This window comes from Chanodichthys erythropterus, chromosome 12 (genome assembly GCF_024489055.1).
Source record: "Chanodichthys erythropterus isolate Z2021 chromosome 12, ASM2448905v1, whole genome shotgun sequence".
NCBI classification, from domain to species: Eukaryota; Metazoa; Chordata; class Actinopteri; order Cypriniformes; family Xenocyprididae; genus Chanodichthys; species Chanodichthys erythropterus.
This window is the reverse complement of record NC_090232.1, coordinates 54,669,293-54,957,650: the sequence shown is the minus strand read 5'-3', so window position 1 is coordinate 54,957,650 and position 288,358 is coordinate 54,669,293. Positions and strand designations below refer to the sequence as shown.

The 288,358-nt window shown below is 39.4% G+C and overlaps 9 protein-coding genes and 4 pseudogenes across 17 annotated transcripts; 5 read left to right on the top strand and 8 right to left on the bottom strand.

The window, feature by feature from the left end:
- Positions 1-19,054: 19,054 nt before the first annotated feature.
- LOC137032180 (microfibril-associated glycoprotein 4-like) lies at positions 19,055-20,035 on the bottom strand (annotated as a pseudogene).
- Positions 20,036-76,620: 56,585 nt separating this feature from the next.
- On the bottom strand, positions 76,621-77,724 carry LOC137032212 (microfibril-associated glycoprotein 4-like). Its single transcript, XM_067403872.1, has 5 exons — positions 77,680-77,724; positions 77,395-77,604; positions 77,218-77,314; positions 76,968-77,135; positions 76,621-76,877 (listed from the first exon to the last, which is right to left on the bottom strand). Exons 1-5 carry the CDS (start codon positions 77,683-77,685, stop codon positions 76,621-76,623), a joined length of 738 nt encoding a protein of 245 aa, XP_067259973.1. The 5' UTR covers positions 77,686-77,724.
- A 29,740-nt stretch (positions 77,725-107,464) lies between these two features.
- On the bottom strand, positions 107,465-112,071 carry pin1 (peptidylprolyl cis/trans isomerase, NIMA-interacting 1). The gene is made up of 4 exons (XM_067403346.1): positions 111,915-112,071; positions 110,078-110,278; positions 108,027-108,137; positions 107,465-107,904 (listed from the first exon to the last, which is right to left on the bottom strand). The coding sequence occupies exons 1-4, from the start codon at positions 111,970-111,972 to the stop codon at positions 107,795-107,797; spliced, it is 480 nt and encodes a 159-aa protein (XP_067259447.1). The 5' UTR covers positions 111,973-112,071; the 3' UTR covers positions 107,465-107,794.
- Positions 112,072-113,342: 1,271 nt separating this feature from the next.
- On the top strand, positions 113,343-117,461 carry ubl5 (ubiquitin like 5). The gene is made up of 5 exons (XM_067403347.1): positions 113,343-113,464; positions 113,771-113,828; positions 113,905-113,988; positions 114,064-114,101; positions 117,297-117,461. Exons 2-5 carry the CDS (start codon positions 113,773-113,775, stop codon positions 117,338-117,340), a joined length of 222 nt encoding a protein of 73 aa, XP_067259448.1. The 5' UTR covers positions 113,343-113,464; positions 113,771-113,772; the 3' UTR covers positions 117,341-117,461.
- Positions 117,462-117,541: 80 nt separating this feature from the next.
- LOC137031946 (proto-oncogene vav-like) lies at positions 117,542-143,402 on the bottom strand. 3 transcript variants are annotated; one of them, XM_067403336.1, is made up of 28 exons: positions 141,480-143,400; positions 140,061-140,177; positions 137,947-138,063; positions 137,810-137,868; positions 137,573-137,638; positions 137,206-137,311; positions 136,961-137,053; positions 135,468-135,536; positions 135,261-135,364; positions 132,782-132,881; positions 132,531-132,626; positions 132,379-132,447; positions 132,076-132,162; positions 131,885-131,970; positions 128,966-129,101; positions 128,777-128,886; positions 128,525-128,626; positions 127,081-127,175; positions 126,971-126,993; positions 125,227-125,269; positions 125,000-125,136; positions 124,491-124,556; positions 124,371-124,402; positions 124,158-124,268; positions 123,988-124,075; positions 119,378-119,507; positions 119,141-119,295; positions 117,542-117,879 (listed from the first exon to the last, which is right to left on the bottom strand). In XM_067403336.1, the coding sequence occupies exons 1-28, from the start codon at positions 141,564-141,566 to the stop codon at positions 117,826-117,828; spliced, it is 2,538 nt and encodes an 845-aa protein (XP_067259437.1). In that variant the 5' UTR covers positions 141,567-143,400; the 3' UTR covers positions 117,542-117,825. The 3 variants fall into 3 exon arrangements, with proteins under 3 accessions (XP_067259437.1, XP_067259436.1, XP_067259438.1); XM_067403335.1 differs by having other exon boundaries at positions 136,961-137,056; positions 141,480-143,399; XM_067403337.1 differs by lacking the exon at positions 119,141-119,295 and having other exon boundaries at positions 136,961-137,056; positions 141,480-143,402.
- Positions 143,403-146,565: 3,163 nt separating this feature from the next.
- On the top strand, positions 146,566-157,953 carry sh2d3a (SH2 domain containing 3A). Of its 7 annotated transcripts, none has more exons than XM_067403339.1 (16): positions 146,566-146,705; positions 147,577-147,705; positions 147,940-148,057; positions 149,050-149,239; positions 152,276-152,306; positions 152,407-152,523; positions 153,520-153,663; positions 153,802-154,073; positions 154,291-154,373; positions 154,449-154,720; positions 154,991-155,332; positions 155,416-155,531; positions 155,605-155,776; positions 156,875-156,986; positions 157,062-157,247; positions 157,443-157,953. In XM_067403339.1, the coding sequence occupies exons 2-16, from the start codon at positions 147,616-147,618 to the stop codon at positions 157,616-157,618; spliced, it is 2,421 nt and encodes an 806-aa protein (XP_067259440.1). In that variant the 5' UTR covers positions 146,566-146,705; positions 147,577-147,615; the 3' UTR covers positions 157,619-157,953. The 7 variants fall into 7 exon arrangements, with proteins under 7 accessions (XP_067259440.1, XP_067259439.1, XP_067259442.1 ...); XM_067403338.1 differs by having other exon boundaries at positions 152,273-152,306; XM_067403341.1 differs by lacking the exons at positions 146,566-146,705; positions 147,577-147,705; positions 147,940-148,057; positions 149,050-149,239 and adding exons at positions 149,534-150,121; positions 150,375-150,437; positions 150,819-151,123 and having other exon boundaries at positions 152,273-152,306.
- An 8,671-nt stretch (positions 157,954-166,624) lies between these two features.
- On the bottom strand, positions 166,625-177,532 carry trip10b (thyroid hormone receptor interactor 10b). Its single transcript, XM_067403568.1, has 15 exons — positions 177,509-177,532; positions 176,207-176,322; positions 174,723-174,776; positions 174,399-174,546; positions 174,224-174,286; positions 172,305-172,409; positions 172,095-172,223; positions 171,869-172,015; positions 170,869-171,024; positions 170,714-170,737; positions 170,140-170,249; positions 168,996-169,128; positions 168,727-168,776; positions 168,478-168,608; positions 166,625-167,091 (listed from the first exon to the last, which is right to left on the bottom strand). The coding sequence occupies exons 1-15, from the start codon at positions 177,530-177,532 to the stop codon at positions 166,949-166,951; spliced, it is 1,533 nt and encodes a 510-aa protein (XP_067259669.1). The 3' UTR covers positions 166,625-166,948.
- Positions 177,533-179,855: 2,323 nt separating this feature from the next.
- LOC137032482 (protein NLRC3-like) lies at positions 179,856-183,301 on the top strand. Its single transcript, XM_067404246.1, has 3 exons — positions 179,856-180,372; positions 180,465-180,539; positions 181,617-183,301. Exon 3 carries the CDS (start codon positions 182,411-182,413, stop codon positions 183,299-183,301), a length of 891 nt encoding a protein of 296 aa, XP_067260347.1. The 5' UTR covers positions 179,856-180,372; positions 180,465-180,539; positions 181,617-182,410.
- Positions 183,302-195,095: 11,794 nt separating this feature from the next.
- LOC137031941 (uncharacterized) lies at positions 195,096-199,798 on the bottom strand (annotated as a pseudogene).
- A 1,665-nt stretch (positions 199,799-201,463) lies between these two features.
- On the bottom strand, positions 201,464-210,617 carry LOC137031938 (uncharacterized; annotated as a pseudogene).
- A 39,500-nt stretch (positions 210,618-250,117) lies between these two features.
- Positions 250,118-268,130, top strand: LOC137031937 (NACHT, LRR and PYD domains-containing protein 3-like). Its single transcript, XM_067403327.1, has 9 exons — positions 250,118-250,628; positions 260,165-260,440; positions 260,585-260,647; positions 261,799-263,605; positions 264,125-264,298; positions 265,477-265,650; positions 266,173-266,346; positions 266,430-266,476; positions 266,563-268,130. The coding sequence occupies exons 2-9, from the start codon at positions 260,185-260,187 to the stop codon at positions 267,120-267,122; spliced, it is 3,255 nt and encodes a 1,084-aa protein (XP_067259428.1). The 5' UTR covers positions 250,118-250,628; positions 260,165-260,184; the 3' UTR covers positions 267,123-268,130.
- Positions 250,641-256,331, bottom strand: LOC137031940 (uncharacterized). The gene is made up of 2 exons (XM_067403328.1): positions 256,287-256,331; positions 250,641-254,464 (listed from the first exon to the last, which is right to left on the bottom strand). The coding sequence occupies exons 1-2, from the start codon at positions 256,301-256,303 to the stop codon at positions 253,708-253,710; spliced, it is 774 nt and encodes a 257-aa protein (XP_067259429.1). The 5' UTR covers positions 256,304-256,331; the 3' UTR covers positions 250,641-253,707.
- A 3,662-nt stretch (positions 268,131-271,792) lies between the features above and the next one.
- On the top strand, positions 271,793-273,060 carry LOC137031932 (microfibril-associated glycoprotein 4-like; annotated as a pseudogene).
- The last annotated feature ends 15,298 nt before the right edge of the window (positions 273,061-288,358 follow it).

Here is a 288,358-nt window from a genome sequence, read left to right as displayed (position 1 = left end):
GGAGAACCACCAACAATGGTTTTTGATGAATTTTCATCCATCTCCCACTTTTCTGAGTCATCTTCTGTTCGGTCTTGAAGAATAGCATCTTCTTTTGTAATGAGGCCCTCCAAGAATTCAAGACTCTCTGTGACATTTTTACTGACATGTCTTGCGAGGAAAACAATACAGAAGGGTCTGAAAATGGCAAGGGCATCATCCACATTAACAGTTTTTTGCATCCTGGCAAATACATATGTTGCCATCTTTTGCAGCCTTTTGTCGTCTGTCTTCCTTTGAAAAGCTGAAGACACAGCTTTGATGATATGAGCTGCACACAGGTGCAAAACTGTTGCTGATTTTATATTTGCCCAGGTCTTTTGTTTTTGGCAGATGGCATACACACTATTAAGGTAAGCCGGCATACTTTCTTTATTAAATGCCAGAATTACTCCCTGCATAAGTGCCCAGCTGTAATCGGTCTCCACCTGGTGAATTTGTTGAAGGGTGTATTTTGACAGTTTGAGGAGAAACTGCATCAGCCAGAAAGTTATAGGAGGAATGGAATGCTCGCTTGATATCATCTTGCATACTGGAAGTGGAGGTGCATCTCTTCCTTTACCTGGCAAGGTAAGAGCGTAGTATAGGATGGGTTTTGTTTGATGTGGAATTTTGGAAATCACACTCCCAGTGGCATCTAGGTAAAGAGTGACAGGGGATCTGTCTCTCAGATTATTCACCAGTGTGCCTATTCCTGTTTTTGTGTACATGTGAGCCCCAAAAGGATCCACCTGGAAATGTTGTACATACCCAGGAGTCAAATAAGAGGCAGTGTCACATTGTCGGATTATGGATTGTGTGAGCTGAGTCTCCAGAAGAATGTTGTCATGTTGCTGCATGTCTTTATTGATTTCATGGGAAATGACTTTCAAAATGTTTCTGTTTAGGCTGTGAGTGATGTTACCAGCAAGAAGTTCCTGAATGGGTGTGTTTTGCAGCCTTTTATAATATTCTGTACTTACACCTTGAAGGACAGTTTTTGCTATGTTTCCCCTTCTGACATTACTGGCATGTCTGACCTGTTGTTCTTTTTTTAGGTGTAAGATGTTTCCAGTCCGGCACACAGTTAAAGGAATAACTGTTTGATGTTTGGCTGGTTTGGTCTTCATGATGAAGGAATACCTTGCACGGCATGTTGAAAATGTACATTTTTGCACATATTTTTAAGTACCCACACATACGCTTCCGGCTCCCTGTTGCTCGGACATGCTGGTGTGTAAAGCGGAGGGCACAACAATGATTTCTTTTCTTGAACTGATTGTACAAGTAGTGGGTCCATGGTTGTCTTAGTTTATTGGAGCATTTCAAAGGGCAAATTTTGTTTGAATGAAGAAAAACTTTAAATTTAGTTGGTGTTTGTGGCACATGTCTATAAGTTTGGTCCCCTGTTTTTGATTCTGTCTTTTTTTCTGGATTCTTTTTTAGTTCATGGATTGAGTTACTGTGGTTGTCAATTGTTTGAGGAACCTCCATCACCTCAAAGTCACACTCAGTGTCTGTCTGTCCCCAGTCATTGATCTCCTCAGACTCCTCTCTATCCATTTCTGTTTCATCTTTTTCCAAAATCTCTGTCCGCATACTTTTGGTTTAATTTTCCTGTTTCTTTAAACACATTGGTTGTAACATAGTTCTTGTATTTCTCCTGTCATACGTCCATATAATAAAAAGCCATTGCCTGTTTTTTTGTGTATCTTTTCTGAATATTTGGTTGGATAGTGTGTTCCAGATTTCTGATTAGTGTCTTTGTTTACAATATTTTCAGCTATGATTTTTTTTTTTTTTATCACCTCTGTTCCTCCAGCAGCTTCCCGCAAGTCTTTTCTCAATGCACCCTTACCTCTTTTAGATTTTGCCATTGTTCATCACTGATATCATTGATATTTTTATAGTCAACTTTGTTTGTAATGGTCCGACTGGACTTCTATGTAGTCCTTTTATACATTTCTAAGTAGCAGTAGAAGATTCTGATCACAAAATTAGAAAATTGGCAAAGGCATGTGGCTGGTTTGTGTATACTTTACAGGTGTTCATTGTTGTGATGTCAGCAAATTAATAAGACAATTATATATTTATTATATATTAATAAGAAAATGATATATATTAAAATTATATATTATATAATTATAATGTGTTATATATTTATATATATAAACTTTGTGAAAGGTCTTTTTTCACATTTTTCTGAAAAAGCTTTTTTACCAATGTCCAATGTCAAATTGTCAGAAATGTATTGGTATGCCATGAATATTGAAATGTACAAATGGGACACAACAATATAATTGTTGGGAAATTATAGGATGACATAGACCTGCTTAAAACTGCTTTTTCATGTAAACAGCCTATTTACTAATTCCATTCTAATACTGTTCTACCACCCCATGTAATTACCAAATTGTGTAGTATTTTAATGACCGCTGTAGAAATGTTTAATATTTACAGATAACATTGTAGCATACTGGGAAGAATCTGGTTGGGGTATTACAAATATTTTAATGTATATATATCAAAGACAACAGCATCAAATCACATGCAAATTTCAATGTTAATTCAAAGTCTTCTCTACATAAAAATACCGTATATTATATTTTAATAGTCTCTCTTCATGTTCTTCAAGTGTGCGTCCGAACACAATGATGTCATCAAGGTAGACTATTATTTGGAGGAGGTGCATGCCACGGCTTTCTCCATTAGCTGTTGGAATGTGGTGGGAGCTCCAGTAATTCCTTGAGGCATCCTTTCAAACTGGAAGAAACCCAGGGGACAGATAAACACTGTCTTCTCTTTATCTTCCTCCGCCATGGCTATTTGATAATATCCACTACGGAGGTCCAGTATGGAAAACCATGTACTACCAGCCAAACAGTCCAGGGCATCATCGATCCTGGGAGTGGTGTACTGATCTAGGATGGTACAAGCATTAAGAGTTCGGTAATCGATGCACATCCTTATTGCCCTCTATAGCACTCTTCTTCCGTGCTATTACTATGGGCGATGCGTATGGACTCGTTGACTCTTTGATGATTCCAGCCACTAACAGGTCTTTGATGTGACGTCGAACATCCTCGATGTCCGCAGGTGTGATGTGTCTTGAGCGCTCTCTGAATGGATTAGAGTCTTTCAGCCTGATGTGATGCTCAACTCCTTGAGCTAATCCCACATCCCACTCTCCGGTGGAAAAGACATCTCCCCTGGTCGACAATTTCCGACGCAGCCTCTGTTCCCAGGCCTCAGGGATGGATGACTCCCCAAAATTAAATAAGCTTGAGTCTATGGTTTGAAAGCTCTGTTCCCCTGAGCTTACGGTGAGCGTGTCGGTGGGATACACATTGGCAATTACTGATCCCGCAGGAATGGAGATATCTTTAGATGTTTCATTATGGACCAGGACTTTGATATTGTTACCCTCTACTGCTGAAGATGGGAGTACCACTGGAGTTATGAACGTTCCAGCTGGAAGACTATTTTCTTCGAGGGTGTCTACCACAAAGATCTCCTTTCTCAAAGGCTTTTCAGTCTCCACTTTACAGACAGTACAAACTTCTCCCCTTGGTGGAACTACGCAATCACCAGGTCCTATCCATCTGACTTTTCCATCAGGTCTGTCAAGAACGGTTTCAGTCTCTTGTTTTGACAGCTGGATTGCAGGGTGTTGAGTCTGGATTCTCAACGCATGTGCAACACTGGATCCTTCAGCAGCATGGCTAATAGCCGCAAGGCGTTCTAAGAAACTGGCGTTAGTACCAATAATGACTGACATTTGTGAGGGACCCTGGGGCTCAGGACATACTAGCGCCAAGATGGACAATAGCTCCTCTACCCCAGTGACAGAGACAGGGAATGTGACATCCACTACAATATACCCCTTGTATGGGTAACGGGAAGAACTGAGACCCCATATGGACAATCCAGTCAAAGGGGGAATGGGCACATCAGGCAGGTTCTTGGAGTACCAGCTGTCAAACACAATCGTCACTTGAGATCCACTGTCTAATAGTGCTTGACACACACAGCCATTAAGCTTCACTTCTACAGTGGATGTTGGCCCTACTAGACCTTTGGGAAGACGGCTGGAGTTGTAGATGTCTGTCTGGCTCTTTTTGGAGAAACAGGCCTGGTTTGACACAGTTCTGTCTTCATCCCTCTCGTTCTTCCCACTCTTTGCCTGCCGCAAGGAACGAATCAGCTTTTGAATCACTTGATCAGAATTTGGTGGAGCATGACACTTTGTTGCAATATGACCGTCTTCTCCACACCTGTAGCAGAAGTAGTCATCTCTTGTTCTGGCTGACTTGTATTTTAATGACGTGGATACTGACTGGGACTGGGATGGTTTTTGCTGCTGCTCTGGAACCTGAGGTGAGTATTGAGTAGAACTGACACTCAGAACTGCCAACTGCTGCTGTAAGTGTTGGACTTGTTTCTTTAACTCTTGGACTTCTGAATCATCAGTTTTTTCAGTCTTCTTGGTTGTTTTTTCTTTTGTTTTAATCACTAATGATGAAGAGGACAAGGTTTTGGGCTCACCTCCACTTATTTGGCTTCTCAATTCTTCAATCTCAGCCTTCAGTTCTTGTATGACAGATGTGCTGGCTCTTTCCTCTTCATGGAATTGTATGGCTTTGGCTTTCGCAGACATTCTGTGGCGAGCAGCTTCACTCTCCTCTGCCTCAGGTATTTCCTTTAGCAGACTCAGAAAAGAGGGTGGATGATTTTTCCTTTCTCTCAGTCTCAACTGGAGCAACATCATGTCAGAATTCACAGCCCCTCTAATCAGCTGTTCCATTCGTACTTTGTCCACCAGTCTGGGGGACAGCCCATCTCTTTCCACTACTTTGCTGAGGGTCTTCTCCATCCTTCTCAGGAATTCAGACAGAGCCTCCCCTGTGCCCTGGCACATAAGACGAAACTTGAAGTATAAATCCTCACCAGACTCAGATGATCCAAACGTGCTCTCCAACGCTTCCAAGTACTGCAAAGCACTCGCTTCAGGGTCTGAAAATCGGACAGCTCTTATGATGTCCAATGTAGGTCCCTTGAGGCTTTCCACAATTCTGTGTCGTTTTTCTTTTTCAGAGCAGTCACACTCAGTTATGATCAGCCTGGCTTGGTCCATGCAAGTTTCCATATTTTCCTCTCCCACAGGGGTTGGAGCTACAGCTGAAAAAGTGCGCAGGCGACGATATGCGTTGTCACTTGGGAGCTTTACTGTTTTTGCAAAGACCTCACCCATGGCTCATATAATTGACTCAGGGGAACTGTCTGGAGCACTGGGAGGAGAAACCAAAGCTTGTATATCACTGAGAGACTTTCCTTCTTCCATCAGGAACTTTGCAAACTTTTCAGTAAATCCACCAGTAGCTGCATCAGATGCAGATTCCTGTGTCTGAATTACTATGACTGACCAGGGCTCGCTCTTTTCTGCCCATGACACTTCAGTAGGTATGCGCTTAGGGTCAATGGCTTGTTTGCACTCACACAACACCAGCAGAGAATGTGAGGTAGGTCCTTCTCTCGTGTCTCTTACTCGAACTCTTCCCAGGGCTTTTACTGCCTCCATTGTCTGGGTGGAAGGGAAGGAACGAGGACTCAAATGCAGGGAAAGGAAGGGCTTTATCAATAATAAAAATAAAAACAAAAACACAACAAAAACAACCCCAAGGGGGAAAACAGACTATAACTTGAACTTGACTTGACTGACTTGGACTTGACTTGACTTGACTTGACGACACACAAGGAGAAATGCGACATTCAGTGACAACGAACCAGCACAGGACTGCAAACACAAGGAGAATAAATAGGAGAGCAAACAAGGCAGGAAATGAAGGAGGACAGGTGGGGCAAATCAACCAATAATGAGATAACAAGGTGGGCGGGGTCAAGACAAGAGACATGAGAGCACATGGCACAAAGAAACACATGACAAGCCATGTGCTCACACCAAACAAAACAAAGACACAAGCACATGGCCAATGAAGACAAATCACAAGCCATGTGCTTACACAAGACGAGACATGAACACGTGACTATGAAAACTCATAAGCCACGTGTTCACACAAAATAAGACAAGATGAGAGCACGCAGCCCGTGAAACACAGACTGCGTGCTACACAAGACAACAACACAACATGAAAGCACGCGGCAGGTGGAATAACCGCGTGCTACACAAAACATGAGACAAGAGCGCATGGCAAGTGAAAGTACACACAAACCGTGCGCTCACAATAAAGACAGGACTGGGAGCGCGAGTGTCCGAATCCCCACACAAAACTGAAACCAAACTAGACGCGAGTGCCGGGATCCGAACGCCACGCTCCCAACATGAAACAAGGCACGCAGACAAGAGAGCGCACAGCCCCGAGAACACTCGAGACTGTACGCTCACACAAAAACATGACAAGAACAGGAGTGTCAGAGCTCTGTCACAAAACCAAGAAATAAACTAGACCGAAGTGACAGAACCCTGACAACAACCCTACACTTAACTTTTCTCTTTCTCTTTTCTTCTTTCAGGAACTAGCTGTGACTTGCCAGAGGGAGATCCCGGACGAGCCCCCACTTTTATGTAGCGCCCCCTACCTGACCTTATGTTAAATAAGTAGGGCAGCGTACCAGATTCATTAACTATGTGCCTAGCGATGTTGAAGTTAGGCCCCTCTGGTGTCACAAATGAATTACTTCTCCTTTAGAAGGTTATATATAATGATATCTATAATAACTTATGAATAACTTGTATATGAATAAATGCTTAGATTGAATAAAACTCGGGTGAAAGTGACAAAATGTGAAGAATTTAATTAAACAATAAAAAGGATAAAAACTATCTCAAACTGACAAAATGGTTTGGAATGGTGATTCCAAATTAACCCAATATTACACCAATAATGCAATACTTCAGCTGATGAAATTAATGGATTTTTTCTCTGTCACAAACACACTTGAGATGAATGTAGCAAATAAATTCAGAGTAATGTTATAAAAAAAAAATCACAGTTTAAATGTACTGAATAACACGTATGAATCAATAGAAAAACTCTGTGGGCCCACACACACACACAGTCATTCACTATACACTTCGTTGCAGGCCTGAGACGTTGCTGGAGTACGTGGTGGCCTTAGAAACAGTAAACGGGCCTCTTCACTCTCCTGAGCGGGAAAAACAAACTCACAAAGGTACCTGAATTCCGTTGGGGAATTACCAGTCAATCTTCCTACTGTGCGCGGCTGAGCGCTCTCTGAAAGTCCGGCCACCGACTCCTATTCATGGTAGTATGCCTCCGGGAAATCTTCCTTCGGTGCGCAGCTGCTCGCTTTCTGCAGGCGGGCCACAGACTCCTCACTTGCAGCAGTCAAACTCACGATTCTCAAAGTGAACTAGGCACTAAGAAGTCGCCTTTATCAACGATTCTTCCCTCTAAAGAACAAAAGTCCACAATGTCAAGCGAACATACACGGAGAATTCAGTTACAACACAATAACACAAACTGAAAACTTGTGTGACTTGAATCAAGTAAATATACACATTTTAAGATATGATATGATGAATAATCCGTTAAAACTTCTAAAATCTTTATCATAAACTATATCTGCTTTCCGATCAGCTGCATCTGTTAAAAAAACTCTCTCTCGTCTCCATGGAAACCCCAAACACTCACAAAACATAACAAAACACGTAGGCGAGGGCGGGACTTAAAGTTCATAAACCAATAGATTAGAGAAAGACCTAACTTGTAGGACTTTTCACATGTGTGTAAAAAAAAATCAAACTTGATATATGCTCATGTTCTTACAGCATACACACACACATTTTATACAGCAATATATAGAGTGGTATATTCCATTCACATTTATGCTCTGAGCAAGAACAAAATAAAATAAAGTGAAATAAACTCAATACCTCTAGAATGTTATTCTACTGGGTTACATACACAACTGTTGTGACATCATCGGGTCACATGACCAGGAAGTTATATAGATTTGTGTATTTTAAAAATTCCTAAAAAAATGACAAAATGACATTTCTCAAATTCAATGTGTGTATGATGTGCGACAGGTGTGTGTGAACATATCACAACTGGTGTGACATCATCGGGTCACATGAACAGGAAGTTATTGTCACAGATCCCTTGTCTTCCTGGACTCCATATCCCATGATCCTCCTGTTTCCACACCTGCACTCACTTCCCTCGTCTGCTCCTCATCAGCACTCATCACCTGCACCTGGACTCTATTGTCAGCACTCCCCATATATTGCACTCACTCCCTGCACTCCTTGTCCGTTCTCTGTAGTGTTTAGTGTATGTTTGGTGTTCCTGCCCTTGTTTATATTAAAGTCTTTATACTTTGTGGAAATCCGTATCTGCCTCGTCTCTCTACACCAACATCCTTAACAGAAGAACGGACCATTACCGCTGGATATCCACAAAGGATAAGATGGGAATTTTCCTCATCCCCGAGGCTCCAACTCCTTCTCAGCCTCTCGCAACTACATCTGCGGCCGACCGGCTCATCGGGCTATTCCAGGTTGGCCGTTCACTGGAGAGGTATGTGGAGGAGTTTGTAGAGCTTGCTTTCCTGACTAACTGGTCAGATGCACTTTTGAACGCCCTGTTTCTGGATGGACTGGACGATGACACTATCCGTTTGGATGAACCTGAAAATTCCTTTTCCTTGAGCGAAACCATTAATCTAATTTTGTATTTAAACGGATCTAATTTCTTTGTCGATGAGGTTCAGGATAAGTGTCAATCCCGTCCAGTCCCTCCAGAAACAGAGGTGGCCAGGCCAGTTGGTCAGACTCCTTCTTCCTCCACATATCCCTCCAGTGAGCTGACTTCCTGGACCACACGGAACCCACACTCCTCCACTGGGTCCCGTAAGCGGAGGAGGAGGAAGCAAGCCGCCCCGGTCTCTCCAGAACCCGCTCCGGTCTCTCCGGGGCCCGCTCCGGTCTCTCCAGAGCCCGCTCCAAGATCTCCAGAGTCCGCTCCAGTCCCCACAGAGCCAGCTCCAGTGCCTGTGGGGATCTTAATTGTATTTGAGGGAATGAACGAGCCCTCAGCTCCAGCCGCCGCCCGCGAGCCCTCAGCTCCAGCCGCCGCCCGCGAGCCCTCAGCTCCAGCCGCCGCCCACGAGCCCTCAGCTCCAGCCGCCGCCTACGAGCCCTCAGCTCCAGCCGCCGCCTACGAGCCCTCAGCTCCAGCCGCCGCCTACGAGCCCTCAGCTCCAGCCGCCGCCTACGAGCCCTCAGCTCCAGCCGCCGCCTACGAGCCCTCAGCTCCAGCCGCCGCCTACGAGCCCTCAGCTCCAGCCGCCGCCTACGAGCCTGCCGCTCCAGCCGCCGCCTACGAGCCTGCCGCTCCAGCCGCCGCCTACGAGCCTGCCGCTCCAGCCGCCGCCTACGAGCCTGCCGCTCCAGCCGCCGCCTACGAGCCTGCCGCTCCAGCCGCCGCCGCCGAGCCTGCCGCTCCAGCCGCCGCCGAGCAAAGTTCTCCAGTCTCCGCCGCCGAGCAAAGTTCTCCAGTCTCCGCCGCCGAGCAAAGTTCTCCAGTCTCCGCCACCGAGCAAAGTCCTCCAGTCTCCGCCGCCGAGCAAAGTCCTCCAGTCTCCGCCGCCGAGCAAAGTTCTCCAGTCTCCGCCGCCGAGCAAAGTTCTCCAGTCTCCGCCGCCGAGCAAAGTTCTCCAGTCTCCGCCGCCAAACCAGCTCCAGAATCCGCCGCCATACCAGCTCCAGTATCCGCCGCCAAACCAGCTCCATGCTCCTCCACCCACACATTGACTTTATTCCTTGGACTCCTCAATATGATCCTAAACCTCTCCAAGTATTTTTTGGGGGGGGGCCAAGTACCCGTGGGTGGGGGACATGTGGGCGCCACACATGTGGGTGGGCCTCTGACATGGCCTGCCAAGGCTCCTGACCCGCCGTGGCCTGCCAAGGCTCCTGACCCGCCGTGGCCTGCCAAGGCTCCTGACCCGCCGTGGCCTGCCAAGGTTCCTGACCCGCCGGGGCCTGCCAAGGCTCCTGACCCGCCGTGGCCTGCCAAGGCTCCTGACCCGCCGTGGCCTGCCAAGGCTCCTGACCCGCCGTGGCCTGCCAAGGCTCCTGACCCGCCATGGATCATGGATCCGCCCTGGAGACCTCCAGTCCACTCATCCCCCGGCACCTGCATGAGGTCTCCAGGGCGCCCGCCCCCCCTCCCGGTTATTCTATTTACGGCGCGAGGACGCGCCTACCGGGAGGGGGAGGTACTGTCACAGATCCCTTGTCTTCCTGGACTCCATATCCCATGATCCTCCTGTTTCCACACCTGCACTCACTTCCCTCGTCTGCTCCTCATCAGCACTCATCACCTGCACCTGGACTCTATTGTCAGCACTCCCCATATATTGCACTCACTCCCTGCACTCCTTGTCCGTTCTCTGTAGTGTTTAGTGTATGTTTGGTGTTCCTGCCCTTGTTTATATTAAAGTCTTTATACTTTGTGGAAATCCGTATCTGCCTCGTCTCTCTACACCAACATCCTTAACAATTATATAGATTTGTGTAATTCAAAAATTCATAAAAAAATGAAAAAATGACATTTCCAAAATCCAACTCATGTATGATGTGCGACAGGTGTGTGTGAACATATCACAACTGTTGTGACATCATCGGGTCACATGAACAGGAAGTTATATAGATTTGTGTATTTCAAAAATTCATAAAAAAATGACAAAATGACATTTCCAAAATCCAACAGGTGTTGCAAGTGTAAGTGAATATATTACACTCGCCTCGACAACACCTGTTTCTATCAGGTAAAATAAAATGGTAGAGTACAATGTAATAACAATGTACTAGTTCATAGCAAATAACCCATTCACCGCTTAAAATGATGTATTCCGCTAAAACAAGGTTTCCCACTTAATTCCGATCTTTTCTTGGAATGTGTGCATGTACTTTTGAGATAGTCCCTTAATTTGCTTGGCGAATGTCTAACGAATGTCCAACGTAAAACCAACTTTACCGCACCCATCATCACTTGGGTAAAGTTTTATCTTCGGACATCCGTATTCAATAGTTTTATTAATCACACTACATTGGACATTCAGAGGACATTCACAAGAAAATATGCCATTAAAACAATACTTGCCTATTTTGATCGACTGTGAAAAATGTTGTAAGTTGACAATCGTTGGTTGTCAATATCATGTCGCTGCTTAAAGTTCGCAAACATAAATTTATTGCACATTTATTGGAAAGCCTGAATTTATCAGAAGTCCGAATGTGCGAATATAAAACCAACTTTACCCAAGTAACATCATCCATCTCTTCTGTTTCTCATCAGGTTCAGATGCTTGAATCTTCTTCTGCTGTTGTGTTTGATACATTATAGTGGTCAGTGTCATTTTTGTTGATAAATTGTAACAATCTTTGATTTTCAGTTCCATGTTGATCTAGACCAGGGGTACTCAACAGGCGGCCCGCGGGCCGCATCCGGCCCGTCAGCATTAAATTTGTGGCCCGCATGGCCGCATCATGCTACATATAAATGTATATTTATTATAATTTGCGTCCAAAATTAGCGTGAATATTACTTCGATTTTTTTACACGTACACAAGGGTAGGCGTACAGAGCGCGTGACGCTGTAATCATCAGCAGAGATCGCATATAGTGAACGCGCGCAGCACAGTTTTTCTAACCGCAAAGAACAATATAAACTGAAGGCACTTTGCACGCGCGCATTGAATAGTTTTTGCACTAATTTAGTTTGTCCACAAGGTGTCAGCACTGAAACGGGCTGTTGTTTCAGTCTGAAAAGAAACGGACAAGATGGAACAAGAGTATCAACCCTATGGTAACAACAAACACAATAGCCGACCGTGTTGAAGAGCGCTCATTTGAGGGGATTAAAAGATACCAGCAACTCTAATTTAAACAAGTACAAAGACATTTTATTGTAACTATTTGAGCGAAAAAGACTAGACAAGCATGAATCTCTCTAGTGCGCATGTGTCAATGTGTTATAAACAGAAAGCAAGCAGTGCTCCCATTACAGATCTGTCATCACATCATTGAGCTCACGGAGAATATCTGATTTATCATGTTTACACTGTTGGTTATAGTTAGATAATTCATAAAATTGTGATTGAACATTAAAAAAAAAGAAAAAAGATTTTTGGATTCTTACCAAATTAAAAGGTAATAATAATATAAATAATAAAACGTTTATTCTCTGAGTATAAATAGGTGCTATAAAAAGTGTTAAAAAGGTGCAATGGAGTATAAAAAGACTATAAAAAAGCGTGCAATGTATTCGTCTTACGGACAAACTCTTATCAGCCAGTGAACAACGGCCAGACCTTAAATTTCTTGTGAATAGAAATGAAATAAGGATGAATAAAGAATGAATAAGGATTTCTTTTCATCAGTTCTTATTTTTCTTTATGCATTTGTACATTAAGAATACAGCAAGACAAGCTATTAATCATTTTTTTAAATGCCATTTATCATGTTAAGTGACACTTTAAAAAGGACACCATACTATTAAGACTTAGCTAGATAATAAACTGCACTTTTAGTAAATAAACAGTAAAACTACAAATATTGTCTTAAGTAGGCCTAAAAAGTCTTACGATCCAAGTTATAACTTGTGGCCCTTCGCGTTTCATTTGGTTGAAATGCGGCCCTCTTGGCCTCTGAACTTGAGTACCCCTGATCTAGACGATTGTTTATATTTTGCACATGACTTGACGTGAAATAATGAATGTGTATTTTGAAGTGTATCTCTGTGTTCTTTAGTCTTTTTCTTTCATGTGGTGTCAATATACAATATACTGAATTGGTTTATCTTGTTGTTAGTATTAAATTAATATTAAGCTGCATTTGGATCCTGTTCTCTCATGTCTCACGTTACAGATTCAAATGAATCAAATCAAATCTACAGCCAGAGATAAAATCAGATTATCAGGTCAAGTCTGAGTCAGAAAGATCTGATTGAAGCGGATCATTGGGTTCTTTCTGATTGGTTGATTTGGGAGCGGTTCTTTGGTTCAATAACCCGTCTGGAGATGCTCATTGGCTCATTCAGTGTCAGGAGTGTGTGTGGAGACTGAGAAGCATCTGGAGCAAAATCAAATCCAGTCAAATAACTCCAGAATATTGTGTGGATGAAGGAAGGGGTTTGTGCTGGATAGTGTTTTGATCCTGGAAAAAGATAAAAATCATGTTTTAGAGCTTGATTACACGTTTGAGAGTTTGATTTCTTTTGTTTTGCAACTTGACAAAGAAAAGTCAAACTTTACAGTGTTGATACTCAGTGTTGAATGAATATTTTTGTGTCTGTTTGCAGAATCCTCTCCTCGGTGTGTGACGGGGGAACAAGGAGGCTGCATCACTCTGTCGTGTGAATTTGAGGACAGAAACATTTATAATATCGGTTTAAGCAGATTTTCAAATATTATTCATATTCGTCAAAATGAAGAAGATGGCAGGATTTTCAAATCAGGATCATGTGACGTCATCATCAAGGATCTGAGATTCAGTGACGCTGGGAAATACATCCTGAGAGTTTATTACAAAAATAATCAGACAGAAGAGGAGCGACACACTCTGGAGTACCAACTTGATATTCATGGTAAAGTCTAATCATTTTTTATTATGGACTTCTTTTAGTAATCGTGTTGGTCTTCATGAGGGACTGTGATAGAGACACTGAATGAGATTCGTTCTGCCTAATATATCAGATCAGTCGTCCCCAATATGGGTTTTTCCAAAACTGACCATTAATGAGTTTACATACAATGATGTTCAGAAATATTTTTAGCTTATTTTACAGATGAGGTTTATTAATCATGATTTGAACAGCAAATGCTAAACTGTTTGATGAACCTTTCAATCTCCTCTGCAGAAAAACCGCACACAGATGAAGAACAACGTAGTAAGTAAAACAGGAGTCATTGAGAACTTTACAAAATCTTTAAGCTGCGAGTTTAAAAAAGAAAAAAAGACTTTAATAAATCTCTGTTCTCTTTCCTCCTCCTGCTGTTACGTGTAGCTGGTAGAGAGACGAGGCAGATATGAATTTCCACAAATAATAGTAGTACTTTAATAAACACAGGTAGAGAACACCAAACTGACACATAACACAACAGAGAACGAATCAGGAGTGAATGGAGTGAGTGCAATATAAAGGAGTGCTGACAATAGAGTCCAGGTGCAGGTGATTCGTGATGATGGGAAGCTGACGAGGGAAGTGAGTGCAGGTGTGGAGAACAGGAGGATCTTGGGAAATGGAGTCTAGGAGAACAAGGGATCTGTAACAGTACCTTGTTACAGCGCCCTGGAGACCTCAAGCCGGAGCAGGGGGAAGAGCAGACTGGAGTGGAGGTCTCCAGGGCGGGCTCAAAAGCCATGGCGGGTCAGGGGCCGAAGGCAGCCATGGCGGGTCAGGGGCCGAAGGCAGCCATGGCGGGTCAGGGGCCGAAGGCAGCCATGGCGGGTCAGGGGCCGAAGGCAGCCATGGCGGGTCAGGGGCCGAAGGCAGCCATGGCGGGTCAGGGGCCGAAGGCAGCCATGGCGGGTCAGGGGCCGAAGGCAGCCATGGCGGGTCAGGGGCCGAAGGCAGCCATGGCGGGTCAGGGGCCGAAGGCAGCCATGGCGGGTCAGGGGCCGAAGGCAGCCATGGAGGGTCAGTTGCAGCGGGCTGCCATGGAGGGTCAGGGACCAAAGCCTTGATGCCGTTGAGCCCAGGCGGCGGTGAAGGACCGGCGGGAGATGGCGAAACTGTAGGCTCCGCCGACCGAAGCGCAGCCGGGGCTCCAGAAGGCCGCAGTGGAAGCAGTAAGACAGTCAACAAAACGAACACCGGGGGGAGTGAGGAGGCCAACTGGAACTGAGGGACGGAGTGACGGAGCGGAGACGGAGGAGTGTAGTCCAGAGGGGAGGGCAGGCTGACGAGTGACCAAGGTGTGAGTGGCGGCAGGATGGATACTGGTGATACTGGTGGACTGATGGACAACGGTGGAGCAGAGGGAGGTTGGAGCCGGGGTGAAGGTAATCGCCCAGAGGTCCGAGGTGGAGATCTGGGCGAAGGGGCTTGAGGTGGAGGTACAGTGAAGAAACAAATGGACGGAGGTGGGAGAGGGAGGCAGGGAGGGAAAACAGTCTTAGGGCTGTATGTTTCAACAACCAAGTTCATCATAATAAAGGGCTCGGTGGCAGGAGCGGCTGGCTCGGCGGCGGCGGCTGGAGCTGAGGGCTCGTAGGCGGCGGCTGGAGCAGAGGGCTCGTAGGCGGCGGCTGGAGCAGAGGGCTCGTAGGCGGCGGCTGGAGCAGAGGGCTCGTAGGCGGCGGCTGGAGCAGAGGGCTCGTAGGCGGCGGCTGGAGCAGAGGGCTCGTAGGCGGCGGCTGGAGCTGAGGGCTCATAGGCGGCGGCTGGAGCTGAGGGCTCGTAGGCGGCGGCTGGAGCTGAGGGCTCATAGGCGGCGGCTGGAGCTGAGGGCTCGGTAAAAAAGTCAATAAGCCAGTCCACATCTGGCGGCTCGCACAGGGTTGGAGCGGGCTCTGGAGATACAGGAGCGGGCTCTGGAGATACTGGAGCGGGCTCTGGAGACACTGGAGCGGGCTCTGGAGACACTGGAGCGGGCTCTGGAGACACTGGAGCGGGCTCTGGAGACACTGGAGCGGGCTCTGGAGATACAGGAGCGGGCTCTGGAGATACAGGAGCGGGCTCTGGAGAGACTGGAGCGGGCTCTGGAGATACAGGAGCGGGCTCTGGAGATACAGGAGCGGGCTCTGGAGATACAGGAGCGGGCTCTGGAGATACTGGAGCGGGCTCTGGAGACACTGGAGCGGGCTCTGGAGACACTGGAGCGGGCTCTGGAGAGACTGGAGCGGGCTCTGGAGAGACTGGAGCGGGCTCTGGAGAGACTGGAGCCGCTTGCTTCCTCCTCCTCCACTTACGGGACCCAGTGGAGGAGTGTGGGTTCCGTGTGTGGCAGACAGGGAGTTCACTAGAGGGGTATGAGGAGGAGGACGGAGCTTGGCAGACTGGCCAGGCTGCCCGTGTTTTTGGAAGGACTGGAAGAGAGGAACACTTATCCTGAACCTCTTGGATAAAGAATTTGGAGCAATTTAAATACAAAACTAAATTTATAGCATCAGCTAAGGAAACATAATCGTCAGGTTCAGAGAAGCGGATGGTGTCCTCATCCAGTCCATCCAAAAACAGGGCGATCAAATGAGCATCTGACCAATCTGTCAAATAAGCCAACTCAACAAACTCCTCCACATACCTCTCCAGTGAACGACACACCTGAAGAAGCCCAATGAGATGATCGCCGGCTGTGAGAGGTGTTGGAGGAGCAGGAGCCAGGGAGTAGCAAGAATCCATCCTCTTTGTGAAAATCCAACGTTTATGGTCCGTTCTTCTGTTACGTGTAGCTGGTAGAGAGACGAGGCAGATACGGATTTCCACAAATAATAGTAGTACTTTAATAAACACAGGTAGAGAACACCAAACTGACACATAACACAACAGAGAACGGACCAGGAGTGAATGGAGTGAGTGCAATATAAAGGAGTGCTGACAATAGAGTCCAGGTGCAGGTGATTCGTGATGATGGGAAGCTGACGAGGGAAGTGAGTGCAGGTGTGGAGAACAGGAGGATCTTGGGAAATGGAGTCTAGGAGAACAAGGGATCTGTAACACCTGCTGTAGAGTCTAGGATTATTGTGGTGTCTGTGATTGGAGTTCTGGTTCTGGTTCTGGTTATATCTGCTCTCATCTGGAAATACAAATGTCAGAACAGGAACACTGATCATGAGTCTGTCCCAATGGAAGAAAAGAGTAGTCCAGAACAGAGAGACGACACTGATTGTTTGTAATCTGCCTTCAGAGCCAACAGATCTAGAGGATTGTCAGCATGAATGAACACACTCATGAACATTAGATCTGGATGTTCTTCATGTTGACAGTATCTGCAGGGGTTCAGAGGGTCTCAGTGTCTCCTCACAGCAGAAGATCCTCGGTTCAGCTCAGTCTGAGTCTCTTCTGTGTGGAGTTCACATGTTCTCCTCGTGTCAGTGTGGGTTTACTGCACACACTCCAAAGACACGCAGGTTAGGTGGACCTGCCACATTGACTGTGTGTGAGTTCAAGCCATGTAATGGGGAGGGTTGAGGACAGACCTGGCTACTTATCCCGGAAAAATACACTGCCATGAACATTATTTTCTCTCTGTTATGGGCGGCTGCTAACAGGAATCGCACAAGGGAGAGTTCAACAAATCCACTCCGACATTCATGTACGGCAAGAGACGGCCATAAAATCATTAAGAGTCAGACACGACTGGAAAAACCTAATGAGATCAACACTTAGATAAAGTGAAGTAGAAAGACCTGCGGAACTGGAAACTGAGAGGTTACTACTGAATCCATCAAAAATCATTAAAGTGTTCACAGTATAAACATTAGGTTTTTTGTATACATTTTGGCCTTAAAGCTTTTTTTTTTACTTGTTGATTTTTTAAAGTATTTTCAATAGCTTTCGGGATTCAAGCCTTCTTGTACCTCAGTTACATCATGTGTACTGTATGAATTGAGGATGATTATAAACTGAGAAAGTAAATGTGATGAGCAGGGCGAGCAGTAACGAGCTCCACCTGCGAGGCGCACCGGCCTTGAGTCTCGGTGCGTTCCAAACGGGATATATCGCCCTCTGAAGGGCACTTCGGAGTGAAAATATTCATGGCCGCCATATTGAAGGGTCGTTCCAAACCGAAGTGCTCAAAACTGGCCACTTCAAAGGGCCATTCTGAATAAAGGATTTTTAAAGGGTACAACTCATGGACACTTTGGGCCCCCATGATCCTTTGCACAGGGAAGTTCTTTGACAACACAGAATGGGTACAGGAGGTTAGAAGTTCAATTTTACCTACAAATATGTGTATAGTATTCTTCTATACTGCTGCAACATTTATACGATTTTGATTTGGTACATTATTATGTTCAAAATGACATTGTACTTCAACAAAAATACTTTACAGCTCCCTTTATCAGTCCATTCAAATGTTTCAAATACATACACACTATATAAAATATTAATAAACAAAAAATAAATAAATAAACTGACGTTAAACAAAGGGCGCAGCTTGCACAATCTACTCTTCCATCTCGTTAAGATGACGCAGAAGTGCGTTTTTTTTTTTTTTTTTACCCTTACACCCTTCATGCCCTCAAAGCTCTCACTCTGGAGGGTAAACCCTTTGGGCATAGGGATGAGCCCTTCCGAATGGAACGCAGGGTCTCTCACGGAGGAGCTCCGGGAGCATAAAAGGAGGAGCGATGTTGTGTGTTCCTTCTGGTTTGGTAGTCCCGCAAGTAACTTTGTTTCAAAGTTACCAAACTAATGATTTTGGGAGATCAAAGTAATGGTTATAATATAGGGAAATATATTTTCTTTCCATAAGGGGAGGCAAGATGCACTGTTTGAATGGAGAATAATATTTTTGATATAAGAAAGTGACACTGGGTCAAACTGACAAACTGATCTCTGTTTGAAACCAAGGTAAAAAAAAAAAAAAAAAAAAAAAAAAGCTCTTATCCCATTATCTTTCCCAACAAAAAACTTATATACACAAATAACATTTTCTGTAAAGGAGTCAAGCTAAGCTTGTCTGTGATAAGAAAACCTTACACAAAGTTCATTTACAGTTTATGAGCAGTTGAACTGAATTCCTCATTTACAGTTCCTGAGGTCTTTTGTAGAGTTAAAGAAATCCACATCAACACATAATGCCTTTCATTGCTGGAGTTTATTAAAGTTTATTGTTGATTTGTTTCAGTTGTAGATTTAAAAAAGTGACCCAAAACAAAGAAGAAGAAAATAATTAATGAGATTACACAAAACAACAGCCATATATCCTGTTACAATATATACCATGATTTACTAAGTTACAGAGTTAACAGAAGAAGAGAAACCCAAAACCTTAATTTGATTTTGTTTCTGAGAAACACTGTAATGTTTCTTCAAAGGTTTAAGACACACGTTTGATCTTCATGCTGATGAATTTCATACCAACAGCGTGACTGTTCTTATAGTGGTACCAACCATTTCCAATGGCGAAAATGGTGGGATCTTCTCCCCATAAATACACACCGTTAGGGTTTGCATGGTGACAGGCATTGTACCAAAATGCCCCGAGATACAGTTTTGCACAGTTATCTCCAGTAGTGTCTTGGTCTTTGTCAAAGGTGGAGAACTTCATATTATTGTGGAAGGTCAAAGAGTCACCTGCAGAGAAGAAGAGCATCATTGAGGACATCAGGTGCACATTTACTGAGTGTGAATTTCTATTAATGTGAATGAAAGTGTCCTACCTGCTCCTCCATTACTGAATCCTGAAACATGCAGTTTATACCCGTCAGTTTCACAATCCACAGAGAAGGATGAGTACTGAGCAAAAACTTTTTTTCCGGTGAAGTCCTCCAGATCCACTCTCAGCATGTACTTCCTCTTACTTGTCAGCTGGTACATGTTCTCCAGCCCTGTTCACACACACACATGAAGAACATGTTCAACCAAACACATGATCATCCACACAAACGGACACTCACTGTGAGATCTTACCCAGCCAGTATTCGCTCTCCACATTCCCAAATCCTCTCTTGTACTGATTCCACGGCCGATAGAAATTCACACTGCCGTCCATTCTCCTCTGAAACACCTGTGATGGGTTTATATAGAAGATATGATTCATAATGTATGTTCTGATGTGTTTAATGATCTACAGTCACATTCGTACCGTCCATCCTCCTTTATCTTTATCTTTCCCTTTTGAGATCATGTCACAGTAAACCCAGACAGGAAAGCCACCTGCTGGATAGATGGAGTAAATCCCACTGAGCTTTTGTCCTGCTTTATAAAGGTCAGAACAGTCGACCGGCGTGTTTTCAGTACTGCATCCGCTCATCAGAACAACAGAGAGAAGAACCGCTAGAAACACCATCAACTACATGAGACACAGAGAGAGAAAGAGATGAACATCACACTTAAAACCATCACTAGAAATGTTGTTGATGAACTCACTGCCATCTTCTCAGTCTCTCCTCAGTAGATCACAGCAGAGATCTGTTTAATCTAGACAAAAAAAGAATAAAAATGTCTTAAAGTTGTATAAATGTCAATGTTTTCTGAGGTAAGTGATTAATAAATAGTAACTCACCGTTTGTGTTGTTGAGTCTGACAGACACTCTTTATATATCTGTCAGATTTTTATGCTCCTCCTCTGTGTCACAGAAGAAATTTACTCAATGAACACCCACATTTTGGATGCAAATAAAAAAGGCATCTGTCATCCTCAATGCAAATTATATATGCAGTGTATTGAATTTTATCTATTCAGTAAATCTCACTGAATCTGGCTGATTTAGTTTAGAGCTACATTTTGTAGTTTTTCATATGTTTATTATTTTGAATGTAAATGTAAATGTGGTCTCTCTCATAATGTGCCTTAGATTTCATGAATGTGTTGTTTGCTGTTTTTGCAGTGCCTTCAGTGCTTGGCCCCAAATTCTTCTTCTTCTTCCTTTTCTTTAATGGAAGTCTATGGCAGAACTGTTTGGTCAAAAATTGTGAAAACTGGCACATAGAAAGAGGAGAGTCTGAACATTGATCAGAGCACATTTTTCCTCTGATTCCAGCACTCATTCTAAGTCAGATTAATACCATGTTTACAGTTTCCAGCAGATGAAATATTAGACCGTTTTCAGTTTGAATTAAATTTTTTTTCCTCTTGTCTTCTCCTACAAATTCTGACCAATCTTCAACAAACTCCTGCACGCTCCAGCAAAATTCTCCCATTCCCAGCAGAAACATTCATGTTTTGTCCCATCCCTGCCCACAGGTAAAATTATACATGTTATTTTCAGTACTTCCATGAAATTTCCATGAAATAGTTTCAAGTTAGGCCACCTAGCAACAACCTTCATCCCAGCATAAACGTTTCTGATAAATTATTTGTTGTTACTTTAGAATTGACTTTAAGATCCTTCTTTTCGCATATAGTCAGTCGTATTATTGGTTTTACGGAAACAAAAGGATCTGCAACATATATCTGCATATATATCTGCAACAGTTTGCAATATAGAAATTCAACTTTAAAAGCTAAAAGCAATTTCTGTTACGTAGTCAGTAATTCTGCAAATTCCATTTTAAATCACTTTGCCAAAAATAATCACCATAAAGCTACATATGAGATTGGTGCAGGCTTTGCTCAGGCACTGTAATCGCTGCAGCTGTATTTTATCAATTCTTTGCAAAACGTACAAATAAATCCATAAGTTTTACAGTAAGTCATACTGCACATCCGGACTAGATATTTTCCCTAAAAACACAAAGGATTAATGAGGAAGAAATACAAATGCTGTTTCCCTCCTTCAGCACATCCTGGACAAACATGGTCTCATCAAACAGACTTAGTTACACAAAAGATTAAATTTTGTCGATTTAATATCTGATGTTTGATTTTGATGTTTGTTCCCTTGGAAGATCAGCTGACTGCCATGACCCAGGGTACAACACATTGTTTCTCTTCTCAAGTTAAAGACATGTTTCTTGAGAGCTCACAGAATATTTTTCCAGAGATACGGCATTTTCAGTTCCCAGAATACCTTGCATGAAACTGGATGAAAAGAGTAAATGTCTATTAGAGTTAGATACTGTAAGAAAATCAGAGACATGTTGCTGTTTTGTCATGAAGTGGTTTGGACAGGATCCTGTCCATTATACCTTTAAACAGAGTATATTTGATAATAAACATGCAGAAAGGTGTGTGAGGGATCGGTTGTCTTTTATTTATTTAAATCAGATTAAGAAACTGTTGTGACACCAGTGACATCTCAAAATAGTTATGAAAATCGTTCACACAAATACCAATTACACACCAGTTACAAATTTAAATGATTTATGTTTAAAATCCCTTTTATGTGCTTAACAGTATAGGGTCATTATGAACAGAGTACATTTATATTTTAATAAATGGTTTATAATACTATGAAATAACTGAGTGGCTGAAATGTTAGTTTTTTTAAATGCTTTGGTGGCGTTTTCAGAAGCAATTTTCAAAACTCTTAGTACTAATATCACAACAGGTCATCAAAAGTACACTTTTCCCTAACATTTCAGCATGTTTTCAATTCTGTTAGTACAATACACAAAATCACCAAGTATCCTTTTCACTACACAAAATAAGTGTTTTATCTATATAAATATTTTATTCACATTAACCGTCTTTCAAAAAGCTTATACTTTCAAACTTTTCATTCAGTTTAATACATTTTGTCCCCTTGGAATTATACACTGTAAAAAATTGCAGCCAAATTTCAACAGTAACACTGTTTTCCATTAAATCAGTAATCTACCATAGAAAACAGTGCATTCTGGGTAATATTTGATGTTTTCACCCTATACACTCATTCCCTATTCCCTACATTAATTCACTAATATAGTCCACTTGACAGAGTGAATGAAAACACATGTGTGAATTCAGAAACTGATGAACACCTGCTGTTAACAAGCAAATCACAGAAGAGAAACAAGAACAGAAAAAAAAGAGATGAAATCAACTGAAGATTAAAGAAGACATTAAATCTCCCAAGATCTGATTAAACAACTCCACAAACAGCATTACCAGCTTCATTTATTACTAACCAGATTGTTGTCATTTCTGTCAGATGTCTACAGAAGTTCTTATTGAGAACTAACAGAGGTTTAGATGTTGTTTTATTGTTTCGTTTCATGTCACCATGCTGCAGATCAGTGCTTTAGTTGGACTCATGACCCTTGATTTGTGAACATTAGTTTTTCTTTGGCTGCTGTAACTGTATTTAAAACACATTTGTTGTGGCGAAAAAATCCAAAATAAAATGTGATTAGATGAGGTTAGCTAATTATTAATGGTCAAAAACATTATCTAAAGGCCAGATTCATTAATCTCATCAGAGTCTAAACTAGGTTGTTTTCTTTTTTTGATTATGGAATCCATGTGACTTTACAGCATCAATGGGATGGAATGGAATTCATGTGATTTCACAGATTCTTGATGTCACTTGATGTTTATCTTAATGATGCCATAGTTCAAACATTTTTGTAAATGATGAGTTTAAAAATCCTTTACTGATTGCTTTTGCACTGCTTGATCTTAAGATGTAGTATCTCAATGTTGCCAATATAAAATTACATTTATTTAAAAAATGTATTTCAATTTCAGATAATGGTTTAGACACTGGACAAGTTCAGTGAACCAAGCATTACATGATTATTATAATCAAAACATATCCAAAAACACCTGAGCACAATTTCTTTTTTTTTTTTTTTTTTTTTGGCCACAACAAATGTGTCTTAAATACACACGGTTACAGCAGTTTTTATTGAGCGCATGGTATTTTTACAGTAACATACTGCAATGTAGATTATGGTAAAGAACTGTAAAATTAACAGTAAAGTATTGGCAACTTTTTTGCCAGTATTTTACTGTAATTCATAGGACAAATTTTCTACAGTGATGCCAATCACTGCTACTCTGTAAAAAAAATTGCTGTAAAAAACGGCCAAAATTCGACAGTAACATGCCATTAAGACAGTAATATACCATACAAAACAATGCATTCTGTGTAATATTTGACATTTTCAAGAAAGTAGCCTACAGCAATATACTGTGAGTTAACATCACTCAAAGTCAACGCTCTGAGGCTGTGTTCCAAATCACACCCTATACTCTCATTCACTATTCCCTAAATTAGTTCACTCCATCATTGGTAAGGTCAAACGAAACAATAAATCAACATCTGAAGCTCTGTTAATTCTCAGTAAGAGCTTCTGTACACACCTGACAGAAATAAAGTCAATCTGGTGAGTAATAAGTTAAGCTGGTAATATTATTTTTGTTGTTTAACCCTCCTCTGCTGAGATATTGAGTGATTTAATGTCTTCTTTTATCTTCAGGTGATTTCATCTAAGGCTGTGGCTGAAAGTCAGTTGTAGTTCTTGTGTTTCTCTTTCCTTCAGTGATTCTGATTCAGGTGTTCATCACTACTTCTCAATCGTCACTTAAATAATCACTTAATTATCTCATTAACTTCAACACTGCTTCAGTATTACTCTAACAATCTGTAGTGTGGACACATACAAGTGTTCATTAAACACTGGGGATTTTGTTGTGGGGTTAAAAGGGTTAAAGATGTAAGATGAAAAAATGCACATAGTGAAAAACTTTTTCACACTAACTGTAAATTAATTTTACAGAAACAAACTGTAGGAAAACAGTAATATACTGGCAACTGTATGAATCATTTGGTAAATCTGTAGATTTCTAGATATTGATTCTATAAGCAATTCCGATATGGATAACTAAATGTAAGGCTTTTTTTACATTATAAGCAATTCATCTTAGATGGTAACCACAAAAAAAGTGTGTATGTGTGTGTGAGAGAGAGAGAGAGAGAGAGAGAGAGAGAGAGAGAGAGGGGTACGGATATAGATGGATTTGAAATCTGTAAACATAGAGCAGGATGTGTACAAGGAAAAGAAATTCAATGCCTGTAATATCAGACTGATCAGAGATACAGAAGAAGAGAGACAGATGGCATCAAATACAGCATTTTACATTACAGTATGTGTGCAATGCGATACTGTAAACATTACCATGGTAGAGACTAGGGCTGCACGATACTGGAAAAAAAGTTACATTGCAATATTTTGTTTTTCTGCAATATATATTGTGATATTAAAAAAAAATGATTGGGGGTAATTTTGTAGGTGAGTGAATACACATAGAAATTAATGAACAAATTACAAGAACAGATAAATTTAATAGAACAAAGATACAAATTAAAAAAATAGTGCTTTATATTTTCCAGGTAAGTCTAACAGTATTCAGGTAAAGAAAATGAATAATCAAATGTAAAATAATACTGTATGTAATAACACATAGTGTAAAATAATACATAGTCTCACTGTATGAAATAAACATAATTAATTTGTCTTAAAACTACAAAAGTGATGTTTCTCTTTGTCTTTTGTTGTTTGATTAACATTCATGACGCAGAAAGCAGTAGTTCAGTTTCTGTCACTTTAAAGGATTAGTTCACTTTCAAATAAAATTTTCCTGATAATTTACTCTCCCCATATCATCAAAGATGTTCATGTCTTTCTTTCTTCAGTCGAAAAGAAATGAAGGTTGAAGGTTTGATGAAAACATTCCAGAATTTTTCTCCTTCTAGTTACCTAAAATTACAGTTTCAGTGCAGCTTCAAAGAGCTTTAAACGTTACCAGACGAGGAATAAGAGTCTTATCTAGAGAAACCATCGGCCATTTTCGAAAAAAATACAACTGTATATACTTTATAAACACAAACGATCACCTCGCACGTGCTTCCGTTTTCCGTATTCTTCAAAACGCTTACGCTGTATGTCCTACGCCTTCCTTATTCTACTTATGGAAAAAAAATGGAACTGGCGGCACGTTCATTCCGTAATTTGGTGTGTGAAGGTTTGGTTGTTATCAGCAAGGATTGTGACACCAGTGACAAATGCATCACAAAATAGTTATGAAAATCTTTCGCACTAGTATTAAACAGTGTAACATTATACATTTAAATGAATCATTTTGGAAAATCCATTTAAACATAAATTAAGAACTTCAACATGGTGAGAAAATCCTCTCTGAACTTTCACCTACATTACAACATTACTGTTTTATAGACTAGATAGATTCTTGACTGTTTTAAATCATTTTTATGGCTGAAAAGTTCATAAAATGTTTATGAACTGTGAAAAACTGCTTATAAAAAGAACAGACAAGTAGTGCTTTATGAGGATGTGTGTTCATGTGTTCACACAAAAAACTAGAAGTCAAGTGACCTGTATTCAAATTCAGGACATTAAATATTGGTTCAGTCTTTGTCTGATAACAAAACTCTGTGAAAACAAACAGAGCATATTGTCTAATATTTATCTATGATCAACCTGATATTTAAAAAAAAAACCTAAATAAAAAATATATTAAAACTGCCTTCTGAACATGTTCAAATCATTTATTTCTTTCACATTTGGTTATGTTGCAGCCTTACGCTAAAATTTCACATGATGAAGCATTATGAGAAAGCACTAAAATATCACATTGCGTATGTTACGGTAGCTGGTGTACAGACGAGGCAAATACGGATCTCCACAATAACAATGGGTCTCTTTAATGAACAACAGAAGGGAACACCAAACATACGCAATATAACATTTAGGACAGACAAGGAGTGGAGGGAGTGAGTCCATTATACCATTATATAGGAGGTGATGATGATCAGGAACAGGTGCAGGTGATCCGTGACGATGAGGAGATGACGAGGGAAGTGAGTGCAGGTGTGGAGACAAGAGGATCATGGGATTTGGAGTCCGGGAGACAAGGGATCTGTGACAGCGTAAGTATTCAGACCCTTAAATCAGTACTTCATTGACGCACCTTTGGTGGTGATTACAGCCTTGAGTCTCTTTGAGTTTGATGTGACAAGCTTTATACTCCCTGATTTGGGGATTTTCTGCAATTTCTCTCTACAGATCCTCTTGGCAGGTTGGACAACCATTTTCAGAGCACTAGGAAGAGTTCTCATCATCCCAAACTTCTTCATCCAACATGGAAATGATTTTGCATGGAAATTTCCAGTTCCTAATAATGATTTGTAAAACAAAGGTATGCACAGAAGAACGTCCCTAAATACTGTCCATTTAATAACCAATAATCTTATTTGTCTCTCACAACTCTCACAGATAACTTATTTACCAGCTTTCCATTAATACTCAAAACACAAACAAAACCCCAAATAATAGATCACAGATAAACAGACTGAATTTAACCCAAACAAGCCTAAAGAGGATAAACGTGCAGCAATTGGATTATTTGAGTGCCAAATTTGAAAGTTTTGAATATACAATTGCACAGCCTGCCTTATCTTAGAAAGAAGAACAATCTGTCAAAAATAAACCAAAACAACAACATGTAGTTATCCCATTGAAAAAAGGTACAATGTGATTGGACAAAGCCAATCATATCAATGTTTTTGGGCAACCACTGTTTAAAAGCATCAACAGCTATTTGTATAATAGCAAAGCGAACTTTCTGGAAAAGTTTTCTCCATTCATTTCTTCTGTACAGCTTTATAGTAGAAACTGAAGCTGTAATTCTAATTGAAAGCACAACTGACAATTTTTAAGTTTAATACTGTAAAGATTCTGGGACTGGGTGGAAAAATCAGCGAAGATCAGTTGATTGTGATCAGTTGATCAATGATTGTGAGTTACGCAAAGCAACATGGGAAAACATCCAAGAAACAAAGCAATGTATAGGATGAACAGATATGGCCTTGAACAGCAAAGTTCCCAGGCTGTTTCTGGCTCTAACCTTTTTTTTGCACCAACAAACTGTCCAACATACCATCTGTTAAGATAAACTAATGTTATCCAATCTGTGATTTATTCAAACACCACACTCTTAAAATGAAAGTTTCCAACAGGGGTTTTCACAAAACTGCCACAGAAGAACCATTTTTGGTTCCTCAAAGAACCTTTCAGTGAACAGCTTTTTACAGAACATTTTTTTTTTTTTTTTTTTTTTTGTAATCTAAATAACCTTTCTACTATAAAGAAACTTTGGTGCAATGGAAAGATTCCATGGATGATAAAGGTTCTTCATAGAACAATTTGTCAATAAATAAAGAGCCTTTATTTGTAAGAGTGTTATCTTTAGATTAAAGTCCAGGATTCTCAGCCACACTCAACCAAATAGTGTTAAATGAATTGTTCTGACAAATAATCTAGCTAAAGTTCTGTTTAAAGAAAAATGCAGGATTTTATTGAAGATTGATGAAGTGGAGAATCATCTAAATGAGAACTCAAACAGACCAGAAACATTCTCCTCTGAATCACCTGTGATGGGTTTATATAGAAGATATGATTCATAATGTATGTTCTGATGTGTGTTTAATGATCTACAGTCACATTCGTACCGTCCATCCTCCTTTATCTTCATCTTCCCCATCTGAGATCAAGTCACAGTAAACCCAGACAGGAGCGTCACCTGCTGGATAGATGGAGTAAATCCCACTGACTGTTTCTCATGAGTTGTAGACGTCAGAACATTTGAATGAAAATATTTAGGCACTGCCCAATACAACAGAGAGAAGAATTGCCAAAAACACCTTCATCTACAAAAAGAGGAAGAGATGAACATCATACTGAAATCAACATAATGTGCCTGACACAATGAAGGAAACCAATGAACTTACTGCCATCTTCTCAATCTCTCCTCAGCAGTGCAGTTTATCTAAAGTAAATTAAAAGAAAGCTTTACTTAATTTAATTTGTAAATTGTATAAAAATCTGGATGTATAATTTAAATGCTGGAGAATAACTCACCGTTTGTGTTCTTCAGTTGTAAAAAACGCTCACGTGAAACACAAACGCTCCTTTAAATATCTGATGTTCAGGATCCTCCTCTGTGTCAAAGACTCTTTGAGGAAATCCTGTAAAACCCACCACCACATTTTTTTCACATCTCGTAATCATCCAAAATGTGAATTAATAGCAATTCCCTCATAAAACATCGGTACACAAACAAAAGTTGTTATACAGCACCCACATCATGAGCATGTTATGAACATATGGATTCAACCTAAAGAACACTAACAATCTTTTCTAGAGAACTTACCAGCTTTCCACAAACACCCAGATCAAAAAAAAAACTCAAATAATAATATCAATAAAGACTGAATTTGACATGAAAAGACCCCCATGACTTCAAGCGTCATTCCTCATCACACTCTTGATGGAGTTATACAGAAAGACGTTTCACAATCATGAGGATTTACTCTACTTCTGCAGGAATAACATTCAAATCATAAACATGAGAGATGTTATATTGCATTGCATATAATACACAGCAAAATCCTCAGAATTAAATCAACTCTGTTCAGAGTACACATGGTCCCTCTCTATATAGAGTTAAAGTTAATGAGGTAATATGCTGTTTGTGGAGTTGTTTAATTAATTAAATCTTGACATTTAAGAAGGGAGATGTGATGTATGGTAATTGTGTAATTACTCCTTACCTGTTGAGGGCGCTCTCCGTCTGGAAATGTGTGCGGATATAACCTGTTGAAAAAGAACAAGAGGATGAGTTAAAAGAGATTGTCATGTTCATCTGGTGTCTCTGTGAATTATTAAAATATACATTCAACAAATATTACAATATCACAATAGCAAAGTGTCTGAATACATACATTTAGGCGATTTTTCAGTTCTTTTTCTTTTTAACACGTTTGCAAAGTCAAATCTGTTTTTTAAATGTGTAGATTGATGTAATAAAATAACTGAAAGCATTTAAGCATACGGCTGCATTATAAAATGTGCCATATTTCCTCTGCATAAAGGCACAATATGTAATTTTGAGAGAGACAAGCGCAACACACGGTTTGAGAGCAGTGGAGCTTTAATCCTGCAGACGACTCTTTTTCCTCTTTTTTCCATCAAGCGTATCCGAGATTTAAACAATAAGACTTACTGTGTTGAGCAACAGTATATAACAATGATTATTTTTCTGTTGATCAATGTATCCAAACAGTTGCTCATCTATCTTACAAAACGTCTCGGGTTACCCTGGTTCCCTGAATAAGGGAACGAGACGCTGCGTAGTCGCTTTGGGAACGCCTCTGCGTGATTACGTCTTGAAGCACTTGTGTAATCGAACCAATAGTGTAACGGGACGTCAGAGCGGGTGACGTCACGGACCAGGAAACTATAAAGCACCCCTGAGAACAAAGAACGCTAGCTTCTGATACGGATGAAGCAAGCGCTCACAGGCGTGCAGGGAGTATGGCTAAGCTATGCAGCGTCTCGTTCCCTTATTCAGGGAACCAGGGTTACAAACGTAACCCGAGACGTTCCCTTTCATGGGAACATCGACGCTGCGTAGTCGCTTTGGGAACGCTATCCCAACTAGGCCATAAGACCAAATGCGTGTCTGAATCACCTTTTAGGATGACAGTACTGGGGACCCTGGAGTGGAGCCCAAGTCAAGGTTGTAGAATCTAACGAAGGTATGATGAGATGACCACCCAGCAGCATCGCAGATATCATTGAGGGGAACCCCCGAAATCAGAGCCTTTGAGGCAGCCATACCCCTGGTAGAGTGTGCCCGGACGGCCAAAGGCGAGGGCTGTCCGGATGACTTATAAGCAAGAGAGATGGCCTCGACCACCCACTTGCTCATTCTCTGCTTAGACGCAGGACCTCCCTTGTTAGGGGACCCGTAACATATAAACAGCTGTTCTGTTTTTCGCCACAGGGCATCTCTGTGGACATAGGTGTCTAAAGCCCTCACTGGGCAGAGCAGATTTAGTTTTTCCTGATCCTCATTCGTGAAAGGTGGAGGATAAAAGGTCTGCAGTACAATAGGCCCTGGGACATGAGTAGGGACCTTGGGTATATACCCAGGTCTAGGATGCAAAAAAGCTTTGACCATTCCAGGCGCAAAGTCTAAGCATGAAGGAGCAACTGAAAGTGCCTGAAGGTCTCCAATTCTTTTAAGAGATGTAATAGCCAGCAGAAATACGGTTTTTAGCGTGAGGAACCTCTCATGTACTTCCTCCAAAGGTTCAAAGGGAGCCGCAGACAGCCCTTCGAGTACAATAGCTAAGTCCCAGGATGGAGTTTTTGTACGTACAGCCGGCCTCAGCCTCTGGGTGCCACGGAGAAAATGTATGACTAGTGGGTTTCTTCCCACAGAAACACCCTCCAAAGGAGAGTGATAAGCGGAGATTGCTGCTATATAGACCTTTAATGTAGAAGGAGTTAGGCCATCCGAGAATTTTTCTTGGAGAAATTGCAGTATGTGACTGATAGAAGAGTGGAACGGGTCCACTTGAGACTGGCTACACCAAGTAGCGAACAGCTTCCACTTGTATGCATATAGTTTTCTCGTGGACGGAGCTCTGGAGTGGAGTATGGTCTCCACAACCTCAGTTGGGAGACCAGATTCTATGAGCTCGGCCCCCTCAGAGGCCAAGCCCACAGTTTCCATAACTCTGGGCGGGGATGAATTATTGTGCCGCCCGCTTGAGACAGAAGGTCCTGCCTGATTGGAATCTCCATGGGGGAGCCGTCTAGAAGGGACACTAGGTCCGTGAACCATACTCGGGTTGGCCAGAACGGGGCTACCAATATGAGACGGGCCCCTTACCGCCGAACCCTCTCCAGAACTCCGGGGAGCAGAGCAATCGGGGGAAAGGCGTACAGACGCAGCCTCGGCCACGTCTGTACCATGGCATCCAACCCCAGGGGGGATGGATGAGTTAGTGAGTACCACAGCGGGCAGTGAGACGTCTCCTTCGAGGCAAATAAGTCGACTTCTGCGCGACCGAATTCTTTCCATATCAACTCCACCGCCTCGGGGTGAAGTCTCCATTCCCCGGGCCTCGGCCCCTGCCTCGACAGGATGTCTGCCCCCACATTTTGATGCCCCGGGATGTAAGCCGCTCTCAGGGAGAGGAGCTTCCCCTGGGACCACAGGAGGATCCGAAGGACTAATTTGTACAACTGACGAGACCTCAGACCCCCCTGATGGTTGATATATGAGACCACCGACATGTTGTCTGTACGGACCAACACATGGTGGCCCCTCAGGTCTGGGAGGAAGTATTTGAGTGCTCGAAATACCGCCATCATTTCCAGCCGATTTATGTGCCAAGAACGATGATGGTCCTCCCAAAGACCCTGAGCTGAGCGACCACTCATGATCGCCCCCCAGCCTGTGAGAGATGCATCCGTCGTTAGCATTACGCGACGACAAGGAGCTCCCAACACAGGACCCTGGGACAGGAACCAGGGCTTCTTCCACATGGATAAAGCACGAAGGCATCGCCGCGTGACTTTGATCATGCGGAGAGGATTTCCCCTCGGAGAAAACCCCCTGGTCCTGAGCCACCACTGTAAGGGTCTCATGTGCAGCAGGCCAAAAGGTATCACGTTGGACGCCGCTGCCATCAGACCCAACAGTCTCTGAAACTGTTTTACAGTGAGTGACTGGCCTAATTTCACCCCTTTCACGGTTGAGAGAATGGAATTCACCCGAGCAGGAGACAGACGTGCCTGCATCGTAGTAGAATCCCAAACTACCCCTAGATAGTTGGTAGTCTGAGCTGGTAGAAGCACACTCTTCTTGGCATTGAGTCTCAACCCTAACCTTCTCATGTGTGACAGAACTACATCTCGATGTAGAACTGCCTGTTGCTCTGATTGAGCTAAAATCAACCAATCGTCGATATAATTCAGTATGCGGATGCCCTGGAGTCTCAGAGGAGCCAGGGCTGCATCCACGCACTTCGTGAAGGTGCGGGGTGAAAGGGATAGGCCAAAGGGAAGAACCTTGTATTGGTAAGCTTCGCCCCCGAAAGCAAACCTGAGGTACTTCCAATGTGAAGGATGGATTGACACATGAAAGTAAGCGTCTTTCAGATCTATTGTCACAAACCAGTCCTCGGACCTGATCTGAGTGGTGATCTGTTTGAGTGTTAGCATCTTGAACTTGAGTTTTTGTACTGAGCGATTTAACATACGTAAATCTATTATGGGACGCAACCCTCCATCCTTCTTCGGAACGATGAAGTAACGGCTGTCAAACCCTGACTGTTTGCTGGGAGGAGGTACCCTTTCTATAGCTCATTTTTGCAAAAGTGTCGTAACTTCTTGTTCCATAACCAGAGACTGCTGGGGGCCCACCACTGTAGGGAGGACCCCATTGAACCGGGGCGGGCGAAACCCGAATTGTATTTTGTAACCCTTTTCTATCATACGCAGTACCCATTGAGAAATGTTGGGAAGACGTTTCCATTCCTCCAGAAATTTCACTAAGGGAACCAGCCTCTCGAGACTGGCCTCTGGTGTTTTTTGAGCACTTGGCTCGGTGCCCTGAAGCGGCGTACCGGCAGGGAGCAGCCGAAACAAGCGCTGGCCGACCCCCCTCAGAGGGTCGGTGGGGACCGCTGCGCCCTGAAGCACACGGGGTGGCAGGGTTGGCAGAACGGCCCCTTGAAGGTGCCGGAGAGGAGTTAATTTTATAGATTTTAATACAGGACCCTCTCCGGAGGGGGCTACCCTCGGAAGTCCTGGGCCACTGGCGTCAGGACTTCTTCGAAGCCTTCCTGGCGATAATAACAGTCCTCAGATCTGTTCTACCCCGGGGAGGCTTCGACTGTGTTGCCCGTCCCGGTCCCCAAGCTCTTTGCGGGGGAGCACGGGCAGCAACACTCTGTTTTTGTTGCGCTCTCTGCACAGATGAGGAGCTGCTAGACGCCCGAGGCTGCTCCCGCTCAGCAGCCTCGGACGGGAGAGAGCGGCGAGTGAGGAACTTCTGGAGGGCCGCTGACTGCTTTTTTGCCTCCTGGAACCTCTCGACGACCGAAGTGACAGAGTCGCCGAAGAGGCCCAGGGGAGACAGCGGCGCATCCAATAAGACGCTCTTATCTCTTTCTCTGATGTCTGATAAGTTTAGCCATAAATGCCTCTCCGTTGCCACCAGGGCTGCCATAGAGCGACCGATTGTTTTTGCCGTCTCCTTGGTGGCACGGAGAGATAGATCAGTGGCTTTACGAAGTTCCTGAATCATATCAAAGCTAGCCTCACCGCTCTCATCGATCACCCCAGCAGGTCAGCCTGATATGCTTGAAGGACAGACATTGTGTGTAAACACGCTGCGGCCTGACCTGCTGAGGCATATGCTTTGCCCACCAGAGCTGATGTTGTTCTTAGTGGTCTGGTGGGCAGCGTCGGGGATGCAGTGCGTGCTTCCGCAACCAAAGGAGAGACACTGGGTCTGGCGGGTGAGGGCCGAGATAGGGCTGGGCCCGTCTCTAACCCCTCCACCAGATCCATCTGTGAACCCCAGGAATGCAGCCGCCGCTGTGCCTCAGCAGCAGCGGGACCCGATCCCTGGGGAACACTCGCCGCGGCGCCCTCTTTATCTTTCTCGAAGAACGCCCGGCGTGAACGGAGTGTACGGAGCGTTAACTTTTCGCAATGCACACAGACAGCTCCCTCAAGAGCTGCCTGGGCATGCTCCACTCCCATACAGGCTACACATAACTCGTGTGTATCCCCGCCCGTGATGAAGCGAGGGCAGGGAGAAGCACACTGAATGAAATGCTGCTTGCCTGTTTGTCCTGCCGCCATATTTTTTATAAACGTGTCTTTCAATATATATATATATATATATAAGTGCTTGGTGGACTGAAAATACTCTTGCCCTCGGACTAAGAGATATTTTCGAACTGTATAACGGACAGACAACACCAAATAAGACACACAATACACAGAGCGCTTGCTGAAGACGCAGAAGCTAGCGTTCTTTGTTCTCAGGGGTGCTTTATAGTTTCCTGGTCCGTGACGTCACCCGCTCTGACGTCCCGTTACACTATTGGTTCGATTACACAAGTGCTTCAAGACGTAATCACGCAGAGGCGTTCCCAAAGCGACTACGCAGCGTCGATGTTCCCATGAAAGGGAACACATATTAAAGCGTCTTTGGTGTTTACATAGTTTCTACTAAATAAAAAATCAAGGGTGAAAAAATTAAAATCAAGGGTAACACGAGTGACAAGTGTAATATACATAATCCAAAGATAAGATATATAGTGTCTGATATAGAGCTGCAAGGCAATTGACTTTGAGAAAATGCATGTGTTTCCATTATGAATAACCAGCAAAAAACAATTACTGGCAGGAACTAAATATGCCATGACCTACATACTCAAGATGTTGAATGAGGGCTCCACCTGGTGACGGACAACAGGGTTCACAGACAGACTCAGGGTGTGTGTTGATCAGATGAGTCTTCTTCACTTGGACGGCCCTATTGTGTCAAAATCATACAATGTCATAGAAACCACATGACAACAGTGCCGTGGACAAATGCGGAAGTAGTGTCTAGCGTCCAGCAAACTACCAGCTTGCTTCAAGCAGTTCCTTATTTAATTCTTGCACGTTTTATGGTGGATTGTGGTGGATAAACTCATGACCGGAAAAGCGGAAGCGGTGCCGCCGACTGTGTCATAATAAAAGTCCCGCTGCTCGTGAGGCGTGTGTTGATCAATCGCTCCAGCTCCTCGTTCAGCTCCCGCAACACTCGCTCCTGCTCTGCTTCATACTACAGTAACGTTAATAATCGCATCCACGAACATGAGTTCTTCCAGACTCCAATCCCTATTCTTTTGCACCGTCCGTTGAGATGGAGACCACATGTCCCAAGTTTCCGCTCTAAAACTTGGCGTCATCATTTTTTTTTTTTTTTTTTTTTTTTTTTTGTAATTGTACTAAACACCATGAGGGGGCAACAAGTAGCTATACTCTCCGGTATAAAATCGTTGTAGAGAGTAGAAGAAGTTAGATTTATAATGGAGGAAATAAGCATGGCTTATGGCTCCAAACATTCCTTGCGTTCCATTCGGAAGGGCTCATCCCTATGCTCTAATCCCTTCAGAGGGTTTACCCTCCAGAGTGAGAGCTTCGAAGGGATGAAGGGTGTAGGGGTAAAAAAAGCTGTTCTTTTGGAATGCACTTCAGCGTCATCTTAACGAGACAATCAAGGATGATAAATTGTGCAAGCTGCGCCTTTTGTTTAACGTTATTATTTATTTATTTATTTTAGGTTTACCGCATGTAGGCTATATTGTATCTATGTATTTGAAAAATTTAATTGGACTGAAAAATGAGCTGTAAAGTTGTTGTTTTTTTTTTTTTGAAGTACAATGTCATTTTGACCATAATAATGTACCAAATCTAACTCGTATAAATATTACAGTAGTACAGAAAAATATTATACATACCTTTATAGTTAAAATCGAACTCCCTGTGCAAAGGATCATGGGGGCCCGAAGTGTCCATCAGTTGTTCCCTTCGAAATCCTTCATTCCGAAGGGCCCTTTGAAGTGGCCAGTTTTGAGCACTTTGGTTTGGAACGACCCTTCAATATGGCGGCCATGATTATTTTCACTCCGAAGTGCCCTTCGGAGGGCGATATATCCCGTTTGGAATGCACCGATAGTGATGGGCAGATCGAGGCTTCATGAAACACTGAAGCAGCTGAAGCAAATGTGCCATAATGATTCGAGGCTTCGAAACAATCTGACACCCGTCTCCACGGTGACCCCTAGTAGTCAGAGCAGTGCAAATGCAACAAAACTCAGGCCAAACATGCATTAAAAATACACTTTAACAAATGTATTGCAAAAGTTTAATTTAAAGTAAAATCAATTAAATGGAATTAACTAATCATCTAATAAGATTAAATATAGAGTGTCTGTATAATTTGTGTTCTTTTATCAATTTTAAAGGCTTGTTTCTCTGTTCCATGGCTCAAGCTAAACAGGCCAATAAGAGATTAATAACTACCATTATTCATTTTAATTATTCTAATGTATAATTAAAACATGTACAACTGTATAAAACTGATCGGAGATTAGGTAAAACCATAGGGTAAAGCCCTAGACACTTGTTCAATAGCTCTCAGTGAATCTGCATGATTCATGGGCTCACTTTATCATCGCCCTCTGTTTGTGAACCACTGAAATTTCAAACTGTTTCGAAACCGTGATGACGTGATGAAGCCTCGTTTACTAAAATCACGTGACTTTGGTAGTTTGATACACGCTCCGAATCACTGATTCGAAACAAAAAGATTCATGAAGCTTCAGAGCTTCATGAAGCAGTGTTTCGAAATCGGCCATCACTATCCAAACATTCACTTGTCCTGATTAAGAAACTTTGAGTTTATGCTCAATCTGAAGTAAGCATTGTTCCTTTTCTTATATTGATTAAATGTTTTCTAGTTAATTTATGTATAGTTATTTTTTAAATTATATTTTATTTTTATGTATTTCATCTCATTTGTAGAAGAACTCCACATTCTGTAGGATTTATCCTTCTGTTCATATGCCTGTTTTGACCCGTGTCAGAAAGATGACTTTGTAGGGTGCGGTAAAGTTGGTTTTATGTTGGACATTTGTCAGACATTCGATCTTTTCTTCAGTGTTAATTGATATATAATCGCATATAAAGATGTGGATGATGCTGTATCTGTTACGAATGGGAGGCTCAGGCAGGAGATCCAAGTGCAGCGTTTTATTAAGAATGAGAATGGTCGTACAGGCAGGGTCAATCAGGAACAAACAGGAGCAGCAAAGGACAGGCAGGGTCGTAGTCAGGGTACAGGCGGTAGGTCACAAGGCAGGCAGATATCACTCACAGGTCGGTATACAAAGCAAGGATCAGGACAGACAGCAACGGATCAAAAACAGGAACAGACAAGGTCGAGAACAGACAGGCAAACAGGGAATAAACGCTCGGAAATTGTACACTGGGGAATCAAGATTTCGCGATGAGGTGGTGTGTGTGTGAGTCTTTTATAGTCCTGGTAATGAGTATCAGCTGGGTGTGGTGATTAGTGTGGAGTGTGCATGGCTGTATGTGGCAACAGGTGATTGGTGGAGTGAGTGCATGTGATAGGCAGAGAGGATTATGGGTAATGTAGTCCGGGATGTGACAGGAACAGACGTGATCGTGACATAACGCCCCCCTTCCTGAAGGCGCGTCCTCGCGACGTAAATGGCATGAATAGGGAGGGGGGGGGTGCACTGGAGTTCAGACGGGAATAGGGTCTCCAATGCAAGTTCCAGGGCAACCATGGCGGGTCAGGTGCCACGGGCGGCCACGGCGGGACAGGAGTCACGGGCGGCCGCGGCGGGTCAGGTGGCTCGGGCGGCCACGGCAGGTCAGGTGTGTCAGGAAGCCACGGCGGGTCAGGTGGCTTGAGCAGCCACAGCAGGTCAGGTGTGTCAGGAAGCCACGGCAGGTTAGGCGGCTTGAGCAGCCGCGGCAGGTCAGGTGGCTTGGGCAGCCACGGCGAGACAGAGTCCGTGAATGACCACGGTGGGTCAGAATCCATTAATGGCCATAACAGTACAAAGGCCGATGACGGCAGTGACCAAGCAAGGTCCCCACCCACAATCTCCCCACCCTCAGGTATACTGCCCCCCCCCAAAAAGTTCTTGGGGATTTCAACGGGGCATGTTGCGGGCTTGTGGGCAAGGAGTTCGGGTGGCTCTGGCAGGGCAAGACTCTTGAGTGGCGCTGGCAGAGCGAGGAGCTCGGGCGGCGCCGGCAGAGCGAGGAGCACAGGTGGCGCCGGCAGAGCGAGGAGCACAGCTGGCGCCGACAGGGCGAGGAGCACAGGTGGCGCCGGCAGGGCAAGGAGCACAGGTGGTGCTGGTAGAGCATGTCGTTTGGGCGGAGCTGGAGAGACCTCTGGAATGATCCCCAGGCCCACAGCGGCCTCTTGAAGGGCGTCTGCGTCTTGAGGAGAGGAGGACGCCCTTCTCCTCCTCCTCCTCCTCCTCTTCTGAGGGTGAGGCGATGGTTCACTGGTAGGAGTGGGTTCTGGAGCGGACTCAGTGGCTGGAACGCCCCCTGCATCCTTACGCACCGCAGGGGCGGCCATCTTGCCCGTGGGCACTGGCAAAGCAGCCATTTCGTCCATCGCGTCCAGAGCGTTCGAGTCCATGACTACCGGCGAACTTGAGGGCGTTGAAACAGACGCACTTGAGAGCGTTGAAACAGACTCACTTGAGAGCGTTGAAACAGACTCAGTTGAGAGCGTTGAAACAGACTCACTTGAGAGCGTTGAAACAGACTCAGTTGAGAGCGAAGCGTCCGGCAGATGCTTCGGAATGCCAGCCGCTCGAGCTGAAGTCAGTGGAGGATCAGCCACACTGGAACGTAGTCCTCTCCGCTCCCTGACTGATCTGGAGGCAACGTGACATTGCGCTGGATGATCAACGAAGGCGTGACGTTGCTCTGGGCAATCAGCGGCGATGTGACATTGCTCTGGGTGATCAACGAAGGCGTGACGTTGCTCTGGGCGATCAGCGGCGACGTGACTCGTAGTGACCGCCATTTTGTGTGTGTTCTCGGGCTTGGCAGCCATTACGGGATCCACCGTCGTGTCGGAATCCTCCGCGACTCCCACAGTGAAAGTCGAGCCAACTGCGAGCAAGGCAAAGTCCAGGAATTCTATAAACGATCCGCGGGGACCATTGGTGAGTACACAGTCCTTTAGTGGTTTGTTTAATCCGTAAGCGAAGAAGTCAATGAGGGCACAGTCCGGCAGATCAGATAGATAAGCAATATCCAAAAAGTTCTGAATGTGCACCTCGAGGGTACGGGTACCTTAGCGGAGGCTGACCAGTTGCATTGCTGGGTCCATGTTGAGACGGGAAAGACGCTCACCGAAGCTGCTGGATCTTGTTTTGGCGAAGTCTTCTGTAACGACTGGAGACTCAGGCAGGAGATCCAAGTGCAGCATTTTATTAAGAATGAGAATGGTCGTACAGGCAGGGTCAATCAGGAACAAACAGGAGCAGCAAAGGACAGGCAGGGTCGTAGTCAGGGTACAGGCGGTAGGTCACAAGGCAGGCAGATATCACTCACAGGTCGGTATACAAAGCAAGGATCAGGACAGGCAGCAACGGATCAAAAACAGGAACAGACAAGGTCGAGAACAGACAGGCAAACAGGGAATAAACGCTCGGAAATTGTACACTGGGGAGTCAAGATTTCGCGATGAGGTGGTGTGTGTGTGAGTCTTTTATAGTCCTGGTAATGAGTATCAGCTGGGTGTGGTGATTAGTGTGGAGTGTGCATGGCTGTATGTGGCAACAGGTGATTGGTGGAGTGAGTGCATGTGATAGGCAGAGAGGATTATGGGTAATGTAGTCCGGGATGTGACAGGAACAGACGTGATCGTGACAGTATCTTGTTCAGATCACATTATAAATCCTAGTATCAAAAGTTAATTATAATATTAATTAATGATGATGTCACACCAGTAGTGATATGTTCACACGCACCTGTCGCACATCATACACACATTGGATTTGGGAAATGTCATTTTGTCATTTTTTTATGAATTTTTAAATACACAAATGCTCTTTTATTATTTTTACATTTGCATTTGTTAGTTTTACAAAAATTATTATTATTCTAATTATTATTATTATCAGTATTAGGAATAATATGTGGCTAATGTTAAATATAAATTACATTACCCTGTTTGATATGAAAATCTTTTTTTATTCTTTACTGATTTTTAAAAGGCATTCAACACAACTGAAGATGACGACATTTTTAAGAAACTTAATTTTGTTTACATTTGATTACTATTATCAAAAGTACTGACAACTTTATATAATAGCATCAACAGTTAGCTCATGACACATCCCTTTATTTAAGAAAACATACAGAAGTTAAACAATCAACAGTTCGAATTCTTTTTCATTGATTTCTGGTCTTTATTTAAATATTAACAAATGTGAACTAATGGTGTTAGGATCTTGTAATGTCACCATTATGTAGTATTACAGTGAAATAAGTAGTTATATATCTTATATACATAAAACCAAATGTTATATTTCAAAAAGGCACCAGAGTTTTTACTAAAATGCTATTTTGATGTTAATAACACACCAATTACACTTGTAAACGTACATAAATAGGTTTTATTGTCATGTACAATAATAATTCCTTTGAATGGAAATGCACATTAATGTACAGTTTGGAATAATAAATAAATCATCATCTTTTGGGGGTTACTGGATTACAGATATTTGATGTGCTACTTTATTTCAGGCTGAATAGGAAAATTTTTTGAAGTTATAGATGTGATAATTGGTTATGCTCCATTGTCCAAACAAAATATATTATTGCTTTTAATTCATTGAACTTTCTGTTCAAGAAAAAAGTTAGATTGGAGTACATTATATTACAAATAAATATTCTATTACAAAGTAAAGGAGTTTTCATTACATTTCATTACATTACAGTTTTTTTTCAATTGCTAACAAGCGTTTAGCAATACTTAAAATACTTTTTCTAAACTCTTAACACAGCAACACACATTCATCACACAGTTAGTTAAATAGTTAATTTTCTGCCCAAAACCATGTTTTGTTAAATAAACACAAACTCTACATTTCAAAATGCTAAAAACCTTTTTCAACACATACTAACTCTATCAAAACACAGCAAACCTGATTCAAAATAGAGTCGTTCTGTCAAACACTAGCACTAGTTTTCTATCCACCATGAACATATAGTCAATCAAAGCACAATGACTGTCAAAATACTAACAGTTGATGGCATTATGAAAACTGCATTACTGTCATGTTTCAGTTCTACCTGCAGAAAATATGAAATCCATTGTTTTTATAATTCAGTTTCCTTTTACTGCAGTAATAGTATAATGCATGTAAGCCATTTTTTCTACATTTTTGGTTGAGTGTTGAATGTGTGCATTCTTGGCAACAGAAGAGAGTCATTATTTTATATAATGTGCGGTAGAAAAAAGAAGACGAAAGTAACAGAATTGCCCAGGGCAGCTACTGGTCAGATGAATCCCCTATGCAGAACTTCAGTGTCCCCTTGGTTGAAATCTCTTTCTGGGGGTGTGGTCTGGTGTGGTGTGGTGGGGTGTTGATGGTGCCCTCATAGAGGGTGGGATGGTGTCCCCTTGGTAGTTAGTGCCCTACGCTGACCGCACATTCTGCATATATGGAACAGTGGTAGTGGAATCGTTATAGTAAAAGCTTTACATGAAGCTTTTACTGAAATGAAAACATGAAACTGCTTCCATTGATCAACAACAAATCCAACATACATGGCCTTTGGTTTCTGGAAGCTTTTTTTCTGTCAAAGAATAAAAAAGTATAAAAGTTAATTGTGACTTTTTATCTCACAATTCTGTTTTTATTTATTTATTTTTATTTTGCAATTGTGAGTTTACATCTCACAATTCTGACTTTTTTCCCTCAGAATTGTCATATATAAACTATAGGAATTGAGTTTAAAAAGTCAGAAATGTGAGATAAAAAGACATAATTACCTTTTTTATTTTCTATTCATGGCAGAAATAAGCTTTCATAGACTCCACATGTAAGTGAAAAAACAGAGATGCACAATCCAGCACACATTCTTCCTCCTCTCCCATACCTCTTCTTCTCCCTTGTTCTGATCCAACTTCTCCTCTCCTCCATCTATTCTTCTCCCTTACTCAAATATTATTTTCTCTCTGCTCCTCTGTGTTGTTCTTCATCCACACTGAACAAATCCGATTCAAAGAGTCTTACTGTCCATGTCCATGTCCATGTAATGAAAAGAAGTTCGACTATGCTTCCAACTGAGACTGGCATCTGCTATTTCGCAATATTTCAGTGATCTGCTAATTAAAAATGCTTATTGCAGTTTTTTACAGATGCTAGTACACATTTCTCAATACTTAGGTCACTTTTACAAAACTCTTCACACAGTGAGCACAACAGAAGTCTATGTGGGCTGAACTGAGGATCAATTATCATTGCTTTGGCACAAAATGCATTCAATGACTACATCTCTCAAATGTCATGAATTATTTTCTCACTCAGACACAACAACTGCTAAAACTCTTTGTACGTACAGGCCAATTTGCACATGCTTACATACTGTTTTCAAAACTGTTAAACTTGTGTTCAAAACAATAACATAATAAAAAACTGAATAAGACAGCAATTTGCTACATTTCTTCAGTAATATAGTTGTGAAATATATTCTGAATCTAAAAAAATCAAATACTATCAAAACAATTAGATGAAACTGAACACCTACACAAGCACTAGTCTTTCAATTTCATTACCATCAACTCAAAAGGGGAAACTTAGGAATAATTTTGTTCTGTAATGTAAACATGGACCATGTAACATAAACTGCAGTGAATTATAAGCAGTAGAGAGTGTCATTCGTGTTTTGCTAAGAAATTTTAAAAATGAAAACATTGTATATTGCTAACTGATGTTAGTGTTTTTAGGTCGATGTTTTATAAGTGACAAAGCGTGTTTGCTGGGTGAAAACCTTTGCTAGTGCTCTGGAAGAATGAGTTTATTTGAGACCTGAATACAGTGTTTTGGTTGTTGTAGTGCATTTTGAATGTGAAATCAACTGCTTTGCCAAGATGAAAGTTGGTTAGGAGAACTGTGTGTTGCAAAGGTGACCTAAGTATTGAGAAATGTGTCCTAGCGTCTGTAAAAAAACTGTAATTGTTTCAGTATTTGTTTTTTCTATTTTTTAAAATACTTTTGAGCTGCTGTTGTTTTGAAAATGTGACTACAGAATGGACAAAAGTATGTTAGCAACTTAAAAATACTGTAACATTGAGTAGGCCTCTACTTAAGTGTTATTAGAATATTTTACAATTGATATAGATAACTGCCTACTTATATTCTATTTAATATTTTTTTTACTTTTTTACTCTAGGCCTATAACCAAAGTCAAGTGGATTGAACAATAACTATTTTTAAACAATTTAAAATTGACATTAACATATATTTGGAAACAATTTCTAAAAGTAAATCTTTAAAATCAGTGCAAACCATGCAACTGTTTAAGATAAACTTTTCTTTTAATGTTTTGTTTTGAAAAAAAAAATCCATTGCCACTATTGTTGAGATGTTTTCTAACAAAGAGAAGAAAAAGGTCTACAACTAAACAAATAACATGAATAAATAAATATATAAATAAAATGACATTTCTATTCATATTAGATGTGATGATTATAACAACAACAAAAAGATTTAAAGGTCCAGTTTTTTGTGTTTTTTTGAAGCTTTGATTGTGTTTATAGTGTGCAATATAACATGTGTTCATGTTTCGTGTGTAAAAAAACACAGTATTTTTCACATAATTTATTTATCTGTATACCGCTGTTTCCACCGTCATAAAAACGGACTGATGACTTCCTTGTTCTATGAAGTCCCTCCTTCAGAAATACGTAACGAATTCTGATTGTCCCAGCGGTTCCTGTGTTGTGATTCGACAGCAGCTTAGAGTTCCTTGCCCGGAAAGGTCACGCCTCTTACCATAACGTGTGCTGCACATAGTTTTACATGTGGATTGTTGTGGTGTTGTGCCGAATGAACACAAAAGACAGTAATTCCCGAGAGACTGAACTCTTTAATCTCCACAAGCAGTGACAGAAAATGTACAACGTTAGCACTCACTCAGAAGAGTACCTCATACGGAAAACAGCCATATACATAAACATAGTCCCCTCTTGTGGCCATTATGTGCACTGCAGTCCAATATTAACTATTGCAGTAAGGATACCACAATTATAATTTTCGGGAACGAGTTAAACATAAATTGTAACCACTGATCTCTAAGTACAGCGTCCCTGGGAAGGCCAAACAAAGGTGATTGGACTGCGGGATGAAAATAACAGTGTTTCGACGACATGGCGACAAACACACTCTACAAACGCAACTCTTGTGTATTCCTGTGGGCGGAGGTTAGTCAAAAAACTGTTTTTTACAAAAAATATAGATATAAATATTTTGTTGAAAAAATTAAAAATTACTACTAATAAATTACTTTTACAAGGTTGGGTTTCCAGAAGTACTGATTGCTCATAATCGTTAATAATAGGCCAATTTATCGACATAATTTGAAAGCTAAACCTTTCCAATAAGGATATCAAGTGTTAATAATTCAAAATGACAAATATTTGAATTAGTACTCTGTCTTTGTTTTATATGATTGGTTACTGACAACCGCGCTGTTTGGTAGATATAAACACAAGGCGGTAATTTTTCGATCTTTGTGAATTTGCTGATGCAGCAGGCCAGCACAGCACACTCTTGCAGGGAGATTTGTCGTAAAGATGAAAGGCGAAATGTATATTTGGTAAGTACACATTTCAAAAACATACATACGTTTCTTGATTACCTTATGCATTTTATTGTAATGTTATTTGCAAGGTATAAACAATTTCCCGTTTAACTCGAGTTCCCGCTGAGAGTTGTGATAAAGACGCTGGTAGCTGGATATATATATATATATATATATATATATATATATATATATATATATATATATATATATATATATCAGTGGCGGCTACTGGTCTGTCAGAGAGGGGAAGCTCATTTTCGGCCTACATAAAATTGTATATTTATTTAAAAGTAAATTCTGCCCTACGTTCCTTTTCAAGAAAATGGTCTGTGACCCTGTCGTACCAACTAGGAGTCTTTTCAAGTGACTTGACCAGTGTCCTCTCAATGGCCAGCAGTACATTTTATTTGTCACAGCACTTCCAGTCAGCCAGCTAACTTTGTCATACCAGGAGAGCTGAAAAGACCTGTTATTTTTCCCTATCTTTTGCACTAAATCAATCTTAGGTGTTGATCTGCCCTGCTGTTTAATTCTAAGTTTTTCCTCGTAAGGAACACTTTCAAATGGCTTCGCCAAAATCAGGTCGACAATATTAGCACCGTCTGCCATCGTACGCAGTTTCACCCACGACGCTAGCCTAGCCTACTAACGTTATATGAATGAATGAATGAATGAATGAACGATCTAAAAAAAAAATATTTAACTCTGTAAAACTGAAACAAGGAATGTGGTGTATAATTGTGTGAAATGTATGATGAAAATCAAGCAATTTCGCCAAGCAAATATCAAAGAAATAGGTTGCAGCAGTTTTTATTTCGACTGAACTTGAGAAATCCGCGATGGGACTGAGCGCGAATAGCTTCAGTGATTCCTTATAGTACAGAATCGCTGTCAGTCAAAAGGAGATGCAGTCTTTCGACAGACCCTCCAATCATCACGCAGAAGCTCGGCGTCCGGGCCAGCCCACTCCCCATTCACCCCCAGAGACGCTGAGCGTCCGTGGGCGGGACATAATCGCAGCGTTTATCCAATGACCGTCTAGTTTCGAAGCGCTGAAAAAAAACGTTCAAAGCAGCCCCATTGAAGTCAATGGACGCTGGGCTTCAATAGGGAAATGCACCGTGACGCTGCGGGAATGTATGAGAAGGAAATCGAGTCAGCCGACCTGCTATATGTAACTGATTCTGAACGAACTCGTCTTTGAGATGAACGTTTTCTAACGCATTTTTAGTCAATAAAATGTTAATACAATAGTACATATTTGACCATTAATTTTGTGACATTATAAGGGAAGCCGAGCTTCCCTTGCAGTCTTAAAGAAATCGCCACTGATTTTATATATATATATATATATATATATATATATATATATATATATATATATATATGAATATATATGAAGAGTTTTGTTGCAAAACGATATATCCGTTTTGAGAAATGTTGGTTATTTGATATGTGGAGATGGTGTTAAGACAGACCCGAGTAAAGTGCAAGCTATAAATGATGTGCAGGAAGCCGATCTGATGGAATCTGATATGGAGACACCAAGTGCTAAATAAATCAGATCTTTCTTGGGAATGGTTCTCTACTACCACCATTTCATCGAGGGATGTTCAGCTAAGGCTAAGCCACTGTTCAGTCTTGTGGCTGAGCCTGCTACACCACACAAAAGAGGTAGAGGCCATAAACCGAAATTCAAGAAGGGCAATGTTAGACTGTCTCCAGCTGACTGGACTGTTGAGTGCAGGGAAGCATTCAAAACTTTGAAACATGAGCTTGTGCATAGTGTCACCTTGGCCCATCCAGATTTGAATGCACCATTCATCCTCGCTGTTGATGCCTCCTTTGATGGCCTGGGAGCCGTCCTCTCACAGTTGCCTCCCGATGGTGCTGTTGCCAGACCAGTGGCATTCGCCAGCAAGATTCTATCGCACTCCCAGCTGAACTATCCAGCACATCGGCTGGAGTTTCTCGCTCTTAAATGGGCGGTCTGCGACAAGTTTAGCCACTGGCTGAAAGGACGACGTTTCACAGTCTGGACGGATAATAATCCGTTAACATACATCTTAACTAAGCCTAGGTTGGATGCAAGTGAACAGAGATGGGTCTCAAAACTTGCAGCATACAGTTTTGATCTGCGCTATGTCCCTGGCCCTAAGAATGTGGTTGCAGACACACTAAGCAGGGAGCCATTTGTCCAGTCATGCATAGGCCATCGTCTTGTGAGCGAACCTTATGCCTCATTGCTGAACCAAGTGGGTGGAATGGTGGATGAGACCTTACAAGATGCATTTAGATTTACTGCTGCTAACTGCCAGTTAGTTGTTGATCAGTCCACAGATGATGCTGTTGTCACCCCGGCCCCCCCTCAGGGGTCCCTCTCCTTGCAGGAAGTTTCAGCTGTGCTAGAGGCACATGACTCCAGAGGTGTTAGCCGAATGAGAGGCACAGGACCAGTTATTCCTCAGCTTGTCAGTATCAAACAGAATGCCTCCCTACCAAGGAGTGAACTGGTTAATCTTCAAGAACAGGACGACGTCTTGGGCAGGGTTCTCTTTTACATCCAGCGTCACAGGAGACCCACTAGACGTGAACGTGCCAGTGAGTCTCGTGGAGTGATGAAAATGTTGAGACACTGGGCCAAGCTCTCCATCAAAAACGGTATGTTGTACAAAGTAAAGAAAGACAGGCAAATGAACATGGCAATCTACCAGTTTGTTGTTCCAGACTCCCTTAAGGCCCAGGTTCTTTCCGGCCTCCACGATTCAGCTGGTCATCAGGGACAGGCTCGCACACTCTCTCTTGCCAGGCAGAGGTTCTTTTGGACAGGGATGGAACATGACATCATCAGCCATGTGAGGAACTGCTTTCGCTGTGTGGTTGTGAAGACCCCAGAGCCCAATGACCGTGCTCCTCTTGAAAGCATTTGCACCTCTGAACCGATGGAGCTCGTGTGTATCGACTTTTGGACTGCTGAGCAGTCGGACAAGAAGTGTGTAGATGTTCTGGTTGTTACGGATCACTTTTCGAAGCTGTCACATGCATTCCCCTGCAAGAATCAGTCAGCGAAGCAGGTTGCCCGTCGTCTGTGGAATGACTTCTTTTGCATATATGGTTTCCCAAAGCGCATCCATTCGGACCAGGGAGCCAATTTTGAGAGCCGACTCATTAAAGAGTTCCTGGAGATGGCTGGTATCCAGTAATCGCATACTACACCATACCATCCTATTGGAAATGGAGTTGTCGAGCGATACAGGACTCTTGGGAACATGATAAGGTCCCTGCCTGCCCATTCCAAAGCCAGGTGGCCACAGATGCTTCAGATGCTGACATTATGCTATAATTGCACTGAGCATGAGACAACGGGTTTTGCACCCTTCTTTCTCATGTTTGGGAGGATTCCACGTCTACCTGTTGATGTTTTGTTCCAGCACACCCTCATCAGCGATGCTGTCATTGGCCATCGTGAATTTGTCTCTAACTTGAAACGTGACCTGTCTGAAGCTGCACGCATCGCCTGTGTAAACAGTCGGACAGAGCAGGCTCGACAGGCAAAGAACTACAACCGCAAAGCAAAAGGGTCTCCCCTCACTGTTGGTGACAGAGTCTTGCTTGCAAATCGTGGTGAGAAAGGGAAGAGGAAAATAGCAGACAAGTGGGAATCCACAGTTTTTGAAGTCAAGTCTGTGAAACCTGGAATCAATGTGTACCGTATCAGTGACCCAGTGACATCCAGAGAAAAAGTTGTTCACAGAAACCTCCTACTCCTAGTGACGCACAGCCAGGTGCATTAGCACAGGACAACGTAGTTTGCAAACAGCCACCTCCACTCTGCACTAGGGCAGGTAGACTTGTTAAGCCCCCAGCTAGACTCATTTGTGAAATGAATGAACAGGTTGTAAATGACTCAGCTTCAACAGTTGATTCTTTGTTTTCTTTTGTGAGGAACATGCTTTCTGGATAGATTGCTTGTGTATGTATATGTCTGAAGAGTGTTCGCACTAGTTTATCTGAAGTATTTGACAAGAATCTGCTAATGAGCAATGTTTACAATATGAGAGGTGTACACGGCATCTTTTGTGTCTTTGTTGGTATGGGGCTTAGCTACCCCCTTACTGACTTTCTCCCAGGTGGAGAGTTTCTAACTGACTTGAAACGCATTTGCTCCTAGTACGAAACAACTGTTTATCTAATAAAAAAAAGAAATGTTTTATTTTTTTACCCAATTTAGCAGGATTTAAGGGGGGTGTATGTAACATAGTTAAAAAAGTTTCAGGTTAAATTCTACTAAATGTGAGTATGGTACCACCTGCTGTCATAAAGTGTACCTGCAGCGAATGCTAGTAATGACGAAGGATTATGGGTAATCCTCAAAGCAATGGAGGATTTCCCTTGAGGTAACGTGTCTATGAATGTCCGTGGAATAAACAATGTTAACTCACTTGAAAAGCATGTAAAAGTTAAGCTATATTTATTTTGGTTGAATAAGGCGTTGTTGATTAATTTCGCCATGTTTTTATAAAGTCAACCATCTGATTATGTGTTTTATATCTGATAGAAAGTCTCTCAGGTATAGATAGCTAACTTTAACATGATGCCGTCTTTCCAGACAGAGCATGCGCTGTTTATCCACATGAGATGACTACTCAATACTGTTTTCCTTTGTCATAAATGCAGATGTGGAATAAACCTGTGTAACACAGTTTAGTTCGTAGTTAGGGAAGGAAGAGGACAGGGTCGGCGAACAACTGCTGACTGAGACTTTATTAATTCTTAAAGGCTTCAACAGAAAGACTGTGCAGCGCACAATAACAAAAATAAACAATCCACAAAGGGCTTCACTCCAGGTTCGGTATGCACCATCCACAAGGGCTTCTCTCCAAGTTTGGCATAAACAATCCGCAAGGGCTTCACTCCAGAACCTCGACACGACTCAGTCAGCAGTTCCCCTCTCTCTCACACACTCCTGTCATCTCTCCAATCCATCATTGAAATCCATAACGTTAGCTTGACTCTGAAGCTTTGATTCTCTGACTGACAGACAGCTGTTGATCAGTGACGTAGCCTACGTGACTGACAGCTCGCCTACAGTATAAACAATAAAATGGTAACGTTTTTTAGTTAGCCTATTGAATCCTCTTTTTAAAAATTTATGTTTTTTTGATTTGATATTATCGTTAAATCACTGAGCAAACTCAGAGCACTTCACTGGCGGTGACTCTCTCCTCGCGTGACATCCTGAGCTCGCGCATCATCCTGAACGTTCTATAGCCTAACCGTTATATCGGACTTTGTAAAGAAACTGGGCTGGCGGATATCGTGTTTTGGGAAAAAATTAATTTTGTAGTAGGCTTAAAATGTACATTTTTAAATCTTATTAATGGCAGCAATTCACACATAGATTAAGGCCTACATCTGAACAGTGATTTCCAATAATAAAATCCAATATCGCGTTTTGCAACAAAACTCTTCATATATATATATTTCAGAGTTATTTCCAAGGTACAAAACAGCTTACGATTATGAGAACTTTTTCTGTGTCTGGGCTGCATTTACACTGCACGTCTTAATTCCTAAAGTCCCAAACGGTATCAAACGAAGTTCTTTTTCGTTCTTCGTTTAGGGGTAAAACGAAGGTTGAAATGCTTGAGCTGCGATATACTGTAAACGAACATCTGACGCCGCCCACAGTGCTGAGATCGACGTTCAGATGTATAGGCCTATGTAAATTGATTGATTCTACTATTCTCATTTGTAAGTCGCTTTGGATAAAAGCGTCTGCTAAATGACTAAATGTAATGTAAATATGTGCCATGCACTTAATTCCAATTGGTTGACTATATCAATCCATTATGGCGGCGCAGCAATTCATCAATTCAGATGAATGGTAAAGTTTAGCCTCTTTAACTTTTTAACACGTGTTCCTTTTTTAAACACTGCCGTGGGTCATATAGGAAGAATAATCAAAATTGGTTAATTTCATCCATGCAGTGTAAATGCGGCCTAAATTAATGTAGATGACGAAGATAGTTTTCGTTACAACGTATGCTTTTAAATGTCTGATGAGGTCAGTTTCTAAAGAAACGTAATTAATTTATTCATTTTAATACAAGTATTGTAATTGGGTCATTCTGTGACAAAAATGAGCTGAGGAAGTTTCTGAAAATGGGTTGATTTATTATTTTTTTCTGTAGAAAGACAAACATAAATAGCAAAGAAAGCAAAAAACATTAAATGTCACAGATATATATTTACTGAGTAATTCACTATTTTGTAGAGGGGCATTTTCATTTGTCATTTTCACCTGAGATTTAGAGCCAGATTAGAATAGTGTAAAAATGACTTAATGAAGATGGCAGCATCATTTTTATTTTTACACAGATTGGTATTAGAAAAATCTGCTGATTTATATCAATCTTTGTTTTATTATGCCAACAGTGACAGATCAAAAATGGTAAAAAGCACTTCTTGTATTTTGTGCCTCAAGTTTGCATGCTTGTAACTCAAGAAGTATTAAAGATATTTTAATATCCTTCAAGATTCTGGTTCTTAACAAAATTTCCGTTATGTATCTTCATTTTAAAGGGCCTCGATGGTTCAGTCCCAGAAATATGGAGATCTTAAAGGGTTAGTTCACCCAAACATGAAAAATCTGTCATTTATTACTCTCCCTCATGTCATTCCACACCCGTAAGACCTTCGTTCATCTTCAGAACACAAATTAAGATATTTTTGTTGAAATCCGATGGCTCCGTGAGGCCTGATTAGCCAGCAATGACATTTCCTCTCTCAAGATCCATTAATGTACTAAAAACATATTTAAATCAGTTCATGTGAGTACAGTGGTTCAATATTAATATTATAAAGGGACAAGAATATTTTTGGTGCGCCAAAAAAACAAAATAACAACTTATGTAGTGTGATGGCCAATTTCAAAACACTGCTTCAGGAAGCATCTGAGCATAATGAATCAATGTATTGAATCAGCTGTTCGGAGCGCCAAAGTCACGTGATTTCAGCAGTTTGACACGTGATCCGAATCATGATTCGACTCACTGATTTATTTATGCTCTGATGCTTTCTGAAGCAGTGTTTTGAAATCGACCATCACTAAATAAGTCGTTATTTTGTTTTTGTTTTTTGGCGCACCAAAAATATTCTCATCACTTTGTAATATTAATATTGAACCACTGTACTTGAGCGAGGAAATGTCATTGCTGGCTAATCAGGCCTCACTGAACCATCGGATTTCAACAAAACAAAGGACTTATGGGTGTGGAATGGCATGAGGGTGAGTAATAACAGAATTTAAATTTTTTGGGTGAACTAACCCTTTAATGTGGCTCCATGAGTAAATTGGTCACATTTTCAGTGGTCAGAAACCAAATGTGGGTCACTTCGCATACATTTGATACTTTATTTTCTTCACAGTAAAATCTGAGGAACAACTTATGTTGAGTCTTGAAATGTATTGTGTGTTTTTTTTATTCTCATTCTTAATCAAATTTCCTTTGGATTTTGTCATTTTCAAGGCTCTATATAGTTTAATCCCATAGATATTGGGATCTCAAAGCAGCTGCTATGTTCAAATTTTTGAATTTTCAAATTAGCAATGGCCAAGAACCAAACTCTGAGAGTTAAGTTTAGGCACATTAATTTTAATTCAATGTGTATTGATAATCTATATATTAATCAGTTTCAAGAATGTTTGGAACATGGGATTTTGTTAATTTGAACAGTCAAATTTGCAGTATCGTAACTTCATGTAACTACATTGACATCTCTGAACCATATAGGACCTTCAAACAAAAGATTCCACAAAAGTTTCATAAGAACAAGAATCTAAAGTGTCATTAAGATATCTTGAATTAACAAGACACTTCTTAAATTAAAGACATTTAAACTTCAAAAAATGTTTTTGCCTCTCAGAGAGGTGTTATATTCAATTGTTTTGATAGAGGAAAACAACATACATTTGTAGTTTCAGTGTTATTTACTCTTCAGACATTCCTCTTTAAACACAATAACTATCAGCTGTTTAGAATTTTACAAAAGTGCAAAATTTTAAAAGTGCAACTAATATAGAGTAAACTTAGCAAAGCTGTTATGTGAAAAAACTTGTTTTAATGAATTAAAAATTGTTTAATATAAGTAAGCACAACAGTATATAACAAATAAGTCTGCTTACCTTTTAAGTTATCTGTTCTTAAAAACATGAACATTAATTGAAGGAAAGGCAACAATATGTGGTTGCATTACTCAGTTAAAGGGAGCTGTTTTCCTCAACGTATTTGGGTTTACAGTGCGCTACAAATGAGTGGGGAAGCGAAGTTGCTACCTCACTACAGCAGTACACTTTCACATTGTCTGAGAAAAGCAGTGTATTTTCATAGTTGCAAAATTAACAGACAAATTCTTTTTAAATTCGCCACTATGAAAAATGCACTGCTTTTTATGTGTTAAACAAGTGGCAATGGCATCGGGAAACCCAATCACTCTTTTAGTAGGCCTATGTATCGTGCACAATAATACCTGTAAAACAAATACTCCACAACTGGTAGCATCCTCTTGCACTGTGTGGTTTATGTGACCAGTTTTCCACTCAATATTGACCAGGTCCTCTTTTCCCAGGCGATTGTGACGCACTGTGAAGTACTGTCTGTGTTAGACAACAACTTGCTAAGTAACAATTTGATTTAGATATCCTACAGATTCCTTTTTTTTTTTTTTTTTAAGATTGTATGTGTTAATATTTGTATGAAAAAAATTGCTTACTGACATTTTTTTGATGCATTTGTCAGGCTCCTGATGTCGGGTGTAGCACATGCAGGATCCACAACAAAAATTTGTTGTGATGGAAGATGAAAGTACTGTGACAACACAACACATTGAACATGCTTTTTGTAAACAGCAAAGGGACCATTACTGAAAATACTGTGCCATTACCTATAAACATTTATTTTCACATGAAACTGTTGTTACGGTTGCTGGTGTAAAGAGGAGGCAGATCACGGATTTCCACAAACATACAATACTTTAATGTAAACGAAGGCAGAGAACACCATACAAACTCTAACATAAACAGAGAACGGACAAGGAGTGCAGGGAGTGAGTGCATTATAAAGGGAGTGCAGATGATAGAGTCCAGGTGCAGGTGATCTGTGATGATGAGGAGCTGACGAGGGAAGTGAGTGCAGGTGACGAAACAGGAGGATCATGGGAAATGGAGTCCAGGGAAACAAGGGATCTGTAACAGTACCTCCCCCTCCCGGTAGGCGCGTCCTCGCGCCGTAGATGTAACAACCGGGAGGGGGGCGGGCGCCCTGGAGACCTCAAACCGGAGCAGGGGGATGAGTAGACTGGAGTGGAGGTCTCCAGGGCGGGCTCAAAAGCCATGGCGGGTCAGGAGCCGAAGGCAGCCATGGCGGGTCAGGAGCCGAAGGCAGCCATGGCGGGTCAGGGGCTGAAGGCAGCCATGGCGGGTCAGGTGCAGCGGGCAGCCATGGCGGGTCAGGTGCAGCGGGCAGACATGCAGCGGGCATACATGGCGGGTCAGGTGCAGCGGGCAGCCATGGCGGGTCAGGTGCAGCGGGCAGCCATGGCGGGTCAGGAGCCGAAGCCTTCGAGGCGTTGAGCCCATGCGGCGCTGAAGGACTGGCGGGTGATGGCGGAACCGAAGGCTCTGCCGACCGAAGCGCAGCCGGGACTCCAGAAGGCCGCAGTAGAAGCAGTAGGAAAGCCAACAAAAAGAACACCGGGGGGAGTGAGGAAGCCAGCTGAAACTGAGGGACGGAGTGACGGAGCGGAGACGGAGGAGTGTAGTCCAGAGGGAAGGGCAGGCTGACGAGTGCACAAGGTGTGAGTGGAGGCAGGATGGATACTGGTGACGCTGGTGGACTGATGGATAACGGTGGAGCAGAGGGAGGTTGGAGCCGGGGTGTAGGTAATCGCCCAGAGGTCCGAGGTGGAGATCTGGGCGAGGGGGCTTGAGGTGAAGGTTCAGTGCTGAGAACTATGGACGGAGGCGGGAGAGGGAGGCAGGGAGGGAAAACTGGGCTGTCTTTGGGCTGGAGGTTTCAAAAACACAGTTCATAGGGGCAGTAGGTTCGGCGGCGGCGGCGGCTGGCTCGGCGGCGGCTGGAGCGGCTGGCTCGGCGGCGGCGGCTGGAGCGGCTGGCTCGGCGGCGGCGGCTGGAGCGGTTGGCTCGGCGGCGGCGGCTGGAGCGGCTGGCTCGGCGGCGGCGGCTGGAGCTGAGGGCTCGTAGGCGGCGGAGACTGGAGAACTTTGCTCGGCGGCGGAGACTGGAGAACTTTGCTCGGCGGCGGAGACTGGAGAGCTTTGCTCGGCGGCGGAGACTGGAGAACTTTGCTCGGCGTCGGAGACTGGAGAACTTTGCTCGGCGTCGGAGACTGGCGCTGCTTGCTCGGCGGAGACTGGCGCTGCTTGCTCGGCGGAGACTGGCGCTGCTTGCTCGGCGGAGACTGGCGCTGCTTGCTCGGCGGAGACTGGCGCTGCTTGCTCGGCGGAGACTGGCGCTGCTTGCTCGGCGGAGACTGGCGCTGCTTGCTCGGCGGAGACTGGCGCTGCTTGCTCGGCGGAGACTGGCGCTGCTTGCTCGGCGGAGACTGGCGCTGCTTGCTCGGCGGAGACTGGCGCTGCTTGCTCGGCGGAGACTGGCGCTGCTTGCTCGGAGGAGACTGGAGAACTTGGCTCGGAGGAGACTGGAGAGCTTGGCTCGGAGGAGACTGGAGAGCTTTGCTCGGCGGCGGAGACTGGAGAACTTGGCTCGGAGGAGACTGGAGAACTTGGCTCGGAGGAGACTGGGGTTGAGGGCCATTTCATCCCCTCAAATACAATTAAAATCCCCACAGGCACTGGAGCTGGCTCTGTGGGGACTGCAGCGGGCTCTGGAGATACTGGAGCGGGCTCTGGAGATACTGGAGCGGGCTCTGGAGACACTGGAGTGGGCTCTGGAGACACTGGAGCGGGCTCTGGAGACACTGGAGCGGGCTCTGGAGACACTGGAGCGGGCTCTGGAGACACTGGAGCGGGCTCTGGAGATACTGGAGCGGGCTCTGGAGACACTGGGGCCGCTTTCTTCCTCCTCCTCCGCTTACTGGGCCCAGTAGCGGAATATGGGTCCAGCCTGGGGCAGGCAGGGAGTTCGCTGGAGCGGTATGCGGAGGAAGCCGGAGGTTGACTGACTGGCCCGGCCAACCGTGTTTCTGGATGGACCGGACGACAACACTGATCCTGAACCTCTTCTACTAAGAATTTGGAGCCATTCAACCACAAAATTAAATTGATAGTATCGCTTAAGGAGAAACAAAAAACAGGTTCATCAAAACGGATAGTGTCGTCATCCAATCCATCCAAAAACAGGGAGATCAACTGAGCGTCGGGCCAGTTAGACAAGTAAGCAAGCTCAACGAACTCCTCCACATACCTCTCCAGCGAACGTCCTACCTGCAGGAGCCCGATAATGCGTTCGCTGGCTGTTAGGGTGAGAGGCGATGGAGGAGCTGGATCCAGGGAGCTGGGGAAAGTCTCCATTTTTTTTTCTCTGTGGAAATCCGGTCGGTTTTGGGTCCGTTCTTCTGTTACGGTTGCTGGTGTAAAGAGGAGGCAGATCACGGATTTCCACAAACATACAATACTTTAATGTAAACGAAGGCAGAGAACACCATACAAACTCTAACATAAACAGAGAACGGACAAGGAGTGCAGGGAGTGAGTGCATTATAAAGGGAGTGCAGATGATAGAGTCCAGGTGCAGGTGATCTGTGATGATGAGGAGCTGACGAGGGAAGTGAGTGCAGGTGACGAAACAGGAGGATCATGGGAAATGGAGTCCAGGGAAACAAGGGATCTGTAACAACTGTATAGTTTTCACACTTTGTTTTTGCTATGTAGTTTTTTGTTAGTTGTCAGTAAAAAGATAGTTCACCCAAAAAACAAAAAACAACAAAAAAAAAAATTGTCATTTACACATATGTTTCTAAACCTGCATGACTTCTGCTAAACACAAAAGAGAAATACTGAGTCACTTTTTTAAACATTCCTCAATATAATATAATATAATATAATATAATATAATATAATATAATATTTTTTGTTATGCCACTAAGAAAATCACACAGGCTTGAAATGAGATAAATGCCATTTACAATAACAGAATTGTCCATTTTAGGTGGACTAGCCCTTTATTGCATGCAAGTGGTTACAACAGAAGTCTTTTCACATCTTTTTTGGAGTGTCAATGGTTAAAGAAAAATGTTATATTCAACATAGTATATGAAAAATGAAGCAGTCACATTTGAGCTGAAAAACAGTCTATCTATCTTAACTAGTCATTTAAAGCTCTGTTTGAATCAGGAATTAATGCATGCAAATCAGTGTATTTAAAAGTAAGTTGCATCACTTACCACAAACTTCCAGTGGATGTCCCTTATATTAAGAAATGTGATAACCCCATCAAATGCTTCAAAATTAACCTGTACAACATATATGCATGTTTATATCAATATTCAAATAATTAGATTTAATATTTAAGTTTCCCATTCAGTCGGTCACGTTCGACGTACGTCGGACAGACCGACGAATAGGAATCTCGTTAGAGAGGCCAATCTACTTCGAGTGTAACTAAAACGAGCCAATGCACATTGGCATGCAATCATATGCATCAGCTGCTCGCCTCGCAGCGCGGGTATATAATGAGCAGCAGGTGCGTTGCATCTTCAGCTTTTCGCTTCGGAGCCGAACGGTGTTTGTTCCTGTTCTCTGCAAGCGAGTGTCTGCTAGAAGATGAGTCAAGCTTTTTGGTTGAACTTCTCTTTTTTTCCGAGTGCGGGCGAACAGCACAGCAGCGGGGTCGAAGTCCTCTCTTTTTCTGTTTTTGTTTCGCCGTTTTTGAGCAAATAGCTGTTTGACAGCATCAGAAGGCTGTTCTCACGGCCGGTACGGTGCGCTTTTGAGCGCTGAAAAGCCGTTTTTACGGCTGGTAAGAGTGAGCGCCTTCAAAGAGAGAGAAAGCACACGACAGGCTGCACACAATCCCTGTCTGTGTTGCGGTGGCCGTTCCCCTGCGTGCTTCAGCACTTCTAAAAGAGTAAAGTCCCTGAAAGAGCTTACACAAGTAGATTTGCGTCTTTTTAAAGACGACATCCTACTTGTGCTTCTGGATGCGGTCGTTCCTGTCCTCACTGACGGCCACCATCACCGTTTCGCATGTCTGGGCGCGTGCTGAAGTGATGTTCGTGGGTGTTCATGTTTTCATATGAGAATATGATCACGTCGACACGCCGGTCGTGACTCTTCTTTCTCCGGGAAGCTTGAGTCCCCTCTGTTGTTGGCCAGCTGCCGCTTGTGTGTAAAAGCACAGCCGCGGGTCTGCCCGACACTCTGGGAGACCGTGGAGATCAACGAGAGCAAACCTCTCGCTCCTCTGCGTGTCGTGTGCCGTCGAGCTGCCGGGCTGCAGCGCGGGTTGTCACGGCAACCCAGCATTCGCTCTGCGCTCTAGATGCGCGGTTCCCTTGCATAATCTCCATTGTAGCGCCCTCTCTGGTGCACCAGAAGAGGTCTACTTTGCTGATATGGCTTGGGTGACATGAGGTTGAGGGGTTCCTTCGGGGAACCAACCCCCTAGGGCCCCTCCCTCTCTAGCGCATTGCAAGCTGTGCAGTTTCTGGATTGAATTGCTGGTCCTTTTCATAGGGGAACCTAGCATTTCATTCAGAGCTCCAGCTGAGGGACAGACGTCGATTGCAGCATCGGAGAGAGTGCTGTTATGCTCTGGAAATGAGGGTGACGCTGCCCACTGTAATGGTGTGTGCTTATGCTGACTCAGATTCGGAGTTTACAGCCATGCTTTCCTGGGTCTTCCAGATGTGCATGGAAAACTTGGCAGTATGGGGGTATTTTGATGCCATAAATATGGAATGCCAAAGGTGCCAGAATCTGCATAAGTTTTTCCTCTCTCACTACCCTCTTGGATGGGGTGGCTGTACACAGACCACACCCACCCTGCATGTGAGGCCAAGGCACTCTTTTTGCATGAGGGTAGTTCTGTGCTGGGGTTGAGCTTCGCTTGTTGACTAACCGTGATCAAAGTCACGGCGCAGGCCCTCAGCCAGACGATGTCCACCTCAGTGGTCCAGATGTGCCCCCTGGCTCACCTTGTGAGGTGTGAGAGGTTGTCAAGCTAAATGCTTTCTCAATGCTCCCATCTTACGAGGTGGCCTTTTCGGTGACACTGTCGAGGACTGAGCCCAGCGGTTCTCCTCAGTTAGTAGCAGATCGGGGAGCTTCCCATGACAAACCATTGAGTTCCTCTTGGGCCACCCCTCAGTCTGCTCGTCGCCAAGGGTGTCGTCCCCTGCAAGAAACTCCGGCCCAGCAGGCTCTGCTGTATCCATTGCGGGGAGATGACGCCTCCCGTCTCTGCAGCTGTTTAACTGGTTGGTGAGAATCACCCCTGAGACAGGCGACCCAGAGATGGGTGGGGCTGCTCTTCCACCCCTGGAGGAGGGCCAGGTGGTAAATCCTTTTATTGGGTTTGTTTCTGTTCCGCCACTGACCCAAGAGGCAGCGGTACCCAAATTTAAAAGAGCAGTTCCTCCATTTCCAGGTCTGAAGAGGGTTTGGAGAGCAGTGGGAGGTGAAAAACCTCACCACTCTCATCCCCCTCTTCTGTCGCCAGCGGACAGCAGCGAGCAGCGGGCAGCCAAAGCCTCGACTGCTCCCTCTGTCCATCCGTGGAGCCAGGTAAGTGTTGCCTAGCACACTGCTCCTTCGGACCATCAGGATCACATAGAGACTGTGTTTGTACCTCAAACTAGTAAATACAAAAAACTTCCAAAACCTTTTAAGGGTAAAAATTTAATTGATGTTCAAAAAATGAAAATCACAGATAAATCAGATAAACAAATGATAAAGCTTGGGTTACTGAATATTAGATCTATTTCTTCAAAAGCACTTATTGTAAATGAAATTATCACAGACAATAAACTAGACTTGCTGTGTTTGACAGAAACCTGGCTAAAACCAGACGATTACATTACTTTAAATGAATCTAGTCCTCAAGGTTATGATTATCGACACAATCCTCGACAGAAAGGCAAAGGGGGAGGTGTTGCTGTAATTTATAGTAATATATTCAGAATCATTCAAAAGAATTTCAAATATAATTCCTTTGAAGTGATGGTGCTTTATGTAACATTATGTAAGTTGACATTTGTGCTGGCTACTGTATACAGGCCACCAGGGCACCATACTGACTTTATCAAAGAATTTGCTGAGTTTCTATCAGAGTTAGTACTGGCTGCGGATAAAGTCCTTGTTGTTGGTGATTTTAATATCCATGTAGATAATAATAAAGACGCATTTGGATTGGCATTTGCAGATATTTTAAACTCTATTGGAGTTAGACAACACGTGTCAGGACCCACTCATTGTCGTAATCATACCCTAGATCTAATACTGTCGCATGGAATAGATATTGATGCTGTTGAAATTCTACAGCAGAGCGATGATATATCAGATCATTATTTAGTCTCGTGTATAATACAATTAGCCAAGGCTACAAAACCACCACCCAGCCATAAATATTGTAGAACAATCACATCTGCCACTAAAGATTGCTTTATAAATAATCTCCCCGAGCAGTTTCATCGCCTTAGTATACCTGACAACTTAAAAGAACTCGATGCTGCAACAGAAACTATTGGCTCTCTCTTTTCCAGCACATTAGATGCGGTCGCTCCTTTACGTCTAAAGAAGATTAAGGAAACTAATCCAACGCCGTGGTATGATGAGCACACTCGGGCTCTAAAACGAGCTGTTAGAAAAGCTGAACGTAGTTGGAAGAAAACAAAACTAGAAGTTTTTCACCTTTCGTGGAAAGAAAAAATGATTGAGTACAGAACAGCCATAAGAAATGCTAGATCTACTTATTTTTCAAATCTCTTAATAGAAAACAAACATAATCCTAGGTATTTATTTGACACAGTGGCTAAATTAACTAGAAACAGAGATTCAACTGCTGACGTTTCCATAGAGCACAGCAGTAATGACTTTATGAACTTCTTTACTTGCAAGATTGACAATATTAGAGAGAAAATTATAAACATGCAACCGTCTACAGTTTCTCTTCAGACAGTGCACTGTAGTGTCCCTGAGGTAAAACTAGAATCATTCGCCGCTATAGGAGAGGAAGAATTATCTAAACTTATCAAATCATCAAAATCAACGACATGTATGTTAGACCCAATGCCGACTAAACTACTGAAAGAAATGCTTCCAGAGGTCGTAGGTCCACTTCTTGATATAATTAATTCATCTTTAACACTAGGACACGTGCCAAAAACCTTTAAGCAGGCTATTATCAAACCTCTTATTAAAAAACCTCAACTAGATCCGAGAGATTTAGTAAATTACAGGCCAATCTCGAATCTACCTTTTCTGTCAAAAAATACTAGAAAAGGCAGTTTCAACACAACTGTGTTCCTTTTTAGAAAGAAATGGAATCTGTGAGGATTTCCAGTCAGGATTTAGACCATACCATAGTACTGAGACTGCTCTCGTTAGAGTTACAAACGATCTACTCCTATCATCCGATTGTGGCTGTATTTCTCTATTAGTGTTATTAGATCTCAGTGCTGCTTTTGACACTATCGATCATAACATTCTTTTAAAAAGACTTGAAAACTATATTGGCATTAGTGGAATTGCTTTGGCATGGTTCAAATCATACTTATCTGACCGTTATCAGTCTGTGGTAGTTAATGAAGAGATGTCGTATCGATCACAGGTTAAATATGGGGTACCACAAGGCTCAGTATTAGGACCGTTGCTTTTCACTCTGTACATGCTGCCCTTAGGAGAGATAATTAGGAAGCATGGTGTTAGTTTTCACTGCTACGCTGACGATACTCAGCTCTATATTTCCTTGCGCCCTGACGAAACGTACAAATTCACAAAACTAACAGAATGCATAGCTGACATTAAAAACTGGATGACAAGAAATTTCTTATTATTAAATTCAGAAAAAACTGATTTCCTAATCTTTGGACCAAAAACTTCCTCACGAAAAAACCTTGAATACTCTCTAACACTTGACGGGTGCTCCATTAAACCTTTGTCCTCAGTTAGGAACCTGGGTGTGCTCTTTGATACCAATCTTTCATTTGAAAGTCATGTTTCTAGTATCTGTAAAACCGCCTTCTTCCATCTAAAAAATATATCTAAATTACGGCATATGCTCTCAATGACAAATGCGGAACAGTTGGTTCATGCATTCATGACCTCAAGACTAGATTATTGTAACGCTCTACTGGGTGGTTGTTCTGCTCGGCTTTTAAACAAACTACAGTTGGTTCAAAATGCGGCAGCTAGAGTTCTTACTAGAACCAGAAAGTATGACCATATTAGCCCAGTTCTGTCAACATTACATTGGCTCCCTATTAAACATCGTATAGATTTTAAAATCTTGCTACTTACTTATAAAGCTCTAAATGGTTTAGCTCCCCAGTACCTAAGTGAGCTCTTAATGCATTATAGTCCTTCACGTTTATTGCGATCTCAGAATTTAGGCCAGTTGATAATACCCAGAATATCAAAATCAACTGAAGGCGGCAGATCCTTTTCCTATTTAGCACCTAAACTCTGGAACAATCTTCCTAGCATTGTTCGGGAAGCAGACACACTCTGTCAGTTTAAATCTAGACTAAAAACACATCTCTTTGCTCTTGCATACACATAACACATTATCGATACATTAACATTTTTCAAATCCGTTAAAGGATTGTTACGCTGCAATAATTAGGTCGGCCGGAACCGAGAACATTTCCTATAACACTAGATATACCTGTACATCAGAATAAGAATGGCATCTACGCTAATATCTGTCTCTCTGCTTATCCTGAGGTTTGCCGGGTGCTGGATCCAGGCCGTATCCAGGTCAGATGGAGAACCTGCGTCTGGACCTGACTACAACGTAGCCCAGGATCCCCGTATCCGCTTACATATATTTATATATAATCGATTTTTAATCTCTATAATAAAATGTACAATTCAGATTTTGATCTCCATATACATTTACATATATATATCTTCCAAGGGGTTTTTTCCCTCCTAGGACTTTTTTCCCAGTGCTAGCACGCTGGGTTTTTCTCCTAAGGGGGTTTTTCCACCCTTGGAAGTCAGCCGACATTGGCTTAATGTAGCACCATCTTGTATATGTTACATATTACCACGCTTGTTTGTACAGTTTTAACCACTTCCCTTTTTTTCTGTGCTTCTAATATGTAAAGCTGCTTTGAAACAATTACCAATTGTAAAAGCGCTATATAAATAAATTTGACTTGACTTTTGACTTGACTGTGACGCCGCTTCGGGCCGCCTCACAAAGAGAGCCCCCCGAGCCGCGTCCCTGTGTTCCACCTCGCTGCGCTGCTGCGGGTACACCGGTGGTCCCTTTGGTCCTGCTTGTACGGTCTCTGCGAGCCGGGTTAGCGCTCCCCAGTCCGTCTCGCTGGCTCCTTCGGACCATCAGGGTCGGCTTTGCGATTCAGTTCGCCCGGCTTCCCCCCCAAGTTCAGGGACGTCCTCTTCACTACAGTGAAAGATGCCGATGCCCCTGTCCTGGGCGCGGAGATCGCAGTCCTACTGGCGAAGGACGCGATAGAGCCGGTCCCTCCAGCCGATTTGAGGTCGGGGTTCTACAGCCCCTACTTCATTGTACCCAAGAAAAGCGGCGGGTTACGACCGATCTTGGACCTGCGAGTTTTGAATCGGAGCCTCCACAAGCTACCATTCAAAATGCTCACGCAGAAATGCATTTTCGAGTGCATCCGTCCCCAAGATTGGTTTGCAGCGATTGACCTGAAGGACGCGTACTTCCATGTTTCAATTCTTCCGCGACACAGGCCATTCCTGAGATTCGCGTTCGAAGGTCGAGCATATCAGTACAGAGTCCTACCCTTCGGGCTGGCCCTGTCTCCCCGCGTCTTCACGAAAGTCATGGAGGGAGCCCTTGTTCCCATGAGAGAACAGGGTGTTCGCATTCTCAACTATCTCAACGACTGGCTCATTCTAGCACAGTCCCGGGATCAGTTGTGCAAACACAGGGATTTGGTGCTCAGACACCTCAGCCAGTTGGGGCTTCAGGTCAACTGGGAAAAGAACAAACTCGCCCCGGTGCAGAGGATCTCTTTTCTCGGTATGGAGTTGGATTCGGTCAAGCAGATAGCACGCCTCACAGAGAAACGTGCTCGGTCGGTGTTGAACTGCCTGAATACATTCAATGGCAGGACAGCGGTCCCACTGAAGTTCTTTCAGAGGCTCCTGGGGCATATGGCGGCTGCTGCGGCTGTAACACCGCTCGGTCTGCTTCATATGAGACCGCTTCAGCACTGGCTTCACGGCCGAGTCCCGAGATGGGCGTGGCAGCGCGGCACATTCCGGGTGCCAATCACTCAGGAGTGCCGCTGAACCTTCAGTCCGTGGTCGGACCCCTTGTTTCTTCGGGCAGGAGTGCCCCTAGAACAGGTGTCCCGGCATGCTGTGGTGTTCACAGATGCTTCTGCCACCGGCTGGGGTGCCACGTACAACGGGCATGCAGTGTCAGGGGTTTGGACGGGACCCCATCTGCATTGGCACATCAACTGCCTCGAGTTGCTGGCAGTACGCCTTGCTCTGAGCCGCCTCAAAGGCCTGCTACGGGGCAAGCATGTACTGGTCCATACGGACACTGCGACCGTTGCGTACATCAACCGTCAAGGTGGTCTACGCTCCCGTCGCATGTCGCAACTCGCCCCCCATCTCCTCCTGTGGAGTCGGAAGCTTCTGAGGTCGCTTCGCGCCATTCATGTCTCCGGTGTGCTCAACCGTGTGGCCGACGAGCTATCACGATCTGCGCTGCCAGGAGAGTGGCGACTCCACCCCCAGGTGGTTCAGCTGATCTGGAGAGAGTTCGGAGAGGCTCAGGTAGACCTGTTTGCCTCACCAGAAACCTCCCACTGCCAGTTGTTTTACTCTCTGACCGAGGGGACACTTGGGACAGATGCACTGGCTCACAGCTGGCCCCGGGGCCTGCGCAAATATGCGTTTCCCCCAGTGAGCCTACTCGCACAGACCCTGTGCTAAGTCAGGGAGGATGAGGAGCAGGTCTTGTTAGTTGCGCCTTACTGGCCCAACCGGACCTGGTTCCCAGAACTCTCACTCCTCGCGACAGCCTCTCCCTGGCCCATCCCTCTGAGGAAAGACCTTCTTTCTCAGAGACGGGGCACTCTTTGGCACCCACGTCCAGACCTCTGGAAACTCCATGTCTGGTCCCTGGACGGGACGAGGAGGTTCTAGGTGACTTACCCCCTGAGGTACTTAACACCATCACTTCGGCATGTGCACTGTCTACGAGACGTGCTTACGCCTCGAAGTGGAACCTGTTCGTCGAGTGGTGCTCTTCTCGCCGAGAAGATCCCCGAAGATGCTCGATCGGAGTCGTGCTTTCCTTCTTGCATCAAGGGTTGGAGCGTAGGCTGTCCCCCTCCACCCTCAAAGTCCATACTGCTGCCATATCTGCTTAGCATGACCACATAGATGGCAAATCTGTTGGTCAGCACGACCTGGTCATCAGGTTCCTTAGGGGGGCGAGACGGTTAAATCCTCCTCGTCCCCCCTCCATACCCTCTTGGGACCTTACCCTGGTGCTCAGAGCACTCCAGATTGCTCCCTTTGAGCCTTTGCTGTCAGCAGACTTAAAGATTCTGTCTATGAAGACTTTGCTGCTGGTGGCATTGGCCTCCATCAAGAGGGTAGGGGACCTGCAGTCATTTTCGGTCGACGAATCGTGCCTAGAGTTCAGGCCGGGTGACAGCCACGTGGTACTGAGACCCCGGCCTGGCTATGTGCCCAAGGTTCCTACCACTCTCTTCAGGGACCAAGTAGTGAGCCTGCAAGCGCTGCCCTTGGAGGAGGCAGACCCAGCCCTGGCTTTGCTCTGTCCAGTTCGCGCCTTGCGACTGTACATAGACAGAACTCGAAGCTTCAGGACCTCAGACCAGCTCTTTGTCTGTTACGGAGGCCAGCAGAAGGGAAAGGCTGTCTCCAAGCAGAGGATGGCCGACTGGATAGTGGATGCCATCGCCCTGGCTTAACAAGCTCAGGGCGTGCCCTGCCCGCTCAGGTTGCATGCTCACTCCACGAGAGGTGTGGCATCCTCCTGGGCGCTGGCTCGTGGCGCCTCGCTAACAGACATTTGTAGAGCTGCGGGCTGGGCGACACCTAACACGTTCGCTAGATACTATAGCCTTCGTGTCGAGCCGGTCTCCTCCCGTGTTCTCGCCTCAGGTCAGAGGCACGGAGAGGCCCCGGCTTAGTGTCGGCTTGCTGCGCTACATGCGCGTTCTATTCTCCAGAGAGTCCATATGGGCAGACCCTGTTGAGTCCTCCGGTTACCCTTCGGCAGCCGACGTGGCGGAGCGTCTGGCGCCAGGCCTATACTCCGTTGTATCCTTGAGAACCGGATTTAGGCTGGGTTCCATATGTGTGACCCTACGGGGATCCCATATGGCTTTTTCCACGGCTGCTCCTAAACGAAGCCCGTGTCTTTCCCTCTGGGAGAACCCATCTCTCACCAAGTGGAGTCACCCCAGTTCTTCCATATGTTGTACAACCTACAAGGTTAGTCCATATGTACTTATCCATATAACTCCTTCGGGGAAGGATATGGCTTCCGCAGCGTTCCTTATCGCATGTAAGGCTACGCTTTCCCAGCGTTATCCAATTGTCGCACTGAGTGGGTTTTGGGAACAACAGTGATCGACCCTCTCTGTGTGAGCCTGGTCCCACCGTCCTTAGGCAAGGGGGTTCAGGTGGCTCACGACAGAGCGCTGGAAGAGGGCAGCTCCTGTGGCGCTTTGGTAGGGATTCCTATTCGTCGGTCTGTCCGACGTACGTTGAACGTGACCGACTGAATGGGAACGTCTCGGTTACATAGGTAACCCTCGTTCCCTGAAGGAGGGAACGGAGACGTACGTCCCGTCGCCACAGGCGTTGTCCTGCTGATGCTGCCGCCTGCTGGGTTCGGCTCCTCAGCGAAAACCTGAAGATGCAATGCACCTGCTGCTCATTATATACCCGCGCTGCGAGGCGAGCAGCTGATGCATATGATTGCATGCCAATGTGCATTGGCTCGTTTTAGTTACACTCGAAGTAGATTGGCCTCTCTAGCGAGATTCCTATTCGTCGGTCTGTCCGACGTACGTCTCCGTTCCCTCCTTCAGGGAACGAGGGTTACCTATGTAACCGAGACGATATCTTCACACTCACATCCTTTAAGCCTTGTCGAGCCACTTGTTCTCTTTTGCCATAGAAAATTACAAAGGTGGTGTGATGGTTTAACTGATAAATTTTCCCAGACTTGTCATGTTCGTTAAGGACAGAGCAGATGCAACTTTCCATAACCTAAACAATTTGACAACACAACAGTATTGATACTTGCTCTTAAAATCCCTTAGCTGAATTAAATAATATCTTATTGTATAGCTTTATTTATTATGTATTATATTCAGTAAAATAAACAGCATCTACACTACAAAAACTGACATGTAGAAGTTAAAGGGAGTTCAAAAATGTTTTGCAAATCGTTGCATATTGCTACCAATTTTTTTAGACAAAGTTCTACATGTAATTTGTGTATTGTTGATTATTAGATAAGGTAAATGTAATGTAATGCAAATATTATAATAAAGAGCACTTACTTCTCCACATAGTCTGTCATGGGGTCGCAAAGACAGAAATTCTTTATGTCTCAACGTCATGTCAAATCTGTAATGGACAGCCTTAACACGTGCTACAATCTGTTCAGTGGCTTGACATTCCCATAGTTTAGTTACCTAAATATAAAAAATTGTTAGTAGATTCTTAGATATTATTAAATGATTTATCTACATTTTGTAAGGTCCCTTTTACCTCTTCAGCAACACCAATGCATGTATTAAAAATGTCTGTCTTGTCCTTTGTGTCACCATACTCACTTGGTGTCTTTTTTGATTTGTGTTTTAGTTTGTGACCATCACATAATTTTGGTGTTGGGACCTGTGCAAAAAAGGTTTTCAGAGGCAAGTAAGTACGAAAGAAAGATCATTTTAGAAAATGTATATTTATAGTTATTAATTGTAATATTTTAAATGTACCTTTTTAGGAACATATTCTTGTGAAATGTCCTTTGCATTTATCATGCCACTGCTTTCAGTTGTTGGGGTCTGTTTTGGTTTGGGAATGTCATGTTTTTTCTTTGTAGACACCTGCACAAAATATTGTTAGTAGGTGCACAGTCAGTTAAAAACCTTTTTTTTTTCTTCTGCTATTTACCTCTTTAGCAACACCAGGAACATCAGGGACACTAAAGGTGGTTTGTGCTGCTCTTTGCACCCCAGGTGTGTGCATTTGAGGTGGAGCTCTGTAAAAGTGTGATTTACCAGCACTTTTATGTTTTTTTTGTTGGCCGTTTTCCCCACCTCTCTTCTGCAAAAGCCACATGACCTGATGGCTTATGAGGTCTAATGAGAAGATCTTCAGGAAGATTGTTATTCATTATGTGTTCCCTGTAACATCCCTGCAAAGATGTGTGCATTATCCTAAGGAAGTGTGCTTGTCACAGACACGTTAGGTTCCAACGTCACCCAACCACAACGCACACTGTCTCTGGAGTACTGATCACCACCACCTGCACCTCATCACTCCACTCATCAACAGCACTATAAAGCACACACGCACACAGCACTCTATGTCCGGTCTTGTTTGCATCTACTCATTGTTATGCTTACCTCAATGACTCCTCTTCGTAATACTCACCTGTCTCCAGCGTGCCTCCTTCCCTCTCTCTCTCTCTCTCTCTCTCTCTCTCTCTCTCTCTCTCTCTGTGTGTGTGTGTGTGTGTGTGTGTGTGTGTGTGTGTGTGTGTGTGTGTGTGTGTGTGCGTGCGCCAGCCAGCCAGCCAGCCAGCTCCCAAGTTCTCCAGCGATCTCCAAGCTCCAGCGTGTATCCATCTGCAAAAGAAAGGACAGTAACTATACCTCATATCACCAGCTCTAACCTCTCTACAACCAGTTCACTCACCTGTGTGTGTTCCTCTGCTCTACTGTGGTCAAATAAACAACCATTACGTGTTACATCTGTGTCGGTCTCCTGTATACCGTAACAGTGCTGGCCGGACGCATGTTTTTTTTTTTTTTTGAAGAATGCATGTTTTCACAATGCCAAACCATTTTTCAACATGATAGTTTGTGTCTCTGGTTTTGGAGTTTTCTGCGGAAGGAAGTAGTGACTCCATGTCACATGCGTATCTTTTTAGATCTAAGTGGATAGATCCCCAGGTAATAAAAAGGAACTTGATTACATCTGGACAATAATAAGGATTTTCAACACTCTGATGTTCTTCATTTTCCAAGACAACCATGACATCATCGTAGATCTTCTTGAAAAGTTTGGAAAATGTAGCCAGTGCTGAAGCGGTCTCATATGAATCAGACCGAGCGGTGTTACAGCTGCACAGGTGCAAAACTGTTGCTGATTTTATATTTGCCCAGGTCTTTTGTTTTTGGCAGATGGCATACACCCTATTAAGGTAAGCCGGCATACTTTTGGAAATCACACTCCCTGTGGCATCTAGGTAAAGAGTGACAGGGGATCTGTCTCTCAGATTATTCACCAGTGTGCCTATTCCTGTTTTTGTGTACATGTGAGCCCCAAAAGGATCCACCTGGAAATGTTGTACATACCCAGGAGTCAAATAAGAGGCAGTGTCACATTGTCGGATTTTGAATTGTGTGAGCTGAGTCTCCAGAAGAATGTTGTCATGTTGCTGCATGGCTTTATTGATTTCATGGGAAATGACTTTCAAAATGTTTCTGTTTAGGCTGTGAGTGATGTTACCAGCAAGAAGTTCCTGAATGGGTGTGTTTTGCAGATTGCTGATTGTACAAGTAGTGGGTCCATGGTTGTCTTAGTTTATTGGAGCATTTCAAAGGGCAAATTTTGTTCCATACCTTTGAATGAAGAAAAACTTTAAATTTAGTTGGTGTTTGTGGCACATGTCTATAAGTTTGGTCCCCTGTTGTTGATTCTGTCTTTTTTTCTGGATTCTTTTTTAGTTCATGGATTGAGTTACTGTGGTTGTCAATTGTTGGAGGAACCTCCATCACCTCAAAGTCACACTCAGTGTCTGTCTGTCCCCAGTCATTGATGATCTCAGACTCCTCTCTATCCATTTCTGTTTCATCTTTTTCCAAAATCTCTGTCCGCATACTTTTGGTTTAATTTTCCTGTTTCTTTAAACACATTGGTTATAACGTAGTTCTTATATTTCTCCTGTCATACATCCATATAATAAAAAGCCATTGCCTGTTGTAACGTAGTTCTTATATTTCTCCTGTCATGCATCCATATAATAAAAAGCCATTGCCTGTTTTTTTGTGTATCTTTTCTGAATATTTGGTCGGATAGTGTGTTCCAGATTTCTGAGTAGTGTCCTTGTTTACAATATTTTCAGCTATGATTTTTTTTTTTTTTATCACCTCCAGCAGCTTCCCGCAAGTCTTTTCTCAATGCACCCTTACCTCTTTTAGATCTTGCCATTGTTCATCACTGATATCATTGATATTTTTATAGTCAACTTTGTTTGTAATGGTCCGACTGGACTTCTATGTAGTCCTTTTATACATTTCTAAGTAGCAGTAGAAGATTCCGATCACAAAATTAGAAAATTGGCAAAGGCATGTGGCTGGTTTGTGTATACTTTACAGGTGTTCATTGTTGTGATGTCAGCAAATTAATAAGAAAATTATATATATTAAAATTATATATTATATAATTATAATATATTATATAGTTATATATAGTATAGTTATATATATATATATATATATATAAACACATTATAATTATATAATATATAATTTTAATATATATAATTTTCTTATTAATTTGCTGACATCACAACAATGAACACCTGTAAAGTATACACAAACCAGCCACATGCATTTGCCAATTTTCTAATTTTGTGATCGGAATCTTCTACTGCTACTTAGAAATAATATTTATATATAAATAATATATAATATATAAATAATATATAATATACCAAAAAAAAAAAAAAATATATATATATATATATATATATATATATATATATATATATATATATATATATTATTTATATATTATATATTATTTATTATATATATATATATATATATATATATATATATATATATATATATATATATATATAAACTTTGTGAAAGGTCTTTTTTCACATTTTTCTGAAAAAGCTTTTTTACCAATGTCTTTAGAAATTGTCAGAAATGTATTGGTATGCCATGAATATTGAAATGTACAAATGGGACACAACAATATAATTGTTGGGAAATTATAGGATGACATAGACCTGCTTAAAACTGCTTTTTCATGTAAACAGCCTATTTACTAATTCCATTCTAATACTTTACGAATATTAATAGAGCATGCCATACATGTATTCTGGATGCAAAATCCATCACAGAGGTTGATGGCAAGAATCTCACACACACGAGCAACAACGGATCAATAACATAAGGTTGTATAATGTTAGTACTAACATTAGTAAACGTACTAACAGTAGTACTAACGTTAGTAAAAAAAAATATCTTTCTGTATTGCCCACAAAATTACATCACGGCTGTGGCTGTTTCCGAGGCTGCCGCCGCAGTTCGGGATCAGTGCCGGGATCAGTTCAGCATCTTGTTAGATAACCAGCACAAATCCCTTATTTTAAAAGTGCTCATGTCAAGCGAAATGCTGGGAATGAGTGTTTTAAAGAGCAGTCTTGATTATGGCCTCCATTACAGGTATTAAAGGTGGAAAAGTGAACAGTCGTCCATTTTTAAAACGTATAACAGCCAATCAGATGACTTGAACAAAGGATAGTGGCCAATAGTGAGGGAAAGAGGGTAAACATCACCTGATGGAAGTGCATTTATTTTAAATTGGCCTTAATAAAATGGCATGTTACTGTTCTACCACCCCATGTAATTACCAAATTGTGTAGTAGTTTAATGACCGCTGTAGAAATGTTTAATATTTACCGATAACATTGTAGCATACTGGGAAAAATATGGTTGGGGTATTACAAATATCTAAATGTATATACATCAAAGACGACAGCATCAAATCACATGCAAATTTCAATGTTAATTCAAAGTCTTCTCTACATAAAAATACCGTATCTCAGCAAACACAACATACATTTTATGGTAAATATGCCAAATTGTAAAATGTACAAATTAATGTAAGATAATCCAAACAATATTTTTCATCAAAGAGAACTATTTACAGTTATGAATTTGGAAAAGCCTTTCCATAAAAGTGAAATGTAATTGCAGAACCAAAATTTGCATCAAGCAGTGCTGGAAGAATAATGACTTGTTATTACAAAATATATCTTGTTAATATAAATTAAATCTTTAGAAGCAGAGAAGTTGAATTCCTGTGTGAATAGCACTTTAGAGATCACATTTATGGAAAATACCATGTAATCTCAGTGAACTTTTATTGTTTGCATAAAGTGTCTTAATGATATTCGAAAATAAATTAACAACGAAGACCGTGAAACCTCAAGCTATGTTCCACTGTATCAAATGCCTTGTCAAAGCCTAAAAAAAATAAGTTATTGGTGAGAAATATTCATGAATACAGTAGTCAACATTTGAAGTCAATCAAAAAAGTTAGGACAACTTTGATGAAATGTTTTGATCCACTTCAAATGTTGACTACTGTATATTACAGGGGTAGTAACATCATCAGGTTGTGACACTGTCCCATAAAATACATGTTTTACCGCTCTATTTATTACAATGATTTTATGTATAATACAGTTTTAATTGGTTTACATGTGTTTTAGTCCATTTTATTCCTCTTACCTATTTCAATGTGTGTATGTCTTTAAATGTGTATGGGTCTGCCTGTCATGTGACTGGTCACAAGACAGGAACCAGGAAGTAGACCAGCATAAAGGAGGCAGCATGACAAACAATCAGCCTGATTGCAAACACAACAGCTGGACTGTGGAGTTACTTTAATTGACTTGCCTTTCCAGCCAATCACATCACTTTCCGTGGACTTTGTATATACACCGGTGGACATTTCTCACTTGCACATTGGGACTTATCAGCACACTAGGATTTTTAAGGACTGTTTTATGGTATGGTGAACATGGACTCCCTGCTTTTAACAGTTATTCTAGTTTTATTGTGTTGTTTTAAGTTCCTTGTGAATATTGTAAATACACTTTATTTATTCATTTGTTGTCTGTCTCATCTTTTTAAACACTCCAAAAGCTCACACAGTATAACTGACCCCAATTTCAATCAATGTAAAATCAACCGATAGGGCCGATCATTACAAGGTCACATAACAGAAATTGAAATAATTTTGAATATATGTGAAAAAAAACATCAATACAGTCATACTGTTACAACAGAGACAGGGAGGCAGGAGTAAAAGCAATACAGGTATGTTTATTAGTGAAACAGCAGAGCAAATGGTAATGATGAGCAGATAAGCAGTTCTTGGATGATGGAGAGAAAGTGATACTGTCCTTGTGATGTTTTTCAGATGCAGATGGAGAGTGGAGTTGGAGGATAATGGCGGAGACACTCACACACACAGGCAGGTAGGCACACGAGGAGAACAGGAGACGAAGGAGATGGAGGAGACGACTGGAGCAGGTAAGTATGGCATTTTGGAGTCCTTAAGGTAAGCATACAGTGGTTGTAGTGCAAACTAAACCGGACAAAGACTGTGTGTGAGTGTGGAGGTTATATGGTGCTGGTGATTGCTGAGTTAATGACGTGCAGGTGGCGGTGATCAGAATTCTGGTGATTGTGTGCGTGGATACTGCAGGGAGGTGGAACCTGACGTGTCTGTGACAGTACCCCCCCTCCCACGGCCCGCTCCTGAGGGCCGCGGACCCCGACGCCGTGGTGGTCGTCCTCTAGGGCGTGGGGCAGGTCTGTCCGGGTGGTTGGTGTGGAAGGTCTGTAACAGGATAGGATCAAAGATATCATTCTTGGGAGCCCATGAGCGTTCCTCGGGGCCATAGCCTTCCCAGTCGACTAGATACTCTAGTTGACCACCACGGCGCCGGGAATCCAGAATCTCATGAACCACGTAAGCTGTGCCATCCTCCAGGATGAGTGGAAGGGGGGGCTCGGCGGCTGCCACGTCAGGTTCTGTGGAGGGAACAACAGAAGGGTGGTGAGGCTTGAGCAGTGATACGTGGAATGTAGGGTGAATTCTACTATACTGTGCTGGAAGTTGGAGACGGTAAGTGACGGGGTTGATCTGCCGGACGATGGTGAACAGGCCAATGAAGCGGGGACTCAGCTTCTTGCAGGGCAGACGCATCCTGATGTCCCTGGTGGACAGCCAGACCTTCTGCCGAAGGTCGGCTGCCATCTTGCGTCTGCGCAGGGCTCTCTGCAGTTGGTGGTGAGCCGAGTCCCAAACCCTCTCGCTCTCCCGGAACCAGTAGTCGACTGCGGGAACGTTGGAGGGTTCCCCATCCCAGGGGAACAGTGGGGGTTGGTAGCCGAGTACGCACTGAAAAGGTGTTAGTCCAGTTGTGGCTTGGCGGAGGGAGTTTTATGCATACTCGGCCCAACCCAGGTACTGGTTCCAGGAGTTCTGGTGGCCGTGACAGAAGGTACGCAGGAAGCGGCCTATCTCCTGGATCTTCCGTTCCGTCTGCCTGTTCGACTGAGGATGGTATCCAGATGACAGGCTGACGGTCACACCCAGGAGGGAGAGTCCTCTGTCGGAGACTATGTCTTCAGGTATTCCATAATGGCGAAAAACATGGTTGAACATCAGTTCTGCAGTGGTCATGGCGGTAGGTAGACCCTCCAGGGGTATCAGACGGCAGGATTTTGAGAAGCGGTCTACCACCACCAGGATGCACGTTTGACTGTCAGACTCAGGGAGATCGGTGACGAAGTCCACTCCCAGGTGTGACCAGGGTCTGGCGCCAGGAGATGGTGGGATTGTGTTGCTCAAGCCATGGGCGCCCTAGAACCACGTCAGCGGTGGACTCCTCCAGAACCAGCAGATGAATATTTTCTGAATGAAGGTTGCCAACACGGAGTTGAAGTGGTCCCACACAATGACGAATGGTCTTACGGCTCAGGGGTTTGCCCGTGATGGAGTGGATTTGATAGTTAACCGGAGACGGGGAGATCTTGAGCTTGAGTTGTCGACAAATAAAGATAACCGACAAAATTGTCGGGTTTATTGTTCTGGATGACCAGCTGCTGTCAGTCGTCGAAAACGTGAGATTTTTATTTAACAAAATTGTTTCTGGACTTCAAGTTTTAAAGAGATTATTTTCTTATATAGCCTAATTATATTCCTAGATTTATTTGTTGCACTGTTTTTATAGTTAAATTGTAAAACTAATATACCTTTTTCAGTTTACAGTGTTAGATTTATGGCTGCATTTGAAGTTCTTTTTCACTTAAAATAAAAGTGTATGTCAGATAATAAAAATACTCTAGTTCACTGTATGTTTTTGTTCTTGTTTTATTAAGGGATAAGTCTGAAGCACACCATAAATAATTCTATCAATTCATACAGGGCTAGTAGTGTGTGTATATATATATATATATATATATATATATACAGATACACACCCAGGTATCGGATCGGTACTCGAGATTCCTCACCCACATTCATTAACACTTCAAATCTGTTCTCCAGATGTATTGGCGGTGGTAGGGAGCTGGTGTTTGGGGTAGAGGATGCTACTGCATTAATATGTGGCACTCGTGACAATCTGATGTCTCGAGTGCCTTAGGGTCTCGCTCCCTGTTTGTGCCATCGATTAATATGTTGATCAATTTCGGCACTCAGTACGGTCTGTTTAGGGGCATTAGATTCATGGGACTCACCGACTGTGTGCTGAGGACGTCCATGACGAAGCTCTGTTGTATGTTCCTTCTGGTTTGGTAGTCCCGCAAGTAACTTTGTTTCAAAGTTACCAAACTAATGCTTTTGGGAGATCAAAGTAATGGTTATGATATAGGGAAATATATTTTCTTTCCATAAGGGGAGGCAAGATGCACTGTTTAAATGGAGAATAATATTTTTGATATAAGAAAGTGACACTGGGTCAAACTGACTAAAGCACAGCCTAGTTATGTCTATAAAACTCAGGTTTGAAACCAAGGTAAAAAAAAAAAAAAGAAAAAGAAAAAAGCTCTTATCCCATTATCTTTCCCAACAAAAAACTTATATACACAAATAACATTTTCTGTAAAGGAGTCAAGCTAAGCTTGTCTGTGATAAGAAAACCTTACACAAAGTTCATTTACATATAAGGTTGTATTTATAGGGAAAGTTTATGAGCAGTTGAACTGAATTTCTCATTTACGTTTCCTGAGGTATTTTGTAGAGTTAAAGAAAGCCACATCAACACATAATGCCTTTCATTGCTGGAGTTGATTAAAGTTTATTGTTGATTTGTTTCAGTTGTAGATTTAAAAAAGTGACCCAAAACAAAGAAGAAGAAAATAATTAATGAGATACACAAAACAACAGCCATATATCCTGTTACAATATATACCATGATTTACTAAGTTACAGAGTCAACAGAAGAAGAGAAACCCAAAACCTTAATTTGATTTTGTTTCTGAGAAACACTGTAATGTTTCTTCAAAGGTCTAAGACACACGTCTGATCTTCATGCTGATGGATTTCAAACCAACAGCGATATTGTTCTTATAGTGGTACCAAACATTTCCAATGGCGAAAATGGTGGGATCTTCTCCCCATAAATACACACCGTTGGGGTTTGCTTGGTGACAAGCTCCATACCAAAATGCCCCGAGATACTTTTTTGCACAGTTATCTCCAGAAGTATCTTGGTCTTTGTCAAAGGTGGAGAACTTCATATCATTGTGGAAGGTCAAAGAGTCACCTGCAGAGAAGAAGAACATCATTGAGGACATCAGGAGCACATTTACTGAGTGTGATTTTTTTTTTTTTAATGTGAATGAAAGTGTCCTACCTGCTCCTCCATTACTGAATCCTGAAACATGCAGTTTATACCCGTCAGTTTCACAATCCACAGAGAAGGATGAGTACTGAGCAAAAACTTTTTTTCCAGTGAAGTCCTCCAGATCCACTCTCAGCATGTACTTCCTGTTACGTGTCAGCTGGTACATGTTCTCCAGCCCTGTTCACACACACACATGAAGAACATGTTCAACCAAACACATGATCATCCACACAAACGGACACTCACTGTGAGATCTTACCCAGCCAGTATTCGCTCTCCACATTCCCAAATCCTCTCTTGTACTGATTCCACGGCCTATAGAAATTCACACTGCCGTCCATTCTCCTCTGAAACACCTGTGATGGGTTTATATAGAAGATATGATTCATAATGTATGTTCTGATGTGTGTTTAATGATCTACAGTCACATTCATACCGTCCATCCTCCTTTATCTTCATCTTTCCCATCTGAGATCATGTCACAGTAAACCCAGACAGGAAAGCCAACTGCTGGATAGATGGAGTAAATCCCACTGACTGTTTGTCCTGCTTTATAAAGGTCAGAACAGTCGACCGGCATGTTTTCATCAGTACTGCATCCGCTCACCAGAACAACAGAGAGAAGAACCGCTAGAAACACCATCATCTAAACAAGACAGAGAGAGAAAGAGATGAACATCACACTGAAAACCATCTCTAGAAATGTTGTTGATGAACTCACTGCCATCTTCTCAGTCTCTCCTCAGTAGATCACAGCAGAGATCTGTTTAATCTAGACAAAAATAACAACAACAAAAAATGTTTTAAAGTTGTATAAATGTCTGAATGTTTTCTGAGGTAAGTGACGAGTAAAACAGTAACTCACCGTTTGTGTTGTTGAGTCTGACAGACACTCTTTATATATCTGTCAGATTTTCATGCTCCTCCTCTGTGTCACAGAAGAAATTTACTTAATGAACACCCACATTTTGGATGCAAATAAAAAAAGGCATCTGTCATGCAAATATATATGCAGTGTATTGTATTTTATCTATTCAGTAAATCTCACTGAATCTGGCTGATTTAGTTTAGAGCTACAATTTGTAGTTACGATTAAATCCATCATGTTTATTATTTTGAATGTAAATGTAAATGTGGTCTCTCTCATAATTTGCCTTAGATTTCATGAATTTTCCATGTGTTTGCTGTTTTTGCAGTGCCTTCAGTGCTTGGCCCTAAATTCTTCTTCTTCTTCCTTTTCTTTAATGGAAATCTATAGCAGAACTGTTTGGTCAAAAATTGTGAAAACTGGCACATAGAAAGAAGAGAGTCTGAACATTGATCAGAGCACATTTTTCCTCTGATTCCAGCACTCATTCTAAGTCAGATTAATACCATGTTTACAGTTTCCAGCAGATGAAATATTAGACCGTTTTCAGTTTGAATTAAATTTTTTTTCCTCTTGTCTTCTCCTACAAATTCTGACCAATCTTCAACAAACTCCTGCACGCTCCAGCAAAATTCTCCCATTCCCAGCAGAAACATTCATGTTTTGTCCCATCCCTGCCCACAGGTAAAATTATACATGTTATTTTCAGTACGTCCATGAAATTTCCATGAAATAGTTTCAAGTTAGGCCACCTAGCAACAACCTTCATCCCAGCATAAACGTTTCTGATAAATTATTTGTTGTTACTTTAGAATTGACTTTAAGATCCTTCTTTTCGCATATAGTCAGTCGTATTATTGGTTTTACAGAAACAAAAGGATCTGCAACATATATCTGCATATATATCTGCAACAGTTTGCAATATAGAAATTCAACTTTAAAAGCTAAAAGCAATTTCTGTTACGTAGTCAGTAATTCTGCAAATTCCATTTTAAATCACTTTGCCAAAAATAATCACCACAAAGCTACATATGAGATTGGTGCAGGCTTTGCTCAGGCACTGTAATCGCTGCAGCTGTATTTTATCAATTCTTTGCAAAACGTACAAATAAATCCATAAGTTTATTTGGGCCATTCCACCGAATCGGTGCATTTCTGTCCCCAGGACATTTTATGTATAAATATGCATGAAAAATGAAAAAAATGAACTCTAAAATATATTTTATTATTAAGGAAAGTGTCCTAAACATTAATCTAACTGCAAATTTAAAATATATAATTTAAAACTACTGAGAATACTAAAAAATAGCATGTGTTACATGTCCCCGCTAACTAAATCTAAACTTTATCATGAAATATAATCATTAAAATCTTGCAGAAATCTTATTATTTTTGCATTGTTGTGTTACTCCATATACCATCTATGCTAAACAAAAATAAATTTCTAGAGAAATCCATAATATGTTATATCAAATACACATTTTAGTCGTGTCCCCAAGTTTTCACTCAGTCCTGTTACCCTCACACATTTCCCCCTCTGAAAAACTTGGAACATTCCACAAGACACATTTTCAACTGGAAGTTGCATAATCTGGATCTTACCAGGCCATAAGAAGATCAAAAGTAAGTTCTCTCATTTTAATTTCTGTATATTTGATGAAATTGTAACTATGACTGAGAAGGTCAATCTCAATGTATCTGTTACACTGTAAAACTTTGCTGTAAATTTACAGCTAATTTCTAACAGTATTATACTGTATTTTCATAAAACAGTAACATTCTGTATATTTTACAGAATGTCTGTAAATATACAGTAGTTTTCTGTTTTCAGCCCGTTTCACTCGTAATACAGTATAATACTGTAGAAGCATTGCATTATGGGATTGATTTTTTTCCCCACGCTCATTTCAAATTTCTAGGCCAGGCATACATTTTAGCTTTTCTCCCAACGCTTTAAGTGTTTCACGTCGACTCTTCATGGTTTAATGTTATCATTAAACGATATTTGAGTCAATGTAGTGTGCAGTTTTAAGCTTTCGAAGCGTCAGTTTGCCTGAGACGCGGGATGACCGGACGCCGCTGCTGAAGACGGAGATGTTATTTTCCGCCTGATTAATCAAAACGTTTGTGCCCGTGTCGAGAAGACGGAACGATTGTTCTGCAGAGAATACGGTAAGTCACTCTTTTCTGGAGCTTTTCGTTCGCATTTTTACTGTGTCATGAATTGTTTGATCTTGAAATGTTAAACTTCTCATGAGCAAACAGTTAACGTTGCTCTGTTCTCAGCGCTTCACGCAGTAACACTGATGTTTCATCTTATAGACAAATCTAAGTTATTCTTACAACCTGATTTATTTTTCTCTCGTTTCAGTCTGAATCATCTGATGCAGCTCCATTGTTTACGTAAGTGTTGTGCTTATTTTCACGTATATCAGGTTTATGATAAAGAATTCAGTGAATAAACAATTTTATTTTGTCAATTATTTTAAGCATTTCTGAAGTGTAACAGGACACATTACTGAGATCATATGCTTAGCTGTGAGTTCTTGTGTTCACAAGAATGCTATGGTGAATGAATGCACAATATTCACTTCTCTCTCTCTTTGCTTTTCTGCTTTTAGGCTTTGAAATACACCCTAAACATGGCTCAAGAACCAGAAAGGGGGAAAAATTGCCTTCTGTGAAATATGGTTTTGTTAATGTAAGTATTGCACCTAATTTCACATGTGATGTAATCAGGTTTATGGCAAAGAATGGACTACTTGCACTGAGGCTTGTAACACACTTACATTTTGAAATAATACAACTTGCCTATTTCTGCTTAGTGATCGATGCTGCAGTGTGTGTGAGACCTGATGAATAAAATCAAAACAAACCTTCATTTATTTTTATTAAATAAGTTATTCCCTATTTTTCATTGACAATCATTTCACTGTATGTAATTCACTCAATTCTTAGTATTCAAATATATTTGTCAGTCCGCTGCCAGTGCATTACTATTTAAAGGGTTAGTTCACTGAAAAATAACATTTCTGTCATTTACTCTCCCTCATATCGTTCCACACCCATAAGACCTTTGCTCATCTTCAGAACACAAATTAAGATATTTGTGATGCAAGAGCTTTCTGTCACATATCACAGAGACACATATGGATTACTTTAACAATTGGGTTTCCTACCATTCTTGACCTTGAATGTGTAAGTTGTGCTGCTGCCTATGAAGGAACAGAAAGCTCTCAGATTTCATAAAAAAATATCTCCATGTGTGTTCCAAAGATGAACAAAGGTCTTACGGGTGTGGAACGACACAAGGGCAAGTAATTAACAACAAACCGAAATTTAATTTTTGGGTAAACTAACCCTTAAAGATTAAATATTTAACATTGCTAAATGTCTTGAGGCAGGTACCATTTATTTAACTATTTTAAAAGACTGGGATAAGAGCACCAACACACACAAGCTTGTACTTACCGTTACTTTATTAAATTAATTAAAATGTAAATTCAACAGGTATAAAATATAAGAAAAACAGTAAGAGAAAAACAGTTAATGAGAAGATGAACACTGGACTGCAGCAGGTTAGTGGTGTAAATTGGTGAGCTGAATGCTTTTACCAGAAACTCCCGAGATGTAGTACGACATACAATGCGGAAGCTGTTGTGCATATAGTCCATTCAATGAATGAACGATTTCATTGAATACAATTATTAGCATTTTTTTTGGCAACTTTTCTGAAGTGCTAATTGGATATTTTAACTTACTGCAATCAAATGCTTAGGCATTTGAAATGCTATGGTGCATATATTCACAATATTCATTACTGTTTTATCTCTCTCCTTTTTTTTTCTTCTCTTTTTCTTCTTTTATAGGTACTTTGACATCAACCATGAACACGGCCCAAGAAAAAGAGAAAGTGACTTCCAAGACTGGCAACACTGTGCAAAAAAGGAGCAGTACTGAAAAACTTGTAGGCCTACTATTTGTTTTTACTCCACATTTGGAAAAATGTTAAAAGTAAATAATATTGCTGTATTGTTCATTGATAACTGTTGATTGCATTTAAAATGTTGACCTTTCAACGTTGCAATTTTCTTCTTTTTAAAAATAAACGTTTTAAAACTCAGAGTATGTTGCTTTCCATTTCCTTTGCCATAACATAACAAAAGTATATTTTTAATGATTTAATGACATATATAAGTACAGTATGAAAAGCTGTATACATGCAGTTAATAGCTGTAGATAAACAGTATAATACTGTAAAAGTACATAATATTACAGCAGGATACTGTATTTGGTAATTACAGTACTATACTGTAAATGTTGTTTACAGAAGTAGTACTGTAAAAATACAGTAAGTGGCTGGCAACCCAGCTGCCAGTATTTTACTGTAAATTTACAGCGAAAAGTTTTACAGTGTACCTAAATTATTTCTTAGATGTTATTTGTTTATTTTAAAAATATTAAGACACTAGTATTTGCTTAGTGTCCTCATTATATTAGCATGTACGCCATGTGTCCATATGCCATGTATTTTATCATTTTTGCTTAAAAACTCAATCCTGTTACTTTCAGTCCTGTTACTCATATGAAAAATAACAGGAGTGAGTTAAGAGTAACAGAAGTGAGTAGAGTCCTCTATTTTGTTATTTAATAATGTGAATATTAGCTGATATAATACTATTCACCTGTTTCATTTTACAGTTGAAATTATTTAAATTGTAGATTTTTAGGATTATTTTTACAATATGAATACCATACATTGCAGGGAGCCAGTCCACCACGACATGACTTCATCTTTTTGTCTTTCTCTTTCTTATCTTTTGTTGAAGATGGAGAGAACCTATACTTTGCAGGTGCAAGAAACACACACCCATGGCATGCTGCAAGGAAAGGAGTGAAACACACCAGCAACCCTATCTTTTTCCCCCTTTTTTGTCTTTCCTTCCCTCCCTCTCCCCCCTCTCTCTTTTCCTTGCTCTCCTTCTTTCTTTTTCCACCTCCTTCACTGTAATGTACTACTAGCACATAGAACATCCCTTCAACACAGAAATCTCACTCACACACGGCCATAAACACACTCTTTTTCTTACACACATACACACACATATGGACACTCAGTCCTGTTACCCAGCGTTCATTCCTGTAACAAAGTGCTCAGTCCTGTTACTAAATGTATTTATTTTTCTAGAAAAATAAAGTTAAACCACTGTTTTTATCAGTTTTGTCTGATCCATCATTTACACAATTGTTAAATAAATTATTTAAAAACATATAAACTTGAGGCTTTTGTCTTCTTTTAAATGAGAAAATTGTTTTGCAGTTTTTATTAAAATACACCTTACCTTAATATAAAGTGATTTTTTGTCATAAATGTCAGTTATTTGAACACATAATCAACCATTTCATCAAAATAAACACTTTCTTGAGGTGAATACAAAGGAATTAACTCACATGCTTTTAAACATGATTTTTAAATGGCACGTGAGTTTTGGTAACAGGACTGAGAAAACATGCATCCATCTTCTGCGTTGAAACCTTGTAAAAAATTAAATAAAGTTGCCTGAGATTGACCAATACACATTTTGAAAACTTAAAAACGTGCAGTATTAGATTCAGTGTTGAAAAAAGATGAAAAATAATGTTTAATTTTGAAGAGTTACAACAAGCAAATGGCACCCATTCGGTGGAATGGCCCATTTACAGTAAGTCATACTGCACATCCGGACCAGATATTTTCCCTAAAAACACAAAGGATTAATGAGGAAGAAATACAAATGCTGTTTCCCTCCTTCAGCACATCCTGGACAAACATGGTCTCATCAAACAGACTTAGTTACACAAAAGATTAAATTTTGTCGATTTAATATCTGATGTTTGATTTTGATGTTTGTTCCCTTGGAAGATCAGCTGACTGCCATGACCCAGGGTACAACACATTGTTTCTCTTCTCAAGTTAAAGACATGTTTCATGAGAGCTCACAGAAGATTTTACCAGAGATACGGCATTTTCAGTTCCCAGCATACCTTGCATGAAAATGGATGAAAAGAGTAAATGTCTATTAGAGTGAGATACTGTAAGAAAATCAGAGACATGTTGCTGTTTAATGTTCTGTCATGAAGGGGTTTGGACAGGATCCTGTCCATTATACCTTTAAACAGAGTATATTTGATAATAAACATGCAGAAAGGTGTGTGAGGGATCGGTTGTCTTTTATTTATTTAAATCAGATTAAGAAACTGTTGTGACACCAGTGACATCTCAAAATAGTTATGAAAATCGTTCACACAAATACCAATTACACACCAATTACAAATTTAAATGATTTATGTTTAAAATCCCTTTTATGTGCTTAACAGTATAGGGTCATTATGAACAGAGTACATTTATATTTTATAAATGGTTTATAATACTATGAAATAACTAAGTGGCTGAAATGTTAGTTTTTTTTAAATGCTTTGGTGGCGTTTTCAGAAGCAATTTTCAAAACTCTTAGTACTAATATCACAACAGGTCATCAAAAGTACACTTTTTCCTAACATTTCAGCATGTTTTCAATTCTGTTAGTACAATACACAAAATCACCAAGTATCCTTTTCACTACACAAAATAAGTGTTTCATCTTTATAAATATTTTATTCACATTAACCGTCTTTCAAAAAGCTTATACTTTCAAACTTTTCATTTGCATCTCTTTTCATTCAGTTTAATACATTTTGTCCCCTTGGAATTATACACTGTAAAAATTGCAGCCAAAATTCGACAGTAACACAGTTTTCCATTAAATCAGTAATATACCATAGAAAACAGTGCATTCTGGGTAATATTTGACATTTTCAAGAAAGTAGCCTACAGCAATATACTGTGAGTTAACATCGCTCAAAGTCAACGCTCTGAGGCTGTGTTCCAAATCACACCCTATACTCTCATTCACTATTCCCTAAATTAGTTCACTCCATCATTGGTAAGGTCAAACGAAACAATAAATCAACATCTGAAGCTCTGTTAATTCTCAGTAAGAGCTTCTGTACACACCTGACAGAAATTAAGTCAATCTGGTGAGTAATAAGTTAAGCTGGTAATATTATTTTTGTTGTTTAACCCTCCTCTGCTGAGATATTGAGTGATTTAATGTCTTCTTTTATCTTCAGGTGATTTCATCTAAGGCTGTGGCTGAAAGTCAGTTGTAGTTCTTGTGTTTCTCTTTCCTTCAGTGATTCTGCTTGTTAACAGCAGGTGTTCATCACTACTTCTCAATCGTCACTTAAATAATCACTTAATTATCTCATTAACTTCAACACTGCTTCAGTATTACTCTAACAATCTGTAGTGTGGACACATACAAGTGTTCATTAAACACTGGGGATTTTGTTGTTGGGTTAAAAGGGTTAAAGATGTAAGATAAAAAAAAAGGAACATAGTGAAAAACTTTTTCACACTAACTATAAATTAATTTTACAGAACAAAATGTAGGAAAACAGTAATATAATGGCAACTGTATGAATCATTTGGTAAATCTGTAGATTTCTAGATATTGATTCTATAAGCAATTCCGATATGGATAACTAAATGTAAGCCTTTTTTTACATTATAAGCAATTCATATTAGATGGTAACCACAAAAAAAGTGTGTATGTGTGTGTGAGAGAGAGAGAGAGAGAGAGGTACGGATATAGATGGATTTGAAATCTGTAAACATAGAGCAGGATGTGTACAAGGAAAAGAAAGTCAATGCCTGTAATATCAGACTGATCAGAGATACAGAAGAAGAGAGACAGATGGCATCAAATACAGCATTTTACATTACAGTATGTGTGCAATGCGATATTGTAAACATTACCATGGTAGAGACTAGGGCTGCACGATACTGGAAAAAAGTTACATTGCAATATTTTGTTTTTATGCAATATATATTGTGATATTAAAAAAAAATGATTGGGGGTAATTTTGTAGGTGAGTGAATACACATAGAAAATTAATGGACAAATTACAAGAACAGATAAATATAATAGAACAAAGATACAAATTAAAAAAATAGTGCTTTATATTTTCCAGGTAAGTCTAACAGTATTCAGGTAAAGAAAATGAATAATCAAATGTAAAATAATACTGTATGTAATAACACATAGTGTAAAATAATACATAGTCTCACTGTATGAATTAAACATAATTAATTTGTCTTAAAACTACAAAAGTGATGTTTCTCTTTGTCTTTTGTTGTTTGATTAACATTCATGATGCAGAAAGCAGCAGTTCAGTTTCTGTCACTTTAAAGGATAAGTTCACTTTCAAATAAAATTGTCCTGATAATTTACTCTCCCCCATGTCATCCAAGATGTTCATGTCTTTCTTTCTTCAGTCGAAAAGAAATGAAGGTTGAAGGTTTGATGAAAACATTCCAGAATTTTTCTCCTTCTAGTTACCTAAAATTACAGTTTCAGTGCAGCTTCAAAGAGCTTTAAACGATACCAGACGAGGAATAAGAGTCTTATCTAGAGAAACCATCGGCCATTTTCGAAAAAAATACAACTGTATATGCTTTATAAACACAAACAATCACCTCGCACGTGCTTCCGTTTTCCCTATTCTTCAAAACGCTTACGCTGCATGTCCTACGCCTTCCCTATTCTACTTACGGAAAAAACGGAACTGGCGGCACGTTCATTCCGTAATTTGGTGTGTGAAGGTTTGGTTGTTATCAGCAAGGATTGTGACACCAGTGACAAATGCATCACAAAATAGTTATGAAAATCTTTCGCACTAGTATTAAACAGTGTAACATCATACATTTAAATGAATCATGTGGGAAAATCCATTTAAACATAAATTAAGAACTTCAACATGGTGAGAAAATCCTCTCTGAACTTTCACCTACATTACAACATTATAGACTAGATAAATTCTTGACAATTTTAAATCATTTTTATGGCTGAAAAGTTCATAAAATGTTTATGAACTGTGAAAAACTGCTTATAAAAAGAACAGACAAGAAGTGCTTTATGAGGATGTGTGTTCATGTGTTCACACAAAAAACTAGAAGTCAAGTGACCTGTATTTAAATTCAGGACATTAAATATTGGTTCAGTCTTTGTCTGATAACAACTCTGTGAAAACAAACAGAGCATATTGTCTAATATTTATCTATGATCAACCTGATATTTAAAAAAAAAAAACAAACAAAAAAAAAAACTAAATAAATAATATATAAAAACTGCCTTCTGAACATGTTCAAATCATTTATTTCTTTCACATTTGGTTATGTTGCAGCCTTATGCTAAAATTTTACATGACAAAGCATTATGAAAAAGCACTAAAATATCACATTGCGTAAGTATTCAGACCCTTAAATCAGTACTACATAGACGCACCTTTGGTGGTGATTACAGCCTCGAGTCTCTTTGAGTTTGATGTGACAAGCTTTATACTCCCTGATTTGGGGATTTTCTGCAATTTCTCTCTAGAGATCCTCTTGTCAGGTTGTACAACCATTTTCAGAGCACTAAACTTCTTCCTTATAAGACTTATGGAGGGCACTCGCATGGTCTGCTGTCTTGCAGCGGCACTGGTGACCAGCTCTTATGATGGAAGGTAGATGATCGTATGTCCAAACAATGACCAATAAAATTGACTATGTCACTTAAGAAAATGCTCCTGTTTTATTTCAAAGCATGAAAATTATCTTTTTATAAAGCTGATTTTATAAAACATTTGAAAATGAAGTAATGTACAGTTGGAAAAGCCTTGGAAATGTAGTAACTATATAGTGTTAAAGTAACACTGAAGCAGAGTTAAAGTTAATGAGATAATTAAGTGATTAAGTGATGATTGAGCATTAGTGATGAACACCTGCTGTTAACAAGCAGAATCACTGAAGAGAAACACAAGAACTACAGCTGACTTCACTCACAGCCTGAGATGAACTCAACTGAAGATAAAAGACATTAACACTCTGAGGTCTGAGGTATCGCCGGCGATACCACGGCGGTTTTTTTCTTACAAGTGTGAAACAGACCCAAATACAGTTGAACATGGGTCATTCCTGTTATGCAGTGACTTTTACTGTCTCAATGATTTATTTACTCATATTATTTATAAAATTAGTCACATATTTTTAAGAAATGGCTTAAATTGTAAATTTATGTTTTCTTTATCATTAAAACAGACTTAATAGACTTTATAAACACTATTTTGTATTTTACACAACTTTTTATTGATGTACGTATGCATTCAATTTTATCATGTCCTCAGTGCAAAGTAATCAACTTTCACAAGAAATATAAACCATGAAATGATAAAAACCTCAAAATATTTTTTAATTATTTTACATGCACATAAATCATGTGAAAATGTAGTTGTTGTTTTTTTTTTTGTTTTGTTTTTTTAAATTTTCCTCAATTACCTAACCCTGAAGTCATCTTCCACCCTGTGAGTATGTACTTTCTCGCCTTCCAAAACCAACTGCAATTTCATTGAGACCATTTTCAAGAAGTGACATAATTTCTTTTTCCTGCTGGAATTCAACTGTACAAGCTGAGGTTAGCTTCAACTCTCACTCCTAACTTTTTTTTAGTTTTTGAAATGTTATCCTACTTGTCCCACCCTGTTAGATTCCACCCTGTTAGGTTTATAGACCTAACAGGGTGGAATGTGAAACTAACAGGGTAGAAAATTCTAATAGAATAAATAGTATTTAATATATATATATAGCAAATTCCATACATATGTATATATTAAATGATTTATTTCTTACAATTTTAACATTCAAATTGTAAATATAATAATAAAAAGATACTGAATAATGAAAATAAACTGCACAGTTATTTTTGGAACTATTGGAAAAAAGGGGCTCTATTTAGCACCAAAATGATTCTACTATTGTTACAAGCCAAAGACCCTAATTTGGTACTGTTTAGAACAATTTTTCTTAACTTAAAAGCTATTTTTAAAGTCTAATAAATGTTGAAAATGATCACAGTTATACTGTAATGTGAATGTATATAATGTAAAAAAATATAAATTTCATTATTTTCATAGAAACATCAGTACCAGTATTAGCCTTCATTTATTAAAAAAAAATGCAGTTACACAAATATTTAAAATATAAAAGGGCATTCTCTAGTCATCTGAGCAGAGAATTGTTTTGCCACCATGATTGATTGTGATAAGAAACCACATAGCTACTTTTTGTCCCTCTCCCAAAGGAAATCTGGATTTTTTTTTTTTTTTTTTTTTGAAACAATATTATATAGGTGCAGTTCCACACATTAAAGATGGCAAACCATGCAGGACAATGACAGAAAGCTCATCCACTGTTAGAACCTGTTAACACTGGTGTTCCACCCTGTTATGCTCCTTTCCACCCTGTTAGACAAGTAATTTTAAATAATAATTTGACAACGACGTTAGATATTTGGCATACTTTTGTCTTATTTTGTGAGGTGAGGAGCACTAATACATATATTATTTGCAATCCTATTGGCAAAAATGGGCACAAAAGTACCTGTTCTTAATAATCAAGATCATCATATTCTATTCATCAATAATTGTTTTGTTATTGTTTCAAGAATTAAAAATACTAAGATGGGAAAAGGGACATATACTATCCAAGAAAAGCTCATTATTGTTTAACATTTTCATTATTAACATGTTGTGATGACTATGTATATGTCCCTAACAGGGTGGAATATCTTCATGGCCAGTGTCTGAACAAACTACCTATAAATTTTATTTTTTTGAGTCCCTGAGCTTGACCAATATGTATTCCTAATACACGTCACTATTTTGGTAGAATGCTAAAAACATGAAAATCATGAAACTTTTTTTCCAACACTTATGAAGCCAAAATGTTACTGCATACCAGGAATGACCCACATACAATTAAGTGTTATACACCATTTTAATCTGTGGAATATCTTCTTTTATTTGTGTACACTCAGAGTAAAAACAAAATGTTGATCTTTTTGTAAAATAAAGAAAACTAACATGATGTGTGATCTGTCGTCTCCCTCTGAACGAAGTCCAATCTGATAGTTCTCAGAAAATGAACTGTAACTTAGTGAATACTTACACAAAAAAAAATACACTTATGCCTAAAAAAACGTTGAGATGTCAGGTTTTAAATCGTGTAAGTCAAATTGAAAACAAATATTCTCTGTTTATATAATCTGTATGAAAAGGGAGCCATGTCAGAAGTCCGTGATTCAGCTCATTATCCGCTAATGCAGCCACGCCCATGGAGCGAGCGCTATTCAGACGCAAATTCAGTCAATACATTCATACATTGTCTTAATCGTGTATTTATTGTCTTCAAAAGTGTTTTGAATAGCCAAAACACTTTTGAAGACAGGTCTACCAGAGGACATGGCCTACCAGAGGACTAGCTAGGAGGGGGAGGATTGGTCAGGTGATCAGGGCCCCCCCGATCACCTGACCTCTCCTCCCCCTCCTCGCTGGGGCCATCGGCAGGCTTGAGCAGTGAGAAATGGAATGTAGGAGAAATGTGGAAATGATTAGGCAGGGCAAGACAAAAAGAAACAGGTGTGATTTGATGTGTGATTTGATATGGGCCTACGTACTTAATTTACGTATGTACTTGGACTCAATTTGCAGCAGGGGAGCCTCAAACGGAGGTCCCATGTGGATAGCCATTGACCCGGCTGGTAGGGAGGAGCCGGACGGCGGTGGTGGTCTGCTTGATCCTTCTGCCAGCGGACAGCGTGTTGAAGGTATGGTACTGAAATTTCGGATGAACCAGCGGGAGAAGTTGGCGAACCCCAGAAATCGTTGTAGTTCTTTGAGTGAATTGGGACGCGGCCAATTCAGGATGGTGGTTACTTTTTTCTCGTCCCCCGTCCTCGCCCCGTTTTTTCTAGACCCCCGTCCTTCTTCCCCACGAAGAAGAAACCAGCAGATGCGGGTGAAGTAGATGGTCATATAAAACCCTTGGCCAGGTCCTCGATATACTTCTTCATAGACTCAGATTCAGGTTGAGATAACGGGAAGATGCTACCCTTGGGCGGTGATGTTCCTGGAATTAGATCTAGGGCACAGTCTTGAGGACGGTGAGGAGGTAATTGAGACGTACGTACCATGCTGAAGGCTACTGCCAGATCTTGGTATTCGCTGGGGAGTTGTAAGCCAGAGGGAGTCTCTGTGGCAGGTTCAGTGGTGACTACAGTGGGTACGGTGGCCTGGATGGTTCTGATACATAAGGGAGGTGATTGAACCAGACACTTGGATAGGCAGTGTTTGTTCCAGTGGATGATTTGACCTTCTCTCCAACAGATGTGTGGGTTATGAGTGTGGAGCCACGGTAACCCCAGAATGATAGAGGAGGTGGATGTAGGCAGGACATGAAATTGGATGCGTTCTGTGTGAAAGATGCCAATCTGCATGGTTAGAAGTTGTGTAATGGTGTTAATGCTTCCTGAGCCCAGAGAGCACCCGTCTATGGCTTCCACTGTGAGAGAAGATTTTCTGCTGATCAGCATAGCTTTGGGATATGAAGTTTCCCGCAGCCCAGGAACCCAGTAATGCAGAGGTCTCCAGATGAACACCATTAAACACCAGTTTGATGGGCACAGAAACATACATTTCTGAGGAGTAATGGGGTTTGGAATCACTCACCAAACATGGGGTTCCAGGGTGAGAACGCACCGGGCAGTTGTTTCTCATATGACCAGGGCTGCCATAGTACAGTCACAGATGATGGACTATGCGGCAACCTCTCTCTTCCTCAGACAAACGGTAAGTGTTGATTTGCATGGGGTCACTGGACTCAGGGTCAGCTGCTGGAGAAACGAATGAGGTTATCGACAGGAATGGCGAGTTCAATAAACTGTTCCAGACTTTTCCCTTCCTCTCGGCAGGCGAGTTCAGTTTGTAATACATGAGACAGTCCTCTTCTGAAACATACTTTGAGCATGTCACTCACCCAGTTGGTCTGTGCAGCAAGTGTACGGAAAGCCAAAGCATACTCAGCCACCATTCTCCAACCTTGAGTGAGTTCTATGAGGCGATCGCCGCCCCCCTTGCCATCATCAGGATGATCGAACACCTCCCTGAATCTCTGCAAGAAATACTCATACGAAGGGAAAGCAGATCCATCATCTCCCCATACCACTGTAATCCAGTCTAGCGCTCTCCCCGTAAACAATGAACAAATTAGAGCGATCTTACCGGCATCAGTACTAAACAAGGCAGGCTGCTGATTGATGAAGAGGGAACACTGGAGAATGAATCCCTTGCACTTTGCTGGGGCTCCGTCGAATTTTTCAGGCAGAGAGAGGCGGGGATTAGTTGGCAGCAACGTCCCTACTGCGTATGTAATAGCGGTCGCGGCGGGCGGTGGAGACGCTGCGGGAGCGGTGAGCTGCAAGCCCTGCAGCTCCCTCCGATAGCCAGAGGAGGGAACCAGGGAGCTCGTCTCTGTGACAAAAGGAATAATGTCAAACTGATTTGTAAACTGGTTTCACACTAGGGCTGGGCGGTTTTTCAATTTTTTCGATTATTATTGCCTCGATTTTATTATTTTTGGAATCGAGAAATCGCGATTTTGAATAAAAATGTTAGCAAGCGTTCAATTAAACATGTTGACAATACAGTATTAGGAGAATAAAATGATCTGACCTCATGATCGCGCCTGATTAACCGTTCTCATGTGATGCTCTGAACGTAGAACACATCACTGTTCTTAAGTGGCTGTTCATTCAGAAATCCGCTATTGCGTTATAAAAATGAGATGCAGGCAGTGGAATGAGAAAAAAAGGCAAAGTTATTAAACACAAGTTGAGCTTTTTTATTTTTTATCTTGACCGCCGTGTTTTTACAATGCCGTTTCATGGGTGAGAGGCTGCAAAAGACACGAGACAAGTGCAACACCTAAACATATCCGCCAAACATAAAAACAATAGGACAAATAGTGCAATGAAATGCAAAAACCTGTAAACCTGTTTGGCATTTCATGTTTGCATGATGGTGACAGGCTGAAAGCTGCTGTTGTTTTCTGGTTTTACTAAGCATTTGCTGTTAATAATAGCCTATTACTGGGGTTATTTATTGCTATTTTTGGCTAAGAAATATTTAGCATTTTCATATATTATTTCTGAGTAGGATGTGTTTAAGATAAGTTTGTACAACATTTGTCTTCATATTTCAGGCATATTTTTGTTTTACATTTACACCATGTTGATCACTTCATGTGTGCTTCACTTGGAACTGAATTTTTTTTTAACCAGATTGCTAATAAAGAGAACGTTACTTAAATCATATTGATATTGTAGTTAAGTTCCCATTCAGTCGGTCACGTTCGACGTACGTCGGACAGACCGACGAATAGGAATCTCGCTAGAGAGGCCAATCTACTTCGAGTGTAACTAAAACGAGCCAATGCACATTGGCATGCAATCATATGCATCAGCTGCTCGCCTCGCAGCACGGGTATATAATGAGCAGCAGGTGCGTTGCATCTTCAGCTTTTCGCTTCGGAGCCGAACGGTGTTTGTTCCTGTTCTCTGCAAGCGAGTGTCTGCTAGAAGACGAGTCAAGCTTTTTGGTTGAACTTCTCTTTTTTTCCGAGTGCGGGCGAACAGCACAGCAGTGGGGTCGAAGTCCTCTCTTTTTCTGTTTTTGTTTCGTTTGCGTTTTTGAGCAAATAGCTGTTTGACAGCGTCAGAAGGCTGTTCTCATGGCCGGTACGGTGCGCTTTTGAGTGCTGAAAAGCCATTTTTACGGCTGGTAAGAGTGAGCGCATTCAAAGAGAGAGAGCACACAACAGGCTGCACACAATCCCTGTCTGTGTTGCGGTGGCCGTTCCCCTGCGTGCTTCAGCACTTCTAAAAGAGTAAAGTCCCTGAAAGAGCTTACACAAGTAGATTCACGTCTTTTTAAAGACGACATCCTACTTGTGTTTCTGGATGCGGTCGTTCCTGTCCTCACTGACGGCCACGATCGCCGTTTCACATGTCTGGGCGTGCTGAAGTGATGTTCGTGGGTGTTCATGTTTTCATATGAGAACATGATCACGTCGACACGCCGGTCGTGACTCTTCTTTCTCCGGGAAGCTTGAGTCCCCTCTGTTGTTGGCCAGCTGCCGCTTGTGTGTAAAAGCACAGCCGCGGGTCTGCCCGACACTCTGGGAGACCGTGGAGATCAACGAGAGCAAACCTCTCGCTCCTCTGCGTGTCGTGTGCCCCTCTTCTGTCGCCAGCGGACAGCAGCGAGCAGCGGGCAGCCAAAGCCTCGACTGCTCCCTCTGTCCATCCGTGGAGCCAGGTAAGTGTTGCCTAGCACACTGTGACGCCGCTTCGGGCCGCCTCACAAAGAGAGCCCCCCGAGCCGCGTCCCTGTTTTCCACCTCGCTGCCCTGCTGCGGGTACACCGGTGGTCCCTTTGGTCCTGCTTGTACGGTCTCTGCGAGCCGGGTTAGCGCTCCCCAGTCCGTCTCGCTGGCTCCTTCGGACCATCAGGGTCGGCTTTGCGATTCAGTTCGCCCGGCTTCCCCCCCAAGTTCAGGGACGTCCTCATCACTACAGTGAAAGATGCCGATGCCCCTGTCCTGCGCGCGGAGATCGCAGTCCTACTGGCGAAGGACGCGATAGAGCCGGTCCCTCCAGCCGATTTGAGGTCGGGGTTCTACAGCCCCTACTTCATTGTACCCAAGAAAAGCGGCGGGTTACGACCGATGTTGGACCTGCGAGTTTTGAATCGGAGCCTCCACAAGCTACCATTCAAAATGCTCACGCAGAAACGCATTTTCGAGTGCATCCGTCCCCGAGATTGGTTTGCAGCGATTGACCTGAAGGACGTGTACTTCCATGTTTCAATTCTTCCGCGACACAGGCCATTCCTGAGATTTGCGTTCGAAGATCGAGCATATCAGTACAGAGTCCTACCCTTCGGGCTGGCCCTTTCTTCCCGCGTCTTCACGAAAGTCGTGGAGGGAGCCCTTGTTCCCATGAGAGAACAGGGTGTTCGCATTCTCAACTATCTCGATGACTGGCTCATTCTAGCACAGTCCCGGGATCAGTTGTGCAAACACAGGGATTTGGTGCTCAGACACCTCAGCCAGTTGGGGCTTCAGGTCAACTGGGAAAAGAGCAAACTCGCCCCGGTGCAGAGGATCTCTCTTCTCGGTATGGAGTTGGATTCGGTCGAGCAGATAGCATGCCTCACAGAGGAACTTGCTCGGTCGGTGTTGAACTGCCTGAATACATTCAATGGCAGGACAGCGGTCCCACTGAAGTTCTTTAAGAGGCTCCTGGGGCATATGGCGGCTGCTGCGGCTGTAACACCGCTCGGTCTGCTTCATATGAGACCGCTTCAGCACTGGCTTCACGGCCGAGTCCCGAGATGGGCGTGGCAGCGCGGCACGTTCCGGGTGCCAATCACTCAGGAGTGCTGCCGAACCTTCAGTCCGTGGTCGGACACCTTGTTTCTTCGGGCAGGAGTGCCCCTAGAACAGGTGTCCCGGCATGCTGTGGTGTTCACAGATGCTTCTGCCACCGGCTGGGTGTGCCACGTACAACGGGCATGCAGTGTCAGGGGTTTGGACGGGACCCCATCTGCATTGGCACATCAACTGCCTCGAGTTGCTGGCAGTACGCCTTGCTCTGAGCCGCCTCAAAGGCCTGCTATGGGGCAAGCATGTACTGGTCCGTACGGACACTGCGACCGTTGCGTACATCAACCGTCAAGGTGGTCTACACTCCCGTCGCATGTCGCAACTCGCCCCCCATCTCCTCCTGTGGAGTCGGAAGCTTCTGAGGTCGCTTCGCGCCATTCATGTCCCCGGTGTGCTCAACGTGTGGCCGACGAGCTATCACGAGCTGCGCTGCCAGGAGAATGGCGACTCCACCCTCAGGTGGTTCAGCTGATCTGGAGAGAGTTCGGAGAGGCTCAGGTAGACCTGTTTGCCTCACCAGAAACCTCCCACTGCCAGTTGTTTTACTCTCTGACCGAGGGGACACTTGGGACAGATGCACTGGCTCACAGCTGGCCCCGGAGCCTGCGCAAATATGCGTTTCCCCCAGTGAGCCTACTTGCACAGACCCTGTGCTAAGTCAGGGAGGTTGAGGAGCAGGTCTTGTCAGTTGCGCCTTACTGGCCCAACCGGACCTGGTTCCCAGAACTCTCACTCCCCTCCCTGGCCCATCCCTCTGAGGAAAGACCTTCTTTCTCAGAGACGGGGCACTCTTTGGCACCCGCGTCCAGACCTCTGGAAACTCCATGTCTGGTCCCTGGACGGGACGCGGAGATTCTAGGTGACTTACCCCCTGAGGTACTTAACACCATCACTTCGGCATGTGCACTGTCTACGAGACGTGCTTACGCCTCGAAGTGGAACCTGTTCGTCGAGTGTTGCTCTTCTCACCGAGAAGATCCCCGAAGATGCTCGATTGGAGTCGTGCTTTCCTTCTTGCAGCAAGGGTTGGAGCGTAGGCTGTCCCCCTCCACCCTCAAAGTCCATACTGCTGCCATATCTGCTTACCACGACCACATAGATGGCAAATCTGTTGGTCAGCACGACCTGGTCATCAGGTTCCTTAGGGGGGCGAGACAGTTAAATCCTCCTCGTCCCCCCTCCATACCCTCTTGGGACCTTACTCTGGTGCTCAGAGCACTCCAGATTGCTCCCTTTGAGCCTTTGCTGTCAGCAGACTTAAAGATTCTGTCTATGAAGACTTTGCTGCTGGTGGCATTGGCCTCCATCAAGAGGGTAGGGGACCTGCAGTCATTTTCGGTCGACGAATCGTGCCTAGAGTTCGGGCTGGGTGACAGCCACGTGGTACTGAGACCCCGGCCTGGCTATGTGCCCAAGGTTCCTACTACTCCCTTCAGGGACCAGGTAGTGAGCCTGCAAGCGCTGCCCTCGGAGGAGGCAGACCCAGCCCTGGCTTTGCTCTGTCCAGTTCGCGCCTTGCGACTGTACATAGACAGAACTCGAAGCTTCAGGACCTCAGACCAGCTCTTTGTCTGTTACGGAGGCCAGCAGAAGGGAAAGGCTGTCTCCCCATATGGCTTTTTCCACGGCTGCTCCTAAACGAAGCCCGTGTCTTTCCCTCTGGGAGAACCCATCTTTCACCGAGTGGAGTCACCCCAGTTCTTCCATATGTTGTACAACCTACAAGTTTAGTCCATATGTACTTATCCATATAACTCCTTCGGGGAAGGATATGGCTTCCGCAGCGTTCCTTATCGCATGTAAGGCTACGCTTTCCCAGCGTTATCCAATTGTCGCACTGAGTGGGTTTTGGGAACAACAGTGATCGACCTCTCTGTGTGAGCCTGGTCCCACCGTCCTTAGGCAAGGGGGTTCAGGTGGCTCACAACAGAGCGCTGGAAGAGGGCAGCTCCTGTGGCGCTTTGGTAGGGATTCCTATTCGTCGGTCTGTCCGACGTACGTCGAACGTGACCGACTGAATGGGAACGTCTCGGTTACATAGGTAACCCTCGTTCCCTGAAGGAGGGAACGGAGACGTACGTCCCGTCGCCACAGGCGTTGTCCTGCTGATGCTGCCGCCTGCTGGGTTCGGCTCCTCAGCGAAAACCTGAAGATGCAACGCACCTGCTGCTCATTATATACCCGTGCTGCGAGGCGAGCAGCTGATGCATATGATTGCATGCCAATGTGCATTGGCTCGTTTTAGTTACACTCGAAGTAGATTGGCCTCTCTAGCGAGATTCCTATTCGTCGGTCTGTCCGACGTACGTCTCCGTTCCCTCCTTCAGGGAACGAGGGTTACCTATGTAACCGAGACGTTTTTAAGGTGACTAGTTAAACCGGAAAAAAAAATCTAAATCGAAACCGTGAATCGGTCAATCGTTCTGAAAAATTGTGTGGCTGAAGTCAGTTCAAAGTACTTGTGTTTCTGCTTGTCTTCTTTTTTCTGTTCTTGTTTCTCTGTCCTTTAGTGATTCTGTTTATCAGGTGTTCATCAGTGTCTGAATTCACTCACTTCTTTTCATTCACTCTGTCAAGTGGACTATATTAGTGAACTAATGTAGGGAATTGTGAATGAGGGTATAGGGTGTGATTTAGAACACAGCCTCTGAGTGTCAACTTTGAGCGATGTTAACTCGCAGTATATTCCTGTAGGCTATTTTCTCGAAGATGACAAATATTACTGTATTTCTACAGTATATTACTATTTTAATGGAAAATGGTTTGTCACTGTCAGAATTTGGCGATTCTACAGCAAGGTCTAACAGTGCACTTGAAAAGCTTCCGCAAAGAAAAAAACGTTCTTAACAAGCAGCTTTCCCATCTGAGATCATGTGACAGTAAACCCAGACAGGAACATCACCTGGTGGATAGATGGAGTAAATCCCACTGACTGTTTCTCCTGAGTTGTAGACATCAGAACAGTCGAATGGCATTAATGTACAGTCACTGCCCAATACACCAGGGCGAAGAGCCACCAAAAACACCATCATCTACAAGAGACGTAGAGAAAGAGTTGAACATCACACTGAAACGAAGGTGGAATCGTCCCAAAAAATGACAGACAATGAAAGAAACCAATAAACATACTGCCATGTTCTCAATCTCTCCTCAGTAGGGTCATAGCTGCAAAGATTAGTATTTGATCTAAAAAATATGTTAAAAATGGTAAGAACATGAATGCCCAGACTGTCTATGTTAAACGCTGGAGAATAAAACAGTAACTCACCGTTTGTGTTCTTCGGTCTTTGATGACACAAACTCATCTTGAATATCTGATTTTCAAGCTCCTCCTCTGCGTATCAAAGTTTATTTGTAGTAATCTTGGAAAAATCCTCCAGCAGCTGTTTTCACATTTACGAAACATTAAAAGTGTCTGGAGATTCCCTTCTCCTATGAAGCAGAGTACTTTTTTGAATTCAAAGATTTTTATGTTAATTTTTTTTTACTCCTGTAAAACTGTAAGACCCCTAAAACACTAAAATGACAGCAAACATGAAATATCAAATCACTTTAATTCACACAGAACATTACATATGTTGGATATTTAGGTGAACTTCAGGAGATCTAGTGGTGAGGAAAGAGAGAAGGAAATGAGGGAGCGGTGCAAACCTTGCCAAGTGAACTGTGCAACCAATGGTACCTGTTGATTGTTCAAAGTGTTTTATTGTGTGGTTTGTTTCCCACAATAACTTGATTTCATCATCCAAAACTGTTGCATGGTGCAAAACATATTTTTCTGCCAGCTCCAGGGCTTTTGTTAAAACTACAGATCAGTTTAAGTTTTTTCACCTTTTCACTGCACAGACACCAAAATGTTACTAAAAGACCATCTTCCCATTGGTGAATTATACTCTTTTAACTTTGCTGGACTGTTTTGTTCATGGTGTATCTTTATGCCTATTTTTGTCAAACACATTGAAAAAATATAGCTGCAAGCAGCAATTCGGGGCCAAGCCCCAGAAGGGGCAGTAGCGCAATACGGAGCAGGAAGAGCAAAAACAGCAGAAATTGAATGTACATGCTAAACAGCTCGTTCAGAAGGACAGGTGGAAATGAAATGAAAATTAATAGAAGTTCAGAGAATGAACACGGAATGAACTAAAAACACTTGTATCTCATTCAAGAGGAATAAAGATTAGTACAATGCTTATTTGGATAAAAAAGGTATCAAAATGACTCATTACACACAATTGTATAAAGGCACCCCACACGGGATTCGAACCCACAACCTCCGGGTCCAATGTCCATTTCTCAACTCATTGCGCCACTGTGCAGGTGAATGTTGGCACACCTGCCGAAGTTCATTAGTTCATGTGAAAATGAACTCAAAATGAAGAATTTTTATAAAACTGCACTGAATGTTATATTTAATAACTACTTTAGATCATTCTGCAGCTCATCGTGCTGTAGCGCAATACAGAGCAGGAAGAGGAAAAACAGCAGAAAATGAACAAACATGAAACAGCTGGTTCAGAATTACGGGCGAAAATGAACTCAGAACTTATGTACATAAGCTTAGATGAAAATGAACACAGCATGAAACAAAAAGCATTTATTTCTAATCCAAGAGGCAATAAAGGAATCAAAACACACTATTTCATAAAACCGCTCCACCTGGGATTCAAACCCACTATCTTGGGGTGCAGAGCTCATCAGGTAACTGGCTTTACACATTGAGCTACTTGAGGATGCACATTCAACAATCTGTGGAAGAGAACTTTTAGTGTAAGAAAGAATTTACAAAAAAGCATTACTTAGCATGCTAACCATATTAGCATGCTAAGCTAACTTAATGCTAATGAAGCTCATGGTTAACTTGATAGCTGAAGAGCCACATTAAAGAGAATGACAACTGGTTAGCATGCTAAGCAATTAGCATGCTAAGCTAACTAGCATAAGACAACAAACACAAGCAAGGTCACATTCAGAGATGAATATCTTGGGAATGGTAGCGAATATCAAAAATCCATTCAGTCATTTCTGTGCGGCTCGGTCCAAAGATCACCTGAGCTGATTTTGGACAACATTGGACAAAAATTGTAGGAGGAGTAGTGAAAAAATGGAATACTGTACTTTTCAAAATGGCCACTACTGTACTGGGTGGAGTCTTAATGTAAGATATTGAATGTGATCAGTATGAAGAGAGGAATCAGTTGTATTGACATTCATTTTTCTGGAACAAAGGGTTCAAAAGTTATAACCTTTACAAAAGTGAATATTTGAACTGGTGGTGGCGCTATAGACTTAGTCCTAGATACTCCAAAGTTGGTCAAATTACTTTTAATTACTATCACTACAAGCATGCCAAATTTGATAATTTTCCTTCTTATGGTTCATTGATTACCATACAGGGGGAAGAAGAATAACTACGAATTTGGACATAAAGGAATTGCATGTGATAGCTTCAGATTAGACCAGTTTTAGGCAGAATGCCTAGAACAGACACAAGTTCTGCATCTTTTCCTGCCACAGTACCTCATGCGGTCTGGGCATGTGTCACACTGAGTTTCGAACCCACGATGCAGAGCATTCGGGATCCGTGGCGTAACACATTGAGCTAATCAGCCATGCAAGTTCATCAGTATGCTAAGCAGAGGTTTCAGTGTGAGAAAGAGTTCACAAAAAAAAAGCTTCATAGCATGTTAACCATATTAGTATGCAAAGTTATTTAATGCCAACTAAGTTTTGGTTAACCTGTTGACTGAAGACCACATTAGAAAGAATAGCAATAGTTTAGCATGCTAAGCAATTACTGTGCTAAGCTAACTAGCATAAGACAACAAACACAAGCAAGGTCACATTCAGAGATGAATATCTCGGAAATGGTAGTGAATATCAAAAATCTGTTCAGTCATTTCTGTGCGGCTCGGTCCAAAGATCATCTGAGCTGATTTTGGACAAAATTGACCAAAATTTGTAGGAGGAGTAGCGAAAAAACTGTTTTTCATTTACTTCAATATGGCAGACAGGTACATTTAAGGAAAATGGCAAATGATACATTGTCGGAATCGGCATAAGCCAGGGAATAAAATGACATGAAGCATGCACATTTTGGAAAGTGTTTTCAAAAGTTATAAGCGTTTTTGAAATAATCATTACATCTGTGGAACAGTAGGTGGCGCTGTGCTGAAACTTCTCAGGTACCTTCACGACCTTCTAAAGGTCATACATACCAATTTTTGTGAAGATATGTCAAATTGTTTAAAAGATATCGCAATTTATGACAAAATTCAAAATGGCGGACACGTGATACATCCAATATTGACAGAATCGGTATCGTATTCGGCATGATCCAAGGAATCCATAGACACCAAGATCTTGATTTTCTGACAAACTGTTCAAAAGTTATTGGCCAAAATAGCCATTTTTCATATCTCATGACCTGTAGGTGGCGCTGTTCCCAAGTTTGGCATAGACCCTCAGACCATGGTTCTGATGAAGCGTACCAATTTTTGTTTCGATTGCTCAAAGTTTGGCCGAGATACAGCCTCTATACTAATTTCGGGTCGACCTTGTTAACTTCGTGAAATCATAACCTTTGAACAAAGATGAATAAAAAAAATCTGTTCAGTCATTTCTGTGCGGCTCAGTCCAAAGATAATCTGATCAAAGATTGGACAAAATTGGACAAATTTTGAAGGAGGAGAAGCGAAAAAAACAAATACTGTACTTTTCAAAATGGCCGCTACTGTAATGGGTGGAGACTTAATGTAAGAAGTTGAATAGCATCAGCATGAAGAGACGAATCAGATGAACTAAATTTAATTTTTCTATGACAAACAGTTCAAATGTTAAAACCGTTAGAATGTTGAAATTTTGAACTGGTGGTGGCGCTATAGAGTTGGTTCTAGAGACTCCAAATTTGGTCCAATCACTATTCATGAGCATCTCTACAACTGTGCCAAATTTCATCATTTTCTCATGTTCCGTTGATAGGGCTGCCATAGACTCCCATTCGGGAGGAAGAATAATAATAATAAAAGGGAAAACGTACAATTACAATAGGGGCTACAGCCCCTTCGGGGCTTGGCCCCTAAAGAAATGTGTTATATAAATAAGACTTTCTATTTTTTAATAATAATTAGGCCTACTGTATGTGTTACCCCTCCAGTTCTATTCGCACTGCTCCGAGTGGGATTCAAATGAGCGTTTCTGGCATGGGAGTTGGGCACACTAACAAGGACGCTAAAGACCACAGTCTCTAACACATTTCTTGAGGCCAGGGGAGTGAGGTTTACTCACACAGCTCTTAAAAGCTGGCTTCCATTACATATGCTTACACAATTAAACAGCCTGTTCACCATCAGAAGCATTTTTAACAGTTCATTGAGTGTCATCAACAGAGACACTCTTCCCATATGCCACTGGTTGGAAACTAATCGGAAGTTCCCCAAAATAAAGCCAATCCGGTGTTAATATGTCCAGGCAATTTGAGCCTCTCAAACAAGCTAAATGCAATTCTGTTTAATGTCATTAGTGGCACAGCAGTTCACCTTTAAGTGTTATTGTGAAGGCAAATCCCTGACACAACCTGTAATCATCCTGATCAGAAGCCATGGTTGAATTCTGAGGTTCATGAAGTACAGCTCAAATCTGATGACAGCATGGCAATCAGAGCCACAAGAGCAGCAGGGGAACAAAGGTTTCCTACGAAATGAGGATCCAGAAAAGTTGAGGACATCACTGTCTACAAGACAAAAACAGCAGTCTTTATTTTAAGAGTTTTTGTCCAACCCTCTGGGAGGGTCAAGACTGTAATATTAGACTGCTGTTCATAGGCATAGACTGAATGAACAGAGGTGATGTCATTTTAAACAAAATCAAATGTCAAATAAGTCTAGTTTTAAATAGGTTTTATTTAAAGAAAAGGGCGTTCATAGTAGAAGTTTACTGAAGGTTTTTGAAGAGAAGCATCATCTAAATAGTAACATTAGAAATTAACAAAATAATTCATGCTACACCAACAGCCAACATATATTTCAAAGATTGCTCAGTTACACAATGAAAAGAGAAAAGAAAATCTTAAAATGTCATAAAATGAAATAAAAAAGTCTAATGTTTCCCCTTCAGAAGTACTGTAATGTTTCTAAGACACACGTTTGATCTTCATGCTGATGGATTTCATACTGACAGCATAATTCTTCCAGGTTGACCAAACAACACCAATTGCGTACTGAGTATCATCTTCTCCCCAAAAATACACACCGTTGGGGTTTGTGTAGTGACAGGCTGCATACCAAAATGCCCCGAGACACAGTTTGGTACAGTTCTTCTCAGAGGGGTCTTGGTCTTTGTCAAAAGTGATCTGACCATTATGAACAGATAAAGAGTCGCCTGCAGAGAAGAGGAGCATCAGCAGCCATATCACCCTGTAGCCCAAGACTGGTTGCCCACTGAAGCTAAGCAGGGCTGAGCCTGGTTAGTACCTATATGGGAGACCTCCTGGGAAAACTAGGTTGCTGCTGGAAGAGGTGCTAGTGAGGCCAGCAGGGGGCGCTCACCCTGTGGTCTTTGTAGGTCCTAACACCCCAGTATAGTGATTGGGACACTTTACTGACAAAAAGCACCGTTCTTCGGATGAGATGTTAAACCGAGGTCCTGACTCTCTGTGGTCGTTAAAAATCCAAGGATATCTTTCAAAAATAGTAGGGGTGTAACCCCGACATCCTGGCCAAATTTGCCCATTGACCTCTGTCCATCATGGCCTCCTAATCATCCCCATACACTGATTGGCTTGATCACTCTGTCTCCTTTCCACCAATAAGCTGGTGTGTGGTGGGCGTTCTGGCACAATATGGCTGCCGTCGCATCATCCAGGTGATGCTGCACATTGATGGTGGTTGAGGAGATTCCCCCCTTCAATATGTAAAGTGCTTTGAGTGCCCAGAAAAGCGCTACATAAATGTAAGGAATTATTATTATTATTATGATCCCAATATAACAGGGATAAGAGCTGCCAACAACAAAAACATCTGCACAAGAGAGTGAAAGAAGTGAACATCAGTCTGAAATGAAGATAAAAACCATGTCAAGGTCTCTGACTGACAAAAAAGGAAACAGATGAACTTCTTCTTCTCAACCTGTCCTCTGTAGATCACAGCAGAGATGTTTGTTTCTTTAAAAAAAGGAAGAAAGAATTCTTTACTCAGACCATTTGTATAAAATATAAACTTCTGAATGTCCAGACAAGCTTTGGAGAACAAGCCAGTAACTCACCGTTTGTGTTTTCCAGTTGTAGACGAGACAAACTCTCCTTTAAATATCTGATGTTCAAGCTCCCCCTCACTGTCAAAGTCCGTTTGAAGCAACTTTGGTAAAACATTTTAATTTTTTTTTGTACGTTTATGAATCATCCAACATGGGTAAGCATGGAAATTTCCAGTTCCTAATAATGATTTGTAAAACAAAGGTATGCACAGAAGAACGTCCCTAAATACTGTCCATTTAATAACCAATAATCTTATTTGTCTCTCACAACTCTCACAGATAACTTATTTACCAGCTTTCCATTAATACTCAAAACACAAACAAAACCCCAAATAATAGATCACAGATAAACAGACTGAATTTAACCCAAACAAGCCTAAAGAGGATAAACGTGCAGCAATTGGATTATTTGAGTGCCAAATTTCGAAAGTTTTGAATATACAATTGCACAGCCTGCCTTATCTTAGACAGAAGAATAATCTGTCAAAAATAAACCAAAACAACAACATGAAGTTATCCCATTGAAAAAAGGTACAGTGTGATTGGACAAAGCCAATCATATCAATGTTTTTGGGCAACCACTGTTTAAAAGCATCAACAGCTATTTGTATAATAGCAAAGCGAACTTTCTGGAAAAGTTTTCTCCATTCATTTCTTCTGTTCAGCTTTATAGTAGAAACTGATGCTGTAATTCTAATTGAAAGCACAACTGACAATTTTTGAGTTTAATACTGTAAAGATTCTGGGACTGGGTGGAAATTGCAGCGAAGATCAGTTGATTGTGATCAGTTGATCAATGATTGTGAATTACGCAAAGCAACATGGGAAAACATCCAAGAAACAAAGCAATGTATAGGATGAACAGATGTGGATCTGAACAGCAAAGTTTACAGGCTGTTTCTGGCTCTAACCTTTTGTTTGCACCAACAAACTGTCCAACATACCATCTGTTAAGATAAACTAATGTTATACAATCTGTAATTTATTCAAACACCACACTCTTAAAATGAAAGTTTCCAACAGGGGTTTCACAACACTGCCACAGAAGAACCATTTTTGGTTCCTCAAAGAACCTTTCAATGAACAGCTTTTTACAGAACATTTTTTTTCTTAGTTTGAGCGTTTTTGTAATCTAAATAACCTTTCTACTATAAAGAAACTTTGGTGTAATGGAAAGATTCCATGGATGATAAAGGTTCTTCATAGAACAATTTGTCAATAAATAAAGAGCCTTTATTTGTAAGAGTGTTATCTTTAGACTAAAGTCCTGGCTTCTCAGCCACACTCAACCAAATAGTGTTAAATAAATTGTTCTGACAAATAATCTAGCTAAAGTTCTGTTTAAAGAAAAATGCAGAATTTTATTGAAGATTGATGAAGTGGAGAATCATCTAAATGAGAACTCAAACAGACCAGAAACATTCTCCTCTGAATCACCTGTGATGGGTTTATATAGAAGATATGATTCATAATGTATGTTCTGATGTGTGTTTAATGATCTACAGTCACATTCATACCGTCCATCCTCCTTTATCTTCATCTTCCCCATCTGAGATCAAGTCACAGTAAACTCAGACAGGAGCGCCACCTGTTGGATAGATGGAGTAAATCCCACTGACTGTTTCTCATGAGTTGTAGACGTCAGAACATTTGAATGGCAATAATTTAGTCACTGCCCAATACAACAGAGAGAAGAATTGCCAAAAACACCATCATCTACAAAAAGAGGAAGAGATGAACATCATACTGAAATCAACATAATGTGCCTGACACAATGAAGGAAACCAATGAACTTACTGCCATCTTCTCAATCTCTCCTCAGCAGTGCAGTTGATCTAAAGTAAATTAAAAGAAAGCTTTACTTAATTTCATTTGTAAATTGTATAAAATTCTGGATGTATAATTTAAATGCTGGAGAATAACTCACCGTTTGTGTTCTTCAGTCGTAAAAAACGCTCACGTGAAACACAAACGCTCCTTTAAATATCTGATGTTCAGGATCCTCCTCTGTGTCAAAGACTCTTTGAGGAAATCCTGGAAAACCCACCACCACATTTTTTTCACATCTCGTAATCATCCAAAATGTGAATGAATAGCAATTCCCTCATAAAACATCGGTACACAAACAAAAGTTGTTATACAGCACCCACATCATGAGCATGTTATGAACATATGGATTCCACCTAAAGAACACTAACAATCTTTTCTCGAGAACTTACCAGCTTTCCACAAACACCCAGATCAAAAAAACCTCAAATAATAATATCAATAAAGACTGAATTTGACATGAAAAGACCCCCATGACCTCAAGCGTCATTCCTCATCACACTCATGATGGAGTTATACAGAAAGACGTTTCACAATCATGAGGATTTACTCTACTTCTGCAGGAATAACATTCAAATCATAAACATGAGATGTTATATTGCATTGCATATAATACACAGCAAAGTTAAATCAACTCTGTTCAGAGAACATATGGTCCCTCTCTATATAGTGTTAAAATAATACTGAAGCAGAGTTAATGTTAAGAAGATAATATGCTGTTCGTGGAGTTGTTTAATTAATCAGATCATAGGAGATTTAATGTCTTTTATCTTCAGTTGAGTTCATCTTAGGCTGTGGCTGGAAGTCAGCTGTAGTTCTTGTGTTTTTCTGCTTGTTAACAGCAGGTGTTCATCACTAATGCTCAATCATTACTTAATCACTTAAAATTATGTTATTAATTTTAACTCTGCTTCAGTGTTATTTTAACACCATTTAGAGAGGGACCATTTGTACTCTGAGCAGAGATGATTTAACTCTGGGGATTTGGCTGTGTAGGACAATTCCTAAAACATTCAGACCAAAACATTTCCAAGGCATTTCCAACTGTACATTACTTCATTTTCAAACATTTTATGATTTAATTATTTACTTTTTTAAATACTTTTCATCAACTCATGAACCTCAGCTTTATAAAAACATAATTTTCATGCTTTGAAATAAAACAGGAGCATTTTCTTAAGTGACATGGTCAATTTTATTGGTCATTGTTTGGACATACGATCATCTACCGTCCATCATAAGAGCTGATCACCAGCGCCGCTGCAGGACAGCAGACCATGCGAGTGTTTAGCCGTTGAGTGGAGATGCGGGATTCGAGCCTGTCAAAAGGCAACTGTAACATGTAAGATCACGGAAACACCGGATGGATTTAACGTGCAGCTTTGACAAGCCAAGCAAGGTTTTTCAGGAAAACAGATTAAGATAAGGAATCGTGGGATAGATGTGTGTGTTATCTGCGGTTGAATGAATGAAGGCATGATGGAGAGGGAATGATTATCCGGTTCTCAGGATGATGTGAACTCCAGACTCGGTGAACACGGGGCCGCTCATGTCTCCGACCTTCAGCGCGAATGAGACGTCTTCAAAGGGCTTCTGCATTTGACCTGATACACACACACACAATGGATAAAGGTTAAGTTGAAAACTGACGAGGCTGTCAGCAGATGATGCAGATAATCTCATACGCTGTGAATATTGTAGATTAATTGTTTATCTCTATCCTCACCTCTGCCGAATATGCCCAGGTCTCCTCCGTTCCTCGCTGAGCTGCAGTCGCTGAACTGAGACGCCAAACTCTCAAATTCCTCCTCTCCAGATTTGATCTGTTCAATGTACTCTACACACACACAGAGAACATGACAGCGTTTAATGCACTTCATCAGCCGCCAGTGTTGCCAAGTCTGCAGTTTTCCCATGGAATTGGGCTATTTTAAAGGTGCCATCGAATGTTTTTTTACAAGATGTAATATAAGTCTAAGGTGTCTCCTGAATGTGTCTGTGAAGTTTCAGCTCAAAATACCCCAAACATTTTTTTTAATTCATTTTTTTAACTGCCTATTTTGGGGCATAATTAGAAATGCACCGATTCAGGCTGTGGCCCCTTTAATTGCTCCTCCCCAGCACTCGACTCATTGCATAAACAAAGTTTACACAGCTAATATAACCCTCAAAATGGATCTTTACAAAGTGTTTGTCATGCATGCGTTGGATTATGTGAGTATAGTATTTATTTGGATGTTTACATTTGATTCTGAATGAGTTTGAGGCTGTGCTCCATGGCTAACGGCTAATGCTACACTGTTGGAGAGATTTATAAAGAATGAAGTTGTGTTTATGAATTATACAGACTGCAATTTTTTAAAAATGAAAATAGCGACGGCTCTTGTCTCTGTGAATACAGTAATAAACGATGGTAACTTTAACCACATTTAACAGTACACTAGCAACATGCTAATGAAACATTTAGAAAGGCAATTTACAAATATCACTAAAAATATCATGATATCATGGATCATGTCAGTTATTATTGCTCCATCTGCTATTTTTCGCTGTTGTCCTTGCTTGCTTACCTAGCCTGATGATTCAGCTGTGCACAGATCCAGACGTTAATACTGGCTTGTCTAATGCCTTGAACATGGGCTGGCATATGCAAATATTGGGGGCGTACATATTAATGATCCCGACTGTTACGTAACAGTGTTATGTTGAGATTCGCCTGTTCTTCGGAGGTCTTTTAAACAAATGAGATTTTTATAAGGAGGAGGAAACAATGGAGTTTGAGACTCACTGTATGTCATTTCCATGTACTGAACTCTTGTTATTCAACTATGCCAAGATAAATTCAACATTTAATTCTAGGGCACCTTTAACACTGTTGCCACGGGCTGAAGCAACACCAAAATAATAAGATATTTAGCCCCTGGAATGCAAATTTTACCAGAGTAACCCTAAAAAAAAAGCTGATTTTACCCCCCGGAACGTGATTTTACCTGGGAACCTCCTGAAAAAAATAGTTCTGAGTAGCAATTGGGAGGATTTTGTCGGTCACTCTGAGCTGCAAGTCATTTATGATGGAAATAGCAGCAACTTCCATTTTTATTACTGATTTTGTTCACTTGAACACATGGGATACCTAAAGGATTAGTCCACTTTCAAGTAAATTTTTCCTGATAATTTCAACAAACAGAACGAACACGGCACTAGTCGCGCAAGTAGAATAGCAGGATATACAGCATAAGCTTTTTGAAGAATACAGAAAGCGGAGGCACGTGCAAAAGGCGATCATTTTGAAGGGATGGATTCTGGAATCCACTGCCGCTTCAATATATATATATATCTTTTAAGTTATTATTCAACATATCTGGTTTCAAGGATCCTAAACTGTTCATCCCCAACAGTTTAAAAAGCATATACAGTTGAATTTATTTCAAAAATGACGATGGTTTCTCTAGATAAGACTCTTATTCCTCGTCTGGTATCGTTTAAAGCTCTTTGAAGCTGCACTGAAACTGTAATTTTGACCTTCAACCGTCTGGAGGCCACTGAAGTCCACTATAAGGAGAATAATCCTGGAATGTTTTCATTAAAAACATTAATTTCTTTTCGACTGATGAAAGAAAGACATGAACATCTTGGATGACATGGGGGTGAGTAAATTATCAGGAAAATGTTATTTGAAAGTGAAGTAATCCTTTAATTTGCAAATGTTTTCCAATTTTTCCGCACAATTTCAATCTGCAACTTTGGATGGGAACGTAGCTAGTGTGTGTTTCTTACTGTGAATGAGCTGAAGCGCCTCGTCTTTGCTGCGCGTGATGTTCTCCTCTCTCCAGGAGGATGGCCGGCGCGACTGGTTGTGTTTGACCAGCAGGTGAGAGCAGCGAACTTTCTCCACTTCGCCGACCCCGTCAGCCCCCGATCCGCTCGGCCGCTCCCACTGACTCGCGTTAGTGATGTGATTGAAGTAATAAACCCGACCTGAGGCACAAAATTAAGAAACAATTCTTACTATTATCAATGTTTGAAAACAGTTCATATTTTTGTGTTGACTGAGACACAATAGCATTCAAAAGTTTGGGGTGAGTAAGATTTTAAAAATATTTTTTTTTTATTCATCACAGATGCATTCAATTGATAAAAGTGACAGAAAATACATTTATAATGTAACAAAGTATTTTTATTTCAAACAAATGCTGTTCTTCCAATGCTGAAAAATAAAATGTATTACATTTTCCACAAATATATCAAGCAGCACAACTGTTTTCAACACTGATGATAACAATATATGATTTCTGAAGGATCATGTGACACTGAAGACTGGAATAACGATGCTGAAAATCACAGGAATAAATTACACTTTACTATAAATTCACTGTAATAATATTTCACAGTTTTACTGTACTTTTGATGAAGTAAACGCAGCTTTAGTGTGCAAACTTCTTTCAGAAACATTAAAAAAATATTAATTCCAAATTTTACCTATGTGTGTGTATAACATTACATTTAATTATTTGCATTAAATTAACCTTATATGTGATCCTGGACCTGTATTTGTAGCAATAGCCAACACTGTATGGGACAAAATTAGCGATTTTTCTTTTATGCCAAAAAGAAATATCATTAGTCATCATTAATATCATTAAGATATTAAGTAAAGATATTTTGTACATTTCCTACCATAAATATAATTTTTTTGAGTGCATATGCATTGCTAATGACTTAATTTATACAACTTTAAAGGCTTTTTTTTTTTTTTTTTTTTCAGCCTCAAACTCCAGATTTTCAAATAGATGATATACTATGATATGAATACATCTCGGACATCATATCCTAACAAACCACACTCAATTTCAAACACAATTTCAACAAAATTGACCCTTATGACTGGTTTTGTGGTGCAGGGTCACATAAAGCAGAAGTACACAAGATTGAAGATTAATAAAAAATATAGCTATGTATGCACACTTTAATATTGTCTTGTTGCACTGTAATGGACTATTTGTCTTAGTGCAAGCTTTAAAATAACTTGCAAGAAAGATAGTGAAATAATTTCAACTCAAATCAATACTTTATGTGCATATATTTATTTTGTAAATAGCCATGTAATACTGAATTGCTGACAAGATTAACCCTTTCAATGAGCTGACCGTGATGACAGCCTGAGTGGACATCAAATATTTCGTGATTTTACAACATATTTACCCATAATTTAATAAAATAAAATTACAAAACACAAACATGATCAGCTGACGAAGCTCTCAGGAGATACCGTTACTGCAAACTAATGCTGAGGTAAACTGGCTGAACATCAGTCCGGCCCAGACGCGCTATAGTTCAGATCTTTGGTTATGAAATTCAAATGTGTTTATATTTATATGTTCAGTGTGTGATGTTTTCACTCATTAGATCTTAAACACCGAGCATCTCTGAACCCATCGCTCGAGCTGGGCGTAAATCAGTTCAGTCAGGCGGGTTTAGCATCGGCTCTCGCGCGGGCTCGGTTGTTTTTGGCGGTTCGGTGTCGTTAGCCATTTAGCATACGCATCTGTTCACACGCGCCCAAACACAGACTCTGTTCCGGGTTTAAACATGACAACGGGCCGCCGTGACTCACCTGAGCTCCGGCTCATGCGCTTCTCCCACCCGGACGGCAGCTTCTCATCGTCAGACATGATTTCAGAATGGTGTCGGTTCGGCTCGCGCGGGTCTGATCTGATGTAGCGCCAATGCTGCTGCAGTTACCAGACTGACCGACAGAGGGCGACAGAGAAGAAGCGCTGGAAAACAACACTTTACCCATGGAAGCCTGAAAATAATACACACAAGAAAATAAAATCATGCTTTTGTAAATTATTACATAAAACTCAAAATTATGACATGAAATATCAAAAGGTTAAAGTACAAATTATTACATAAATTACATAAAACGTTGCAACTGAAATACTAAGTCGAAATGATGACATAAAAGGCCAAAACTGACAAAAAGTCAAAATTATGACATGAAGTATCAAAAAGTTAAAGTACAAATTATTACATAAATTACATAAAACGTCGCAACTAAGTCGAAATGATGACATAAAAGGCCAAAACTGACAAAAAGTCAAAATTATGACATGAAGTATCAAAAAGTTAAAGTACAAATTATTACATAAAATACATAAATCGTTGCAAATAACACATACAAAGTCAAATTATGACTTAAAATCATTAACAGATATGTGTGACGTCGTTTGACAACGACGTTATTGACATACTAAGTCGAAATTGTGACATTTTTTTATGTGAGAAATATATATATATATATATATATATATATATATATATATATATATATATATATATATATATATATATATATATATACAATTACTATGATGACCTCATCATTCTCGCTGTCAGTGAAAGGTGCGCATGTGACCGACAGAGGGCGACAGAGAAGCAGCGCTGGAAAACAACACTTTACCCCTGGAAGCTTGTTTCTGCCACAAAAGAAAAGCTTTTGTAAGTTATGACATTAAAAAGTAAAACAAAGTAAAGTGAAAATTTAAATAAAAAGTCGAAATTATGACTTCTTAACAGATCACGTGTGGTTTGACAACAACGATACATACTGTCGAAATATGACTTAAAAACTGTTGGTGTGGTTAAGGTGGTGTAATTTGTGTTATTCTGAGTTTTTTTGGCGCGTTGCATCCTGTGTGCACATCGCCACCTACTTATGCTGTTATGCAGTCATGATTGATTTTTTAATCAATTTCTTCCTTGTTTTTGCTCTTTTCTAATTGTTCACATATACTTACATATCTAATTAAATTCATACTTAAATAATTTATTGATGCTCTATCCTATACCTGGCTTCAGCTCTTCTTATGTTCTATTTCGCTATTATTCGATATAATCGATTGATAGCTTCTTTTTTATTTCTCACATTTTAAGACATTCACGACACCTTACATCGATTAGCGGCAATTTCCATGGTGATCTCATCCCTCAACGCTCTTCGTGGAATACCGTTGGTGGAACTCGCTGTCAGTCAAACGTGCGCGCATCTAATTGGCCGAACGTGAGCGGATGTTTTCACGGCGCTGGTTTACGGCAAACGCCTGCGAGTCTGCGTGAGAAACGTTTCTGATTATCTGCGGGAACAAACGACAGAAAAATCAGGTAGAAATCTACAAACTTCACTCGGTTTGTCGATTATTCACACGCGTAATCACTGCGACTTTTTAAGTTAACGCAGTTTTGTGTTTAAACGAAACGCGTCGCATTTGATGGTAAAGAGCTAAAAACAGCCTCAATTAAAATATCACTGATACTCATTTAATAATAGCTTTATTAAAAACAGAACATAATGATGATACAAAATTAAGTCAATGACATTATTATATGTACAGAACATCATATAGTGATCAATAGGAGAGCTCGTGAATGATTGACAGCGATGCGTGAATCACGTGATGTGTGTTTCAGAGATGATTGAGGTGGTGTGTAACGACCGTTTGGGGAAGAAGGTTCGAGTCAAATGCAAGTATCCTTTGCAGCGCTGTGTGAAAGCCCCAGTGTGACTGTGTTTGGTGTGGTTGTGGGTCTTAACCGTGTGTCAGTCAGGAGGACACGATCGGAGACCTGAAGAAGCTGATCGCAGCGCAGACGGGCACGCGCTGGGACAAGATCGTGCTCAAGAAATGGTGAGAATCACCGTTCGGTCACGTGTGCAGAATCCAGCCGTCAGTGTGATTATAATGTGATGTGTCTGTGTGCAGGTACACCATATTCAAGGACCATGTGTCACTGGGAGACTGTATCCTTCATTAGCCAATCAATGATCTGAAGCACATTTACACTAGGAACATGATGACCATTAGAAGGTATATTATGGAAGCCCTTATTATCAACTTTGGGCTTTCAACTGCATCTGGGGCAAATTTTATTTTGATATCTCAAAACCATAAGACTTTTTGACATTTGAACCATCGTAGCCTTTTTATCAAAAGTCCAAAAAACCCTGTTCAGTCAAATGAAGTGTTTTACTGATCACAAGAATTTAATGGCACAATAAAGTACAAACATATTAAATATATATATCTGTGAATCTTGTGAATTTTAAGCAGCGACATGATATTGACAACCAACGATTGTCAACTTACAACATTTTTCACAGTCGCTCAAAATAGGCAACTATTGTTTTAATGGCATATTTACTTGTGAATGTCCAATGTAGTGTGATTAACAAGATTATTGAATACGGATGTCCGAATGTGCGAATATAAAACCAACTTTACCCAACTCACAGCTGTGAGCATCTGCGACATTGAGCAATTAAAGATATATTTAGGCAAAGTGACAGAGAAATCATAAATACCTTTAATAACAATAATTTAATGATTTATCACTTTTGACCAATAGGTGGCGCTGTGTCCAAATTGTTGTTGTATGGTCAGAGTGAGGTGACAATGACACTTGCAAAGTTTGGTGTCAATCTGTCAAAGCATTGCAGAGATACAGCTTCAAGAGTGTGTTTTGCATCATGCCTCAAATTTGTTGCTCCGGTATACGAAAATGGTTTGACGTATCGACTTGAAACCCATAACTATTTTTCGGCATGGTCTGAAGATGATACGGTTCGATTTTGGTGAAAATTGGAGCAACGGTCTAGGAGGAGTTTGAAAAAAAAAAAAATATTTTTTTTTAAAGAAAAACAATATGGCGGGCAGGAAGTTCAGCCAAACAATGGCAAATTTGATATCCATGTTCTCAGAATGACCCAAGGAATCTACTGAGACCAATCGGTTTCATTACAATCAATTGATATAGTCAGAAGTTATTAGCATTTTTGTAAATTGTTATAACTTTATCACAAGGTGGCGCTGAGTTGAAACTTTTTGAGTACTGTCAGGGCATGGTGCCAAAGACCCATGCCGAGTTAACCTATCGTAAACAATATGCTAATGTGTTCATAAAATACAGCATTTTAGCACAAAATTTAAAATGGCCGATATGGGGAAATTGGATATCATTTGACTCGGCTAGATGCCCCGAATCCAACAAGACCAAATTTTTGGACAAACCCATCAGCAGTTATAAGCAAAAATAGCCATTTTGGACCAGTGGGTGGCGCTGCTTGAGATGACATGTACCAAGTTTTGTCTGAATAGGATAAAGTGTTGCGGAAATACAGCATTATGTCTATTTTTGCAAGCGCTACGTAAAGTTTGAGATATCGACTAGAATTCCATAACTTTTTGTCGGCATGGTCTGAAGATTATCTGGTTAAATTTTCATGAAAATCTGAATAACGGCCTAGGAGGAGTTTGAGAAAGTAGACTTTTCAGAAAATTCAAAATGGCGGAAAAATGTTCATGACGTCATAGGCTTGATCAATAGTGCAATCGTCTTGAATCAGAGGAAAAAATAATTTAGATTCTAACTCTTATTATTCAAAAGTTAACATAAACATGATTGCTGCTTTGAACAGCTGGTGGCGCTAGAGTGACTGAGATAGAGATTTTAAATTTGCTATAGACACAGTTCAGACTCTCCTCTAACTGTGTGCCAAATTTCACAACTTTTTACCATACGGTTCAATGGGCTGCCATAGACTTCCAGAGCGGAAGCTTACGCTTACGCAAAATCGTGTGAGAGTATATCACTAGTTAATGCAATTTGGGTGATCGTTCATCCAGAAAATTAAAATTACCCCATGATTTACTCACCTTCAAGCCATTCCAGGAGTATATGACTATCTTCTTTCAGACGAACACAATCTGAGATATATATATATAATAATATCCTGGCTCTTCCAAGCTTTATAATGGCAGTGAATGGGGACGGGTGAGAATTTGAAACCCAAAAAAGCACATCCGTCCATCATAAATATAATCCGTACGGCTCCAGGGGGTTAATAAAGGCCTTCTGAAGAGAAGCAATGGGTTTTTTTGTAAGAAAATTATCCATATTCAAAACTTTATTAGCTATGATATCTAGCTTCCAGCTGACGGCCATACACATTGATTTGCGGTGGGAGAGTGACCTCTGACCCGACATATGAGAGAGGAGAGAGCAAAACAAAACACCGGTCACGAATTAGAAGTCTAAATCAAGAATTTTTAAAGAGAAATGTCAGAGGATTTTGATATAAGAGAAGAGGAGCTTGAGTTTGTTGTCCAGCCCTATTTGTTTAAACCGTGAGAGGCGTCTGAGCTTACAATACTCCTACATGAAATACTAAAAACTCCCATGTTCGTTGTGTTAGGTTAACCAGTGTTAGGTAGTAAATTATTTACTTTTCCTTTAAAAAAGGTAAGGGATTACTCTTAAAGGGTTAGTTCACCCAAAAATGAAAATAATGTCATGTATTACTCACCCTCACCCTCATCAAAAATATCTTAATTTGTGTTCTGAAGATGAATGAAGGTCTTATGGGTGTGGAACAACATGATGGTGAGTAATTAATGACAGAATTTTAATTTTTGGGTGAACTAACCCTTTAATTTGTCTTTAATTAGTTACTTCTGATGTAATTGTATTAAATGCTGTGTAGACTATACAACAATTTTATATAAAACAATAGTATTAAAATGTAACTTCTAATGTTAGAATTTGCTTTAATGTTACCTTCTCCCTTTAAATACTTCAATACTTTTTGCAATTATGTATTATTTGAAAGAGTAAGAGCCATTTTATATAGGAAACGAAGTAATTAGTAGCAAGTCATGCAATAGTTTTGAGAGTAATCATTATATTCTATATCTGTTTACATTGGTGAATATGTAATTAGTAGCTAGTAATTATTTTTAGGGGAACTTACCCAACACTAATGTTCACTCAGAAGCTTTAAATCAGGGGCTTTCATGTTTGAAAGACCAGTTTATACAGTAATATTACAAATATAACAAATGAAACCATACTGTAAAGTGTTAAGATTGTGTCAAGAGTTAGTTATTGATCAGTCTGTCTATTATGTGAAATTGTTCAAATCTTTGACTCTGATCATCAGATGAAATCCATGACGGCATGAACCTCGAGCTGTATTACCAGTAGAACACACACACACACACACACACACACACACACACACACACATCATGTCTCGAAGCATCAGAATATCTGTTCAGTTGAATTGTTTTGATATTATTTGGAAATAAAACTCATATTTATGTATGATCAAGCCTCTGTTTTTTGATGAGTAGCACACGTGTTTTCAAACAAACATGTTTAATCAGAATCTCAAGGAAAAAACACCTTATTACATCCACTGAAATATCAAATATCTCATGAAGCACATGAGTCGATCTTCTGAGAAATAATCTAAATGAAGTCACTCCAAATGAGAGTGGCTCTAAAACCAAAGCTTAAAATCATTCAGTTGGTCTGTCGTCTAGTGAGAAACTCTCTATACAAGCCAACAAACCCCAGACGGAGATCATGTAAACGACTGATTGTGGCTGTGTCTCAGTTTGGGATGCAGCTCGTATGGCCTCGCGAGAGTAATGTTCAGTGTGACGGCAAATGAAGGTGTTGATTGGTCAGCAGTAATCTGAATGCTCCTCCTCCACATAATTAGCAGGAAACAAGCCCACCTGTAGAAGAACACTCGTGTTAATAAACCGTGAACAGAACGGGACGGTTCAGACAGAAACCATCATTTACTCGTCCTCATGCTGCTGCAAACCCTGCAAAATGACCAACATGCACAGATTAGATCTGTATAGAAGCCTGTTTCTGCCATGGAATAAAGGTAATTATTGTTAGGTAATGTTACAGTTGTTACAGTTATCCTTAGTTATTACAGTTATTGTTACATTTTAGTTACTGTTAGTTATTGTTAGGTTTTAGTTAGTTATCATTACATTTTACTTAGTTATCGTTATAGTTATTACAGTTATTGTTAGTTATCGTTACGTTTTAGTTATGGTTACAGTTATTATTCCGTTTTAGTTATTATTACAGTTATTATGTTTTAGTTATCGCTACATTTTAGTTACCATTAGTTGTTACAGTTATAGTTAGTTATCATTACATTTTAGTTACAGATATTGTTACAGTTGTCGTTACGTTTTAATTATCGTTACAGTTTTACATTTTAGTTAGATATTGTTTTAGTTATAGTTTATCGTTACAGTTATTGTTACAGTTATGGTTAGTTATTGTTTTGGTTACTGTTACAGTTATTGTTACATTCATCGTTAGTTATTTTTGCAGTTATCATTACAATTATCGTTATTTATCCTCAGTTATCGTCACAGTTATTGTTAAATTTATTGTTAGTTATTGCTACAGTTATTCTTAGATATTGTTAAACTTATTGTTACAGTTATCCTTAGTTATTACAGTTTTAGTTACAGTTATCGTTACATGTTACAGTTATCATTACAGTTATAGTTAGTTATTACAGTTATTGTTACGTTTTAGTTATCGTTACAGTTATTGTTGCAGTTATCGTTACAATTATCGTTATTCATCCTCCGTTATCGTTACACTTATCGTTAGTTATTCTTAGTTATCTTCACAGTTATTGTTATTTATCCTTAGTTATTGTTAAATTTATCATTAGTTATTGCTACAGTTATCGACAGTTATTCTTAGCTATTGTCAAAGTTACTGCTACAGTTATCCTTACAGTTATTAAATACTTTATTTTAATGTATTTAAAAAGCCTCTGTGTGATTAAAAATCTTTTTACAGGAATGTGCTAGCCAAGATATAATATAACATTTTTAAATTTAAACTGGTGCTGAGTTTATGGAGAAGATCTGCGTTTGTGTTTCTGAAGATGGTCCTACATGAGGGCGAGTAGACTGTTTTTAGGTCCCTTTTCAGTGTTAAATGTGTGTGTCGTACCCTGCCATACACCTCTCCTCTCCACCAGCCGTTGTGAGCTTTCTTGGAGATGATTTTGACGGTGTCTCCCTCCCTCAGCGAGAGTTCGGTTCGGTCACGCGCGGAGAAATCGTAGCGCACTTTGGCGGTGCCGAAATAGCGTTCGCTCGCTGGCCCTGCGAACACACACGGGTGGAGCAGTTAGCTGTGAGTCAGTGTGTGTGTGTGTGTGTTCATAGCAGGAGTGTGGTGTCGTACCTGCGCTGCGTGAGTTACTGTGCACCGGCGCTGCGCTCTGCTCCGGCTGCTTGTAGGGCGTCTGCAGTCTGGAGTCCACGTCTTTGAAACACTCTCTCAGCGAGTTCTCCTGATAGTACTGCACCAGCTCCTGCCACACACACACACACACACAACATTCTCACAACTGATCCTGACTGCGTCTGCCTTCATTAACACAGATACAGATGCAGCTCAAATCATCAAATCGACCTCATGTTGTTACAAACATGTATCGTCCCCTTGGAACTATAAGGTTCTATCTGCATTCTGAGCACTTCTGAGATATTGAGCTTCAAAGTTTTTGCATTCCATTGGACTTTGTAGATATAACCTTGTTGTTTTCTAAATAAAAAGTCCCCAAATGTACTCAACATTAACAAAAACATCACATAATGTAAATAATTTGTCACAGAATAAGAATATGTGAATAACTCAATTTTGACAAAAATGTAAGAACCGGTACGACAAGCTCACACCAAGAACAATAACTATAATTATAAAGTTATTTAATCTTTCTAACTGTCAACAGAATAGCAAAGTCCACATCACAACTGTAACAATAACTATAAAGATAACGAGTGATAACTATAATGATAACTAACTATAAGGATAACTGAAACAATAACTAACAATAAATGCAACAATAACTGTAAGGATAACTGTAACAACAACCAACAATAACTAAGGATAATTGTAACGATAACTGTAAAAATAGCTGTAACAATGAAAGTGTAACTGTAACTGTAGGGATAATGGTATTGATAACTGTAACAACTAGCAATACCTATAACAATAAATAAAAATACCTGTATCAATGAAAGTGTAAAAATAACTAAAGATAACAATAACTGTAGCAAAAACTGTAACAATAAGTATAACAATAATTGTAACAATAATAAGGATAACTGTTAGAATAACTGAACAAAAACTATAACGGTAACAATAACTTTAACAATAACTAAGGATAACTGTATCGATAACTGTAACAATAACTGTAAGGAAAACGGTAACGATAACTAAAAATAACTAACAGTAACTAAGGATAACTAACAGGATCTGTAACAAAAAATGAAACAATAGCTAAGGATAACTGTATTGGTAACTAACATAACTAAGGATAATGGTAAAGATAACTAACAATAACTAAGGATAATTGTAACAATAACTGTAACAACTAGGGTAACTAACAGTAACTAAGGATAACTAACAATAACTGCAGCAATAATTGTAAGGATAGCAGTAACGATAACTGTAATAACTAACGTTATTAACAATAAGTATAACTGTAACAATAACTAAAAATAACTAACAGTAACTAAGGATAACTAACAGGAACTGTAACAAAAAATTAACAATAGCTAAGGATAACTGTATTGGTAACTGTAACATAACTGTAAGGATAATGGTAAAGATAACTGTAGCAATAACTAAGGAAAACGGTAACGATAACTAAAAATAACTAACAGTAACTAAGGATAACTAACAGGATCTGTAATAAAAAATGAAACAATAGCTAAGGATAACTATATTGGTAACTGTAACATAACTAAGGATAATGGTAAAGATAACTGTAACAATAACTAAGGATAATTGTAACAATAACTGTAAAAATAGCTGTAACAATGAAAGTGTAACTGTAACTGTAGGGATAATGGTATTGATAACTGTAACAACTAGCAATACCTATAACAATAAATAAAAATACCTGTATCAATGAAAGTGTAAAAATAACTAAAGATAACAATAACTGTAGCAAAAACTGTAACAATAAGTATAACAATAATTGTAACAATAATAAGGATAACTGTTAGAATAACTGAACAAAAACTATAACGGTAACAATAACTTTAACAATAACTAAGGATAACTGTATCGATAACTGTAACAATAACTGTAAGGAAAACGGTAACGATAACTAAAAATAACTAACAGTAACTAAGGATAACTAACAGGATCTGTAACAAAAAATGAAACAATAGCTAAGGATAACTGTATTGGTAACTAACATAACTAAGGATAATGGTAAAGATAACTAACAATAACTAAGGATAATTGTAACAATAACTGTAACAACTAGGGTAACTAACAGTAACTAAGGATAACTAACAATAACTGCAGCAATAATTGTAAGGATAACAGTAACGATAACTGTAATAACTAACGTTATTAACAATAAGTATAACTGTAACAATAACTAAAAATAACTAACAGTAACTAAGGATAACTAACAGGAACTGTAACAAAAAATTAACAATAGCTAAGGATAACTGTATTGGTAACTGTAACATAACTGTAAGGATAATGGTAAAGATAACTGTAGCAATAACTAAGGAAAACGGTAACGATAACTAAAAATAACTAACAGTAACTAAGGATAACTAACAGGATCTGTAATAAAAAATGAAACAATAGCTAAGGATAACTATATTGGTAACTGTAACATAACTAAGGATAATGGTAAAGATAACTGTAACAATAACTAAGGATAATTGTAACAATAACTGTAAAAATAGCTGTAACAATGAAAGTGTAACTGTAACTGTAGGGATAATGGTATTGATAACTGTAACAACTAGCAATACCTATAACAATAAATAAAAATACCTGTATCAATGAAAGTGTAAAAATAACTAAAGATAACAATAACTGTAGCAAAAACTGTAACAATAAGTATAACAATAATTGTAACAATAATAAGGATAACTGTTAGAATAACTGAACAAAAACTATAACGGTAACAATAACTTTAACAATAACTAAGGATAACTGTATCGATAACTGTAACAATAACTGTAAGGAAAACGGTAACGATAACTAAAAATAACTAACAGTAACTAAGGATAACTAACAGGATCTGTAACAAAAAATGAAACAATAGCTAAGGATAACTGTATTGGTAACTAACAATAACTGTAAGGAAAACGGTAACGATAACTAAAAATAACTAACAGTAACTAAGGATAACTAACAGGATCTGTAACAAAAAATGAAACAATAGCTAAGGATAACTGTATTGGTAACTAACATAACTAAGGATAATGGTAAAGATAACTAACAATAACTAAGGATAATTGTAACAATAACTGTAACAACTAGGGTAACTAACAGTAACTAAGGATAACTAACAATAACTGCAGCAATAATTGTAAGGATAACAGTAACGATAACTGTAATAACTAACGTTATTAACAATAAGTATAACTGTAACAATAACTAAAAATAACTGTAACAGTAACTAAGGATAACTAACAGGAACTGTAAAAAAAAATTAACAATAGCTAAGGATAACTGTATTGGTAACTGTAACATAACTGTAAGGATAATGGTAAAGATAACTGTAGCAATAACTAAGGAAAACGGTAACGATAACTAAAAATAACTAACAGTAACTAAGGATAACTAACAGGATCTGTAATAAAAAATGAAACAATAGCTAAGGATAACTATATTGGTAACTGTAACATAACTAAGGATAATTGTAACAATAACTGTAACAACTAGGGTAACTAACAGTAACTGTAAGGATAACTGCAGCAATAATTGTAAGGATAACAGTAACGATAACTGTAATAACTAACGTTATTAACAATAAGTATAACTAGCAATAACTAAAAATAACTGTAACAGTAACTAAGAATAACTAACAGGAACTGTAACAAAAAATTAACAATAGCTAAGGATAACTGTATTGGTAACTGTAACAATAACTGTAAGGATAATGGTAAAGATAACTGTAGCAATAACTAAAAATAACTAACAGTAACTAAGGATAACTAACAGGAACTGTAACCAAAAATTAACAATAGCTAAGGATAACTGTATTGGTAACTGTAACAATAACTAAGGATAATGATAAAGATAACTGTAACAATAACTAACAACTAGGATAACTACCAGTAACTGTAACTAACAATAACTGTAGCAACAACTGTAAAAATAACTAACGGATAGTGTAACAATAAATGTAATAATAACAAAGTATAGCTATAACAATAACTGTAACTGTTACAATAACTGTAAGGATAACTGTAGCATTAACTAACAATAACTGTTGTGATAACTAACAGTTACTTTAACAATAGCTAAGGCTAACTGTAACAATAACTGTAAGGATAAAGGTAAAGATAACTAATGCTAACTAACAATAACTAAGGATAATTGTAACAATAACTGTAACGGTAACTTTAACTATAACTAAGGAAAACTAACAATAACTATAAACATAACCATCAAATTTTAATATTCACTCCAACTCTAAGAGAATAGTGAAGTCCACTGCACAACTATAACGATAATATTGGAATCGCTCAGAACTGACAGCCAATCAGAATCCATCCTGTTTTAACGAGCTCAAGCATTTAAAGAGACAGTAAAACTCTTACACTAACAGAACATTATCGAGCGTTGATGTGGACGTTCTTGGTGTGAACATAGCTTTACTTTCTTCTGCTGAACTCAACAGAAGATATTTTGAAGAACATTGGCAACCAAACAACAACAAAATATCTTCTTTTATGTTGTACAAATTGTCATTTGTGTGAAATTTTTAGTTGAATTATCATTGTGTGTGTATGTGTGTGATCACTTACATACAGCCCTTTAAAGGCTTTCTTCTCGTTGATTCTGTACAGTCCCTCTGAGTACGTGACCTTTATGTGTCTGGTGTCCATGTTGAACCTGAGACAGAGACAGAGAGGCGTGTCACTAGTGCAGTTTGATTGACAGCTGTCAGTCAGCGGGTTCGACATGTTCACAGTACTTGAGGCTGATGGCGTATTCTCCAGCATCTTTCTGTCGCACGAGAAACGTCCCGTCGGAGCGAGACGTCAGCAGAGTTTTAGCACCGGCCCTGTCCATGTTACCAGCGAACCTGAAACACACACACACACACACACACACACACGCGAGATGACGGGAACGTCCTGTGCTTTTAATGACAGGCAGTGAATGTAGAAGAGCGGTGTGTGTTTACCAGGGCAGAGCTGATAAATCTGGAGGTGACGCCTGCAGAGACACAACAACACATTTACTGTACTAGTTACTAGAAATCATCAAGCAGATTTATATATATATTTTTTTTGCTTCAACTTACCGGTAGAAACGGCTGGACTTTACTGCAGGGAAACCAGCCGACCTCGCCGATGGTCAGATTCCTGCCCTGAAACAACAGCAGTCATATCCAGGAATCAACAGCAGAAACAACCACTGAAGCGCGAGGAAAAGAGAAGGAAAGAACTGCAGACGCACTGAAGTTTCTCTTCTCCATTATCAGAACAGTGCGAGACTGAAGTGTGACCTGCTGTAACCTCCTTCAGACACACCGCCTAAACTCACCATCAGATCCTGCAGTGTTCATACTAAATGATTTAGCATTGTTGTGTTAAATTCATGTTCCTCATAATCTTGAATCTGAATATCTTCATCTCTGATGATGAGGGCGGGGCAACCTGTCACTCACATGAGATCCACCAATAGCAAACCACAACCATCCAATCCATTCCCCACTGACAAAATCAAGCCCCGCCCTACATTTGTTCTTGTTTGAGAAGCGTTTCACTCGGATAGCACAGATGAAGTTCCCAGCAAAGCGTGTGTTCTCACCTCCCACCACTGCAGGTCGACCTCGGCTCGCGTCAGCTCCACCACGTCACCCACAGTCAGCGGCAGCGGCTGGCCGAACGCCACCGGCGGCGGAGGGAGACCGTAGTAGTCCATACACACCTCCATCTTGGGCAGACCTGATGGAGACAGACGAGGGTGAAGGACACGGACGTGTGTGTGTGTGTGTGTGTGTGAATATCAGGAAATTGTCTGACATGCTCTTTTACCTGGTTTAGTCTGTCTTTGAGATGCTAACCTCATCGTCTTACCCTGGAAACACACGAAAACACACTTCAACACTCACAAACACTGTATGACACTTCATGATTACTGAATATCATATTATAGAAACAGCATATAAAAGATTAAAAATGGTAGAAAATAAAGAATAAAAATTAAGAAATATTAAAATTAAAAATATAATTTAATACAATGTAATAAATATAACATATTTGTTGAATTATATTAAATCCTAATATATTGTTGAAATTAAATATGCAAATTTTGTTTGTATATTATATTATAGAATAGGAACTGCATATAAAAGATTAAAAATGGTAGAAAATAAAAATTAAAAAATGTGGGAAATAAAGAATAAAAATAAATTATATTATACAAATATTATTTGTATAATATACAAATATTTTATATAGTTTAATACAATTTAATAAATATAACGTAATATTTGCAAAATAAAACTAAATTAAAAAATATGCATATTTATTAATTTAATACAATTTATTAAATATAACTATGTAAAATTTGTTGAATTATATTAATTCCTAATATATTGTTCAAATTAAATATGTTGATTTTGTTTCTATTCTATTCTATTCTATCATAGAAACAGCATATAAAAGATTAAAAATGGTAGAAAATAAAGAATAAAAATTGTTAAGAAATATAAAAATTAAAAATATATTATAATTTAATACAATGTAATAAATATAACATAATATTTGTTGAATTGTATATGAAATCCTAATATATTGTACAAATTAAATATGCTAATTTTGTTTGTTTATTATATTATAGAATAGAAAGTTCATATAAAAGATTAAAAATGGTAGAAAATAAAAAATAAAAATGGTTAGGAAATATAAAAATTACAAAATGTGGGAAATAAAGAAAAATAAATTATATTATACAAATATTTGTATAATAATATACAAATATTTTATATAGTTTAATACAATTTAATAAATATAACATAATATTTGTAAAATAAAACTAAATTAAAAAATATGCATATTTAATACAATTTATTAAATATAACTATGTAAAATTTGTTGAATTATATTAATTCCTAATATATTGTTCAAATTAAATATTAATTTTGTTTCTATTCTATTCTATTATAGAAACAGCATATAAAAGATTAAAAATGGTAGAAAATGAATAAAAATTTTATACAAATATAAAAATTTAATATAATTTATAATTTAATACAATTTTATAAATGTAACATAATACAATATTTGTAAAATAAAACAAAAAAAATGTATATTTATTAATTTAATATTATTTTTTAAAAATAACATTATGTAGTATTTGTTGAATTATATTAATTCCTAATATATTGTTCAAATGAAATATGTTAATTTTGTTTGCATACATTATATATTATATTTTATATATTGTTGAAGCAGCATATAAAAGCTATATGTATTTGCATATTACTTTATTTTAAAATGTTTATTTTATTATTAAGTTGTTAAAGATTAAAAGTTGTAGGAAAAATAAATAAAAGAACTTATATTACACCACAGCTTATATTATCAGCATATTCACGCTGCTTAAATGTTTAAGGTTTGAATTCAGGGTCACTTTCACAGTGTGTAAATGGGTTTATCATTATTATTATTATATCAATGTGTGTTTAAAGTCCAGTTTATTGGCCAAAGTACAGTAAAGAAATAAAACCGTAGAAGAAGAGTTGAGTTTGTGAGAGTGAGTTTCAGACGCTCAAACCTTCTTCAGCGTTCCAGATAATTCTGTGGAGTGAATGAGAAGCACATGTGAGATCGAGCGAAGGAACAACATCAACAACACAGTCACATGTCTCGCACTCAGAGTCTCACCAGAGTTTCGTCCGCACACAGGAACTCGGCCCAGACACTCTTTATGAGCGGCCATCTTACAGCGCGTGCAGCGGTAGCCCTGATAGAAGATGCCCCTGAAACACACACACATGATCAGCCCAAACCTCTGCACTCGCCTTCATCTTCTGAGTTCAACGAGGTTTGATGAAACACGACGTGAAAAGACTCAGGACTCAGAACTTCCTCTCGCTCTAAAAAGAGCTTTCACCGAAACTGAGCAGTGAACCGTTACTAATAACAAACACCACGACTAAAGAACATCCTTACCCAGAATAAAACACTTCAACTGCATTAGAAATGCTGATATTAATTAAAAATTTATTAATATTGAAATACTGAAATTACTAAAAGTGAAAAAAAGAATAAGAATAGTTTGAAAATATAAAATATTAAAAATGAATCAACTTTAATATACTAAAATTGAAATGAAAAAAAAAACTATTAAAAACATACCATTAACTGTAAAAAACTAAAATATAAATTAAAAATTAAATAGAAACATTTTCAAAACTACAAATATTAGTATTAAAATATGGAATATTAAAAATTAAGTAAAATTAACTAAACTAAAAATAAAAACTGAATTAAAAATTAAATATAAATCCCCAAAAAACTAATAAAAATTACAAATAATACTATTAATATATGAAAAATTAAAAAATAACTAAAATTAACTAAAATACTTAAAATAAAAATAAAAATTTGCAACTAATAAAAACATTTCGATTAACTGAAATAAACTAAAACAAAATAAAAAATTAAAGATAATTATTTTTTAAAAAACTTTAAAATATAAATATTGTATGAAAAACTTAAACTAAATTAGAAATACTGATACTAACTGAAATATATGTTTTGAAATACTGAAATTACTAAAAGTGGAAAAATAAATAATACATAATTATATATATATATATATATATATATATATATATATATATATATATATAATTTTTTACATTAAATTTTATATATATATACACACATTTATATATCATACATATATATATATATATATATATATATATATATATATATATATATATTTAAATAGAAATATAAAAACTAATGAAAATATCAAAATTAGTTAGAAAATATTAAAAATGAATAAACTTTAATTGATAAACTACAATTAACAATTTAAAGTGACAATAAAAAACTATTTAAAACATATTCATTAACTGAAAAAAAACGGAAATAAACTAAAACAAAAAAATTATAGAGAAATATTTAAAAAAAAAAAAAAAAAAACTAATAAAATGACAACAGAACTACTAAAACTACTTAAAAATGAAAAATGAAAATATAAATCATGCTCTGCTGCAAGCAACTTTCCCACGTGAGAAATCCAAATTCATCAATTCAAGAAGCAGCACGATATAAACATTTGACAGGCAGAGAGCTGAGTGGAGAAGAGCAGCACCTGAGGAGCATCTGACACGCTTTACATGAGGTGGTCTCCTCAAAACAGTGCATCTGGAAGTCATGACCGTTAGCAGAGCTGTTCTCCGGACACATGTTTGACCTGCACAAACACACACCATACACCAGCACATATTAATAACTGAAGTTCAAACAACAGAAATATCATTTCACATGCATTTACTGCCACAGATCTGAATGTACAGCTCTTATCCTAATCAAAAAATATAATGTAATAAGATCATTGACTCACAGCGCCATCTCAAACTGCTCCAGCCATTTCTTCTTCAGCTCACGCGTCTTAAAGTACAGATCGTAGCCGCCTTGACCGTATAAATCCATCAGGAGGAACGTGTGTGTCCACTATAAATACACACAAGCGTTACATACAGGAGACACTGAGATGAAGATCTGAGGAAACATGACGAGACGAGACCGAGACCTTCTTGTTGTCTTTCTCTCCTGATGGTTCGTCTCTCAGCTGGTAATGTTGAAGTTCGATCAGCTCCTTCAGCTCCAGACTCTCGCCGCTGCGCTTCTTACACACTAACAGAGCCTTGTCGAAGAGGAACGCGTACCTGAACACACACACACGTTACACACTAACAGCCTGATCACACCAAGAACGATAAGAGTAATTTTAAAGTTTTAATAATCACTGGAGAGTAGGGAGTCCAGAACCCAACTGTAACGATAAGGACACGGCTAATGAACGATAATGTTGGAATCACTTTGAAAGATTACCTGAGTCACCAGAAAGTAACAGATCGTTGACAACCTTAACTAATGCAGTTTCAGAGAGCGGAAATCAGACTGAAATGCATCTAAATGATCGCTGAGAGCTTGAAAACACTGTAGCTGATTGGCGACAACTTTTTCCATAATTTTTGAAACAAATGGTAAATTGGAGATTGGATGATAGTTGATGAAATCTGCTGGGTCCAGGTTTGGTTTTTTAAGAACAGGAGTAACAGCAGCAGATTTCAGTGAAATTATAGTTACTATTACAGTTATCGTTTTAATTATCGTTATAGTTATTGTTGTAGTTATCATTATAGTTACTGTTACAGTTATTGTTATAGTTATATTTATTGTGATAGTTGTTTTAGTTATCGTTATAGTTAGTGTTATAGGTATTGTTGTAGTTATTGTTATAATTACTGTTACAGTTATCATTTTAATTATCATTAGTTATTGTTGTAGTTATCGTTATAGTTACTGATAGTTATTTATTTATCGTTAAAGTTACTGTTATAGTTATTGTTGTCGTTATTGTTATAGTTACTGTTACAAGTTATCATTTTAATTATCGTTATTGTTGTAGTTATCGTTATTGTTACAGTCATCGTTTTAATTGTTATAGTTACTGTTACAGTTTTTGTTTTAATTATCATTATAGTTACTGTTATAGTTATTGTTGTAGTTATTGTTATAGTTACTGTTACAAGTTACCGTTTTAATTATCGTTTTAGTTACTATGATAGTTATTGTTGTAGTTATTGTTATGATTGCTGGGAAAGTTATCGTTTATTTATTATTATAGTTACTGTTACAGTTATCGTTTAATTATCGATATAGTTACTGTGATAGTTGTTTTAGTTATCGTTATTGTTAGTGTTATAGTTATTGTTATAGTAATAGTTACTGACAGTTATCATTTATTTATCATTAGAGTTACTGTTACAGTTAGTTATTGTTGTAGTTATTGTTATAGTTACTGTTACAGTTATCGTTTTAATTATTGCTATAGTTATTGTTGTAGTTATCATTATAGTTACTGTAACAGTTATTGTTATAGTTATATTGGACCCACTTTATATTAAGTGGCCTTAACTACTATGTACTTACATTTAAATTAATCATTTGATACAATGCACTTATTGTGTACATACATGTTTTACATTGTACTTATATTTTAAAAACACCTGCATGTAATTAAATCTGTAATTAATTTCTGTAATTACATTTATAATTACACTGTTGACCCATCCCTTAACCCTTACCCCTACCCTTAAACCTACCCATACCACCAAAGCTTCCCCTAATCTTACCCGTACCCCACCTCAATAGCTGCAATTGTGTTTTGCAATTCAATATGAACCCAATAAGTACATTGTACTTATTTTTTGATGTAAGTACATAGTAGTTAAGGCCACTTTATATAAAGTGGGACCGTTATATTTACTGTGATAGTTGTTTTAGTTATCGTTATAGTTAGTGTTATAGTTATTGTTGTATTTATTGTTATAGTTACTGTTAGTTATGTTAATTATCGTTATAGTTACTGTTATAGTTATCGTTATAGTTACTGATATTTATTTATCTTTATAGTTACTGTTACAGTTATCGTTTTAATTATCGTTATAGTTACTATAATAGTTATTGTTGTAGTTATTGTTATAGTTACTGTTACAGTTATCATTTTAATTATCATTATAGTTATTGTTTTAGTTATCGTTATAGTTACTGTTACCGTTATCATTTTAATTATTGTTATAGTTACTGTTACAGTTATCATTTTAATTATCGTTATAGTTACTATAATAGTTATCGTCTTAATTATTGTTATAGTTACTTTTACAGTTATCGTTTTAGTTAGTATGATAGTTATTGTTGTAGTTATTGTTATAATTGCTGGGATAGTTATTGTTTATTTATCATTATAGTTACTGTTACAGTTATCATTTAATTATCGTTATAGTTACTGTGATAGTTATTGTTGTAGTTATCATTATAGTTACTGTGATAGTTATAGTTATTGTTAAAGTTATCGTTGTAGTTATCATAACCATTATAGTTATAGTTACTGTTATAGTTATAATTAAATTTTTCGCTGTAGTCATTGTTATAGCTACTTTTACCATTATAGTAATTTTCATTTATGAATTTTATTATAGCTATCATTAGAGTTTTATACTTTGTAATTTGTGTTTCTTTGTAATTTTTATAATTTGTTGTTATAGTTACAGTTACCATAATAGTTATAGTCATATTTATAGTTTTCATTGTTGTTATTGTTATAGTTATCATTGACATGATAGATATTAATGCTATTATAGTTATCGTTATTATTGTAGTTATTGTTTTAGTCATAGTTACTGTTTTAGTTAACGTTTAGTGTTATTGTTATAATTATCATTATAGTTACAATTATTGTTATAGTTAGTGTAAACTTCATAGTTATCCTTATATTTATTGTTGCCATTGTAGTTATCATGGTTACTGCTTTAGTTATTGTTATAGTTAGTAAAGTTACTGTTATTGTTGCAATTATCATTATAGTTATCATTCTTGGTGTGAACGGGCCTTAATAGAGTTTTAAACCCTTCACTTACACACACACACACACACACACACACACCTGTCCTGTTTGGATTTCTTCTCTGGGCTGCAGATCTTGAGTTCTCCATCTATTTTGGGACGGCCGTATAATGCCAGAGACTGAGACTAAACACAGAGAGAGAGAAAGAGAGAGAGTCTGAATGAACACAACTGAATCAGAATCAGTCAGAGTTCAGAGCTGAAGTGAATTGTTCTTAAGCGCTTCTGTACCATGTTCTCAATGCACAGCTGAAACGTTGTGATTTGACGGATGATCTCATTATCTCTCTTCACCTCGTTCACACACTGAGCCAGATCCTAAACACACACACACACATCATTTTATCAATAGAAAGTTCAAAAGAACAACATTTATTTGAAGTAGAAATCTTTTACAACATTATAAATGTCTTTACTGTCACATTTGATCAATTTAATGTGTCCTTGCTGAATAAAAATATCAATTTCTTTAATTATATCTGAGTAATTAAGGTTAAGACCTCGTTTTACACACACACACACACACACACTCACCCTCATGGCATCCAGTGCAGTGCGTAAGTTTTCCTTGTCTTGTTGGTCCACTGTATGTTTCATGAGCTCCTAAGAAGGACATTTGTCATCAAATGTTTGAAAATGTCCTCAGTAATACAAGTGAAACAAGAATAAAAGTGTGTGTGTTTTACCTGAAGCAACAGATGATACTTCAGGACTCTCTGCATGGGAACCATCAGCAGATCTCGCAGTGAAAATCTGCCACTGTTGGCTCTCATTGAACACTCCTGACACACACACACACACACACACACACACACTAAATGAGTGGCTCTGCTATTTAAAACCAATGGGTGTTTGTGGCACCTCTAGGTTAGCACCTCTATGTCGCAAATATTTATATCAGACCAAAAAATGTGTCTGTGGTCTGTGTGTTTCTGACCTCCAGTTTCATCTTCACATCTTCTCTGGTGCTGGTGATTTTGTCCAGGTGTTTGGTGGCGGCTTCCACCTGACTGCAGTAACGTCCGTACAGCAGCAGCCTGCAACAACCACACACACACACACACACACACACACAGATCAGAGGCATCTTCGACGTCAGGCCTCAATCATGAAACCATTTAGTGTGTAAATCGTTTGTAAATCCATTTTAGTAACTGAGTTACAGTAATATGTCTACATAGTACTGTTTAGTAATATTTCAATGGAACTCAACGCTTCATCAACTGACACTATGGGGACGTCAATAAAAAACTACGCCAAGGTTCAAGTTTATTTTAAGCACAGGGGGTGATTTTTTGTGCAGCATAAAATTTGTAAACATATTATACCAAAACACACAAACAAAACACAACCAGCAAAATTACTTTTTCACAAAAGTAATTTAAGTTACTTTGTTTTCCCATTTATAGACTGACACCTCTCCTGTCCCTGTTAAGAGAAATTGGAAGTAAGGTTGCACTTCCTTAAGCCTGAGGCTTATTCATTCCACTTTTTGTGTGAAAGGGTCTTTACATTTGCCAAAAATAGAACTTTTATTTGTTGTTAAAAATCAAACAAGCAAGTCGAGGCCAGGTGAGTAAAAGTAAGGCAAAAGTAATGCAATGCATTACTTTCCATAAAAAGTAACTAAGTAACACAATTAGTTACTTTTTCAGGGAGTAACGCAATATTGTAAAGAATTACTTTTAAAAGTAACTTTCCCCAACACTGATCATGGGTGCCTGGCTCAACCATCCCCTAATTTTATTCCCCTTTAAAAACAACCTATTGTACCCCAACACCCTCCTCAGATGGGAAGGGAGGGAGAAGTGGTAGAAAAAAAATTGGAAAAAGAATGAAAAATGAGGGCGAGTGCTGGGGCAGTAACCCTGCTCAATCACTCTCCTCTTTTTTTTGCCGCACTAACAGGCCTCAGATCTGTGTCTCCTCCTAATATGGCGTATCCACTCCCTACTCCTCCTCGGGCAGCCACGCTCACCTTCTGCAGGAACTTATTCTTGATAAAAGCTCAGAGTATTTAGGAGAGGCCTGGAGCCGGTGAGGGATGTACTTCCCAAAGGCGGCCGACTGCATTCTCGCCTCTCTAAACATGTGCACCACTGTCTCAATGGCAGCACAAAAACGTCCAGAGGCATTAAAGAGGATGGCTTTATCATATTCCTTGATGCCTCTCTGTTGCTACCAGATGGAGTGGGTCACCTGCTTGGTGGCACAAAGATCTAGATCTATGGCTATATGCAATTCAGAGACTGTCTCAGGGGATAAACCCTTCCCTTGATTCAGCTCTTTGAGTAGGTAGGGTTGCAGGACTGTCATATTGTGCAAAGCTCCACCAGCTTGACCAGCTGCCGTATATGATCTGCCCACCAACACTGATGTCATTTGACATGGTTTAGAGGGCAAAATGATAGCCTTGAGTGATGAGGATGCCCCTGGGAAAAGGTAATTCGCTAAATTCCTGTCCACCCGTAGCATTCTCCCATAACCCTGCTCACGCAGCCCCTCTACATTCAAATAGCTCGAGGCCAAATGGACCATGTGGGTGGAGTATGGATCTCCACGCATCTGACACCTCAGTGTGAAGGTCTGGAAGAAATGGAAGGCTCACAGGACAGATATTTTTTGACCAAGTGACCGTCTGCAATTTTGCTTTTCGAGCCGGACCAAATCAGGCTTAGTCGGACTGTGACACGAGTCAAAAGCTCCACTAGCTCATCGCATTCAGTGATTTGCTGTGCTGAAACAGGAAACAGGTCTTGTAGATAAAGTATCTGTCTCTACTCACACCATGTCAATCTCATCAGAATCATAGGTAAGCAACAGGTCCTTGACTTCTGTGGAAGAAGCTGGCATAGAGGGGTGAGGGAAACTCCTCCACCTCCTCCATCAGCTCCGTCTGAGATTCCTACACACTTCCTTGGCAAACGAGGGGCTCAGCAGCTTGACTCTCTTCACTCGTGAGGAGAGCCAGCCAGGAGCGGAGCTTTCTTAGAAAAATCAATTCGATGAATGCATCTAGCGCCCTAGAGGGCTCATCGTGCCTGCTCCGCTCCGCTCCCAGACAGACAACACACAGCTCGTGACCATAGCCAGGTGTTATAAAACGTGGGCAATCTGGGCATGCTGGAGGGACACACCGTTTGAACTGTCTGCTCGCCATTATTCTGCTTACCCTCTCTCCTTTCTTTTAAACACACTGCTATCTTCACACAGCACACAAACAAGTGTCTTCTTGAAGACAAAGAAGCTGATGACGTGTTCTCAGATGCTCTTTGCGACGTAATTATGTTGCGTCAACCAATGAATGGCATGATATTACACACGACTCAGAGGACACGTCCCCATAGCGTCAGTAGACGCAGAGTTGAGTTCCCTCAAAAGGTGATTGTGTGTGTTTGTCTGTGTGTGTCTAGTACCTCTCCTTGTAGTCAATGAAGATCTGATAGAGATTCTCGGCTCCTAAGTTCAGTATGGACTCCTGCAGCTCCTGATGCAGAGAGCGATGGGTGTTGGCCAGTTCCTGTGAGAGATATGGGATTATTGAGCTGAACAGATGAAGCTGAACAGCTGAACAGATGGACCGAAGGCACCGATAAGGTGATGATGATGATGGAGAGACTCACGTGAATATTAATGAAGATGTTCTCCACGTCCACAGGCCGAAGGAAAGGCTGCAATGGTTTCAGAAAGTGCTGTGGACACACAAACAAACACACACCTGAGCGCTTGCATGTCTGTGAGAAAAGCGGCTGTATGTTCGTGGTTACAGACCCGGCTGATCAAACACTTTCACTTTCAGGTTGACTGACACGTTCCTCTCATTATTACATGTGAGTGTGAGAGAATCAGTAAACCGCAGCACCTGCACATATCACCGGCCCAATGGTCAGAGCCTCAGTGGCACATATAAAGCCTCAGTGCTCGGCTCCGGAGCATGTGACCCTTCAGAGAGCTGCTTCTCATGTGGCTTGACACAAAACTTCTACTAATTAACATGGGGCCTTATGAAAAACATTTCATATTTGCTCAAATTCAGCTGAATAAGTTTAACAATTTAATAATTTATCATTTATTTATGAATATAATTAATTATTATACAATTAAAGGGTCATGAACTGCGTTGTTTTATAATGTTTCCTGGGGTGCACTTATAATGTTAGTATGCTTTTTACATCAAAAATTGTCATAATTTAGAAATAAAATATATTTTTTCTTCCCTGATTTTAGTCCTCTGGTTTGAGCGCTCTGTTTTAAGGGGCGTGTCTCTGTGAGACTTCAGTGTAAACGCCCACTGCTGTGATTGGCTAACATCTTTCAATTTGAAATAGCCAAGTATTACTCTCTCAAACGTTTAGCATGTTTTTACTATTACAGCTCTCACGGTTAACTAATCGTGAACAGTGTTGAGATTTAGATCTATGGAATTATATTTAGATTGTGGCATGAAAGTTTGCAGTGATGAACAGCTGATAACAGACATGTTGTTGAGCGCATGAAAACGATTTCTGCACACTAACGAATGCTTTCATCATAACTAACAGTGCAAACATGATGTAAATAAGAGATTTGTTGAATAAAGCGGGAGTCACTGATAAACTCGCTCTGTTTGATTGACAGCTCCAGCGATTGTAAAGGGAGCGTTCTTTGAACGCTTTCTTTATATAATTTAATCACCATTTAAATAACAGATTATTTTCATCCTACTAAGTGAAACAACTCCATCCATTGTCCATCTTAAGAATTTATTAAAATGTTTATTTATTTGTTTTTAATTACATTTATTTATATAATTAATTATTTAACACTTTTTTTACTTTCCATTTCCATTTTTACCAAAATTCCATTTTATTTTTTCCCCAAATGTCCCCCTTTTTTAATTTAATACAAAATTATCATTAAAAATTGTAATAATCAAACGAATTCATAAAAATAAAATTAACGTGGAATATAGCTCATATCATTTGACCTTGAACATCTCCATTTGCTAAGAATGTTAAACGAGATATTAATGAGAGGTAATTTGTGTTTTTGTCTCTCCTACGGGGACCATCAGCTTATTTACTGTTATATTTGAGTGTGTGTTTGTTTGTGTTTATTACAGTGTGTGTGTGTGTACCTGAAGTATGGATTCCAGTGTGTTTGTGTATTTCTCCTCTGTCTGTCTGATTTCCAGAAGACAGCAGCTCCTTTTGTCCACTTCAACTTTCTGCTGCTGTAACAAACAGATGTGTGCAGTTATCTACAATTCGGTTCTCTGTTTGTATTTGGGTCTGTGTGTGTGTGTGTGTGTGTGTGTGTGTGTGTGTGTGTGTGTGTGTGTGTGTGTGTGTGTGTGTGTGTGTGTGTGTGTGTGTGTCTCACTGTTTCTGGTTCCTCTGTCCTCATCAGATCTTCATAAATATCATCTCCTTCATTCTCATCTTCCTCCACACAGTCATAAAGATCATCATCTTCCTCCACCGTATCACTGAGAGACAATCATTTATTTATTTATTTCTATCCCAGCTAACAGCGAATGTTCTCAGAACTTTAGCTACTGTTCTGGCAAGGTTCTTGAATACAAATGTTCTTCCAGCAACATTAATAGAACAATCATTATGAGTTCTTTAATAATGTTCTCCAAATGTTAGCTCAAAAACATTATCTATACATTGTTCATGGGATATTGTTTTGACAAACGAGGATGTTCCCCAAAAGATTTAGCTCATGTCTTTGTCTCTAAACTCACTCGATCTGGTCTGAGAGGCCCGTGTAGATGTCATCATCTCCAACACAAGCTTCATCTGGAAACGGCCTGCAGTGAAAATGACAACAAACACAAATTACACTGAATGCATGAATATTCTGCTGAACATCTGCTTTTATGTTCCACAGAGAACCAGTCAGACGAGTCTGGAGCAACATGAGGGTGAGTAAACCATGACTAACTGAACCAATCTGAGGTGTGTGTGTGTGTGTGTTTTACCGGAATCCTCTCTGCAGAGCCAGTGGTGTTTGCGACAGGATGGACAGCGTGTCGATCACCTACGGTATGAGCATTCATTAGTGTGACATCATCGTCAACACAGTGACATCATCACAGTGATCACACATTACCCATACCTTCGCAAAGTCCCGGACATCGAACAGGTCAAAGGCCTCGAAAAGCTCATTTTTCTTCATGCCGAATTTCTCCTGACAGGCACACAGGAACGTCCTGATGTTCTTCAGACACAAGAACTGCACAAACCCACAATGAATCACTCAATCAATCAATCAATCAATCAATCAGATAGAAAGACAGATAGGCAGATAGATAGATAGATAGATAGATAGATAGATAGATAGATAGATAGATAGATAGATAGATAGATAGATAGATAGATAGATAGATAGATAGATAGATAGATAGATAGATAGATAGATCTCCTCTATGTCTTTTGTTCTAAGTGCAATAACCCAGGAAAAATAACTTAATTTGGTACTCGCACGCTGTTTGTAGGCGGCTCTGTGTGCTCCACTTGCAAACAGTAGATCTGTGGTGTGTGTGCTTTTGGTGCGAGTGCAAAACCTGCAGGAATGAGTAAAATTATGTGTAATACCCGCAACCACACGCTGAAATTCGTGCCCTTTAGCAACACTATTCAGCTGGAGCGACCGAGACGAGTGAGTGAGAGGAGGCGGGTGTGTGTCAAACTGTCAATTTGCCGTCGGAGAGAAGAACGGTGTATCAATACTGTGGAAACTGATGGTAGAATCGGTACATATCGAAATATCGATATTTCTGACAACACTAGCACACACACTTACACCGATCACGCATAACATTATGAGCACATTCCTAATATTGTGTTGGTCCCAAAACAGCCCTGACCCGTCGAGGCATGGACTCCTCTAGACCCCTGAAGGTGTGCTGTGGTATCTGGACCAAGATGAGATCCTGTAAGTCCTGTACGTTGATGGACTTCCGATCCTCCATGGATCTGACTTGTTTGTTCAGCACATCCCACAGATGCTCGATTGGATTGAAATCTGGAGAATTTGGAGGCCAAGTCAACACCTCAAACTCGTTGTTGTGCTCCTCAAACCATTCCTGAACCATTTCGGCTTTGTGGCAGGAGCATTATCCACTTTGGGTGGTGGACAGGGGTCAGCATGGGCTGGTCTGCAGCTATGCAGCTCCATACACAACAAACTGATGCACTGTGTATTCTGACACCTCTCTTATCAGAACCAGCATTAACTTCTGGAGCAATTGGAGCTACAGGAGCTCGTCTGTTGGATCGGACCACACGGGCCAGCCTTCAATGAGCCTCGGTCGCCCATGACCCTTTCTCCGGTTCACCACTGTTCCTTCCTTGGAGCACTTTTGATGGATACTGACCACTGCAGACCGGGAACACCCCACAAGAGCTGCAGTTTTGGAGATGGTCTGACCCAGTCGTCTAGCCATCACAATTTGGATCTTGTCAAACTCGCCTTAACCCTTAAACTTGCCCATTTTTCCTGCTTCAACTTTGAGGACGCAGTGTTCACTTGTGGTCTAATATATCCACCCACTAACTAGTGTCTGTGCTCATAATGTTATGCCTGATCAGTGTATGTTATATATTACACAAGCAAATTGGCTGCTGTCCCTGTATGATAGGTCAGTCCTCTAAAAAAGATACAAACAAAAACACTTGTAGCAAAGTACCCAAAGTGCCAGACAGACAGACAAATAGATAGATAGATATATAGATAGATAGATAGACAGACAGATAGACAGATAGATCGATCGACAGATCAGTCATAATAAAACTGTGTGTGTGAACCACTGAGACAAATGCAGAAACAGTGGTCTACATCTGCATTTAAAGTACTTCCTGAGTCACAGCCTTGTGCGGCGGGTGTGTGTGTGTGTGTGTGAGTGTGAGTGTGAATGAGTGTGTGCAGGAGGAAGTTAAGTTGAGAATAAGGAAGTGTAATGAAACTGCTGTACATGAAACAACTGCTGTAAATTCATCAGCAACACAAACACAATAAACTTTCTTAAATCTGTGTGTGTGTGTGTGTGTGTGAGGTTATCATTAAACACTGACCAGTTAACACTCCGTTCATCAAGTTTAACTTGCTCTGTGGCTTCCACACACACAAACACACACATATGCTCATTTGCCATTAAGATCAGCAGCTGCGTTGGTGATTGTCATCGAGTTATTTCCATATCACACAGATACCGTCTCTCTCTCACGTACCTGAGACATCTGGGGTCGCAGGTTGATCTGTCGCAGGTTGACCGACTGCGGCAGCAGGTTATTGAGCAGCTGACAGAGTAAAACTCCATCTCTCAGCGCATGGGCCAGATCACACACCTGTCACACACACAATTAAACACTCGTACAGCTCCACATTCAGTCAAATCAAATCCAGACCTGGAGGGTGACGCGGCCCACTGGTGTTCGAACACTGATCCATCAGTCAGCATGAACTTCTTCACACAGTGAACACAGCATCAGTCTGTGGCTCATTCATGAGGATCATTCATCACTGCTTTGCATCTTTCAAATGACATGAATGTTTTGTTTTTTCCATTTGAAAGCAAAAACCACCCAAACAATATGAACCTCCAGGTCATTTTCCAGCTAACAGGGAACGTTCTGGCAAGGTTCTCTCAATGTCAAGAACAAACGTTCTTCAAGTAACGTTAATAGAACATTTGTTATCTTGCCTTTAATAATGTTTTTCTGAAATGTTTCAGTTGGATGTTCATCTAATGTTTTTTAAATGTTGAATGTTTAGAAAACATTTAAAAGTAATGTTTGGATAATGATAAAGTGGAATGTTCCCTTAATGTTTGCATAACCAGCAATAACGTTTTTGTAACGTAATGGTAACATTAGCAACATGTTTTTGTTAGTTTTTTTTCAAAACCTGTAATACTCAAAACCTAACATAATACAAACTCAACAAGACAGTAATCTGCTATATTTCTACAGTAATACCGTATGGAAATATATTCAAATTTTAAAACATGAAATACTATCAAAACAATTAGATGTAGCTGAAAAATGGTTTTCTTACTTAGTATTTTGGTCTTGTTTTTCAGTACAAGCATATAAAAAATCTCAAATTACAATACATTTATTTGAGAAGGAAAATTACTGAAGATATTAAGTCATTTTTCTGAAGAAGAAGAATTGTGATCATTTTATGCTTAAAACCTGAAAAAACATCTATCAGTGGTGTCTTGTTTTCTCTTTGAATTAAGTTTATATTTCTGACCCCATTGGCAGATTTTTGATACATAAACTCACTTCGTTTTTAAATATTTTTCAGTCATTGTGCTTCTTCAGTAAATCCATCTTGATTCAAGAATGTACTGGAAAACAGGACAAAACTACTGAGGAAGAACTGCATCACCATCTCTGTAGAATAATCTTGTGCCGTAACATAATCATAGATCACGTATCATAAACTGCAGTGTTTTCTGAACACGGGAGAGTGTCTCTGTGTTGGTGTTTGTTCAGAGCTAATGTTCTGGAAGAATGACTTGATTTTAAGACTTGAGTGCAGTTTTAGTTCATTTTAGTTGTGTAATTTACTGCAAGTTGGATTGAGACAGAGTTTAGAAACGGAGTGATTTGTTCATCAGTAATACACACGTAAACTCTCACCTGTGCGCTATCCCAGGTGACTCTGTGGTTCTCAGGAAGCACTCGGCACTGAATCAGCCATCCGGCGCACTGCCTCCACAACTCCATCTCCACACGATACGAACACTAACGGCCCTCAGGTGACCTAAAACCTTCCTAACGCATCCATGATCCCAGAAATAAACTTCAAACCCGACATCACCAATCAGTTTCAAAACACAGCGAATCGACAGTCAGCACAGATTCAGATCCAGCGATGGCTTGAGTGATTGAGTGTTCATTAATGAAGTCTCTCTCTCTCTCTCTCTCTCTCTCTCCTTTGACCTTTGTCGTCTTCCTGCTTGCTCAGGATGTCCAGCGAGCGTCTCCTCTGTCGTCTCTCTCGTTGTTTCCTCCGCGCCGCTGCTGCTGCTCTGCAACACTGCAGAGGGGAGGAAGCCTTTCAACTGCACACAACTTCCTCTTTCCTCTCTGTCACACACTCACTTGACTTGCAAAATTTGGGTTTTATATTCCTGCATGTGCTGCTGCTAGAGTGTGTGCGGTTTCTCTGTATAAGTGTGTGTTTGTGTGTGTCTGTGAGTGAGTGTGTGTTACTAACCGCAGTATGTGCAGTCAAAGAGCAGCAGCAGCGCTGTTGCGTGGAAATGCAAACTCTCAGGCCAGTTTTCGTACAGTACATTAACTGTATAAAAGCAGACAATCCGCTTCTGGATCAATGAAACGATAAGACAGATGACACTGAAATCATCTATGATCCGACAATCACAATGAAGATTAGTGAACTAACACGAGCATGATGGGAAACGGCCTGCTGACGTCACGCAGTGATGTTTTGTTATAAAATGTTCATTTGCTAACATGTTTCAGTCTCATTTTGTTTTCCTAAACATTTTTAAATCAAGATACATTTACTTGTCTTGAGATATTGTGAAAAATGTCTTAAATTAAGTGGGTTTATGCTTGAAACAAGAACAAATATCTGCCATTGGGGTTAGAAGCTTGATTCAAAACTTGATTCTTGACTCACTCACAGATATTTCTTCTTATTTCAAGCATAAACTCGCTTAATTTTGTGTGAAAACAATAATATCTCTCCTTGTAAGTGTATGTGCGTATGGAGCTGACCCCTGTCCACCGCCAACATGTTTGTGATGGTTTTCTCTCACTCTTTCATGCTGAAGGCCATTCATGTGTTGTATTTTGAAGTTCTTGTCAGTTTTTGTTGATTCCTCTTCCTGTTTTGTGATTGGTCTTTATGTACAAATAAATCATAGGTCTCATTGTATTTATCACTTATATTGCATAAGAAGAGCTAATCTTATTTGGACACAAGGGCTGAAAACCCTACATAGTAGGCGAAAAACGGTATGTGACAAAATAAGTATGTCCAAATTCACAGTACTCTTAAAAGAGTAGATGATGCTACTTCTGGCGAGATACTTAAGTGTGCATATGATGGACACTTTACTATCCCAGAGGATTTGTGAAGGGCACTGATGCAAGGCAACTGACGCTGATAGGTCACATGATGATGACGACATGGCGAATCTAGTACATCCGGATTACATTCATACTATATAGAACATACTTTTTAGTGGATGTGAAGTAATTACTCAAGATAGCACACGTACGTCTGCAAGATGTCTGTTAAAGATCAATTCATCTGGAAAGCATCTGGGAAACGTCTCTAAGATGTCTGTTTAATTATAAACATCTTAAAGACATCTTCTAAACATCAATTTAACGTCTGTCGGGAAACGTCCTTTAGACGCGTTGCAGATGAGCTCTAAAAAATACGTCTTACAGATGTAAATACGCACATCAAGTTGACGTCTTTGAGATGATTTTGAATATGATATATTCATATTCAGCATAACAAGCTCAATGTATCATATCTGTAAAGTCAATGATGTGTATCTCAACCTTATTTTTAAAGGGTTAGTTCACCCACAAATGAAAATAATGTCATTAATTACTCACCCTCATGTCTTTCTACACACGTAAGAACTTCGTTCATCTTCAGAACACAAATTAAGATATTTTTTATGAAATCTGATGACTCAGTGAGGCCTGCATTGACAGCAAGATAGGTACTAAAGACATATTTAAAACAGTCATGTGACTGCAGTGGTTCAACCTTATTGTTATGAAGTGACGAGAATACTTTTTTGTGCGTCAAAAAAACAAACGACTTTATTCAACAATATCTAGTAATGGCAATTTGAAAACACTGCTTCATGAAGCTTCAAAGTTTTACAAATCTTTTGTTTCGAATCAGTGGTTCATAGCGCGTTTCAAACTGCCAAAGTCACGCCCCCCAGTGGTGAACCATTGAAATTTCGAAACACTTCTGACGTAACAAAGCCTAGCTGACTTTCGCACCGAACCACTGATTCAAAACAAACGATTTGTAAAGCTTCGAAGCTTCATGAAGCAGTGTTTTGCAATCGCCCATCACTAGATATTGCTGAATAAAGTTATTAGTTTTTTTTTTCTCAAAAAGTATTCTCGTCGCTTCATAACATTAAGGTTTCTGGGCATCTGAAAGTGTTAATTATCTGTCAATGGAAGCCTCACTGAGCCATCGGATTTTATCAAAAAGATCTTAATTTGTGTTCTGAAGATGAACAAAGGTCGTACAGGCGTGAAACGACATAAGGGTGAGTAATAAATGACAGAAATTTCATTTTTGGGTGAACTAACCCTTTAACATAAGAGCAGCACGGCCATTTGTAACTTAAATATGCAAGGCTTCCGGTTTCATTCGCTTCCAGTTTATTTAGCAGAAAAAAAAAAACACTCTGTTACGCTGCCTTTTTTTGCAAACTGGTATTTGTCATCATACTATTTTAATTTATCATCATGATCATAAACACAGTGGTTTGTAGAGCCAAGAGTTTTACTGTTACTGCACTTTGTTGTTCTTCTCGTCATTTATAGCAGCTAATGAATTGAAAGTCTCACCATCCACAGCTATTAAAGTGTATGATTATGCGCCACAATATCATTTTAGCATCGATATGGCGATGTGTGCATCCGTGATAGTCAGGATGTGTGATGTCTAAGGGATCGCTAATCTGTAAGGACCAGACATCACGGTTCAAAAACTGCTAGTAAAACTCACAATCAAATAACATATTTCAAATCAGCAATAAAATCTCCCATAAATGTTGTTCCTTGTGCTCAAATGGCATTAAAAAGCTTATTCTTCAGGCTAGATGAGCCAATGCGCATGTGCAGTCTTAAGCGCGAGTCTCTGGTTTCTATGGAAACCGGAGCCTCTAACGACAGCTGCAGTGATGCAATGACTTTAACAATCAGCAATTGGCTCTTTTACTTAGAAGGCGGGACGTATTCCGCCATATTGCATGATGCAGTTTCTCTAATTCATAACTAAAATTAGTAAACCATTGCTGCGTCCCAATTCGCATACTATGCGTCCTAAATAGTATTCGAAAAAAGAATTAGTATGTCCCAAATCATAGTATGTTGAAATGAGTATTCCAAAGATACCCGGATGGTGTACTTTTTCCGGTTAGAATTCGAAGTGCAGATCCGTGCACACTTCTAACGGCTAATATTGCCCATAACACATTGCGCTGTGTACGAGGATTCGATTAGAACTACAAATACGAATAAAAAGTGTTTAGAAACTACAAACATGACGGACGTGCGAGGTACGACGGTTAAGATAAAGGGGCTCGAATGATTAATAAGCAGTGTCTAACCTGACAAAAAGATATTTATTAAATGTTATCCACATTATATTTCATCTGCAACAGCATTGTGAACTTTTATAACGATGTGTTTGGTCATTAACTTTTAAATGCATCATTATGCAAAGATGAGGAGAGTTCTCTGCATGAAAGACCCATGACTGGCAGATCAACGTGCGACTACATTTCTCTCCGAAACGGTAGGAAAATGAATTTAATTCAATGTGGAGGATTTTAACTGTGACAAGATGATTGACAGGGTAGTTTAAACAGTTACAGGAGTAACTAAGCAACAGAACGTCCGTTAAAGACGCAGTTATGACGAGGTAGTATGTCCCAAAACTTGCATACTCTTCTACTACACACTCAAAAGTATGTACTCTTTCTTTACAAAAACAGTACATACTTTTAGGACGTAGTATAAGTAGGCGAATTGGGACGCAGCACATCTTTCTATACATATCCACCTTATTCCTGACTAGCCTCCTGTGTTTCGAATTATGGGTTGCACTTCCGGTTTGGGGAACTTCCGTTTAAAAAGACTGAAACGAATCGTTTCAAATCATACAAATAAAGCTTATCCATCAGTTTGACTGAATGAGCTGTCAGTTTTTCTTTCATGTTTTCACTTTCACTTCCACTTTTGTAGTTTTAACACAGATTAATTATATTTATACAGCGAAGACTATGCAGTGTTATTTTACCTTTTATTATTCAATTTCCATACCTGAATGTTGTTATAAAGATATTAAGCAGTATTTAATTAATTTGTATCTTTGTTCAATTTATTGTTGCAATTTGTTCATCATCTATTCACTCACCTACAAAATCACCCCAACCATCAAAGAATTAATATTTCACAGTATATATCGCAAAATATTGCAATGTCAGTTTTTTTCCAATATCGTGCAGCCCTAATTTTGCAATAAGGGTAGTTCCAGGTGCTACATGCGTCACACTAGTCACAATTTATCGCCACCTCCTGGTGTAATCATGTAACTACAGATTATTGAGGCACTGAACAATATTGCATTTGATTTCTGATTTGTTTTTTGCACGATAAAGGTTTGAATCACAACTAAAAGAGCCCCAGTGAAAATCACATTTCCACATCTTTCAATCGAAAGTGATTAACAGTCATATTTGATTCTGTTCGTGGGAATCAATCACCCCCATTACCTTGGAATGAGAATCACGTTCGACCAGAAGCATTACCTGATAATTTCTCACACCCGCCGGCCTGAGACAATCTGATGTTCTTCTGAGAATCGTTAAATGTGTCTCAACCGGTCTCAACCTGCACACCGAGGCCGTAACTTCACACGGAGATTCCTGCACTGTGATTGGCTCAGAGAGAGGACAACTGCTGCAGCAGCCAATCAGAACGCAGCGCCTCAGGTTCCTCCATCAGCTGCGGCTGGAAATCAAACGCAAAGAGAAAGAAATAGAGATAAAATAACAAATACTGAGAAACAAACGATGACCTAAAGAGAGAAAATAAGAGCAGAAGAGGAGTTTTACAGCACAGGTAGGATTTATGTTAAATGTTTACATCTGCTAAAAGTAAATTTGGCTGCACTAGACGAACAGACAAACCTCATAGTAAATACTATAGTGTTTTTGAAGTATATTGTATTTGCAACACTTTGTTAATGAATGCAAACTGTAGTATTAATAGTGAACTGATTAACTGTAATAAATACTGTAACAGACTTTAGTTTTTACTACAGTAAACTGTAGTGTATTGTAGTATAATATACAATATAGTTGTAGAAAACTAAAGTAATTTGTTTATATATAGCTGTTATATTATCACAGCAACTATAGAATTACCACAACAAATTAATTCAAGTACTTTACTACAGTATGGTTCAAAAACATTATAGTATTTACTATAAATTACTATAGTATTTTTTCACCTGGAAAGCCCCAAAATTTTAAATCTGATGATATTGTGTCTTTAAAAACTTCTACAAAAGACTTCTCAAAATACTGATCTGAAGAATAATGAAACGCAAGAACATTTAATTTCCAATATAACAATATACATCCACATGACAAGATGCTTTGGTAAGTCTTAACATAAAAAGTCATAAATGACGTAGACCTATTAAATATGACATGAAAAGTCAAAATTATGATATAAAGTCATAATAACAATGAGTTAAAAAGTCAAAATCATGAGATAAAAAGTTGAAATTGTGACATAAAAATCTAAATCATGACATACTATGTGAGATTACTGAGATACTGAAAATATGTTTAGGCCTACGTATCTTTATTAAAATAGTTTTATGTTATCTCATTTTTTTGACATTTTATGACAATTAAGATTAACAAAAGCATTATATTTTTTGCTTATGTGGGGGAAATTTTTTCCATATTTGTTTTTTATACAGTTAATGAAGCACCCTGTCCGTGAGCTCTATATTTGAGAGATGAACAATCGTTCAATTGCGCGCTGGCTGAGTCAGATCGGACTGCCGCAGTACACCAGCGCCCTGGAGAAACAGTACTACGGCCTCGAGGTACATGAGTTTGTGCTATATTCACTTTTTCTCTAAGTGTCCAGTGCTTTTTTTTTTATTGAGAGACTATAGAAGTTGTTTCAAATTATGTTTTTGAGTTAAAACAATAATTATACTTGTTCACTCAACTTTCAGTCTAGTTAAGGACAAGAATACTTAAAATTTGGAATATTTGCACTTTTAAAATCATCTGTCACAGAGCAGATCGAGCAGTGAAATGCTGTGTGTTTGCAGGGTCTTCTGTCTGTAACTGACGAGGATCTTAGACTGATGGGAGTTGAAGATCCAGATCACAGAACAACCATCATAATGCAGCTTCAGTCACAACAGCAGAAAACACAGCCAGAGAAAGGTGAAAACTCGCAGATCAGCAAAAGCACTGTACACAGCTAATAGGCAATGTTCTGGCAAGGTTCTCTCAACGTTATGGACAAACGTTCCTCCGTTAACCTTAATAGGACGCTCATTCAGAGTTAAAAAATAACTGAAACGAAAAACCAAGCAAATTTACACAGTAAAATACCTTTTACAACTGAAACAGTAATATACCATAAAAACAATGGATTCTGGGTAATATTTGTCATTTTAAGAAAAGAGGCTACTGTGCCGAAAACAACAAAACAACAAATATTATTACCCAGCATGCATTGTAATATACTGTAAAACAATGCATTCTGGGTAATATTTGTCATTTTAAGAAAAGAGGCTACTGTGCCGAAAACAACAAAACAACAAATATTATTACCCAGCATGCATTGTAATATACTGTAAAACAATGCATTCTGGGTAATATTTGTCATTTTAAGAAAAGAGGCTACCGTTCCGAAAACGACAAATATTATTACCCAGAATGCATTGTAATATACTGTAAAACAATGCATACTGGGTAATATTTGTCATTTTCTAGAAAGTGTCCTATAGATTACTTTCTTGTAAACGACAAATAATATTACACAGAATGCATTGTTTTTAAGTATACCAATGTTTCAGTGGAAAACACATATTTTACTGCGTCAATTTGTTTATTTTTTAGTTATTTTTCAGAATGTGGGCTTTAATGATTTTCTCAAAACGTAAGCACAAAAACATTATTTATACATCGTTCCTGGAACGTTTTTTTCATGGAGTGTTTAGTATTTAAATGTTACTACTTGTTTCAGAACATTCAGAGAACATTTAAATAACGTTCCCATAATGTTTGAAGAATGACCAAATGGAATGTTCCCTTAACGTTCGCATAACCAAGAAAACATTTTGAACGTTCAGATATGAACATTAGCAAAACATATATTTGTTGGCTGGACCTTGCACCACATAATGGCAGAATTGGTGCTCCCTCCTCAGAGAATATCTCCACTGGCACAATGAGCCGGAAGTACTCCCGGACATCAACGCTTGACCTGTTCAAAACCACTGACCTCTTCCGTCACAGCATTGTGCCGCGACTGCGTCGCCGTGACAACCAGAGAGTCTCCGCCTCCTGCCTCCAGCTCTGTGATGAAGACCACGCCCCCTCAAGCAAACTCAAACTCAGGTTTTTCATGACCACACCTTATTTAATTCATTCTACTTGACACTAAACAAGCTCCAACTGCAAGTAAAATTGGCTTTGGTGACTAACTTATTTATTTGTACAAGAAGACATGATTTAAATCAAAATATACATCTTCTAAAGAAGAGATAGATCTTCCTCCAAAAACTTTTACATCAGTGAAAAAGTTTAGCAACTCAGGAGTGCGGTTTTTTTTTTTTTTGTTTTTTTTTTTTGGTTCAGGTTATCTTGGAGCTAATATATATACGAAATCTCGAAAAAAAAAGCATAGTATTTCAGCTAAAATGTCCGTTAATTGTTGTAGGCTACATTTTGCTAGCACAACTTAATAGTGTGACTAGACTTTATTTTAAGGTACGTCTTCAAAAAAATGAGTCACCCAGAGAAACTGACAACATGCTCCAGTCTCACCTATACAAATACACTTACAACATAAGTTTACTGTCAGGATTTTTTCCCTTTCCTCCTTCGCAATATGTCATGGCTTTGGATTCTTGTGAACGCGCACATGGTGTGAACGCGGCGTCTTGCGCAACGCGCGTGTCTCTGGCGGCGCTGGTTAAAGTCGGCGAAACGGGGCGTCGTCAAATCAAGCCGACACAGGTCTCACTCTGGCGCCGGAGAGCGAGCATGTTAGTCGGGTTTCGGGTTTTCAGGGCCTCGGGCTGCGTCATACAGGTGAGTGCGCGCGGAATGCAAGGAATGCGCGAGAGATAGCGGCGCGTGCGCGTTCGCGCGCGGGAGGAGCGGAGCGTGTGTGAACTCGTCAGCTGTGAGGGATATTCTGCTGGAAAAGAAGAAGAACAGTCGGATCATGATCTCTCGATGAGAAACTCCAGAATAGGAATAGCTTTTATTTTCCAGGTAAGTTTCCGCTGGTTGTCCATGTTCCCGCACTGACTCCGGCGCTGTTAATGATTATCCTGCTGTTTGCGATGGGAAGGGCAGAGCTGCAGCTGAGACCTTTGATATATGTGTTGTTAAAAAAAATGTTGCTCTAATGTCGTAATTTTGCTGTAATTTTTATATATTTTATTAAAGTACGTAGTCATCGAAACAAGCTGTTTTGCATTAGCTGGTTTTATGCGGGTTGGTGAACTCAAGTTTGTGTTTTCAGGAAACATTATGACTTTGGAAAACGTGAGATGTTTCACCGAGTATCTACATGGTACTTCATAATGTATACTTTAATAACATATTGTGCACTTTAATAATGTATGTACTTCTTTAATATATTAGTTTTAAATATGAATTTATAAATAAATGTAATTTAATATTGGTATTTATGGTTTTCCATGATACTACATAAACAAAACAACATTAGACAAAAAACATGGTAATATATATATATATATATATATATATATATATATATATATATATATATATATATATATATATATACTCTATAATTTTGATACATTTTTCAGAAAGCAAGACTTAAATTCATTTTGCTTCTCAAGTAAATTTATCTTTCACAATGTTTAGACATTTACAGTTTATAGCTTTAGTTTTATTTGTTTTTTTTTTGAGAGTTTGACAACCCTGACCCTGAATCCAGAGCCCATAACATCCGTTTCCATGGCAACTGATCCCAGGACATTCCCTGATGTCCAGAGGACACAATGCAGCAGGTTTGGCTGCGAGATGGGAAGGAAACGCCATTAAAATGCTATTTAAAAACACACCTCTGAATGTCAGTGATCTGCCGTTGCTTTACCTTGCTGTTCTCAGAGGTCTTTACAGTAACGGTGAAGTTATTAAACACAAAGAAGAGCTTATCGTAGTTTCGTACTATCAGCGAATCAGCGTTCTGAGCAGGAGGAGGGTGTGGTGGACGGAAACAGGGCAAGACAGTTTGACTTTGTGAGTGCATGTCCTGAAATTTGTCTGTTGATGCACATTTTTATGCCGTACAAACATCAGTATTTGGATTTCTTTTATGTTTTGTGCATTGTTTCATTGCTGTTGTGGCAAAACTCTGCTGTATATATGTAATTAAGGAAACATTATTACCATTGGAACATTTTAAAATGAATAAAATACATTAAGGCAAGGCACAACAAATGAATAGGGCAAAATTTAAACTAATAGATATCACTATACTTTTTTCCAGTTGATTAATCACAAAACAATAAGACAAATTTTGTATTACAAGTTCTGAAATGTTATGTTTAATTACGCAAATGAGGCATTAATCAATCATCTAATCAAATATGCACTAATTTGCATAATTTGCACTACTTTTTCAGCACATAAATCTGAACATTGGATAAAGCCAGGTTTAAAATTCTTGTTTGATTTTGTTGACATAGTAGAGTTAAAGGTTTTTACAGAGGGGATTTTGGATTTCTTTCTTTATCACTCCATAAATCAGAAAATACTGTCAACAGACAGAAAAAATAACATTTTCAGCATGTTTGTAGGAATTAAACTGTTAAATATATATTAGGCAAATGATATATGAACAAACCCCACAGTAAAAACCTTCAGAATTTAGATAAAAATAAAACTGTAAGTTTTGGTGTGTGTAAGTGATGCTGAAGTGGAGAAAAATCTCTTTAAAGATATGTATTGTAAATGCAAATACAGATGAAAATAGATAAAGTGAAATATAATAAACACTTAAATGTATATTTTTGGTGGTTTCTTTCAACTAATCTGAACAAAGAAACATACACCTCAAAATGGACCAATGCATTAAAAACAATGGATTTGCCTAAAATAATAAAAAAAAATATATATATATATATATATATATATAATTTTTTTTTAATAAAATTTGTTTATTTAGATTTTTTTATTTTTATTTATTCCCAATATTTTTGACGTATATATAGTCAAAAATATTGGGACTGAATCAACTGGACCAGATCACGTGAAATTTGCATAAAAAGTTTGGATAAAACTGTATGAATGAAATAAATGTAAAAAAAAATACAAATGAAAAACATAATTCTATTACTTTTTTTTGTAAAGAAAGCTAAAGCATATATGTTGTGCTCTGTTTGGCAGCAGGAGGAAGAGTGTGTCGGCCTTCATCAGTCAGGTGAGTGTGTTACATCGGTCACGCCGTACGATCACGCTAACTCAACACAAAGCACTGGTCTGAGATTGTGTTCTTCATTGTGTTATTGATGTTTCTGAAGGTGTTCTCGGGCCTGAAGGACATGGACTCTCTGAAGAAAGAGCTGGAGGAGGAACTGAAACTCAGCACTGAAGACCTGAGGAGTCACGCCTGGTATCATGGACAGTTGCAGCGCGAGGTGCGTTACTGTGTGATACTACGGTAAAAGCCATTCTTCATCCAAAAACCTCTCACTCTCATGTCATTCCAAACCTGTAGTACGTTGAAGACAAAAGGAGGAATGTTTGAAGCATGTTCACGCAGCTCTTTTTCTTATGAAAAACTCAAAGTGGTCACATGGTTTCCAAGAGCAAATCAGAATCACAAAAGTATATCAAGCCTTTTTCCAAGTCTTCTGAGGTCATATGATGTTTTTGTGTGAAGAAAAGACACAAGTTTCCATCAAAAACAGCAAACGGGTTTGAAACAGCATTTTCATTTTTGTAAGAACTATTCCTTTAGGTTTTCAATATTTTATAAGTTACAAACCCCAAAATATGATCATGTGACATCCATCCTAAAATTCAAAAGGCATCTACATAATTTCTTGTATAAAGGCTCAGTTTATACAATGAAAAATTAATATTATTGATATGTTTAAAATTTTATTTGTTAAGTTACTTTATGTTTTTTCTATTTATTTAATTGTTTATTGGTGCATTTATTTGTTTGTTTTATTTACTCTTATTTTCACTAGTTATTTATTTGATCTAATTTTTATTTATTTGTTTTAATTATTTATTTGTCTTCTTATTTTATTTACTCATTTATTCACCTATTTGGTTTAATCTTATTTTTTTAGTTTTTAGTTTTTTTTACTTATTTTATTGTTTATTCACTTATTTATTTTATTTATTAATTTATTTGTTTGTCTTTATTTATTTATTTATACAATTTTTTTATTGATTGATTGATTATTGATTTAATAAACAATACTCCAGTTTGAAAACCACAGTTTTAAACCATTTGTTCTCTGTTCACAGTGAAATAAAATCTTCACAAATAAATCAAGTTTGTTTATACTGTGCAGTGCTGTTGTACTGTAAATGACAAAAGTGTGTTCAATTACTGGCACGAAACCTCACTATCTGTTGATATCAGTGCATGCATTTGCTTAATAAGTGTGTGTGTGTAGGGTGCGGAGCATCTGTTGTCTAGAGACGGAGAGTTTCTGGTGCGCGACTCCAGCTCCAGCGCAGGTGAATACGTCCTGAGCTGCATGTGGAAAAACCAGCCCATGCACTTCAAAATCATACGCGTCGTGCTGCGACCCAAACAGGTACGGCATCCGTCTGAGCTTTCACTCTGTGAACAACTGCTGAGATTCTGAGTCTGATGTGTGTGTGTGTGTGTGTGTGTGTGTGTGTGTGTGTGTGTGTGTGTGTGTGTGTGTGTGTGTGTGTGTGTGTGTGTGTAGGGTTACACACGGGAGCTGTTTCAGTTTGAGAACGATCAGTTCGATAACATCCCAGCATTAATTCGGTTTCACGTCGGCGGACGACGTCCCATCTCGAATTCCATCGGCGCCATCATCTTTCAGCCAATCACGCGCACTGTGCCTCTGCGCATCATCAGCGAGCGACAGGCTGCGAGGTCGTCGAGCTCCTCCACTCTGTCACGAGGTCAGAGCAAGAGGCGGAGCCTGAGTTCCTCTCAGAAAGACATGCTGCAGGTCAACAACCTGCTCAGGTAAACACACACTATGTCATTATGATTGATATTTTTCATAATTTCCTTTGTGTTCATTGTTGCACAAAAAAAAAAGAAAGTTGCAATTAAAAAAAGAACTGCGATACACAATCAGAATCAGACACATATCTAACACACTGTGTGTATAGTTGTCATATTAACGGTGTTGTGTGTGTGTGTGTGTAGTCGTCATAGTTGTGTGTTGTGTGTGTGGCAGGAGCGGCAGTCAGCCTGCTAATCTGGAGACAGTGGGGAGACCGTCTCTACAGTCCGCACAATCTGACAGCAACCTCCGCACAGGTACACACACACACGATTAAGATATTTAAAAACTGATCTGAGATCTCATCAGACTGATTTTTTCCTGCTGTGCAGGCGTACCTCAGTCCAGTCCTTCACAGGAGTCCAGCCCCGCCCCCATCTCCCCGGTGTTTCGCACAGGAAGTGAGCCTGTACTCAGCCCAGCCGCTTCCTGTGCCGCTCCGCCCAGTCAGTCGGGTCTCGGCGGCTCTCCTCTGCGCGGCTCCGATGGACAGCTCCATTCCCGAGCGCCGCCCAAACCACTGCGAATCTCCATCGTTTTCACCCCGACTCAGTCCGATCCGGAGTCTGATCCCGGCAGTCTGTACGGTGAGCTGGTGCCACAGGTGAGAGTTCATGAGCGCATGCCATCTGAAGTCAACTGTTTACTTACCCAAATTACTTATATCAGTGGTACGGAGCCCCTTTGGGAACATAGTGATAGAAAAAATGAGAGGAAATATAATGGAAGTCAATGTGGTCCAACCGAGATTATTAGTAGCATCCGACTGAGGAAGTTCTTTGAGTTTCATGTCGAGCTCAGTGTTTTTAGGAAACAGAAATCATAATTAGATTATATGCTTGACAGTAATGAACTCGCCGCTGAACTCACGCAGGTCCCCGTCACCATGCTGCCCAAAGGTCACGCGGCGCGCCTCCGCGCTCAGGAGAAGTGGACCAGTCGCGCGCGTCTCACCGAGACCAGCTTCGGCTTCCTGGAGGCACAGAGGCTGGAGGAGGAGGAGCGCAGACAGAGCGAGGGGGACGAGCGCGACTGGTGCTTCGAGCGGCCGCAGACCGAGACCACGTCCAGCTTCCGTCTGGATGAGTTCCGCTCGCTCCTGCTGCCGGACAACAACCGTCCGCTGGATCAGAGCGTCCTGCTGAAGGTCAAAGAGCTGCTGACGCTCAACGACCCCAGAACCACCGCACTGCACATGCTCAGCGTCAACTGCCAGGTTATTATCCATGAAACAGAGCCATTGAGTTGAAATAAACTGAATAAAAAACAAACAATAACAACACACTCGCTCTGGCTCAGGTGGCGCGGGTCACGGGTGTGACGGCGGAGCAGAAGAGGATCATGGGAGTTGAGAGCGGTCTGGAGCTGGTCACGCTACCGCACGGAGGTCAGCTCAGGCAGGACCTGCTGGAGAGGTGTGTGTCGCCGCGCTCACACTGCTGTCATGTGATGAGTGATGATGTCATCATGATGCTGTCTTCCCATCAGGCATCACATCCTGGCTCTGGGCGTTGCGGTGGATCTGCTGGGCTGCACGGGGACGGTGGGTAAGAGGGCGACGGTGCTGCACAGGATCATCCAGCTGGCGCAGGAGCTGCGCAACACCACGCAAGACCTGTACGCCTTCTCCGCCGTCATGAAGGCCCTGGAGCTGCCGCAGGTGTCCACTTCACAAAATCACAAAATTTGGGCTCTACTAGAGCAGGTTTTCCTGCTTGAATGTTGATTATTTTCCTCATATTCTCGATTGTTGCAGCTCCTCTCTTCCCAGTCTGTCAGTAACGCTCTGTTTAGTTCCTGTCTCTATGAAGCCCCTCCTTCTGAAAAGCACACTGTGCTCTGATTGGTCGGCTGGAGCAGTGTGTTGTGATTGGTGTTTGGGAAATGTCCCGCCCCTTACCATAACCGCCAGTTTCAACACACTTCTAACTAACTCAACCAGGCCCCGCCCCTTTATTCTGCGTATGAATTATTTAAATGAGGAATATTGTTACATGTTTGTTCTAGTAGTTGTGATCTGTCTCAGAGGAAGATAAGAATTGTGACTTTGTGGCAGTTGTCCTGGTGTTGAAAGGATAATTCAGCACACAAATGGTTATCAAAAGCAATAAAGCTAAATAAGCTTTTTTTTTTTCAACACCCCTAAATAAGTAAACAAGAACTTCATTCAGCAAATATGATGCAGGGCGCTGTAATTTTAAAGGGGACATATCATGAAAATTGGACTTTTTCCGTGTTTAAGTGTTATAATCGGGTCCCCGGTGTATCTACCAACCCAGAAAACGTGATGCGTCCATACGGGTTTTCCACAAAAGATGAACATGACGGCACATGCTAGTGGATGAGTTGAATCAACTCCACAGCAACTACATCAATTTATCCACTAACCATTCAGAAACGTCTAAAAGTTGTAACTTCTTCCTGAGTCTCTCCATCAGTGTCGACTCCGGTTTGAACAATGTAAGGCTGAACACCGTTACTGACCATCCTCATTTTGGCTGCGTGAGATTCTCCAGCTTTGTTGTTGTTGAGCTGTTAAAGCTCCGCCCTCTTCTGGAGCAGCAGCTCATTTGCATTTAAAGGGACACACACAAAAACGGCGTGTTTTTGCTCACACCCAAATAGAGGCAAATTTGACAAGCTATAATAAATGATCTATGGGGGATTTTGAGCTGAAACTTCACAGATTTATATTACATCTTGTGAAAGAGATATAATAGGTCCACTTTAATGTTATTAATAAAAGGTTACTCTACAGGTGGTCAGGTTGGAGATGACGTGGAGAGCGCTGAGACGCAATCACACTGAAAGCGCTGTGACCTTCGAAAAGAGCCTCAAGCCCTTCATGAAGTCCCTGAATGAGGGCGATGGTGAGTGTTCGTCACATAGCGATGGTTTCGTACAGCGAGTCTGAGTGAGTTTACAGCGAGTGTTGTGTGTCGCAGACGCCGTGATGTCGGGCCCGCTGTCTCTGCCACACATGGTGCCGCTGCTGAGGCTGATGGAGGGCGACGACAGCGTCGAATCCACCGACAGAGGCTGCCAGCTGCTCTACAACCTGCTGCAGTCGGCTCGCAACGCCGCGCTACACGCCAGCGACTGCACGCGACACGCTCACGGCCTGCTCTCCGGTACATACAGCTCTTTTTTGTCTTGTATGGTTGTTAATAACTAAAAAAAGCCAAGCATGTTTAAATATAGCCACAACTGCTCATACAATTTGTAAAACAACTTGTTGCAACAATAAGAAAGTCGCTAAATTAGGTTGCGAAATTCTCAAATTGGCAACATGAACGTGATGAACTGATGTTGCTCTCTTCCTCCAGCCGGATGGGAACCAATCCCGGAGCTGCTGGAGGTGTTTCAGACGGAGTTCGCCCTGCGTCTCTTCTGGGGACAAACGGGGGCGAAGGCCGAGCAGAAGGAGCGCTGGGTCAAATTCGACAGGATCCTCACGGTCCTCTCCAACAAACTGGAGCCGGATGGGGGCTCTGAAGTTTGAGCTGCTGTCGGCCTCTGCTGGAGGACACAGGAACTGCACCGGTCATTGCCAGAGAAACAAGCTTATTTTCTATTTAATCTACAATAAATGTTAAAAAGACAAGACTAAAGCAGATTATCAGATGATAAAGGACTTTTAGACATCATGTGACTAACTGACCCACATAGTTAGCAGTCTTCTTAAAAACTCACTGTTTTAACATTGAGAAAATCACACACTTCACCTTCAGTTGGTTTACCTTGATGATGATGTTTCAAAACTGTGATTGTGTTCACACACTTGAGTGAAATATGCCAAATACGCCTAATTTCAAAGGCATTTTTTTTTTGGAAAGAATATATTTTAGTTTCTTAATGAATAAAAAAGAAAATTATATATCAAACTGAGTCTGTTTAGTTTACAGTCAACACGAAAGAAGATTCACAACGCATTTTATGTTCAAAAAGTACCAAAAAACACCACAGTAATACCCTGTTTTAAAACATTCTTGGTTTTAATTTAAAATCTAAATGTTAAACACCTTTGGGCCGTTCACATGAAGAACCCAGAATTTTGTTATAAGAATGTTCTCTAAATATTCAGTGTTGGTTCTGGGAACATTAAAAACATCGAGTTTTAAATCAAAATCAAGTTGAAAGAATGTTTCAGGAACATCATACTAACCTTTAAATAACATTAAAGAAACTGACATTTTCATGTTCTTGGAATGTTACAAAACAATGTTCGTACAATGTTGAATTTTAGATCAAAATTAAGTTGAAAGAACGTTTGAGAAACATTATACCTTATAAAAACGTTCCTCTGATTTCAATAAAACTGGACGTTTTTAATGTTCCCAGAACCAACACTGAATATTTAGAGAACGTTCTTATAACAAAATTCTGTTAGCTGGGATTTTTCATCACTGCAACCTTTCATCTAAATGTAATGCTACTTTTCACGATTAGTTAACCTTGAGAGCTGTAATAGTAAAAACATGCTAAAAGTTTTCAAGAGGATTCCACATGTAATACTTCAAATGCAAAGATGTCAGCCAATCACAGCAGTGGGCGTTTCCACTGAAGTCTCACAGCAGACACGCCCCTTAAAACAGAGCGCTCAAATCAGAGGATAAAACCAGGGTAGGAAAAATATGTTTTATTTATAAATTATGACCATTTTTTAATGTAAAAATCATTATTATAAGTGCACCCCAGGAAAAATTACCAATACCAAATCATTTGGATAGTAAATCTGAAGAACTGACTTACATGATTTATTCTTTCACACAGTTAAGAGAAAATGTATCTTCATCAATGTTTCTAAGACACTCGTTTGATCTTCATGCTGATGGATTTCATACTGACAGCAGAATTCTTCCAGGTTGACCAAACAACACCAATGGCGTCAAGAGTAGCATCTTCTCCCCATAAATACACACTGTTGGGGTTTGCATGGTGACAGATATTGTACTAAAATGCCCTGAGATACAGTTTGGCACAGTTCTTCTCATAGGGGTCTTGATCTTTGTCAAAGGTGGAGAACTTCTGACCATTATGGCTAGATAAAGAGTCGCCTGCAGAGAAAAAGAGCATCATTATAAGATTTAACATGATGTATAAAAGCGTCCCATTCCTACTTAACCCTCTGGAGTCTGAGGCTGATTTGGGGCCTGGAGAAGTTTTGACATGCCCTGACATTTGTGCTTTTTTCAGTTGTTCATAAACATATTAATGGAAAAAGTGTCATTACACTGTATACAGCACAAACTAGGCTACAATAATATGTGAGGAACATGTATGTACATGTTTGTGTTTTTGAAGGAATGACATTTATGCGTGGTTATTGAAAAAACTAACAACTTAAGTCACTGAAATAAGGGCAAAAAAAGTATAATAAATCTGTGTTCACAAGACTTTTGGGTATTGGAGGTTGTAAACTAGAGTTTTTGCTTCAAAATTATGTAAAAATTATGCTTCTTATGCTTCATATAAAACAATATATTGATTTAGTTTTTGTAAGACACTTTTTGCCAAGAAACACAGTATGCGAGGAGGCGTGAATCACCACTGAAAATGGGCCAATCTCACCTGAGAAGACAAAAGAATTGGATAGTAATGAGCTGAAATGACTTGCATATTAATGAGGCATTTCAGTCAGGTAGGCTGTGAAAAAAACCTTGTGTGATGTCTCAAGCTCATTATGATATATGAAACATACAGAAAATTTTAATATTAATTTTAATTTTAATTTTAATATTACAATATAAAGTAATGGTTTTATATTATACTTTAAAATATAATGTATTTCTGTGATGCAAAGAGTCTGAATATAGGCTTTTAGTTTAAAAGCATGTGCATTTGGAGAAATATTGGATTCTCATATGCTTATGTCAATTTTCTATACAGAGGAGTTATATTAATTTAATATTCATTGTCATTACTATGAGCGCTGGTGTTTTCAATTCATCCTTGAAGTCGTAGGGCGCTCTGTGCATTTTTAGTCCACAAATTCATCTAAAAGAAGAAGAGGCTATTCCATGAATGGAGTTTCCAATTCATACTGCAGCCGGAGGGCGCTAAAGAAACAAAAACTCATCTAAAATTAATCTATAGAAGAAAAGAAACAGGAACTAACTGCATGTCTTCTAGAGATCGCTAACCATTGCTTTAACATCCAAATAAACACTTTTCAAGACAATAAATACACGATTGACACGATGTATGCATGTATTAACTGAATTTGCGTCTGAATAGCACTCGCTCCGTGGGCGTGGCCGCATTAGCGGATAATGAGCTGAATCACGGACTTCTGACATGGCTCTCTTTTCATACAGATTACATAAACACAGAAGGTTTGTTTTCGATTTGACTTACATGATTTAAAACCTGATATCTTAACGTTTTTTTAGACATAAGTGTAATTTTTTTGTCATTAGTATTCATAAGTTACAGTTCATTTTCTGAGAACTATCAGATTGGAGTTCGTTCAGAGGGAGAGGAGAGATCACGCATCATGTTAGTTTTCTTTATTTTACAAAAAGCACAACATTTTGTTTTTACTCTGAGTGTACACAAATGAAAGAAGATATTCCACAGATTAAAATGGTGTATAACTCTTAATTGTATGTGCAACATTGACGGAGTAATTTGAGTCTCTTTCACACTGATAAGAAAAAAACCACGGTGGTATCGCCGGCGATACCGTCAGACCTCAGAGTGTTAATAGGATAGGTTTCGCAATAAACAAGGGGTTTTCCTCTCAGCAAATGTCATTTTACCCATATAATATATGTTATCAGAGCAACATGTCACACTGCTCTCTGACAGACTGATTAGATTTCCAAGATTTTCAAAACAAGACAAATGTAGGACTATAGGCTATTTTTTTCCAAATGCAGCATGCCGGAGATCTGGCATGGTGCCGGAAAACTTTAAGCTCTGTTTACTGTTTTACAATACAATAGATAATTTCATGAAAGACTCAAAGGGCTAATGAGGAACAGAGCAAAGTTCTTCTGAGAAATCATCCCATACTAAAACTCAAAGCAAACAAGACATTTATTACAAGTTCTAATCTCTTCAGTCCAGCAATGTGAAACTTGCAACAGTGCAAAAGCTTTTGTGTTACAGAATTTGAGTTTTATTTATTTAAACAAGGGGTTTCCTAAAACAAGAGCAAAGGATAAAGATCTGATCAACCCAAGGGCAAATACAATGAAAAGCACAAACATTGGTTCTTTTATGATAAATCAAATTATTTGGGTTTACATTGTCATTCTCCTGAAATCAGATAAAACAGAGACCAAATTTTAGTCCAACGCCGTGGTACAACGAGCACACCCTGGCCCTTAAGAGAGCAGACAGAAAAATGAAGCGCAACTGGAAGAAAACAAAACTAGAGATTATTCGCATTTCATGGAGAGAGAGAATAGAGAATGACAGAAAGAGAGTACAGAGAGAGAATGACAGAAAGACAGTACAGAAAGGCCTTAGAAACTGCTAGATCTACTTATTTTTCAAATCTCTTAGAAGAAAATAAGCACAACCATAGGTATTTATTTGATACAGTGGCTAAATTAACAAGAAATAAAGCTTCGACTTCTGATGTTTCCAAACAGCACAACAGTAATGACTTTATGAACTTCTTTACTTGCAAGATTGACAATATTAGAGAGAAAATAATAACCATGCAACCGTCTACTGCAGTATCGTTGCAGTATCGTTTTTTTAGTGTCCCTGAGGGAAAATTCAATTCATTTACTGCTTTAGGAGAGGAAGAATTGTCTAAACTTGTTAAATCATCAAAATCAACAACATGTATGTTAGACCCTATACCGACTAAGCTATTAAAAGAAATGCTTCTGGAGGTCATAGATCCTCTTCTTAATATTGTTATTTCATCTTTATCACTAGGATACGTACCAAAAACCTTTAAGCTGGCTGTTATTAAACCTCTTATTAAAAAACCACAACTTGATCCTAGAGAATTAGTCAATTACAGGCCGATCTCAACTCTCACTTTTCTGTCAAAAATACTTGAAAAGACAGTTTCATCACAACTATGTTCCTTTTTAGAAAGAAATAGTATCTGTGAGGATTTCCAGTCAGGATTTAGACCGTACCATAGTACTGAGACTGCTCTCATTAGAGTTACTAATGATTTGCTCTTATCATCAGATCGTGGTTGTATCTCTCTATTAGTGTTACTGGATATTAGTGCTGCATTTGACACTATCGATCACAATATTCTCTTAAACAGACTTGAAAACTATGTTGGCATTATTGGAATTGCATTTGCATGGTGCAAATCATACTTATCTGACCGTTATCAGTTTGTAGTAGTAAACGATGAGATGTCATATCAATCAAGCTCATTGTTGAGTACCGCAAGGCTCAGTACTAGGTAGGCCTGTCGCAATAATCAATATATCGACTTATCGTGCAATATTTGTACATGACCTCAATTTTTGGTGACACAATATATCGCCATTATATTTACATGATAATGAATGTCACCAACATTTTGCTGCATATCTGCAGTTCCTACACAGAGTAGTCATCGACAGTTCAAGTTAAGTTTATTTATATAGCACTTATAAAACAGTCACACAAATGACCATAGTGCTGTACAGAGGTTCAGAAGGAAGAAGTTAAAGATATATAATCAACACAGCTAAAACACAGTTAAAAAAAAAAAATTCCAAGGTACAGACATTTAACAGCATAAAAACACAGCAAGAACCATAAAAGAAGATTAATTATAAGCCATGGAAAACAAGTATGTTTTTAAGAGAGACTTAAAAGTAGTCAGGGAAGGGGCTAACCTGATTTCTTAAGGCAGATTATTCCACAACCGACAGGTGAAAAAAGGGCGTTTTTGAGGAGTAGTGTGTTCCTGACAACTACAGATAGTTTGGAAAAACAAATCCGAATGCTCTCAATTTCAAAGCCGCAATCCACTGTTCCAGTGAAAATATAAATGTCTTGTTCATATGGACATCTGACTGCTAAGTAGGGTTTTTGTTTTCAGCAATGGTGCACCCTTAGGTGGAAGATCAGGGAAAAAATCTGTACATGGAAAATCTCTAGTGCCTTTTGTGCATTTGCAGTTTTTTTTTCTTTTTTTTTTTTTTTTTTTTTCACTTGTTACTTTGCACTATTTTAGAACATTTTTACCATTTATTAAAGTTTTTTATTTAGGATATTACATTTTTTGATCCTTCATTTCCATGATCTAAAAAATTTAATGGTTGTTGTCATTTGAAAGTGTGTAGGCCTACTTGCATTACTATGCTGTTTTATTATGATTATATATTCAGTGGCATAAAATGACAATATTATCGCTTATCACAATTATTTATAGAACAATATATCGCACAACAAAAAGTAGTTTTTGTGACAGGCCTAGTACTAGGACCGTTGCTTTTCACTCTGTACATGCTACCCTTGGGAGATATCGTTAGGAAGCATGGCATTAATTAGTTACGCTGATGATACTCAGCTCTATATTTCTTCATGCCCTGACGAAACTTACCAATTCACAGAATTAACAGAATGTATAGCTGATATAAAAAAATGGATGACCAGTAATTTCTTACTAAATTCAGGAAAAACAGAGATTCTAATTATTGGACCAGAAACTTCTTCACATAATAACCTAGAATACTGTCTAAAGGCAGGTACACACTGTGCGATTTTGGTCATGATTTGGTCTGAGACAAATTTTGAGAATCCTAAAAGATTCCTATAATCACGTTAAAAACGGACACATGCATGAAAACTTGTCCAGAGTTTTACATCATCAACCCATGCGCGTCACCAAACGCTCTGGACAAGTTTTCATGCATGCGTCCGTTTTTAACACGTCTTGACTGTAGCAAAGTCTGACATAAACAACAGCTATGATCCCACAGTGTGACATGAGGATCGTGTTCATACAGTCTGACAAGCAACAATCGTAAATGACTATCTTCAAAAAGCTTACGCTGTATGTCCTACGCCTTCCCTATTCAACTTACGGAATGATCTCGGCACCAGTTACATTTTTCCCATAAGTAGAACAGGGAAGGCATAGGACAGGGGTAGGCAAGTTCGGTCCTAGAGAGCCGCTGTCCTGCAGAGTTTAGCTCCAACCCTGAAAAAAAACCTTCAGCTGCCTATAGCCTTAGTAATCCTGAAGAGCTTGATTAGCTTGTTTAGGTGTGATTAAGGTTGGAGCTAAACTCAGCAGGACAGCGGCTCTCTAGGACCGAACTTGCCTACCCCTGGTGTAGGACATACAGCGTAAGCTTTTTGAAGAATACAAAAGTGCGGTTTTGGCAGAACCACTTAGATCCTTTAAGAAGAACTTTGAACTGTGTAATGCATCAAAACTCAATGTGAGGCAAAGGAAAGGCATCTCACTTTGTCTTTGAATTTAATTATCGTAATCAACACACAAACTCAGACTTCCATCTGTTTTTCTTACAAGCACTATTGCAGGGCTTTTGACCCCTTTCTTTTGAAGCTTAGTGATATGCTCCCTGACCTCACCATACTGGGTTGGTGGGATTCGCCAGTAAGGCTGAGAAATTGGCACATCATCTACCCGATGGATCTCATGCTGCACTTTGTCAGAAAATCCTAGTACTTCATCATCCAGTGTGAACACATCCACAAACCTCTATAGCAAAGCTTTAAGATCCACCGTTTGCTCAGCAGTACCACCTAACTGTAACTTGTCAAGAAAGTCTGTTAAAGGATTCGCCAATACCTGTCTCTCTTCTGTGGTTATAGTTATCTCTTCCACTCCAGCTGAGATTCTCTGGAACTTCACCTCTCAAACCTCAGTTGGACTTGAGGATTCAACAGGACAGAGAGTACCCAGTTGAGTACAACTTGTACTGGAAACAATGGTTTTACAGTGTTATCAAGGGAAGGTACCACGATCAAGCCCCTGGGTAAAGGTGAATTTCCAAGCTCCAACAGTTTCGTATGTGCACTGTCTCTTTTCCAGCTACCCGTGCAACAAATCGGTTCTCAAGTCAACTGGCACTTTTGCTGGAAAGCATATCTTCAGTCAGACTGCAACTCCCCTCCTAAGGTGGTATCGAACTCAGCGCGAACTGTCTGCATCTGCCTATGATATCCATGCCGATGAGAGCTGGCACAGCAGAGGAGCTACTGCATCCTGGACTACTAGAAAATCACACTCTGACAGGATGATACCCATAGTTTCAACTGGTAGCTCAAGATAACAAAGGTACGGGATGTCTAAACTGTCTGACCCGTTGCTCCAGCCAGATGGCAACCAATCCTGGAGCTGCTGGAGGTGATTCAGAAGGAGTTTACCCTGGGTTTCTTCTGGGGACAAACGGGCCTGAATTTGACAAGAAGTGAGCCAAAATTTGATACTTATCAGATTGTGTTTTTTTAACAACTACACCTACCCCAACCCTAAACCTACCCTTACAATTATGCAAATACAGTAATTAACTGACCCAATATTAATGTGCACATGCCCAGTATACATTGTTGTATCCCTTCTAGTCTTTACCAACAAACTGGAGCCGGATGGGGGCTCTGAAGTTTGAGCTGCTGTCGGCCTCTGCTGGAGGACACAGGAACTGCACCGGTCATTGCCTGAGAAACAAGCTTATTTTCTATTTAATCTACAATAAATGTTAAAAAGACAAGACTAAAGCAGATTATCAGATGATAAAGGACTTTTAGACATCATGTGACTAACTGACCCACATAGTTAGCAGTCTTCTTAAAAAGTCATTGTTTTAACATTGAGAAAAATCACACACTTCACCTTCAGTTGGTTTACCTTGATGACGATGTTTCAAAACTGTGATTGTGTTCACACACTTGAGTGAAATATGCCCAATTTCAGAGGCAGATTATATGGAAAGAATATATTTTAGTTTCTTAATGAATAAAAAAGAAAATTATATATCAAACTGAGTCTGCTTAGTTTACAGTCAACACGGAAGAAGATTCACAACGCATTTTATGTTCAAAAAGTACCAAAAAACACCACAGTAATACCCTGTTTTAAAACATTCTTGGTTTTAATTTAAAATCTAAATGTTAAACACCTTTGGGCTGTTCACATGAAGAACAATGACTATAAATATAGTTAAAGTAATTGCTCTAACCAAAGGCCCGTTCACAACAAGGACGATAAGAATAGAAAAAAATTAAGAATAGCAGATTTTACAACTATACCATCAACATAGAGGAATGATATATTGTTTGAATGATGAAAACACTGACTGTCAATCAGAATCCATCCTGCTCCAGCATTTAAACTGGCAGACGACTAGACGTTTGTGAAGTAGAAGTTACTGAAACTGAATTATCTTTATAGTTATCGTTCTTCTTTTTGTAAACTGGCATAATAAAAGAATAGCAAAACAACTATAATGATAATTAGAGGAACACACTTTAAAAGAGTTATTTTTTTTTAATCCAGCCAATCATATGTAAAACATTGACAGCCAATCAGAATGAACAGAACATGATTATGCGTCAGTGTACAGGCTAACAGTAATAGTTATTCTGGTGAACAGGCCTTTAACATGACAATCATTTATCACTGTGGCACACAGTACCAGAGTCAAACGTTTGAGCACACATGACTGTTCTCAATGTGATACGAAGAGTTCTGCTCACATTGCAATAATTAAACAACAGGAAAAGACAATGAACATGATCTTTAAAACTACAAATGCACAGAAAATCACCAGCAGAAACATACTGAGAGAAAAGAACGACATGAAAGTAAAAACACTCCCCTTAATAATATTAAAACAAATGAGTATATAGAGTGACCGAGTCACATGATATCAGTTAAGGCAGTGGATCAGATGATCTGGATGTAGGATGCCGGCACATATCCCACGTCTCCATTGGCTCTCTGAACTCGGACCCAGCCGTCGCCCTGATCCTCGTCCATCAGACTCAGCTGCTCGCCCACCTGCATGGACACGGCACCCTCGCTGCTGCCTGAACACACACACACGTTTGTTTTTGTGAATTGTGGGGACTTTCCATAGGCCGCAATGCATTTTATACTGTACAAACCGTACTTTCTATCCCCTACCCTACCCCTAACCCTAAACCTAACCATCACAGGAAACTGTGCACACCTTTATTTTCTCACAAAACCATCATTTAGTATTTTTATTAATTAATTTACATTGTGGGGACCGGTGGCTGGTGAACTCAGGTTTATATTACATCGTGGGGACATTTGGTCCCCACAATGGAATATAAACAAACCCACACACACACACACACGTCTCAGATAGAGCCTCATGGGAAGACTGGCTGGATTTGCTCTCTGTTGGGTGAATCAGACCCGCAGAACGAACACACAAGTGAAACAGACTCTTTTGACGTTTCTGTGGCTCTCTAAAGCAGAAGTCGTCATAGTTGGGTGAACTTCTACAACAAACATATTTGTGTTCCCAGCTGCCCCAAATGAAAAACAGCAGTGCTTCAATGACTTTCCAAAAGAGGAACCAAATATCGAGATATTGATTATGTTAGTCAGAAGAGAGAAAGATGTCAAATTTACAGTTGTATTAGAAACACTCGTTAGTTTTCTGCAATTTAATGCCAAGGTAAGAACACTCAAAATACAGTGTTAAAAATGTAAGAAAAAATCATGCTTTTGTAAATCATAAATATGACAAACTGTTACATACCAAGTCATTTGTATGAGATGAAAAGTCTAAATTATGACTTAAAATGACAAAATTAAGACATAAGAGGTCAAAATTATGATGTATAAAGTTATATTTATGAGATAGTGTGCCATTATTTTGACTTTTCAAATCATATTATGTAAAGTTGAAAGTATTACTTACAGAAAAAGTAAGTAAAGACAGAAAAAGTCAAAATTATGATTTAAAAAGACAACTGACAAAAATAAAAACATGAGATAAAAAGTCAAAATTATGGCATAAAGTGTCATAATTATGACTTAAAACCACATAATTAGACATAAGACAAAATTATGACATACTAAGTCATAATTATAGTATTTTGACTTTTCAAGTTTAAATTATCATTTTAAATGACAATTAAGACAGAAAAAGTCAAAATTGTGACCTATTTATGATGAAAAGCCGAAAATGGCATATTAAGTCATTAGATGGTCAAAATTATGACTATTTATTGGAAAGCTGAAAACTTAAAATGTCAATTAAGACAGAAAAAGTCGAGACTGACATACTAAGTCATATTTATGAGATAAAAGGTCAAAATTATGGCATAAAAAGTCATAATTCTGTCATAATCATCTCTCATTGGCTCTCTGTTGGGTGAATGTGAATCAGTGTGACGATCAGAACAGAAGAGAAAGAGGAGAAAACACACAGATCTCACCGTCAAAGTCATAGAGCGCTTTACACTGTCCGATGGGAACGTCCACGTCAAAGTCCTCGTCAAATTCACACTCATAGATGTTATCTGACGGAGACACGCTGGACTCGCTCAGCACAGCGATATACTCCGAACTACAAACACACACATGCTGACACGTCAAAATGATACTGTGACACAGCTTACAAATGACCTTCATGACCTAGAAGTGTTTTCAAAGCACACACAATCCCACACACATGATGGACTGACCTGGCAGGAGTGAACTGAAGCGTCTCGCCGCCGGCTTCAGTCAGCTGAACCTGATGAACATACATGTGTTTATATGCGAGTCGAGTGCTACAGCGCTTTATACAACAACTTCACAATAATGAACAGAATCACTGACGCAAACATCAAATATGAGACGAATTCTGCTGTTCAAACACAATAGAGTCAATACTGAGATCAATTCAGTTCATGTTTGATAGTGTCAGTGACGATGGATCAGTAATATTACAGAATATGAAGTGTGTAAATACCTGATATTTGCTGAGCTCTCCTCTGAGTCGGGCGATGTTCTGAGCGGTCTGTGTGATCTGAGGCTGAAGGCTGGACGGGTCTCCGAGCTGCGAGTTCTGCTCATAAACACCCTTCATCTTCTTCAGAGCCTCGCTGCCGGACGGACAGACGGTGTTAAAGTGGATCAGATCATTCCACAGAAACAGGATCAGTTAGTGTATCTGGGGTTTACATGCACAGTTTTAACCCGATCACGCTTAATAAGCCGATAAACATAGATAAATATAAGTCGCGCTGCTCTTTTTTCTCTTTATTGTCCCGTGAAACGGCTGCTCAAACAAGAACAAATGTAGTCATCAGAGAAGAGATGCTGCAAGAGGGAGGAGAAGATATTCTGATTCAAGATTACCAGAACATGAATTTAACACAATGATGATGTGCACCGCTATAATAAACACTGCAATATTCCATAAAAAACAAGATCGTTGGCATAAACCGAATGAGTTTTCCTATATTTCCTGTTAATTTAATTAAAGGTCTCTAATGTTGTTTTAGCTCTCCTACAGCAGGTTCACATTCATCTGAGATCAAAATCACTTTAATTTTCTCATAATATCCACTGCAGCATCAGCTCTTTTCTCTCAGTGTCTGAAACGCTTCGTTCAAAGATTTGGTCTCTCTAAACCCCGCCTTTCTGAGAGCTGCTCTGCTGTGATTGGTCAGAAACCAAACGCTCATTATCATATGTGAATTTCAGCACTTGATTCACAGTGATATGAACAGTAACGATGGCGTCGGTTTTACCATATCAATCTCATCAAAGTGGATTTGCTTTGGCAGCAGAAAACAGCGTTTTCTAGACATGAACAACACGAACCAAACTCTTCCAGTCTCAGATACAGCTACAGCGATTGAGGGCGGAGCATCTTTCAGCCAAATTGGTTACAAACCTACACAGGTTCAGCAGGAAGTGAGACTGAATTACTGACGACTCAGTTCAGAATCACTTCTTTCTTTTGGGAGACAAAAACTCCATTTACCATTTCTTTAATGTTTTGACACTACTCTGGATTTTCTTCTTTTAAAAACATCTCATAAAAATGTCTTTCTTGCATTGCAGGGAGATTGGGTTTCATGTAAACGGGTAAAATTAATAATTCCAACCTCTGCTCCGTCTCTCTCTGCAGCTCCTTCTGCATGTCATCCATCTTCTCCTGCAAACGTCTCCGTCTCTGATCCGGAGGAAGACGAGAGAAATCCTCCACCAAAGACGGCTTCACAAAGACATATTCGTATAATGTATATGAATAATTGTGTAAATTATTCATGTTTATTTGCACACCAGAAGTTCTCAAGAATAATTTCAATGCCTGCTGTGAATTAGGTGTTAATAGGGCTGGAACTATTGATTATTTTCCCGATAGATAAATCTATCAATATTTATTTATGCAGTGAAACCTCACAGCTCAAAGTGTAATTCACCTTTTCTTACTTCTTTACACTTTAAATTGTTTTTCCAATTTGAAATAAGTGCCTTCAAATTTTACGTTTAGCCAACTTGAAATGTGATGCTCGTTTCGTCATTAGAAATGAAGCATGAGATCATTCTGAAGAGATCAATGCTGAAATCAAATCAAACTACAGAACCACATGTCCACAGTCAGCATTCACTGGGAAATGTCTTTAAATGAGTACAAACAGGTAAATGTCATGCAGAGAATAAAGCTGCTCACCGTACCATGTTTTTATCAGGAGACGTCACCTGAAAATTCAAACACATTCACAAACTTAATATATACAGTCTGTTTCAAAGGGCTGAAACAAAATGTGGAGATATGCAGATGTCTCTTCATCTAGTGTGAGACGTTCACAGACACTGAGATGTGCGCGTACCTTGTTTTTCTTGAACAGTTGTTTGATGCGGACTTTCGGCAGGTGCGGCGCGTTGTCAGACGCCGCAGGTTTGACTCCCTGACTGTAATCCTCAAACTCCACGTCAGCAGGGGGCACCGCACCTGATCTATACTGCTCTATGAGAGCCAGCGTGTCCTACACACAAACACATCGCAGGTCAAATCTGTGTGCTTCTAACTTCAATCACGTATCAGATCTCTTCAGTCGTTTCTCCTAAACAGAAGAGGTCGAATGGAAACTTGTTTCTTGTTAGATTACTGGAGTCGTTTTCTCAAGAGTCTCAATCTGTGCTCAGAGTTTAAAAGACACCAAAGTCTGCCATGCATGAGAAGCACATGGTGGAACGAGTGAAGGAGACGCGCTGAATGAAAGAGTGTGTTCACTCTCTGACAGCAGATGGAGCAGCAGAAATACAGCGGTTACCCCGGAAACCCCACAAACAAAGCTTTTAAAATGCTTCAAACAGACATTCAATTTTTTGTAATCTCAACATTGTTCATCACAGCACCAAATACTGAATACTTAAAGACTTAATCGGCTATTTATTTTCAAACTTAAACATTTTTATATTTTAATCTGGACTACAGCATGCCCTAATGATTAGAAATGTTCTGATTATTTGTTATTGTTCAGTAAAACTTTGAGACATACGGCTTCATTAGTTAACATGTTAAATCATTATTACCAAACTGACAATGAAAAATACTTTTAAAGCAATAATTATTCTTAGTTAATGTTACTAATTTTACTTTATATATTTTGGTGTATTGTATTTAAACATTCAGAGTTATTTTTGTTATTATAAATAGAGTTCTAAAACCTGTTATACTATGACAACACTTTTTTTGCAACTTATTTCAATATTGTGATAATACCGTATACCGTGATAAAAGCTTCAGCAATTAATCGCAACATGAAAATTTGATACCGTCACATGCCTATATGTAAATATTAACATTATAAATAAATATGCACACACTTGTTTCTCGTCGATCTTCCTCCCGGTGCTGATGATCGTGTCCAAACACTTGTTGATGTTGGGCAGGATGTTCTTCTCGGTTTCGGAGAACTGCACATATCCGCCGGCCAGCAGCCGGATGCGCCGCTCCTCCAGCTCCTGCAGCTTCTGTCAAGCACAGACAGGAAGTGTGAGATATTGCGTTCAGATCGACTCTCTCTCGCGGTCAAACCACATGATGACGCACCTTAAACATGGAGGGAATCTCGGAGTGGTACAGGTTGTTTTGTTCCTTATTGTATCTCTGGAGTTGTGAAGCGTATTCATTCTTACTCTCATCCGCGATGTGGATGCGAGCATTTGCGTGCTGTTTGGCCTGAAACACACACACACACATACGTGATGCATCATCAAACCCACAGCACAGGTGATATGAAGTGTGTGGGGTTTCTTGTACCTTGTCCACGTCTGCTTTAGTCGAGTTTATGTCCTGCTGCACTTTCTCTGTTTGCTGATTGGCCTTTTCTGCTTCTTTCCATTCCTTCTCAAAACGCTTCTTACTCTGGTTAGAAATCAATCAATCAATAAATAAGTCATGAAGTGATCTGATGCATGTGTTCATATATTTTTGTGTGTATGGAGGCTGAATTACAGTTTTTTTTGTCATTAAAGAAAATCAAAATGAAAGAAAAGAATTGTTAAATGAAATAAAAACTTAAAATATTTTATCATAACTCAAAACAAACCAAAATATAAGTTGATCCACAGTACATTGTAAATGTTTTAAATATTATCGCATGTTCTGAATTACTCACATGTATAAATGACAAGAAATCAGTCAGTCATGATTGCATCTAGTGCGAAAACATCATATTAAATATTGTGTATACTTGTACACCATAGGAGTTTTCATGTTTTACCATTATTCTTAAAGAAAATGAATAGTGCTGTCAAAATTAGTGCGTTCATTTTTTCAGATTAACACGTTAAAGATTTTACGCGATTGATGCAGCATCCGTTTTTCCGTCATAATTTGTCTAGTGTTGCATTATATGATCATGCTCTAATACACACAAATGCTTTTAAACCATTCTAGCGCCACAAGACAAATGAGAACATGCTGTCTTTGAATATCATGTCATGTGACACACACAGAAAGACACACGCCAGTATCAAGTTCTCTTTTGCGCTTGAATGAACAATAACACACAGAATTATGCCAAAATGGCCGTTTTGTGGAGTATCATCACAAGAGCAGTCTTAAGTGAGTTTAACAACGTCTTAAATGAACTTAAAGAGTTGTGAGGAAATGAGACGCACGTCATGTTCAGCAGCGGCAGCTCTTAAAGTGACAGCAGCCTAATAAACCACTTGCTGTGATGATGCCATTAATGTTCAAATGTAACAGAGAAAACTGTAGCTTTAATAAGGATTAATCTATATTTCATTTATAATTTATGCAGTGAAGACTGTAAAGTGTTTGATAACTTTATTCAATTAATGAATTTTCCGAACCTGTTAGACCGGTAAATATTACATTTATTAAAATGGGTTTATTTGAAGATTGTTTTAAGTTCACTTATTAGTAATTATTTTAAAGTCTAATAAATGTTGAAACTGATAGCTGTCTATAATTAATGTTTTTCATAGATTCATCAGTACAGTATTAGCATCAGTGATCTTCATTCATGAAAAGATGCCATTATACAAATATTCAAAATATAGTGTCTTTAACATGTTTCTACATTCATTTGCACAATAACTGTGAAATTATTGCAATATAAAAATATTTAAAAATCCAAAGTTTTTAACTGCAATTAATTAGGTTAATATTTAAAGATTTTTAAATATTAAAAATTGAAAAATTTAAACCTAACTGGCTAAAATTGAAACTCAACATTTCATTACCCAGAAACAAACTAAACTAGACTAAAAGTTGTTCCATCCACAGTATATTGCAAATATTTTAACAACCTGATATTTTAATAACATAAGGTTTTCATACCGTAAAACATATTTACTGCTATAATTTTATAAATTATCCTAAATATTAAAACTACTGCAAATCAGTGTTATTTTAGTATCATTGAGACACTACTATAGTTTTTAATTATTATTTATTTTTAGTTTTAATTTTTGCTTTAATTTTGCGGGGTTTCCAGGGTAACCGCTGCATTTCTGCTGTTCCATCAGCCCCCCTTCTGTCAGAGAGTGAACGTGCACTTTCATTCAGCACGTCTCTTTTTTACTCGTGGGCTTGTGTTCATCTGAGCGTGTGTCCGTTTGACACAGCATACAGCGATGTTGTGCATTTCATATGGTTGATAAATATTTGAATAATTGGTAATAAATTATTATTTATGGTAATTTCCTCACAATCTCCAGCTGTTTGAAGGTGGTCTCCAGGTTCTGCTGAGCCTTCTTAACTTCATACAGACACTACAACAGAGAACATGAGTTTCAGGATCAGGACATCTTTAATCACGGCTCCAGATGTTCTGCAGGTAAGCGACGACAGAGTCAGTTCAGAGTGTTTTATGGTGAGGCTCACGTTCTTGCGCTCCAGCCGCAGCTCCTGCAGGTTTCTGCTGAGCTCCACACAGATGCTCAGCGTCATGCTCTCGGACAGCTGCTCTCTCTGACCCGCGTACTCGTTCAGCTCATTCAGCACCTCCTGAAACGCCTGCTGATTGGTCAACCTGTGGACACACGGTCAACAGCACCGCGTTTACAGTCACGCATCTGACGGATCTGATCAGTTCAAGCACTCTCTGGGGATCGAACCAGTGATCTCAGTGTTGCTAGCGCTGTATGTGACTCACAGGAATGCTGATTATCAATGTTTAATCGAGCAATCGAGAGCCGGTTCACTCACTTTGTGTCCTGATCTTCTTTGATGCCTCGTCTGGAATATTTCTTACTGAGATTCCTTCAGGGAAACACACATAAAACAGGTTCAACCAAAGAGAAACATGAGCAGCAAAGGCTTCAAGAGCACAAGATAACTTCATCTACATGGAAAAAGATATACTAATAATTATTATTATATTATTACAGTCAGAGTTGGAAACGTCTTGAAATAAATGTGTCTTTTTTTCTACAAATTTTGTATGTATGCAAATTGCATAATATCCAAGCTACACATTTCTAGTAATTGTGCAGTTAATTCTCATATTGTATTTTCAGAAGGTTTTGGAATATTTTTCCTCTCCCTAAATTTGCCACTACCGAAACACAATAATAAATCATTTAATAAGAAGGGTTACATTGACCTGTTAAGATTTTGTTCACATCTAACTTGGAAAGATTTTTTTTGCTATTTTTTAAACAAAAGTTCACACACATTTTAACTATTTCAAGTGTAATTTATGAGATTTGTTGTATTTTGAATCCAATCTTTCTTTTTGAAAGTCATAAAGTTTATCAAACTGATTTCAAAGTGAAGGATTCATTAGTTTGAATAAACATTGATCCAAACACTATAATAACATCTTAGCTGATCATTCAATATACTTTATTTCTGACAAATCATCCCATGTTTCATGTCGTGACAGTAATGTGTTGGCAGTGACCACATGACATGACACAATTTAACTCACATACTAAAACACTAATGATTTGCATAATTGTACTAAAATTGTGTTTATTTCCCCCAAATAAATGATTATGTGTCCCTTTGTCACTGCCAGAACAATGATGTCATGTTTCAGTAGTGACAATTTTCGACACTTTTGAGCCGCTCAAAGATGAGAATCAGCACATGATTATCTAGCACAGCTCTGAACAGTTTAACACACATAAAAACTACATTATATGGAGTAGCACCCAAAAAAGTTTGCTTAACTGCAGAAAAAAGGTGTTTGTTAGTGACGTTCATTAAAGCTCCACACAGATTTTCAGACTTTTGAACACATTTAACTAATGATGATCTATCTGCTGTGACAGATAGAGGAGGAACACAGGAATATCTCCTGATCAGAAATGTAGAAGTGTGTTAAAATCAGTCTCAGATCAATGACCCAAACACATCTAAAGTTTGAATACTTAAATGCTTTTTTTAAATGTGATTTTTGGCTGTGGGACAGCAGTTTGCACCAGTTCTGTAGAATATTTTTCACTAGCGGTTTTCCAAATGACAGATATATGAGAAAACAAAATGCTTTCTGTTGACCTGAATGAAGCATAAGCAAATATGAGAGGGCTTGAGCTGATGTTGCTCAACCTGTGTGGCCTAATTAATATTCATGAGCCTCTCGTTATAAGAAAACAGTGTAGAAATGGGGTTTCTCCCCCGACTCTCGCACAAGGATGGTGATATTTGGGGGTTTGTGGCGTCACAAACACAAAGCCGTCTCTTGCCTGAGCTGTTTGGCGTAATTCTGCTCAATCTCGGCTCTCTCTTTGACAAACTTCACGTATCGATCCAGCAGATCCAGTCCGCTCTGAGTGTGTCTTTCAATCACGTCATGCTGGTCCTGCAAACACACACCATACACAGCGTGTTATATGTCTGTTTCTGGTATGTAGGACAGTCTGGTCTCAGAATAGGTGTGGTACATTGTTAAGTGTGTGTGTGTGTGTGTGTAGCTCTTTTCCCATGTGCACACACTCAAACTAGCTTGACAGGTCAATCCACTTCACACTAGTTGTGACAAGAGACCTGATGAGTCACATGACACATTTGGATTCAAGCATGAACTCATTAACTTCTATTGTTTTTATAGCTAATTATGAATATTATAACCTACTCCTGCTGCACACAAACATTTTGATTCTGAACCCAAAACGGTTAAGCATTCATTAGACACACAGTTTCTTATTTAAGATTTCATTAGACTCATGTAGTTTAACAGGAAGGTGCTGGTCTACTTCCCTTTGGTCCTGAAATCATTCCAGTAGTTTGTCTGAGATCCTAAACCAGTTTATCCTGTACTGTGAAAACCTCAAACAGTGAAAGGAAATCACAGTCCAGCGGTCACGTGACTTAAAGAATACTAAAGTAACATTTTTAGAAAAACACTATTTTTGCACTATTTTCCAGTTTCAGTCTGTTGTTTAGTGTAGTCAAGTACACACGGTTCATTCCGCGATTACCACTTTATTTATTTATTTTTTTTACTTTATTTTTTACATCTTATTTGAACCTTCATAAATTATCAAAATAAAAATCAGCAATGTTAGGCTACATTTTTAATTACAAATGAATGTATTTGTACTGAAGCGTTCACATTCACGGTTTCAGCTTTGTCTACTGTTTCTGGATACAAAAATATGTAATGTTTTTATTATATCGTTATAGTTACCTTTATATGACCTCTCAACATCACACAAAGTTGGTTTTATATTCGCACATTCTGATAAATTCAGACTTTCCAATAAATGTGCAATAAATTAATGTTTGGAAATTTTAAGCAGCGACATGATCGTCAACCAACGATTGTCAACTTACAACATCTTTCACAGTCGATCAAAATAGGCAAGTATTGTTTTAATGGCATATTTACTTGTGAATGTCTGCTGAATGTCCAATGTAGTGTGATTAACAAGACTATTGAATACGGATGTCCGAATGTGCGAATATAAAACTAACTTTACCCAAGTAGACAACCGCCTGGAAAGCTCAAACTGAAGAACATTTCTGATTAAAGGTAATGAACTTACCCAGAGATCTGAACCCCAATCCATGATCAGAAAGAGAAACCTGTCAAAGAACAGACACGAAACTCCTGAAGGAAGAAACTCGAAATCCTTTCAGAAATATGAGGTAGATCCTGTACGAGTATTTTCAGTCATTAGACTTATTTCCCCATGAAACACTGTAAACTCTCGCTTTGAGCAGGTAAATCGCTCCTCAGTGAAGACTGTAGTGTGTTTCTGATCTGATCTGAGGGATTGAGTTTCACCTCATGACACAGGTGAGTTCACACAGGTGAGTGTGATTGTGCTTCTGAATCACTGCAGCTGCTTGTTTCAGTCGATGGACGTTTGACAAATAAACAGTTTCTAAAAAAAATAAAACAAAATAAAACAAAACTGAAAAACTTTATAATCCGAGGTGATGAGAGTGGCGTTGATCAGGTTTATGACACACTGACATCTACAGGGTTAAAAATGTCCATACAAATAACTACTGAACCTGATTCGAAGATGGCGAACGGCGAACCAATCACAGTCGCTTGGTGACGGGATGGACCAATCACAGTTTTTTCCCTCAGGATTTATTTGAACACCCAAAGCGAAATCGAAATTTAGAATGCTCCTTTCCATGACTAGACGTCATTTGAGGTCTGTGTTCATATTTATCTGTTCATTATTGGTTTATTTAACTTGTGAATTGTGATGTGATTTTAAAATCATCTTGACAGATTTACAAAGATTAACAAAAAGAGCTAGCACGGCCATTTGCAACTCGAATGTTTCTGACTCCATTAGCCGCCAGTTACTTTATCAGTCCGTTAGCTGCTTTATATTGCAAAACTGGAATTGTGATCATGTTATTAGAATTTCATGATCATAATCATGACCACACTGGTTTTTAGTTTTTTTTTTTTGTACTACACAGTTTTACTGCACTTTGTTATTCTTCTGTCATTAATAAATCGGAAGTCTTGCACATAAAGAAAAAAATATGCTTAGTTTCGCGTTGCAAAATAAGGTGGAGGGTTAGGAAGTCATTAGTCAGAATCCTACTCAAGAATTAAGACGTGAAGTTTCTGCAATACAGTCCCATGTTCAAATCACTTATTTTGTCAGAGCAAGAGGGCCACCTTCTCTACAAAATAATAATAATAATGTTTTTTTAGTCTACTTCTGCAAAATTATGAATAATGGGCATCAGTGTGTGTTTGCTTTATTTTTTTTAATTTAACCTTTGAGATATATATTATAAACTAAATTGACATTTTAATTTTTGTAATTTTACAATACTATCATATATTCTTATACTTGCATCTAGGTTTATTGTCTGATATATATATAATATATATATATATATATATATATATATATATATATATATATAAATTTACTTTTCAACAAATTTATTGTGAAATACGGGCACTGCATCCCCCCATTTTCTCTACATGCCACAACACGGAAACTCAAGAGCTCATAGAAAATCCAGAGTTTAGTTATGACTTTGTGGTGGCATTCATGTGTGTTTTACTTGGACATTACTTCAGGATCATATGGTAATGCAATACTTTGTAGTAGAGGTATCGTGTACTTGGTGTATTACCTGTATGAAAGTCATTCAAAGACAGCACATGCAGATGTTCAACTCGGCCTAATAATGATCTTCATCTCTGGCAAACAGTAGGATGCATTTGCAGATTTGCTTTCAAACCACTTCATTCGATCCACAGTGTGCAGGGAAATTAACAAATAATTCAAACTGATTCGTGAACCAATTCAGACAGTTTTGCTAACTTGTTTGACGAAGTCATTGAGATTATCAACTCAAGTAGGGATGGGTATCGTTTGAATTTTAGCGATGCCGCTTATCAATACCGGTACTTATCGATACTGTTATCGATACTACTCTCTATAATTTGGTGTGAAAAGATGTTGAAAATTTCAAGTTATTTTATTTCTGCTAAAATTTAGTACTGCAGTTTACAAATGCCTCTAAGCAAATAAAAAAGGGTACAAAGCACATTTTTAAAGGTGACCTATAATGCCCCTTTTGACAAGACGTAATATCAGTCTCTGGTGTCCCCAGAATGTGTCTGTGAAGTTTAAGCTCAAAATACCCCACAGATAATTTATAATAGCTTGTCAAATTGGCCCCGATTTTGGTATGAGCAAAATCAAGCCGTTTTTGTGGGTGGATTGCTTTAAATGCACATGAGTTTGTGCTCCCCGCCCCCAAGCTTGCTTGTTATTCCAATACACTGAGGCACACATAATACACAAGATCACACAGCAATTATAACTCACAAAATTGATCATTACAAATTGTCCTTGATGCAGCATGTAACATAGATATGGCATATATTTTGTGGATGTTTGTAAAAATTTTGCATGCTTGTAGAAAAAGGCTTACCAAAGTTACTGGGTTGCCCTTTTTCGCAGTTTCTGTGCTGGTAGATGCAGCAGAGACCCGATTATAGAACTTAAACACAGGAAAAGTCAGATTTTCATGATATGTCCCCTTTAAGATAAAAAAGATCAAAAATACAAATGCCCTTCAAATTAACTCTAGAGAGGAGCTTTTGGCTAAATATTTGCACCATAATACACATTCATTATAATTTTTACTGTTCTTCAGTATTTAATCTCTAAAATTCCTGTCATCCATCACTGATATTTCAAAAAATGAATTGGGCTAGAAATATTATTATGTAATTATAAAGTTACTTTTATAACTGTATTATTATAAAAACGTCCTTGAGTGTCATTTAATTGCTTGTATACAAATCAGTTAATTTTAACTCATCAAAATGTTTAAGAACATTGTGAAACTGTTGCTTATATCTCCCACCATTGCCATGGAAGAACCCCTTAAGTTCAGCGATGGAACCCAGGTGAGACACTAGCCAGAAAGACTAGAAAAAATACTAATATGAATTATGTATATGATGATATGAAATATAACATTAACTATTTCCATGCCTAGACAGAAACAGGCTGTAGCATCTTCAAATTCCAGCAGTGATGTTATGTTTCTGGAATCAGCGTTTTCTGACCTCAGGTAAGACATACATATCTTACATATACTGCTGATAACGAGTCCCGATTCTATACTTGTAAATTCCTAGTGCTTGGTGCACACTTCAAGTACATTCCAGTTATTAAAGTCAATCAAATGTATACAGGACCATGCAGAGAGTTTTTCAGGGTCAGGGGCTCAAATGTAAAATAGCATCTATCATACAAAAATCACTTTTAAATGATTCCTTACAAAGTGCAAATCAAATATGCTAAATATGGAAGCTAGAACAGACCTCAGTTCTCGCTTATCATGCACATTTGAGCTTTTTCTTTTAATGGCGGTTGTCAAATTACAGTTAATAAATGCTTAAATACCGATCTTTGAGATCGACTCAGGACATCCCTAAAATATATGTACACAGCAAAATCCCCAGAGTTAAATCAAGTCTGCTCAGATTTAGCTAAATAGTGTTAAAGTAACACTGAAGCAGAGTTAATAGACATAATTAAGCAATTAAGTGATGATTGTGCATTAGTGATGAACACCTGCTGTTAACAAGCAGAATCACTGAAGAAAAGAGAAACACAAGAACTACAACTGACTTCAGTCAGTTGTCAGTCAGTCAGCCTTATTAATTGCTTAATTATCTCATTAACTTTGCTTCAGTGTTACTTTAACACTATTTAGAGAGGGACCATATGTACTCTGAGCAGAGTTGATTTAACTCTGGGGATTTTACTGTGTATGCAGAAGACTTAATAGAAAATGCCCATTATTCCTGCTACAGACTGCAATTTCGACAATCCTATGAGATCATTACAAATCACACTGTACAACATGGATTTAATAACTTGGGTACGACTGTACGATAATGACCCCTCTTGAATCAGGCTACGACGCAAGTTAAAAAAATAAAATGATAAAATGTCATCAGCATGCACTCATGGTAAACAAATAGATCAAGATGAATTGCACAGAAATCGCCATGATTAGTCATCTTATACTGGGCATTAGTGTGAGTATGTGTCAGGTTTTTATCTGACAGCCTGTCTTTATTTAGTCTCTTTAGTGCCATTAGTGGCCTACATGTGTTTTTGTCTCTGATTATCTTTGCAGTGGTGAGAGGGACGATCTGAACCAGGTTCAGTCTGGATGTGGAGTTTGTGATAAAGTTCTGAGAGATCCAGTCTTCATAAACTGTGGACACAATTTCTGTAGACCGTGCATCAGTTTCTCGTGGGATCCTTCCAGACCATTCGACTGTCCTCAGTGCATACAGAGATCCAGAAGACACAGAGTCATGAGAAGATCTGGTTCTGCTGAGTATTACACACAAGTAGCCCTGCAGGAGAAGACCGAAGACTTGCATAAACCAGTAGATGATGTACTACAGAGAGTCAAAGACCAACATAAAACCAACATGTAGAAAAAGTATGAGAGATTATTTGAGGGAATGAAACTCCAAGAGAATGAAACCCTCCTGAACAGAATCTACACACAGCTCTACATTATAGAGGGAGAGAGTGAAGGAGTGAATGAAGAACATGAGGTTTTACAGATGGAGAAAACAGCCAGAACACAACACTCACAAGACACGCCAATCTACTGCAATGACATCTTTAAAGCCTCATCTGAACCAGGATGTGAGGAGAAAGACCAAATCAAGACTGTTCTTACTAAAGGCATCGCTGGAATCGGAAAAACCGTCTCTGTGCAGAAGTTCATTCTGGACTGGGCTGAAGGATTTCATGTTTGTGCTTCCATTTTGAGAGCTGAACTTGATCCGAGATCATCAGTACAGTCTTCACAGACTTCTGCTGGAATTTCATCCAGAACTTCAAGATCTGGACTCAAAGATTTATGAGGAGTGTAAAGTTGTGTTTATCTTTGATGGTCTGGATGAAAGCAGAATGACACTGATGTTTTCAGATGCTCAGAAAGTTTCTGATGTGACTGAGACTTCATCAGTGGGTATGTTGATGTCAAACCTCATGAAAGGAGAGCTGCTTCCCTCTGCTCTCATCTGGATCACCTCCAGACCAGCAGCAGTCAATCAGATCCCCTCCAAATACATTAACCGTCTGACAGAAATTCAGGGATTTAATGAGCCTCAGAAGGAGGAATATTTCAGGAAGAGAATCAGTGACGAGCATCAAGCCAGCAGAATCATCTCACACATCAGAAGAGCAAGAAGCCTTCACATCATGTGCCACATACCCGTCTTCTGCTGGATTTCATCCACTGTGCTTCAAAAGCTAATGAAAGAAGATCTGAGTGCAGAAATCCCTCAAACTCTGACTGAAATGTACATCCACTTCCTACTGATTCAGATCAACATGCGGAATCAGAAGCATGAAGAGAGAGATCCAGAGCAACTCCTGCAGTCCAACAGAGAAGTGATTGTAAAACTTGCTGAAGTGGCTTTCAAACAGCTGATGAAGGGCAATGTGATGTTCTATGAGGAGGACCTGAGAGAGAGCAGCATAGACATCACTGACGCCTCAGTGTATTCTGGGATTTGCACTAAGATCTTTAAGGAGGAATCTTTGATTCATCAGCGGAAAGTCTACAGCTTCATTCATCTGAGCATTCAGGAGTTTCTTGCTGCTTTTTATTTGTTTTACTGCTATTTAACAAAGAACAAGGAACCTCAGCAGCTTCTGGATGCAAAATATAAACATGAATATGACTTTGAAAGTGACTCTGGCTCTGAATATGACACCGATTCTCTGTATGATCTACTGAGATCAGCAGTAAATAAAGTCCTGGGCTGCGTCCGAAATCGCCTACTCGCTGAGTAGGTACTTAATTTCAGTAAGTACTTACTTTTCGAGCCTAAAAGAGTAGGTACTAATCTCGTTGAGTATGAATGTGATCCGGATATAATCCGCCATGTTGACGTTATCATGTGACCTACGACGTTATCACAAGCGCAACAACTTTAGAACAGGTTTAATTCATATCTGTAAATATCTTGAATTTTTTTAACCCTACTAATCTGACCCACAGTTTTATCCTTAAAGATATATATATATATATATTGAAGCCTTATGTTGAATTATTCTGTTATTTAACCTTGTCATTGTGCTTTTTTCTGTGTATATAATCTATTTTTTTTTTTGTCATTATGATTGCTCATTGTTAGTTCTGCAATAATAATATAATAAAAAAGATATGAGTGACAGGTGCACTAACACCTCACAGCACCAGTAACTTGACAACGCTACCTTGTACGGTTTTCATCAGCATTTGCAATATCTGCAGAAAATGAGATGTCGGACAGCTGCTTGAAGATCTCACCTTTGGAGAAGACCGATGTATTACGACTAAAGATAAGATTACCCCAGAATGAACAGAATTGCTAGACCACCCTAACACTTAATAATAAATGCTGACCAATACTTAATCATATTAATTTTTTACAGAAAATAATGTATTAGTAAAACAAGCAAATTGTAATGTTTTGTCATATGACATAGCTATGCATGAATAAACACTAGACAAATACAACCAAGGTGAACACATCTCAATTAACAGTCAAGCAATGAATTAATGCATGAATAAAATAAATATATTTTATTTACGGACAATAGGAAACATAAATGAGTTATAGAATGAATAAAAGTAATCATCACAATAAATAAATACATATACAATCAACAACACATGAAACAAAGCTTTATTCAAACTTGTTCTTACAAACAGCAGATCTGCCATCTCACACAGCTGTGCCAATTCTGCACCTTCACCTGTCTTTGCCATCTATAATGTCCCTCACTGCTGCTCCTCTCAATGGGGACATCTTTGATCCAGAGGATGAGGAAGATGATGATGGACCCCTGAACTCCATAACCTTGAAGCAGGAGTGGGAGAAGATGTGTGGGACAATCTGGCTGCTCCAAACATTCATGTGCTCTCCATAAACAAGACTACATGTAAAACATTTAAACTGATTGAAACGTTTAATAATTCATGTCAGAATTCTGTTTCCTGACATATTTCATTCAATATTTTTACAATTACGTGCTGTTTTTTTTGTTTCAGCTTTATTATTTTAGTGGTGTAGTGGGCTAAATCTCCGGGTTCGATCTCCGCAGCTGTCACCATCCTTAATCAAAACACTTTACTCCAGGTTACTCCATGGGGATCATCCCTGTAATAAGAGCACTGTATGTCACTTTTCATAAAAGCATCTGCCAAAAGCAAACCTGTAAATAAATGTAAATGTGATTTTTGTAAATCCTTTTTTGTTAGTGTCTTGGGCACAAACACTCAATAAAGCTGATTATTTCTTTAAGTTTACCTTTTCAAGGTACATAATATAAATGCATACATACAGTTTCTATTTGGGGGCTTAAAGGGTTAGTTCAGCCAAACATATAAATTCAGTCATTATTCAGGTTTCTTTCCCCCACAAATGCTGCCATCACCTTGCCTTGCAGGCAAACATACCGACATCAAGAATCAGAAGTGCTGTAGTAACTCTGTTTGAAATTGCAGTAATTAAAATAAACTACAAGTTAATATTTAAATAGATTTGTATTAATTTCTGTAGTGTACTCACTCAAAGCCATTGACGGCATCATTCCTTCATCAGCCTCTCTCCACTGGATAAACACACATGTGATCATCTGTCCCTGTAACATCCAGACAAGATTCATGTTTCCTCTGAGATTTATGTGCTACATTTACATGTTTAATACTACATTTACATGTTTATGATGTGTTAACTCACTTCTTATCCAACTGTATATAATTTACCAACAGTACTAACGGACAAATAAAATAGAAAACTTAGATCTAATTACTTGTACATTTGTTTATTTACATTCATTCCTGTACATTTACTTCCATTCATGTAAAGTGTTGGGAACAGACAGTGAATTCTACATAATAGCACACATCACTCAAGATGTATATTTCATATTGTGATGTACTCATTACCTGCAATAGGCTACTTATTGAATATTTTCCTGTCAGATGTTAAATAAACATTTAGAAATCAACTTTATGATGTATATGGTTTGGAATTCATGTAAATCCACTTTGGAGACGAACGTGTGTTTATTGAAGCTCCCCTCTTACCTGTACACAATAAAACGTGTTTTTACTGCAAAATCACAACTATACTACACTGACTAGCGTCTTTACACCTCTACAGTAGTTCAACAAATGCGATTTTAACACAAGTAACCAAGTTTTTGGTTTTTAATACTCACATTTGAAAACATCCGTGCCGCTTTTCTCCTCCGTGTTCGAGTGTGACGTATCCTCTCCCGTGGCCTCCTGGGATAGAAGAGTGTCCATCGGATGAACACTTCAGAATCTGGGCGGGAGCAGTAGGCCATCCGGGAACTTCTCGACTACTCATTTATGATTAATGAGGATTTCGGACGTACTACTCCTTTCACGTACTGTTTTCCCTACTATATAGTAGGTAAGTAGGCATATTCGGACGCACTTTAAGTAGACGCACGTCCGAATCTCGCGAGAATTAGACATCACCCAGGTAGTTCTCGCCTACTCTTTTATGAATACTTAAGATTCGGACATACTTTTTCGCTCGCCTACTGCTTTTCCCCTACTATATAGTAGAGAAGTATGCGGTTTCGGATGCAGCCCTTGTATATAATGGGGAGATAAGAGGGTCTGTATCTCTTACCATTGGAGAAAGCGTAACGGCTAACTTAATCACGTGTGGCACCTCTCAGCCTATCGTGTAATGGCAGTGACGTCAGTTGCAACATTCCCTAGTCTGTCTTCTCTTGAAAAAATACATTTTTATCAAGCTAAAATCTACATATAGTTCCCAACGAAAGTATTGTTTAGTGTAAAACATGCTGAAGATTACCAAACAGGCTGTTGATTAATTAAATGATTAGCCATTTCCCCACAAAAGCTGTTTAATCAGCATTGTGAAGCCTCTCATCCATTGACATCCATTCAAAAAACAGCCTCACCCTCACGGTCTCATTCTCTGTGTACCGCGGGGGGTGGAGCGTTAGCATTAGCCTTTACGCTTTTTTGGCTAAAAGTTGCAGGCTTGCCTTCCAGTGGCTTTGTTTGTTCACTGCCGTTTATGTTTGATAAACTGACTGAACTGCAGAAAGGATCATACAGTCATTCTCATGTATGTCAGGTAAAGCACATCAGAGCTGTATGATAAAAGCTATGCAGTTATTCGCAGGCCTTGACTTGATTCCGTGATATTAGTTTTAGTGAATTTCGAGTGATGTTTAACTCTCTTAATCACCACCTGCTTCACACAGCCAGTTTGAGCGTCCAGGTCACGAGTAGAAGCGGTGTTTTACGCGCCCTATGGTGTCTGTTGGAGCTACATTAGTTTGTTTTCAGTAGTGGTAATTTTGTTAATTAATTTGTTTACTATTATGATTTTGCTCACATTAGTAATATATTTTGGTAAAATTCTTTTGTTGTTTGTTTAGTCTTTATTTTTGGTTAGTTTAATCATTATAATGTTTGCTTTAGACACCTGGGGGCAGTAGTGGGCACAGGCAAAGGTGAATATAGGCAGGAAGTAGTTAGTTACCTGTAGGCATCTGGGTGATGGGCATATGGTTTTTTACCAGCGTGAGAAATGCTGTATTGTTTGCTCAGTTGGAACAAATAAACCAGCCACAAAATCCTGAATCCAGTTTGGAAGTAGATTCATTGCTTGCCTGCGTACATTACCTGCCCAGGATGCTAGAAGTTGTCGTTTGAAAGTTTGATTTGAGTTTCATGTTTTTTTTTTGTTTGACAAACGGCCACTACATCAAGTAAAAAACCGCTCATTGATTAAAGAAAGAAGAAGAACTTTCCTTGGAATTCGCTTCGGATATTATTGGGATACCCGATGGAAAATCAGCATGGATTGTTTGATTCACCACGTGTGGATTATCTGTTGGCATGAGACAGAGGCCTGGCACGAGCTAAGAAATCTCCAATTGGTATGTACCGCTAGAAATGCCGTATAAGAAGACGGTTTCATGAAAGGTTATATGAACTTAAAAGGACTGCTTAATTGGCTGTGTGTTTGTTGAATTATCAACGTTTACACTCATAAAAAGGTAAAGTCAGTGCAGTGTGCGCTTGTGTGGATGAAGAGGATTTGTTTGTATAAAACGAAGTTGTTTTAAGCAACGTTGCCATCTTTGCTAACCTTGTTGCCCGATTGTGAATATTCACTGATATTATCAACAAATTGGCTATAAGTGTGCAACAAAATGACAGAGGTGGAGAGGCCGGAATCAAAGCGGTCAATTAAATTGACTTCTAAAGGAATGTGCTTTTACATACAAACTTGTCAAGAAAAACGCACTGCAAAAACTAACCAGGCTAAAAAGCTTATGGATAAAATCCGTGTCCTAATGGAATTAAATGAAACTGCAGACGCAGTGAACACTCAGCTCGCTTTGTTCATTAAGTGTTATGAAGAAGCACTCGATATACATGAAACATTTATGGAATTGCCTCTGCCAGAAGATGAAATACTCATCAATAAAACTAAAAACTTTGAAGAGAAGATGAAATTATGTTATGCATTTATTGAAGATGTGAAGGAGTGGCTGTCTAAAGCTGGTTATCCATACTCACAGCCTAAAGAATCTATCGACGCAGGATGCGTTGATGATGGAATACAACCTGAAGACAGTATTTCTAATGTCTTAAGTGTAAGAACAAGTTCTGCAAAATCACGTGCCACTGGCATATCAAAGACTTCTGTAACATCCGAGGCACGCATTAATGCGGAAGCCGAGAGAGCAGCTCTTCTTAAACGCTCCGAAGCTTTAAAAAGAAAACATCACATAGAGGTGCAGGAGGAAAGGCTTCGTAGAGAAAAGGAGCAATTGGCACTTGAAACAGATTTGGCAGCTACAACTGCAAGGCTTCAGGTTTTAGAAATGAACTCATCACAGCGTGGTTCAAGACGATCTGATGGAATGAACTCTTATTTGGAGAGGAGCAAGGCTCAAAGATCCACCGGTTTAGATCCTTTTGCCAAAGTCTTTGTCCCACATGAAAATGATGTTCTTGCTGTACCTGATCCTGCATCAGTTGTTAAGCCAAGACAAGGATTTGCAGAACAAACGTATGGAAGGTCAGTTGGGCCAGAAGCTCCATATCAAGAAGTACAGACTGTAAAAGGACGTCAAATGGGACATCTATTAAACTCTCAAACTCAAAGCGGTAACAACCAAAACGACATGGTGGGCATTATGCAAAAACAAAACGAAATCACTGCACTGTTGGTTCAGCAAAATATATCCTCTGCTCTTCCTCCAAGAAATCTGCAAATTTTTGATGGAGACCCTCTTCAATATAAATCCTTTATTAGAGCCTTTGAAAATGTAGTTGAGAAGAAAACGAATAATTTCAGGGACTGTTTGTACCTCCTTGAACAGTACACTAGGGGGCAGCCAAAGGATCTTGTGCATAGTTGTCAACATATGCCTCCAGATCAAGGCTATCACAGAGCTAAGAGTCTTCTTGCTCAGCACTTTGGAGATGAATATAAAATTGCATCTGCTTACATGGAGAAAATATTTAACTGGACACCCGTTAAAGGTGAAGATGTGAAAGGATTACAATCATTCTCTCTGTTTCTTAGAGGATGTGCAAATCTAACAGAACAAGTAATGTATATGAGGGAATTGGATTTACCATCTAACATGCGGAGTATCATTTTAAAACTTCCTTACAAACTAAGAGAAAAATGGAGGAATATTGCATGTGATCTGCAAGAAGGAAGGGAAGCAGCTACGTTACAAATGTCACTCCTGTGAGGGAAGAAGCTATGGCACGGCCTGCAGAACATAGCACACCCTCCACTCATTGCTGTTTATTTTGCCTGCAGAGAAACCACACACTAGGTCAGTGTTCACAGTTTAAAGCCAAGACGCACCGGGACAAGATCAACTTCATTAAGGGCAAGGGTATTTGTTTTGGTTGCCTAAAGGTAGGCCACACAAGCAAGGATTGTAGGAGTCGATTGGATTGCCATGTATGTCATCAGCCGCACCCCGGTGTCCTTCATATAGAAAGACAGGATAAAGGTACAGCTGTAGAACAAGCCAAACATCCTGTGAGCCTTTCAAGTGATTCATCTGTAACTTTTCAGACGTGTGGCCATATTGGGGCCGGTGTAGAAGATGATTCTACCTTCTCTATTGTTGCAGTAAAAGTCAGAAGCAAACTGACTAATAAGATCATGCAGACATATGCTTTCCTGGATCCTGGTAGTTCTGGCACCTTCTGTACAGAAACCATGGCGAAAAGGTTACATTTGCGAGGTAGGAAGACAAGCATTTTGTTGAGAACAATGGGCCAACGAAAGGTTGTGAATGCTCATGTTTTGACAGGTCTTGAAGTGTCTGGCTTGGGTGCTGAAGATTTTATAGAGCTTCCTGATGTTTTGACTCAGAGAACCATACCTGTGTCTACACTTAATATTCCACGGCAAGCAGATATTGATCCATGGCCGTATTTGAAGGATGTAATACTCCATGACATTCATGCAAGTGTAGATCTGCTTATTGGAACTGACACCCCTAAGGTTTTGGAGCCATGGGAAGTAATAAATAGCCAAGATGGGGGCCCATATGCTGTCAGAACCAGGGTTGGCTGGGTCGTTAATGGTCCTCTTCATGGTGGAAGCTGTAGAGGTAAGAGTGGCGGTTTTGCTGTAACAGCAAATCGCATCTCTGTTGAACACCTGCAAGAAATGCTTGTTAAGCAATATCACCATGACTTTAATGAGACATCATCAGAAGAGCAGATTGAAATGTCCAGAGAAGATATTAAGTTCATGGATATTGTCAGTAGAACAGCAAAACTAATTGGAGGTCATTATTGCATTGACTTGCCATTCAGAAAAGAAAATGTAATCCTGCCAGACAATCGTTATATAGCAGAGCAGCGTTTATGTAGCCTGAAAAGAAAGTTTGACAAGAACAGTGTTTTTAAGGAGGAATATACCACGTTCCTAAATGAAATAATAACACAGCGACATGCAGAGCTAGTTCCTCTTGACCAGCTGACACAGAGCAATGGGAAAGTGTGGTATATCCCTCACCACGGGGTGTATCATCCTCAGAAGGGCAAGCTAAGAGTTGTTTTTGACTGTGCAGCCTCATACAAAGGAACATCGCTCAATAGCCAGCTTTTGCAAGGCCCCGATCTCACCAACAGCCTCATTGGAGTTTTAGTCTGATTTAGGCAGGAGCCTATTGCAATAGTGGCCGATATCCAATCTATGTTTCACCAGGTTCATGTCTCAAATAAGCATGTTAACTTTCTCCGCTTCCTCTGGTGGCCAGGTGGTGACACTACACAGGCTTCGCAGGAATACCGTATGAAGGTACATCTATTTGGAGCTGCATCATCGCCAAGCTGTGCCAATTATGCCTTGAGGAGAACTGCAGATGACAACGCAGAACACTTCCCTCTAGAGGTTGTGAGTACAGTGAAAAACAATTTTTATGTCGATGATTGCCTCCGTTCAATGGCCTCAGAAGAGGAGGCTAGGAAAATGATTCAGGATTTAACTGCACTTTGTAAGAAAGGAGGATTCACTCTCTCAAAGTGGGTCAGCAATAGTCGTGCAGTGTTGCGCTCTGTTAGCGAAGGCCACAGAGCAAAGGACATGAGGGAGCTGGATTTGGATACAGATCAACTTCCTGTTGAACGTACATTAGGACTACAATGGTATGTTGAGACTGACCAATTTGGATTTAAGGCCTCAGCACAGGATCAACCACAGACGAGAAGAGGAATTCTTTCGGTGGTCAGTTCTCTCTATGACCCATTGGGCTTCCTTGCTCCATTCAGCATGATGGCTAAGTTGTTACTGCAGGAACTCTGTAAAAGAAATCTTGGATGGGACGAAGATATTCCCCATGTTCTCGCTAAGCAATGGGCTAGCTGGTTGGAAGATCTCCACAAGGTGGCAAAGTTTAAGATTGATCGTTGTATTAAGCCTAATGACTTTGGCAACCCTGTCACTGTACAGCTTCACCACTTCTCTGATGCCAGTGAGGTTGGGTATGGAGCCGTCTCTTATTTAAGATTGGAAGTGGATAATAAAGTGCATGTTGCATTTATGATGGGAAAGGCCAGAGTTGCTCCGCTGAAACAGACCACAATTCCTCGCCTGGAGCTAACAGCTGCAGTCCTCGCTGTTAGAATAGACCGTATGCTACGGAAGGAGTTGCAACTTAGGCTGGAGAAGTCAGTTTTCTGGACCGACAGTACAACAGTCCTTAAATATATATCAAATGAAAACCGGCGATTCTATACCTTTGTGGCCAACAGAATTTCAGTCATCAGAGGGGCAACTGATGTTGATCAATGGAGATATGTGGGATCAAAGGAAAATCCAGCAGATGAAGCGTCAAGAGGAATGAGGGCAGAAGATCTCCTGAACAGTAGGAGATGGATGATGGGACCTGATTTCCTTCGTAAGTTCAAGGATGGGTGGCCTAAATTAGATGTGGATCTTCAGGGGATTCCTGGCGCTGACCCTGAGATCAAAAGGGACTTGACAGTGAATGCTGTTGTTAAAGACACAGACAATGCTACGAGCCACCTGATTCATTACTTTTCATCTTGGAAGAGATTGCAGAAGGCTGTAGCTTGGCTTCTTAAGATCAAGGATACTCTTGTGTTATTGGGACATAAGAGAAAGGAGCTTTATGCCTCTGCTGATCTCACTATGGACACTATAGACTGTCATCAACAGGTGGAAAGCCAAATGCAGAGCTTTAAGGCTACGCTCAAAGGACAGAGTCTGACACCTCAAGATGTGATCAGGGCAGAGCTGTCAATCATCCGGTATGTACAACATCAACGGTTTAAGGATGAAATTACCTCGTTGCAGAGTGGTGTGAAATCCATATCCAAGGACAGTTCACTGTACAGATTGGATCCAGTGATGGAGGGTGAGATTCTCAGAGTGGGTGGTCGGTTAAGCAAAGCCTCACTGCCAGTGGAATCCAAGCGTCCTGCTATACTGTCAAAAGACCTGCATGTATCCACACTAATTCTGCGCCACATTCATCAGCAGATAGGTCATGCTGGAAGAAATTATATGTTGTCCAGTTTAATGCGGAAGTATTGGATTATAAATGCAAACTCTGCTGCCAGAAAGGTCATATCAGATTGTGTTGTTTGCAGACGCAACAGAGGAAGACTCCTTGAACAAAAAATGGCGGACTTACCTGCTGAAAGAGTGTTGCCTGATGAAGCCCCTTTCACTCATGTTGGCATTGATTATTTTGGGCCCATTGAAGTTAAGAGAGGCAGAAGTCTTCTCAAAAGATACGGAGTGCTCTTCACCTGTATGACCAGTCGTGCTGTACACTTGGAAGTAGCATACACATTGGATACAGATTCTTGTATAAATTCAGTGAGAAGGTTCATCTGCAGACGAGGCCCAGTTTCAACTTTTCGGTCTGACAATGGAACTAACTTTGTTGGAGCCAGTCGTGAGCTCAAGGAGAGTCTGACCGCTCTGAATCATGGTAAAATTCAAAGAGCCTTTCTGCAGGAAGGCATAGAATGGAGATTTAACACCCCATCAGCTTCCCATCAAGGTGGCGTTTGGGAGCGCCTGATTCGCTCAGTGAAGAGTGTTCTTACCTCAGTCCTTAAACAGCAGACCATGGATGATGAAGCACTCCAAACATTTTTTTGTGAAGTCGAAGCAATATTGAATGATAGGCCTATTACGAGGGCCTCAGATGATCCAAATGACCTGGAAGCTTTGACACCGAATCACGTTCTGTTGTTGAAAGGTATACCAATTATGCCACCAGGATTGTTTGAAAGAAATGATCTGTATGTCAGAAAAAGATGGAAGCAGATACAGTACATGGCGGAACTCTTCTGGAAGAGATGGATTTCTGAGTATCTGCCATTGATGCAACAGAGACAAAAATGGACAGCACTAAGAAGAAACCTTGCACCTGGAGATGTTGTTCTTGTGGCAGACGCTACAGCTTCAAGAGGATCTTGGATGATGGGGAAAGTTTTGGATGCCAGATCAGATGTGAATGGCGTTGTGCGCTCTGTCCGCCTCCAAACGAAGACCAGCATCTTAGAGAGGCCTGTGACGAAGCTGTGCCTGCTGCTGGAGGCGGCAGTGTGATCACATGAACTGACTCTCTCTTTCTCTTCATCTGTCTCTATCATTCTCTTTCTGTCTCTTTTTCTTGCAGGTGCAGCAAGACATCTGTGCCTGTTATAGTTAGAATACATAGTGTGTAGCTCCGTTCTGAGAGTTCAGTAATTGTGATAAAGCACAATTAGGGGCCGGAGTGTTGGAGCTACATTAGTTTGTTTTCAGTAGTGGTAATTTTGTTAATTAATTTGTTTACTATTATGATTTTGCTCACATTAGTAATATATTTTGGTAAAATTCTTTTGTTGTTTGTTTAGTCTTTATTTTTGGTTAGTTTAATCATTATAATGTTTGCTTTAGACACCTGGGGGCAGTAGTGGGCACAGGCAAAGGTGAATATAGGCAGGAAGTAGTTAGTTACCTGTAGGCATCTGGGTGATGGGCATATGGTTTTTTACCAGCGTGAGAAATGCTGTATTGTTTGCTCAGTTGGAACAAATAAACCAGCCACAAAATCCTGAATCCAGTTTGGAAGTAGATTCATTGCTTGCCTGCGTACATTACCTGCCCAGGATGCTAGAAGTTGTCGTTTGAAAGTTTGATTTGAGTTTCATGTTTTTTTTTTGTTTGACAAACGGCCACTACAGTGTCCTCATTCGTTTGGTCTGTGAGATGGCAGTCAGCTTTGGATTTTTGTTTGAACTTTTGTTTTTGCTTTCAATGAAAAGCATCAGGTTCACTAGACAGTGTTATTAATAAATCCTGTCACATTTGTTGGATTTGTGGTTACGTCGTTGGTTGCTTGTCTCGGCCAGGAGCGAGAATGTGGGAGGTTGTTGGTTTAAAGCCTTTACATATAATGCATTATAAAAGTACTTTTAATGTCGCACCTTATAATTTATTGTATGGGAATAATTGTAACCACAGTTATGATACACCTTTAAAAATTAATGCCTTAAAACATGACACAACCGATTTCAGATGTGACAAGCAATCTGTGAAAATTATGATGCATTTTAACTTTGGTTACAATTATTAATGAAAAGATACAATGCATCAAACTTACATTATGAATACCTTTATATGCATTATACATAAAGGCTTCGAGTAAAGTGTTGCCACAAATTATTAATAGTCGTCAGTTTGTGAATGCTGACTGTACAATTCAGTTTGTACACATTTTGTGTTCCTTTGGTGAAGAATAGTGATAAAGTTCAACATAAAACACAGTTTTTGGTGGCAAGAGATTGAATCTAAATCTTAATGTTCATTATTTGCTTCTGTCTGTGTAGGTATGGGAAAAGAGAAATATGAAATTGTCCAGTAAGTTGAACCAAATCACTGGAAGGCATATCCTGTGGTAATGATGATTTACAAATTAGAATTAATTTCCCAGGAGCATTTGAGTGCAGCAGTAGATGATGGTCCCTTTTAAAGTATGGTGCAGAATATATTCCATAATCTCCTGATCATGGTTAAGTTCTCTGAGGGGTGTTATCATCTATTTGGATTTTGGTGTCATTGTTCTGTGTTTCAGGAGATTCGCTGTCATCTGAATCACTGGATGACAGAGTGACCGCAGGTAAATCTGGTCTGAATGTGTTTGTAGTTTGAGGACTGTAATTGATGACAGGCATTGGGTAGAAAGGCTGTATGTATGTAAAATAACCCATCTCCTCCAGAAAGTCCTCTAAACTCATCGTCCTGATGATCATGAGAAGGCCTCTGGAGATTGGGTAAGTGGCGTTTGGATTGTAGTTTGATCGGTCACGGTGTTGAGTCACATAAACTCTCTGAAAGCACTCCTCATCATAGAGACTGACAATGATGCGGTCTGTGTTGCTGTTGTGAAGGTCAGGAGAATTGTCTTCTTAGACATAATCAGGAAGTTCTTCAGCTCCTGGTGAATTTAGATTGCCAACCACATAGTAAGGGAAGTCTATGTCTGGAAGAAGTTTATCCCCATATTCATCATATCTGTTCTTAAAAAGGTGAAAACCAAAGTCTCCGTTGGCTGGGTCACATTCAGAGATCATGACATTGTCATTGCCAAAAGAAAAACAGTAATTGGCGAACCAGTAGAGGAGTTTGAGTCCATGTCTGGGCCAGGGTTGACCGAACCTAGAGTCTCTCAGCTGGGACAATTCATTTAATGCTTCCTTCATGGTCCTGTCCTGTAGGAGAGATGAATATATTTATAGAAATTAATGTATTTATTAAAACACAATATCACTTAAGGATGTGTAGAATATAATTTTTTGTGTGTTTGTGATTGAAAACTTTTTTTCATCATGACTTAAAATCTTTCCATAATGATTTTAAAATCATTAGTTTTTTTTCTTCCTAACGGGCCAAACAACCTTTCTTTTATTTAAACAGCCAGTGGAATTTATTTTAGTGTAAATACTGAAAGGGCAGCATTTGGTAACACTTTACTTGAAGGGGTGTGCATAAGACTGACATGACACCTTCATAATCTTGACATGACATGTGTCATGAATATGAAGGAGGTTTTATGCATGTTTATGACAACTGTCATTAAGTGTCATTCGGTCAGTTATGTCATTTTTAATGCAAAGATGACATTGTTTGAGATGTCTTTGTTACGACAACTTGACATAAACCAAAACATAACCTGTCAGTGTCTTTGTCATGACAACTTGACATTAGCAAAACATCATAACCTGTCATAAACATGACATAACAGATTAATTATCAAACTTAAAAAACTACTTAGCTTTATGGGTTAACATTACATTACATTATTTCGGTAACACTTCAGTATAGGGAACACATATATAAACGCTTAACTATGACTTTTCCCTCAATAAACTCTTAATTTACTGCTTATTATAGTTAATTGTTAAGTTTAGGTATTGGGTAGGATTAAGAATGTAGAATAAGATCATGCAGAATAAGGCATTAATATGTGCTTTATAAGTACTAATAAATAGCCAATATTTTAGCCATATGAATGCTAATAGTAATAAGCAACTAGTTAAAAGACCCTAAAATAAAGTGTTACCATTATTTTATAACAGTGTCATCTTTTTTACGAAATTTGAAATTGTCTATTATCTGACCTTCTGTTGGAGGAAACTTAAAAAAAAAAAAAAAAAAAAAAACATGAAATTAAAAATAGTCATGACGCTGTTATAAAATTATTTGTCAGAGTTTTGTCACTTAATGACATTTTAATGACAAGTTCAATTTGTACCGCTGTACTTGAGCTCAAGATACATATTCATGACACTATTATAATGGCCTCATGACAGCCAATGTCAAAACCAACCACATGACAGTTTAATGTAATGTTAACCCATAAAGCTAAATGATGTCAAGTTGTCATGACAAAGACACTGACAGGTTATGATGTATTGGTTTATGTCAAGTTGTCATAACTCGGACATCTCAAACAATGTCATCTTTGCATTAAAAATGACATAGTTGAGCGAATGACACTTAATGACAGTTGTCATAAACATTCATAAAACCTCCTTCATATTCATGACATGTGTCATGTCATGATTATGAAGGTGTCATGTCAGTCTTATGCACACCCCTTCAAGTAAAGTGTTACCCAGCATTTTTTAAAAGAATAGGGTAAACGTACCTATTAAGCTCAAGTACCCATTAAGCACACTACCATCTTTGAGCTCAGATTTTTGCTGTCTGGCGGCCATTTTGAAAGCTGTCTGAAAACTTTAGCCAAAAGAGGAGCCCCTTAATTGTGCATTTTTATGGTGGTTAAGTCTTTTTTGGGGGTAGTTATAACTACTTACTGCAAAATTAAGAGATTAATGTTTAGACTTTTGCATATTATAACCTGGAACCTGCATGTGGAAAATAATTACAGTTGGATCCAAAAGATGCAGATGCTACAGAACATAGTTAGCTTACTAGCTGTATAAGATTGTTTGTTACATATTGTTATATATAACTTTAAAGGCATTACTGGCTTGTACCTTTAAATCCATAATATAATAAATTTACAGTTTATTGATGGTCTGTGGTTTTACAATGCTGCCATTTTTAAAGACTTCATATTATTGTTAGGTGAGCATAAAGGGTGCACTACTATGAACTTCAGTGTGACATCAATAAGAAAAAGTACAATTTCAAAGATACTGTAAGTTAATCTTTATAAAATGATTAATAACTTGTTTTCACAGCCTTAAAGGGATAGTTCAACCAAAAATGAAAATGACTCCATGATTTACTCACCCTCAAGCCATCCTAGGTATATATGACTTTCTTCTTTTAGAAGAATACAATCAGAGATATATTAAATAATGTCCTGGCTCTTCCAAGCTTTATAATGACAGTAAATAGAGGATGAGATTTTGAAGCCCAAAAAAGTACAACCATCCATCATACACTTGCTCTGGGGGTTCATAAAGGCCTTCTGAAGCGAAGCAATGCATTTGTGTAAGAAAAATATCCATATTTAAAACTTTAAAAACTAAAATAACTAGCTTCCGACAGACAGCCGTACACATTGATTCATGGCGAAAGAGCGAACTCTGACGTAATGATGAACGCAGAAGCACAGAGGAGAGAGCAAAGCAAAACACCGGTCACGAATTAGAATGTATAACTGATCAAATTGAGTGCCTTGTTGCTGGATTTTAGTGTTCTGTTTTATTTTTGTGGTTGACTCTGTACCTTCAAATAAAAATGTTTTCAATTCTTTAAAAAGGTTGTTTAAAATAAACAAGAATTTTTAAGAAAACATGTTGTGAGCTTAATGGCAACAGGGTTGTGCTTTAAGGGTACACAAATGTAGCACAGCCAGACTTTTTGCATTTAATTATGTACATCTTAAATGAAATTATAAAGTCATTTAAAATAAAATTAAATATTATTGTGTGAGAGATTAATATTTTATTTTAACATAACTTCTTGTACTGAAACCAATATCCTGTGCACTAAAAATGTCTCAGCGTAGATTTTGGTGAGCTTAATAGGTATGTTTACCATAGTTTACTAAAACAATAAATGCCATACATTTTTCCAAAAATCAGTTACAATTCATTCTAAATCTGCATGATGTTCTTCAGTGGATCACAAAAGGAAAAAGTTTTGGAGAAATTTGTTACTTACTTCAAAGTCTGGCTTGACAGCTATAGTCTCTATTCACTTCAGTTGAATACACAAGAGCAGTTTGGACATCTTTTGTGATCCATGAAAGAAAGTCATTCAGGTGTTGAAAGACGAGGGTGTGTAAATGATGACACAATGTTCATTTTTGAGCAGTAGATGGAAGATCTTGAGTCAAATCTGAACACAGTTCATGATCAGTCTTATTTATTTGCCTAAATATCACTACATTCAAATGTCAAACCACTGTAAAAGTCTATGCTGCTAATTTTGGCTAAAAATATTCAGGTAACAGGTTTGAGGATATTGGTTTAAGTTTTAAGATCTGCTGTGTCTGAGTGTCTCAGCATTCACACATAAGCATTTTTAATAGCAAAAAAACAAAAACAAAGTGAACCTCCTGTTTGAATACTTATTTGAATTGGCTATTGCCAATAGTTAGTTTCTTGTGTGTTCTGTGATCAGCAGAGAGCAGCTCATTCACTGTAAGTCAACCTCACACATCTATTGCTGGGTACACACCACAAGATAATTAATCAGATTTTGGGCCGATTTCTCCCATTCCGACAATCCTAGGTAATGTTCCGATTATCTTGCTGGTTCTACAGATGTTGAATATTTACGATCAGTAATCCTGATGTGTGGGGCGAACCCTGAGGACAAACGCATACACGCTTTGGAGATTATCACGTGAAACGAAACAATATCCAATCAGAAAGCGAGCTGACAGAAGCATAACAAATGCAGTCATGGTGCAGCACAAAGTTAAATGGATTTGGACAGCAGATGGAGAATCAGCTTGTAGATATGTGGCAACAGAAAAACATACCAAAATCATTCTAAACCCTATCAACACAATTTCTTCCTGCCTATCATCCGTAATGCTTGTTTTGAAGTCTCGAGAGATTTTGTGAGATTTCAAAAAAATACGTTTTTGAGTGTACTGTATAATGCATACAGTATATGCATAAATTCAAGCAAAAAAAAAAAGTTTTAATAGAGACATTTCTTTCAGAAGTCGAATAGAGAAAAAAATGTGATCATACCTCTTTGAAAACCATCATATATTAAACATTCAGTTTGTTTCTTGCTGTGGAAGAACAGATAAGCTGGAATACACACTCACTATCTGAGAAACACTAAACCAGACGTCAGTGTGGGCGTGTCGTTTCTATGGCGAGAGAGTTAACGTCACACTTTGACTGCTGCATGTGCTGCAAGGCTGAAACCCTTGGATTACTGGGATACAATCTGATCATAAAAAAAACACTAAGACATTTTCTCACCTTTGTGAACTTTAATTGACTGGATCATGTGATGTAATTGTGGCTTTTCCAAAAAAGTGGGTGTGGTTTAATGAAATTCAGATGAAAATTCTTGATTCCCAAAGTCCTTTATGGAGATTCAGAAGTGGAAGGAGCTTCTGCTCAAGATGACAGTTTACAGAAAAAGAAATATCTACAATTATCATCATACAAAGTGAGTTAGTAGATAATTTACTTTAAATAATTGTTTTAAGTTTTGTTAGTAAAAAACAAAATCAAAGATTGATGCTGCAGAATTTCTTTAAACATAATTGTTTTTCTAATCAATTTTCCATGTTTCTCAACTGAACTATGATGAAAAATGTACATGATATATTAAATTTTTATCTGTATTTGAAATTGAACTGATTTGTAATATGATTTTTGTTGTTGTGTGTGTTCAAACTATAGTTATAAAGATAATTATAATTATATAACTATAATTATAAAGATAACTATAGTTATCTTTATAATTTTTGTTCTTGGTGTGAACAGGGTTTAGAGTGCCACCCTAGCTACTGGGTCTGTGTTTACTTTATTAGCTTTTATTAATCAATAACAAGTTAAACAATACAAAAGTTTATAAAATGTTAATATTTGTTAAGTTTAACACATATTTGCAGTGCTAAACATTCCTCATTTATCTGTAATATACATAAGATGTAAACTTATTTAGACAGTTCCAGCTAACAGAATTTTGTTATAAGAACGTTCTCTAAATATTCAGTGTTGGTTCTGGGAACGTGAAAAATGTCCAGTTTTCTTGACGTTACAGGAACGTTTTTATAAGGTATAATGTTCCTCAAACGTTCTTTCAACTTAATTTTGATCTATAATTCAACATTGTAGGAACGCTGATTTGTAACATTTCCTTAATGTTAGTAGAATGTTATTTAAAGGTTAAGTTGTGCAGCGATTGTTGGGAACATCTCTATTTATAATCTTTAAGCTAAAGTGACATCCAATAATTTCCTCAGTGCATAATTTATATTTCACAGATTTTCTCCACCTGTAAATGTTATAAAGTCGAGAAAATATTTCCATTTTGCTGTCCAGGAGACAGGAGTGCATGCCAAACAGACGGAGCGCAATACTTCTGACAAAATATACATGTAGCTAAAATATTTGTTGTTGAGTATTTGTTTTTGTTTGCAAACATAAATGTGCCACATGTAGAATTTCAAACCTACAACTAAGTGTATTTTTATGATAGCAGTAACTGTAAAGTGACTAATATTGTAGGGTAATCAAAATACCCAAATAATTAGTCTGTTGTTTTTAGTTAAAAATTAGTTTGTGTTTTTATTTATTTTCATATTTAGTTTAGTGAATTTAACTTCTGCTTTAAAAAACATTTTGTCTTTAGATTGTAGTGTTACAATGTTAGAATGTAGGCCGAATGTAATTTGACCCCCCTTTTTGCACATAATATAGCCTAGTTAAATTAATGTTTGTTTTCATAGCCTTCAATATGAACATTGTTTGTAGGAAAATATTGGACAGGATGTGAAATAACATTTTTTTTTAATTAAATACAGATTTTATTTATTTTTTTAGTTCAAATAGAAAAATGTACAAAATACCAAGATTATACATTGCCATTCAGTCTTTCCTGTAGCTCAGTGGTTAGAGCATGGCACTAACAATGCCAAGGTCATGGGATCGATCCCAGGGATTGCACATACTCAAATACAAATGTATAGTATAATGCAATGCAAGTCACTTTGGATAAAAGCGTCTGCCAAATGCATAAATGTAATGTAAATTCAGTCCAAAAAAAGAGATATGATTTTTTTTGTCCATATCACCCAGCCCAATGGCATACTGAATTTCCATGTTTTAGATAAGCAGTAATGATACATTACATCACTCGTTAAATTATTTAACAATTAGCCTATTCATTCCTACATCTCTAATTCTTTTAGAGTGCCCCCTACATTACTGATTACAGCACTGTGATTCTACAGCAGAAGATCAGCTTTTTCAATATAATCCAAAGCATTTCTTAAAAGTTGTTCTGATAAAAAAAAAAAACTTTGAAAAACTCTTTTATTTAGACACACAGACATTAAGAATCAGCCTGTGAATCTCAATAATGGTGAGAATAATATAACATGTTAAAGCAAAAAAAATAAATAAATAAAATAAAACAAAAGCTCACAAAAAGCACTCATGTAGCTGTTCTGAGCAGAATTTCATTTCCCATCAATCTTTGTGATTGAAAGACGATGATAAAATGCTAATGTTCATTATTTTCTTCGGACTTTGTAAGCAATGGAAAGAGAAATATGAAACTGTACTGTGTCCAACCAACATCACTGCTTTTAAATTTGAGCATTTGAGTGCAGCAGTGCAGTCCGTTTTAAAGTATGGTGCAGAATCTTTTGCATAATCCCTTCTTCTTGTTTAAGTTCTCTGAGGGGTCTTGTGTAGACATGTCATCATCAAACTGGATTATGCTGTCACTGCCCTGTGTTTCAGGAGGCTCACTGTCATCTGAATCACTGGATGGTGGAGTGAGCACAGTGACATCTGGACTGACTGTATCTGTAGTTTGAGGACTGTAATTGATCATAGCCATTGATAAGAGAAGCTGTAAGTATGAATAATCCATCTCCTCCAGAAAGTACTCTAAACTCATCGTCCTGATGATCATGAGAAGGCTTCTGGAGATTGGGTAAGTGGCGTTTGGATTGTAGTTTGATCGGTCATGGTGTTGAGTCACATAAACTCTCTGAAAGCACTCCTCATCGTAGAGACTTACAATAATCCGGTCTGTGTTGCTGTTGTGAAGGTCAGGAGAATTGTCTTCTTAGACATAATCAGGAAGTTCTTCAGCTCCTGGTGAATTTAGATTGCCAACCACATAGTAAGGGAAGTCTATGTCTGGAAGAAGTTTATCCCCATATTCATCATATCTGTTCTCAAAGAGGTGAAAACCAAACTCTCCGTTGGCTGGGTCACATTTACAGAGCATGGAATTTTTTCTTTTGAAAGAAAAACAGTCATTGGCGAACCAGTAGAGGAGTTTGAGTCCATGTCTGGGCCAGGGTTGACCGAACCCAGAGTCTCTCAGCTGGGACAATTCATTTAATGTTTCCATCATGTTCCTGTACCTTAGGAGGAGAGAGGAATATGAAGTTATTTACTATAATGCAAGCTCACTCAGAGTTTTATGGAAATACACTGTAAAAAATAAAAATCTAAAAATTCACTCAACTTAACATTTTGAGTTATCTTTTTTGCATTGACTCAGTTAAGTTGTCTTTACATGGAATATTAAGTACGTCCCTGACGTGGCACTAAGCACTTTACCACGTCAAAGACCGCTTTTATAAATATGAGTGGATTGGAGTGGATTTAAGCGTACGCACACGCTACGATCAAATTCTGACAGTAACATACCATTTTCCATTAAAACAGTAATATACTGTAGAAAACAATGCATTCTGGGTAATATTTGTCATTTTTGAGAAAATAGCCTACAGGAATATACTGAGTTAACATCGCTCACTCAGAGACTGTGTCCTAAATCACACCCTACACCCTCATTCACTATTCCCTACATTAGTTCACTAATATAGTCCACTTGACAGAGTGAATGAGTGAATTCAGACACTGATGAACACCTGATAACAGAATCACTGAAGGACAGAGAAACAAGACCAGAAAAAAGAGAAGTGAAACACAAGAACTACATCTGACTTCAGCCACACTGAGTGTCAAACCAGTTTGACATTATTTCTTTCATACATGTACAGACGTTCTTGTTGAGAATTAACACATATGGATGTTGATGTTTTATTGAAAATAATGAAGTTTGCAGTCACCATCATGGTGACCAGTTCTTACTTTAGTTGGGCTCTTGACTCTTTTATATTAACTTTCTCTGGCTGCTGTAACCAGGGCCGGCGCAAGCTCAACTGCCGCTCTAGGCAAAACACCGTCGTGCCGCCCCCACTTTACACTCACAATTAAACTCGATATTTGAGACGCATTTTTCAAAAGGCTTATAAATCACACAGAATGAGTTTTTGTGAGAAAGTAAGTGTGCACAGTTTCCTGTGATGGGTATGTTTAGGGTTAGGGGTAGTGTAGGGGGATAGAAAATACAGTTTGTACAGTATAAAAACCATTACGTCTATGGAATGACCCCACAATTCACAAAAACAAACTGTGTGTGTGTGTGTGTGTGTTAGTTATATGATTGAGAAGATGTTGTGTGCACTTCTGTATTTGTCCTCATTGTTGCACTGCTTTGATGTTAATAATTTAAAAATTGTTAAGACCCCAGGAAGAATAGCTACTGCTTAATGGAGTAGCTAATGGGGATCTAAATAATAAACATAAACATTCATATGCTGATTCTTGATGTCTATGTGTTTAGCTCTAATTAATGTTTATTTTTTTATTGAAAATTTTTGAAGTCACCATTATAGTGAAAAGCGTTTGCTTTAGTTTCATAAATGACTTTTTACAACAATTGTAACTGTCATGCCTTCAGTCTGATTCGCCATGTTTTGTTGTCTTTGTCTCTGCGTCTGCGTGCCCTGTTGTCTCGGAGCACATCAGTTTTGTTTTGACAGCCCTCCGTGTGCTCTGCTGTCAGTGTGGCGATTTCCTCTCCCACTCGTTATCCTTATCTTCAGTTGTGACCTGTTGCCACTCATCCCTCATTAGCTTTCCCCTATTTTAGATCCTCAGTCTTTTGTCAGACCGTTGTTGTAAGTTTGAGCTAACGCTTCGCTCGTGACTTTCATTTCTTGTTTGCCTTGTCTTGCCGTGTTGTGTGTTTTTAAGCTCCAAGTGCTGTTTTGTTTTTTTCTTTTGTTTTGAACTGCTCTTTCTCATCCTGCCAGACTTTGTTGTTCTACTACCTTCCCTGGCTATCTTTGTATCTGTTGAGACTTGGATGTATTGCTCCAGCCCCTTTCTGCATTTTCAATGCTTTTATCTGGGAAGTGGGAATAAAATTTTCAAATTTATCCACTCTGGGACCCGGTTTCAAAAAATACCAGCTTCACCTTACGAAAACGTTGGATCTGTGTGGACGAAATGCCTATCCGATAAAAAATGTGTGCGTATTATTCACAGAAACGCGCCTTAGTGAAACTTTGACGCTGCTTGATGAGGATTTAGATGTGCTCAGTGAAGCAAACCACTTCATGATGCTCATATCATTAATAAGTAACAAGCATATGACTTTTTTAACACAACAAGCATGTTTTTTAAACAAAGCGTTAAAGCAGCCAAGACTTTATTGGGAAACTCAAGGATCAAGAGCACAATTAAATACAACTTAACTGAGTCTGTGCAAAAAGATAACTCAAAAAGTTAACTCGAGTGAATGGATTTTTAGATTTTTTTTTTTTTTTTTTTGTGGCAAACTGAGCTAATTTGTTTTGTTGTATGGTGTTTTTTTTTTTTTTTGAGGGTTCTTGTGTTCAGTCTTATGCATTTTTAGTTTAGTTCCCTCTTTTGGTCCCACTTTATATTAAGTGGCCTACAGATGTAATTAAATGCAGGTGTATTTAAAATATAACTACAATGTAAAAACATGTATGTACACAATAAGTGCATTGTATCAAATGATTAATTTAAATGTAAGTACATAGTAGTTAAGGCCACTTAATATAAAGTGGGTCCCTCTCTTTTTGCATTCAACTCTGTTTAAGTGGACTATTGCAATGTTTCTCAACTGTTTGCTACTGCAGTTTCTTGTGTTTTGTGATCAGCAGAGAGAAGCTCATTCACTCTAAGCCTCACTTTCTGTCCTTCATTGTTTTTTTTCCCCCTGATTCGTCCTTTTGTCATAATTTGAGATTCTCTGGCTGTAACTCTAATATTCCACAAGTAACACATTGACTTAAATACTGTGAGCGTATATCAGAAATTGAGACTGAATCATTAATACGGCATATTTTTAGTGTTCTGTATATACAGTTTAAAAATCACTTTTGTTTAATAGAAAAACATTTTTTCACAAGTGAAAGAGAAAATGAGATCATACCTCTTTGGTGACCGTTGTATACTAAAACTTAAGTTTGTTTCCTGCTGTAGAAGCACAGACAAGCCGGAAGACTCTCTCACCATCTGAGAAACACAAAACAGGAAGGTGATGTGGAGAGGACAGGAAGTTAGCGTCATGCTTTAACAGCTGCATGCATGTCCAAACTTATCCTGCACATTTCAGATGTTTCTCTTATTGAATGCAGCTGAATGAACTCTTCTGCTGATTAGTAGAGTTACTCCACGCTGGCTCCAGGAACAGTTTGAAAACACCTGGAATTCTGAGACTTCATATGAAGTACATATGAAGTAGATTTGCTCCCTCGGTCAAAATCGAGGAGACGAGGGTCTGTCCATATATCACGAAGTGGAATGCGCTTCAAAATGGCAGCAGGGATTCCCCTGGGGAAGTGCTTAGGGAAGTTTGCAAATGCATGTCTAAAAGTGGAGTGGAACGCAGCCATGTGTGCAATTTTGTCTACTGAATCATTTGATGTAATACCAGTGTTTTCCAAAGATAAAGAGCTGATGGAAAAAACTCGGTGCACACCCAGCTAACAGAATTTGGTTATAAGAACGTTCTCTAAATATTCAGTGTTGGTTCTGAGAACATTAAAAACATCCAGTTTTCTTGACATTAGAGGAAAGTTTTTATAAGGTATAATGTTCCTGAAACATTCTTTCAATCATTCAAACACCTGCTGTGAACAAACACTGAAAGAAAGAGAAATAAGAACACAAACTACAACTTTCTTCAGTTGTTCTTCGACAATGTCAGTGGCACATGCCACTATCCACTGACACATGCCAATGAAGACCGGAAGTGCCACCGGATGTGCCATTGCGTCAGATGCCATGTCACTTTATGTTAATACTGCTGCTGGAACAAGGCACACAACAGAAGCGCTCTCTCGCGTCGTGTGCGTTTAGAGCTCCTTGCGCCTGAATAGTCAAATACACGCATACAAAGATGTCAAAATGTCCATCATGTGGAGTATCTCGCGTGGATACAGTCAGTTATGGCTTAAGTGGATGTAAACAGGTGGGTAAAAACTGGATATGTGTCAGTATATTACGTACATGCATTCAGCAGCCCAATTAAATATCTGTATGTCATTAATGTTAATCAAACAACAGATGTTAAATGTTAAATAAACCTACTGTATCTGAAAAAAAGAGTTTGGGCTATTTAATTTAGGCTCTGTTGTATTTGTAATTGGCTAATTTGCTTCTTTGTTCTTTTTATATAGCCTAACAAAAATAACTTATACAATTATAAAATTTATCATATTATGGTCATATTATCCACCCTTGCCCCGTACATACCAGCTGATATACCATGTAGGCCTAGTGGGGTCGGAGTCCTGGCTGAGTGCCAGGGTGGTGCTGGAGGAACTGACCAGGAGGGCTTCAGCGGGTCAGACGGCCTGGGCAGCGGCAGCAGGGCAGAAGGCTTGGATGGCCTTCCTTCTCCTCTTCCTCCTTTTACGTGAGTGAGGCGGTGACTCTGTACCCACCTCCTCTGTGGGCTCTGGAGCGAACTCAAGGACTGGAGTGGTTTCTGGAGCGGACTCACTGGCTGGAGCAGACTAAGGAGCGGACTGATGGGCTGGAGCGGGTGCTGGAGGTAATCGAATCTGCCCATTCTTACGCAGATACAGGTAATTGGTGAAATTCCAAAAATTTAACCTCCCCACCAGCTCCATCTCCCACTGCGGAGAAACAAAAGCAGAAACAAACCATTGGGTGCAATGAAACGGGATAATGAGTCCAGGAAGTTTGTTAGGGGAAATGCAGTCCAAGGGGTGAAAACAAGAGTCCGTGTAGGAGTGCCCTCTAGTGGCCGATTAGGGCACTCTCACTAGTAATCATGACAAATGAGCAAAACACATGAAATTGCACTTCATTTTAACATTTACTCTCCTTTAACAATCAGAAGTAGAGCATGCTGGGAACTGGAAGTCTGTTGTAACCACTGATTGTAACTCATTCTATGAATGTGTATATATGTGTGTACAATACATTCACATTTATATGGGAACATGTGCAATATATGTACACAAAGGATACAACTGTATGTAATGCTATTTTTGGCTTCATTTATAAATATTTTATATGCATCAATAAATAGCCATTTGTGGCCAATGCATATATTGCAGTATATTGAAACATATAAGCACTAGTTTCCCATATATGGTCATGTATTATGTAATATATTGCATTATATTTTGCAGTATATATTTTTGTTCCATAAGTGTAGCCACAGTGGCTGGTGAGCACAGGCCCGTCGCGACAAGGCAAGCAAACCAAGCAATTGCTTGGGGCCCCAAGACAATGACTGGTTAAGAATAAAATGCAACGACACTGTGTGAGCGCCCCTTTGATCGTCAATGCAGTAAAGTGCAATGACACTGTTATCGGGATCCCCCTCAAGGGGTCCTTTCTTAGTAGTCGCTGACAGCAGCCAGCCAACCACGTGATCTCTGCTGCCGGAAAATACAAAACCTTCTCAGCAGTCATGAAGCGGAATTATGCTTCAGGAAGCCAGAAGAGAAAGAAGAGAACAGTGAAATGGTAAAACGTACTTCACAGGCAATTTCAGATTTTTTTTTTTTCAATTATTTTCCCAGCTACACCATCAACTTCATCCTCAACATCAACAGATTCATCACTTCTCAGTGCTGATGTTTCAGCACTGTATTTGCACTGTAAACCTTTTTTATTCATGCAGAGTATTTGCACTGTAAACCTTTTAACAGTCACATGAAACACTTGTATTCAAGCATGAATTCACTCAACTTCTATTGTTTTTATAGCTAATTATGAATATTATAACCTCCTCCTACTGCACAGGAACATGCACATTTTGATTCTGAACCCAAAATGGTTAAGCATTCATTAGACACACAGTTCTTATTTAAGATTTCATTAGACTCATGTAGTTTAACAGGAATGTGTTGGTCTACTTCCCTTTGGTCCTGAAATCATTCCAGTAGTTTGTCTGAGATCCTAAACCAGTTTATCCTGTACTGTGAAAACCTCAAACAGTGAAAGGAAATCACAGTCAAGCGGTCACGTGACTTAAAGAATACACAAAGTAACTTAAACATTTAGAAAAGCACTATTTTTGCACAGTTTTCCAGTTTCAGTCTCCTGTTTAGTCAAGTACACACGATTCATTCCGCGATTACCACTTTATTTTATTTTACTTTGTTTTTTAAATTTTATTTGAACCTTCATAAATTATCAAAATAAAAATCAGCAATGTTAGGGTACATTTTTAATTACAAATGAATGTATTTGTACTGAAGCGTTCACATTCACGGTTTTAGCTTTGACTACTGTTTCTGAATACAAAAATATGTAATGTTTTTATTATATCGTTATAGTTACCTTTATATGACCTCTCAACATCACGCAAACTTGGTTTTATATTCGCACATTCTGATAAATTCAGGCTTTCCAATAAATGTGCAATAAATTAATGTTTGCGAATTTTAAGCAGCGACATGATCGTCAACCAACGATTGTCAACTTACAACATCTTTCACAGTCGATCAAAATAGGCAAGTATTGTTTTAATGGCATATTTACTTGTGAATGTCTGCTGAATGTCCAATGTAGTGTGATTAACAAGACTATTGAATACGGATGTCCGAATGTGCGAATATAAAACCAACTTTACCGAAGTAGACAACCGCCTGGAAAGCTCAAACTGAAGAACATTTCTGATTAAAGGTAATGAACTTACCCAGAGATCTGAACCCCAATCCATGATCAGAAAGAGAAACCTGTCAAAGAACAGACACGAAACTCCTGAAGGAAGAAACTCGAAATCCTTTCAGAAATATGAGGTAGATCCTGTACGAGTATTTTCGGTCTTTAGACTTATTTCACCATGAAACACTGTAAACTCTCGTTTAGAGCAGGTAAATCGCTCCTCAGTGAAGACTGTAGTGTGTTTCTGATCTGAGGGATTGAGTTTCACCTCATGACACAGGTGAGATCGCACAGGTGAGTGTGATTGTGCTTCTGATCACTGCTCGTTTCTGTCGATTAACGTTTGACAAATAACACCGTTTCTAACTCCGTTAAGAAATAAAAATAAATCACCGGTAAAATGGAAGCACTTTATGATCCGAAATGATGAGTTTGAAAGTGAGCAGGTGAGGTTTGTTTGTGACACACTGACATCTGCTGGATTAAAAATTACCATGCAAACAACTACTCAACCTGGGGCACGTTCAAGCTCACACCGGTGCGCAACGTTTTGCTACGGTTTCCGGGTTGAACGACACGTTTCCTGGAAACGGTGTGCAACGGGTTTGATGCTGCGTTCCAATTCGCCTACTTATACTACGCCCTAAAAGTATGTACTCTTTCTGTGAACAAAAAGTACTTACTTTTGAGTGTGTAGCAAAAGAGTAAACAAGCTTTGGGACATACTATCACGTCATACAATCGCGTCTTTGCTCTCTGTCGCATCCTGTCACCGCAAACTGGCCTGTCAATCACCTCCACATTTCATTTAGTTAATTTCCTACCGTGTTGGAGAGAAATGCAGCACGTTGATCTGCAGTCGCGGGTCTTTCATGTGGAGAACTCTCCTCATATTAATGCAGAATGATGCATTTAAAAGTTAATAGCCATTCGGATCTTTATAAAAGTCCACATTGGTATTTGCAGATGAAAAATAACACAGATAACATTAAATATATATTTTCTATCAGGTTAAACTGATTATTAGTCACTCAAATCTCTCAGCGTCGATCGCGCGTATCCGCCATGTTTTGTAGTTTTTTAACACTTTTTACTCGTGTTTGTAGTTCTGAACTGAATCCTCGACCAATGCGCAATGGGTTGTGGGCAATATTAGCCTTTATAGTGTGCACGGATCCACACTTCGAAAATCTACCGGAAATAGTAGACCATCCGGGGACTTTTGGCATACTCTTTTCAACATACTATGCTTTGGGACACACTTATTTTAATTTCACATACTATTTAGGATGGATAGTATGGACATTGGAACGCAGGATGAGATACGTTTTCTCTTGTTTGGTCAGTAGGTGTGTCAGAAATGTCAGCCGAATCAGCGGCAAGATGTATAACCCACGCGGTATTAAAGAGACAGCTCGCACACTGGGTATTAATGTAACATAAAAATACTTTACTTATATATATTTTGGTGTTGTATTGTGAAGTTACACTTTAATAAACTTTTCTATACTCCTCTGATTATATAATGGTAAATATTACAATATCAAAGCACAACAACAGTGATCAGCAATAATGATAAGCCTATTAAACAATAAAATAATATAGATCATAACACAGTCTTGGAGGTAAGAAGTGGATTATCCTTCACCTGAAATGTTTGTCTTTTCATCCTGAGATGCAAGGCAAATGTTGTATCAAAATAATTAGAAGTTTTCACAAATCCCTTCACTTGACTGAGATGTTCTCTTTTATTCTGGACGGCAAGGGCAGTGGCTGTAACATCGAGGGTACTTTGCAGTATTAAACATGTATTTATATCGATATCATCAGGCTCCGAAAATTCTTCAAAAAGAACACAAAGAATGGCCTTCTCAGTTGCCATAGTTGCAACGCTTGCGTCATCACAACAGGGTGTTCAACGCGCCACCGTTTCCGTTTAAAAAACGTTTTGCAACGTTTTGTCGGGGCTGAACGCAGCCCTGATTCCAGCAGAACGGGGAACCAATCACAGTCGTCTGGTGACGAATGGACCAATCACAGTGAGCTGGTGAAGGAATACATACTCACTTACATTTTTGTTTCTAACCAAGTGAAATCGAAAGAAAAGTGCTTCATGACAAGACTCCATTTTACCGATAGAAGGTCTGTGCTCATATTTATTCCGAATTGTTTTTCTTATAATTTTCATAACTTTAAGTAATTTAAGTGTCTCGATATAGATTTACAATAATATCGATTTAACAAAATTTAACTTGAATGTTTGTCATACTTTACCTGTACAGAAACAGTCTGTAATGCTGCTTTATGTTGTAAAATTTGAATGTTATCATGTTATTATATTTCATGATCATCCCAGCTAACCAAAATACGTGACTGTTACGTAACTGCAACGTAATTTGGTGACCAAACTTTCGTCGTGGCGACGTAACTAGTTACGTCGTGGCAACCGGAAAAGTGAAAGGTGCCTATACGTCGCCACAACGTAACTTTGTGACGTTGCCAGTTAGTAACTGCGACGTCGTGGCAACGTTGTGTATCAATAGTTGTGTGTTGGTCATCAGTTGGTAATTCTTATATTTATTTATTTTTCTATGGGCGGACATGCAGTAGTTTAACCTAATTTATGTCCTCATTTGCCCAAACTAATGTAAAGGCTATTCCAACAGCTGTGAACGATGAATGCAGACTCGAAATTAATTCAATTCATTTATTTTGAAAAACACAGAACATGAACAAAACTCCAAATAAAAATAATGAAATACACTCAAACTATAAATAAAAACATATAGCCTACAGCGAAACATAAAATAAAAGCATTCAAGACGTTTTGCTCTCAGTATCATTAAAAACATATGCTATGCTAACGTAACATTTTGCATAACATATATTTCAGACGATCAAGGAAATCACAAAGGTAAAAATATTAACAAAAGTACTTAAAGTAGACTGTGGGTAATGTTACTTAACCAATCTGACGCAGTTGTTGAACTTTATTGCTATAAAACTGACGAGAAACACGGAGAAACTTCGACGCTGTCTTCTCCAGCAGCTTGAATGTTTTCCCGGTTGCCATGGCAACTCTAACGGCCACCTGCACTAACGTAAACATAACAATAAAAAAAGGTTTTGCGTCTTTCCAAAGTTAACTTTATACATTTTTATAAAAGCCATTTATTCGTTGTCACCTCGGAAAAATAAATTCTTCTCTCAGAAAAATTAACTTTACACTCTTATCAACATACTGTGGGCACGCGCGCACTACATTTGTGGAGGCGCGCGCTGTATGTCACGTCACTATATATAAAAAACAGTCATCCATACTCTGATTTGGTGAAAAGAAACATTTTTTTTCTTAAGGGGACATTTCAGTCTTGTGTCTGACATTTAATTACACGTTTTATATTGCAAATTCTGGTAATAATAACATATAAAGAATGTGTAAATGATGGTAATGAAATTACGAGCACATGACGTTGCTGTTACGTTGCCAGTAAGTCATGGAATGACCATTATATTACGAATAGAGGACGTATCTGGAACGTCCTTGGTAATCTTGTAACGTTTGGAGAACGTACTGACGACGTTGTGATATGGTAATTTGATGGTAATATTATTACGGGCATACAACGTTGTAGTTACGTTACTAGTAAGTCATGGAATTACCAATATATCACGAATAGAGGACGTATCTGGAACGTTCTGGGTAATCTTATAACGTTAGGAGAACGTACTGACGACGTTGTGAGATGGTAATCTGAAGGTAATGAAATTACTGGCATGCGACGTCGTAGTTACGTTGTCAGTTAGTAAGTCATGACATTACCAAAAAGTACGAATACATTACGTAACTCTTACGTCGTGTGTTAGCTGGGATAATCATAAACACTGGTTTGTAGAGCAATGCATTGTTGTTATTCCTCTACCTATTATATTAATGAACAGGACGTCTTATGGTGCGTTCACACCGGACGCGAATGAAGCGGTAAGCGCGAGTGATTTACATGTTAAGTCAATGCAAAGACGCGAATTGACATCCTGCGGCGCGATTCGCGCGAATGAAGCGGCGCGAATGACGCGATTCGCGCGAATGACGCGGCGCGAATTGAGCGATTCGCGCGAATGACGCGATTCGCGCGAATCGCGCAAGTTGAAAAATCTGAACTTTGGCGAATTTCCGCGCCGCGTTAACTAATCGGGAGCTTGCTCTAGTAGTGACGTGACGTAGCGAGCTGAGGCAGAAATTCGAAACAACAATGGAGGACAAAATCATCGTCGCTGTACATCTTCATACATTTATAGAAACAGAAATAAAAAGGACCGTGTTTGAAAGAAAGTGAGTGAGGAGGTCGGACAATCTGATAAGTTGTAAAAAACGGTCTTTACTCAATTTGAGCTATATACCCAGCTAACACACGACGTAACAGTTACGTAATGTATTCGTACTTTTTGGTAATGTCATGACTTACTAACTGACAACGTAACTACGACGTCGCATGCCAGTAATTTCATTACCTTCAGATTACCATCTCACAACGTCGTCAGTACGTTCTCCTAACGTTATAAGATTACCAAGAACGTTCCAAATACGTCCTCTATTCGTAATATATTGGTAATTCCATGACTTACTAGTAACGTAACTACAACGTTGTATGCCCGTAATAATATTACCATCAAATTACCATCTCACAACGTCGTCAGTACGTTCTCCTAACGTTACAAGATTACCAAGGACGTTCCAGATACGTCCTCTATTCGTAATATAATGGTCATTCCATGACTTACTGGCAACGTAACAGCAACGTCATGTGCTCGTAATTTCATTACCATCATTTACACATTCTTTATATGTTATTATTACCAGAATTTGCAATATAAAACGTGTAATTAAATGTCAGACACAAGACTGAAATGTCCCCTTAAGAAAAAAAAAAATGTTTCTTTTCACCAAATCAGAGTATGGATGACTGCTTTTTATATATAGTGACGTGACATACAGCGCGCGCCTCCACAAATGGAGTGCGCGTGTGCCCACAGTATGTTGATAAGAGTGTAAAGTTAATTTTTCTGAGAGAAGAATTTATTTTTCCGAGGTGACAACGAATAAATGGCTTTTATAAAAATGTATAAAGTTAACTTTGGAAAGACGCAAAACCTTTTTTTATTGTTATGTTTACGTTAGTGCAGGTGGCCGTTAGAGTTGCCATGGCAACCGGGAAAACATTCAAGCTGCTGGAGAGGACAGCATCGACGTTTCTCCGTGTTTCTCGTCAGTTTTATAGCAATAAAGTTCAACAACTGCGTCAGATTGGTTAAGTAACATTACCCACAGTCTACTTTAAGTACTTTTGTTAATATTTTTACCTCTGTGATTTCCTTGATCGTCTGAAATATATGTTAGCAAAATGTTACGTTAGCATAGCATATGTTTTTAATGATACTGAGAGCAAAACGTCTTGAATGCTTTTATTTTATGTTTCGCTGTAGGCTATATGTTTTTATTTATAGTTTGAGTGTATTTCATTATTTTTATTTGGAGTTTTGTTCATGTTCTGTGTGTTTTTCAAAATAAATGAATTGAATTCATTTCGAGTCTGCATTCATCGTTCACAGCTGTTGGAATAGCCTTTACATTAGTTTGGGCAAATGAGGACATAAATTAGGTTAAACTACTGCATGTCCGCCCATAGAAAAATAAATAAATATAAGAATTACCAACTGATGACCAACACACAACTATTGATACACAACGTTGCCACGACGTCGCAGTTACCAACTGGCAACGTCACAAAGTTACGTTGTGGCGACGTATAGGCACCTTTCACTTTTCCGGTTGCCACGACGTAACTAGTTACGTCGCCACGACGAAAGTTTGGTCACCAAATTACGTTGCAGTTACGTAACAGTCACGTATTTTGGTTAGCTGGGTATATACATATATATATAAATACATATTGAGACTACAAGCCAACTAAAGACGACCAATTGAGCTTATTCGCTGTAATTTACAATTATTTCCCCACTGACAAGTTGTGTTTATTCAGAGGAAGTGTGCAGAAGCAGTGGGAGAGTCTGGGACACATAAAGGAGCGGGAGAGCCCCTCTCATGACGCGAATTCGCGTCTGTTGTGAAGGGATTTTCACGCGCGAATGAAGCGAATGTCACGCGCGAATGAAGCGAGTAAACTCAAAATGTTCAAGCGTCCAACTACGCGCGAATAGCGCGATTTATTCGCGCAAGTCGCGTCTGGTGTGAACACAGCATTACACATTCTGAAGAAAAAAGCTAACTTCTGCATTGCAAAATAAGGTGGAGTGTACCAGCAAACAAGCCTGCACTGGCCCTTTACGAGCACTTCAGCGTAGGACTCCTGAGAATTTACTCATAGTAAAAACGTGTCAAAACCCCTCAGCTCTGGTCCTCACTTTCATTCCAGGAAGCCTTAGTGTTGTTTTATTGGTAATAATAAAGTTTGAAGTCACCGTTTAACCCCATAAAGCAGAAGTTATGAGAAAGAAAAATGATTTGATGATTCAGTTATCATGAAGTGGCCCGATTCTCTGATCTCTATGGAAGCCCGTTTCCACCACTAAATAAAAAAATAAAAACAGTAATTGCGACTTTTTTTCCTCAGAATTCTGACTTTATTTTACCCAATTGCGAGTTTATCGAAGAATTGTGACTTCATAACTCACAATCCTGAGAAAAAAAGTTGCAATTACTGTTATTAAATTAATTATTTAGCTAGTGGCGGAAACAGCTACTGCCGACGTGAGTCAACCCCGCAGTCTGCTTTCGTCGCCACTAGTTCATCAGTAGGCTTGGTGTGTTCCTACCTTTAGAACACCACTGTATGAAATTGAACTGAAATTGAATGTTTTCAGGTCATTATGCAGAAATTCTTCAGACAGGATCATGTAGACTCATCAAGACATCAAGAGTCAACGTATAAACCTCAACAATGTTGACAATCAACAAAGTATTCAGATCAACTCTGATCATTACAAAACAAGCTTTATGTTGATATTCAAAATATGTGAGAGCAGGACAAAATTTTATGCAGCATTATGATGCTCCAATAACGTGAAATAAATACTATATTTAGAGATAAGGGAATCAGTCCACTGTACAGTGATGAAATAATTAACAATAACCTAATTCATCTGATACATTTGCATTTTTGCATTTATTGCATTTATGCATTTGGCAGACGCTTTTATCCAAAGCGACTTACATTGCATTATACTATACATTTGTATCTGAGTATGTGCAATCCCTGGGATTGAACCCATGACCTTGGCATTGCTAGTGCCACGCTCTAACCACTGAGCTACAGGAAAGCAGATACAACAATTGAATCATCATTCATATCACCCTGTAGCCCAAGACTGGTTGCCCACTGAAGCTAAGCAGGGCTGAGCCTGGTTAGTACCTGGATGGGAGACCTCCTGGGAAAACTAGGTTGCTGCTGGAGGTGTTAGTGAGGCCAACAGGGGGCGCTCACCCTGTGGTCTGTGTGGGTCCTAACACCCCAGTATAGTGATGGGGATACTATACTGTCAAAAAGCACCGTCCTTCAGATGAGACGTTAAACCGAGGTCCTGACTCTCTGTGGTCATTAAAATCCCAGGATGTCCTTCGAAAATAGTAGGGGTGTAACCCCGACATCCTGGCCAAATTTGCCCATTGACCTCTATCCATCATGGCCTCCTAATCATCCCCATCTGTCTCCTTTCCACCAATCAGCTGGTTTGTGGTGGGCGTTCTGGCGCAATGTGGCTGCGGTCGCATCATCTAGGTGGTGCTGCACATCGGTGGTTGATTTCTCCCTTCAATATGTAAAGCACTTTGAGTACCCTGAAAAGCGCTATATAAATGAAAGGAAATATTATTATTATTATTATTATTATTAACTGGATAAAAATTAAAATAAATAAATTCAATGGTTAGAAGCCCAAATAAAGCAAATGATTTCCTCCACAACGGTGACTTCAAACATTATTATTTTTAATAAAACATCAACACCTCATGATCTTCTGCTGTAGAATCACAGTTCTGCTGTAATCAATAATGTAAATCGAACTCAGAGATTGGGCTCTAAATGAGTTCAGTGATTCAGGTCAAATAATGATTATGTGAAAACATAACCAACACCACCTGATTATCTTTTCTCTTTGCTTGTCTGACTGTTATAATTAAAATTACAACAGCCCAAACAAAATCTAATATTAAGTGAGCTCTCAGATTCAGTGCGTATCCTGAGTATTGGATTATAACATGGCCTATTTTGCAAACAAAATGACTTGTCGATTTCTTTAGTGGCTTCTTTATGGCTGAAGCCAAAATGAATCCACACTTCTATTGTCTTGTGAGCTGGGTTTGCTAATGCTAACACTAGCGATGTACACACCTTCACCTTGTGCTTCTCCGGCTCCGCGTCAGTTTACATTCTGAGACAACACTGCCATCTAGTGGTTGGGTTTAAACCGAACACAAAGCCGCGAATCTTGGATGTAAATAAATAAAATAAATATCGATACGGTGTTTTTGAGAATTGATACAGTATCGCCAAACATAATATCACAATATTCACGTGTATCAATATTTTCTTACACCCCAAATCTCTATCATGGTGACTTAAAAATTGTGATTTTCTCCTTTGGTGATTCTGCTAGTTATCATCAGGTATCTTCAATAATGGTCAATCATCACTCAATTAATCACTTAATTATCTCATTAACTTTGACACTGCTTCAGTGGGTGGAATAAACATATGTCAGGACTGACTATGGATGAGATGCCTCTTAGAGACCTGATCTGATCACAAAAATACTAAAGATCTTTTTTATTTTGTCCTGCAGAAGTGAATCAGTGAAGTAATATGGCGTCTGTTAAAGAACTGCTCTTGAACTCACTGGAGGAACTGGGAACAGCTGAGCTGAAGCAGTTTCAGTGGCACTTAAAGAATAATCAGGAATACATTTCAACTTCTGAAATGGAGAATGCAGATAGATTAAAAACAGTGGACACAATGGTGGCGTGTTTTGGATCAGATGAAGCTGTGAAGTTAGAGAAAAAACAAAAAAAGGGTAATATTTGAAAATGAAATTTAATTGTTTTCTTTCATTGTTAGGAGTGTCTGTTTACTGCTGTGATGGTTTCAATGTGAAGAACGAAGTCATTGTTAAACTCAAACATTCCTCTTTGCTCAGCTTGATGTGCTTGTGTAATCTGATGTCACTTTCATTCGTCAATGTGAAGGCTTCTTCCACTTTTAAAGCTGATTCAAAACAGACTGAGGGCAAATAATGATCACTGTCTGTACAGGGAAATACATATTTACCCAATAATCATATTCAAGTCATGAACTTAATCTCATCCTAGCTAACAGAATTTTGTTATAAGAATGTTCTCCAATTTTTTTTTAAGGTATGATGTTCCTCAAACGTTCTTTCAACTAAATTTTGATTTTAAAATTCAACATTCAAGAGCATTCAATAAGAAAGTTAATGAGATAATTAAGTCATTAATCAAGCAGTAGTGATGAACACCTGCTGTTAACACAGTGGCTATCTAAAGTCTTCCCAGATAACACACATACGTCGGGCCGATGTTGTCTCGATGGACAAAGTTCCATCGCCGGGACGTAGCTCACGGAGCGTTTGCTCATCGGGAAAATGTCGCCGAGACGTCGGCCTCTGATCGCGAATGCTCTCTGGCCGATGTGTGGACGATGCAAAGCTGTAAATACTGGCCGCTGTGCAGGGGCTTTATATGGCCTTTATTTATTTAGGCTGAACCTTTCAGGCTACACCGAGATATCACATTGACACAGAATCAACCTAGAATCGATGTTTCTCACGACATCAAAGACCAACGTCACACACGCCATTCAAAACGAACGGAAAATCGACGCGGATGGTTTGCTTACCTTATGCTGAAACGATGCTGATTTCAGTTGAGTTAAACACGATGTTGATTTCAGTTGGGCTAAAGTTTTACACAGTTAACACATTTTCGTTTTTAAAAATCTCAAATACTTAATACTAATAGATAAATGAGCATGCTTATGTAATAATCACACATCACATTCAGTTAACATTGTTTTAATATTTACAAAATACAGTTACATATAGCCTGCATGTTTAGAGCATACATCCTCCTATACAAACCGTCAATATGACTAATAGAGAAGGCATTTACATTCAAATACAGAGGATTACATGAAAATTACAGGCTTAACAGTCTCAAGTTAAAAAATTAAAAACAATATTTACTCATTAACAAAACTGGTCATGTTCTTTTGTACATGTTATTTTTATTGGAGCACAAAAGGAAATGTAAGGCAGAACATCAAGAGACTGACAGTCTCAGTCATAATTCACTATCCGTTTCTTTTCTAATGGTGACTGAGACTGTGACTCTCCTTTTGTGTTCCACAAAAATAAGACATATGGGTGAGTAGATGGTTTATAAAGAAATCTTACCCTTGAAAACGGAGGACAGAAGAATATAGCAGATGAATTGGTTTTCCTTTGTAATTAAAATGTAAGTTCCTCGCTCTTGTATTGCCAGGAATGTAAACTCCTTGGGTGAAAAAGGTGACAAAGATGTAACCCACAATTTCAATAGCATAGACAAAACTATTTTTAATTACTTTTAAAAAATACATATTATGGGTCAAAAAAGAGGTTTAACCCACACTGAAAAGTCATTAAATGCCCATGAGAAGGATGCAATACTAGAGAAACCGGAAAATTAAAGTATGACCATTGGATGAGAAATACTGATTGGGTCAGCAGGGTCCAGCCAGTCCCTCATTAACAATTAAATATCACTTGTTTATATATTGATTATACACAAAATGAACAGTAGTTAATAAGATAGATGTGGTTTGTCATTGGTAAAATGAGACTGGAAATTTAATCAGGATATTGTCTCAAATTATGCATGTGCTGTATAATATATAGTATTATTGTAGCAAAACTGAGCTCCTGTGACAGTGGAATCTGTAGAGAATATTTCAGTAAAGTCACTGAGAAAATGTATTAGGATTTTCAAACTTGAAGTTTTCTTTTCTTTTCTCTCTCACAACCACAACAGTTAAATTTGTACTAATCTTATTCTACGAATTCAAATTATTCTCAAAGGCTCAAATTTTTGCTGATCATTCAAATAAATGACCTGTAATGAAAGAATCCTATCATCCATAAAAATGACTTCTATCCCTCTCTAACATAGTCTTAAATATTAATTGTAAAATAGTAGCATTTATAATAAATAATTGGCTTACAGGTGAACAGCAACTGTAGAATAAGGTGTGGTCACACTACGCTTTTCATTCCATTGACCTCTATTCATATGCACACAAATGCGGGAGACCAGAAACACAAGCTCATGCAAAAAGTTCGGTTTGGAACTCTGACCTGCGAATTCACATCACACGACTATGTGTAAAGAGCACAAAATCGCTACATGAAGGTGTGACCTAATGGCTAAATAAAAAAATAAAAAAAGTGTAGTAAAGTCGAGTAGACTGTATATTTTTATATTTTGAATATACTATTTGTTAAATGTTGAATTCATGTTTATAAAAAGACTCTGCAGACGTCATATCACGCCAGTTGCAGTGTCCGAAGAAATTTCGCATGCTCAAAGTAATGTGTCCGCAGCTTAAATGTGAGCATATGAATATCTTAATTTCTGTTTTGTAGAATAGGACTTGTGCACCACCAGAAAAGAATTTGAAAAGGTTTAATTGTTGTGTTGTTTGTAAGAGAGAGAAAAGTTTGCAATGTCTAAAAAACATTGTGATTATTCTTTACAACTAGAAATCCCAGTGTCACAGGTGCTCAGTTTTGCTATAGTAATAGCCTCTCAGAACATGGTAGTAATCAGCCATTCATGCTAGGGCAGAGGTCGGTGTGGTGTACTGTTGGTACATCTGTCCAGGCCAAGATCTGATGTCTTCATGCCTTCAGCTGGGGATCCCAGAGACCCTGCAATAAAAATAGTAGAGTTCAAAATCCATTGTACATGCCCATTACTAAGTATCGCATCTGGTAACATAAATCACCATTCCAGGTTCAATTTAACTTTAGCTCAATAGACGATATTTGTAGCATAATATTGCCCAAAAGAAGCAGTTTTGACTTGCACTCTGAATATTCCTTTAATATGGCATTTTGTGAGAGGCCCTTGTCACATTTTCTTCTATAAGTAATTTTTATTCAAAATTAATGATTAATGTAAAATATAAAGAATTTATGCATTTACAAACCTCATTTGGATAAATATGATGGTTTACACAGGAAAGCCTGTCAGTGATGAGCTGTAATGAAAAAGAAAAGACACATTACATATATACCTATCAAAATAGACTAATACAGATTGAAGTTGTGATCAGTCTCTTGATCTGGGTAGCGGCAGCTATTGGGGAAACTCACCATCTTCATGGCATCAAGGCCACGTCCTGAAGAATCTCAGCGCCAAACGCTGGCGATCATATCTCATCTGGTAACAAGAGCACAGCCATAATGTCACAGACACGTCAGGTTCCACCTCACTACAGTACCCACGCACTCAATCACCAGCCTTCTAATCACCGCCACCTGCACGTCATTACTCTGCAATCACCAGCACCATAAAGCCACCACACTCACACACACTCACTGTCCGGTCTCGTTCGCACTACATGATATGTATGCTTACCTTAAGGACTCCCAAACGACTTACCTACCTGCTCCAGCGATCTCCTTCATCTCCTTCGTCTCCTGGTCTCCCCGTGTGCAAACCTACCTGTGTGTGTGAGTGTCTCCATCGTCTCCCTCAACTGCATCTCTCATCCAGCATCTGCAAGTTGAAAAGGACAGTATTATATCCCATTCATCTCTCATCACGCTATATCTGCCTGTTATCATTCTGTGCTCTACAGCTTGTAAATAAATACTTAACTGGATTGCTTCTACTTCAGTCTCCGTGTCTCTGTTGTAACAGAAGACCGGACCATAACAACTTCATAGTATGAGCACCAACGACCCGTTTCAAGAGCTCGTGGACACGCTGCGCCGAGCACTCACACCACAGCTATCGTCATCTTCCTCCAGCAACGCTTCCACTCCAGCACCAGCCAGCACCGCTTCCTCACCTGCGTTCACCGCCAGTCCCATGGCCAAACCGGCGCCCTACTCTGGATCGGCGGAGGAATGCAGCGGATTCCTTCTCCAATGCGAACTGGTCCTGGAGATGCAGCCGCAATTCTACACCACCGACACGGCTAAAATAGCGTTCATCATCTCGCAATTGCAAGGTAAGGCCCTGCAATGGGCAGACTCTCTGTGGACTCAAAAGGGCCCTGTGGTCAGATCTTACTCGGCGTTCGTCTCTCACTTCCGAGAGGTCTTCGGGAGACCTCTGACGGATTCATCGACTGGTGAGAAACTCTATAATCTAAAACAACGTAATCTCTCTGTTAACGAATATGCCTTGCAGTTCAGAACGCTAGCCGCCACCAGCGGATGGAATGAACAAGCTCTCATCACATCATTCCGTCAGGGGTTGGAACCCAATATGCGGCTGCATCTCGCTGCATACGAGGACTCCATTGGACTGGAACGCTTCATCCAACTCGCCATTCGCGTGGGGTCCCGTATGCAGTCGTGTCTCCTAGAGCACCAGGGCCAGTCAACCATCACCAACCTCCTCCGTCGGTCCGAACCCGTCAGCTCTCCAGAACCAGCCACCGAACCCATGCAGATTGATCATTCTCGTCTCACCACAAATGAGAGACAAAGAAGGCTGACCCTGAACTTATGTTTATATTGTGGATTACCGGGGCAAGTCATCCCCACATGCCCAACCCGTCCTCCTCGGCCCGTGGTGAGTGCAATTTTTCCCTCTATCCAAAAAATGAAACCACTCACTACTGTTGTAATCCTTACTGCTGCAAACACCTCTGTTCCAGTGGTGGCGCTCCTCGACTCAGGGTCAGCAGGAAATTTCATCTCTGGTGCCCTCTGCCGACAACTCAACCTCAAAGTCTCCCCGTCTCCGACTAGCTATCAAATCCACTCCATCACGGGCAAACCCCTGAGCCGTAAGAACATCCGTCATTATGCGGGACCTCTTCAACTCTGTGTCGGCATCCTGCACTCGGAGAAGGTACATCTGCTGGTTCTGGAGGAATCCACCGCTGACGTGGTTCTAGGGCGCCCGTGGCTAGAACAACACAATCCCACCATCTCTTGGCGCACGGGCGAAATCCTGAAGTGGGGCGATCACTGCTTTCCCGACTGTTTCCCAGCGCTTCCTGTTCCAAAGTCTCCACTCTCCAAGTCTCTCTCCATGAACGCCACCTCTATCGAAAGCCCTGTCGAGAAACGCTCCGTGGATGTTCCCCCGGACTACGCCCCCTTCAGTGACGTTTTCTGCCCGCAGCGCGCCTCCAAACTTCCTCCACACCGGCCATGGGACTGTGCCATCGATCTGCTACCGGGTGAACCAGTGCCTAGGGGACTCATTTACCCCCTATCACTACCGGAGGAGAAGGCCATGGAGGAATACATCAAAGAGGCACTCGAACAGGGATACATCCGCCCGTCTACTTCCCCTGCTGCTTCAAGCTTCTTTTTTGTGGCAAAGAAGGACGGAGGCTTGAGGCCCTGCATCGACTACCGTGCCCTCAACAAAATCACCGTCAAATTCCGCTACCCACTTCCCCTCGTCCCAGCGGCCCTGGAACATCTCCGCGGTGCCACTGTGTTCACCAAGTTGGACCTCCGCAGCGCGTACAACCTCATCCGGATACGTGAGGGGGACGAGTGGAAGACCGCCTTTGTCACGCCCACCGGACACTACGAATATCTCGTCATGCCGTATGGCCTGGTCAACGCCCCCTCCGTATTCCAGGATTTCATTCACGAGGTGCTCCGGGAGTATCTCCACAAGTTCGTTCTGGTATATATTGATGACATCCTCATCTACTCCCGGAGCTTGGCCGAACATCGCCACCACGTTGCGGAGGTCCTTCAACGCTTACGACAGTTTCACCTCTTCCTAAAAGCTGAGAAGTGCTCCTTTCACCAACCCTCCGTACAGTTTCTAGGATACATCATTGACCACAGTGGCATCCGGATGGACGAGGGGAAGGTCACCGCTATCCAGTCCTGGCCCACTCCATCAACTATCAAAGAGCTCCAACGATTCCTAGGATTCTCCAACTTCTACCGCAGATTTATCAAGAATTACAGTACCATCGTCAGTCCCCTCACTAACTTACTCCGTAACCAGCCCAAGTCTCTGTCCTGGTCCCAACTTGCCACCAACGCCTTCGAGACCCTGAAAAGAGCCTTCACCACCGCTCCCCTCCTCGTCCACCCTAACCCGGACCTACCATTCATCGTGGAAGTGGACGCCTCCACCACCGGAGTGGGAGCGGTCCTTTCACAGCAGCAGGGGACGCCAAGTAGACTTCATCCATGCGCCTTCTTCTCCCGCAAGCTCAACCCGGCGGAGGTCAACTATAACATCGGTGACCGCGAACTCCTGGCCGTCAAGCTTGCCCTCGAGGAGTGGAGGCATTGGTTGGAGGGGGCTACTCATCCGTTTCAAGTTCTCACTGACCATAAAAATCTCGAATATCTGAAGGCTGCCAAAAGACTCAACCCTCGCCAAGCTCGCTGGGCCATGTTTTTCTCTAGATTCCATTTCTCCATCTCTTACCGCCCTGGTTCTAAGAACACTAAAGCTGACGCTCTGTCTCGCATCCATTCCCCTGAGGACAAGCCCGAAGAGCCTGAAAAGATCCTGCCGGAGTCTATCTTCGTGAACCCTATCCAGTGGTCCGAAGAAACCATTCCCTCCTCCAATGCCTCCACACGCACTCCGCCGGGTTGCCCCCAAGGCTTGCAATACGTCACACGGGCACGTCGCACTCCACTTCTGCACAATACCCACTCATCACTTGGCACTGGTCACCCGGGGGTCAATGAGACCCTCTCGTTGCTCAAACAACGCTTCTGGTGGCCCAACATGGCCAACGACGTCGGAAGGTACGTGCAGGGCTGCAGGGAGTGCGCCATCTCCAAAAGTCCACGCCATCTTCCCACTGGCAAGCTACTTCCTCTGCCCGTTCCTGAGCGACCCTGGTCACACCTGGGAGTGGACTTCGTCACCGACCTCCCTGAGTCTGACGGTCACACGTGCATCCTGGTGGTGGTAGACCGCTTCTCTAAGTCCTGCCGTTTGATACCCCTGGAGGGTCTACCTACCGCTATGGCCACGGCAGAGATGCTATTCAACCATGTTTTTCGCTATTATGGAATACCTGAAGATATAGTCTCCGACAGAGGACCTCAATTCATTTCCCATGTCTGGAAGGCCTTCTTCTCCCTCCTGGGTGTGACCGTCAGCCTGTCATCTGGATACCATCCTCAGTCGAACGGGCAGACGGAAAGGAAGATCCAGGAGATTGGCCGCTTCCTGCGTACCTTCTGTCACGGCCACCAGAACTCCTGGAACCAGTACCTGGGTTGGGCCGAGTACGCACAGAACTCCCTCCGTCAAGCCACAACTGGACTAACACCCTTCCAGTGCGTACTCGGCTACCAACCCCCGCTGTTCCCCTGGGATGGGGAACCCTCCAACGTCCCTGCAGTCGACTACTGGTTCCGGGAGAGCGAGAGGGTATGGGACTCAGCTCACCACCAACTGCAGAGAGCCCTGCGCAGACGCAAGAGGACAGCCGACCTTCGACGCTCCGACGCTCCAGTCTATCAACCGGGGCAGAAGGTCTGGCTGTCCACCCGGGACATCAGGATGCGTCTGCCCTGCAAGAAGCTGAGTCCCCGCTTCATTGGCCCCTTCACCATCCTTCGGCAGATCAACCCCGTCACTTACCGTCTCCAACTCCCTGCACAGTATAGCAGAATTCATCCTACTTTCCACGTTTCTCTACTAAAACCTCACCACCCTTCTGTTGTTCCCTCCACAGAACCTGACGTGGCAGCCGCCGAGCCCCCCCTTCCACTCATCCTGGAGGACGGCACAGCTTACGTGGTTCATGAGATCCTGGATTCCCGGCGCCGTGGTGGTCAGCTCGAGTACCTCGTTGACTGGGAAGGTTATGGCCCCGAGGAACGCTCATGGGTACCCAAGAATGATATCCTTGATCCTATCCTATTACAGAACTTCCACGCCAATCACCCGGACAGACCTGCCCCACGACCTAGAGGACGACCACCACGGCGTCGAGGTCCGCGGCCCTCAGGAGCGGGCCGTGGGAGGGGGGGTACTGTCACAGACACGTCAGGTTCCACCTCACTACAGTACCCACGCACTCAATCACCAGCCTTCTAATTACCGCCACCTGCACGTCATTACTCTGCAATCACCAGCACCATAAAGCCACCATACTCACACACACTCACTGTCCGGTCTCGTTCGCACTACATGATATGTATGCTTACCTTAAGGACTCCCAAACGACTTACCTACCTGCTCCAGCGATCTCCTTCATCTCCTTCGTCTCCTGGTCTCCCCGTGTGCAAACCTACCTGTGTGTGTGAGTGTCTCCATCGTCTCCCTCCACTGCATCTCTCATCCAGCATCTGCAAGTTGAAAAGGACAGTATTATATCCCATTCATCTCTCATCACGCTATATCTGCTTGTTATCATTCTGTGCTCTACTGCTTGTAAATAAATACTTAACTGGATTGCTTCTACTTCAGTCTCCGTGTCTCTGTTGTAACAGTTTATGCTTCAAATATTAAACTTTTTAAAATTCATACATATTTCTAATTTCTAAATTCAAAAAATTATATTTAAAAACATTCGTACAACATTATTTACCAATGAGCTGCATTAAGCAGTCTGTGTAAATGTGTTTAAATAATACCACTTCAGCTGGAGCTTCTGTGCCACTTTTGCAGTGCAATGATAGATTTTTTTTTAGATTTCTTTTGATTGGTAACAGTCTAATTGGGTCTTATTGTTGTAATTGAATTTATTGTTTAACATTTAAAAATAAATTGTCTATTTTAATTTAAGAAACTGATTAAATATGATGCATACATTTAATTACAAAGATTACAAAAAAAATGCTCTTATAATGGTACAAATACCCCAGGAAATTAATTTAAATGGGCAAATATCGCCGGTAATAGGAAAGTTAATGTCTGTTGTTGAACAGGAAGTGCTTCTAAATTTTTCACTGTGGTCCTACATTTTTTTTATTTATTAGGAGCACTTGAAAATAAAAATGTTACAGTAGAGCCCTTGGTGGTCTGTGCCGACTCTCTGGACCAGAGTAGACTGCTCACGCTGCGGCGGTTCATGTGACAGACTTTATTCACATCAAAGTAAAGCATATTTAAACTGTCTGAATCGTTCCCTATCCCCTATATAGTGCGCTATGTGCCATTCACCATGTAGAAACTAGTAAATGTGTGAACAAGTGACTGATTTTAGCCACAGCTTCAGCATCTGTTTGTAGTGTAGGAGGGGCGGGACTTCAGATTCTAGAGAGCAATTGATTGGACCGAAGATTTGATGCGAAACTGATGTGTGATGTGATGTCATGAAAATCTGTGATCCATTTTAGCAGAAGTGAGAGGTTACCTTACTTTCATAAAGTTAATCCAACTAAACTTAAGAAGTTCAAACAACATGAAATTTGGCAAGTTGAACATATTTAATATTCTATGTAAAAAGACAACTGAGCCAGTACAAAAAGATGACTCAAAAAGTTGTGAATGAATTTTTAGAATTTTATTTTTTACAGTGTAGTATTACATTAAGACATACATTATACCGTAAAATAGTAATATTGCAGTACTACAATAGTAATAGGGCTATATTTCTGTTACAATTTAAACCAAACTTTTATTTTTATGGCTTGCTGAAAGATCTTGAAGTTTCTGTGTGTATATGATATGACAATAGATTTTCTCATATTAAACAGTAAAATTCTCATGAAGTGACTCTCAGAGCAGCTCTGGAGATAAAGTTTATGTGTTCATGTTGTCATATAGTAAGATGAAGACACAGGAGAAAACACTGAGCGTCACGCATACTTCAGTATGTGTAGAACATAGAACAAGCTGGAATCATACTTGTCATATTCCTCTGTTAAATATTCACAGACACTAGTCCATATCACAATTTGATCTAAATGTACCCACCTACATTTGATTTATTCATCCAAAATTTGACAAATTCCCTGACATTCCGCATTATACAGTAAATTCCATTTTTATGAATAATTCCGTCCGTGTTTTCTGCGTCGCGGAAGTCATAGGCAGATAGTTCACTTTTATTTCTTTGGTTCTGACAGACAGCAAATCATAAATTAACTTAAGTGCCTTCAGACTTCTAACAGAAGGCCCTCTCACAAACAGGTCGTTGTAGTGACATGTTAATCTACATTCTGAGAATCACAGGTCACTACTCAGTCTCTATATCGAAAGGTCAAGGGTCAAGAGCCCAACTAAAGCCCTGATCTCTATAATGGTGTCTTAAAAATAGTGATTTTCTCCATTGGGGATTCTGCTTGTTATCATCAGTATCTTCAATGATGGTCAATCATCACTCAATTAATCACTTAATTATCTTATTAACACTGCTTCATTGTTCATTTAACACTCTTATTTTAACACTTTAACACTGTTGAGTGTGGTCTCGCATATACTCCCTGGAAAGTTAATTTAACACTGGAGTTTTTGCTGTGCACTAGAAAACCAAGAAGATCACAGGTGTCAATACTGCATAATATTGAAACAGCACAATACCATAATTGAACTACCAAACAGGTCTGGTACTGAAATCATTGTCAGTCAGGTGACATGCAGAGAATCAGCATGTGTGATAAAAATGACATATAACCAGAAGTGGGTAGTAACGAAGTATATTTACTTTGTTACATTTTCTTTAATATTTTTTGGAAATTTTTTACTTTTAAGAGTAGATTTAAATGTGGGCACTTTTACTTTACCTTTAGTACATTTCTAATGAAAAATCTGTACTTTAACTTCGCTATGCTGGGCGACGTTCCTCTCATTACTTTATTTTAATGCAATACTGTACATGTTAAGAAATGCATAGTTTATTCCAAGTGCTCAAACCTCTTTTTTCATGAACAATGCCCTGTTCACAAATTAATCACTCTTTTGAGTTGATTATGTTCAAAGACTTGATCATACAAGTTAACAAAACACATTAAATTGGTTCGTGAATCAGTTTGAATGATTTGTTCAGTTGCACGCACTGAATCGTCTGAAGCGGTTTCTCAGTCGAGTGTTGGATGAAGAGACAGTGAGATCTTTTAAAGATCTTTATTAGTGGAACTGTGTATGCTGTCTGTGAACAACTCCACAGGTATCGATTTCATTTGATTTCAATTCATACAGCCAATAGCCGACATTTTACAACCAAACAGATTATTACACCACGAAAAAAACACTACAAAGTATGAAGTTTTTCTTTACTGTGTTTTTGGACATATATCTTAATTTTTTATAATAAATAAGCTACCATTGTTCAGAGAGTATGAAATGGTAATTTGTGGACCGTACCCTATTGCGCAATGGCGGCGCCAGCGACCTGTTCGTCTTGAAAATCAATGCCTTTGTATATAGACAGTTAACCAATTTACACGCGCCTGCAGAAATATACTGTGACAAGCAGGGCGGGCGAGAGCCATGAGGGAACGGCGCAAGGCCGGTGACGCAAGTGTTAACGAGCTTCACCTGGGAGGCGCACCGGCCTCGAGTCCCTCACGGAGGAGCTCCGGGAGCATAAAAGGAGGAGCGACGACAGTGAAGGACGAGAGAGGACCAGGCCTGGACTTTATGTTATGTTTTATTATGTTTGTGTGGCCGGCAGACGTCCGCGAGGGTCTGTCGGCATTACTTTCATTTTGTTCTTTGTTTATTTTGGTATTAAAGTTTTGTTGAATGTTCGCCGGTTCCTGCCTCCTTCCCACATCTACGAACCGTGTTACATATACATTTGATTACATTTTGGAAAACAGACGGAAGAAGATCCGTCAATGTGCATTTGATCATTGTTTGTGTTCAGTGTTCAGCGGTTATGAGCGTGAGCACATGTGTAAGGCCAGCCCAATCGGTCCAACAGCGGTTTCCCACAGGACGGGGAAGGTTTCTTGCACATTCTGTCTTTTCAGTGTGGCAAAGTAGTTTAATTCCAAATAAACTTTTATCTGACTCCATTTTATCATAACCTCGAATTTAGTTTAGAATGTCAACTGATTATTGGTAATTTGTGTAACAATTTAGCTCTACATTGAGTCTCGCACCAGCCGGGTATACGATCTCATACGCACAATCTCGTCAGTCTTGGTCATTAGACAGAGGCAATGACTAATATTCTAGAGGCCGTACCCACTTTGCTCATTCTAGAACAGGGGTTCTTAACCTTTTTGATGTCGGGGCCCAAATTTTACAGTACAAAGTGGCCCAGGGCCCATTCAAATATTAGCACTGTATTGGTTTATTGATCTCACCCTTGGTTTGATGTGTATTCAATAACTAAATGAAATCCACTTGCAGTTTAACAGTTTATTATTCATGTGTATGTAAACCTGCACATACAACAAGATGCCAAACACACAACAATTCGTGGAACAAATCAATCTGCATCAAGAACAAATTTAAAGGCTCAAGTCAGGCATATTAACACAAAAATCAGTTAGATTTTAAAAAATTTTACTTACAAAAAATAGAAAATGTATATAAATATAAATAAATAAAACAAAAACAATAAAATTTGTTGCTAAAATAAATAAATTCAAAATAATATTTTTCAAATTAAATAAGTTGTAAATGAAAATTGAAATAAATTGCAAATGAAAAAATATAGCTTTATAATCTGCAAAATAATTTGATAATTGTTTCAGCAGTCTACATTTTTGCATGGCAGAACCTGAAGTTGCTCTTCATATCTGTTATAAATGAACAATAACAGTCACAGCAGTCCAATTTGAACAAGCTACATGGAACGTTCACACAGTAATTTTTTGGGATTGACAATCGCATTTACTTACAGGTGTGAGTCTCGAAATGTCTCGTTCACACAGCAGCTTACAGTAGTGTTTGGGAAACTGTCTGTATGAACGTGCAGCGAGAGTCAAGCCCGTATTCTCTTACTAGTAACCATGACGACAGTGATCAACGTACTATTAATGATGGCGACGTCCATAAAACTGAAAAGTATTATCACCTTTCACATGACAAGAGAGTAACTGAACCGCGAGTTCATCCATCAAAACTTCATTAACCACCAGCATCTGTAAGCGCTACCCGGGGTGCGCGAGCTCTCAAGTGGCCAAGACCGCAAGTGTGGGTATTTGGACAAGGCATTTGAAAGTCGCGCTGACGCGACTGTGTGCGGAAAATGAAGTATACCCGGGGCTTTAGGCTTCTGTTTCTTTAAGACCGGCACGCATCTAAATACAGACACGCATCCGATTTTCACAAATCCCTACTTAATGAAGTCAGGATTGTAATTACAACAAATTCTTGACTTTTGGGGCGGGTTGGCGCAACTTTGGTCTCCCCTTTTCCGCTTTAAATATTTCTCCATAACTTTTGCTAAAGGCTACGGTTGACTGAGTGTCTTCTTCTGCTTATTAGCCCTTGTTAAACAACTAACTGAGGCATTACTGCCACTAGTGGTGGGATGGTGTATTGTAACTGTCTCATGGATAACAGTGGTCATTCTGGTGTCTTCAATTGATAATTTGTCTGGTCCCGCGGCCCTCGCGGCCCACAGGTGAAAAATGTAAAGTTTTTTGCGGCCCTCCTGGTGGCGCTCGCGGCCCTATGGTTAAGAATAGGTGTTCTAGAATACGTTTATGTAGTCCCCATAGATCTGAACACACTGAATTAAGGTAAGATTACTTTTAACCAGAGGCCATGACCATTACCATAAAATCAGGCTGGCCAATTTAGCTTCCTCTAGTGGTAACTTTACATAATCACACAGTGGTTTACCCACAGACACTTAGTTAGAATAATCTCACCATAACCAGAGGTTGAGGCCCACCCTGTTTAGATTGATCTAGCAACACTCTGTTGCTTTAAAAGGAAAACCCATTTGTTAGATCAAAATCTCAATAATAGGTAGAATATTTGTAATCCCAGTCATCAGTTAAGAAACAGGCGCCTCAACCCCTGTGATGTGTGGCAGCAGAATGACCAAGCAGACACAGATCATGTGTGGTACAGAACATTCTCAGATTTATTCAGGAAGAAGGGTCATATTTATAGACAACAATCTCCAGGATGGCTTGAGCATCCAATCATACGACTTAAGAATCAAACCTTACCATGTATGGCATTTCAAGAAATATAATAACAAATAAGAAATGTATGTGCGTAAATGTGTGTGTGTCTTCAACTTCTGGTTGCGTGTGAGAGTGTCAGTGTGTCCAAGGACTACTACTTCTTGTTTTGTCTAGGTAGGCACATGAGCTGCACAATGGAAAAATCCCAAGACACAGAGAAAGTCAAAAGTGAAGCCCAAGAAATAAGAAATTATTTAACACCATTATTAGCCTACACAGTCTAACTAATGCCTAAGTGCCAAACTGTACTTTAGTCCGTTACTAACCTGAGCATAGATTTGTGGGGTTATGGACTTAACGTAACTACTAGAGCCAATAATTTCAGAGTAAGTCAAATGTAACAATTTATTAGTCAGGTAAATGTATCATGCCAATTACATAATCATTTCAAAGATGATCAATACAAACATCAAATGCTCAGAAAAAGAGTAAAAGATGCATACCTGACATTAGAAAAATACACATTGCTGAGTGTCTGAAGGACTGCACAGGATCGAGCCCTGAACCTCCTGCAACATCTCTTTAAATACCCAGACTAAGACAGAAACTTCTTTCAAATGGAAACATGAGTTCACAATGGGAATTTGCATTAATCAGGGTCCCAGACTGAGTAGTTTACACCTTTTTGGGGACAGAAGTGCATTTGCATGAAAGACCCTGTGAAGGTGAACACACCCATTACAGAGAGCAAAATCTCTCTAAAATCTTTAAACCTTTATTACCTTCTGGCTTACTTCTTTGTGAGACCTTTGTACCAGTCGCACTAATGATACCAAACATGTATAATGTTGTATGATAACTGTTCACATTAAACCATATAGATTTTGGGTGAATTTCAGGTCATCTCTGCATGTAGAGAGAAGAGATGGGGGAAGAGGGGGCGAAGGAAGGGAAATGTAGATTGAGGCGATGCCGAGGTGTGATTGACTCGGTGTGATTGCGTCTCGGATGGGGATGCTAATTTCGCAAGAGAGAGTTCAAATGCTAATTTCCTCTGTTTTCTCAAAGAGTAGCCCTTTCTCAGTCCAGACAGTCTTACACATGTAAAGAGTTTTCTTCTCTTTCTTCTTTCAAATGTAGCTGTATAAATTATTACTATACAAAGCAAAAGACATGCAATGATATTCAAGTTACAGATGCCAGAAATAATGCTTGTCTCTTCTATGTTTGTTTCAAAGACCTAATTATGATAATAATTTAAATATCTATCTAAATAATAACATGCTACTGTATAGTTGTATGTATGTACAGAATCTCACAGAAGTGAGTACACCCCTCACATTTTTGTAAATATTGATTTATATCTTTTCATGTGACAACACTGAAGAAATGACACTTCGCTACATTGTAAAGTAGTGAGTGTACAGCTTGAATAACAGATATTTTTACTTTTATTTGAGTTACAAATAAAGCCACAATAAGCTCATGGAGCAAACTTGTCAATCATTATTTTGATGGATGACGCAGAGAAAACTCTGACCAATAAGAGGACAGTTGTACTCACATGTGACTTGCCTAAACACATTTTGGTACGCTCTGAAATGTTGCCATGTGAAAGCGAACCGAACCAAGAAGAAAATGCAACATTGTAACAAATTTAGTCCCTGTTTCGGAACAAAACAAACGATCCATAGGTGTGAAAACACCCGTTAACTTACAGACAGCTCTACAAATCTAAAAAGCTGCACTCTGGAACTGAATTATTGAAGTACTTTCAGTACAGACAAAAGAAAAACTATGAATTTGTAGAGCTGTCTGTGATAAAGGTGGAATACTCAAAAATTATTGTTATTATTATTGTAATTGTACGTTTTCCCTTTTATTATTATTATTCTTCCTCCCGAATGGGAGTCTATGGCAGCCCTATCAACGGAACATGAGAAAATGATGAAATTTGGCACAGTTGTAGAGATGCTCATGAATAGTGATTGGACCAAATTTGGAGTCTCTAGAACCAACTCTATAGCGCCACCACCAGTTCAAAATTTCAACATTCTAACGGTTTTAACATTTGAACTGTTTGTCATAGAAAAATTAAATTTAGTTCATCTGATTCGTCTCTTCATGCTGATGCTATTCAACTTCTTACATTAAGTCTCCACCCATTACAGTAGCGGCCATTTTGAAAAGTACAGTATTTGTTTTTTTTCGCTTCTCCTCCTTCAAAATTTGTCCAATTTTGTCCAATCTTTGATCAGATTATCTTTGGACTGAGCCGCACAGAAATGACTGAACAGATTTTTTTTATTCATCTTTGTTCAAAGGTTATGATGTCACGAAGTTAACGAGGTCGACCCAAAATTAGTATAGAGGCTGTATCTCGGCCAAACTTTGAGCAATCGAAACAAAAATTGGTACGCTTCATCAGAACCATGGTCTGAGGGTCTATGCCAAACTTGGGAACAGCGCCACCTACAGGTCATGAGATCTGAAAAATGGCTATTTTGGCCAATAACTTTTGAACAGTTTGTCAGAAAATCAAGATCTTGGTGTCTATGGATTCCTTGGATCATGCCGAATCCGACGATACCGTCAATACTGGATGAATCACGTGTCCGCCATTTTGAATTTTGTCATAAATTGCGATATCTTTTAAACAATTTGACATATCTTCACAAAAATTGGTATGTATGACCTTTAGAAGGTCGTGAAGGTACCTGAGAAGTTTCAGCACAGCGCCACCTACTGTTCCACAGATGTAATGATTATTTCAAAAACGCTTATAACTTTTGAAAACACGTTCCAAAATGTGTATGCTTCATGTCATTTTATTCCCTGGCTTATGCCGATTCCGACAGGGACGTGCACAGGAATTTTGAGGGGCAGTTGCTCTGACCTAAAAAAAGGGCACTCTCTCTCCCAGCCCCACCCCCCCCCCAAAAAAAGAAAAAAAAAAAACTCACGGGCTATATGAAGGACTGTGAATAACCATGGTATAAGCGGAATAATTGACTGAATTGACCGAATCACGACCTCAGGTGTGCATTATTTTTCTAATAATTCAACGGCCCGTTGTCAATTATTCCTTACTTGAATCACAGCTTAAATAGTGTTTTGACATCGACAACCCAAGGGCATTTTACCTCAAACTTGCGTCTAGTTAACTTTCTAAAGTAGCAATCCCTTCTCGGGTCGACATTAACACACTGACAAAATTATATTCAGAATTAAAAATATTTTTATAACATTTTTAATGTGTGCTTGTGTAAAGGTTTTCACGAGATACCAACCTTTCGTGAACTTGCTTCCAACACGCGTTCTCATGGAGGCGCGGTGTGCACGGAGGGGCTGTGCGCGCGCGAGTATGTGAGAGAGACGCGTGAGTGAGAGACGCAGGGAAATTAAATACAGCTGAACGTTTGCTCTATGAAAGACATTGACAAAAACGAAAACTAAGGACATTCAATCTCTAATTTTATTTTATTTTAGTTAGTTTTGCCAAACACACATTACAGTTTTAGTTAGTTATCGTTTTTTTTTTGGTAATGCCTCGTTTTTATTTTTATTTCAGTTAACGATGATGTTTTTTCCCACCTAGTTTTTGTTTTTTCGTTCGTTGTCGTTAAAGATTATAACCTTACTCACCTTTCCGACAACGTTAAGTCGTCTCACCCGACAACCGCGACAATCTCCTTCTAGTGCCGCTCATGCAGGCTCAGCTCAGGTGCTGGTGGCGTGCAGCGCTGTAGCCACGTAAAGAGTTTGCCCTTCCCCTACTGACTTTCACTTTCGGACGGGTGCCCGAATATGGAAGTGAATGAGGCTTTGCGATTATTATTATTATTTATCTAGGCCTACGTGAAATTCTGCATCCATTGTACGATTTTTTTATTTATTTTTTTCCACCTCGGAAGGGCAACGTGAGTCGAGAAGGGCATATGGGCAGTTGCCCGGGCAACCTGAGCAACCCCCCTGTGCACGTCCCTGGATTCCGACAATGTATCATTTGTCATTTTCCTTAAATGTACCTGTCTGCCGTATTGAAGTAAATGAAAAACAGTTTTTTCGCTACTCCTCCTACAAATTTTGGTCAATTTTGTCCAAAATCAGCTCAGATGATCTTTGGACCGAGCCGCACAGAAATGACTGAACAGATTTTTGATATTCACTACCATTTCTGAGATATTCATCTCTGAATGTGACCTTGCTTGTGTTTGTTGTCTTATGCTAGTTAGCTTAGCACAGTAATTGCTTAGCATGCTAAACTATTGCTATTCTTTCTAATGTGGTCTTCAGTCAACAGGTTAACCAAAACTTAGTTGGCATTAAATAACTTTGCATACTAATATGGTTAACATGCTATGAAGCTTTTTTTTTGTGAACTCTTTCTCACACTGAAACCTCTGCTTAGCATACTGATGAACTTGCATGGCTGATTAGCTCAATGTGTTACGCCACGGATCCCGAATGCTCTGCATCGTGGGTTCGAAACTCAGTGTGACACATGCCCAGACCGCATGAGGTACTGTGGCAGGAAAAGATGCAGAACTTGTGTCTGTTCTAGGCATTCTGCCTAAAACTGGTCTAATCTGAAGCTATCACATGCAATTCCTTTATGTCCAAATTCGTAGTTATTCTTCTTCCCCCTGTATGGTAATCAATGAACCATAAGAAGGAAAATTATCAAATTTGGCATGCTTGTAGTGATAGTAATTAAAAGTAATTTGACCAACTTTGGAGTATCTAGGACTAAGTCTATAGCGCCACCACCAGTTCAAATATTCACTTTTGTAAAGGTTATAACTTTTGAACCCTTTGTTCCAGAAAAATGAATGTCAATACAACTGATTCCTCTCTTCATACTGATCACATTCAATATCTTACATTAAGTCTTCACCCAGTACAGTAGTGGCCATTTTGAAAAGTACAGTATTCCATTTTTTCACTACTCCTCCTACAATTTTTGTCCAATTTTGTCCAAAATCAGCTCAGGTGATCTTTGGACCAAGCCGCACAGAAATGACTGAACGGATTTTTGATATTCGCTACCATTCCCAAGATATTCATCTCTGAATGTGACCTTGCTTGTGTTTGTTGTCTTATGCTAGTTAGCTTAGCATGCTAATTGCTTAGCATGCTAACCAGTTGTCATTCTCTTTAATGTGGCTCTTCAGCTATCAAGTTAACCATGAGCTTCATTAGCATTAAGTTAGCTTAGCATGCTAATATGGTTAGCATGCTAAGTAATGCTTTTTTGTAAATTCTTTCTTACACTAAAAGTTCTCTTCCACAGATTGTTGAATGTGTATCCTCAAGTAGCTCAATGTGTAAAGCCAGTTACCTGATGAGCTCTGCACCCCAAGATAGTGGGTTCGAATCCCAGGTGGAGCGGTTTTATGAAATAGTGTGTTTTGATTCCTTTACTGCCTCTTGGATTAGAAATAAATGCTTTTTGTTTCATGCTGTGTTCATTTTCATCTAAGCTTATGTACATAAGTTCTGAGTTCATTTTCGCCCGTAATTCTGAACCAGCTGTTTCATGTTTGTTCATTTTCTGCTGTTTTTCCTCTTCCTGCTCTGTATTGCGCTACAGCATGATGAGCTGCAGAATGATCTAAAGTAGTTATTAAATATAACATTCAGTGCAGTTTTATAAAAATTCTTCATTTTGAGTTCATTTTCACATGAACTAATGAACTTCGGCAGGTGTGCCAACATTCACCTGCACAGTGGTGCAATGAGATGAGGAATGGACACTGGACTCGGAGGTCGTGGGTTCGAATCCCGTGTGGGGTTCCTTTATACAATTGTGTGTAATGAGTCATTTTGATACCTTTTTTATCCAAATAAGCATTGTACTAATCTTTATTCCTCTTCAATGAGATACAAGTGTTTTTAGTTCATTCCCTGTTCATTCTCTGAACTTCTATTGATTTTCATTTCATTTCCACCTGTCCTTCTGAACGAGCTGTTTAGCATGTACATTCAATTTCTGCTGTTTTTGCTCTTCCTGCTCCGTATTGCGCTACTGCCCCTTCTGGGGCTTGGCCCCGAATTGCTGCTTGCAGCTATATTTATTAGAATTATTATTGTCGTTCCAACATCTGAATGACTTGTTTCTTTAGTTAAACACAAAAGAAATTTAGAAAAATTTATTTTCTTTTTTTTTTTTTTCATGTAATGAAAATCCGGTCAAAATAGCTTGTATAGGTTTGGAACGACTTGAGGGTGAATTAATAGTGACAGAAAATATGTGTATGTGTCTGTGTTTTGTGTCACAACAGATTGTGAATGTGTTTTTGTTTTTCCTTTTTGTCTTATCTTTAGAATATTTATATGCCATCATGTTTGTGTTTTATAGTGTGGATCATGGAGAATTCATAAGTAAAGCACCTCATAAATGTAGGTCTACACACAATCCTTTAGTGATTGATTTTTATTTATTTTATTTTGGGGGAGGGGCGTTGTCATTTAGTCTCACCTCATCTCTCTTCTTGTGTTCAGATGCCTGTGATCTCACACTGGATCCAAACACAGCAAACTCTTATCTCATTCTGTCTGAGGAGAACAGGAAGGTGACGCGAGTGGAAGATCATCAGCCGTATCCGGATCATCCAGAGAGATTTGTTGATGTTGCTCAGGTTCTGTGTGGAGAGAGTCTGACTGGACGCTGTTACTGGGAGGCTGAATGGAGCGGAAATGCTGTTATAGCAGTAGCCTATAAAACAATCAACCGGAAAGGAGAGAGTGGTGACAGTGCGTTTGCATTCAATGACAAATCCTGGAGTCTAGACTGCTCTGATGACGGATTCACTGTCCATCCCAAAACTAAGAAAATTATTCAGAAAACAGTCACACCAGCCTCTCCACGACACTCTAAGAGAGTAGGAGTGTATTTGAACCGGTCGTCTGGCACTCTGTCCTTCTACAGCGTCTCTGACACACACACACTCACACACTTACACACATTCAACACCACATTCACTGAACCCCTCTATGCTGGATTCGGGGTTCATTTGGACTCTACAGTGTCTCTGTGTGACATTAAACAGTCTTCTGTGAGAAACAACAGGTGAGTGTGACAAATAGTTCAATGTTCTGTTCTTCACAAAAAAAAAAAACATCAAAAATAAAATCTATTATATATATATAATACATGATGCTCACAATTTTGCAAACCACATCCTGTAAACTAAGTTAGTCATTTAATGTTTTATTTTTACTTAAAAACACTGATTTATAACATTTGAGACATTTTTTACTTTGGCTTATTGATAGAGAATAAGTTTATGTAGGCTAATTAAAGAAATGAAAAATACTGTCACCAATGATGGGAATAACAGGTGTTACTGACACACTTACGGTGTTACTTTTTTCAGTAACGAGTAATCAAACAAATTACTTTTTCTCCCGTTACAACGCCGTTACAGTTACTGACAAAAAAATGCAGCATTACTATAACTGAGCTCACTGAATCGGGTTTCATCCAATTGTAGGCTGTCTCTTAGCCATAGGACCTGCAAAGTTTTTTTCTGTGGTGTGTGTTGGGGTTAGTCATACACAAATATAATTTTAAACTGATAATAATGTACGATGCTCTGTATGTGTGTGTCTGTGTTCAGAGCATGCAAGCGGAGCGCGAGCTCAAACCAGGATACCCTTTGTGACATGCTGGATCGAAAATATGTGAAGTGAGTTTTTCTTCTAGTCGACAAGTAGTTGTTCATTTAAGCCATTAGTTGACTAATCACATTTATATTAATTTGATTTCTGGAGAGAATAAACCATAATAATAAGCATTTACGTAATAGGCTATATAGCACTCAAGCGCACACATAAAGCTTGCCATAAAGACCCGGAAAAAAGTAATGATTATGAATGTGACAAAAACAGCAAGGAGACATTTTAATTGTTTATTAATAAACTAATGTTTTCTGAATCAGTGTCGGCTGTGAAGATGAAGTTGACATTACTGACTATCATCTCCTCATAGTGGACGCGATTAGAGAGAGAATGCACATTTCATTCGGATTACATAATCAGAGAGTAGCCTATTTCTTTTCATTTTGGAATTATTTTGTTTAAAAGTAGACATTTCAAGCTTTCTGTAGATATTTTTCTCATGTCTGAGGCAAGTAGCCTATACGCTGAGGCCCCGTCCACACGGAGACACGTTTTTGTGAATATGCACAAATTTTGTATCGGTGTTTCGTCCACACTTATCTGTCGTTTTCAGAAGGTGAAACCACAATTTTTTGAAACCGGGCCCCAGAGTGGATAAATCTGAAAACGAAAATTTGCTGAGCCAAAATAAAGCGTTATTTCTAAGCTTTACTATAGTTTGTATACAGTGCGCAAGGTTTATGCTCATGCTCAAGTCTTATTCGCTGCTTTAAGTGCATTTTATTAGTGCACAGTCGTTTCAGTGGTTTCGTGTGGATGCAGATATTTCTTGAGATGAGGAAAAAAAATATTTTGGTAGTTCACGCGTCAGTGATCGGGCCGGCGCCTCCATGTCATGATTATATTGTCTGTTATATTTGCTTCTTATTTATTAAATCCAGACAATTGGTTATTGAAACATTGATTAAAATTAAGATATCATTTTTACAAAATGAAATTCACTTTAAATTAAAGCTTTCTACAAAACAAAACTTAATCAAGTGGTCAAAATCATGTCTAAACCCACTCCATGACTCCCAATATATTGCGTATCTTATGATGCTGTTCACTTTTTCATAATCAAATAGACGAATTTAAAACGTAACATAGGACTATTTAAGCATAAATATGAAACTATGTTTTCTTTAATGGCTACCAACACATAGGCCTATAGTACAGTACAGAGAAATGTCATAAGCAAGAGCGGATCATGAGTCACGAGTCGGATCAAGAATAATTTATTTTTAGACTTTTAATATTAGGGGCATCCAAGTTATTTGACACGTTTTATTTATTTTTATGTTACGCAATAGTTACTTTCCCTGGTAATTAGTTACTTTTATAATGATGTAACTCAGTTAGTATTTGTGAGAAGTAACTAGTAACTATAACTACTTACTTTTTTAAAGTAACGTGCCCAACACTGACTGTCACACATGCTAATGGTGAATGTATTTAAAATAAATTGCAGGCCATACATTTTTCCTCTCTGTCATGAAACTGCTTGAATTATATTTTTATATAAAAGAGTTTCATCATATACTTGCTATCTTTAATCTTAACTTTGCATAAAATAAACATCTCCCTCTTTTATTCTCCCTCTCTCTGTGCTACAGGATCTCTAACCTCAAGAGCGTCTCCACTGCAACTGAGAAAGACAAGCTGCGTCTGAATACTGTGGAAGAAAAAGTAGAATTTTATGAAAAAAATTGGTCAGATCTCATTCAGAGAGTTAACAATATTAAGATCATTGCAGATAAACTTCTTCAGCAGAAAACAATTAGTAAGGAACAGTATTCCAGAATCACACATGAGTGTTCAACCAGTCAGGAGAGCATGAGAGAGATCTGTGACATTATAAATACAGGAAAAATTGATCATGTGAAAGCTAAATTCATCTCATTTCTTCAGGAAGTGGAGAGTTGCCTTTTAGAACACTGGTTTGATTAAACACCATGAGCTCAAGTTACATGAATTTAAAACTGCTGAAGATAAACTGAAGACTTTTCTAGTGATGATACAGGAAAAATATTGCTTTAGTCAAAATTAACAAAATATACATAGCAGCTATATTTTCCACAGTATTAATTTATATTAACTTTACAAAGAAATCTCATAAATGTGTGTTTTTGTTTACATGGCACAACCGGCCACATTACACTTTTCCTTCCATTGATTTACATTCAATATACATGCAAATGCAGTAGATTAAAAAAAAAAAGTGAGATCACATGAATTCCGCTGTATTCAAAGGTTCAAAGCCGGTTTCTCAATACTGTATGTGTTCTTGTGTTCTTTGTGAATCGTCATTAGTACTGTGTCCATCAGTGGTGTTATGTGCAGACCTGAGACAGTACGTCTCAATGCATCTCGCACCAACCAGCAAGCTTACGATGAGGGAGGAGGAAACACTTCTAAATTCACTTAATTTATTGGAGATTGTGAGGTTCAGGCGATCACTGGGCACTCAATGCTCACGTACCTCGTTGAGAACAGCCTTATCTTAATCAGTCCTTCTGACATTAGTTTCTGGTTCTGATGTGTCTGTAGTGTAGTTAAACATGAGATATCATTTGTTTGGGGTGTATATAACAGGCAATCTTTTGTCTCATCTATGTTTTTTTTATATTTAGATTATCTTTAAAACTGTACTGGAGTGCAGCTGCCTTTGTACTTTTGACCAAATTGTTGATTGTCTTTTTTCCTTTTGTATTAGCTTCTTTTGTTCAAAATATATATTACAGTGAGGATAAACAGAATACACATGTATTGCCAAGATGATCAATGTGAAGTTAGCAGATACACTGCCTTTACATTTCCAGAATTACCGGACTGTGTCCTCCTGGCCTCGGTCTGAACTACCATTTAGAAACACTCATGTTTGGTGAACTCTGACCTGTGAAGTCATATCACATGAAGAGCGTGAACAATAGAAGACATCTTAGCTGAATTAAATGAATGCAAACTTTAAAGTTTTGTAGTAAAGAGTTATTGATGTTATATGTTGAATTATGTTGTTCAAAAATAGACGTTGCAGAATGTGTGAGATTCGCTCACAATAGTGTGTACTAATGGGGACAATCTGCAACCCATGACACCAGTGGTATTTTTTTTAAAAAGTTTTTATTTTTTATTTTTTGTCAGTATGAAATCCATCAGAGTGAATATCAAACCTGTGTCTTCCAGGAGCAAATACATGATATTGTTAACTGATTATGACACAGGTGAAGGTCTTAACTGTGCAAAATAATAAATTATCTAAGAATCTCTTTGTGGATGTTGTGCATTAAACTCTCCATGTTTGTTCTTCAGATTTACCAACCAAATGACTTTGTAAATCTTCAATAAACTCCAGTATTGTAAAGCATTATGTCTGTATGCTGTTGTGTTAGAATGAAAATTCATGACTGTTTAATGAGGGGGAACCACTAGAAATCTCATGAATAGTGTGTTATTCATTCACCCATAGTGTCAGACTACAGTTGATATCAAAGATGGCAAAATATCTTATTTTTTTGGTCCAAATAAGAAGGTTGTTTACATTTGGAAAGACATTATAATGACAATGTTTGTGGTGATCTTTCCCTTTAACATGCGCGTTGCTTTACTTGAGAATGTGATGATGACGTGCGCCACTAGATATTCAGCCAAAGAGCTTAGAACCCAAGAGGCGACACTCTGATACCGTTTGTCTAACAGCCTCTAGATGGCGCTCTGGTACTGGACCATTGAATCCTTCACATCTTGCGCACTTAAAATCTGTGAATTTCACTGCCAAATCAGAAGAGCAAAAGAACAGTTTTTTTTTTTTTTTTTTAAATTAAGTCACCAGTAAATTGTATGGCTCCTACAGTAAATGTTGTATTGTGTTAATATATATGTTTTATTTTACCAGTTGTGAAATCCAACCATTCAACTATCTGAGGTAACGTAGTTAGCCTACTTTGAGTATTTCCATGCAACTTTAAACATTTATTAATAGTAAATTAATAATTAATACATTTAAAATCATCATGTTTGCAGCGAACAATATATTTCAGAGAAATAGTAATATCACTCCACTATTTGACTTGTAGTGGTGTGTTTGAGGCGAGCACTAACCCCCCTCTGGCACGTCTACGCCAGAATACAGCACTTGCAAGTTGAGCTGCGCCAACCCGACACAATCTCGCCTCATGTCACGTTCACGCAAGAGTGACAAATTGCTTTACGGTAATTCAATATACACATAGTGACCTCACTTTATAAGACAATTTAGAAAATTTCCCACCTCCATTGAGATTTCTTGTACTGTATTTGCAAAACTACTGCGTTGGTGAGTGTTGTAGTCGTTGTAGTCCAGAGCTGCGCTTGGAGTATTTACGACAGTGTGATTCACTGAAGGAACCTGTAGGGGGAGCTTCGCAAATCTTACTGAGTTCCACTTTAACAAAAGCAGCTGATATTGCCATAGAAACTTGTGGACAGATGACTCGCTTTCACCCCAAAATGGCGGAAATGCAGGGCCGCTGCTGGGCACCGGTGTTTTAATGGAACTTTCTATTGAGTGTCGCTTCTTGTTAGTGTATATTCTTTGGTTCAGCTGACTGAACTGCAGAAAGGTACGATGGCCCAGTAGTGCACAACACAAAATTTAAAAAGCAAACATAAGTTAAAGCTGCAGTCTGTGATTTTCGGCCCTCTAGCGGTTAATAAACAGAACTGCACGTGTCTTGCAGAAGAACATTGTAGCCGGAGCTACTTTTCTCGTGTCTATGGCGAGTCACGCAGTTACTGTGATACTCTGCAGCAGGTCCTACCAGATCGGTCTGAAATAGTCTGAATATAAACACTTATTATAAGTGTACCATAATGATTCAGGGTAAGACAAAAACATGGTTTGGAAAATGGATTCATGTTGTACATTCTCATTTTATCATTTTTGTAAATTTTGAACAGATAAAAAGTTACGGACAGCAGCTTTAACAACACAAAGGAATCAAGTCTCAACACGACAGAAATGCTCCTGACCACTATGGGTCTCTCAACTCAGTAAAGTTAAATTTGACAGTGTTCTTTAGAGTCGACAGTCTTACAAAGATACATAGATGCAAACTCCTCACCTTTCAGTGACAACTTACCTTTTTGAGATCAAAATAGGTCACCTCTGGGATTTGCATAGATATAACGGGAAGGTGTTTTTGTGGAGTGGGGGGTTTTACAAGGGCATTTGTGAACTTACAAGGGTAAATAAAGAACTGGTTGTGTAATAAGTACTGTAGAGTGTTTCCTGTACTCTTTACTTTTTAAAAAGCATCTATAAAGAATCATATTTTATGTATTTGAGGTCTGAGATATGGGAACGGTGAAGAGAAGATTTAGTTCAGTATTGCGATCTAATCAGTCAATAAGGTCTTGAATAGCCTGTACAACACTTCATCTTTTATACCATGAGATTTTGATCAAATGTTGATTTTGGTAAAATGATGCAACAATATGTAATTCTTTTTCGTAAACAAATTTTGTTTTGCAAATTGCAGTTTTGGACATAAAAGGTAATAAAAGATTTATTTAAAAACAAACAAACAAACAAAAACTTAAAGTAACTGAATAAATGAGCATCTAAAGCAAGTATCTTTTAAAAGAATTCCGTGCGGAGCATGTCCCTGTCCCACATAATGTTCTCACCTTTTTTCCCCCTTACTCTTAACATTAACATTTTTCAAATCCGTTAAAGGATTGTTACGCTGCAATAATTAGGTCGGCCGGAACCGAGAACATTTCCTATAACACTAGATATACCTGTACATCAGAATAAGAATGGCATCTACGCTAATATCTGTCTCTCTGCTTATCCTGAGGTTTGCCGGGTGCTGGATCCAGGCCGTATCCAGATCAGATGGAGAACCTGCGTCTGGACCTGACTACAACGTAGCCCAGGATCCCCGTATCCGCTTACATATATTTATATATAATCTATTTTTAATCTCTATAATAAAAATGTACAATTCAGATTTTGATCTCCATATACATTTACATATATATATCTTCCAAGGGGTTTTTTCCCTCCTAGGACTTTTTTCCCAGTGTTAGCACGCTGGGTTTTTCTCCTAGGGGGTTTTTTCCACCCCTGGAAGTCAGCCGACATTGGCTTAATGTAGCACCATCTTGTATATGTTACATATTACCACGCTTGTTTGTACAGTTTTAACCACTTCCCTTTTTTCTGTGCTTCTAATATGTAAAGCTGCTTTGAAACAATTACCAATTGTAAAAGCGCTATATAAATAAATTTGACTTGACTTTTGACTTGACCTGTTTGTATCCCTGAAGATATCAATACCATGATTACTTTTAACAGTATGTAACCACTGTATATCGACATGAAATATTAATTCAAAATCACCTACATGCACAATTTATCGTTTTCAGTCACATGACTGTCGTGGAGCCCAGGGGCACGTTAAGCTCAAACCGGTGCGCAACAGTGATCAGCAATAGTGATAAGCCTAATAGTCACAGTAAAAAATAATAAGGTCATATAGATCATAACACAGGCTTGGAGGTAAGAAGTGGATTATCCTTCAGCTGAAATGTTTGTCTTTTCATCCTGAAAAGCAAGGCAAATGATGGATCACAATAATTAGAAGTTTCCACAAATCCCTTCAATCGATCGGGATGTTCTCTTTCATTCTGCATGGCAAGGCCAGTGACTGTAATATTGAGCGTATTTTGCTTTAAACACATATTTACACCGATTTCATCAGGCTCCGAAAATTCTTCAACAAGAACACAAAGAATGTCCTTCTCAGCTGCCATAGTTGCATCTCTTGCGTCATCAGAACAGGACCACCACCGTTTCCGTTTAGAAAATGTTTCGCAACATTTTGTCGGAGCTGAACGCAGCCCTGGAGGGCAAAACAGCCTAACTGCAGCACAAGCCTGTCAATTTTCCATCTTAAAAACAAAAATATGTGAACAAGATGCAAGTTTTGCGCACTAGTGATCCATATTGTAATGAAGGGTCAACAGAGTGAGGATCCATTTGCAGCTTTTATTGAATAACGTGCAATGCAGACAGGGCAAAGGCAGAGGCATAAACAGGAACAGGCAGAGATCAGGGAAGGCGGCAAGCAAACAGAGTCCAGTAAACAAGCAGGGATCAGGGCAGGTGGCAGAGGTTCACAGGGAATAAACAGTCAAAACGTTAACAGATAAACAGTCCACAAGAAAACGCTCAGAAATGATCACCAAGGCAAATCAAGACTTAGCGAGGTGTGTGTGTGATGCGGTGCAGATGTGTGCGTAATCAGTTCTAGGAATGAGGGCCTATGGGAAACGTAGTTTGAATGGGAGATGATCAGTATTCAGGTGATGGCTCCCTCCGGCGGCCCGGAGGAGGAGCCACGGGAGCCATATTCGTGACACATATACAGCACCTGCAGTGATTTCAATCACTAAAAACAGCGGGATGATTTTTAAAAAGCTGGCATGAAAAACACTATTTGCTATAATACTTCTGTGTTGAGTGTACGCTGTGGTTACAGCGTAGGCTGTGTGTAGCAAGCGTAATCTACGACGTAACCTGACGTGCACCTCTTCAAAAATGTAACAACATGTCAATTCAATGCAGACCACAAGTGCTCTGATTGGTCTGCTAGAATCCCTCCCTCAAATAAAAAAACTGGCGAGGATTTCTTGTAGATTCACCTTATGTAGACCTTCATCTGTTTAAATATCACAAAATAGTCATGTCAGTCACATTCTCAAACACAATGTGTAGTTTTTTGGGTTTTTTTCAGATTTAATGGAAACTAAACAGAATGGAGATTAGTTGCATTCCTCAAATGTAATACAGATTCAGGAATATGAATGATGAAGCAGTAATCAGGGAGCAGGAGATAAAGTACAGGATAGCATCAAGTCCCATGTCAGGAATAATCCTATCGACTACAACTCAATATATTATCACGGTGCGTTCCAAACAGGATATATCGCCCTCCGAAGGGCACTTCGGAGTAAAAACAATCATGGCCGCCATATTGAAGGATCGTTCCAAAGTGCCTTCAGAATGAAGGATTTCGAAGGGTACAACTGATGGACATTTCAGGCCCCCATGATCCTTTTTGTAACAGGTATATATATATATATTTATTATATTATATATATATATATATTTTTTTTTTTTTTTTTGGGGGGGGGGGACTTTTATTTTTGGTGTTCCTAAATGTAAAAAGATTTTAAATGTGATGAAATGCCTAAGAGGCTAAAAATGGGGAGCGAGTAGAGCTTCAGTGAATTTATATAGAATTGCTTAGATCAGTTTTAGATTATGGAAGTATTGTTTATGACTCAGCAGCAAAAACTTTATTGAAGAAGCTGGATGTGATACAAGTGCAAGATTTGAGACTTTGTTGTGGTGCTTTTAAAACGACTCCTGTATCTGCTCTTCAGGTAGAGGTTGGTGAAATGCCATTACAAATCAGACGAAAGCAGTTAATGATGAACTACTGGGTAAATCCTCAAGGTCATTCAGAAGACTGCCATTCAACAGTAAAGGTACTCCTTCCTTGCTGGGAAAATGAAAGACAGAAGTGTTTTAATTTGAAATGTATTTATGTAGGATAAACCCCTTGAGATGTAGCATCTCGTTTTCGAGGGGGTCCCAACATTCAAAATTACATAATCTTAACATACAAACATCATGAAATTATAATTAACAATACAAACACAACACACAGAGGGAAAAACAAAAACAAAAAAACAAAAACAGAAACAGTGACAGTCTCAAGTGTAACATGTACAGTCAATCTTTAAGTAAGATATTAAACATTGTTTAAACAACCCAAATGATGTAATGGATCTAATGTCTACAGGTAAATTATTCCAGTTTTGCATGGAATAGTGGCAAAGAAGCAAGAGAAATGGTTTTAAGTCAGAAAAGATACATTCCTACAGTACCGTTATCAATAACTCCACCTTGGATGTTTCCTGCAGTGTTCTTGGATTTTGATATGTTAGAATTAATGAAGGTATTTAAAGAATCAGGAGACATTGCAGATATTGTTGAAGATAGACTACAAACTGTGTATCAAGCATTTACTCCAGAATATACTGATGGATCTAAAGATCCTAATACAGGGAGAACAGGTTTTGCTTTTAGTTGTCCATCCTTAAACATCTTTATTAATAGGAGAACATCAGATCATTGATCAGTATACACTGTAGAGATGATGGCAATAGCAACTGCACTACAGTGGATAGAAGACACTGGAATCAAAAAGATTATACTTTCTACAGATTCATGTTCAGCGTTACAGTCATTGCAATTATTAACATCTCACAGTAGACAGGACAGAGTACATGAGATATATGAAAATCTGTATAGATTTAAGAATATGAACATCAAGATAATATTTATGTGGATACCAGCTCAATAAAGGGCAACGAAGAGGTTGATGGATTAGCAAAGCAGGCTTTGGAAAATGAGGACATCATGAATATCTCACTTAGCAAAAGCAGTAATTAAAGCATATACCACTAAGGAGTGGCAACAAAAATGGGATACAGCAAATACAGGACGTCAGCTTTATGAAATACAACGGGAAGTAGGAGGGGTGAGGAAGAAAAGGAGAAATACTAAAGAGGAAACTATTCTAACAAGATTAAGGGTTGGACATACCATGCTGCGAGAGAGAGAGGAGAGGAGCGCTGAGTTTGAGAGTGTCACAAAGAGAAAGTTGGTGTTGCGTCGTGTTCGAGAAGCTCGTTCGGTAGTGATTATCAGGGCTTTAGTCGACTAAAGGATGACAGCATCAAGTGTTTTTGTGAACGGTGTCCCACATTTCGTCAATGGATTTTTTGTGACGTTTTGCTCCGTGTATTGCATTGCATTGATCTGTGACGCAGTAATGCTTTGTGAAGACTACGAGAACTGTAAGTGCTTCTTCTAAAGTACAGTTTTTCATTGACGACGATTGAAGACATTTGTCACGTTTTAAAGGTGCCATCGAATGTTTTTTTACAAGATGTAATATAAGTCTAAGGTGTCTCCTGAATGTGTCTGTGAAGTTTCAGCTTAAAACAACCCATAGATTTTTTTTAATTAATTTTTTTAACTGCCTATTTTGGGGCATAATTAGAAATGCGCCGATTCAGGTTGCGGTCCCTTTAAATCGTGCGCTCTCCACCCACGGAGCTCGCGCTTGCCTTAAACATAACCCTCAAAATGGATGCCCCAAAAATTACAGGTGTTTTCCATTGGGTTTGACTATTGTCTAAGTTAAAAGTCAATAACTTTTACATTGAAGGTGATTGTGGCCTAGTGAGTTTAAAAGAGAACTCAAAGACTGTATTTTTTTATTATTATTATTTGCTTTTATTTACTGATTATTTAAATTAAAGTAACACTGCATTACAAGGAAGGAAAATATACACAAAAAATAAGTCCTGTTTAATTTTTGTACTTTTGTAGGTGTACACCACCTTGTGGTGTACTTTTTGTACTTTCTTTTGGTTGAAAGCTGTCAGGGAGTATAGGGCATCTTACCTACTTTATTAGATCAGGGAAGGGAGGAGTATTTTAGACTGTGTCTCACATATACTTTTACTTCAGGAAGCCATCTCGTGACATTACTCTAACTGAAGCCTTGTCGGTCAGTAGAGTGCATCTCAATAAAGTAGTACACAACATATATACATTAGTATATAACAAGACTAAAAGCACTGAAAACGGGGACTAAGATCCTTTCGTTATTCAGTCTTCCAGGGCAGCTCTAACAAATTCCCTCTACAAGACGGGCTAAATACCCCGTTACATTTGCACAGGGTTTGGAGTTTGATTTTACCTATAAATGTATGTATAGTATTTTTCTATACTACTGTAATATTTATACAAGTTAGATTTGGTACATTATTATGGGTAAAATGATATTGTACTTAACAGATCCCTTTATCAGTCCATTCAAATGTCTCAAATACATAGACACAATGTACATTATATTTAACGTAAATAAATAAAAAAACTAACATTAAACAAAATACGTGCTTTTTTGCACTGTTAACCAGTGTACAAAATGTGCGACAAAGACATTTCCTTGTGCGTTCCAAAAGAAGAGTTTTTCTGACCACTACACCATCCCTTTGAAGCTCTCACTCCGGAGGGTAAACCCTTTGAAAGGATTAGGGCATAGGGATGAGCCCTTCCGAATGGAACACAGTGACTGTCACGTTTATCAAGAGGGTGCTTCTCATTTTTCGTAAACGGGAAGAAGGGAAGGTGGGAACCGGCGAACGTTCAAACAAAGTTTTAATACCAAAATAGACAAAGAACAAAACGAACCCTCGCGTATGTCCAGGCCTGGTCCTCTCTCGTCCTTCACTGTCGTCGCTCCTCCTTTTATGCTCCCGGAGCTCCTCCGTGAGGGACTCGAGGCCGGTGTGCCTCACAGGTGAAGATCATTAACACTCGCGTCACTGGCCTTGCGCCGTTCCCTCACGGCTCTCGCCCGCCCTGCTCGTCACACCACCCATGTGTGCTGTTGACTTTCATCAAAATTTCAATGTTGAACATTAAACATTGAAATTTCAATCTCAACCAAAATGATGGTTTGGATCAAAACATCAACATTGTATCAATGTCACCATGCTATCCAGGGATAGATTATGATCCACAAATATATGTTAAGAGATTCACAAAAAATAATGGTATGCACAAATGAATAGAATAAGATCAACAAATATATGTTAGGAGTTTCACAATAAAATATTAAATTTACAAATATATAAAATGAGATTTGCTAATAAAAAAACTTATTCACAAATATGTTTTTATGTCACAAGCACAACTCTGCCTGCATTTATTTGTCAATCACCGCCAGTACATCTGTGGATCTCTTTCTGTGCATTTGTGGATTCTCAAACAATTCTAGCGTCACGACTGCAGACAAATCCACAAATAGGTTTATTCGACCCACCGGCTACTCAAGCTAATCAGGTAACGGCCACATTACGGTGACCAATCGCAGCACACTCTCGCTACAACCAATCACGTTTTGCTTTTCTATCGGGGCGGGAACAGACTCATTTTGCACCCCTGAAATGGGCAGTAATGAAGGAGAATGTACAATAATAAATCATGAAAGTCAGTAAAGTTTCGGCCATCATTCAGATGGGGTCCGCTACACAAAAGATTTTTGGAGTATATTCTTTATATTGCCATCAGAATCAGTGAATCAGGATAAAGGAATATGCACGAATTATGATCATTCACAGATCCTGAGCTATAGCACCTCTACCTGACATGAGCGTGTGGCAAATAGAAGGCATTATAATCATTATATTCAAACGGATTACATTATTAGGGTCCATGTACATGCAGCTAGTGATGCTGTCTACAAGCTTTGAACTGAGTAATGCTTATTTTTATGCAAACACAAACATTTAATTCAGCAGAATTGAGCAGTTTCTGTGTCTTGCATGCTTTTCTTTATTGTAGAGAGCCTTATTTATTGTCATATTATCAGTATAATTGAGCGCAGTCAAACTTTTGGTTGCTTTTTTTCCCTCTGTGTTTTCATTATTCATTAAAATCTTTGTTCAAAACTGAGAATTTTCTGTAAAGCTTTTACATAACATCTCATTTGTTAATATTAGTGATAGTGACAATATCAGTTCTTGAATCTTGAATACTAGTGATCAAACTGAGCATGCTCTGCAGCCTTTCACAACCAGAAAACAAATTATTACTGTTTATGAGTTTGAGTTTACAATTCAGTTTGTACACATGTTGTGTTCCCTTGTTGAAGAATAGTGATAAAGCTCGCCAGAAACACAGTTCAATCTTTGTGGTGGCAAGAGAGTTAAAATTATGTTAATGTTCATTATTTGCTTCTGTCTTTGTTGGCAAGGGAAAGAGACATGAAAATGTCTAATGAGTCCAGTCAAAATCGCTTGAACACACACCTTGTGGAGAATTTCCAAAGCATTTGACTGCAGCAGTGTACAATATTTTGTTTTAAAGTATGGTGCAGATACTTTCCCAAAATCCCTTCCTCTCGGGTAAGTTCTCTGAGGAGTTGAGTGAAGACGTGTCATCATCCATCTGGATTTTGGTGTCATTGTTCTTTGTTTCAGGAGACTCGCTGTCATCTGAATCACTGGATGATGGAGTGACCGCAGGTAAATCTAGACTGAATGTGTTTGTAGTTTGAGGACTGTAATTGATGACAGGCATTGGGTAGAAAGGCTGTATGTATGTAAAATAACCCATCTCCTCCAGAAAGTCCTCTAAACTCATCCTCCTGATGATCATGAGAAGGCCTCTGGAGATTGGGTAAGTGGCGTTTGGATTGTAGTTTGATCGGTCATGGTGTTGAGTCACATAAACTCTCTGAAAGCACTCCTCATCATAGAGACTGACAATGATGCGGTCTGTGTTGCTGTTGTGAAGGTCAGGAGAATTGTCTTCTGAGACATAATCAGGAAGTTCTTCAGCTCCTGGTGAATTTAGATTGCCAACCACATAGTAAGGGAAGTCTATGTCTGGAAGAAGTTTTTCCCCATTTTCGTCATATCTGTTCTCAAAAAGGTGAAAACCAAAGTCTCCGTCAGCTGGGTCACATTCAGAGATCATGACATTGTCATTGCTAAAAGAAAAACAGTCATTGGCGAACCAGTAGAGGAGTTTGAGTCCATGTCTGGGCCAGGGTTGACCGAACCCAGAGTCTCTCAGCTGGGCCAATTCATTTAATGTTTCCTTCATGGTCCTGTACCTGAAAACGGCAAAAAACACTCAGCATATGTGAACTGAGGACACATTTCAATTGAATAAGCCAATCAGTGTTTTTTAATATTATTTTTACATTTTACATATTGTCCCAGCTTTACTGGAGTTTTGTAGTTAAAGACGTTATCATATAGAGTTAGCCAACATTATCTGAACTGTGTACTCAGTCTTGTAAATCTACATTTACAATTTCTTTGACATTTCAATGAATTTCTCCAGTGTTTTTTTATGTATACTGAATGGATCTGTGAGTCATTGGGTGTTTTGGATTTGATTGGTTGTTTAAAATCCTGACAGGTTCACTGCATATGAACAGTTGAACTGTATCCTATAGTCTTGTGTAATATGACTTTATATTATTATTGCAAAACAAACCCTGACAGGGAGATTCTGCCTCATATCAGACCATTGAATTTACACTTACTCCTTACATATTGGGGCAATGACTGACCTTATTTGGTGGGTATGTGTGAGTTTGAATTATTTATTTTAGAATTATTTTAACTTATTTCAGATGGCGTTATTTATTAGGGTATGACAGTATTTGAGTAAAAGTGCTTCACAATTAAAGTATTATTTTAGGGGACGTTTTACTCCAAGTACAAAGTCATATGTCATCATGACTTGTGTACATCTTTCCATAATGATTGAAAATGGGTATTTTTACAATTCTCAATCATATGCACATACATTTAACTTTCCTTTTTTAAACCTTCAATGACATGTAACAGATAAGGCAGCATTTTCTAGAAGTACTGTTCACCAAAATAAATAAATAAATACATTTATTTTATAATTTTCCCACCATCATTGTCATTCCAAACCTGCATGTGTTTTTTCAGTGAATAACATCACTATAATTAAATGTCCAACCACTGCTGAAAAGGTGAAAGGTTTCAGGTTTCAGGATTTTGGTTTTAGCTTACCATCTGCCGTGTCCGAGAGTCTTACATAATCAGAACAATTTGAATGTGGTTATGACCGGTTTGACCAGTTTCTCTACAACATTCTTTACAATACTAAAATGAGAAATTTTAAAAGTTGATTTAAAAAGCTAAGATAAGTGTTTACTTTTTACTTTAAAATACTTTAGTTAATTAAATTAATTTATTAGTATTTAATTTATTATATAATATATTTATTTAATTCATTTATTATAATTTATTTGTAGATTTTTAAAATAGAAAACAACTTGCCAGACAAAGCATACACTCCAACATTAATTTATATATCAATATCATGATGGTTATTAATCTGGTTCTGTTTCATTAAAAGACTCTTTTTGTTTCAATATTTAACTGTAAATACTATGTTGCATTCACCCAACTGCAGATTTACTGTCTAACCATTTTGACCAGTCAAAGAGCCGTGGTGTAATAATCCTGTTTAAAATACCAGCAATTTGATAATCTTACACAACTTTACTACATCAGCATTTTAGCAGAGAAAAAGAGAACCTCTATTGGCTAATCATTTAAGTTTGAGTTTGTTTCTCAACTGTTTGCTACTGCAGATTCTTGTGTTTTGTGATCAGCAGAGAGCAACTCATTCTTTGTAAATCTCACTTTCTGTCCTTCACTGGTCTTTTTTTAATTATGCGTCTTTTTGTCATAATTTGAGATTCTCTGGCTGTCACTTTAATATTCCACATATAACACATTGACTTAAATACTGAGCAAATAGTAGGAGATTGAATCAGAAAAAGTATTTTGTGTGTTCTGTATATGTAAACATTCATGCAGAAAATCACTTTTTTTGAATAGAGAAATATTTCTTTCATAAGTGAAACAGAGAAAATGAGATCGTACCTCTTGAAAACCGTCATATATTAAAACTTCCTGCTGTGGAACAACAGATAAGCCGGAAGTCTCACTCACTATCTGAAAACACGTGGGTGTGTCGTTTCTATGGAGAGTGAGTTAACGTCACACTTTGACTGCAGCAAGGGTTTCCACACTGATCCTGGATCATCCTCAGCACATTTCAGATGTTTCTCTTATTGAACCCGGCTGAATTAACTCCTCTGCTAGAGTTACTCCACCATCTGTGCTGGTGAGGCTCCAGGAACAGTTCAAAAATACCTGGACAACTGGGACTTCAGAGGACCCTAATGGACAATACATCTTACCTGTGTGCAACTTTGTCTACTAAATCATTATTTTATTTTTCCTTTTTATTCAAAATATTGAATATATAATGAATTGTCCGAATGTCAAATATGTGGAAGTGAATGTGTTGTGTCATTTAAACACCTTTAATGATCATGTTAGTTGATAGCCTATAACGCGCCATGAGTTTGCACCTCAATTCAGAGGATCTGTCAGATTTACATCACGTAAATTTCCACCATTTTCCCCGAAATACATAAAAGTAGGATAAGTGCCCGGCGAACTGGGAGAAGAATAGAGTAAACTTTATTGTTTCATATACATCTGTATCTGATATGAATAAAACACTTTTTATTTAACATTTATTTATAATTTAAACGTCAATTTATAATTGGATATAAAGGATAGCAATGCAGCTTCTAAAGGCATTTGTGTATGAATTTGAATTTAAAATAATTTTTTTTTTTTTTTAAGTAATTCATTTTAATGTCTATGTCTGAAACCTCAAATAAACATTATGTGTTTGAAAACACTGAATAGTTGTGATATATGAACAATTCACATAGTTAAACACTTTCTACACATTGAATAGACATTTAGAACTGTAAGGGCTAGAAATAATTTTTCCCCCTCTGATTCCTTGGCAACAATTTTTTTATTTATTTTTTTTATTATTATTTTTTCAGAAATCCATTTGATCTAACGAAATGCAGTAATATAAAAAATAATACTGATCAAAAAGTTTGAGCTTCAGCATATTTAGTAGAGAAAAGGAGAGAACTTTTTTTACTCCATTTGAATTTGCAATGTTTCTCAACTGTTTGATACTGCAGTTTCTTGTGTTTCGTGATTAACAGAGAGCAGCTCATTCTCTGTAAATCTCACTTTCTGTTCTTCACCTGGTGGCGCATTACAGAAACTTCCTATCTTATGTCTTCATTTAAAAAGTGAATTTAGGATTTTTCACAAATTCATATTACAGAAGCAAATCTTAACCTGATTTAGGATTCTTATCCTATCTTACAAAATCTCATAGTTCAGAAATCTTAAACCACTCAGTCGAGTTCAGTAATCAACTCTCATGTCTGTTACCAAGCAATCAACAACATGCAAGCAGCTGTGAAGTTAGAGATTAAAATGGAGAAACTAAATAAGTGTGCTTTTAATTAAGGACTGCAGAAAGAGACGTTTTGATAAGCTTGGTAGAAAAGGCAAAGCCTATCACTATATTTTATTGGAGTATGTAATTATTTATCAGTGTTTTGTCGTCAAAGTGCAGCACATCATTTGGGTGTTCAAAAAGTATTTCCACCATCAAACATTGCTGGTCTTTAGTTTGTATCATTAATAAATGTGACACCATTCTCAGACAGGGCTATTGTTATGTGATTTTTACAGTTGGCTTTCAAATAATCTTGAAGTTAGGACACCAGTGGGGTTGGCCAAAATTTAAGACAGTTTTTAGGATTTTTTGTCAAGTTAGGATGCTCTGTAATACCCCTTTCCCTATCTGTAGTTAATGCATATAATGCACTTAAGATAGGATTCTAAACAGATAAAATAGGATTCTAAAGTTTGGATCTTTCTGTAATAAAGGTCTTTTTTTTCCCTCATTCATTGTTTTGTCATAATTTTAGATTATCTGGTTTTCACTCTTACATTCCACAAGCAACACATTGACTTAAATACTGCAATTTAATTCAGGTAAAAAAAACAAAAAAACAAACACTTTTGTTTAAATGAGAAATAGTGGAATAGAGAGGAAATACAATCATACCTCTTTGAAAACCATCATATATTAAACCTTGAGTTTGTTTCTTGCTGTGAAAGAACAGATAATTAAGCTGAAAGAGCTGCTCACTCTGAGAAACACTAAACAGGACGCCAGTGTTGGCGTGTCGTTTCTATGGAGAATTAACATCACACTTTTACTGCTGCATGTGTTTCCACACTGATCCTGGATCCTCCTCAAGACTGCGCATATCAGAAGTTTCTCTTATTGAGCCTGGCTGAATGAACTCCTCGGCTGATCATAGACATGACCTGAGATGAGTCTCCCCAATAAGAACATTTAAAATGTGCTGGTGAGGTTCCAGAAACAGTTTAAAAATCCCTGGATTACAGGGACACAATCTTTTCATAAAAACCTAAGATAGGACATTTGCTCACCTGTGTACTTTAATTTACTGGATCATGTTATGTAATGTTTTCCAAAAGTGGGTGGGGTTTAACTTAAGTTAAGATGAAAAAAAAAAAACACTTGGTGCTCAAAGTCCTTTATGGAAATCCATGAGTGATAGAAGCTTCAGAGCTTCTGCTCAAGATGACAGTTCACAGAACAAGAAACATAGACAATTATCATTATTCAAGGTCATTAGGTAAATTCAATTTCTGATTCAATGTTTTGTTAGGAAGAATTAAGAATCAGCAGATTTCTTTTACATTCTCCACTAGTAAACAATTGTTTTATCTAATCAATTATCAATGTCTTTCTCATATATTCCACATTTATCAGTAAACATTGAGTTGATTTATCTTTTTTTCTTTATTCCTGCATTTAGAGTGTCCATCAACAATCACTCATCGGTTCTGTGAAATTGTTGAACCTCTGCATTCCTGTGAATTGTTTCAAACATCATTTTTTCTTTTTTTTTTTCTTTTTGCAGTGACCCTGCCTTTCTGCAATCTTTGCTTTTCACTCGACTTATTTACCCAGTGTATTTACTCATATTTACCAGAGGATGCAAAAAATGTAAAACGTGTGTGTGAGAGTGTGTGTATCTACTTAACCATATGGGCAACAAAGGTTATGCTGAAAGGACTTTGGACACTTTACAAGTTACAACTGATGTCATTAAATACATGACCTAACATTCTGAGCATAAAACACTAATGAGTTGACTTGCTTCAGGCACTGATTCCAGTCTCTGAATATACCTTTGATTGTTTCTTATACTTCAGTAGATATACTTTAATATAATAAGTTATAACCTAATTAATATAATAAGATATAACATAACCTTGCCCTGCTCTCACCAGCAAAACCCTGCCAGTAGAGATGCACATGGATTTTTCAGTCCAGTTCCAGTAAAACTGTCTAACTTTGGTGTCCGAGGCTATTTATTCTACATATGGTTTTTTTTTCTCTTGCTGTTGCGTACAACTGAAAAACATGGAGAAAGTCCAACTCTGTGCCTGTAAACTATATTTTCCCCCAATAGATGAATAATATTCTATAACTTAAAACATGAAATAAACTAATTAATTATATTTCGAACCTTTTTTTTTTCTGAAAAGGAATTTTGTCAAGCTGATAACTATCAGTGGCCCTATTCCTGTGGGACAAGTGTCTACTCATTTGCTGTTTTAACGACAGACATGCATTCATTTTGCAACCTTTATTTCATTCAACTATTATGTTTAGATCATGTTCTTCATTATTAAATCTGTCCACAGCAACATTGCACATCTCAATGTCAATCACTCATGACCCGATCTCATTGCAGAAGACATTTTATAATAAATATAACATTTGTGCACACAGATCCACATGTTAAGATTTTTCTTTTGTCCTGCAGAATTTAATCCTTGAAGAACAATGGCATCTGTTAAAGAGCTACTTGTGAACTCACTGAAGGAACTGGTGAAAGATGATCTGAAAGAGTTTCAGTGGTACTTGAAGAATCATGAGTATGTTTCAACATCTGAGATGGAGAACACAGATGTCTTAGACACAGTGGATAAGATGGTGGCAAGTTTTGGATCAGAAGAAGCTGTGAAGATCACAGTGAACATCCTGAGGAGGATGAACCAGAACCTTCTGGCTGAACAGTTAGAAAACAAACACAAAGAAGGTAGCTGAAAGCTTTACAAGTGTATTGTCTCAATATAGAGAACAAAGTAATAGATGGGTTTTCACTTAAACTCTTGCTTTGCCAATGTGTTTGTGTCATTTATGTTACTGCATGTTAATTTTGTTTCATCTTTCTCTTTCACAGTTCAGGCTGAGAGCAATATGAATACTTCTGCCACTGTTGGAGCTGCTCCAAAACAGATCTGGGGTAAATAATGACTACTGTCTTTATGGAGAAATATTTATTTACCCCAGATTGTGGTTTATTCATATTTTAGTCATATGGTCTTTAGTTTGGGTAGGTAAGAAAAATATGTTAGCAACAATTACAGGGTTAAGCACAACAGTGGTCGATCGAATATGTTAATTTAGTGGGACATAACATCCCTTCTGCAAGGCTGCAGCTCTTTACAGAGCCCACACTCACATAAATCTTTGGACTGTCTATTAAATAGCAGCACTACAGTCTATGTTCATATTGTAATATGGTTTGTGAAATATCAGAGAGACAATGAACAAAAATATAAATATTAATTAACAAAGAAACTCCAAGTTTGCTGTGCATGTTGATAGGGGTGCAAAATATGGCCAAAAGTTATCTTTTTATATGACATGATAATAATAATAATAATAATTATTATTATTATTATTATTATTAATAATAATAATAAATTAACAATATTATAGACATATAAATTCATTCACAGTAAATCTGTAAAATTACAATAGAAATATTTATGGCTGTCTTAATTTTTAAATGTTAAAGCAATAAGTTTTATTTAGTTGGAAATGCACATGGAATGGCTTCACCTTAAAAGTTTGGGGAAATGGTTGGTACATATTTCTTTCTCTAGAAGCTGTTGGCTCTTCTTCTTTCTCACTTTTTTGTTCATCATGCATTTAACAATCATATGTTGCAAAAGTTCCCATTCAGGTTCCTGCAGTGGTACAGTGGTACATTTGTATTGCAGAGAGATAGTTTGTGGTCATGAGCCAAAGGAAATGCATGACATTATGTGTTGTCTGTTTATTAAGCATAATTAGTGTAAGACTGTAAATTCATTTAGAGTTGCAGTACATCACTAAACGTGCAAGTATGATTAATTGTTGTAAATTGGATGCAGTAATATAGTAGTACTGAAATGCACATGTACTATACATACTTATTATACAAGTGTCTTTGAATGTTAATGTATTTTAGAGAGAGATCATAGACCAGGTAACAATAGTTTATATTGTTTAAAAATAAAATAACCACATTTATTAACAAACATTTCATTCCAAACAGTTCATAGTTCTAAACTCAGTATTTTGAGATTGTTTACTCTTTGGTTTATTTTGTTTTCCTCTTTCTTAAAGGTTCAATGGCAGAAGACAGTAAGGCTGATCATCATTACAGAATGATCAGCCTCAGACTGAAGAACAAATTACAAGAAGACTACAAGCGGATATTGGTTGGTAATTCCCAGACAGGTCATCGGCAGTACCTGAATGATATTTACACTGATCTATATGTGGTGGAGAATGAGACTGGAGGAATAGTGAGTGACCATGAGGTGAGACGGATTGAACTAAATAACAGCCAATTTACTGCGAAGGACTCAGCGATCCAGTGCAATGACATATTCAAAGACTATATGGGTCGACAAAACAAAAAAGTGCTGACGATGGGAATCACAGGGGTGGGAAAAACTGTCTCTGTCAATAAATTCATTCTTGACTGGGCTGAAGGAAATGAAAATCAGAATATACTCTTCATATTTCCTCTCCCATTCCGTAAACTGAATATGATTACAAAGAACTGCAGTCTCATGGATCTGCTTCATGAATGCTTCTTTAGTGGTCCAGAAGAACTGCCTTCTCTTCCTAAAGGTGACTGTAAGGTCATGTTCATCTTTGATGGGCTGGATGAATGTCGCTTCCCATTGAAATTTGATGAGAGTGATGGATTAACAGATGTACATGAAAAAACAACAGTGAGTAAGATAGTTACAAACCTGGTCAAGGCTCATCTGGTTTCCTCTGCTCTCATCTGGATCACATCCAGACCTGCAGCAGCCGGTCTCATACCCCGAGATTACATTGATCAGGTGACAGAGGTGCGAGGATTCAATGATGAGCAAAAAGAACAGTACTTCATCAAAAACAGTCCTGGGGTTTCTGAAAACATTATCCGTCACATCAGGAAATCCAGGAGCCTGTACATCATGTGCCACATCCCTGTCTTCTGCTGGATCTCTCTTACTGTTCTTCAGCCTCTACTGATTCAAGAGAGCAATGACAAAGTACCAACAACTCTCACAGGGATGTACACAAACTTCTTACTTTCTCAGGAGCAAAAGATGAAAAAATACTGCGATGATCTTGAACTTAATCCCAAAGCCAAGTCTTTTGAGCAGATTATTCTGAAACTTGGGAAATTGGCATTTAAACAGCTACAGAAAGGTAATCTGATTTTCTACAAAGAAGATCTTGAGGAGTGTGGACTGGATGTCAGTGAAGGGTCAGTGTTTTCTGGGTTATGCACTCAGATCTTTCAGAAGGACAAGGCTGTTTCAATGAGAAGCGTTTACAGCTTCATACATCTAAGTGTCCAGGAGTTCCTTGCTGCTCTCTATGTGTTTTTCAAATACAAATGTTCTAGAAGTACATTTGTATTTCTTCAATCCTGGACAGAAAAACTGAAATGGGGTATCTTCAAAAAGTCATTATTTGACTTGCATAAGGTTGTGATCAACAAGGCTTTGCAGAGCAATAATGGGCATCTGGACCTTTTCCTCCGGTTCCTCTTGGGTCTATCAGTGGAGTCCAATCAGAGTGACCTGAAGGAACTGCTGCCAGCACTGGATCTGAAATCAGAGAATGTCAAATATACTGCTGATTATATCAAAAAGAAAATAGAGAAGGAGAAATCAGTAGAGAGAACCATCAACCTCTTCCACTGTCTGAATGAACTGAACGATGACTTTATGGAGGACATCCAGAATAATCTGAACTCAGGAAATCTTTCAGCACAGAATCTTTCCTCTGCTCAATGGTCAGCTCTGGTGTTTCTACTGCTGATGTCAGAAGAGACTAAAGAGATGTTTGAACTGCAGAAATACAGAAGATCCGACGAAGCACTGATGAGACTGCTACCAGTGATCAAAAACACAAGGAGAGCACTGTAAGAGTCATCTCTACATTTATTTCCATAAATGGTTAGTCATTTTAATTGGTCACTAATTTTACAGAGGTGACCTGGGCGACACTGTAGAGCAAGGGTGCCCAATCCTCTTCCCAGAGATCTACCTTGCTGCGTAGTTCGGTTCCAACAATTCTTAGAAATATTTGACATTTAGCTGGTTCATTTAGCCGATTAATGAATCTCTGTTATCAAGTTTTGTTTTTTTTCCTTTTTAAAATAATATTTACTTGTATAAATTAATGAAATTAATAGCATTAATTGATTGGTACATAAAATGTTGGGTAAACTGCCCTTGACCTTGTGACATAAACAGTGATGTTTAATGAAGTGATAAGGACATTTTACTTTTAATACTTAAGTACATTGATTAGTAAATCAAGTTTTATTTAAAAGTATAAATTATGCTTTTAAGTGTAAATTTAAAAAGAGTTATTTTACTGGAGTGATATTATATTAGGGTATCTGTCCAACACTGATAACAGTTTTTGTTTTCCACAGTTTACAGTCCTGTAATCTTACTGGTCAGTGTTGTGAGAGTTTGTCATCTATTCTACTTTCCTCAAACTCTGTCATGAGAGAGCTGGATCTGAGTAACAATGACCTGCAGGATTCAGCAGTGAAGCTGCTCTCTCATGGTCTGAAGAGCCCAAACTGTCAACTGCAGATACTGAGGTTTGATTTTCACATTGAGTCATTCATTTTTTATTTATTTTTATTTTTTTAAGCATTTCATGAGTAATAGGATAATGTATGTCATCTGGTCATTGTTGCAACACAGGATAATCAGGACCCTAGTGTGAAGTAGTGTGAATATCACACTATCACACTGAAATAATTTATTTTGCAGTAATGGCAGACTGATCATACATGATCCTGCTTATTACATAATTACCTAAAAAATATATGAACATGAAATATTAATTGGAGTGCAAATTTTATTACGTGAGCAGAGACAGTTTGGAGTGTAATGAGAGATAAGAAATTATCACAGCTACTGTATGTCAGAAATAACTAAACTTTAAATGTGATTGTTGTCTCAGTGAAAGGTCAATATACAACTGTATATCATCACAGAACACCATTGAGTAATTACAATCAAAAGCAATCAAATTCCTTATTCTGTGTACATTTTTATTATGTGTATATCAGGAGTTATACAATTTAAGGCAAGACACCCCAGGTGAATAGGATAAAAACAACAAAAAAACAAACAAACAAGAAAAAACAAATTGATATCACCATACTTCCCCAGTCGATTGATTACATTAGGAATTGTACATCTTTTTGTATGACAAGTTTTCTGAAATGTTGTTTAAATATGCAAATGAGGCATATCTAATTAAATATCCACTAATTTGCATACATTTCTAGATTTTTATCACTGTCAACAGCCAGGAAAAAATCACCATTTCATAGGAAAGAAATGTATAAAATCTGGCAAAATATGTGAACAAACCCCTCTGTAAAAACCTTCACATTATAGATTTGAATAAAACTGTAAAGTTTAGTGTATGTAAGGGCTTCTGAAGTGGAGATTTGTGACTTAGTGCAGGAGGGAAAAAAACTCATTTTGAGATAATGCCCTTTAAACATATGTACTGTTATTGAAATCTACAGACACAAATAGATAAAGTGCTATAAAAGTTACACTTTTCTTTCAGCTAGTCTGAAAAAAAAATGCTTTATGAAAAGCCAAAAAGCCCAAAATCTCAAAATTGACAGATGCGTGAAAAACAGTGTTTTCGCCTTAAGGAACAAAATATGAAAGATATTGTCTGTTTTCAAAGTACTTCTAATTTGTAAATGATTTTTTTCACTATACATCACTTTGTTTTAATTTTTTTTATTAGATTACCATGTTGCAATCTTACTGATCAGTGCTGTGAGAGTTTGTCATCAGCTCTACAATCCTCAGACTGTGTCCTGAGAGAGCTGGATCTGAGTAACAATGACCTGCAGGATTCGGGAGTGAAGCTGCTCTCTGATGGACTGAAGAGCCCAAACTGTCAGCTACAGATGCTGAGGTATTTAATGAAGTTCCAAATGCAGGTTCGGGAGGAGCCTAAACATTCAGTCATGTCAATCATCATTATGTGCAATACTATATAAGAATGGGTTCGAGCCTCCTCTGCGGACAGCATTATAAATGTCTGCAATCAATCTCTCCATCCATGTTTGTATCTGTATCTGTAACACAAGCTATAGACATAAGCAGTTCACCATTTGGGAAACCCTTTTTACATTACCTGATTGTGTGTGTGTTTTCTTGTATATATGATTTATGAAGACACAAATGTGTATAATAAAATGGGTATTACAACATAAACCAAATGGCTTTAAAAACATACTAAACTGTGTTTCTTTTAAATTCAAAAAATGCAGACAGTGATGGGTAGATTTGGGGGTAGGGGTAGTGTAGGGGGATAGAATATACAGTTTGTACAGTATAAAAACCATTATGTTTATGAAACAATATATACAAGTGTGTGTGTGTGTGTGTGTGTGTGTGTGTGTGTGTGTGTGTGTGTGTGTGTGTGTGTGTGTAGGCTGTCTGGCTGTATGGTGACAGAGGAAGGCTGTGGTTATGTGTCTTCAGCTCTGAGTTTAAACCCCTTACACCTGAGAGAGCTGGATCTGAGCTACAATCACCCAGGAGATTCAGGAGTCAAGCTGCTGAATGACAAAATAAAGGATCCAAACTGCTCACTGCAGATACTCAAGTATGTCAAAGATTAATTCTGACATGCGTAACATGTATGTGTGCATGATGCATATCTTCATTAATGTGTGTTTGTGTTTATAGCGTGGATCATGGAGGAGAGATCAGGATGAAAGCAGGATTACAAAAGTGTACGTCTACATACATGCACACTCTGAGTGATTTTTTTTTTGTTGTTGCTGTTGTGTTATGAATGTTTCTCTCGTTATGTGTACAGATTACTGTGATCGCACACTGGATCCAAACACAGCACACTCTCGTCTCATTCTGTCTGATGAGAACAGGAAGGTCACATATGTGTATGGGCATCAGCCATATCCTGATCATCTAGAGAGATTTAAGATCTGTGAACAGGTTCTGTGTGGAGAGAGTTTGACTGGACGCTGTTACTGGGAGGCTGAATGGAGCGGATATAATGCAGATATATCAGTGACTTATAAAGGAGTCAACGAGAAAGGAAGAAGTGTCTGGGGGTTTGGATCCAATGACAAATCCTGGACTCTGATCTGCTCTGATTACAAATTCTCTGTCTGGCACATTAAAAAGCTAACTAGCATACCAGCCCCTCCACCCTTTTCTAACAGAGTAGGTGTCTATCTGGACGTTTTGGCCGGCACTCTGTCCTTCTACAGTGTCTCTGATACACACTCACTCACACACTTATACACATTCAACACCACATTCACTGAACCCCTCTATGCTGGATTTAGGGTTTATTTGAACTCTTCAGTGTATCTGTGTCAGATTAAAACTAGATGCACATCCATCAAAAACTGAGAGATAAATTCATTTCTTGCAAACATCTGTCCAAGGCTGCAGGGATGTTTTATCAGGTGTTCGGGGTTAAAACATCCCAATAAACAGCCGAAACAATGCTACATTTAGAGATGAACATGAATGAATGAGGACAGAGTTATATGAGAAAAGACAGAACTCATGATTAAAGGCTTGTTTACTCCAAGAAATATAACTATAATGATAACTAGCGTGCATGTAAATCAAAGAATGATAATGTTGTTTATTTATTTTAACTGTATGCTGCAGTTATGTCATAATTGAAGTGGTTTAAAATAGCAAGGATTTTGATTGGGTGTCAATGTTTTTATCATTCCTCAGATGAAAAAAGTACTCTGAAAGTGATCCCAACAATATAATTATTGTGAGCTTTACTATTCTATCAGAGTTGGAATGATTTTTTAAACTTTATGGTTGTAGTTAACGTTCTTGGCATGAATGGTCATGAATTAAATCTCAAAAGTGTATAAAATATTTAGCTGCATGGTGGCATCGCAAAAACTTTAATCTTACCATATGATACTCAAATTAGGTTATGAAATCAGGAGTAATGCAGATGGCATTTTTGATCATGTCATCTATATTAAGCTTTTCAGTTGTCTTCAACTACATGCATAAGTGCTAGATGGCTCTCTGTTTTGGCCAGTAAACTGGTGTGTATAGTTACTAACTTATGTTTTCTTGTTTGAATTGTCATTTTCTATCCCAAACTTTGCATATGAGAAATAATTACAAAAACAGCATCAATCACATCTGCCACAATTACATTTTCCATGCAGTCATCATAGGTTTCTTATTGATTTTAAACATCTAGACACAGCTAATCTTTTTCAACTTTGCAAAACTGTTCAAACTCAGTCAGGTCACATAGAGATTGAAGTTCACCCAAAAACTAATTCATTCATTTACATTAGGGGTAATGAAAAAAAGAATATATAAAAGGTTTGAGCGTAGTTCAGTTGGACTCAAGTTGTTTTGTGTGCTTTGTCATTGCTGCAATAAACTTATTTTCATATTTGAGATTGACTTCTGTGTTTTTTTTTATTCTGATGAGCCACTCACCAACATTTTTTTTTCTTATTCAAATTTTTTATTGTTGTTGTTTTACAGAACTTCATTTAAATAAATCTAGAAAAGGTTGAAGCACAGGGAGAAGTTCTGTTCATTTAGTATAAGCAGGAGATATAAAGTGAAAGCCTAATGTGTTACAGTTCTGTGAAGATTTTAAAGGTGTTTTAACCGTGTCTTACATACTGTGGCAGTGTTTTAAACCTGATAAATTTTGGTTAAAGCTGAAAGTACTGTGTCTAGGTAGACAGCAAGTGTGACACCAAAACATTTTTATGTTGGCAGTGTTAAAGGGTTAGTTCACCCAAAAAAAGAAAATTCTGTCATTTATTACTTACCCTCATGCCATTCCACACCCATAAGTCCTTTGTTAATCTTCTGAACACAAATTAAGACATTTTAGTTGAAATCCGATGGCTCCGTGAGGCTTACGTAGGGAACAATGACATTTCCTCTCTCAAGATCCATAAAGGTACTAAAAACATATTTAAATTAGTTCATGTGAGTACAGTGGTTCAACATTAATATTATAAAGTGATGAGAATATTTTGGTGCACCAAAAAAACCCCCAAAATAACAACTTATAAAGTGATGGCCGATTTCAAAACAATGCTTCAGGAAGCATCGGAGCACAATGAATCAGCGAATGTTTAGCATCGTACTACTTTAAGTTGAATACAGCTCAAAAAGGATTTGAAAATAGTTTTTTTTGCATTTTACACTGTCACAGCCATTTTGATGCTGAGGTTTGTAGTTAGAGACAGGTCATTTATATGTGGCCTACATGATTTGAACTGTCTACACAATCTTCAAGTCTGCATTTACAGATTGAATGTTTGGATAGGAAAAATCAGAAAGTTTTTTTTTTTTTTTTTTTTGCATGTGGAAAGATGGGACACAAGACAAGACTGTGTTGCTTTTCACAAAGAAAAAAAATAAAAAGAAAGAGTTGAGAGTTGCTTAAAGCCAGCAGGTTAGAAAGATGGCTAGTTGGCACGATTGAAAGGTAAGAAGGAAGAAGCCATTCATACCTGACCAGAAACGTCACTTTTTTAACAACTTTTCTGTCATGACAACTCTTGGACTGTTTGGCATGGTAATGGGTATGACAATATTGATATGTTTGGTCTTGGCAGAATAGATCTGCTACGCTGCTGCTGCTTTTTTTGCTGCTACTACTGCAGAGCAAATACAGGACTCGCTACTGCCAGTACATACATGACACGCTGCTGTAAGCAAGTAAGACATGCTGCTGCTGTACAGTATAACATACATGAATTACCCATAGCAGATCTATACAGGTGGAGCTGGGGAAGGTGGAGGGTTTCTGAAGCACACTGCACTTGCTAGGCAAAAGCTACTCATGTATTTGAAGATTGAGCACGCAAGTTCTTTGGCTGCTACACTGAACAAAATTATAAACACAACACTTTTGTTTTGCTCCCTTTTTTCATGAGCTGTACATTTATATGTACACAAAAGGCCTATTTCTCTCAAATATTGTTCATAAATCTGTCTAAATCTGTGTTTTTGAGCATTTCTCTTTTGCCGAGATAATCCATCCACCTCACAGGTGTGGAATATCAAGATGCTGATTAGACAGCATGATTATTGCACAGGTGTGCCTTAGGCTGGCCACAATGAAAGGCCACTCTAAAGTGTGCAGTTTTATCACACAGCACAATGCCACAGATGTCACAAGTTTTGAGGGAGCGTGCAATTGGCATGCTGACTGCAGGAATGTCCACCAGATACCTGTTGTCCATGAACTGAATGTTAATTTCTCTACCATAAGCCATCTCCAAAGGCGTTTCAGAGAATTTGACAGTACATCCAACCAGCCTCACAACCACAGACCATGTGTAACCACACCAGCCCAGGACCTCCACATCCAGCATCTTCACCTGCAAGATCGTCTGAGACCAGCCACCTGGACAGCTGTTGCAACAATCGGTTTGCATAACCAAAGAATTTCTGCACAAACTGTCAGAAATCGTCTCAGGAAAGCTCATTTGCATGCTCGTCGTCCTCATTGAGGTCTCGACCTGACTGCAGTTCGTCGTCATCACTGACTTAGTGGTCAAATGCTCACATTCGATGGCATCTGGCACTTTGGAGAGTTGTTCTCTTCACGGAGGAATCCTGGTTTTCACTGTACAGGGCAGATGGCAGACAGCGTGTATGGTGTCGTGTGGGTGAGTGGTTTGCTGATGTCAACGCTGTGGATCAAGTGGCCCATGGTGGCGGTGGGGTTATGGTATGGGGAGGCATTTGTTATGGACAATGAATACAGGTGCATTTAATTGATGGCATTTTGAATGCACAGAGATACCGTGATGAGAGCCTGAGGCCCACTGTTGTGCCATTTATCCACGACCATCACCTCATGTTGCAGCATGATAATGCACGGCCCCATGTTGCAAGGATCTGTACACAATTCGGGAAGCTGAAAGCATCCCAGTTCTTGCATGGCCAGCATACTCACCGGACATGTCACCCATTGAGCATGTTTGGGATGCTCTGGATCGGCGTATACGACAGCGTGTCCCAGTTCCTGCCAATATCCAGCAACTTCGCACAGCCATTAAAGAGGAGTGGACCAACATTCCACAGGCCACAATCAACAACCTGATCAACTCTATGTGAAGGAGATGTGTTGCACTGCGTGAGGCAAATGGTGGTCACACCAGATACTGACTGGTTTTCATCTTGTTTGCTCTGAGAGACAGCGCTAAACCAGGATGTGTTTTCAAAAACAGGAACTGTTTGTTCCTCATTCATTTTTGAATCTTTGAATTTTTAGGGAAATGATTTTTTGAATAACAGTAAATATGTTAATTATTAAGAGTAATTGTTATCTTAGAACCATGTTTCAAAATAAAAATGGCAAGTTTAAATTTAATGTGCGACTGAAATGGTCCAGTCCTGATATTTCACCTCCAATGATTGATTGATTATTAGTTATTACTGATCTAATTTAGTGCTTTCATTATAAAATATATTAATTATGTTTATTTCCTTATAAAGAACCAAAATAAAATACTCATAATTTCTTTATATACAATCTAAATAAAAATATCTAATCTGTTGGCATTCATTTAGCCAGTACTAAGGAATTTAACAGTTGAAAATAAAATAAATGTATTTTTGTATGTACTTTAGTTTTCAAACAGATGTTTACTTAATCTTGAGCCACCATCTAGAGCTTCATAGTGGACATTTACATCATAAATGTCATAAAGACCCAAAGGAGGAGCTTGAGAATCTAACAGGTATACAAAGTGTTTGCAGTGTTTGTGTCGAACTGAACAACACAAATGGTGAGTTACTGTTTTATTCTTCATTTACCCCAGAACATTTGTGCAATTTTCAGAAAATAAAAGTATAGAAAATAGACAATATGAAAAAGTCTATATTTCTTTTATTTAGATAAAACAGATCTCTACTGTGATCTACTGAGAAGATGGCAGTAAGTTCACCTGTTTCCTTCCTTGCGTCAATTACCCTGAACCACTAAATACTTATTTCATATTTGTTTCATTTTCAGTGTGATGTTTATCTCTTTCTCTTTCTTTCTGGTGTAGATGATGGTGTTATTGGTGGCTCTTCTCGCAAATTAATGCCATTCGACTGTTCTGACATCTATAACTCAGGACAAACAGTCAGTGGGTTTTACACCATCTATCCAGCAGGTGACGCTCCTGTCTGGGTTTACTGTGACATGATCTCAGATGGGAAAGATGAAGATAAAGGAGGATGGACGGTACGAATGTGACTGTAGATCATTAAACACTCATCAGAACATACATTATGAATCATATCTTCTATATAAACCCATCACAGGTGTTTCAGAGGAGAATGGACGGCAGTGTGAATTTCTATCGACCGTGGAATCAATACAAGAGAGGATTTGGGAATGTGGAGAGCGAATACTGGCTGGGTAAGATCTCACAGTGAGTGTCCGTTTGTGTGGATGATCATGTGTTTGGTTGAACATGTTCTTCATGTGTGTGTGTGAACAGGGCTGGAGAACATGTACCAGCTGACACGTAACAGGAAGTACATGCTGAGAGTGGATCTGGAGGACTTCACCGGAAAAAAAGTTTTTGCTCAGTACTCATCCTTCTCTGTGGATTGTGAAACTGACGGGTATAAACTGCATGTTTCAGGGTTCAGTAATGGAGGAACAGGTAGGACACTTTCATTCATAGGAGTAAATGTGCACTTGATCATGCACTTTCAAATCTTTTAGTTATTTAAATGTAATTATCATGATTATCATCAAATTTTCATCTCCTCATTTTGGATCCAGATTGTTTATTCAGTTTATAAATATAATGTATGTCTCATTCTTTAAATGTGTCTTACTTTGGTAAATGTTAAGGAAACTTACATTAAACTCTGAAATCTTCTGGAATAATTCAGTGAGCAGTGTGAGATGTCAGACATGTTGCTCTGATAACATACATTAACTAGGTAAAATTAAGCTTGCTGAATGGAAAATTGCTTATTTATTAACAAACCTAACTGGCTAAACAAGTAGGAACAAGACTATATTATGTTAATCCTGTTAACAAAGCTCTTCCTCTCTGCAGGTGACTCTTTGACCTACCACAACAATCAGAAGTTCACAACCTTTGACAAAGATCAAGACCTCCGTGAAGGTAACTGTGCCAAAGTGTGTCTTGGGGCATTTTGGTACAATACCTGTTACCAAGCAAACCCCAACGGTGTGTACTTATGGGGAGAAGATGCCACCCATGACGCCATTGGTGTTGTTTGGTACACCTGGAAATACAAAGTTTCTGTGAGTGTGAAATCCATCAGCATGAAGATCAAAATTGTATTTTAGAAACAACCATGTTTCCAGGAGCAAACATATGTTTTTATTACTGACTCAATAAATGTTCCATAAACTCCAGCATTGTGAAAGCATGTATGCCTGTATGAAGTGTTTATTTCCACAAAAGAAACACTAAATGAGGCATTCTGTGGGATCACATCTGAACTAACTGACTATATGAGTTTGGAGTCATGGGGGCAGTTGAGTATTGTACATGTAGACTGGAATTATCAATCACTATGACCTTTCATACATTCAAGACATTTAATGTAGATGTAGTACATATATGTATATGATCCACTGGCAAACACCCCACCCCAAAATGCGTTGTCAGTGGTCCAATCACAAGTGTGGCCAAGATGCATTACAGTGTCTACTTAGTATTAAAGTCCCCCTGTAGTCAATAATTTTATCCCTTAAAACTCATCTTTGATCACCAAACTGACATATTTAAGAATTTTTTTTCTTTCTTAAAATAGCTTGAATGTAATTCTACACCCTTGCTTCATTTAGTATACGTGAATCTATTAATATGGTAATTAGCCCCGCCTCCACTCACTGGCACAAGCTCAGATATCCACTCGGTCAACTTACTGTGGTAAACGCTGCACAATGGTATTGTTTTTACAACGTTGGACACATGATGGCAATTAATATGATTAGCTTTTTGCTTGACAACATTATCAAACAGCAAATAATATGTTGCTAATGTTACACAAACCATCTTCTCGTTCGTCATGTCAGAGTCAGACCACTGCCTTATAACAATCAGTATCCTTACAAATGCTTTGAACAACTCAGTGGAGAAAGGCATATAGTTTATTAATCACAACTTCGTAATACACCCGCTATTTTGCCAAATCTACCTGATTTTTCATATCAACAGAAAAATAAACCGGGATAACCTGGCTTCTCTCGAGACTTCCTGCTTCAGATTGGTCATAGTTAATGACATGCTAAAGCACATTGACATGATTGGTTATGTGACGTAACAAACACCAGTGATTGCGGATATAAGTAGAACTTTGGGTTTGGGCTAAATTCCACGCTCAGAGCCCTCAATCCCCTTGGACAGCACACCAAATATGCTTATTAATTTTTTTTGTTCTCTCTATTCAATCCTTTGTAAGTGTGAACTCATGAAAACCACTGTCACAGGTAATCAGACAATATTTATTTATTTGTTAATGTTTTTTTTTTGGCACCTCATCATAGATTCAAATGTATAAATCAAAATGTATTGCATTTATGAAGAAAAGGTTCAGCACCAAAGGCTCTATCGCTATTGCCTCAATGGTGTTCAGTGTCTTTGGGTGGATTAGGATTGTTTGTGATTTGGTCTTAGTGACTTAGGAGTCCTCTTGACTACTCCTAATGTTTCACAGATTTAGGAGCTAGTTTTAGCGCGATGAGGATTGAGGATGTTCACCTGTTGATTTGCTATGCATTTTGAAAGAAAAGAATACATGTTTGCTAATGTAAGGTTAATTTCCTCCTTGATACAAAAGCCGGCTGATGGGAAACACTTCCTCTTAAACCCTGTCCTGTTAACTTTAATGTTGTATATCTAAAATATTTTGAGTGTAAGCTACAGTGAAGCCTAAAAATGAATCTAATGAAGACATATTTAGCTCAGACTCATTGTCCCGTATAATATCAGTGGTCTGTCATTTTCTCATCTATCGAACACGGTGTGGTTTGTTAGTGTTAGTTCTTCATTGTTTATTTACCTGTATAATTGTCTGTTGTCAATCATTAAAAAATAGCCTAACAAAAGCAATACAGTATTTTAACTTATATAATAGCTTTCACTTTTTCACTTTTTTTTAAACTCACAATTTCAAAAAAAGGCGGAATTGTGAGAAAAAAGTCAGAATTCTGAGTTATAAAGTCAGAATTTTGAGATATAAACTCACAATTTCAAGAAGAAAGTCAATTGTGAGTATGTCTTGCAATTCTGACTTTATAGCTTGCAGTTGTGAGAGAAAAAGTGTGGACACGAACACAGGTGCAACAACTTTATATCTCTAAAATAGAAAAGAGAACTAAAGAAAAAAAAAAAAAACATGACAGCACATGACAAAACAGTTTTAACATATCTCCAACATTTCTTTTTCTTTTTCAACATTTACCTCTTCTGGGTAAAAATGGATGCAGATGCAGTATGAGGGTTCAAATGAGTTTGATATGTGCTTGATATAAAAAACTGTGCTTTAAAAAGTCCTTGAATCTGGTGTTCATGAAAGAGTGGGAACCCTGCATTCACTAACATGTTTCTTCAAAACTGAGAATTTTCTGTAAAGCTTTACAACTTGATAGCATGTCAAGTTAACAGCGGTTCAAGTCTGTGCTGTTCAGCTGCATTTGAGTTCTGTTCTGTCCCAAAAGTATCTCTTCTGTCTTGAGAATCTGTGATCAAACTTCACAACCAGGATGCAAATTATTATTGATCATCAATTTGTGTGTTGAGATTGCACACATTTTGTTTCTTTGGTGAAGAATGGTGATAAAGCTCACAAAAAGCTGTTCTGAGGAGACCTAACTTTGTTTCCCATCAGTCTTAAGGTGATGATACACGGGGAAACTTTTTCAGCAATTGTTGCCTGGGAATGTCTTAATGGGAAAGTGCAGAAGCAATATCGCTCAGCAACATTGCTGAAAAAGTTGCCCCGTGTATCATCACCTTTAGAGGTTGCGAGATTGATGATAAAATGTTTGATAGTTGCTTCTGTCTTTGTAGGCAAAGAAATATGAATAAGTCCAAGCAAAAATCACTGTAATGCATATCAAGTGGTAATGATTTCCAAATTCATACGAATTTCCCAGGAGCACTGGAGAGTCACAGTAGATGATAGTCCGTTTTAAAGTATGGTGCAGAATCTTCCGCATAATCCCTTCTTCTTGGGTAATTTCTCTGAGGGGTTTAGTGCAGGTGTGTCATCACATATCTGGATTATGGTGTCATTGTTTTTTGTTGCAGAAGACTCAGCATCATATGAATCACTGGATGATGGAGTGACCGCAGTGAAATCTGGACTGACAGTGTTTGTAGTTTGAGGACTGTAATTGATGGCAGGCGTCGGGATGTATGGATAATAACCTGTATTCTTGTCATTATCTATCTGGATTTTGGTGTAATTTCTCGGTGATGCAAGAGGCTCATGGTGCGCTGGACCACTGGATGGCTGACTGACTGCAGTGAAATCTGTGTTTGTAGTTTGAGGTCTGTAATCGGTGACAGGCGCTGGTGCGACAGGCTGAATGTATTTATAATAACCTGTCCTCTCGTAAACATCTAACTGGATTTTGGTGTAATTTCTCTGTGTTGGAGGAGGCTCACTGTCATCTGGATCACTGGATGGTGGAGTGACCGCAGTGAAATCTGTGTGTGTAGTTTGAGATCTGTAACTGGTGACCGGCCGTATGGCTGTGCAGTAACCTGTCGTCTTGTTGTCATCTAACTGTATTGCTGCAGGAGACTCGCTGTCATCTGAATCACTGGATGATGGAGTGACCGCAGTGAAATCTAGACTGAATGTCTTTGTAGTTTGAGGTCTGTAATTGATGACAGGCAGAATGGATGTATAATAATCCATCTCCTCCAGAAAGTACTCTAAACTCCTCCTCCTGATGATCATGAGAAGGCCTCTGGAGATCCGGTAAGTGGCGTTTGGATCGTAGTCGTTTGATCGATTGTGATGTTGAGTCACATAAACTCTATGAAACCACTCCTCATCGTAGAGACTTACAATAATCCGGTCTGTGTTGGTGTTGTACTCGTAATTATATTTATCTGAGATGTATTCAGGAAGTTCTTCAGCTCTTGATGAATTTAGATTGCCAACCACATAGTAAGGGAAGTCTATGTCTGGAAGAAGTTTATCCCCATTTTCATCATATCTGTTTTCAAAAAGGTGAAAACCAAAGTCTCCGTCGACTGGGTCACATTCAGATATCATGATATTTTCATTACCAAAAGAAACACAGTCATTGGCGAACCAGTAGAGGAGTTTGAGTCCATGTCTGGGCCAGGGTTGACCGAATCCAGAGTCTCTCAGGTGGGCCAATTCATTTAATGTTTGCATCATCATCTTGCACCTTAAGAGGAGAGAGGAATATATGGGTATTTATTAAAATACAAGATCAGAGTTTTACAGAAATGTGTGCACATAGTGCATAGACTATATATAGCCTATTTCATTTACTCTAGAAAGCAGTATATCATGAATATTATTTTGTTGCAATTGCAAATGTTTTGACCAGTTTTCGATTGAAAACACTGAACTAAAGGCATTAATTGAGTTGTATTTCACTTTAATACAGATAAAAAATAATTTGGCTTTTTTACAGTAGTGACAACCCTCAGCTTAAATACAATTGAGTTTTGGGTAACACTTTATTTTACAGTGTCATTGTTACACGTTACATGTAGTTACTGTAGTAATAACTATAAATTATGCATACTTGCATGCAATTAACCCTAAACCAAACCCTCATCCTAACCCTAACCCTATAGTCAGTACATGTAGTTATTTATTATTATTCAGTACTTAAATGTATAATTACACTGTAACACAGACACCTTAAAGCAGAACTAAGCAAGATTCGTGAAGCTCCCCCTACAGTTTCCTTCAGTGAATGACACTGTCATAAATACTCCAAGCGCAGCTCTGGACTACATCGACTACAACACTCGCCAGCGCAGTAGTTTTGCAAATACAGTACAAGAGGGAGGAGGTGGGTAATTTGCAAATACAGTACGCTCGATGGAGGTGGGTAATTTTGGAAAAAATTGTCTTATAAAGTCATAATATATACATTGTTTTTGAATTACCGTATTTTGTCACTCTCGCGTGAACATGAACATGAGGCGAGATTGTGTCGGGTCGATGCAGCTCAAGTTGCAAGTGCTGTATTCTGGCGTAGACGTGCCAGAGGGGGTTAGTGCTCGCCTCAAACACACCACTACAAGTCAATTAACCATCGTAAGGACTTAGAAAACTATTTATGAAGGTAAAAAAAGTTACTTAGTTCTGCTTTAAAATAAAGTGTAACTGAGTTTTGTACAGACATGGATCATTCAGACATACCCACATTTAGATTATTTAGACATACAGTATAGTCTCCATTTACAGATATTTGATTTCACTGATTTTCAAAGTATTTTGTTAGGTAGGATGGATCTACATTTTTGAAATATCAGATCCGACCCCGGTCACTGGATCCTGTCAAAAATAATTTTCACTTTGGAGTCAGGTCAAACTGCAAGCACAATAAGACTTTGAGTGTCATGATCATCAGTTGTAGTGCCCTGGTTAGCCACCAGAGGGCACTCAACCTGACTATCGCTCACATTATTGGACTTCACTTCCCATAATCCCTTGTCCTGGACTCATTGCACTCAGCTTTTATGACTCATGTTATCAGTGTCTTTCTACTTATACCCGGTTGTTTCAGTCATTTTGTTATCAAGGATTAGTTTGTTGTTAACTGCATGTCTGAGCACCCCGGAGGATTTTGACTCTTTGCGAATGTTGCAAATGTTTTGACCAGAATTTTGCAAGTGTTTTGACCATTGTACTTCTCTTCACTCTTAAAGGATAAAGTATGAGCTGAACAAAGTGCTTCCAGACCCATCCATCATAAATATGTGCTCCACACAGCTCCAGGGGGTTAATAAAGGCTTCATAACTTAAATATGGATTTTTTTTTTACACAAACGCATCATTTTGGAATGTGAACCGATCGTCTCTATGGCTTTACTTCTACTTACAGTGCAAAATAAACCAGATGTCGAATGGCCAAAAACTGTATCATGTAACATGTAGTATGTCACATAACATCACATTTACCTCATTCAGTGTGTCCAAAAACTCGTTAGTCAACTGGAAACATTAACTCAATTTTTAAGTTAAGTTAATTTTTAAGTTAAGTTAATTTTTAAGTTAAGTCAATAGACTTAGGGGACGATGGGGAGCCTGGATTTTCAACACCGCCTTACCTATTATTGTACTAATGTTGATTTTACTGCTGATAGCACCATGCCTAAAGCAATGCATTAGTGGTTCTATTATGCGTTCCATTACAGCCAGTGATGCTGAATGTCCAAAACATGCAGAGATTTATTTGTGACCCTGGACCACAAAACCAGTCATAAGTCTCACGGGTATATTTGTAGTAATAACCAACAATACATTGAATGGGTCAAAATTATCGATTTTTCTTTTATGCCAAAAATCATTAGGATAGTAAGTAAAGATCATGTTCCATAAAGTTATTTTGTAAATTTGCTACCATAAATATATATTAAAAAAATGTATTAATGTGAGTGGATATGCATTGCTAAGGACTTAATTTGGACAACTTTGAAGGTGATTTTCTCAATTTGTTTTTATTTATTTTTTTGTACCCTCAGATTCCAGATTTGCAAATAGTTGTATCTCTGCCTAATATTGTCCTATCCTAACAAACCATACATCAATGGAAAGCTTATTTATTCAACATTCAGATGATGTATAAATCATCTTAGTTTGATATATAGTAGAATATATTTTGACACATGGTTGTTCAATAGGTAAGACATTCTGTCTCAAAGTGGCCATGTGTCTGTGTCTTTCTTGGTACCCGGGTACTTTTCTGTGCTGGATCGCCCAACCAGAAGAGATCTTCTCAAAATACTTGATTTCATTTCTTTATTCTTACACATTTATTATTATAACTTTATTTTAAGACTTCCATATGTGTATTGAGTTAGAGACTCCACAATTGCTGTGGTTAATGTTCAGACTGTCCTCTATCTGTGTGCCAGTTCTTCACTGATAGCCTTTTATATCTTCTTTTAAGTTAATTGTAATGAAGGGTCAACAGAGTGCGGATCCATTTGCAGCTTTTTATTAAAACACAGCAGTGTTTACAAACAAGGGCAAAGCAGTACCGTAAACAGGGACAAGCAGGGGTCGAGGCTGGCAGCAGAGAATCAGAGTCGGGTCACAGGCAGAGATCAAGACAGGCGGCAAACAAACACAGTCCAGGACACAGGCAGAGATCGGGGTAGGCAGCAAAGGTTCAGCAGAGAGTAACAGTCCAAGAAACAACGAGATAACAGTCCAGGGAATAACGCTCAGAAATGACCACCGTAGCAAATCAAGACTTCGCGATGTATGAATGCGAGTGTGTGTGTTATATAGGGTGTGTGTGATGCCGTGCAGGTGTGTGTGCAATCAGTCCCAGGAATGAGGGCCTATGGGTAATGGAGTCCGAATGAGATTCAGTATTCCGGTGATGGCTCCCTCCGGCGGTCCGGAGGATGAGACGAGGGAGCCACATTCATGACAGAGCCCCCACCCTGCGAGCGGCTCCAGACGCGAGGAGGCGGACGCCGGGGTCTACCACGTGGTCGAGGGGCCGGCCTCTCCGGGTGCGTCCGATGGAATTCCTCCATGAGTGTGGGGTCTAGGATATCATCCCGGTTGACCCAGGATCGCTCCTCCGGTCCGTACCCCTCCCAGTCGACCAGGTATTGTAGTCTCTGACCCCGACGCCTGGAATCGAGCAGTTCCCGAACTTGGTAAGCCTCCTCGCCCTCAATTACCAGCAGTGGGGGATGACGGCCCTCGGCTCCCTCGGGTTCTCCTCTCGGACCCCCGGAGGGTTTCAGCAGCGAAACATGGAAAGTGGGAGAAACACGATAGTTAGCAGGTAAACTTAACCGAAAAGAGATAGGAGTGATCTGTTTAACAATTTGGAAAGGCCCTACAAACCTGGGACTGAGTTTCTTGGATGGAAGTCTTAGTCGGAGGTCTCTCGTGGAGAGCCAGACCCATTGACCCACGATGTACTGGGGATTGGGACACCGGTGTCGATTGGCCTGTACCTCCTGTCGCCGAACTGCCCGTTGTAGGTGGCGATGAGCCAAGTTCCAAGTCTCCTCGCTCCTTTGTAACCATTCATTGACAGAGGGTAGGTCAGAGGGTTCACCAGACCACGGGAACATTGGTGGTTGAAATCCTAAGACACATTGGAAGGGAGTGATACCCGTGGCCGGTTTTCTCAGAGAATTCTGGGCATACTCCGCCCACATCAAATACCGACTCCATTCAGCCTGGTTCTGCTGACAGTAGGTGCGGAGGTACCGTGTGATCTCCTGGTTTAGCCGTTCTGTCTGGCCATTAGATTCTGGGTGGTAGCCCAATGTCAGGCTGATATTGACGTTCAGTTGTTTAAAGAACGCTGCCCACACACGAGAGGTAAATTGTGGTCCCCTGTCTGACACGATATCCTCAGGCAGCCCATAGAACCTGAACACGAAGTTGCATAGTAGTTCCGCAGTCTCGAAGGCAGTGGGAAGTTTAGGAAGGGGAATGAGGCGGCAGGCTTTGGAGAATCTGTCAACAACCGTGAGTATGGTGGTGTTGCCCTGTGACAGTGGTAGATCGGTTACAAAGTCTATGGCTATGTGTGACCAGGGACGTTGTGGAATGGGTAGTGGCTGAAGCAGGCCAGCGGGAGATTGATGTGGTGTCTTGGATGGTTGACAAGCGGTGCAGTGGTGAATGAACTGGGTGACGTCACGGAGCATGGTGTCCCACCAGAACCGGTTTTGCAAGAGGTGGTGAGTGGCGGTAATTCCTGGGTGTCCAGAGCTGGGCAAATCGTGAACATGATGCAGGAGCCTCTCTCTCAGAGCAACTGGTACGAACAGACGGTTAGGGGGACATGTAGCTGGAGGAGCAGACTGTTCGTTGGCCTGTGTGATCTCGGATATTACATCCCACTGGACGGGTGCGAGAAGCAGAGTGTCAGGAATGATATGTTCTGCGTGTTCAGTACGTTCTAGGTGTTCAGCTTGCCGGGATAGTGCGTCGGCTTTCATGTTCTTGGACCCAGGTCTGTATGTCACCTTGAACTGGAAGCGAGTAAAGAACATTGCCCACCGAGCCTGGCGAGGGTTAAGCCGTTTGGCTGAGCGGAGGTACTCTAGTATTTTTATGGTCCGTGAGTACCGTGAATGGATGTTGGGCTCCCTCCAACCAATGACGCCATTCTTCCAGCGCCGCCTTCATTGCCAGCAATTCACAATCTCCCACATCATAATTACGTTCAGCCGCGGATAACTTTCTGGAGTAAAAAGCACAAGGAAACATTTTCTCTGGGGTACCTTGGCGTTGGGAAAGAATGGCACCAATGCCCGTGTTGGAGGCATCAACCTCGACGATGAAGGGCCTTTCAGGATCAGGATGACGGAGTATGGGAGCTGTAGTGAACCGTTCCTTCAATCCTTTAAAAGCCGCCTCTGCCTCTGGGGACCAGTGCAGCCGAGATATGTGACGCTTAGTCATGGAAGTTAAAGGGGCTGCAACACTGCTGAAGCCTCGTATAAACCGCCTGTAGAAATTAGCGAAGCCCAGGAATCTCTGTAGTTCCTTTAGCGTGCGTGGTTTCGGCCAGTCCAGTACGGCTTTCACCTTCGTGTCATCCATTGCGATGCCGTCTTGACTGATAGCATACCCAGCCAGTCCAGTACGGCTTTCACCTTCGTGTCATCCATTGCGATGCCGTCTTGACTGATAGCATACCCCAGGAAGGAGGTTGAAGTCTGGTGGAACTCACACTTCTCTGCTTTTGCGTATAACTGGTGTTGGATGAGTCTTTGTAGCACGGCCCGAACATGTTGTATGTGTTCCTCCAGTGTATTGGAATATATGAGGATGTCGTCAATGTAGACGATAACCCAACGGTTCAACATGTCTCTGAACACATCATTAATGTAGGATTGGAAGACGGATGGACTGTTGGAGAGCCCGAACGGCATAACAAGGGTCTCATAGTGACCGGTGGTTGTGGAGAATGCCGTCTTCCATTCGTCCCCCTCACGTATCCGAATGAGGTTGTAGGCACAGCGGAGGTCGAGTTTCGTGAAGTATCTGGCTTGTCTTAGTTGCTCCAGAGCGGCAGGTACTAATGGTAATGGGTAGCGAAACTTGACTGTGATCTCGTTCAGAACTCGAAAGTCAATGCAGGGTCTCAGACCTCCATCCTTTTTTTTAACAAAGAAGAACCCTGATGATGCAGGGGACGTGGATGGTCGAATAAAACCTTTGGCTAGTTCCTCCTCAATGTAAGCTTTCATGGCTGCGGATTCTGGTTGTGACAGGGGAAAAATTCTGCCTTTAGGAGGCGAGGTGTCGGGTAGCAAGTCTATCGCGCAGTCTCCAGGTCGGTGAGGTGGTAATTCTGTAGCTTTTTGTTTGCTAAAGGCTATGGCCAGGACTGTGTACTCAGCTGGGATGTCAAGCTGTCCAGGGACGGTTTCCTGTATTTCCACAGAGCGTATGGGTAAAGGAGTGACGTGTTTTAAACAGTTTTGGTGGCAAACAGTGTCCCACTGCAGGATTTGACCCTCCTTCCAGGAGATATGTGGGTTATGGATACGAAGCCACGGTATACCAAGGATGATGGGGTTGTTAGGTGAGTGGATGACGTAGAAGTGGATGGGTTCTTGATGAAGGATTCCTACTTGGAGTTTAAGTTCGTCGGTGATATGAGCGATCTTTCCTCCTCCAATGGGTTTCCCATCTAGCGCCTCCACGGTTAAGGGAAAGTGGCAGTCAGTTAAGGGGATATGGTGATCTTTAATGAACGTGTCAGACATGAAGTTTCCCGCAGCTCCAGAATCCAGCAGGGCGTGAGGGAGTATGTTCCATTCATGAAAGGTGATCTGGACAGGAATTTTGAGGCAGTTAGATGCGTAATCAGAGGGAAGAGGAGAACTCACCGCCCGGGAGCTGGTTGACGTGGGTCGAACTGGACAGTTAGCCTTGACGTGGCCAGCCTGGCCGCAGTATAGACAGAGATGCATCTGCCGTCTCCTCTCTCTCTCCTCCGGCAGAAGTGGAGTGTATCCGATTTGCATGGCCTCAGGGGCAATGTTGGTTGCGCTGGGAATCCGTGCAGGACGCCTGGTATGAAGGAGGTTATCAATGTGAATAGCAAGTTCGATAAACGTGTTTAGTGAGCTTCCCTCATCGCGGCAAGCGAGTTCTGCTTGTAATTCCAGCGATAACCCTCGACGAAACAGCAGTTTCAGTGTATCCTCCACCCAGTTAGTTTGAGCTGCTAGAGTGCGGAATTGCAGGGCATATTCAGAGGCTGTTGTTTTACCTTGCGTGAGAGAGATTAACTGGTCACCCGGGCTCTGGCCGCCTGCAGGATGTTCGAACACCTCTCTGAATTGTTTCAGAAACTCAGTGAAAGTGGGGAATACTGAGCTGTCATTCCTCCAAACAGCAGTAACCCAGTCCAAAGCCTTACCCGTCAGTAACGAGCAGACAAATGATATTCTACTCGTCTCGGTGGTATACAGAGAGGGCTGTTGGTTAACATACAGGGAGCACTGTAGCAGAAAGCCCTTACATTTGGCCGGGGTACCGTCAAACTTCTCAGGAAGGGCCAGGCGGGGATTGACAGCAGGAGGAGACGGGAAGGTTGGTGTGGCAGACGCCATGGGAGGCGGCGTGGCGACCTCGGTGGGGTTGAGCCGTAGGCCCTGCAGTGTCTTTACTAATTCCTCCGTTAATGAAGTTCGTCGACTCAGCTGATGGTGATGCATCGCTAGCTGGTTGGCTTGAGCTGAGAGCTCGGAGGAAATCTGTATTAGAGCTGCTGGATCACCGGGTGGCGAAGTCTTCTGTAATGAAGTGTCAACAGAGTGCGGATCCATTTGCAGCTTTTTATTAAAACACAGCAGTGTTTACAAACGAGGGCAAAGCAGTACCGTAAACAGGGACAGGCAGGGGTCGAGGCTGGCAGCAGAGAATCAGAGTCGGGTCACAGGCAGAGATCAAGACAGGCGGCAAACAAACACAGTCCAGGACACAGGCAGAGATCGGGGTAGGCAGCAAAGGTTCAGCAGAGAGTAACAGTCCAAGAAACAACGAGATAACAGTCCAGGGAATAACACTCAGAAATGACCACCGTAGCAAATCAAGACTTCGCGATGTATGAATGCGAGTGTGTGTGTTATATAGGGTGTGTGTGATGCTGTGCAGGTGTGTGTGCAATCAGTCCCAGGAATGAGGGCCTATGGGTAATGGAGTCCGAATGAGATTCAGTATTCCGGTGATGGCTCCCTCCGGCAGTCTGGAGGATGAGACGAGGGAGCCACATTCATGACATTAATGATAATTAATTACACAATTTTGAAAGAAATGGAAATAAAAAATGTAATTCTTTTCATTTTGTCAACTTGTTTCAGAGTAACTGGTGTCAGTTATAAACAAACACATTACTCAAATTAACATTAACTCACATTAACTGAAGTCTAAAGATTAATATTTCTTAGCTTTCTGAATACTATTAATTCATATAATTACTCTTAATATTGAGCGTCAAACTGGTGATGTTTCTTAACATTTTCTTTACACACGGCACAAATTAAATGTGTTTTCCTGCCCTCTTTTGATTGATACATCATTGGCTGATGCTTTTATTGGCCAATATATCAATTAATCTCTTTTTTATCATACAGTTCTATGGGCTGCTATAGACTTAAGTAGAAGAAGAATAACACTGATTGCTGTTTCACAACATCATGCTGTGACGTTGAAGACCTTGAAAATGGAAACGTGCTGTTATCTCTTCCTCCTGAAGATAGACATGCCTTGAAACCACACAGTCATAAGATTAACTTTACATTTATCCCTTTCATATTGAGACAGCCAGTGACTTAATCCTGCATTAAACACAGACATAATTTATGGTGTATTCAAACAGTGAATGTTTCTTTGTATAAATCATATTTTGTTTACATCAGTGTATTAATTTATGATTTTATTCCTTATAAATGTTCCTTTGTATTCATGTTTCATATATTAATCCCTATTGTATATTCATATTCAAGTATTTAGTCATTTATTGTTACTCATTACTCAGTGTTTATCTTTTATTCTAGGTAGTATTTGTAGAATATTTATATCAAAACTATTGAGACTATCTCTTCATTGGTGTTTTGTTAGATATTGGATGCTTTCTGTCTTTTTTCTGTGTGGAAATATTCTCAGAATCAGTCAATAGTTGTACATTTTTCGTTCTTTTCCAGAAACTGAGAGCTCATTCGGCTCTACTAGTTGTTATAGGTAAACTTTTTTTTCTTTCTTTTTTGTATTTTCTTGTTCAAAATACCACCAACTGGGAAATCAGTTTAAGCAACTGAAGCTTAAGCAACTTTACCAAATCAGCATATTTAGTAGAGAAAAAGAGAGAATCTCTATCATTTTAACTAACTTCAGTCATTTGCTGCTGCTATTTCTTGAAAAGAGAAAAAATGAGATCTTACCTTTTGAAATCCGTCATATAATAAACCCTCAGGTTGTTTTCAGCTGTAAAAGCACAGATAAACTGGAAGACTCGCTCACTATATCAGAAACACTAAACAGGGCAGTGATGTGGGCGTGTCGTAGCTTTAAATTACTGCAAGGGTTTCCAGACTGATCCTGAATCCTCCTCAGCACTGCACATTTCAGATGTTTCTCTTACTGAAACCGACTGGTTTATCTCCCCGGAAGTGACAGTGGAAACGGAGCTAATACAGTTAAACTAAGCATTGTAGTGAACAACAGACGTGATGGCACCAGAGCTTCACAACAGACATTCTTTTGTCCCACTTTGACTAATCAAAACAATGTGATCGGACCCTCAACAACAAGTAAACAACTACTGTAATCAGGACTGCCAAAGGTGAAAGACAGGAAAGATGACATCAACGGCCCATTGATGATAGGCTAATCTCATCACGAGTTGCCTTTGTTCACCTCAGGCTTCCATGCCTGAGTTCAAGGTGCGAATGACCATGGACTCCTAGGGCTGCCAAACCGGTTCTGGCTAGAGCACAGAAAGAACAAAGAAATGCTCGAAAAGGAAGACATTTTCTAAACATATTGGCTTGAAATCACCAAAAATGGATAGGAATACTGTAAGGAACATGTCCTATGTGTCCTTGTACTCATCCAGGAAACCGTCCACACACAGTAGAAACCACACCTGGAATAAAAGCCAATGCAACTACACCCAGTGAGACAGAAGTGTGATACCTCAACCAATTCACATCAAGTTTGGACTCTACGAGTTCAGAACTCTGCCACAAGGACTTTGAGAAAGGTTTGGAAAAGAAATAAAGCATTTCCAAGGTCCTAAAGAAATTGTCTTATTTAACTGTGTATTTCGGAACAATACAACAAGTCTCACAGGATGAAAGGTGGGCGTGTTAAGGGACGGACACCTGGAATGCTGTTACCCAATCACATCACCACATCAGGAAAGGTGGGGATTAGTAATCTCCTCCCCAATGAGAAGGAATAAAAGTTTTCCTAAGTGAACAGACCCTTGTTCTGAGTTTCTGACCTAACGAGGGAAGAACAACAGCACGACCAAGGTGAGACTCTTGCGAGTAAACCTTTCACCGCACGGACCTTCAAGCAGCCCAACTGCTTCTGTCGAGGTCTTTGACTCCTGACCTGCATAACTCAAGTACCTCCACCCTACAGAAGATCCTGCGGATCGACCACCTTCTGACCTACAGTTCTCTGGATTACACAAAGACCTCCAGCACTCAGTGCAGCTCTGCAGCTGTTGGAAAGCAATCCAGTCTCTCACTGCACATGGAAGGATACCAGTGGACAACGTTTCCCATTCCCGGACTGATCACCCGACCAGGTGAAACGTAAATATAAGATAACCAAACCTTTTCCAAAAGCCTTGGCATGAGGTTGTTGCTATATGAGATTGTTATCTGTGTAGAGACTGTTTATCTAGGGTCAGCGTACACAGATAGATACATTAGACACGTTATCTGTATTCAGAGTAAATGCTTATTTACTATTTCATACCAGCATCCAGAAAGACCACAACTGACTCCTCATAGACTGCTAATTACCTATTCATTGCTTCATCCAATCCGTTGCGTTGCTCATCTACGTGGCATTCATTATGTTAATATCCATTTGTGTTGTTGTTTGTAGTTTCTGTTTGATTATTGATTAAATTTTCTTAGTAGTTTAGTCATTTTTCCCTAGTAGTTTAGTCATTTTCCTTCGTAGTATTAAGTGAGTGTGATATTTTACTCTTGTATATCTTTTTGTTAATAAATTAATTTTTACTGTAAACTGTGTCATTCTTGTGTTGATAATCAGAGGCTCAACAAGCTCGCCCGAATCTCACTAAATCCTTCAGATTGGTCAGATGATAAACTTCCTCCAATTTATAAAATATTAATTCAGGTAACAATCTTTCATGATTGTTCTTTATTTTCAAG

Bases quoted from the DNA above. Each gene is read 5' to 3' on its own strand.
- pin1 (XM_067403346.1), bottom strand. From the start codon at position 111,972: ATGTCTGACGATGAGAAGCTGCCGTCCGGGTGGGAGAAGCGCATGAGC. The intron at 110,279-111,914 runs GTGAGTCACGGC...TTTGTGCCTCAG, and splicing joins GCGCATGAGCCGGAGCTCAG to GTCGGGTTTATTACTTCAAT. The intron at 107,905-108,026 runs GTGAGGATAGAG...TGTGTGTATCAG, and splicing joins CCTGGGCATATTCGGCAGAG to GTCAAATGCAGAAGCCCTTT.
- LOC137032212 (XM_067403872.1), bottom strand. The intron at 77,315-77,394 runs GTATGAATGTGA...AACCCATCACAG, and splicing joins AAGATAAAGGAGGATGGACG to GTGTTTCAGAGGAGAATGGA. The intron at 77,136-77,217 runs GTAAGATCTCAC...GTGTGTGAACAG, and splicing joins GGAGAGCGAATACTGGCTGG to GGCTGGAGAACATGTACCAG.
- LOC137031946 (XM_067403335.1), bottom strand. From the start codon at position 141,566: ATGGAGTTGTGGAGGCAGTGCGCCGGATGGCTGATTCAGTGCCGAGTG. The intron at 124,557-124,999 runs GTGAGAACACAC...CTGTTGTTTCAG, and splicing joins TCGACCTGCAGTGGTGGGAG to GGCAGGAATCTGACCATCGG. The intron at 124,269-124,370 runs GTAAACACACAC...TGTGTGTTTCAG, and splicing joins GATTTATCAGCTCTGCCCTG to GTTCGCTGGTAACATGGACA.
- LOC137032482 (XM_067404246.1), top strand. From the start codon at position 182,411: ATGACACTGATGTTTTCAGATGCTCAGAAAGTTTCTGATGTGACTGAG.
- sh2d3a (XM_067403338.1), top strand. From the start codon at position 147,616: ATGAACAATCGTTCAATTGCGCGCTGGCTGAGTCAGATCGGACTGCCG. The intron at 147,706-147,939 runs GTACATGAGTTT...GTGTGTTTGCAG, and splicing joins AACAGTACTACGGCCTCGAG to GGTCTTCTGTCTGTAACTGA. The intron at 149,240-152,272 runs GTTTTTCATGAC...TCTGTTTGGCAG, and splicing joins TCAAGCAAACTCAAACTCAG to CAGGAGGAAGAGTGTGTCGG.
- LOC137031937 (XM_067403327.1), top strand. From the start codon at position 260,185: ATGGCATCTGTTAAAGAGCTACTTGTGAACTCACTGAAGGAACTGGTG. The intron at 260,648-261,798 runs GTAAATAATGAC...TCTTTCTTAAAG, and splicing joins TGCTCCAAAACAGATCTGGG to GTTCAATGGCAGAAGACAGT. The intron at 265,651-266,172 runs GTATTTAATGAA...GTGTGTGTGTAG, and splicing joins TGTCAGCTACAGATGCTGAG to GCTGTCTGGCTGTATGGTGA.
- trip10b (XM_067403568.1), bottom strand. From the start codon at position 177,532: ATGGATTGGGGTTCAGATCTCTGG. The intron at 174,287-174,398 runs GTGAGCCTCACC...TCTCTGTTGTAG, and splicing joins TGCGGCTGGAGCGCAAGAAC to TGTCTGTATGAAGTTAAGAA. The intron at 170,738-170,868 runs GTACGCGCACAT...TTGAATTTTCAG, and splicing joins AACTGTTCAAGAAAAACAAG to GTGACGTCTCCTGATAAAAA.
- ubl5 (XM_067403347.1), top strand. From the start codon at position 113,773: ATGATTGAGGTGGTGTGTAACGACCGTTTGGGGAAGAAGGTTCGAGTC. The intron at 113,829-113,904 runs GTATCCTTTGCA...ACCGTGTGTCAG, and splicing joins AAGGTTCGAGTCAAATGCAA to TCAGGAGGACACGATCGGAG. The intron at 113,989-114,063 runs GTGAGAATCACC...GTCTGTGTGCAG, and splicing joins AAGATCGTGCTCAAGAAATG to GTACACCATATTCAAGGACC.